This window comes from Leuciscus leuciscus, assembly GCF_965113295.1.
Source record: "Leuciscus leuciscus genome assembly, chromosome: 7".
NCBI lineage: Eukaryota > Metazoa > Chordata > Actinopteri > Cypriniformes > Leuciscidae > Leuciscus > Leuciscus leuciscus.
The window spans coordinates 27,592,449-27,836,241 of NC_138731.1; the positions used below are offsets into that span (position 1 = coordinate 27,592,449).

General features: G+C 37.5%; 3 protein-coding genes and 1 long non-coding RNA gene across 13 annotated transcripts; 2 read left to right on the plus strand and 2 right to left on the minus strand.

Annotated features, from left to right (window-relative positions):
- Positions 1-28,571: 28,571 nt before the first annotated feature.
- On the minus strand, positions 28,572-30,286 carry LOC309502897. Its single transcript, XR_014207427.1, has 5 exons — positions 30,171-30,286; positions 29,916-29,980; positions 29,765-29,823; positions 29,578-29,681; positions 28,572-29,385 (listed from the first exon to the last, which is right to left on the minus strand). It is a non-coding gene; the product is annotated as an uncharacterized lncRNA (long non-coding RNA).
- Positions 30,287-111,224: 80,938 nt separating this feature from the next.
- Positions 111,225-162,865, plus strand: zeb2a (zinc finger E-box binding homeobox 2a). Of its 5 annotated transcripts, none has more exons than XM_082176361.1 (10): positions 111,225-112,549; positions 113,866-113,996; positions 149,398-149,616; positions 152,679-152,747; positions 153,670-153,858; positions 154,487-154,701; positions 156,279-156,387; positions 156,726-158,551; positions 159,060-159,240; positions 160,754-162,865. In XM_082176361.1, exons 2-10 carry the CDS (start codon positions 113,873-113,875, stop codon positions 161,356-161,358), a joined length of 3,537 nt encoding a protein of 1,178 aa, XP_082032487.1. In that variant the 5' UTR covers positions 111,225-112,549; positions 113,866-113,872; the 3' UTR covers positions 161,359-162,865. The 5 variants fall into 5 exon arrangements, with proteins under 5 accessions (XP_082032487.1, XP_082032489.1, XP_082032486.1 ...); XM_082176363.1 differs by lacking the exon at positions 111,225-112,549 and adding an exon at positions 112,563-112,679 and having other exon boundaries at positions 159,060-159,162; XM_082176360.1 differs by lacking the exon at positions 111,225-112,549 and adding an exon at positions 112,564-112,679.
- A 2,168-nt stretch (positions 162,866-165,033) lies between these two features.
- On the plus strand, positions 165,034-202,898 carry gtdc1 (glycosyltransferase-like domain containing 1). Of its 5 annotated transcripts, none has more exons than XM_082176408.1 (11): positions 165,034-165,055; positions 171,175-171,402; positions 176,051-176,218; positions 177,292-177,465; positions 190,446-190,541; positions 190,650-190,847; positions 196,578-196,687; positions 197,551-197,695; positions 200,788-200,858; positions 201,186-201,277; positions 202,078-202,898. In XM_082176408.1, exons 2-11 carry the CDS (start codon positions 171,224-171,226, stop codon positions 202,177-202,179), a joined length of 1,335 nt encoding a protein of 444 aa, XP_082032534.1. In that variant the 5' UTR covers positions 165,034-165,055; positions 171,175-171,223; the 3' UTR covers positions 202,180-202,898. The 5 variants fall into 5 exon arrangements, with proteins under 5 accessions (XP_082032534.1, XP_082032532.1, XP_082032533.1 ...); XM_082176406.1 differs by lacking the exon at positions 165,034-165,055 and adding an exon at positions 165,062-170,035; XM_082176407.1 differs by lacking the exon at positions 165,034-165,055 and adding an exon at positions 165,062-165,391.
- A 5,374-nt stretch (positions 202,899-208,272) lies between these two features.
- On the minus strand, positions 208,273-243,559 carry arhgap15 (Rho GTPase activating protein 15). Of its 2 annotated transcripts, XM_082176402.1 has the most exons (14): positions 243,405-243,559; positions 239,521-239,663; positions 238,789-238,848; positions 238,384-238,445; positions 237,822-237,909; positions 236,867-236,956; positions 228,591-228,689; positions 228,162-228,300; positions 225,580-225,702; positions 223,675-223,773; positions 223,496-223,573; positions 223,027-223,161; positions 215,324-215,429; positions 208,273-209,495 (listed from the first exon to the last, which is right to left on the minus strand). In XM_082176402.1, the coding sequence occupies exons 2-14, from the start codon at positions 239,653-239,655 to the stop codon at positions 209,312-209,314; spliced, it is 1,398 nt and encodes a 465-aa protein (XP_082032528.1). In that variant the 5' UTR covers positions 239,656-239,663; positions 243,405-243,559; the 3' UTR covers positions 208,273-209,311. The 2 variants fall into 2 exon arrangements, with proteins under 2 accessions (XP_082032528.1, XP_082032529.1); XM_082176403.1 differs by lacking the exon at positions 238,789-238,848.
- Positions 243,560-243,793: the final 234 nt, after the last annotated feature.

Below are 243,793 nucleotides of genomic sequence, written 5' to 3' on the forward strand. Positions count from 1 at the left end.
TAACAATATAATAGCCAATTATTTACATTTGCAAAGATTTTACTCTGAACGTACACTTGATTTTCTCACACATATAAATGAGTCTTTCTACATAAAACTGTATATCTGGCTTTATAATTCAGGAAGATCATGGCAACCAAAAACCTGAAAATCTCCACATATACATAAACTCCTCCTAAATGGATCCATGAAAGCATGCAATATGTGGCACACAACAGCCGTTGCAATCAATCAAGATGCATGAAGTGACTAAGTGAAAATAGGCCTTAACTGGTCTTAGGAGTCGAATTAGATAATTTCATGATGGAAGGAAAGAGAAGTGCTGCTGTAACATGTTTGATTCATTTGAATTATTTGCATGGACCATCTGCAGTAATCTCACAGATCTGTAACTTATCCCAACATGTGACTCCACATTCTAGCTCTGCCACACTCCAGCTGGTGAACTTCTTTTGACTGGTTTAGATGAAAATATGGGCCACCGTGCTATAAGTCAGCTATGCTGTTTTATCTTAGCATGCGGAAGAAGATGTGTGTAATCAAATTTTAAATGGAATTTTGCATGTACATTTTCAAGTGTGAAAAGTCCGGCTCTTTGACACATGGCGTCTTTGAGGCGCTAGCTGACTTTTCCCCTCTTTTCTCAGAAATACTTGCGTTGTGAAGTTTGAGTGACAGGAAGGCGAGAGGTGATCACTCAGGCAGGAAGTAGGGAGTGAAATGACTCGCTGGTTGATTGACGCTTCAAACCACAAACGGCAGACTTTCAAGCATTCTCTAAAGATTAAATCATTTAAACAATTATTTATTCTTGTTTTTAAAGTTCTACATTTTTGCAAAGAAAGATTATGCAGTGTACATTAGAAAGGTCAGCCTCACTGCGGTATGTCGATGCTACGTTTGTACAAATCTTTATTTCAGCCTCAATCAGCGTATGATTATTTCCATAAGAGAATACATTTGTGGATGGGTATTGCTCAACATGAGCAGGTGGAGGTCTAGCCAGAGGCATGCTGCCACGCTGACCCCCAGTAGGGATTAACATTGCACCTGCTTTACAGGAAATGGAGGGGGAGGATTTAAAATGGGATTGGGGGGAGAAGAGGCGAGCACCTGTGGACGTGGGTGACTCCGGAAGCAAAGGGAAACCCTTAGGATTAGAATCCATCTGCTCCTGGTTAAACGCAGCTCTTGCTGGAACTGCTACTAACTTCGCCTTTGACTTCCAGCTTTGTTGAGAGGAGTTACGAGGAACTTTGTTGTGATACGTTCTCGCCACAGTTTTGATATTTACATGCTTATTTCAGATTACGAAATAAATAGAGAATTAATTATTGAAATGCGTTGTCCGTTTGAAATGTTGACTATTATAATAATAATAGTAATAATGATAAGTAGCGGCCAAAAGTGATGTCCGGATGGGATATTTGTTTTTAATGACCCTAAAGTTTGATTTAACTGTCAAAATATGAGGAAAATATTATTATTATATATTTTTTTAAAAGAAGATTGTCCATCATTTGAAGGTAACTTTCGGCCCTCTACCGGTTAAAACACAAAACTGTGTGCATTTTGCAGAAGAACATTATTTTGGTTGTGTGTTTTTTTTTTACGGGTGATTCCCTGGAGGTTACATTTTTTGCATGAACCATATCAATCTTTCTCGCTTGTTGTGACAACTAACTTATACCACTTTGTTACATAGGGTGAACTAAAAAAAATAAAAGGACAGCTGGATTCAAATGCAGTGAGTTTAATAACAGAATAAACATAATAACAAATCCAACACAGAGAACAGGGAACCAGGGAACCAGGGAACCAGGGAACCAGGGAACCAGGGAACCAGGGAACCAGGGAACCAGGGAACCAGGGAACCAGGGAACCAGGGAACCAGGGAACCAAATGAGTTCACCAAACATAACATCCATGTAGGAAAAGAGTCGACAAGGAACACAAGAAACACTGGGGTTTAAATACACAAGGGGTAATTGGCAAACAAGACACACCTGGGAACAATCAAAGAACTAATCAACAAGAAAAACTACAAAGGACTACAAAACATGGCGCAGAACAGGAAATAAAGTCCACACAAGACCAGGAAACACAACCTGGGATCGTGACACATTTCCACACCATATACATGTCAAAGAAGCCGGAGCAACTTTTCTCTATTTACGCATATGACGAGACACGCACGGGCGAGTGATGTATGTATGTACTGTATGTAATTTCCCACAAAAAACATCCCATTTGGTCAAAAATATAAACACTTATAATATGCTTACTATTACCATAGTGAAAAAAATAAATAATTTTATTAGAAAAAGCATTGATGTATTGTCTATTCAAATGTTGTTAATTTTGAACAAAAAAAAGGTAAACAGTATACCTTTAAATTTGCGAAAGGAACAAAATATAAAATTATTATTTTATCTGACACAATTATTTGGCAAACTACGATTAGAGATTTTATTGAACTCCATAGAAAAAGAGAAGGTAGAGGAGGACTACAAAACCTAACCCAGAAACTGAACACAGGAACATTTATACTTCAAAACAACACAAGACAAGGGAACACAGGCCAGGATCATGACAAACGCATCACAACAAAGTTATCTGTAACTCCTCTCAACAAAGTTATATAATAATTAATTGTATTAATTATAATAAAAAGGTATACATTTCTATAGCTGCTTAAAAAAGCTCAAGTTCACTTTACAATCAACATCCATTCACTTAACAAACAAATGATAAAACAATAATAATAATAATAATAATAATAATAGTGATAATAATAATAACAATGATATGCATTCAAATGAATTAAAATAATATAAAAAATGTAATAATAATTAGTTTGTGTTTGTTTCAGAATTTCTGTCCACAAGATCTATTCATATCAGCTAGATATAAAATTGGTTACTGTGATGCACCCTTGTCATCACAATATTTCCAAATTCAAACAACAAGGACATCTCTGGACTGAAATTTTGCTCATAAAATGATGGATCGAAGTCGTCAACAAGAGGATGTTGTTCTCTATCCATACTTGGAGCGTTGCCTTTTCCTAACTATCCCAAGTTGGACAGCTTAACGATGCTGTTACTCTTCAGTTGGATCTGAGTCTCGTGGCCCAGCACGGCATTGTGGGTGTTGTCCCATTCTGCAAAAATCATCCAATTCACCCTTTTATACATTCCACAAAAATCTCTAAACAGCACACAATTACAGATTTGGAAACTCCATTTTGTAGCTGGATGCCTTGCAAAGCTCTTACAGAACAAGTCTGGGTTCCGTCCAGTTTGGATATCTTGGGTATCAGATGTCTCCTGCACATGTATCTCTCTTGTATAATCAAAGTCTGAGGCTGATAAAGGTAAAGTGCAATACATTTTTGGCTGTGACCTGTCGGTCTTCGCAGATACGGTCTGGGTGTGCGCCATTTCCATCGCTCAGTGGGTTGTTTCTCTTTAGCCAAAGCAGTTGTAAAACCAAAGGAGTGTGCTATCAAATGAGCCTGACAGGGGCCTGATAAAAACAACTTTTGCCAGGGAGAAAAACAGAGCCTTGGCTAAGCTCACATAACTAATGTAGGCCTTGCATCTTACTCTCCAGGATTTTAGACTTCTCGCTGCTACCCTTGGCAGAAGCATCACTCGCATTCACACAGGCAAAGGACCTCCGAAAGAGCACCAGAAATGTCTGCCAAAATGCTCACAGCTCAGTTTAAGGAAAACAATCCAAAACTGCACTGAAACTCATTTCTTCCCACTGGGCTGTTAGTCAGGACCTGAAGTTATGTCAACTTTTGGGAGATTTTTGTGGAAGAATTCTTTTTTTTGCCACTAACGTCTATGGCCAACATTTGCTCTATCTTCATGTATTTTCATAGGACTTTAATTTGAAGCCTGCAGCCTCCTTCCAGTCCGGACCGTGACTCTTGTAAACAAAGAGAGCGGGGATAAAGTTAAATACTGAAATATTTGTTCACTATATTGCTGCACCTACTGTTAGCATAACAAACAAAAGTGTTTGTTGGTTATCTGAGAAAATATAATTGAATCGGTTCAAAATGTAAGGAAAATTGGTGTATAATTCAGAGGCAATATAAGGTTGACGGTGCTAAACGAGAACTGTTCTTTGGTAATGAGTAAAAGAAGATGTTGGTTTTTTTAGAACAATTGAACAGATTCACCCGCTCCGTCTGTGTGTTTGACGCACGGCATGGAATATGTAGCCTCTCTTTCTTTTTAACCATTTCACCAGTTGCAGCGTGGGCTTTCAAGATTCGCAAGTATTCCCTCCAGAATTCATTAATCATTTAATCCCGGTATCGGCGCCTCTCCTGTACGAACATCTTGCTTTAGGTACTTTTATTCCTTGTAATAAAACTTTAATGTGGTATCCTCTATATATTCAAGTTCAGGCATCAATATTTCCTTCTTTAAATACTTAATGCACAGCCTGCTTCATATCTTTCAACTTTTAAACACGAAGAGCGCAAAAGTCGGAGGCTCAGATGTCTAACTCACTGAAATACTTTCATGCTAAAGATCAGATATTGAGTATAATCATATGTATAATCACATATCTGCAGCAAAAATAGCCATTTCACCTGCAGGCTGAGGATTCACATTGGCGGGATCTGCTGGTTCTGGAGGTATTTGGCAGCATGTTTGCGGATGTGGCCCGTGGCATTTGACATGATGTTCTTATAGGTTTGCTCTGAAGATAGTCCATCATTCAAATGCACAAAGGGCCCTGCAGGGACTCACCCTTAGCAAGCTCTCAATCCATTTATGTATGTGAGAACGGTCTTAACTGTGGGCTTGTTGATTTTTTTTAAATTTTTTTATTGTGACGGTGTAGAAAATGTTTGAGCTGATTTCTGTTTTCCTTAAATCTCAATTTACATATAATGTGATTGGGCTAGAACCTGACAGATAGGTATAGAGAGGCAATGATTTTACCACAGATAAGTGACATGAAGCAGAGCACATAAAACACCTCTTGGCCATAGTAAAATCACTGTAAATGTGACAATCTGATCACTAATAAATAATTAGATTTATTAATAGTAAGAATTACCATAATCTTTCTGAAATATAACTGCAGTACAGTTCAAGTTCATGGTCTGTAAGATTTCTTATTGTTTTTGAAAGAAGTCTATTATGCTGAACAAGGCTAAATAAATACAGTAAAAAACTGTATATTGTGAAATATGATAAAAATGTAATTTATTCCTGTGATGGCAAAGCTGAATTTTCAGCATCATTACTCCAGTCTTCAGTGTCACATGATCTTTCGGATATGAATCAATCATATAAATCAATCGTTCTAATATAATGATTTGTGGAAACCATGATATATATATATTTAGGATTCTTAGAAAGTAGACATTTATTCAAAATAGAAATGTATTGTAGCATTTTAAATGTCTTTACTTTCACTTTTTATCAGTTTAATGGATCCTTGCTGGCTTTTTGTTTGTTTCTTTCGAATGGTATACGTATATAATGTCTTGACATCTAAAAATTCAGAAATTAACTTTAACTCTTTAAAGTAAGGCTCAATTCAGTAACATTAGTTAATGAACTAATTAACATGAAATTATAATGAAAAATACAACACAGAATTCATAAATCTTGGTTAATGTTTATTTCTACATATAAAATGTATAAATTTGTATTTAATATATTATGTAAAAACATGAATTAATGAACAAAACCAATATTAACAATTAAGGCAAGGCAAGGCAAGGCAAGGCAAGTTTATTTATATAGCACATTTCATACACAATGGCAATTCAAAGTGCTTTACATAGAAGAAATTAAAATAATAAAAAGAAACAAGAATAATTAAAACAGTTTAGAAAAATAAAATGAAATACAGTACAGTACAGTCGGACGAACAGCGGCACAGTGCTCATTCAGTAAATGCACAGCTAAACAGAAGTGTTTTGAGTCTGGATTTGAATGTGACCACTGTAGGAGCACAGCTGATCTCTTCTGGAAGCTGGTTCCAGCTGCGGCTGGCATAATAGCTAAAAGCAGATTCACCATGCTTAGAGTGAACCCTTGGTATTTCTAGCTGATATGATCCTAATGATCTGAGTGATCTGTTGGGTTTATATTCAGTGAGCATATCTGCAATGTATTGAGGTCCTAGGCCATTGAATGATTTATATACCAGTAATAATACTTTGAAATCAATCCTAAATCTAACTGGGAGCCAGTGTAAAGACCTGAGGACTGGTGTGATATGTTCATATTTCCTGGTTCTGCTCAGAATCCTGGCGGCAGCGTTCTGTATGAGCTGCAACTGTCTTATGGTCTTTTTGGGAAGGCCAGTGAGGAGTCCATTACAATAATCCACCCTGCTGGTGATGAAAGCATGCACAAGTTTCTCTAAGTCTTGTCTGGAAACAAAGCATCTAATTCTTGCAATATTTTTTAGATGATAGTATGCTGATTTAGTTATTGCTTTGACATGACTACTGAAACTAAGCTCTGACTCTAGTGTCACACCAAGATTCCTGACTTGATGTTTAGTTGTTTGACCCCTAGAGAGAAGGTATGCGTTCACCTTGAGAACCTCATCTTTGTTTCCAAACGCAATAACTTCAGTTTTGTCTTTGTTTAATTGAAGAAAGTTTTGACACATCCAACTGTTGACCTCATCAATGCATTGGCACAGGGAGTCAATGGGGCTGTAATCGTTAGGCGATAGCATTATTAGAATTAACATTATTATTATTTTTTATTTTTTTCATTTTTAGTTTAATACCTAATGCATTACCTAATGTTAAAAAATGAAACTCGTTTTAAGCATAAACGTCTTTAAATATTGGTTTAAGTTTCCATTTCAAAACCACATAGAACTTACTATGGAATTCCATTGACATGTGTGCTGTCTATTTTACAATGACTTTGTCTTATCCAATCAGATTTAGCAGTTTGAATTAAGTTACTCTAGCAGTAAACAGTAACTCTTCTGTGTCAGGATGTGTTTTGCTAGGTAATCATGCCTAATCATGAATCACAAATGAAATAATTAACAGAACTACAGAGAGCTCATGGGCAGAGTATTACCATTCATTAACAAATTACACCTTGCGTTCGCATCACGTATATTCATGCCTCGCTTGTAATTGCATAGGACACACCACCATTTGCCCCATGTTTGGCTGGGCGGGTAAAAGTTACAGAGCGTGTAATTTGCTGCTCAACAACAAATTACATAACCACTTATCCACTCCAGCGTCCCTCCAACACAGACAGGTAGAGCCTGCAGCTGACGGCCGCCTCCTGCGTCTCAGACTGCCGATGCTGGGAAGCTCTTTTCTTGCCTCATTGAAGAAAGACATTGTGGATGACATGTTTCACCTGGCACGCGTCAGAGTCTGGCAGACAGCCGTGGCCAGTACACCTGAGGCCAGCGCTCCTGGATCACTCGCTCTCTCTCTGTCTCTCGCTCTCTCTGGCTCACTGTATGTTTGATCTAATGTGACATCTTGAGGGAATACCCAGCATGCTGTTATGTCTGCTCTATTACCGGCTGAGTGCCTCAGGTTTACCTCTGTGACTGTGTGTGTGTGTCTGTGTTTTGTGCAATATTTGTATCTATATCCAAGTAGCAAAACTGACAGTGTTCACAGATACTCTGTTTATTTTGTACATATTAGGTATTGTATTTTTTATGCATTGTAATTATTTTTATTGAAAATAATATAAATATTTACTTTTATTTAGTCATTTAATTTATTTATTGATTATTTTGATTTCTATGTATATTTGATAAGGTACTTTGGATATTTTTCCAGTGCTTTGGAAATAAAACAAAATTATATTGACTTGACAAATTTGACAAAATGCTTCTTCTTTTTTTGTCTAATCAATAATTTATTGTATTGATTTATTGTATATTGATAAGTCATAAACACAGACAAATGCTTGGTCAGAGAAAGAAAAGAAGGCCACGTTCAGACCCCAAATCCCTTTTCTTTTCTTTTTTTGCTCACAGCGACTTTTTTTCTGTGAACAGCACAAACCACATGGAATCTTATCTTTTCGATTCTGATTTGGGCCACTTCCATATGTGGTCCTAAATCAGATACAGGTCTTTTGCAATTCGACCACTCTAGATCAACATTCGTCACAATTCTGCACTGGTGGGAGTCATTCCAAAGATTTTACATATCGGTAGTTATTTGGTCCCTCTGTGAATACGGAAGACGGCAGAGAAGTTAGTCACTGGAGCGACAGTGAGCTGTTATAAGTACTAAAGTGACAGCTCTATACAAGTAGAACTTGAGGAAAACTCTGTTATAAGATTACAGTGACAGCTCTATAAAAGTAGAACTTAAGGAAAACTCTGTTATAAGTATTACAATGACATCTCTATACAAGCAAAACTCGAGAAAAACTCTGCTCTCTTTCTTGGCCCACTTCTTGTAGTTCTTTACCCTCAGAGCCTCTCAAGAAAAATGTGGCTAATGGCTAATGACTCAGATCTTCAGCCTGGCAACAAATTAGAGAGTCTGCGATGAAGGCAGTTTAAAGTAAAGCAAGTGGTCAGAACATTTGATGAGACAAATGTTAGACAACATGTTACATTTGAAGTGTTCAATAAGAAAATTATGAAAATATATATATATATATATTTTTTGAATATCTGACAGCCAAATAGCTGTCCACTTACAAAATGCTGTAAATAATATACAAGCACAAAATAATCAAGCATAGTTTTTTGATAATGATTATTCTTTTTTTTTTTTGCTTAAACAATAATTTTATAAAAATATAATATATATATATAAATAAGAATACAGTATTGTTGAAAAGTTTGGGGATAATAATTTTTCATCTTAAAGAAATTAGTTTTATCTCACAACAATGCATTAAAATAATAAGTGAAAGTAAAGACATTTAAATATATATATATTTTTTATAAATGTGTGTTCCTTTGAACTTTATATTTATCAAAGAATCTTGAAATAAAAAAACTGTTCCAAACATAGATAATAAGAAATGTTTCGTGTGATTCAAATCAGCATATTAGAATATTTTGGTTAAAATATATTTAAATAAAAAAACTGTTATTTTAAATTGTAATAATAATAAAAGTAATAATATTTCACAATATTATTGTTTTTTATTGTATTTTGATCAAATAAATGCAGCCTTGGTGAGCATAAGAGACTTACCGACCTCAGATGTTGACTGGTAGTGTATATGAGCACATAAAGAATCATCAATAATAGCTACGTATTCACTGCATGAGCTGGACTTGGACTGAAGCTGTGCTGAAGTAGACTCACTCCTCTATAGCAATCCGAATACCATTCTTTAAATAGAGGCCATTTCTTTCTCAATCACAGTTTTTACTCCTTTTTGTTCTGCAGATGGTTTCATTAAATGTGTGCTCTTCAATAACCATGTGTATTTTACATTGCTATTATTATTTGGTACACAATACCTTCCCAATTTGTTTTATTTCAAAGAGAATGTAGTGGCACAGATTTAAAGGAGCATCATCTTCCTGCAGAGAGAAGTCAATATGTTTCAGCGCAGGTCTGCATAACCTCATTTGTAGCTTCTTGTCCTGTTACTTCATGAATAATTCAAGTACGCCGAAAGCAAGTGTGCTGTGCGTGTCTCCGTGTGTGTTGTGTGCGTGGAGGAAACGCTCTGTCTGAGGAGCCCTTGCCCCAACTTAGAGACCTCCAACTGTGCTGCCGAGCATCTCGGTATCGCTGCAGATGAAAGTCTAGAGGCCTGAGTGTGTGTGTGTGATCTGACATTGAAGATATGCTCTTGCCTTTAGCAAAGTTCTTCCCCTCTTCTCGAATGCATCCAAATCCTCACGAGAATGTCATATTCAAATAATGAATACAAACACAATTGCGCTTGGCAGATCGCATAAACAAAGTCAGAAAACAATCAATAATTGATCTCGCAATTATATCTTGACTTATGACAATAGGAATAATCAAGTTGGATGGAGAACGAGGGTGGCGGTTGGAGTCAAAGCCAAACGTGTTTAAAGGTGTTAGATGTTAGGTAGAGAGGTCAAATACTCCAACTTTTTTTTTGACCTCAACACTTTCCTTGGGCTTTTGACCTTTCAAGATGAACCAGAGAACTTGTTCAGCTCATTAGGGAGCTCAAATCTAACAAACAAAATCTGCCTGGTGAATCAATAGTAGCAAAAACGAGTGGCCCGGCACACACAAAAAACAGATTCTCGTTATTGTGCAAAACACAGACCTTGGGCGCCAAAGTATGTGGAGCAGGCCAAATAATTCCTAAACATAGACTGCAACAAACCATTTTGACAAACAAGAGCCAAGGGATAAAGTAACGTTTGGAGCTGCATTCCGCTGGACGTGTCAAGATTCTCCTTGTTATTTAATATTTAAGGAAGAGTGCAGCACCTTTCTGTAATATGGAGCAGATGGTGGCAAATCGAGTCCTGCTATAGCCATCTGTGAAGAGCAGGTGTCTGCCAATTGTGTTGGAAAATGGGATTCAGTCCAGGAACTACCTGACCAAAGACAAACACCCAGCAGGGAGCACTTTGTCAATTCACTGCATGTTTATCCTCAAATATTCTTTCTTTCCCCTCTACCGATATATCTCCAACCCCTAGCTTTGTCTTTTACTATCTTCATTTAACATCTCTCTCCTGTAAAGTCACTCCCCCCTTTGCCCACTATTCTAAAGGAGATGGGGTCGCCTCAGAGTCCAGAGAGGGCAGCACAAGTGTGGCATTGTGGGCCAAAGGAGAGACGACCATTGTTCCTGCCCGCTGCCTGCCACAGCTGTGCACGAATAAGAGCAGGGACAAACCACAGCATATATCAATGTGGAGGCTGTGAGGGATGGTCCACGGGTGTCCACACTCAAAGAAGCCTAGTGTCTTTCAACTAAAAAATGCCAAAGGGCGCACAAATCACTCAAGGTGACGCTTTTATTGCTTTCAATCCATAGGAGGTGACAAGAGAGCAAGTAAAAGGAAAATGACTCCTGAGGAATAGAAAATGCATGTGTAATATATGATCTATCTTTGTATTATTATACATATATATAGATAGATGTATGTGTGTGTGTGTGTGTGTGTGTGTGTGTGTGTGTGTGTGTGTGTGTGTGTGTGTGTGTGTGTGTGTGTGTGTGTGTGTGTGTGTGTGTGTGTACATGTAATATGTAATATGTACATTTTTAGCCTGGACGATGGAAGAAGGTTCTAGTATTTGTGCTGAATTTCACATGATTCAACATGAAACTAAGTAGAAACAGCTCACACTCAACAGGCCGCTGCATCTAGGCTAGTCAATGAACTGGAAGGATATTGGACATGGTATCTGCAGGATATTGGCAGCGGGCAGGGCTCCCCGTGATCGCGGCTGAAAACGAACGGCGCAGGGGCAAGTTAGGCGCAGCATGTTCACCCCAAGCATGCCCTTTAAGAGCTGTGAGTGCATTTATCGCTGCAGGAGCGCCCTAAGTCCACACTAAGCTTCTCTTCCATAACTTACAGAATTATGCCTCACTCCTCTCTCTTTCTCATGTTTTTCTTGTGCTCCTGTTATTAGCTACCGCTCTGGACAAATATTGTGGTTGTGGAGTCAGAACAGATATACGTCTTACAAAGTGAACAAGATAGGGACAGAAAGAGGTTAGGAACTGCTCTTGGACAGGAGAGGAATGCTGGGAGGTGCGTGCACATTAAGAGCAAAGAAATACTTATTTGCCTTCAAGTCATTTCAAAATTGTGTGGCCATTAATATATAAATATATACACTAACGTTCAGATGTCTCTTATTCTCTCCAAGGTTGCATTTATTTAATAGAAAATTCAGTAAAAACAGAAATATTGTGAAATATTTTTCAAATGTTCAGTTACACTTTATTTTAAGGTATCTGTGTTAAAGTGTAATTATATATTTTTAAGTACAGAGTAATAATAATTAACTAAATGTACTTACTATAGGGTAAGGGTTAGGATGAGGTTTTGGTTTAGGGTTAGTTGGATGTAATTATGCAGAATTTATAGTTATTACTATAGTAACTACATGTAACACGTGTAACAAGGACACTATAAAATAAAGTGTTACCCAATTTAAAATGTTCAAATATTTTAAACGTATTTTATTCCTGTGTTGGCAAAGCTGAATTTTCAGCAGCTAATGTGATACGATACTCCAGTCTTCAGTGTCACATGAGCCTTCAGAAATCATTCTAATATGCTGATTTGGTGCGCAAGAAACATTTCTATTATTATCAATGTTGAAAACAGTCCTGCTTAATATTTTTGTGGAAACTGTGATACTGTATATGATTTTTTTCAAGATTCTTTGCTGAATAGAGGCTCAGTATTTATTTGAAATAGTAAAGACTTATAGTTTTACAAAATATTTCTGAAACTTTTGATTAATTCACTGCATCCTTGCTGAATAAAAATAATAGTTCATTTAAAAATACATATTTTTTAAATAATAGTTTTATTCAGCAAGGATGCATTAAACTTAGAAATTAATACTCTTATTAATTTACTTTTGCACTTTATATATCTAAATTCTATATATTGTTTTATCTGTACAATGTTGTTATTTATTCATTTTAGATGTTACACATATCTGATTGCCGTATTTTGCATATTACCATTTCCATAACATGTTTTCTGGTCAGTGATGTTCAATAATTACTTACACTGCTTTGACATTTATAAGTGCCATTTGCACTTATCTAATAAAAAAAAAAAATATATTTTTATATATATATATATATATATATATATATATATATATATATATATGAACTTATGGTTGAATGTTAACAGTATTGTCATTGTGCAAAAATACAAAGTCAGTTACATAAAGTTGAATAAAATCTAATGTAATACAGCAAGATATATAATTTTTTCCATTTACATTTTTCTAATATCATTTGTAAATTGAAATCTCAGTCAGTTGCTAAAATAGCATCTAAATAAGAGCATTTCAAAACGGTGATGTTCAGAATAATGTTTCAGTGGCAGATGTTTTAGCAAGGGATTGAACAGATATTTATGAATGTTTATTGCACCTGACGATGACTGCATAAGAGACTAACTCTGAAGCCACACATGGGAGATCTGAGAAATACTTTTCTTCCTCTCAAATTTCCCTCTATTCTCCTGTTCAACTTCACAAGAGACATTATATGCATATGATACGAAAGTTGATCTTGCCATTAATGTCTCATGATGAATTACTTATATTTAAAATATCATCAAGCTTTTGTAAGAGTTTGAGGTCCTCTTCTGAGAAGCTCACCTTCGAGCCGCTATGTATCACTTCTGTGTTAAAAGCGGCCTTTGACACTCATCTGGCTGTGCGTACGATAGTGAGCATTGCATTATGGGAGTGGAATCTTGTCAACAGGAAGTTGGATTGTCCACAAGGCCTCGCTCTGTCGTTTAAACAGCCTCTTCGTTGTGATACGCTCCTTTATCCATGTGTGGAAAAAAACAGCTGGACATAAAACCTCTGTGTGCGAGTTTGTGCGTGAGCATGTTTTACTCTCCGAGCGCCATAGATAATGGTGCGATCCTCTTCTACCCCCCGAGGATGCACTTTGGCTAAGGAACGGGGACCGGGGACAGAGGGGAATCACAGAAAGCGTTATGAATGTGCGTTTGATTTCATACGCCACAGGGGTCCGCGGCACAGTGGGCCACTTGTTGTGCGGCCGCCCAGATGTGCACCCGCCCGCTCGGATGAGGTCCCCCCTCAAAGACGCCCTGTTAGCGCTGCTGTCTGTGGAGACAGTGAGGAGCCCTATCCTCACCTCGCCCTGAGACCGGCATACACACACACACACCTCTGAAATGAATCAGTCCTGTACCAGGCAGAGCAGTGTGTGAAGGGTAGATTCAATCATTCCAGTGTTTGCGTTTGATTGTGTTGAAGAGCTCGACTGCCAATGTGTGGTGTATAAAACGTGAAAAGAGACATGATATACGACCCTGTGTCTGTGGGGTTACATACTGGGAGCAAACAAGAACATATATGTTTAAGAACAATGAATAAGTCAAAGCATACATCTTCTCTGGGGCCACGTGGTGATGAGGATGCATTTTGTCTGCCAGCTAAATAAAAACCTCCAAGGATAGTGTTTCCCAGCCTTAGACCAGTGGGGATCTCAGATGCTTCACAAAAACACTTGTTTTAAGACGGTTATATCTTTTGCTTTAGTGTTGTCAATAGGAAATATCAATTTTAGATTTCCAAACATTCATTTTGCCTTTAGCAACTATTGCAAAAGACTAATTTGTTAAAGATATTTTGAGACACGTAAATTCATAGAAGAACTGTCAATGGATCTAAAATGTTTGGAACAACCTATACCTGCAAACCTCTTTAAAACTGTGCACAACTGTTCTTTGGAAAATGCTTTTTTAAAGACAAAGGGTCATACCAAAAATGTATTCAATTTAGCTAACAGACGTTCAATGCATTCTTTTTTGACAACATTCTAACTTCACAGCATTTTTTTCAGAAGTGGCTAAAACAGTAGCTACTATAGTTTACAGGAAGGTTGTTCCAACTGTCTTGGAGATGTTTCCACAGTTTTTCTATTAATTTAGTATGTCTCGTATTTTATGTCTCTTTATATAATCCCAGACTGACTTGATGATGCTGAGATCAGATCTCTGTGAGCACACCTATAAAAATGATCATCACTACAATATTTGCAAAAGGAATGTTTGGAAATCTAAATTGATATCTCCTATTGACTCACTAAAGCTAAATATATAAATAACTTATTTATATGATGTGACTTTTGCACAGTACTGTGTGTATATCACTGTAACAATACTGTTAAAATAATCTGTTAAATATACATTAAAATAATGCAATAAATATCAACTAAATAAAAAAAGAAAATGTAACACAAACACTGTAATGCACCTTGCTGATAATGAAAATGAAACCAAATTATTTAATCATAATATGTGAAATGTCATGACTGCTGGGAATGACCTTTTACTGTTTTTCACTGTAAATTAAACAGCAGTTTATTGTTGTTACTTGCAAAAAAACAGACAAACAAACAAACATACATTTGACAGTGTTTTTTTGTAAAAAGACATTTAATACTCGATCTATCTATAAAATATACATATGCATGCACACACACAAACACATGCACACAAACACACAATGATTACAGATCGCTTTGAGCACACTTGTATGAAGGTAAACGAGTGGCAAAACTCGAGAGCACGTACAGTAGATGTGAATTTGCACCTAATATATTGCGAAGAGTAGCAAAAGTCAAGGCGCGAAATTTGAAATTGCAGTGACAGATTTGAGAAGTTGCAAGTGCCTAATTGAGGTTGTACTGCGAATGTGAATGTAGGATTAAATGCAAATATATTACAAGTTTGTGTCTGTCATTGTATTTCTGTGAATGGCATTTACACATTTGTGACTACTTGTCTGCAGCTTCAAATTTCAACATTCAATTTCAGATTTTTATTTTACAGGTTTTCACATTGGAGCTGTGAGTGTTTCATGTACAAGTACGAATATTTATTGTACAAGTTCTCAAATTCACATCTACGTGCTCGAGTTTTGCTACTCTTTTACCTTCATACATGTGGTGATATTAAATGTTTCTGATTATGTCCATGTTAATAAGGTATTACAAGTATTCATTACTCTGATAACAGAACTCTCTAAATTGTAATATGGACTCATGCACTTTCTGTAAAGCTGCTTTGAAATGATGTGTATTGGGAAAAGCGCAATACAAATAAACGTGAATTGAATAAGGCACAGCAGCACAAATGCATGAATGGAGTTTGGAAAATTTGACATCTATCACTATTTTTAGGGATAAAAAAGTCAAGAAGAGTAAAACACTTCAGCTTTTGGTCTAGAAACTTTACAAGGAAAGATTGGAAAAGAAAAAAAATGTATGGAGCTCATCAAACACATGAATGCAGAATTAACATGATACACCTGACAAAGAAGCACGGATAGTTTAAATTATAGGATGCCAAAAGTCATTTATAGCAGCAGGAGTGTTTTTACATTCTCTTTTATATGGGTTATTGATGTGGAGCTCCTGTGAGAAAGAACACATTGTACCTCCAGGTGTGACAAGACGCTTTTGTGTTTTGCAATGATTTCTTTGTCACGCACCTTCCCAAAGGAAGGCTAAGTGGCCATTGTCAGACATTTAAAGGGGACGCACCCTGCTGCTCATCATTCATAACCTGATCGATACTCACAAAGGGAGGCTATCGATATGCCACACTTTCACCTAGCCCAATGCAAGCTCATAAATGCAGCAACACAGGCCTCAACACACACGCACACACACACGCATGCAGATAAATAGAACGTTTTGGATTTTGACATTTAAAACAAAGCAATGAATGTAAAATCAATAAAAAAGACTAGACTAGATATGATTTATAAAAACAGTACATACCCTTAAGAAGGTCTTTATGCTTCATTCAACTGTTAAATGAAAGCTCATCTACGGGATTGTTGTGTGTATTGAACATACCTGTGCTGATGTTTTTATTCAGTGCTGTTTTCAGAAATCACATAGATAGAACTCAATGATAAAAACGAAAATGTAAAATTTGTGGCGGAGAGGGTACATATATGATATATGACATATAGTCTGCTGTTGTGCTTACAAGGACCTGGGTTTGAACTCAGTCTGGTTCATGTCCCGATCCCACTCCCCCTTTCTCACCCTCCACTTTCCTGTCAGTTCTCAACTGCCCTGTGTAATAAAAAATACCCCCCTACTGTATATATATATATATATATGCTCATCATTCATAACCTGATTGATACTCACAATATATTTATAATAAAAATGTCAGATTAGATAAATATGTTAAATATAATGCCATAAACCACATTTAATTAGTCTTAGTTTTGGCAGCACTAGAACTAGCACTTTATTGAAGGAAATTATTACTTTTATGCAAAAAGGATGCATTAAATTAATCAAAAGTGACAGTAAGACATTTACAATGTTACAAAAGATTTATATTTCAAATAAATGCCGTTCTTTTGAAATTATAATTCAACAAAGAATCCTGAAAAAAAAAAGTATAATAGTTTCCACAAAACTATTAAGCAGCACAACTGTTTTCAACATTGATAATACAATTCTTGAGCAACAAATTACACCACAATATTAGGATGATTTCTGAAGGAACATGTGACACTGAAGATTGAAGAACAATTTAAAATGTATGTTAAAATAGTAAACAGTTACCGGTTTCACATAATTACTGTTTTACTGTATTTTTGATCAAATAAATGCAGCCTTGGTGAGCAAGAGACTTCTTTTAAAAACATTAAAAAACCAACCCCAAACTTTTAATTTATTATTTCAGGGTAAAGTTTGGACCCAGTGCTAATACACACACTGTTATCAACCAATTCAAGGTAAATAATGGCAGAATCGGATGTTTTATCAGTTTATGAATATGACTGCATGGCTCATGTGGAAATGTAGTGTGACTGCTCTTCCTGGGACGTGTGACCCAGATAAAGTGAATGCAGTATTGATGCACATCGAGGGGCCTTTTTATCCGTGCGATCAATTTGGTGCATTCACTCAGGGTCCGTCTCTACAGTCCTACAGGACACCTGCTGAAGCTTTAATATCTGACCAGTCGATATCTGTAGCCCTTCACACCACAGAGAGAGGGACAACACCACAGTCAACCTCTGCCAGCTCTCAAACAACGGCCCAGTAACACTGCACACTCTTGGAAAGATGTGGACATAGGGAATGTCATCTCTAGTGTTGTTTGTAAGAAAGTAGTTATATTATGCATGCCAAGCATAATATATTTATTATGCATACATGTTGAATTGCACGTGCACGCTACACTCATTTGCAGATAATGAGGTAAATAAACTGAACTGGGATGACCATTTGAGTGACCAAACTTCACCCTCCAAAATGTGATTATCAATTGTCTTGTTCTTTAGCATAGATTCATTGGTTAAAAATAATTTATCAAAACAGTTTGAGGACAAATACATTTTAATTCATTATGCCGAGAATTTTTTTATTTTTCCTTCCATTGATGCATCATCATATGATTGATTCACTGGCCTAAAAATGGAGTCTTCAAAATGCTTAATCACAAATGAGATATCATTACTATTTTGATACAATAATGTTTTCAAATATTTTACTGAACGGATAAAAAAACACATCTGAAATAGATTAATATAAATGCAGTAATCTTACATTATATTGTAATATTGTATGCACCCATCCACCCACCAACACCCCCCCCCCCCCCACCCCACCACACACACACACACACACAAAATAGATCAAAGTTACTTTTCATGGCATGCGATTTAAAAACAACCCAGCCATATTCTTTAAAAAGGCAGTGACAAATAACTTTGTCTAAAGGTACTATCAGCTTTCAAGACAGAAATAAAAAAAAGCTCCCACAAGCTGTACATTTTTCACAAACGTTCTCCCGTGGGACAGGTAAAAGTGAAACGGCAAACTAAACAAACACAGCGGTGCAGACTTACACATTCTCCTGTCTGAATGAGTCAGCTGACAGGACGTGGAGAAAGGTTGCAGGACTCAGATGAGTTGCATAATGCGGCCCTCTTTCACTTCTTTCATTGAAGCTCAGGCTTCACAATGTTATACTTACATATATATACAATAGCCAAATAACAACAAGAGGAATGCCTAATACTAATGATCATTCCTTTTATTTGCTGAATGGCAATTAAATATGTACCAAGCCCCCCTCCCCCATTTTTTCTGTCTGTTCTTACATGATAATATTGATGTGGCCACTAACTCATTGCTTACTATGAGCATATTGTAATGATGTATTGGTGACATCAAACAGAAGACACACTCTAAGAACTCTATTTATAACCATTAGCAGCGGCAGTGCCTAACCTAGGCGTGACCTTTGTCAATTAACTACTGTGCAGCGATTATAGCTGATTAGCCTGACAGTAAGCGTCTATGAGTCTCCGTAGTCATTAAACAGTGGCATTTCTCCCAGCAGCATGAGACCCGGCACTCCGGGCTAGCGGTGACGGATGATATGGTTCAGGGCTTCAGGGGGGTTTTGTGCGACCTTCGAAATAGTAAAGGGGCAGTGTGGACGGTGTCTCTGTGTAAGTTAACAGAGCGAGTGATTCATGCGCTTTCTGCAAAGAGGCATTCTACGAGCGACACAAATCTAAGGGCACTTGTAGATAACAACCTGAGCGTTGTCAGAGAGCACCATTGTTGGGGATTTTGACTGAAATTAGCCAGGACCTTCTGGTCATGTGAACTGACCGCAACTGCCAAAAAAAGGTCTGAGTGTTTAGCGCTTGAATGTGTTTAATATGCAACCGTTGCAACGCCACAGAGTAGACGAGAAGTTTTATCCTGCCATGACAAATTGCAATCGGGTTAATAAAAAAGATGATGCAATTATTCTCAAAAAAGCTGAGATTTGAGCCTTTACATTGGAAACAGGTAAATGAAATGTTGCAGAACATGATTTCTTGTGCCATTTCAGATGGATACAAGAAACAAAACGGAATCAAAAGATTCTGAAACGGGAGCAAAAATTCAATCGCATCTTTCAGCCCAACAAAGCGATAAGCGCAGAAGCAAAGTGCACAGCCAAACACTGTCATGAGTAGAGTGAATAGGATTGCTCTTCTATCGCCTCTCTTTTCCCAAAACCGAGCTGACAACCTCCGGCGACGCTTTCCATTCAAGCTTAGCGGGAACACGTTTTCATTTCAATATCACTGAGTGGGCTGGGACGGTCTTTGATGTCTACCTAGCCGGTACCTTGTGGGTAATCTAGCCCTTGGATTAAGCCATTTCTAAAACGTTTTTCCCCTCCTCTCTTCCACAGCCAAGATTGCCATCACTGCCTCCGTAATCTTTTGTAACAGAAGCTAATGCAGAAACACCTGCCACACAAGCCGGGCACATCCAGTCCTGTCGTCGTAAGCAGATTACATTCTGCAATGCCAGGTATTTGAGGAATATTCATGTCGCTAAGTGCTTATGTAATGAGTCATAAAGCGCTATAGGCTCCCCTCTCCCCCTACTCTCCCTTACTTGTTTTTGAGTTGATCTCATCCCCATAAATGAGTGAGCCTTTGGGGCATTGTTTGGGTTGAAATCCCTGGCCCATGCCAAGAAGTGAAATTGCTGCGCCTTGGGGGTCTTGGAGACAAACTAAAGAGCCAATCCTCTGACTTGCTGTTGTTTCACTGGTAGTCTTGTGATATGATGCTTATTAAGAGCATGATGTTTTGATAACAACTCCACATGTTATTAATCATACTAACAGGACACCGAAGACTAAGAAGTGGTTAACAATTCAAGAAAGAAAGTACACGTGTTTTTAATCAGTTTAGTATCTAGAACTAACATGTCTCTTACAGTAGAATAATCCTTATTATTATTAGTAATGTGACTAATAATATTTCTGTATATACAGTCCACTACAAGTTATAAAAAAAATAAAAAAATAAACATTAAACATTAACAGTTACATTTTTTTTGAAAGAAGTATCTTTGCTCACAAAAGCTGTATTAATTTGATCAAAAATAGTAATAGATTTAAAAAAAACAGTAATAATAACAGTAATAACAACAGTAATAACTGTTTTCTAAATTTCAGAATATTACGGAAATCATTGTAAAATGCTGATGTGGTGCTCAAGAACCATTTCTTATTATTATCAATTAATATTTTGGGATTTTTTTTTTTTTTTTAGGATCTTTGAAGAATATAAAGTTCAGAATAACAGCATTTATTTTAACTAGCCAACTTGTTGCCCATTTAATGCATCCTTGATGAATACAAATTATTTAAATAAATAAAAAATACTACTGCTCCCAAACTTTTGAACAGTGATAAAACATATATTACATGAAAATCAGTGGAAGTTCTGGTTATTCAAAAAAATTTTACACCATGTTATAACTCGAGCTCTGAGCTGTCGCCTAAATCTCACGACATATCTCTTCTGCAAATCTGACACAGGAGGAGACAGAAATGAAGCAAAAGCAAAATCTGGAACAAAAGCGAAGCCATCTTTTCAAACAACAGCCTGTGGCTCCTTTCACTTGGCATCTTCAAGACGCATCTGATCCTTTGCTTTGTTTAAAGCCAGAGCGTCTTTAAAAGTGGATTTATTTGTTTGAGGTTGTTTCTCTATTTATTTCTGTATTTACCAAGATCATCCAGTTCTGGGAGCGAAAGGGACGGTGGGTTTTGTCAAATCCTAGAAGGTTTCTTGGCACGGGCACAAACACAACTTGATGACTTACAGAAGACAAAGATGGTTAGTTACCGACTGTCTGCTCAGGGGTTATTGTGATGGATCCACTTCCCCGATAAAACCTACTTCAAAAGTTCACAGTGAATACAGGCCTGTAACTGAGGGAATGGGCGCAAATAAATACTTAGCTGCGACAGGAAACAATAACAGGATCTCCTTCATTTTGCCTTCAAGATTTATAAAAACAACAAGGTAGATAAGCTGGAGGATCAAGGGAATAAACAATTGTGCAATGGAGCTGAGAGCCATTAGATCAAATAGCTTTAATTACCTGATTACGGTGAGCTAGTGCTGACTCGCTTTCTCTGGAACGCTGGCTGCATGACTAAATTAGCGGAAGAGATAAGGTACAGCCCCAGATCTGCTCCACCTTACCTAATCTCAATCAGGTTTACCATCAACACTGCCTGTGACTCAGAAACTGTTGAATAAGAGTGGTGGAAATGCTGTTTTACAGCTATTTCTGGACTGATCAAATCAATTTAGATAAGGAGGGCTGTTACAGGACCTTTTAATGTTCAGGACAGCCTCTGAGAACAGAACGGGTTGTTTAATAGAGATAATTGCTCTTTTATACTTTCCCATGATAAAGACTGGCAGATCCCATCAGGTCAACAGTAACTGGCAGTGATAGATCAAGGCGTTTTTGAAAAGTATCATTGTTTAATTTGGACACATTCACATTAATCCACTTGAAGTAGCTTTCAGATGTCTCAGAATGTTCATGGTAGAAAAGGTAACAACAGCAGCAGCAGCATCAAATATTAACCATATAAACACAAAGGACTAACAGGGTTTCATTACTCAACGAAGCATGTATTATTTAGTAATGTCATCAATTCTTTTTTTGTTTTGTTTATTTTAGGACTATCAAACTAATGCCAAGTTTGATGAAGGTGTGTGTTATCATGTTTTGCATTCTTTGCAAACGACCTTTTGACCTCAAAATTAAGCAATCCAAAAGCCCAGAAACGTACACACATTAAATATTTTCTTTGTCTTACTTTTGCTCACAATTGTTTTCCAGTGGTTATTGGATGTTCTGTCATCCTGTGTTGTGATCTTTGTTGGATAAAGTCCTCGCGTCCCAACAAAAGCATCTTGGAAATACGTGAGGATTTGGGCGTCCTGTAACTATGTTTGTTTGACTGATGGGTGTTGTCCGAATGATCTAAACTCTTGTGGCTTATAGTCTGTTTTTCATTTTTGCTGAGTCTGATTTAGTCTGTGGAATGTGACATTTGTTCATCACATAACTTTTTTTTTAAACATGCATCACGTGTTTTCTAATCTTGACATACACAAAATCGCAACTAACTCTGACAGTGGAGCTTAGGAGACAAACCATAGTCTGTGCTGTGCTGTTCTCTGCCCTCACTCCACACTGTCAATATTCGATCCCCAAATACTGTACATTTCTTTTGAGGGCAGTATTTGCATCAATGATTTTGCCCCATGTCAGTTTCTCACAGCTGACAGCGGTGACTGCTGAGGAGTTTGACATCGGCCCTGTGGATTTACTCCTGACAGAGGTCAGACCCTGGTGTGACAGTCAGATTTACAGTCTGGTGACAGCTTCCCTGTGGACCAGATCACCAGGGATTGATTGTGAGTTCACTTCTGGATGACAGTCATTTCACTGGCTTAACTACTTCTGTGTGCATGTGGATTGTACTTAAGTTACAAGCCAAATATCTATCGAATTTTGGCAATTTGAAAATAGCTTTTTGCCTATGTAAATATTGTAAATATTTAGCCTATTTGGTAAAAAAAAAAAAAAGAGACTGCATTTCACTATCTGCAAAGTACATCAATTCCTGCAAAAACAAGAGAGAAGAGTCGACCAAACAGTGATGCGCCTGTATACTCACACACACACAAATACAACTCTTATACACACACGTATACAAAAACACATACAAAGTAGATACACTGTACTTATTTTCTACACTTGTTCATCACACAATTTATTCTACTTTGTTCATTTTTTTTTTTTTTCCTGCACATATAAATGCTTTGGCAATACAATTTATAATATGTCAAGCTAATAAAACCTCATTTGAATAGAGAGAGAGAGAGAGAGAGAGAGAGAGAGAGAGAGAGAGAGAGAGAGAGAGAGAGAGAGAGAGAGAGAGAGAGAGAGACAATTGTTCAGTCCCAGGAGACACAAAAGACATGAAAAGCCATCCATGCAGCTGCAGGACATGAGAAAACACACACACACACACACACACACACACACACACACACACACACACACAAAAGGTAATTTACCTGGATAGTTCTAGCCTTCAGTCTACATTAAATTACACATTGTCAACAAGCAAACTCCCAATCGTGTCCTCAGGTTCAAGTTAAAAGGCCTGTGTGTGTGGTGCAATGTAAGCAAAAGACTGAAGTTCTGCCTTGAGATAGGAAAGACCCAGGCAATTAGGCTGTTTCATGTCACTGGACTGTGTCTGTTTCCCCCTCTGGACACTTCTGAGCACCGCTTAAGACACCTAAACGCTGTGGAGTAGGGAGCAGAGCACGGATAATGTCATTTAGATTGAGGAACCGTGACTGGGAGTAGTTTTGGATCAGATAATGGTCTCCATAAAGGAACATTATTCCACATCAGCATGAGTCAAGCTCTAGTCTGATGTTAGCTGGCCTGATATCTCTTTAAAAACATAGGATAAAAATATATTCTGCTTAAGTCAAAAGATGTTAAAATGGTGAATTCAAAAATGAAGATGAAAAATGAACTGATTTCAGGTTAAATTGTAATTCCATTACATTCCACAAACAGTTTCGGCTTAAAACACACACACACACACACACACACACACACACACACACATACACATACACATACACACACACACACACACACACACACACGCACAGAGTATCTGGAGAATTTCCTGTGCATACCCACCCACCTTAAACTGTCTTGTGGGACAGAGGAACAGAAGATGAGCAGGGAGGAGGCTGTCTGCATGTCCTCAGAGTGACACAAATCCTAAAGAATTCTCAGGAAATGCTGCCAAGCTCAAGTTCTCTGTTTGTGTACCCATCTATTTTTCATCAATATATTTGACCTAAGGTAAAATAAAATCATATAACAACTAAGTAAACAGATGATGAAAAAAGGTTTGATTGTTCGGTCTGTTAGTTATCCATTAAATCTGATATTCAGCTATATTCTTGGGTTCTACACAAAGAAAAGATTCTTCAAAAATGGGCAGTATTGACCCTATTGAATTTATGGTAATTGGAAATACATTTGAAATGTTTTTGGAATGAAATGGCAAATTAATTTGTTAAAAAAAAAAAAAATCTAAAAAAATCCATAGGCCTACTTTTTGCATAATTAAAACAAATGACAGCTTGATTGGAAGTGATGCACAAAAAAATTAATAAAAATCAGTGCCATTTTATATTATTATTATTTTATTATATTATTATATTATAACTGTGGGATAGCCATACATTATTATTTTTTTAATCATTGACATAAAATAAATACAATGATTTGTTTATTTCATAAAAGTGCCTTAAGTTGAAGAAACACCCTACTATTATTATTTCTTATAAATATCATGAATAGTATAAAGGGGGTCAGATTTCTAAAGGTGTTGTGCTGAACTTGACTATTTTCATATTCAAGTAACAATGTATCATGGTCATATCATGGTATTGGTAACCTGGTCATTCTGTTCTTCAACAAAACCGATAAGCTCTTGAATGTTACATTCCCACTTTGACAAAACAAAGTCTGCTAACAATCACAATTTGGACCTGTAGCGATTTCATTAGAAAATCTAATCTCAGGTATTAGAACACAACCATTATTCATTCTGATATAACAGTATGTGAATGGTTCTTTGTTTTTATTCATTTGATGAAAAATGCCCAGTAACGGCTTAACTCCGCTGTCCCCTAGTTTTACACTTTACATTAACATTGTTGTACATGTTGTGCATTGCACATTAATATGACACATAAACACTGTAATGTAAAGTTTGACCTTTTTATGTTTCCAAATCTATGATGTATCACAACTGGCTATATAGATCTAGTTCCTGATGGGGTGAAGAGAGAGTTGTAGAGCCATTCAACACCACTTGCACTTAAAAAGAAATACAAGCCGACAGTTACATTCCCCTCGTAAACATTTATGAAAGTAGAGCGTTTGTCTTGAGAAGGCCAGGTCACAGACATTTTCACAGAAATATAATATCCGTTATCAGAGTTTCCTATTTGTCCCACATTATTTTGGTGGAAGGTTGTGGCACAGGTGATTTTTCTTTCCTGTGTGAGATAAAACAGGACTCGAGAAAAGAGAGTAAGTCTTAAGTGGGACTATGAATCCTTATCTGATGTTACAAGTACTTGAAATATGAGATCATATCCAGACCAGAAGTGGAACAAAATAGGGAATGCATATCTGCGATTATGGCATTGGTTTGCTTTGTGTCAAGGCTCCTTATATTTACTGATTTAGCTACACATGACGGTAACTTTAGCCACTTTATTGTATAGACTGTTGGTGACCATGTATGTAGTGAAATGTATGTGGGGGAAAAAAGGATATTAAAATCAGTGTCCATGACTTCAACCTTGAACAAATATCTCATAAATTGTGAATGTAGCAAAGTGGTTTCATTAAAAGGTGACCTGTAAAACAAATTTAAGGCAAACGTTGACCGCCTTTCACTCCACAGATAAGTGTTTACGTAACGTTCACGTTGTAAGATCAAATGAATGTCAAGAGTCCAAATGGCAAAGCTGGAAGAGTGAAAAAAGCCTATTAGGACAGGGAATATTTTTATCTATCATATTGTATGGAGGACAAACAATGGTAAACATGCAGACACATCTGTCGCCAGCTTATCTGTGTATTATGACGCACTTAACCAACACGCCTAATGCACACTTCACCGGTGCCTGTTAAAGCCTTCTGTAGCTGGACTTTACGATACTTAGCAAAGGTCCTCACCACAAGCATTTACTGTAAGCTTTATGGATTGACAGGTCATGGATTGGTGGGCACTAATGGTTGACAGCGTTTTAGTTGTGTGAATTAAAACATATGGGTTAAATGGCAATTTTACAGATTTTTTTATTTTAAATTTTTTTTACAATATTATATTGGGATACTCAAAGTAAGTTAGAGATACAGAGCGAATTCCAAACAGCGTTTTTGAACCCTTGAAGGACACTTCGGGAAGGGGATGCCATTTGGGGTTAGGTAAGGGGTTAGGTTTAGTTTCATAGGGTTAGTAAATAGTTTCATAGTTAAGAAATGAGTTTAATAAAGTAGATACGGTATGTTAGTTGACCACTTGTAGTGTCCAAACAAGAGACGGCAAGTTTTAAAGTTAAGAGCAGAGACGGAACACACAATATATAGAAACTTCATTATTTAGAAACTTCATTATAAAATGTATTTCAGTCATGACAACTTTCGGAGTAGATTATTTCAACCAGCATTTATTGGCATGGGGCATGGAATATACAGAACATAGCTTGATTTTAAAAGGCTAATTTAATTAATTAAATGCCAGCACTGCATGTTTCAAGCAAAGACACAGTGCTGTTGCGCGTTCTATGTGCTAGTGCTTTTAGAGCAGTTTGCAATCAAGCCAAGTAATTATTTTGATCTACAGCTGATGGATAATAAATATTTTATATGATTTATGTTATTTATATCATGGAGCTTTACCTGTAAACTTGCATTTTGGCCAGAAAAGTTTTGATGGCATATTCTTTTCATATTACCTCTGTATATAAGCAATAAGGTACGAGAGGCTGTGCTGTATCGTGAATTAAGTCGACAGCTTCGTGTTGCGTCGTGACTAACAACGCCCTTCAGCCGTGACTTATTCACAATACAGCACTAGCCTCGAGTACCTTATTGCTTTTACAAAATGGTTACTACACAATACAAATATTAAAGCCGAAAAATATGTATCTATGCATCTTTCATGAAGTAAAATCACTAAAAGCCTTCCTTCCGCTAAAAAAAAATAGTCCCTGACTGTAAACAGCAACAGAAGCTACATACATTAGATGGCGGCAAAAACTGTCTTTATGAGTGAGTCAGTCAGTAGTGAAGACTTTTACATTGAAAGGACTCAAACTTGTGAACACGGAAAAGCAAGACGCAACTGACAAATGACTAGGGCACGGGAAAACCCCTTAACTGTTAAAAGGACAAGATATCGCAGCGGACATTCAAATGGATTTTTTAATTATGAATATAGGACTGACCTGAAGGAAAATGCTATGCCTACTGTAAATGCAGGTACACTCACTTACTCGATCTCTCACAATACTCTCTAGCTTCAATGAACAATATCAATGAGATCAAACATATGTTTAAGTTGCTAAGAGTGGTTGCTAGGGGTGTTGTGTAGTGATACATAGAACCGTTGGGTGAAGCGATCATAGCCGTGTTTCATCGTGAATAAAACACAGCTATTGACCAATCAGAATCAAGGATTGGAACTAACCGTTTTATAAAATGCCAATAATAGCCTAATGCAGCATAGTGTTAAATAAATATGTAAAACTAAATGCTACAAATAAGAATATATCATCGCTGATGGGCCACAAATTTGTGTCTCTATATTTCGTCATTTTTACTTTATAAAATTAATGCTATTGGTCATCTTTTATGTCTGTATATGGGTTTTACAAATATTTAACGGATAAAAAGCATTTAACAGGTTATGACTTAACCTCGTAAATCCATTGGCTCCTCAAACTGTCAGTCAAACCTCATTACTCCACGCCGCCTCCATTTAGAATGAAGTGCCGCGCAAAGTTTGGAGATCTCTGCTTGTCTGCAATACAAGGGTATATAAAGAACTGATGTTTGAGTAAGGGTACACTGTTAGACTTTTCAAGGGTTTTTTACAGTAACTTACTGGCAACACTGTTGCCAGTAAGTTACTGTAATTAAGAGTTACAGTACCAAACCGTATTTCAGTTTTGTGTAATACAGTGCATTACTGTAAAAACGAAGCTAATCAGTACAGTGCATTACTGTAAAAACTAAGCTAATCAGTACACTACTGTAATTATTTTTATTTGTACTAAATATAAATTAGATTTGATAATTTTGATATATGATTAATTTTATTTTTATCCTACATAAGTACTACTTTCATACAAACCAATTAGACAAAGTTATCACAAAATACCATTTTTTTATTTAAAACATTTCATATATATCACAAAATAAACATGCCAATGCTGGAAATGATGTGTGAAATTTTTACACATTAATGGGTAAGTTTAGAGACAACATTTTTTTGTGTTAATTTTAACTCATTCATTGTGTTAATGATTTTAACAAAGTAAATATGTCAGAGAGGTTAGCACAAAGATGTGTAAACGTGTTAAATTAACACATTATGTGCTGTCCTTCACTGCAAACATTTTTGAAAACATACATAAAATCATAAACAAAACATTAGCATTTGACTAAATGAATGTAGAGTCATTGGTTGTTTAGCTTATACAAGTATTATAATGAAATATCAACCATTACATTCATAAAACTGCAGAATATAAATACATTAAGCATTCAAAAAGGAAATGTCCAAAACAGGACAAAACACAGTTCTTTTCACAATACAAGATACATAACCCCACCTTAAAAATAATTTCACTTATTTCCAAAAATGTGTTGGATTCATGTACACTGGTGGCCAAAAGAAGTATTTAAGTGGCGTAATGTTTTTGAAAGAAGTCTCTTTGATGCTCAAGAAACATTTATTATTATTATCAATGTCTGACTGTCTACTCCATCTTTTCTACAGCATAGGAGTAAAAGTCATCAAAATAATCTTTAAAAAGCCAACACAATGTTTTTGTCCACCTTTGTGAATAAATGAACTTCTCCAAAGATTGGTTCCTGTTCAGAACTTGATTGACAACATCAGAGTGTTCCCTGGTCTGCATGCGTGCCCACAAACACAAATGTACTCAGTCCTTCAGAGGAGATCCCGGTTCCAAAACTATATGAGAGAGAGAGAGAGAGAGAGAGAGAGAGAATATTAGTGTCACATTATTTTTAACCTCCTTTTTTGTTAATTTTTATTATTATTTTCACAAAAACTTAAGAATATATATTTGTAAACAGCTTTTGTCAATAAATAGCATACAAAAGAACTAAATTAAATTATGCCAGATTAAATTTTAATACTTACAAATCCTAAATTCTGTCCAAAAATGCTGAGATGCATAGAAAGAAGTTGAACGACTGAAATAGATGATTTTAGCCCATTTCAGCTTGTCTGCAGTGAAGGAGTACCTGTTTGAGACAAATACACAGTAAGATACATGCAAGAAATCACTGTGTGATGATCGTTCTCCTTCCTACAGTAGTTAACCCACCTGTGCGCTGATATTAGGACCTTCCTAGTCAGGTGGAACTGCAATGGTAGAGTCGCTGGCTAATAAAATATAAAAATAATGCAAAAATATAAACTTAAGTTGTTTAGAATGCTAGATTTGGTCTTAGTGAGAGTTTTACTGCAGTGCTTACCTGGATACATTTAATCTGGTGAGACTGAACAAAGACAATGGTCCATCTTCTGATTGGTTCATTTGCTGTGTAATAAAGTTAGACATAATGCAAAGGTCACTTATTTGATATAAAGTTAGCCAATTTTATAGAGATTTTATAAGATATTGTTAGCTACCTAGTCTGCACCAGTGGCTCAAAAGCAATTTTCACATAGTGTATGCTAATCATTTCAGCAAACTTATCTCAAAATATATCACAAATGGGCTGGCCTACCTCTGGAATCTTGCTAAGTCACTGGCGCGAATTGGCGCTTTGTTGCAGTTGCCTTTAAACACAAAAATGGAAGTAAATATTAAATTCCATTAAAAAAAAAAACTATAATATGGTATAGTTTGCAAACTAATGCTAAAACTATAAAGGTTCTCATCAGTAGGCCAACATTAAGATATAAACAGAATTTCACATTAGTTTATTCACATTTATTGTTAATGTAAACGCGTTGCTCGTTGGCATATTTTAACTCGACAATTCAATAATCTAACAAAGTGTGTAAAATGAAACGTTAGCTCAGTTTACCATGGTAAAGTTCGTTACCGCCATGTTGACGACGAGTAACGTTAGGCTAACGTTAACGTTATAACATACGTTAAACTGGGCACAATCCTGTCAACATACACAGAATGTTTTTTTTTTTGTTTTTTTTTACCTTGCTTGCTGATCTCTCTCTCGGTGAAGTGAATTCCGTCTCTTCCCCGGGCCAGACACGAACGTCGCGATCCAACAAAAGACAGACCCCATTACCTACACTGGATGTCTGTCTGACGCGACACGACAAATCCCAGACAGTGTAGTGATGCGCCGCGGCCGTTATATTTCAGACGTAGTCCGATACGAGTCCAAGCGCTCGCACTAGTTCTTACAAGGGATAAACAGGTTTGCATTTAAAGGTCCGGTCGCTTCAATGTGTCCAATATAGACAGCCTCTGGCTATTATAGCGTTGTAGACACGTGGTGTAAGGCAAAAATTAGGAAATAAAAAGCACGGTGGAATGGTGCCAGCCAGAGAGGCAGTTACGTCAAATACAGTAGTATACAGCAAATTTAAAAAATACAGTAAGTCTCTGTATGTGGTGTTAGACGTCACAGAAAATTCCCATGATGCAATTGGAATCACAGTTATTTACTGTAAAGAGAAATAGCAGTATAATACTGGGGGATTTAAAGTAAATAACTGTAGAAATTACAGAAAAGTCTAACAGTGTAGTGTTTTCTTTGCTCAAGCAACACTATGTCCATTAAGGCTAAAAAAAAATGTATATATATATATATATTTTTTTTTTTTTTTTAAGAACTGAGAATATTCTTAATATTAATAATTACTGTTTTAAATATCATAGGACTTCATCTTTTGTATCATGATTTATAAAAACTGTGCCGTGAAAAAAAAAATGAAAAAAGGTTGGGCTAATGCTGTAGCCCAGGGGCCTTTGGTTATCTTAAGGTGCCCCTGCCCGTAGCGTTGGGGAGGAGGAGGGATAACAGAAGCTTTCATAATCACACAACGTGCCGATAGCAGGCTACGGTACGATATGGTTACTTGAATTTGGAAGTTCTTCTGACTGGCTGGTGCCATGGCGTTGGAAGAACCAATCAGCGTTCAGTTAGAGTTTCATTCCTGAACTATGTATATTTATTTGCAAGAATTATATTAATATTGATCAATAATAAGAAATTTATCTTCTAGAAACAGGAAATGGACTGATGGACAACCCACCTCTTTGTTATTAGGGCTGCACGATATTAAAGAAAAATGTGGTATGCGATAACTCATTAAATAATGTGATATTCAATATGCGATATACGATAATGCTTTAAGTGTGTAAAACAAATTTGAATTATATTTAAATATATTTGAATACTGAAAATGATATAAACAACATACATGTTTCACATTATTTTTATGAGAAGAAAGCATTTCTAAAACTGCTGAAAGTGAACAATGTTTCACTGTAGCATTACATAAAAAGTAAGTGTTATTTTAACATCAGTGTAAACCAGGAGGTTTAGGCAGGCCTACAATAGGTTTATTTAACAACAGAAATTGAATAATCAAATGTAAAAATAAAACACTGCTTAGTCTTTACAGCATGAATTAAATATATACTGATTCTAATTAAAGCTACAAAAGTTATTCCGTCAAGAGCAGTGAGTGATTTTCTCTTTGTCTTTTGTTGTTTGATTAACATTAAGCACACAGATGGAAGCAGGTTTATTAGGATGTTGTCACGCTTTCTTTCTCAACTGTTTAGTCCACTTAAGACATAACTGACTGTATTTATGTGAATACTCACCAAGACAGGAATTTTGAATGTATTTGGCCATATAAGCTGCGGAAGAGAACTAAATTTGGGATCACCTGCGGCTTTCTGTGCGCATGGGTACTTCGCATATTGCATTTAATAACATTAAGCATGTCACACGTATGTAACAGTCATGTGTCCAGTCTACTCTCTGCTGTCTGCGTCGACCTAAACGAAGGGTTCACATTACTGACTGCTCACTCAAAGGTCAAAGGTCAAAGGGAGAAACAGATTAGGGAGCATGTAGTGATGTTGTCGAACAGCTTTTATGATTATGCCAATCGGAATTTGCAAGCGAACAAGCAAATTCCTGCAGGAGCTTTCCAAATTAAGAAAACAACCTGAAACGGAAAGATTAGTCTCTGTCTGATCTCCTCTCATTTGAACTGTTATTTCAACCATCTTCATTTTCCTGTGCCAATGGTGAAACAAATGTTCCTGTTAAACATTCCAGGATTCATCCATATTTAATTACTCGCACCTTCATTAACATACGCCTCTCTTTAATGAAGAAAGTGTTACATTTATTCACACCAAATGGCAATTCTGCCTTTGATGATCTCAACAATTAGAGAACATCAAAGCCTAGGTTGTGCAAACTTGGATTCTCATTTGCCTAATTAAACCAACCTGTAGACAGAAAAAAAGACGAACATTTGAAATGGAAAGTTAAATTATATTTATGCTGCTTGTGAAATAATTATGTACCTTGTACTCAATTAAGAATGTGTTAATTAACTTGTAGTTTAAACATAACTAAGAAATGTGTTTAGTTGCTCTGTATTGAAATAACGACGTTCGTTTTGGCATGTCTCATTCCTTTCCATCCTGAGGAATCTTTCATCATCTTTTAAGCCATTTTAATGGCAGCTGAAATAGTTAATGTTATGACACAGACAGATTGAGATTTATGCTTTACAAAATTACCTAATTTGCTTCTGCCAATTTCATACCAATCTCTCATCAGAGGTGTTCTCAAGATGTCCATTCACACACACTGATTCTTTATCTTGCTCTCACACATACACGTGCTCATGTGCATACAATAAATCACTTGATTAAGAAATACTTAGTGTACTCAACAGGCTTGTCAGCTTCACGAATTTGATTTCATATGTGGATCATTCTTTTCTGCCCACATTATATTTCACAAAAATTGTCATTTGTTTTCTTTGTAATGGAGTGATCTATAACTTAGTTTTAGGAAATAAATAGCATGCATAAAACTCACAAATGCCAAACTTTTGATCCTTGATTCTCATCAAATGATTATTATTGATTGACAAGTGCAAGGTTTCTGGCATTAATCCATCCTAATTTAATTAATAATTGAGTCACTCAAATATCTGCATTGCATCAGACAACATAAAAAAATAAAAAACAGATTGAATATCACCATCTTACCGTATTTGCTTACTATATAGGCTAATAACTAACACTTACTAGCATATTGTCAAAACACGTTACAAGCAACATTAATGTGATTAACATGTAAAGTAACACCATAATCCAGAGCACTAAACTATTCAGTGCAAAGTAAAATAAAGCTTTATTTTTCACTCATACAACATTACCGTTCAAAAGGTTAAAGGGATACTCCACCGAAAAATGTAAATTCTGTCATCATATACTCACCCTCATGTTGTTTCAAAACTGTATGAATTTCTTTCTTCTGCTGAACAGAAAGGAAGATATTTAGAAGAATGTCAGTAACCAGACAGTTTTAGATACCATTGACTTCCATAGTAGGAAAAAAATATACTATGGAAGTCAATGGTATTTAAAACTGTCTGGTTACTGACATTCTTCTAACTATCTTTCTTTCTGTTCAGCAGAAGAAAGAAATTCATACAGGTTTGAAACAACATGAGAGTGAGTATATGATGACAGAATTTTCGGTGGAGTACCCCTTTAAAAAAATAAGAAATGAATACTTTTATTTAGCATGGATGCATTGAATTAATCAAAAGTGACACTAAAGACCTTTATGATGTTACAAAACAAATATTTTTCAAATAAAAGTCACATTTTCTATTATTTTTAACTATTCATCAAAGAATCCTAAAAAAAAGGTATCAGAGTTTCACAAAAATATTAAGCAGCACAACCATGTTGCTTTAAACTGTGATGAGTTTATTGAACACTAAATTAGCATATTATAATGATTTCTAAAGGATCATGTGACACTGAAGACTGGAGTAATGATGCTGAAAATGCTATCACAGGAATAAAATAGCATTTTAAAATATTTTTAAATTGTAATAAGAACACAATGTTACTGTTTTTACTGAATTTCTGATCATAGAATCAAACATCTTTCAAAAACATTAAAAAAACCTTACCGAACCCAAACTTTTAAACAATTTTGTATTGTATATGTTAACATTAAACCAGACTTCCTTAGACACTTAAAAATAAGTGTTGTGCTACTTCAATTCATCATAATTTTGTCATCACACAATTTCCATTATCCTATTATAAATTGACATACAAGTTTGTTTATTTATTTATTTTTAGGGGGAGAAAGTGCCTCTTCTCCAAAAGAAACCTATGCCACTTGCAATACATCTTAGAGATTTCAAAACACTACACAGCATTTCATGCCTCTCCAGTAACTATATATACACACATATTCAAGAAGGAAAGTTCAGGAACTTGTTGTGTTTGGCCTTTGCACTCCATCCATCCCCTGTTCAAAATCAAACCGGGGTTCTCGTTGTGACCTGTTCTCTACTCTCCACTGTCGACTCTGTTAACATTAGCCAAACTAATGAGGCAGCGCTCCTTATCTGCCTCCCTCCTCTCTTGACATGAGCGTCCTGCACACAGTTCTCTTGCAGTCATCGCTCCTTTGTGCGTCAGCTCCCGCAAGTCGGGGAGTCGAACCCCTCCGGCCCTCGCTCTTCGTGGGAACAACATGCTCCCCCCCACCTCCCCAATGGACCTTAGGCCTTGTCATCTTTAAACCTTCAAACAACACCCGAGTCGCCCTCCCCCTTCCCACGGTTAAAATAAATTGTCCTTAGTGTAGAGCCGGCTGTCTGAAGCTCGCAAGTTAGCCCATCCTGTCTTCAGGATTTTGGAAGCCCTCCCCCAGAGAGTAACAAAGAGTTTGTGAGAAAGACGGGAGAAAAGAGAGCAAATGAGAAGAAGGTGTTGTGATTCCTGCCCACTCTTGAATGAGGACAGCGCCCACACACTTTTTCTCAAGCCCCCACGATCACCGATGGCTTCAGTGATAACATGGGGCTGGGTGTGTGTGTGTCGTAATGACGGTGAGGTGGCGTTTAATGCCTGGCCAAAGTATCCTCGTGGGCGACTGCTGTTCCCATGCCCCGCTGCATTCCTCCCTTAGATCCCAGACGCGTTCTTTTGCTACTATTTATTTTTCCTTCCCCCTACGTGGAGGCCAGGATGTACAACGAGTGCATTACCAGTGACCTGAGTGGGAGGGGAAACAGTGGAGCCCTCCTGAACACAAATGGACATACACACATACACACTTAAATGTTGCCATTAGTCCGGCCCCCAAGGGCTTATGCTCTCCTTTTAACACAGCAGTGACACCGTGTGTAGTGCGCTCTGGGTAGTCGTGGAGCAACTTAACCCATGGTGAGGTCTGTGTGATTATCTCACGATTACCCCCGTTTTCTCTAGTTATGATAAAAAAAATAAAACAATTAAAGGGTTGTTGATTTTGTCAATGATAATAATGAGGCGAAAAATGCACAACATGACGATCATAGTTCACCCAAAAGTGAAAATTCTGTCATCATTTACTCACCCTCAAGTTGCTCCAAACCTGTATGAATTTCTTTCTTCTGTTAAACACAAAAGAAGATATTTTGAAGAATGTCGGTAACCAAACAGTTGACTTTCACTTTTTTTCCACACTATGGAAGTCAATGGGGTCCATCAACTGTTTGGTTACCCATATTCTTCATATTACCAATATCTTCTTTTGTGTTCGGCATTTTAAAGAAATTCATACAGGTTTAGAACAACTTAAAGGGTGGGTAAACGATGACAGAATTTTTGGGTGAACTATCCCTTTAAGAGATTTAAACTCAAATATATTACTGACGAAAATATGATGATATTAACAATGCTATGTCAAGGTTTTTTTTTTTTTTTTTTAATCTAGAAAGAATACAATTGTTTCAAATGATCCAATCATTATGAATGAACACCGGTAAGTTGAAGTGCTTTTGGTTAATTAACTACCTGAAACCCATCATGAGATTAATCAGATAAATGCACAACAATGTTGTTCAACTGTTCAAGAAGTTTGGGGTCGGTAAGAAGTCTCTTATGAGCATCCATAAGATGACCAAGGCTCCATTTATTTGATCTAAAATACAGTAAAAAACTGTAATATTGTTAAATATTACAATTTAAAATAACTGTAACCTAACTGAAAAATCTTTTCAATTTTAATATACTTTAAAATGTAATTTGTCAAAGCTGAATTTTCAGCAACCATTACCCCAGTCTTGTGTCACATGATCCTTCAGAAATCATTCTAATACGCTGATTTGGTGCTCAAGAAACATATCTTATTATTATCAATGTTGAAAACAGTTGTGGTGATTAATATACAGTTGTGCTGCTTAATATTTTTTGTAGAAACTGATCATTTTTTCCCCAGGATTCTTTGATGAATATAACGTTCAAAAGAACAGCATTTATTAGAAATAGACCACTATTGTAACATTAATGTCTTTACTGTCACTTTTAATCAATGTAATACATCCTTGCTGAATAAAAGTATTAATTACTTTCAAATAAAATTCTTACTGACCCCAAATTTTTGAACATTAATGTAGTATTGCAACTTACATCTGCACAAAATGATGCAAATCCACCAGTGAATTTGAACTAAGTAACAAGTCAGTAAGAATGTGTAAGTTACATTGTAATCTTTCTGTAAATATGAAATAAATAAAAAAACAGACAATGAATATTTAAAGCATAACAAATTCACAATATTGTATTAGAATATGTCTGGCCCCTAAAAGGAAGTATAACTCACTTTTCATTTTTTCTTACTTGAGTCTTTAAGTCTCCACTAAGCTGCCTTGACGGCATCCCTGAATTGTTCATGCATGCAGCAATGAGGTCTGTAGCTTGTGGGCCAAACCCATGGTGGCACTGGGAGGGCAGTGCAGATACATGTCTGCACCAATATCACAATGCCCATGGGCTCAGCCACATCACAGTGAGGGAGATTATCTCCCATGATGAAGGTGAGAGAGAGAGCTTCAGGCCTTTGGCTTAAGGACAGTAAGATCCTAATTTCATTTTCTTTCAGTTTCAGTGCTGATAATGGAACATTTTGTATTAGTATAGGCTCTGTCTACATACATTATATATGTATACACATGAATAAGCAAAATAAATGGGGGAAAAAAGAACAACAAAAGTGGCATATTTATGTTATCGTTCAATATGCATTTATTGTCTTAAAAAACTTATTTTGTCTGTAAATACAATTTATATTTATTTATATAATTTCATATCTATGTATATGACTCCAAGTTTATGAATAAATAGGCTTCAACAATGATTTTCATCACCCTATAAATGTACATACTGTATATTCTTCCTTAATGTAGTAAATAATAGACATTGTGAGATATTAAGTCAAACTGTGAAATATAAAGTTTATTAAAGAATATTAAAGAAATATTCCATTTTTAAGACATACAGTCACAAAAGTCACAAAGTTGCGACTGCACAATATAAAGTCATATGGCGAGATACAAAGTAAAATTGTGAGATATTAGTCAGATTGTGATACATTAAGTCCAACAACAATTTAAGAAATAGTCAAGATTATGAGTCATAATTATGAGAAATAAACTTGCAACTGCGCAATAGTCATATTGCAAGATATAAAGTCAAATTTTAAAATCTAAAGTTGCAATTTTAAGAAATAAAGTAGCAACTGCAAAATATAGTCTTATTGTGAGATATATAGTCAAACTGGCAGATATAAAGTCACATTGCTTAATATAAAGTCAAATATAAGTATGGCAGTAAAAAGGGATAAAAAAGCATTACTAAAGATAAGTTCTGTTCAAAACACATTTCAGGAGACAAAACAATAACAAGAACACAGTGACAGCCCTGTTACAGGGCACAGATTCATCCAATCAGTAAGGAAAAGATACTCTAAAACACGAGGAACATCTAAAAAGGAAACAGGCCTAAATCCCCGTCTCATGAGTTCTTCCTGAGGCTCTTCTCCCTGGGAAAGCACGGGGCAAGCCAAACACCCCGAACTTTCTCAAAGCCCTCACAATCTGCAGATCTGACAGGCCCACTTCCTGTCGGGGGAACTTCCCACCTCTCCCTGCTGGAGAAGAACAGGATGCAAGGACCCCCTAGGTGATCCAAAACGTGGAGAGGACATTGCTCTGGGGGCCCTGTACAGAGCTATCATAACACACTATAGATTCACACGTTCCTACCCCTCCAACCCAGCCCGTACTTTCTCACAGAGTTTGCGATACGCTGGTTTGTGTACAGCGGCCTCTCAAACAGGAGGACCACCGCCTCCTTTTCACCCTTTTGAAATTATTGTTCTTGCCTTGTCTATTATTACAGCAAAAGACGCTGATGGACCAGGCCTCCATTAGGGTCTTCTTTCTCTCACACTTACTGTCTCCCTGTTTTTAAATGACCAATTATCTTGATTTACTAAAACCTGACACGCGGTGAACTGCATTCTCACATCAGCCCCAGGAAGAGCGACGCCACTCTCCCGGACGTATCCCCATTTAAAAATGCATAAATATTTGTTCTCTTAAGGACCGCATTGACAAATGCTTTAAAAACAAGTCATTTAGTGACTCTCAATAAATCTATATTTAGCTACCACTACAGCTGAAACTCAAGTCATTGACCCCCTGAGTCAGAAGGGAGGGGAAAAAAAGAGGTTTTAAAGAGAGTGAAAATGTATTTTGTGCTGCAGCACATCTGGGATTGGTTACCCTCATGGAGGTAGGTATTAAAATGGGAAACACGCTGGATTTTCCCTGAGCGTATGCCTTAGTGACTCTAAACAAAGCAGAACATTTACACTTCCGTTTTACACGCGGATTAGAGAAAAGCAACATGCCCCCGTGAGTCCACCTGGTCGGATTCCACTATCACAACAATGTTGAACCGACGAACCAACTATCGGCCTAATCCTTGTGAGAAACAACCAACGTGCTCTTCTGTAGACTGGGGGATGTCAACGAATTAGAAGTTCTCCAGTACATTACTGGACTCTATGCTGTTAGCGACTTGAAATTATCCCATGCTTCACTTGGAGACCATGTCATTTCACTTCACCCCAGATAAGTGCTCTAAGCACTGTGTTCTTTTTCCAGTTGCCTGACATCTCAAGCTGACTGCGCTAACATCAGTGATACACAAATGAGGAAGCGTTAAGGGCCGGCTAGTTCGTTACAGGAAGCTTTTCTGCAGGGTAAAATAAAAAACAGCCAATTTGGACAAGACAGTGAACACATCATGAGAATACATGCCACTCGTGACACCCATGTCATTACTAATCAAACAAATGTTGATAAATTGAATATAATTAGCATGTGTCAGATGCTTTTAGTGTAATCAGAAATGATGGGCCAGCCAGTTAAGCACACACATCCAAAAGTCCCAGAGTGCTTCTTTAAGTAGAAATATTGGTAATTTCTCTCTGGCAACGTGTCCTTCAACTTTTCCGCATGTTATCTTGGATGACGGATTACGGCGGATTTGTCAGTTTTAGAAGAGAAGTAATACAGGCTAATCACGCTGACCATCTTAACACATCTATTCACTATTTGCTATATTTTCCCAAACAGCATATTGGGAAGTAATAAAAAGTAATGTTGTCAGGAGCATAAAGGGAAAATTGATGAACCCAGACTACATTTTTTGTCATATTTGTTGAAGATTCAACAGTCATGCTACAACATGGCATATAATTTTTAATTTATACTGACACTCTGAGACATTTTAAATAGGGTTGTCAATGATTAAAAAAACTGCTTTAAATGTCTGTACTACAATTCAAAGGTTTGGGGTCAGTAAGAATATATGTTTATGTTATGTTATTTATTGATCAAAAATACAGGAAAAAACATAATATTATGAAATATTAATACAATTTAAAAAGAACTGCTTTAAATTTGAATACAATTTAAAATGTAATTTATTCCTGTGATGCCAAAGGTTAATTTTCAGCATCAATTACTCCAGTCTTCAGTGTCACATGATCCTTCAGAAATCATTCTAATATGCTGGATTTGCTGCTCAAGAAACATTTATTATTATTATCAATGTTGAAAATAGTTGTGCTGCTTAATATTTCTGTAGAAACTGTGATACATTTTGTCAGGATTTATTGATGAATAGAAAGTTCAAAAGAAGAGAAAAACATATTTTGTAACATTGTGAAGACTTTATGATTTTCATCAGTCAATTTAAATATATATGCACTGCTTTGTAGCATGAGCTCTGTTTTGAGTGTGCTGTGAAACGCATGTGTGAAGAATGCAGTTCCCAGTAAGTGCATGAGCAAACTGTGATTATTCTCATGCCTGATATGGCCTTTGTATCAACACCTCCAACGAGTGAGGGGCTCTCAGCAGCCATTAGTGACCACATACAAAGAGCTCTCAGCTGGAATCAAAACTGTATGCACTGCACAATGAACTCTACTTCCTCTAATTCATTTCCCACCTGTGGAGGTCCATGGTCCAGCATGTTCTCTTAAGGAGAACTCGGAACATTAAAATAACTCTCCAGAGAATCAATGATGAATAAACCAGAAACAACCTGATGGCCTTCTTGTACAGAGGACCTGAGAGAGAACAGCTGGCTTACGAAGTTAGAAAAAACCCTAAACCATGATGATTTTAATTTTTTTTTAAAGTAGCAGCCATTTAAAAACTGCAAACATACTTACAAAATAAAATAATCACGATTATTTTTGATCTTCAGAAATTTTGAATCCCAAGTTTTTTTAGTTTTTTTTTTATGTAGTGCATTCCGTTTTACTGCATTCAGGGGCAATTCAACGATAATTAAATTCCACCATGCAAAGATTGTAAATAACTTTTTTAATGTCATATTTTTCTTACTTTAATACCAGTTTAGGTAAGTGTTAAATAAATGTAATGATGTTCAACATACTTTCATGTGTGTGTGAGAGACCGTTGTTTAAGCGCGTCGATCATCAACAATACATTATACCAAACATAGTGGGCCATGTTTCTGCAAATAAAGACGAATTGGTCATGTTCTCAACGAAAAACAATGACAATAGCAACAACACATCAACATTGAAAACACTGAAAAAGCACCGATATACAGCATTTACATGACCTCTAATACACCTTATAACAGCAGACAGCCACACATTAAGCCAGCAGGCCGAGGATTTAGCCCAGGCTTACAAGACCTCTTCACTCCTGACTTTTTTTTTATCTCACCACATGGACATTTAACTTGGAAATACTACTCAGACAAGGTAGTGGATTTGGTGGAGCAGCTTTATTTTCATTAATCAGTCTTAAAAAAGCAATCTCCGGACAGATGTTTTTGCCTCCTCTTTTTTTATTTCTGACAGGCAGCTGTAAAGCCGTTTTAGGACGGGATTGAGAGCAGGACGCCACCTGTGTCGGCAGTTCCAGAGCACGGGGCTCTTGTCCCTGTGAACATCTGAACTAATCCGGTCAGATACAAGAAGTGTTTAGTATGCTGATACAGATGTACTGGGCATATTGCTGTCGATGAGCTGGGGCCAGACGTGTCCTGCTGAAATTGAACAGGCGGTCAAGACAACCATGGATAAAAATGCTTTTTTCTCCCTTAATCTCGTGTAGAGTTCAGTGTGACCTCCTCATCTGTGACCCGAGTGCAGTGTGACCCAATCGTCAGGGTTATCTAAGCAAGGAGGTCTTCGTATTGTAGATCTTCATGAAGGTGTGCCAATATATTTTTCAGATTAGGAATGAATCAACCCATAGTAAGAGGAATACAATTCACTCAAAAATATGGTTCCTAATAAATTAATAAAATAAACTGGCCCTGTGGGCTTACAGTAACTCTAAAACACTCTTCACGCTCTCTATATTTTATTTGTCTACTAACAATGGATTTACAGTACATGCATCACAGGATTTTTTTTTTTTTTTTTGAACTAACAGAAAATTCCACCACATCTCAAATGATGCTCTGTGTTAGATAACTTTCAATGCTGGAAATGCCACAGTTTTTTAAATTATTTTTTACAATATTATATATATAAATATAGAATATGTTTCTGTGCGAGTGTGTGTCCGTAATGTTTTTGTGTTTGAGTAGGAGAGAGAGGGAGAAACAGAGTATGTGCTTTCTGTACATAATAAAAAGGAAATAATGTGTTATTTTTATCCTATTGTTTACTATGTTTATTTGCTTGCTTTGCTGTTGTGGGCTACAAGGACCTTTGAAATAACTGAAATCATTTGGCAAAGTTATATGGAACTGTAATGCGGGAAAGACCTGCCTGGAACTAGTTTAGCCGTGAGTTTCCCTGAAAGTAATTGCACACCTTAGAACGTTCGTCAACCAATCAGATTCAAGCATTCAACAGCATAATAAAAGAAGGCATGATAAAAAAGTTTCCCAGTTTTAAAAAGTTTAAATGTAACAAAAAAAGAAGAAGAAGAAAAGAAAAATCTGCTAGTTTAAATAAATATCTACGCCTGGAACATAAAAGAGGCCATGTGTTTTCCAATGCCCTTTCTGTCTCAGAAGGCATCCTGTCATCACTCACTGCTTTGATATCATAGTCAGCACTCTGAAGGGATGATGATTCTAATCCTGAGGCAAGGATTTTGGTTTTGTCATTCAAAACTTCAGGACAACCACAACCAATCAGATTCCATTCGATTAAAAGTTCAGTTGAGAGGAAGTCCACCGCAAGACTCATACAGCTCAAGAGACAAGGTTAATGCTGCCAATTGCAAGCAGTCAGTGAGATCTATGAATTTAAAAGGGGAGGAAAGCATGCTGGACTATCTGTAAAGAGTGAAGGTGATGATACACGGGGCAACTTTTTGAGAAATTTTGCTATTAACGGGCAACCAGGTGAGACACAGTGCCCACGACCGATCTAAAGTATCCAGATGGAAATTTGTTGCCCATTCTCAATGGGAAAGTGCCCAAGCAACATCGCTCGGCAACATTGCTCAAAAAAGTTGCCGTGTATCGTCACCTAAAGGGCTGGGTAAAGCTAGGACAGAACACATGTTGGGCTAATTTTACCCAGCAAATTGGGTTATTTAACCCAGCATAATGGGTTGATTTTATTAATTCATTTTTATATATAATAAAAAATAACTTTCATTAATGAATTAGTGCTTATAGATTAACTTTAAACTTTTAAACTTTTGTAAAATACTCCACACAATCAAACTGCCGGCCTGCATCTCACTCATAGCCGAAATATGCAGTGACTGACTCCATAACCTGCCCACAAACAAATCTTAGGACACATTTAACAACATAATTTAGATTTAGTAGGCCAATATTTACTAATAAAATCATTTATTTTATGCAAGACACCAGCTGTTTCCATCACTCAAAAATACAGATGCGACACTTGTTTAGGTGACTCGCGTCTTGTTTTTTTTTAATTAAATTACATTTTTAATTACATTTTTAAACCCAACGGTTGGATTTGTCCATATTTGGACAAATCCCCCACCCCCTGCAAATCACAACAAGGTAAAATTCACTATGGACATGAGCTAAGTGGACCGAACTCCCAAAATCCCATTTATACTGAGGGCTAGTTTAATCTGGGCTTTGGAAGCATAATTCAACATTTAAACCTCAGTATTTATGCAGCTCTTAGATAATGGATGCCCACTTACAGTCCCCCACCTTTCTGTGCCTAGTTTAACCTATGATCCCAGTCTTGGCTTCCAGCAGTGAATTTAAAATGTATTTAGACTGAAGCAGATCAGAAGTTCCATTTCATAGACAAAATGCTCAGCTTCTGACAACCTCATCCATTCACCCCCATCCAGAATCATTTGTCTAGTGCAGTTGATGTGCATTCCCTGCTGTTAGAATTTTCCAGGTTCAATACAAGTTGAGCTCAACTGACAGCATTTGTGGCATAATGTTGATTACCACATGATTTTTTATTTAATTTTTTTGTCCCTTGTTATAAAAAGAAAAGAAAAAATGAGGTTACAGTTAGGCACTTTAAATGGAAATAAAGGGGGCAAAATGTATCAGTTAAAATCAGATAGGTGAAATTAATCATTTTATAAAAGCACTTACATAATTCTTGTGCAAAAAGAAAGAAAGAAAATAAATTAATTATTTCAGCTGTGAAGCTTTTCTTGTCATTTTATGGTCATTTTAGGGCTTAGCCATGGTGACAAAGTTGTTAAATTGGATTTAACTTAACACATTTTCCCACTAAAATCATGTTGTGGTTAATGGCTATTCTATTAAACATCCATCCATCCATACATCAAATTTCCAAACCACCTGTCATATCCAGGGTGTCATGATTATTGAAAAAGTGAATATTTTAGCATTAATGGATTGGTCTCATTCACATTTTTGCCTCACTGTAAACGTTGTTTTTAAGACATTGATGGACAAATGGAAAATTATTTTTCGATTTAATCAACATTATACCACAAATACGGTCTATTGAGCTTAACTTGTACTGAACCCGGAATATTACACAGCTACATTATAGTATAGTGCACTACTACACCACATATTGCAGAGTTTTCATTTGTGGTTTACATTTTGACACCATCTGAAATCAAAGGAGAGCATGATGAATCCAGAAACTCCTTGAACCACAAAGATGTATCTATGAACCTCAAAATGATCAGTTGACCAGCTTTCTGGAAAATGCTTCACAATTCCTGTTTAGGTGAAATGACTCTTTAATGAATCCACCAATGAACTGGAAGAGTTTTGAATTACTTCAGGCTGAAGTAAGTATACCCTCTACATTGGCAGCGTCTCACCACAAATTTGATATGATTATTGTTCCATTATTTAGTTTTTTGAAGCATTTTCAAGGCTCCTCTCTTCAAATGTAACTCAAAACAACCTGAATGAACGTGGTAAAAACTCTAGAAAATGAGCCGGACTGATTAATTGAGGTGAGAGGCACATGTCTGTTTAAAAACATCAGTGACATTTTACTGGGATTGAATAATTGCAGCCTGTCATATGCAAAAAACATTCAAAAGAAAACCACACTCTTTGGCAGCAGAGACATCTCCTTGGTGAATTTTAAATTATATGTTGTCGATGGAAGTATTTGAGCTATAATTTGGTGTCTCTCTTTCATAAAAGTTTAAACTCATTTAATTTAACAGTGCTGAGGGAGCTTTCCAGTTCATGGATCACTTTCCACTCTTTTCACTCAATGGTGATGATCGTTGTCTTTGTTACAGAAATGTCTGAGATGCGATGCTATTATTCTTCCAGAGCAACAAGGTCATTAACAGATGACTAAAATGCTTGATTTCTCTTAGGGCTGATGTTTTTATCGAGACATGTATATCGTCTTCCCTTTCATCAGTGTTTTAAATAGACATGATTTTCTTTGTTGTTAATATATGAAAGGTTCTTAATTCACAGAAATATATAATCATGTGCAGACTTCACTCTTTTAAAATACCATAATGTGTTGTTTTTTCACTTTAACATATCACTACAGAGCAATTCTCCATCTAAAGCTACCAAATGAAAGAAATATGCTTTCCCACATTTTCCCTATGCCTTTTTTCTGTATCACTTTGTTCCAACATCTGCCAAATAGATGTGCTATTCCAGATTTGTGGCATTTGGAGGCATTACATGGAATTATGGCTTGTTTTAACCTTTTTGCGCCTCAGAAATTGTGACAACAAAAATGTGTTCCCTCGGTACCAAGCCCGGAAGAAAGGCATCTGTTCAGGGATACACAATGGTCTCAACATGCCTGATCTCATATGCAATAGCAGTGCCACAGATCAGTGGAGCCTGTGAGGACAGACCCAGAGGTAGGGATTTACCAGGGTCCTCTCCGCTCTCAGATACAACTGGACGTGTTTTTCCAATGTACAGTACTGTACCTGCATTATGTTTGAAGGGTGATAGGCAGAAAGCAATGTATGGTCCTGAAAAACCGCTCACATGCTGAAGATATAATCAGATTACTGTAAGCGTCCTGCAGATAGTGAAGGGAAATAATTAAATATATAACTTAGCTTTTTAAAAGCATTTATCCATGGAATTACAAGCTCATCTGAGGACATGTGTGTCTGTGCATTGGTTTATGTTGTGACACCAAAATCAGTTCCACAGATGTTGTAACATTTAGCTCTAATCCACTTAATAGCCTAGTTTGAATAAATATTGTAGATCATATTTACAATATTTATTGTATAAATAATATCCATCCATCCATCCATCCATCCATCCATCCGATGTTTTAAAAATAACTTACTATGTTAGCAGTTAGCATACAGTCCAAGCAAAAGTGACACAAATATAAATCAATTGTGTGACTCTTCTTAAAACAGCATGACCCTGGATATGCATCTTAACCGCCTTGAAACCGCTTGCCTGATATTCACCACTCAAATGATCAGGTTGATAGAACACTTGAAAACTCACTTAAAAACAGCGGTCAAAGGATGCTAACCATCATGGTCAGCAATCGCATTTAAGATCCTCAGACTGCCTGCCAAGTGAAATAAGCATGGAGAGTAAAATTAACTGAGCATCCATGTGCCAGACCTCAGCCTCAATCCTGGAACGCAAGGACCTCTCACAGGGAATGCGATAGCGAGCCTCTGATGCCTCCTACCAGTCACACCCATACACGCAGGCCCTGTGACCTCATATTCCTGCTTCACTCACCCTGTTGCGAAAAGCTTCCTGGCGTCAGCAGACAAAAGGAGAAACCCTTTCCAAGAAAAAGATATTAAGGCCTTTATTTGCTCAAGGGCTGTGGAGAATGTGCTTGATACAGAATCCAGTAGTTAGTACTAATTTTGATAATTCCATGGCCTCCTGAGCCATGAGTATACAGTCAAGCAGTGTGTTGATACAGTAGGGAACGGGGCGGTGGATGGGGTCATGCCACACTATGGGTTGTTGAGAATGTGAAAGCACTGAGGTTTGAACTTTCTCCACGACAGCGCAGTCCTCAGACCAACCAATCTTTACCACACTTTTGGTTGGCTGCTCTGGACATCCATTTGTTTTCTCAACCCACTGTATATGTGACTGAGGTTTCAGTCCATGAACACAGTATGGCCACTAATTTGTACTCCTCCGGCTGTTTTTGCAACATGTCAAACGACCACTGCACTGCTTGTAAGTTGTCAAATTCAGGAATGTGTCATAGTCTTGTTCTAATACATTTTGTGAACCTCATCGCACATTAATTGATCAATGTCACGCTCAGTGTTTTTGAATTTTGTTTCCAAATGTCATTTCACTGTAAAATAATGTCACATAACATGATATGATTGGAGAGGACTACATACACTTGTCACTTTGAAAAATGGCATCATTCATAGACCTTGCCATTTGATTAGGCACACGGATATGTTTCACGAGAAAAATGATGGAAAGTAGTTAAGTTGACATTTCCACTAAATAGTTTATGCACAGCTGCGGTCTTGAAATCGGTACCTCTTGACATAAAACACAATCAATTGTCTAAAATTCAGTCCGCTGAGCAGTCGAGGTTTTGTAGTTAGTCCCTCATCTTCAGCCTCCACAGGTATTTGAGGGAGGCTTCCCAAAACAGGACTGAAAAATAAAACAGTCCGGACCAAATCAGCCTCTTCTCCTCATTTTGTTTCGTCAACAGTTTTAAGACTTCTCATCTGACATATAATTTTAGCTGTGGTCCCTTTGAAAACGGCACCGTGGCTTGGCTGACATTTGACAAACCTGTGTGGAGTTGACAGCACTGGTCTGTGGTCTACCTTATTTGAAGCGAGGCTGCCTACAGCACAAAAAAAGGTTTGAGTTACTGTTTTGAGAAACACCGCCACGTTAACTGCAGGGCTCAGGGAACGCGATCTGAACTAGAGATGGGGGTATGATCTCTACATCAACTGCCTTCAAATTAAACTTGCCATGGTCGCTTGTTAGCAAAAAAAAAAAAATGTTTAGATGGGTGTTGGGGAGTCAGTTACTGATCTCATTAGTATTCACAGGTATTCATATGTAAAGTGGTTCTAGCACATGTACATTTAATAACACACAGTATAAGTATAAATGTATAAATGCATTGATGGCATCTACAATGTAAAACCTTTCATGTATGAACAACTTTAGAGACACACATTTACAAATCATTTCAGCTTTGCAAAATATTAATTATATTCTATTTCTAATTAATTAGATTAATACGATATTTTACTGGGATTGCATTTAAGTTAGCATTTACCTATTTTAACATAATTGTTAAAAAGCTCATTTAAAAACATCAAAAATAGAAAAAAGTTAGTTTCAGTTGTATTTTTGATCATTAAATTCACCCAGTGGTATGTATGTATCTCAAAACATCTAATATACCCAAGTACATGTTTGTATGTGTTTGCATTGGTCAATATTATACAAATACTATATTTATTTGTATAATGCAAATTGTATTTTGCAAGACTCCTTCACAACAAAAAATTATTAAAGGCTGTATGTGTGTGCATTCATTTCAAACACTGATAATTAAAGAGGTAAAATAAAAATGCAACACACTCATTCTCTGTTAATTTGCAGACACCAACAAAAATGGAAAACAGACAGAAAATGGACCTTCCGACCCCCATACACACTGGAGCCAGTGAAGTGTGTCAAATCTAATTGGAATATATGAATGTTTCCTTTGTCTGTTGCCCCTATCCCACTTGGCAGCAAGGGGAAATCATAGATACTGCTTTTTAGATAACCGAATGAACCATAAACCTGTGCACATTTTTTTTTTGAATTTTTCTATCTATGTCTGTCTGTCTATCTGTCTGTCTGTCTATCTATCTATCTATCTATCTATCTATCTATCTATCTATCTATCTATCTATCTATCTATCTATCTATCTATCTATCTATCTATCTGTCTATCTATCTATCTATCTATCTATCTATCTATCTCATGCCTAGAGTGACTCATTTGTTTCTATAGAAATGTAAATAACAGATGTCATTAGAAGTGTCATTGTTATATTTTAGAAACAAAGGTTTTGCAGATTAAATTAGTCAACCACAACAAAGTCAGTCAAACATTCAAGTGGGCAAATCATAAAAATGAGCGACCACAAATTTTAATGACATCAAACCTTCCACAGAATCACTGTTGGCAAGAAAAGCAGTTCTCACCACATTTAGCAGCATTCATTAAACTGTCTAGTACAATACCTTCACTCTAAGTATCCCCTTTTACAAAACAAAACAATTTTGTGACAAAAGTGAATTCAATCTTTCTAATGAAAGCCAACATAATCCTGTCCTGTGTGCAGATAGGTTAGCCATTAGCCATCAATCACCCCAAGGTCTAGTGAGTGCCCCCTGGCACCCTGTCATCCCCTCACACACAGGCAAGAGGAACACCGTGGATTCCTGGACTTGGGAACGGCTGGAGTCTCAGAGAATAAACTATCAGAGGCTCTCAGCAGCTCCACCAACAATAATAAAAATGCCCTGACTTTAAGGTGACATTCCCAATTTACGAGTATTTGTGTCTATAAAGTGTATTCCTTGGCTCCTGACTCCTTCAGCCTGTCTCGTAGAAAGAACAATACATTTGGCCTGCCTGAGACACTAGGAAATCCTTGTCCTCCTTAATTCAAGCTCCTCTCACCATCCTGCTGTTTGGCTTACTTTGCAGATCTCTTTGAATATACAATACATTACTTGTAATAAATAATTACATTTTAAATATGAATGTTATTATACAATATATTGTTATTCAATGAAACTAAGTATTCAAACAAAGGAACAGTACATATAAAAAGCCCAGTCTACCATTGCACAATTTACTGTACAATAACAGCACAAATTGACCATAATATATATTTGATGTATGCTGTGCTGGGGGAAGACCCCAATTCCCAGCATGCACTGCAACATAATAAATCATGGAAATTGCTGCTTTACTGTTTCACAATTTGCTGCACTATTTGCAATAGTGTTGTCACACCTTTGAGTGAAGTATTATGCAAGAGAGAAAAGAGCAACAAAACCATGCAATATGGACCAGTTATCTGCACAGAGCCACAACCATAAACGCATAGCATAAATATAATGCATGGATGCACACTACTGTTCAAAGGTTTGGAGTTGGTAAGATTTTTTTTCTTATGCTCACCAATTTGATCATTTATTTGATCAAAAATGCAGTAAAAATGACAATTTAAAATGACTGTTTTCTATTTTAATATATTTTAAAATTTAATTTATTCCTGTGATGGCAAAGTTAAATTTTCAGCAGCAATTACTCCAGTCTTCAATGTCACACGATCCTTCAGAAATCAGTCTAATGTGTTTTGGTGTTCAAGGTTTTTTTTGTGTGTTTTAATTTTATTTTATCAATGTTGTGCTGCTTAATGTTGTTAAGGGAACCATGATAACATTTTTAAGGATTCGTTGATGAATAGAAAGTTAAAAAGAACAGTATTTATTTGAAATAGAAATCTTAGGTATTCTTACTGACCTTTTGAGTATATCAACTATGATTATTTTGTATAGGACAAAACTGCAATTTCATACTAATAGGAGATTCTACCTGGAAATGTCATTTTCCGAGATTATAAAAATCAATTTATTGCAGTCTATGCAAATATGCCTAATCTATCATTGCTCAATTGGGTAGGCAGGAAGAAAATGGACATGCTTGAAATGTGCAAAATAGGCTAAAACCAGCGGGACTCCAAAGCAACACTTTATATTTTATTTGCTAAAAATGTTTGATTCTTTGTCTCATGCCCTGCTAGAAACTTCCTGTTTTGCTGGCCTTTCTTCCTCTTTTCAAAAAACAAGACAAAAAAGTTACACTCTGTTCATTAAAGACATGATTAATGTAGAGAGCAAATAAACGGAAATTTGACGTCTACTGAAAAGGGGCCTCTTTGTAAAATGAAGCCATTGAGAACAATGAGCCATGCGGAGCCATTTTGGACCTGCCAAATAAAGTTTGACTTCTGTGGCGGCCACAGATGCTATGGCAACACGCTCTGACAGGGAGTTTATTTTCTCTAAGCTCTGGTGGAATATTAATAACTGAGGCACACATCCTGCCAAGTGGATCTGGATGGGGCATAATCCCAAACTGCGCGGGAAACACAAGTCGAATATCAAATCGGTGGAGCTCCTGGTATTCCATCACCTACTGTATATGCGAAGCGTTTGCATTCGACTGATGCTGTTTTGGCTCTGGAAAAATAAGATGTTATATCAGCGTTGCAATAGAGTAGTTTATTTTCAACTTTAATAGCACTGCTGTTTTGTTAACGTAACAAAAGACTTAATTCATCTCCACAGTTCATAAAGTATTGAGAAAGACAATATTGTTTTCTTCTCCTTTTGAGGAGGAATATGTCAATTTACTTTGCCTAGTAATTACATATTGCCTAATATATCTCAATTACACTACATTCGTATTGTAAAACACTGAGACACATCCAACGTATTGTTATTACTAAATCAACAGCACAGTTTTGATTCCTCCAATCCCTTGTTTGTGTAGAATCCCCCGATGCTTGGACTATGGCTGCTTTCTCAGGGTGGGAGTCAGGTACCGCAGCCAGAGCGCCATGGATCTGGTCTCTTAAGTGTAAGGGACTGCTATCTCACATGTGTTTGACACAGTGTCAGGCCACAAAACTCCCACCAAAGCACTCAGGCACTGGGGATGTTATGTTTTCCCCAGCCCCTAATCATTTTTGGCCCTGGACCCACTTCCTGTTCTGCAATGAAATGGCTCAGGAATGCCATTCCTCTGATACAAGCGAGGCAGAGAGAGGGCCAAGGAGGAAGTCTTCCTGCGCTCTACGTGTGTGAGATAGTGACACTGACCTGTTTGAACAGTGATGGCTTGACTCTCACGTTTCTAAATCCCTTATGTCAACATACTACACATTAATACACATTTTTAGACCACACTCCCTTACACTCTTCGACTTGTTGAGCTGGAATGCATCAGGCGACAGGGGAGTGTAGAGGACAAACTTTTCCCACATCCAAGTCGCGTCAGACTTTCAAACCTTGGCCCTAAAATAGCCCAGATCAGTTCAACCAAATTTGTAGGATTGGAGGTCAGCCGGAGACGAAGCTGGCGTCACATTTCATTAACACAAACAAACACGGTGTCACAAACTTTTGGAGTATTTATTCACCACTAACGGTCTCAGTTTTCGTTCTGGGCGAGGTTGTGCTCGCTTATAATTCATTACAATCTGTTCTAATGTTATATACGCCACAACAGTATAGTAGAGGCTCAAATCTAGAGCGCGATTCTGTATTTTATGGGTTTGATTTACATAACCCTCATCCAGACCACATCAAAGCCTCACGCAAAGAGTAAAGAGCACGTCAAAAGGCTCCCCGAAGCGACATGATGTCTTGAGAGGATTCAAAGCAAACACACACTGCCCACAGAAGTCCTCCGTATGGAGCCTCTCTCTCTCTTTTTCCGCTCCCCCCTCTTTTCCGTGCTCTTACAGGGGTGTTGAAGTGACTGCGGTGTATTTTTATACAGTTCCATCCCCTCTGAAAAGAAGGCGCCTCAATTGGCTTGAACAATGTTTAAATAATCAAGGAGCTGTGAGTCTTTGAACTAATTTCACAAGGAGAGAGATCCAGATGTGGCGTCCCTCGCTTTGGATCGCATTCTGGTTTCGAATGCACCGTGAGTGCGAAAGGCCTTTACCTCATCTAGTGGCACCATTTGGTTGAAGTCAGTTTAATTTTGTCAACATTAGAGTAGGAACGATGGAGTCAAAATAAACACTGCAAAAGTGGTAAAGATAAAACAGCAAGTCAGTCAATGAGCTGCCAAATGCATGTGACACTTTTAAAAACATGCATTCAGAGAAATCCTTCATATCTAGCATATCTGCAGGTACGGAGCCTCCTGAAATGCTTTCTGTGCTTTCAGCCAATACACTCAAATTACAATTTATTCCTCCCTTTGGTGCCATGTGTTTGTAATTGCCCCAAATGATCCTGCCTAGAAATGTGTGCTCAACATTTTCTTGACTTCTCTTGGGTGTCGAGAGAGATAAACGTGCGTATGAAAATTCTGAGTGAGAAGGGCCGCACAAGATTTCATCAAACGTTTCATTTGTATACATTCATCGGAGGGATATCTCTAATCAGATTTGAAAAGCTTGATTTAAGGATGATGAAAAAGAGAGGCTGCAGAGGGACTGCATTGCCTTTGGCAGGATGAAATTACTGAAATTTGGAAGGCAGTCCTTTTATTTGAGTGCCTGTAACAAAGATAATTTTACAAGGTTTCCGTTCATTAAGTGCTGCTCAGGTGCAGCGCAGACGGGAGTGTTTGCATACGTGCACACACACAGCACAGCGCAGCGCACACACATGCATGGCCGTGTACATCTGCACACCGACTACAAAAAAGCACACAAAAAACAAAAACAACCTATAGAAGTCAATAACAGTCTTGGAGCACAGCTGAATAGAATAGAATAGAATAGAATAGAATAGAATAGAATAGAATAGAATAGAATAGAATAGAATAGAATAGAATCGATCAGTAGTTCTCAACTAGCGGGTCCTGACCCAAAATGGTTGTTCCTATTCAGAATGTGCTGTAATAATGAATAATTACAATAATAATTTTGGTAACAATTTAGTTTAGGGTCCAATTCGCACTATTAATAGTTGCTTATTAGCATGCATATTAGGATATTGGCTGTTTATTAGTACTTATAAAGCACATATGAATGCCTTAATCTGCATGACCATATTCTACACCCCTTAATTCTACCCAATACCTAAACTTAACTACCTTACTAATAGGGCTGCACGATATTGAAGAAAAATGCTATATGCGATAACTCATTAAATAATGTGATATTCAATATGCGATACAATAATCCTTAAAGTGTGTAAAATAAACTTAAATTATCTTTAAAATATCTTTAATATTATACAACCTACATACATTCTTTTTGTCAAGAAAACATCCCTACAACTTCTGAAAGTGTAGAAAGTTTTATTGTAGCATAAGAAGTGTTATTTTAACATCAGTGTAAACCACAGGGTTTAGGGTTTCAGGTTTACATTACATTAGGTTTATTTAACAACATAAACGGAATAATCAAATGTAAAAATAATACACTGCTTAGTATTCACTGTATGAATTAAATATATACTGATTATTATTAAAGCTACAAAAGTTATTTAGCCAAGAGCAATGAGTGATTAACTATTAATAAGCAGTAATTAGGAGTTTATTGAGGTTATCGTAGTTAATAGTTAGTTAACAGTGAGAATTGGACCCTAATCTAAAGTGTGACCATAATTTAAAGTTTGCTTTGGTACGATGACATTTTTGGAACTGTGTAAGGTCACCACTAATGTAAATGTCTGGGTCCCAAAGTAAAATCAGTTGATAACGCCCAGAATAGAATAGGCTAGAAAAGAAAATACAAGAGTAGACTAGACTATCAAAGGTGTTGTACAGGAAACATGCCACTAATTTGTTCTAAAAACAACTAACATGTTTGAAATGCACATGTGCACACATGCATAGAGAGACACACACACATACACGACTCTCTTCTCTGAACTGTGACACAGAGAATGTTGAACCTTGAAGGAAAATAAACGGGCCACTTCTCAGCTGCTTGGGCTCTTTCCCAAACTTTCACATGAGAAACAGAGGCAGGAATGTTGAGGAGCAAATCTTTCTCTTACACAAGTACATCCTTCTCATGTGTCCCTGCCATAACATACCTTTAATCGAGTCTATTTTTAGACGTTTCCTGCTTCTCTGTAGGGCAAGACGGGGGGGACGTCTGATGTGTGTGTGTGTGTGTGACTTACAGTCAGTCACTCAGTTCCACAGGGAACAGGCTGTTGTTCTAGCCTGGGAAAAAATGCACCTATCTCGTAAAGATTTTTGGGAAGGAGTAAAAAAATGTTGGCGAGTCTCTCAGTAAAAATCCCCCATTTATTCAATAGCGAGAAAACAGATTTTAGTCACGCTGTTTCCCATGATGCATATTGAGATATAATAGTTCTATTTTACAGCACCTTTGCTCACATTACAAAACCTCAGAACACATCAGAGATAACTGCATTGTTTATCTATATTGGGGCCTTTTAGGGTAAGCTTTGCCAATTACCTTTTTGCCATTGTTTGTTGTGACAATATGAATAGAATAGAATAGAATAGAATGGAATAGAATGGAATAGAATGGAATAGAATGGAATAGAATGGAATAGAATAGAATAGAATAGAATAGAAATTCAAATTAAGTGTTTTTTTTTCCACCACTAACTAATCTATAGATGTCTATCTATCTGTCTGTAGATAGATCTACTGCACACATCACTTTCATGGTCCTGTTTAACCAGGTCCTGGTTGACCAGATCACAAGTCTAAACAACAGGGTCTAAAATGTTTTGAGCTTGTCCACTTTCGTATGGTAGGCGCTCATGTGGCTGAACGAGTCGAACAGCCACAAAAGACCACCTACTCTCCTTCTACTGATCTAACACATAAACATTATGGGAAGTGCGCTAGCCACTAGCCAGACAGGATTTAAACTTTGTCGGCCGAAGACCCAAGTTTGGTTTGAAGACAAAAAAACATACCAAGTACAATGTTCTCTCACCATTCTTGATTGCTAACATGCACTCACAATGTTCGCCGTGGTCTTGAAGCTGTCAAAGCAGAAATGAAAGCTTCTGCTCTCCGTGTTTTTTTCTGTCATCATCCGTGCGTTCAATTGCATGAGCTTATTTCATCCATTAGATCGAAAGATCTGAAAAAGCCCATACAATTACCCTCCCCTCAAGGAAATCAGGAAAGAAGTGGTTGAAAGTGGAATGTGTCTCTGGGAATGCGTCTCCCTCGTCTACTTGTGATCGTTTGGACCAAAATGCATCATAATACCAGGTGTAAACAGGGCCTAAATCTACCTTCTGACCAATGATCTTCAATACCATGAAGAAAAATGCAGAGGGTGCAGAACAACTGTGCTGCAATTCTGAATGTAGAGCAATATGCATACAGTTTTAGTGCATACTGTCCTACACGTTTGCTCCCAAAATTCAGAATGGCAAAATCTCTTGATGGAATCAGAGATGTGGTCAAGAGGATCTGCCCTTTAAAGGGGCCTTGTGTTGTGCGTGTGTGAGAGAGAGCTGGACAGCAGCATGAGGGTTTCCCACCTAACACACGTGGCCTCTTTAAGCGCTGGTGTGCTAACTAGCCTCCCAGATGTCAGGCTCTCTGACTGACATCATAGAATCTTGGATGAAGCCAGGGCCAGTGAAGAGAAAAACCAGCCGGGTCGCCTATCCAGAGAGGCTGGCACATGCTGGCATTCCCGAGGCCAGCATTCCCCATTTCTAGAGAGAAGGCTCAAACTTTTCTGCTAATGAGCAGTAACGTCCCATGAACATCATTTAAACAGAGTAGAAATAAAGAGTGAGAGAGAAACAGAGATGGCCAAAGACAAGAACAGGGCGAGAGAACAAGAGGATGTGTTATGGAGACAGACAGCTAGAAAGAAACCAAAAGAAAGAATAAACCAGGAGAGAGAGACAGAGAGAGAGAGGTGTGTCTTGAGAGACGTAAGAGTTGAACTATGCTGCTCTTGGCAGCGCCGGGCCGGAGCGATGGAGCCGGAGGCGTCACGGCGCCACCTCAAAGAACGTTCCGGCGCAGCCACTCACTCGGGCGTTCACTCCCAGCACATGGCATTCATTTAGAGGGGGGGCTGCCGGCGAGCACGGGCCGCTGTCTCCCCTCACAAAGCCCAGCGGTGCCTGGGCAATTAGGAGGCCGCAATTACCCGGGGTGGATCTCCTCCAGAACGTGGCCAGAAGTTACTGCGAGCCCCTGCCAAAGGGCTCTGAGGGAAGTGACAGGGAGGAGAACTGCGGGGTGCTCGGCGCACTTGATTTACGTGAGGAAAACTTTTCGGGTTTTTGTTTGTGGAAATGAGTTTCACTTGAGCCATTTGAGTCAAAGACACAAACACATTTGAGGCCCGGCCTTAGGGTGACAAGGATAATTAAAAATGTGCGTAAGCCACATCCTCTGAGTGTTGTAGCAAATACGCGGCATGACATCCTCCCCTTTGCAACACTTTAGAGGTCTCCGATGGGCGCATTTCCTCGCCGTAATTTTTAATGCCAAAGATTCCTCCCTACAGAGAAATTGGTTAACATGTTCCCAGTATGGCTGGAGTTTATTCAGATGATCTGATTCGGCATGAGTCATATATGCTATGAGGTCAGGAAGGAATGAACATGTCAAGTGCAGCTTCAGCAGGTTTGCGCTCTTTTAAACGCTAGTTACATGGAGTTAAGCTATTCAACACAGCCTAACATCACTGCATTAGAAAACAGTACAATCAGAAAAAGTGACAGTTCCTCATTATTTTTTTGCATACTTAATGCATACAGTAAATCCCACAATGTCAAGACAAATGATTATTTGCAGTGTATGCACTAGTCATATTACCAGTGTGGGGCTGTAACTAACTAAAAGTAATAACGCTACTAACATCCTATATCTATTTATTTCTCTATTAATCTATTTATCTACGCTACCATGACGTCTGGAAGATTTTTTTATGTTTTTGAAAGAAACCTAAAGGCTATATTTATTTGTTCAAAAATACAGTGAAAACAGTGACATTCTGAATTATTATTATAATTTTAAATAAGTACAAAAATTGTTCAAATGGTGAAGGTGAAGTGTTAAAAAAAAAACACACATGTGAGTTAGCAATCCTGCTGTTTTAATCCAGATTTTTGGATTAAAGGAGAAACACTTCTCAGGGGAGTGTTCAACAAATAGGCTAAATGGCAGGGTCCCCTCAAAAGAACCAGTAACTGGTCTTCACGTACAAACAACATTGCTTAAGCCAAATCTAAACAATGTAGTTACATGGTTAAAACACCATAGTATTTTGATAATCATATAGGAACACACTTTAATGTATTTCCTACATTCATTTCATTTCCTACATTTCAGACATCCTTTTGCTTGCTGCACAAATTCGTTTCAAACAAATTACCTCTGAATTTAATATTCAGCAAACCGACGAGTCTCTCTTGACTCTCTGAGGTCAAAGCAGCAAGTCAGCAAGAGCTCAGTTCTGCATAACTAATCTAACATTTATATAAAAATTCTGCTCAGTTTTTAGTAAAGGGTGAGAACAAGCAAAGTCCTGGTGCCTGGGCTGGATGGGCAACTTGAGGCCACACAATGTTTATCAATAATCATAAAATATCTAAATCAAAGAGACTCGAGACCAGACAATATTCTAATCTAACCTTGCTCTGCTCTTCTATGTACCCTCACTGTACCTATAAGTGAGAATATCATTCATTTTCATTATAATATGATAATATTTTATTTCTTTTGATCCACTGTGGTATTCCGTCATTTGGTGTTTTGGCACTGTAATGCCCACTTGAATTGTGACCGTTCCTGTAACTCTCTTCTAATGGTGCACATCTGTTATGTTTTACTCTACTTTTGTTAGTATAACAATCATTCTTTATTTACGATCAGATTCACTGAGCAACAGTTAGTAAATAAAAGCTACAGTATATTTCAAAGGAAGATGAAGTAGAAAAATGGATACGTTTCGGCCATGAATCACTGGTAGAGCACTGGAACTTCACTTCTGAAGAGTAATTGATGACAGTGGCTAGCAAAGATTTGTCCGCTCTATAAAAATTAATGAAATAAGAGATAAATACATTGCAAATCTATATGGAACAAATCCAATGGTCATAATTCTACATCAGCTGAAAGAAAATATTAAACAGCACACAGAGATGCATAGATACTGCACATAAAGGCGATTTAAAGTACCTGTCAACCTGACTGAGTCCAGACGAACAGTACTGGTTACGGAATGTGGGAATTTGGTTCTGAAAAGTTACAGTTTCATCTTTACATGGACAAGTACCTCAGCTTTACCACAGTAAACACTGGTTGTGTGCTAAACTCAGCTTGCTCGCTCTTGCATCTATGGCCGTTTTAATGAGATAACGACATTATAATCAGGATGTGAGAGAGTCTGAAATTGAGCTGCAGGGAACGAGAGGAGGCGAGCGAGGGACACAGATAAAGGAAGAGATGGAGGAGAGGGAGGAAATGTAACATGACGAAAGAGTCTTCACGCAGACTGCGAGACGCCACGCTGTCTGCCCAGACAAATAGCCTGTCCGCACGGTGTTTGCTTGTTATGCGCGTCGCACATGACCACTGACGTGACGGCATGCGATAGGGCTGGGATGATGTCAGTCATAAGGGAAACAGGTGGAGGCTGCAACGCCTCTTGTAACCTGAGGCGAGGAATGAGGAGTGGACAGCATGTGATGTCAAAGACAACTGAAGGAAAAATAGAAAACAGTCAATCTAACACTTTTAAAAGCCAATATTTAAAATAATAATAATAAATAATAATAATAATAAATGTATATATATATATATATATATATATATATATATATATATATATATATATATATATATATATATATATATATATATATATATTATCTTAATGCTGAGTTTTTAGTAGCCATTACTATCAGTCCTATCAGTCTTCAGTGTCACATGGTCTTTCAGATATTCAGTCTAATATGCTGATTTGGTGCTCAAGAAACATTTCTTATTATCCAGGTTGAAAACAACCTGCTTTATATTTTTGTGGAAACTCCTTTTTTCGGGTTTCTTTGATGAAAAGAAAGTTCAAAAGAAAAGTTTTTTTAACATTTAAAATTGAACAATTAAAATGTAACACTTATAGTTCACCTGAACAACACTAACCAGCTAAACTTCTTTTTTTTTTACCTTGTACAAGTTAAATGGATTGGACATTTAAAATGAAGCTGAAAATGTAGATTCAGCTTGTCGACGTGTCAGTCAGTATGCAGACATGCCCAAATGACGGCTTTCAGATCATACAGAAAAATGCACGGCATATTGAAACTGTGAACTTTCTTTTCTACTCTCAGTTGAAACTCAGATGCTAGCACAAACTAATATGAAACTCACTACAAGGAAATTGGTGGCCTGCTTAAACACAGTAGTCATTTACTGACACCTAATTTAGCCAAAGAAGTCTTAGCCATTATATTGCATTGTTTCAGGATGAAATGAGTTTATCAAAGTACAGCCATTTCATTTGTATTTTCAGTATTTATTTTTTTCCCTGAAAGGGCGCTAAATCACATTCTCAAACATGTATTATTGCTTTTGCATATAATGGAGTGTAAATGTAGTCTTGACATCAGATCCACTGAGACACGGCACATTAGCATTTGCATGGAGAGCTCCTGTCATTACATCAGAACTACTCAAACTTTCACAAAAGCTTTTTTTTTTGTTTGTCTCACTGGAGAGGCATTGAGTTTTATCAGTTGAAATCCAGAAGTTACGGACTCATAGTTATGAATACAAAGAAGACCCCAAAACTATTGGATGGATAGGTGAAATATGCCCTACTTCGTTTGAACAGTATACTGATGAGCTTACTTGCTCAAACTGACTTGCTTCCGTTTTATAATAGATTGATTTATTTTGTACTGTTTTCCTAATATGTGACAAATTAGTTGTGAAATTCAGTTGTGACATTCCCATATCCTTTGTTGAACCCTCTTATCGTGCTTTTACTTTTGGCCCTTCACATCTGACATCATTGCCAATAGGTTTGTCTAGGTGGACATGACTGTTTTCTCTGAACTAAAAAAGTCTGTTTTTGTTTCTTGTTACAAATGAGCCCGATAAAGAGATCGGTGAGATCAAAACAAACATCAGCTGCTGCGGTAGAGCTCCTTCATCAAACGTCTTGGGAGACCACCAACACTTCCCTCTTGGCTGGAATCCCCACTTATCCAATGTTTGTGTGTGTCCAGTGGACCGGTTGTTTTTCTACACAACAAACTTGAGAGCAAAAAAGGTAGTACATGTTTTCATTAATTAAGAGAGCCAGCAATCTTTCACCTGTTAAAAACATTTTTTTTTTTTTTTTGCCCCCCTTTTCAGGCACCTCAAGCGGACTAAAGCAACTTTGAGCAAATCTGTTTCTTTGAGGCCTCAGCGAGCTCAGCCAGCTGTACTGACAAGTCCTTTTGCCTATAAAAGTGACTGTTGACCTGGCCTGTGTCTTCTCTCAATGCATCCTCCTCCCCCTTTGGCCTTGGGAAAGCTTTGGATATTGCTTGCCATGCTGAAGCAAATAATCTGGAATTAAAAAATGGATTCCTTACTCCTTATCCCTAGCAACAAGCCTTGTGCCATCTGCTAGGCCGAAAGGGGCCACAGTCAGTGGGAATTTAGACTGTTGTGAGGCCTCTGTCACCTGTTCTTGTGTGTTCTTTTGTCTATGAGATAATGATCCCCTTCAAATGTGAAGCAGTGAATGACCATGACATTTTTTTTTTTATGCAGCCTGAATGATGTTTGTTTAAAGAATTTAGTCATATTTTAACAATGTAATTTATTTGATATAATCGTATGTACATATATTAAAGCAACCATTTGAATGTTAACTAAAAAAGTTTGGTCTCTGTAGAGAAATTCTAGAAAAAGTTGGTTACAGGTGCGGGGCACAGTGCAGCAAACTTATATACAGTATATTATACACACAATATATATAAAATATATATAAATTATATATATATATATATATATATATATATATATATATATATATACAGTAATAGCAATACAGGCAAAAAAAAATTACAGAAAAACATTATATTAACTTTTCTCACTACAGTGGGAGGTATGACAGTATTTACCATTTATAGAAATTACTATTATGCATTAAATGTTTTTTTTTTTTTACTTTTTTGTATAAACACTTTAAAATAAGGTTAAATCTGTTAACATTAGCTAATTCATTCATTCTTTTACCCATTTTAAAGCACTTATTAGTCTTTGTTAATTTCTACATATACAAAATGTTAAGTAGTTTTAACGTTTTAATTTTATTAGTCAATGTATTATGAACAAACAAGAATTAACTATAAACAAAACTAGTATAATAAATTAATATTAACCTAATTTAATAAATTCTGTAAAAATGGTTGTTCATGACACTTAATGTATTTAAAACTATTACATTAATTTGAATCTTATTTATTATTATGAATTTGAATACAGTGAAATGAATCTTATTGTAAAGGGTTTCTATTGGTCGATCAGTAACAGCTGTGAAACTCTTTTATAAGATTCTTGAGATCAAACAATTGTAGAAAGTGCTATCACAGTTTCATCTTACTAATAAAACAAAACACCAAAAAATGAGCCATTAGATTACAAGAAGGAAATATGAGTGAATGTTTACCCAGACATCTCTAGTACACTTTGAAGGATTAATCATTAAACTCTCACTGGTAGGATGTAAAGACAGTGGGAGATGAAGGGGTGAGACAGTGCCATTATCTCAGACAGCCTTAAGCCATCAGGGCGTCCCGCTCACCTGGGGGGTACCAACAGCTGCTGAGTTTCCCTTCTGCTCACTTTAGTACCACTAATCCAATCTAAAACTACATCTGAAACCTTACTCTGGAAAACCACAGATGCCAAGATCCAGAGACAAATATTGTTTATATGTTTTTGCACACTGTGATTTTGCACTACTCTGAATTTGTATTGCTGCATTATACAAGACACATTCTTAAAAAAAAAAAAAAAATTTACTCACCCTCGTGTCATTTCAAACCTTCAGACTATTTCTTGTACGGAACACGAAAGGAGAAGTTTAGCAGAATGTCCAAGTTGGTTCGGCCATTTAATTACCGTGAATGATTATCACTGCTGTTCACTGTGTGAGTGGGAAAAAGCAACTTTCTCGCTTTCTTCTAAACCTTTATATATATATATATATTTTGCTCTCAAATCCTGTATATATATATATATATATATATATATATATATATATATATATATATATATATATATATATATATACAGGATTTGATTTTTCAAACATTTTGGGATGAAATCTCCCTTTAAATGAGTATTCACTGCAATAAAATTAATCCTGTAATTTGAGAACAATCTCAGTGGCACATTAGAAAACGAAAAATGAAAAATGCTAATTCTAAAGTTCACGTTATCTTATACTATCCAATGATAAACAATCAACTGCTACTTGATTAATTCTATTCACATCTTTCCTAAGGCAGATGATTAGATTTCATAAATTCATAGATTTCTTAAAAAAAAGTTGCTCAGTTCCAGACACAGGTAGAATCTTTTGGCTTTAGGATAAAAATACGAAATTACACTGCAGCCTGTGATTACCCAAATCAAAGGATTTGTTTAGGCACAGATGAAATAGTGACAAGGGGCATATTGAACCCAGATGGGCCAGTGCCGCGAGTCAAGATGTGCTCATCACTGGAATCAGAGCACTACCTCCCACCAGGAGGAAACGGAGGAATGCAGTGAGATTATCTTTGTTCATCTCAGGGGTTCTCCAGGGGGAAAAAGGGAACATGATCAACAACATGGTGAAAAGATATGTGCTCAAATGAGAATGTGGAAAAAATCTGGATGAAGAGAGAGAGACAATATCATTTGGGAGGTCAGTGGTTAAATTAGTGCTGCCACAACAGTCAGAATCCTCCAGGGAACCACCGTCTGGGTGGCTGTAATTCAGGGAGAAGATCAAATTAAGGACATGCAGGACTTACTTAAGAACTCACTGCGGTAAAGTACATAAAAAATATAGTCAGGATCTCTGGTAATAACTGTTTGCATTTTGCTGGCATGAGACTGGAGTCCATGCTTATAAACAGGTAAGAAATGTTAGTTCTTGGATCATAGAGTGATAAATCATGCACAGCCTCAATAAAGTCGCTTCAGTTCTGTGCCAGAATTCAAGCGAGTTGATTAAATCTTTACTGCATGTACTTCTAAGAGTAGTAATCTGTTTGCTAAGCCCAGCGTGGCTTTTGTGTTCTTGGTTTCTATGAGTTGATGGGTTGATGGTAATTAGCGAAGGCTTGTAAATAGCTGGCAACTGTGCCACAGCCCTGTAAAATAAGATTAGAAACTTCTAAAACATATGAGAGAAGTCACTGCTTTTTTATTTTTATGACATATATTTGGAACAATGCATGTCTAGCAAATGACATTGCCTGGAAGGAGGAGGAAACTGGTCTAGTTTAGATATAATATGCTGTAGATTCAACCAATAAATAGAGTTGCATTGATTGCATCATCATAATTGCTAGTGTTCAAATTTTGTGTGACTACTTGATATTAAAGAGGATATTTCCTTGAAGTCCATGCCTGCACCTGTACATGGAAGTCCTTAGCAAGAATCAAAGTAAGTGAATGAATAAATCAATCAATAAATAGATAGATAGATAAGTGGATTGTACCTTTGTGGATATGCCATAGGCATCACATTGGAAAATGGTTATACATTATTAGACCTCCAAATATAACTTGAGCTACAGTCATCAAACTTTCAACTTTAAAGTTCTTTGCATGCAAACTGTTGAAAAAATAAATAAAAATGTGATGCAAAAAGAAATTCAAGGCTGAGAGAGATAAAGCATTTACGGTTTCCTCTATTTCACAGAAAAAAAAGTATCAGATTGATTATTTTTATTGCAATTAAGAGTTTAGTTGCTACTAAAAATCTTCACCCTTCAAAGTCACATTTCAGAACCATCTAAGACATGCTTTTCAAGGTTTAGTAAAATGATATCTTTATATATAGACTTCCAAGGCCAGACACAGAATAATAACTACACCCGGAGGCAAAAATATGAACAAACTATGAACAAAGAGTGTGTTTATTTGTACTTGCCATTTTGACAAAGGAATTTTTAAATGTACTTTCTCCTGAAAACATTACAAATCAAATCAAATTTAACGTTCAGAACAAGCATGAGAGCTACCCCATGTATGTTTTGTATTAGCATTTCATTTTTATTTTGTCAGTTGAAACCCCAAATGCAATCGTGCGCTAGTTATAATGCTACCTCTGTTCCTAGAACAGGGGGCAATGTGTAATTGTGCAAAGGAATGTATGACCAACTGCCATCCACAAAGACCTCCTTAATGGCGAACAGATCATCTCATATTTTTAGAATACCGTCCCAACAATGAGATTTCATCTACCCGCGAGTTGCCAAGCTTGAAATGTAAAGTCCTCTGTGTTCAATAAATGCAAAAGCTGGCATTCCACATGCAGTCTGTATGCATGCATTACCAGACTGGTAAAGATCACTACCTAAAGCATACAATGACATTGTTGTCAGTCAAACCTTTGTGATTTTCTTTTACAAAAAGCTTCTCATTTACTGCATAATGTTTGATTTTGCATTCAAGCCAAATAGTAAGTACATCACAAGGTCTGTTATGATGCCATGGAAATCTCCAGCTCTTTCCCAACCTCAGGTGCTGGGCTCATCAGTTTCTCTGCAACTTTGAAAAACAATTTAATCTTGAGTGCTGAACAGAAGTCAGCATTTGAATGTGTATAACTCACTCTAATTTACTTGCAAATCAAATTTTATGGCACAAGTGCCGCATAAAATTTAACTAGAGCTATTTTAGAATATTTATTAATATTAAGTTACGGAGTAGGCGCTTAACAAAGCCAACCTTGACATCACAGCTGGCTCCTACATTATGACAGCAATAAAGCAAACTTGCTACCCTGGCTGTCAGAAATCAACTGATACTCATTGTTTGTAAATGAACTGAGTACACTGGTATTTATATATACAGTCATGTCCAAAATAAAAACTGGCTTCATCAAGTTTGCCATTGATACAGGTATCAAATAAGCATGTGCGTCAGATGACCATAAGGGCCAAACCCCCTTTGACTTGTAATCAGTTTATCATTCCTTTTTGGCCAGCATCCCACCATGTCTGGGGCAGGGGGGAGGATAACAGCACCCCTGCAGGCCAGTGAACCAGCCTTCAAGACAGGACTTTCCACCCCAAGCAGTGCAGAGAGGATGAAGAAGCACATTGTATGATTCCCACAATGGCCACTCTGTCACCACAATCCCCACTAATTTCATTTGCCTGCGAGGTAGAGCAGAAATTCCCCAAGAATTCCTGTGATGAAGAGTTGCCCCCAGTCTTGTGGACAAAAATGTGTGTGTGGGTCCGCGCATACGTGCATGTCCCTTCCTGTGTACAGATCAAGAACTGCTTGTCGTGATGACCTTCTTCTGAAAGGGGCATTTAATGTCATACACGCTCCCAAAATGGAATCAGATCATCACTGGAATGAGAGGCCTGAACTGTAAAATGTGATGGTGAATATTTTTTGAGCCATTTTTGATAAACATTTTTGATGACAAAAGATTAAAGAAATAGTTCAGAACATTTTGGAGTGACACGTAAATTAAAGAATTATACACATTAAACAAATTTGCATAAAAGTTTAAAAAATAACACCCAAACTTGGAAGTCAGAGTACTAAAAAATGTGATGGTAATGGATTTATTTATTTATTAGTGCTGTCAATTAACACTTTATTTAGTGTGATTAATTATAAAAATCCAATAAAAAAAGACAATATAATGGTTTCGTAACTTTCAAAGTCTAATGTTTAGGTTTGGGTCATATATTTGTATATGACTTTATATGATTTCGTATGAATTTGCCAGAATACAAGAACGCATCCTGTGTGAAGACAAGCAAGGTTGTATATTCACTGAATGATCACAGTTGTTAGAGGTTATGTAAATTATTGTTAATGCTAAAGTCTACTGGATGATTCGTTTTTAATAAACTGTAAGATAAATTACGTTCATTCACTTTATTATTTCATTGAGTGACAGTCTGTGTTTCCTCACAATTTTCTAATACAGAAAAGCGTTCACAGCTAAGAGCACTTCATCTGTGTTCTTAATCTTTGGCATCAGACACGAGCAAGCAGGGTCTTTGAAGCTCTGCCATGACTTCAAAACCATAATCATATTCCCTACAGATCTAACTTAGTTTGAGATATTATTTATAACCATTATCCAGTGTATATTGGAGGTGAATAGCCAGATTTAATGTTCTTGGAATTTTTCTCAAAATCTTGCGAAGCCCTTGTGAAATGAGAGGCACTAGCTTCTTTCTTCATTCGATCTGGCTCATTAACCTATTGTGCAATTTACATTTAAACCATTTGACTTTTATAATTTCTGTTCCTGATTTTTTGAATGATTCTTACTGTGTTTGATGAGACACATCATTTAAAATGTATCTGCATTTTATTAAAACTTTGAAAGACTCGTAACTTTGAAAGACATGTAATTGGATAAAACTCATTTAAAAATACATACATGCAACATACATTTTAAACACAATCTTGGCTCCATCAATGAACTCTGCGAGTTCAGGTCCTTCACAACACAAAAGAGTCTAAACCTCATACCTCAGCTTGCATTTAAACGGATTTTCTTGTTTGTAAATTCTGTGACATATTCAGCATGCAAGACTAAAATCAAAGGCTTTCAAGTGTTTGATGCTACTTAAGTGCCCACAGGCTTCATCTGTAAATTGGTCTTGAGTCACGCTCAAATCGAAGATGAAATGAAGACTGGCTTTCACAAAACTGAACTTTGTTTTCAAGAAAGATTGCAGTATATGTGGATTTTAGGCCTCTATCTCACATGTGAAGGAGCTACAGCTTTCCTCAAGAGAGAATATTGTGCAAAAATGGGCAAGAAAACATCACCTACATTTCTAAACAGATTTTTTTTTTCATGTGTAACCATAGAAACAGTGAAATATTGACCACACATGTGTTTTAATTTATGGCTTCTGTTTTGGAGATTTTAAAAGTTGGAACACTGAAAGACAGTTATTTAAAAAGTAATATTTTAATATTTAAACAATTTTATGAACTAAGGTTCAAGCAACGCCTTCATAAAATGGAACCTTATCACTTATTCACACACCACACATATAGATGTTGCTAAGTTTACGGGTAAAAGGTTTCAGTTAGCTTGTTGGGTATTACTCTAGGAATTATTTTTTGAATATTTAAAACTTAAAAATATATATATATATTTCACAATATTACTGTTTAACTGTATTTTTGATCAAATAATCAAATGCAACCTGGGTGAGAGGCCTTGGGGGACTTCTATCAAAAACATAAATCTTAATGATTCCAAACTTTTGAGTGGTAGTGTACATATGTTTTTAGGATTATGCATATAATGACAAACAGTAACGAATCGCTCTTTCCTTCAGACTACGGCAAAAGCTACTCGTTTAATCAGCGTTACATCGAATTAGGGCAAAGTGACAAATGTTCCAAAAATAATTCCAAACACTCCCTTAAGAAATTCATCCTGGCGCCGACTCCACTCTGAACTAGTAGTATATTGACTGTAGCACATCAGCCTTTTCACATTAGTTCAGCTAAAGCTATTGACAAGAGTCAGCATTTGTCAGTGTTTTTAAAACTAGGTTACACAGAACCAATGCTGCCTTAATGAATCTTAATAATGGAGGTCATCAGATGTCATTTAATTTCTCTGGCCCTTCCACCTCATCATTAAACCCCTTTCTGCCATTCCTCAACCGCTAACAGTGAGAAATGTATTTTTCTTCTGGAAGATGCTGGTCATAATTGTACGGTCTAGCCATCTCCCAGGTTTCCATGAGCTGAAGGTGGAACTACTTACAGTTGTGGTCAGCCGTGTTACCTCACACCACATGGCTGAGAGGACGATCGGGAGGATGAAGCAGGCGAGGGGTGCGGTTACACCGTAACCCGTTTGCGCTGCTGCCAGGGGCCAAACCCACAGGCTGAGTGAGTGCAAATACATGGTGAATGACAGAGAAAACAAACTGAGAGAAAGAGGGTGACGCAGTATTTAGGCAGTCAGAGTGCAGAGGCTGCTTAATGAGATGTGGCGGTCAAGTGTAAACACAGCATTTACACTCTGCTTGAAAAAAGCGACTATACCGTCCCAGATGTTTAAACAAGCTTGTTTTGGAAGTGCGACAGAAGCATGATTTTATTTAGCAGACGTTCAGGAAACGTAAGCTTTAAAGATTTGCTTTAAAAGTGCTAAGTGTTGAGAGCAATGTTTTGAATTAAACACTTCATGGGAATTCACATACAGCGATTTGCACTGAGAAAGCAACTAGAAGTTACGTGATTTCCAGTGACATAGACATTCACGACCACTGGCGGTGGGACAAAACTCAGAAAAGTTTAGCTGTATTGAGTGTTATTTCAGAGGTTTTCAAACTGTTTGGTGGCAATGACCCCCAAATATGATCCCCTTGTGAGGTAACTCCATTCTAAAATATAGCTATATATTTCAATGTATAAATAATAATAATAATTCATTACATTTACATAGCACTTTTTCTGGGTACTCAAAGCACTTTACATATGAAGGGGGGAATCTCCTCTGTGCAGCATCCACCTGGATGATGCGGCACAGCCATAGTGCGCCAGAAAGCCCACCACAGAGACAGAGTCAGAGTGTTGAAGCCAATCACTATATATGGGTCATGATGATGGATAGAGGCCAATGGGCAAATTTTTGGCCAGGATGCCAGGGTTAAACCCCTACTCTTTTTCCGAAGGACATCCTGGGATTTTTAATGACCACAGAGAGTCAAGACCTCATTTTAACGTCTCATCCGAAGGATGGATAAAGACCCATTAATGTATAAAAGACTAGTATTAAAAACACTGTTATTACTATAAACATGTAAAATAGTATCTGGAAAATATTTCTTTTCAATTATATTTACTTTACCATGACCCCATTTGTACTGTTAAAAAAAAGAAGGAAAAAAAAGTGCAAACAGTCCTTAGAAAGCAGAATGAAACAGTAATATTAACTTCTTTTATATTCTATTTATTATTTATTTCTAATTCATGTTTACTTTTTTTTAACACAGTTTTTCTTGGAACTTTTCCATGGACCTCCTAACACCCATTGAGGCCCCCTGGGGGTCCCTAGATGACAATTTGAAAACACTTGAATCTATTAAATCAAAATGATGCGTGGAAAGCGGTGTCAGAAATTGCAAAAGTATTACTAGTTTGATTCTTACGTTTATAAGCATTCATCTTGACGATATTATGCTGCAATCTCTAAATACATACATGCATTTTTTGCCTTCAGAATGGTCATTTTTAGCAGCAATATATAAAAAATATTTTCAAATAATAATTCCATCTTGTTTTTTTTTTTACCATACCGTTTGTGATCAAATTCTCAAAAGCAATGCCTAGTTGTGCAGCCCACCAATAACTTTCGGTCATCTAGCTGTAGGAACACCCACTACAACCAACAATACAGCCTCTCTGCAACCTCTAGTACTGTGAATGGGAACGCCCCTCAAAGTGCCTCTTAGTATAACACACAGCACTCATCATAAAGCTTGTAGCATGTCCACAAAATCAAGTTGCTGTTGGCTGGAAAATGAATCCGAAATGAACGACAAAGCTATGCTAATTCAGTGAAGGCGTAATTACTGCTGACTGTACTGCTGTATGTTCCTAAATATTTTAAAAGCCATGGAACAAGTGTCTCAAACTCAATACTTCCCTTATTTCATCAATTTTCTGGCTAAGTCACAATGGTAAATGGAGGTAGGTCAAGTATGCACAGAATTTATGTCGCTCATCAGCTGCTGTGAGGTGCACTGGTATGACGCCAGCTTGTTTTGGTTAGTACCTGTGTAAATCTGGGACCTCCGCCAGCGCCTCATGTTCCAGCGTTTTCCTCCCAGGCCAGCAGCTCATAAAGCTGTCAGTGCACTTGTAGTCCTGGTCACCTTTGCCACAGTTTAAGTCAGCAAATTTCCTCCATCTTGCCTCACTCTCATCACTCTTGTACACACATGACCTCAGACATGACGTGCAACGTGCAGCTTATGACAGGCAGGTTGCTTTACTGCTGTAGAAGGAAAGAGGTGGTGTTAAAAATAGCAAATTACTTATAAATATGTCTATCCTCATAAATGAGTAATGAATGGGTCATTTAAATCATAAAAAACATGGCATCCAACAACTGTTGCCTGAATACCCCTAGCTTCTATGGATGTGAAACTAATTCTTCCCAAACAATGCAACAATATTTTCTTGTTTTGTTAGAATGACTCAACTGAATGCATCTGCCACAGTAATCAGAACAATTTCACTTTTAGATTTGTACCATCCACATGCTTGTTTCAGCCAGGAATAATCAGACTTTTCTTTTTTAGCTTGTACTGTTTTAAATGTTTCCTTCATTATGACTTCAATGCAGATAACTGCTTGTGCAGTCTGTGTTTTGAGTTATAATTGTTGTGAAATGATTTCCCAGGGGTCAACACTGTCACTAGGAGGAAAGGCGGTGTGAAGCAAATAACAAAACATGGGTTTTCCATAAACAATAGTCAGAGCTAAAAGAACAGAATCAGGTATCACATTCACTCTACAAAGAATAAAGGTTATTAAGCTAGTACACTGCCAAACTATACTTAGATCCAGTATATAAAGCCAAAAAATAGTCAATGACTTATATTTCTCACAACATACAACTTTCAGAAACACAAGCTTATAACCATTATCCAGTGTATATTGGAGGTGAATAGCCAGATTTAATGTTCTTGGAATTGTTCTCAAAATCTTGCAAAGCCCTTGTGAAATGAGAGGCACTAGCTTCTTTCTTCATTCGATCTGGCTCATTAACCTATTGTGCAATTTAAAGCTTGATGCAGCTTTACTTTTTATCACTTTTTTAAACCAACAAACACTGCAGGTGAGTTAATGTACAGTGAACATTCATGCATTTCAGTTCAAATAGACCTTACCCACTGCATACTGAGAAGGTCAACGTGACAAAGATTGCATTGGAATGTGCATACTACCCTACTATATTCATCACTACTGTATTCATAAAACAGTTGGCAAAAATTACCAGGATGACCTACTACTTCCTGCAAGATTCTGAAGTGCACATACGATGGGCGATTTTACTATCCCATGAGGAGTTGTGATTAGGTTCGACTTGAAGAGGCGCTGCACAGACCAATCGCTGTATGACGTTACAACGTGAACGCTTTTTACAAGTTGTAATCTCATAATTACGACATGGCGTGAACGCACCAATACAACACATTTATACTAATATAGAACATACTTTTTCAATGGTCGCTACGTATTAATTTAAAAGTAACACCTATTTCAGGAACAAATTAGGTAACTATTTACAGGTAGGTCAAATGGGTACCTATTTACAGCCAGAAACTAGTGTTTCAGTGAAGTTCCACCGACCAATGAATCTTAATATGGGTGGGGCTTTTTTGACTCTTTGCCAGCTTTATTTACACTGTTGTTGACTTTGCTGTCTTGTTTAGTCTTACTGTCCTCGGCTTAAAATAGCCATGCACATAGTGTTGAGACTTATATATGCAGTTGTAGGAATTTCAGTTAGGAAACAGTTGTAGATTTTTTTTTCTCATGAGTCTTTATGTAATGCTGTCCATAGTTACAGACAAGCGCTCTCCATTTACAAGCATTACCCATAGAAAACAAAACCTCAACTCATTTTTGAAATTCTACATTGTACAGTGTACAAATAACAAAGCACACAAAGGTCACGGTGATGGCAATTTAGATCCCATGGCACTTCAGCAACTATCTACTTCATTAGTATGGTAATTGTTTTGACCTCGAGATCGCCCATTAGAAAGATGATCAGGCCATTAGCAGATGTCAATAGTGCTTTATGTCTTATAATTGTCATTACTGGTTGGCCTGCAATGTGCAAATTCTGATTTTACTGGTGGGATCATTCAAACAGTACTGAGGCTACAAGTATTTTCTTAGAGTGCTTGCATTATATTCATCCCTAGATTATTATGGATTTCTCACAAAATACGTGATATAAATCTTTAACCTAAACATTTATTGTGATGCTTGGACCTCGTATTGAACTAGATATAAGCTAGAACATTCATAGAGATGTTAGTTATAACGTGCATCAAAATGCTTTTTACAACTCACAAAAAAAAGCTGTTTTCCCAGGAAATGCAGCGTATGAAGCGAGGGTTTTAGAGTCTCTGTGATGGAAGGAGAGACAGCCCTTGTCAGGGTTCCAGATTCTGATAGCACACAAGCATCTCTATTCACAGAACATTTCAGTGGAGTCATCTGTTTTACTGGAGATTGACTTTCTGTGTGTGTGTGTGTCAGAAGAAAAAAAGGACGTTTCAGTGTGATCCTAGCTGTAATGGGCTACCAAAACACATGTGTCTTTGTGTTAGCTGCCCAAATCACTTGATGAGACTGGAGGCTATTTTTTTGAGTGCACCAAAAATGTCAGATGCATTTTTACATGCTTCTGACAGTCTGAAACGCAAGAAAAAGTACCTTTCACATGGTTCTATCATCATTTAAAGTGAAATAAAGCACATATGACATTGTATAAAATTGTCACATTCATGTGTTAAGCTACTCAAAGGTTTAGTTTATCTTGAGATACTGAATGCATGCAAATGAGGCACTTTTGAATCCAGACTGTAAATTAGGTTTAAACTGACTTGTGACATTAAAGCTTTCTTCTGATTTCTGATATGTTTAGTCTAGTTCAGAATCAACTATAAGTTAAGATTTAACACTAACTTCTCTAACACCAACTTCTCATCACACCTGCCAATAAAACAAAATTAATTAATAAAATATATATAATGAATAAATAAATAAATAAAATTATAATATATATATATATATATATATATATATATATATATATATATATATATATATATTTTACAGAAGAACACTTTATTTTGCAATATTTCCTCAATTATAATTTTTTTTTTGCCCTAATGACAAAGGAATCATTTAGCAGTTTCCCCTTTTACAAAAAAAAAAAAAAAGTGCTGGTCATTGTGTCATTCCCAGAATTGTTTACTAGCCAGTCTCTTAGTGAAATGCCACCTCTCACAAAAACAACCAGATCCTTTGTGAATTTGTCTTATATATTCATATCATCAGATTGTTACATAAAGATTTTGAAGAGATAATAATAAAGCTTTAGCAATACTGCCTAAACCTAGCATATTTTTGGCATATATTGTCTCAAAGGTTTTCAACTTTTTGATGGCAATGACCTCCAAATATGATGATTCCTTTGCGAAGGACTGCCTTTCTAAAATAAAATGGCATTTTACAGATTTACCCTGGAAGAACACTTTAAGCAACTTACAGATTTATCATACAGTTTAACTCATGAGTAAATCACAAACTGATTATTTTATGTTGCTTATGTCCAATAAAACAACAATACAAGGGCAAGACTAATGTTATGGACATTGCAACTTAAAAAAAAAAATTATACCAAAATTAATTATTTAGGCTATTTTAAATATGTTTTTGATTAGGGGACAGGAGTAATCTCAGGTAGCTCAAAGACTCATCCTGTTCCTCACTGGAATCTTTGTGCCACTCCACCTGATATCATTTCTGACCACTAACCTCTTCAGCAAAGGTTACTGAGGCCGTGCCATGACCCCAACCTTTTCAAATCGGCTACGGGCACAATTGTTGAAGTGGCCCATCAAAAGCAAACTAACTAATCAACCCTGATACAGCCTCTTCATAACTCATTAGAGAGGTTGTTGGGAAATCCCTTAATGAGTTTTAAATCCTGTTGTGTGGCCACATAGCTGAAGAGCAAGATGAGGACTGAATAGCCTGTGCGGAGGACTGGAGTGATGGAAGGTGTGAGTGAAGTGGAGAGAGCACTGAGGTAAAGAATAGGATTAAACAGAGTGACAGCTGGAATCACATCACTAAAATTAACTAGACGAGAGGAGCTTGGCAAGGTAGCTCAAGCTAGTGAGACAGTGAGGAGTTGCTGTAGTTAACACTTCTGTCAGGTCACTGCTCATAGAGACACTCTGTGGTGAATGGCTGCAGGCTGTGTTTATGGTATAGGGGTTAGAAAGTGTTAAAATATGAACTGCTGACAGTAAGGTCTGTTACCAAGGTTATAAAAAAAAATTGGAGGGAGAGAAACAACATAAATGCCTCCAATGTTGCCAATAATGATGGTTAAACAGTAGGAAATTATCAAAATATAGCCCCCAAAATATATGGACACTTGTAGGTCACATATGCCATTGCATTAATAAAATATCAAACCAAATGGAAATGATTTTAAAGAAAGATCACTTAAGCAAACTTTCCAAACAAAACATTTAATAAAAGAGAGGTTCTAAATGAGTAGCCTAAACAACTGATATATTGTTAAATATATTTATGGTCTGTCTGAATACTCGATTCTGGTTGGCTAGAAGGCCAATTTAGAACAGGTTTCCAGTTCCAAAACAGTTTAATCACTGTTCTATAGTAATGCTGTTTGCATTGAAGCGCACACACACAGCACTGCGCATAAAAATGACACGACAAGGTAAAGTGCTTTGAGAAGTGTCTAGCGTAATGTTTGCAGTAGATAACACTTGGTTTCATATTTCGTTATCTAATGCAATACGATTCAAAATATCCAAACATTTTAAGGCCACATTATATCCATTCAAATGTAGGGAACATAATAATGAAATAAAATAAAATATTAAAAGATCTATTTTATTCATAATATTATTAAATTATATCATAACAAATGATTGTCTATTAGGACACTGTCCTGGCTAGGTGTTCAGTGAAATCATTAACCAGGACATTTCATCATTCAGCAAACCACACCTGGGGAAACAACCTGATGTTGCCATCACATCTGTGTGGTAAACACTGGTGCAACATCCTTTTGACCACAAAAAAACATGAAGTGTTAAAACAAAATTAATCAAGAGATTACATATAGCTAATTCAATTAAATACATATAATTAAATAAGCTGACCTTCCCAGAGTTTAATGAAGAGCAGCCTAGATTGCTTGAACATTTTCCCATGGCACATATAACAATAACTTATTTTTCTGATGCTGCAGCTATAGATTCCTAGTTTAAGTCATTACAGAGGAACGTAAGGTGATAGGATAGCCTTCCTCTTTGCAAAACACCTCATTTTTTAAGACTGTTGCTAAAAGAGAAGGGTGTAATTTTAGCTAACTTAAAAGTTAGATTAATTAAATACAGTTTAAAAGAACTAATATAAAATAGCCTATTAGTGAACACAGCTGAAAGTAATGATTAGTGTGTTCATTAAGTGAATATTCATCAGACTGATTCAAATCAGCAACTTAGTTCACTTCTTTTGAAGCTCTTATTAAATATTCTACTCATAAGAATCATTTATTAGTGAAACGGACTGTGATTGGTCGCGCTGCATGTTTGTGTAGTCCAGCACTTCGATCAATAGACGTGTTATCTTGCGGCACAATTTCTTTCTTTTTTTCTCTCATTACATTCAATTCAGACTACAGGCTCAAAACTCAATTAAAGTATAAGTTATTTAGCCGTGGCATTGTATATCAGCACCTCTCAGAAACTTCGAGGCTAACCGCCGCGGCGTCAGAAACATTGTGAGTGCAAGTGCCAGAATTATGTAAATTTTTCAGACAAGTTGACAACACTTATTAATATTAGACTGTACCTGACTAGGTAGGTGTATATTCGTCGAGGTACTTCGTCACTTGTGTTTTACGCTGGTTCATGTAATATTTTCTTTACATCGCATTCAAAAACAAACTCCAAGTGAAGTCGCGCGTGCTGTGGCGTGCACGAAAATGGAGGTGCACGCAGAAGTAGTTAAAGGGATAGTTCACCCAAAAATGAAAATTCTGTCAGTAATCAGAATCACTCACCCTCATGTTGTTCCATCCCGTAAGGCTTTCGTTAATCTTCGGAACACAAATTAAGATAGTTTTGATGAAATCTGAGATTTCTGTCCCTCCATTGACAGGCTAAGCAACTACCACTTTGTTTGATCCTAAAAAAAATGTATAAAGAGATCATACAACTAATCCATATGAATCGAACGGTTTAGTCAAAGTTTTCTGAAGTGACACGGTAGCTTTATATGATGAATAGGTTTAATTTAGGCTTTTATTCACTTTATTTATAATTATTACATGGCTTGGTTGAATTCTAATGTAAAATGCGCTCTGTTATTTCTTGATAACAGACCGCTGCTAACATAGATATCATATATAAACGCTAGATGTCTTATGGCGCCGTCACTTCCGGCATCACCGTTCGGCCATCTTGTCACAGTGAAGCTGTGAATTAAGGTGAGTGATCAACATGCACACAAATCCTCTTATCTCGCTGAAATCTTGACGGATTTACAAACCGTTTGGTTTCTTACAAACGTTATTAACGTGGCTATAATTCCAAATGCTTGAACATGTATGTTATAATTTTTCATATGTATGCAGTGTATGTATGCAGTGTCATAACTACATCTCTGACGTTTATAACAAACCAAACCGTTTGAAAATCGGTAGAAAATTGAGCAAGTTATGGTTATTTAAAAGTACATGCACCATTAAACGAGTGAGCGAGCACACTGTGGCAAGATGGCTGCCATGTGCGGACGTCGACCTCCATACATACCTTACATATTGATCAGCATGAAAGCAAGGTTGTAAGGTCAAAGGGTCATTCTTGGGATTCTGTGCCTTTTTGTGTCCCAGTGAAGATCATGATCTTACTGCCTTAAAATGATGTTTTTAAACCTGGGTGGTTTTAAAATCCAATTTAAACTTGTCTTAGTCATAAAAAACAACATTTAAACACTAAGCATATTGAAGTTGATAAAAAAAAAAATTGTAAAACATTTTGCAGCATTTTCATTGCCCATTTTCATGATAAATATAACACTTACTATACATGATTTCTTTCTTTTTTTTCATTTGTGTACATTGTTGGGTATATCAGTAATGATTCACTCTAATCAATTTTTTTTTTCAATTATTACATTTATTTTAACATTTATAATCAAGGGTTTTAGCTTGTCCCTTATTTTTTTATTTAGAAAAATTTCATAAAATCTGTAAAAAAACAAAACAAAAAAACATACTAATAATTCAGTGACAATGAAAATGTACCAGGGTAACCTATCAACAATGTAGTACTTTAAAAAGTAAACATTTCTGATCTTCCATTTCATTTATTTTTAATTTATTTATTTAAGGTTTCATTTTGCTTAAAGCTCCAGTCCAAAATTATCCAAAATAAATTTTTGAGCAAGTACATTACCAGCCAGTGTTCAAAACGATCTGCTTGCCTTAGCTCGATTCAAAACGGTAAGCTTGTAATAATGTTTTTAATTCCAGTGGTACTGGTAGCCTGGCTAACCTTCAGACCTCGTCTCATTGAGACGTGGTCATTTTCTCGTATTTGAGGCGTGGTTTACGAATGCCCAGAGCCGTTTATTGGACGCTACGAATGTCTATCAAATGCGCCTGTACGTACCTCATAGCCAATCGTTTCAATTATACCAGATGACGTATGTAGAGTGACAGAAATTCGACGAGGAAGAAGATGAAATAAACTTGCGTTCTAAACTACTTAGAACACTATCTAAGGCTGCATCGAAAGGTAACTTCGCGTCTGATGCCATGTTGGATCCATAGATATAAACAAATTGCTTCGGTGTGTCGCATAGACGTCGTCATCGTCTTGCTGCTCCCTCCCCGTTCTGTGATTGGTTCCCTTTTTGAGGGGAAAATCTAGTCCATGGTGTCCAGGCTGCCTAGCAGTGTGAATAAAATCGCGCTGCGCTCAAGGCAGCATGGGGAAACCCAGGCTATGGTACTGGTGGATTTCCGCGGGAAATTCGAGCATGTCTTTGCGTCATTACGTCACATCTGTACACGTAAAGAAGGAGTCTGGGCTAGTAGGCTATATTGCGTGTGAGGATGTTGGAGGTGGAGATGTATAGCCTTTTCTCACAGCACTTGATATAATTAAACTTATTAATTTGATGGCGGATCCAGAAAGGTTCAAACGACGATCACCAGTGACAAGATTCACCCGTTGTAAAATGCAAAAGACTTCGTTCGGACTTCGGAGAAAAAAAGAGACTGCAACCGGCCCATGCGAAAACAAGGATAAATATCGGAAGGGCATTAAATGTAGTCACGCAATGCTGATGTGTTGACACTACAATTTGAGAACAAAGTATAATTTGCGCGGTTATATGTGATATGATAAGCGCTCGTTAGATTTAATCAGCGCGATTTACTGCAATGCTTTTTCCCCCTTAGTTGGTCAGAACAGTGGATGTTACTTACTTGTTCAGATGACATTTTCCGGTGAAAACTCTTATGTTGGTCATACTTCCAAAAAGTATAATCTGTGATTCTGAATGACAGTATCCACACCGGCGCGGTGATGGAGAGACACACATTCTCCTCAAAACATTGTGTTCTTCCGCGCTGTGCTGTGTCGAGGCACAACTCGCGTAAAGTTGATAATTCCGCGAATGACTGCAATTGCAGATTTCAAACAGAGATGGCGACAAAGAGGAAAAGCTACGAACTGCAGCTAAAAGTTTAATTGACCCTTCGCAGGGAGTTTGATTGACAGGCGATCTGACCAATCATAATCCGCGATTTTTGTCTGACAAAGCAGTCAGGAGAGTTATTAGTCGATTAAAATTGGAGGATTTGAACTTGAAAAACGGAGTGTACTGACGTCTTTCCGCGGTTAAAACAACATTCCTTCTTTTGTTCTTTCATGTTTATTTGATGCTATAAATTAACTAGAAGTAAGAGATGATCGGTTCACGATCTGTCAGACACATTAAAGAGCCACAAAACGGTATTTATTGTTTAAATTTCTTTTAAAAATGACCAAATTCGAAAGGTGAGACTTTGTTTCAAATCAAAAGTAACCTGGTCTGTCCTGTCTGTCAGTCTGTTAAATTAATATAAACTTGAATATTGAATATAAACTTTATTATATAATATATCCAGGGAGGCGCTTGAATGGGCAGTTTTCGTAGAAACTCATTCAACCTCCTACAGTGTGAGAAAGATTGCAAAAAGACTAAAATCTGTTAAAATATTACAACTAGCATCTGGTTATGGTAGCTATTGAAGTGTTGCTCATGTTATCTAACTGCAATTAGAGTCGAAGTCGAATATCTATTATATTATCTAACGATAACCATAAACTATAATGTGCTTCATAAAATACCACTACTAGAGAGGTCAACTAATGCATTAAACTGTAAAAAAAAAAAGTTATTTTGTCAGTTTACCAGCGAGTGTGCTTGAGAAACACTGAAATGAGTGGGATTTAATGCTGGTTGTTTGGAACTATTGCTTGCTCCACTACATGCGTTACTTCCACATTCCTCAATTTGGGTCTTAGGGAGTGTCGCAACACTGTTTTTCAGTGGCTCTAGCTCAAACTTGCTGCGTAACACATGAGAATGAACCTCATTGTTTCTCGCACGTCAAGCAAGCATTCTTGAGCTTCCGTTTACCATTACTGATGTGTCGGTTGTTGAATTTTTATATGTGAATAATAGCCTAAATTAAATTTGTTTATCATTTAAAGCGATTGTTTCTCTCCAGAAATTTTGGACTAAACAGCTTGATTCATATGGATACATTTTACAATCTCTTTACGAACTCTTTGAAGACATAAGTGTAGACTGTCAGTGGAGGGACAGAAATCTCTCAGATTTCATTAAAAATATCTTCATTTGTGTTCCGAAGATGAATGAAAGTCTTACGGGTTTGGAACGATATGAGGGTGGGTAAATAATGACATAATTTCCAATGTTATGTGAACTAATCCTTTAAGATTTGCATGCGTCTTTTGCTTGCGTTTTGAAACAATCCTTAGAAATATTGGCCTTCAACTTTTATTTCTTCAGGAGTGGCAGGTGCGATACACAACCAGAAAGGAACAGTTCAAGGTTTGACAAACTTTCTTACATTCACTCTTTTATCATGACAAATCATGGACAGTTGTGCTCTGCATGATACTCAATGACCTTTTTAAATACATGTGTGAGTAGGTCTTTTTCTGTCATAAACTGTGCACAATAAAGCCCTTGTGTTCATGTCTAAAAGTAGATACAACAGGATGTTTGTCTGTTTGTTTGTTTTCTCATTTCAGTAGTTTATTATCCAATTTGAGTGCCTTGCCTTGGAAATTCCCTGTTGTAGCATCTCTTGAAGATGGAGATTCTATGTGATATCGAAATTTCCCATCATAGCTCTTTTTTTATTTTTTTTATTTTTTTAATAAATGAATGGGATTTTGATTGTATTAAATCATATATTTTTTTATATCATGTCTGGAAGGGTCTGATATTTATGGAAACCTGTTTTTTGCCTCAGATTAGGGGGAAAAAAATGGAAGTAATTGTGACTTCTCACAGTCATTCCTCAGATTTTTGAGCCAAGTGGATTTTGAATGCAACTTACAAAAGACAAAAGACGTCTACTAAAATAAAATACCACTACTTAGATGAGCCACAATTTACTGGAGTTCATTGAGAAATTCTGCCATCTTGTCATCACCAGCCCCTTTGGCGATGAGACCCTGAAGTAATTGTTTTGGATCGGCGTTAATTATCACCACCCTGTAGACCACCCAGACACCTTTGGACTAAACTGGAGGGACGCCATCATCCGGTGTCTAGAGAGTGTCTAACCCCGGTCCAGAACACAGCTGGACCCAGAGCCAGTTTCACCACCTTCGATTCGACCACGGAGAAATCATGTGAGCCCCCCGCAGACGGAGAGCTACTACCAGCTGCGATGCGTTAGCCAGAGCATGAGGACAAGTGGACATCGCTGACCCTTGCCCAGAGGAGCCCTACAGTGAGTCTGAGGGTAGGTACCCACACCAGAGGCTGAGGGTATACTGGTGGAAATAGAGACTGAGGACTGGCTGATGGACTTCAGTGCGGAGGTATCGACTCTCACCCTATCCCACCTCTTTTCGTGTTCTTCGTCGCTGTTTCTAGACAGCACTTTGAACTGTTTGGACTTTGATTTGTCAGTTTTCTTTGAATCATCATCACTGAAAGCACTGAGACTGTTTTGTTGAATTTGGTATTTCCATCTGCCATGTCACAGCAGAGCTCAGCCAGTCCTCCAGCACCGCCTCTGCTGGAGGTTTGCTGCCCTTCACCATCTCTTGGAATGCCCTGCTGTGACATCGAGTAACCACCAGCAGCGCTTGAGCGAGAGGATGCTGCTGCTCCGCCTCCAGCCTCTAATTACTTCGCTCCATCTCAGCCCGTTGACCTGTCGGCTGCGCCTTGGCTCCTCCCACCTTCACCTTCAGCTTCACCAGACACCATCGACCTAACGGCTCCACCGGGTTCCCTCGTCTCACCGGCTCCCCCTTGGTCAGTTGTCACTCCACTTCCGCCACGGACTTGCAGGCTGTCCGCTGCACTGTTCCTTCACCCCTACGGCTGCAGTGGGCTCCTCCTTCCCTTCGGCTTCGCCTCTGTCCTGCCTCAGCCCTTGGGTACTCTGGCTCTGCCTCAAATACTCGTCATCGCGGTATCGTCTGGGTCTCTAGTGCCAGTGGATCCTTCGGCTTAGTCTCCGTTGGTCGTCCCCCAGTTGTCATCAGCCACTGTTACATTTTGGCTCCTCTCTCCTTTGACTCTGTTATATTGTTGCCTGTATATTACAGCCTGTTACTCAGGCTGTTGGCACTGTGGCACTCATGGTCTGTGCTTCGTACATAACCAAGTTTTGCTTGCGGGTGGTTGTCCAAAGCTGATGGTTTAAATGAATTTGTAATTTTTAAGCTACTCGGAAGACTGAATTGGTGCAGGACTTGAAATATTCTGAAATAATGAGCTTTGGGCCATTGGGAATTGGGCCTGTAGTAGTGTTCATTTCGTTAACAAAATATATGACGAAAAATATTCATTGACAACCTTTTCTTCCATGACTAAGACAAGACATTAACGAGAGGACACCTACGCCATTAAACAATAACTGTGACTATATCAACATGCAATAACGTTGATGAAAAAATTAAATACTTTGTTTTTGTATTACAGACTGTTTTAATAAGCCTATGAGCTTTCGTGCATGAAAGTGTAATTTAGCCAGTCTGTGTTCCTTCATGAGCCACTTGTGCAGGTTTCTGTGACTAAAACTGCGACCAAACCTGTAATAATTCCAAACATGAATCTCGACTATATGAATAAATGCACCTACGCAGTTCTGTGTGACATTAAATAGTCCATTGTTTTTTATAAAAAACATGAATGTGATTTGGAATTAGGCTAGAAATTTCACCACTTTAATTTTTGAGAAATGTCTTGTTTTCATAATGTAGAGAATGGTTTAATTTATGACAAATAGCCTATAAAAAAATATACCCTATACCCTATCGTTACCCTATTATCAGTTTAACCATTATGCAGCATGACGAAGGCTTTTAGTCGACTAAAACTTGACTGAATGTAAACAGGGCAAGGTTGACTAAATATAATAAAAACTAAAAAGTACATTTGACTAAGACTATGACTAAATGTAAAAATAGCTGACAAAATTAACACCAGCCTGTAGACATTGTAGTAATTATTATAGTGAAAGTAAAGTGAAGTTTGAACAATGAAAATGCAGGGAAATAATCAGTTACCATTTTAATTGGTTCATTATTAAAATGCATATTGGATCAGAATGTACATTAGCCCACTTTCATACTAAACAAAAATTACAGCAGGCCTAGATGACTTATGAGGAAGTGCCAAACTGTCACTGGTGCCCCCTAAAACAAATTAGGAACATGACGCTTCTGCTAACAGATGTTTTTTGTTTTTTAAATATATATATTATGTATTTTGAGGCTTTCATAGATGTCAGATTAGGCTATTGATTGAGATAAATACTTGTGCTGATTTGGCCCTTATTTATATTGTTGGAAAAAGCAAATTTATTGTATATGCTTCTTTTCTAGTTTTGTGTTTGTGTGATATACATTGGCAAAGAACTTAAGAATGCACAAGAAACGATTTCTGGTAAACCAAGCCAGTTTGTCACTTCTGTCATAATAATGGCATACATTGAGACTGTTGGATTCACAACACACCCACTTTTTGTTTAGCATGCTATTTCCCACAACCTGCTCTTGATGCCAAAGATGCACAAATGCCAACAATGGTGCCAGCCATTCCAAAACACAATTCCACTTGTGCGCATGTTATTATTATAATTTTTTTAATTTCGAGTTGTTATTATTTCCGGTTGCGTTTAATCAAGCACTCCCTATATCAGACTATTTCCCTCCTACTATTGATGTTATTGATTGTTTCGCACTCTTCCATAACATAGATCTCAAACAGGGATGAAAGTTCCTGCAGGCAAGATTAAAAGGATCGCTTGATTTGACATGCTGGAGAAACACCTATGAAACAAAGAATTTATGATGGCTGCTTCCTCCTTGTTACTTTCATCTCACAAAAGAAAACATCAGTAATAGTTTCCCTTTCCGACCACTCGGTGACTATTCACCCGGGCTCCTGGACTGATGTGGACTTTCCAGACACAAAAGATACTCCTGGCATGCAGTCAAGGCGCCTCCCTCCATGTAGAGTTTTCATAGCCATAATTGTTACTTAAAATATGCTTTCTCTGAGTGAAGGGAAATGGCTCAACTATTACTGTCAGTGTTTTTCTGTTTGATGTGTTTCATTGCTGTAAATCAGGGGGTGGTTTCACATTCCATCCTTGTGTTTTTAGACAGGAAATGTAACAGACGAGAGAAGAGAGGCCGCTCTGAGCTGTTTTGTGTAAACACGTTATTTACCTTTTATAGAAACATGCTTTTGTCTTTAATTAAGAGCAAGTATTTTAATACTGTACTCTTGAGATGCTGATCCACATTGCAATATATTTACCTTATGCATTGTGTGGCTTCCATTCAAATGTTTGGGGCTTAGTTGGGATTTTGTCTTTTGTATAAGAAATAAATACTTTAAATAAGCAAGGATGCAACTGATTAAAAGTGACATTTATAATGTTTAGATGTAAGATTTATATTTAAAATTAGATGTTATATTTAACTTTCAATGAATCCTTAAAAATGTATAATGGTTTTCTACATTGATAATAATAAGAAATGTTTCTTGACCATAAAAATAGGAATATTCTAATGATTTCTGAAGGATCATGTGACATTGAAGACTGGAGTAATGACTGCTGAAAAATCAGCTTTGACATCACAGGAATCAATTACATAAAAATATATATATTTTACCTTCTCTTTCAAAAATGGGTTCATACCCATTAAAAAAAAAGATTCTTATTTCACCCTTCAAAGATATCCTCCATGTCTTTACAGTCCTTTCCTTCCCAAACCAATGTACTAAATCAAACATGTCATTCTTTGCTGTGGGCGTGTGTGCTGCGTATAACTCCATTAGCCACCAGCGGTGACAGTGTCTCTCGTAAGGGAAGAAGAATAACATGAAGAACTTTTTTCCGCTATCACGCATGGCCATGAAAACCACCGCTCCATGGCTCTGTCCCAATCTAAACACATTTTGTCATAACTGAAAGCCTCTACCTTTTCTGCAGATACATGGTGTAGCGTTTCCAAACTGCGGCTGAACGCTCTGTCAACATTGTCTGTTATAACAAGAGACTACGGTGGGAGGTTAGGGAGCTGTGTACTCAGGCAGGGCTCGGTTTCCCCCTCACTAAAGGCTCTGGCCGTGAGTGATGAGTACCCAGTCAGACATACCAGACGCTTCATCTTTGATTTGTTGTCCCAGCAACCTGGCACCTCCAAGCCAACACACCAGACTCCTTTTTTGATCCCCTCCGCCAACAAAAACCATAATCATTTGACAAGCTGCTGTTCCCAACATTCCCCAAACCCTGCCATTATACACCCTCTCTTCCATGCCAGCTATCGGAAATCTAGAGATTTCCATTTTTACTTCTTCTTTTGGAGAAATGAAATAAGTTCCCAAAGAATTCAGCCATAGAAATGTAAAGAAACCAAATTATTAGGAATAGGTGCAATTGCATGCACTAAAAAAGGTGATTACCATGCTGTTCAAATCAGATTACCATGTCCATTATTAATAATGAAACCTGTGTAATTTTATATATCAGAATGTAAATAATAATGAGAGTGAGTATGTATGTATGTATATATATATGTGTGTGTGTGTGTGTGTGTGTGTGTGTGTGTGTGTGTGTGTGTGTGTGTGTGTGTGTGTGTGTGTGTGTGTGTGTGTGTGTGTGTGTGTGTGTGTGTGTGTGTGTGTGTGTGTGTGTGTGTGTGTGTATTTATGTATGTGTATTTATGTATGCATGTATTTATTTGATTGATTTATTTCAAGCCATTGTGACATATTGGCAAAGTGCTGCTGGGTCACTTATATATTTTTAATTCTTAACCAGTTCCCTTTTTTCAGAACAAAGAAATTACAGAGAATGCTGACAGGAAAGTTTCAATGTCACAGAAGTCAAAAGGTAGGTTCAAAGGAGTACAATGCATTTACAAAATCTCTTCCCTTTTTAGCAATCTCTTATTTTTATATTTTATATTTCCCCAAAAATTTGTTTAATGTTTAAAGTATTTTTCTAGCAAAAACAGTCAACGTTTTTTTTGCATCACTCTACTTTCTTTAGCCTGGAGGCCTAATATTTTCTCATTTCAGAGGTAAGTGAGTTGCACTTTTTAGTAGCACATCAGCAGTGTGAACTCACACATTTATATCTGTCATAAACTTAGCATAGGCTACCCTTACAGTCAAACAGGCAATGAAGTGACAATGAAAAAGATCTTCACAGGATAAAATCCAAGAACAACAAGAGACTGAAAACACAACCCTGATATGACGCCCTAAGACCAACTTAGATTTCTAGACAAACAGTTTGAGTGATGATATCCAGTGTGCAGCTCTCTAAAAGAGTTGCACAGCCATTTTTTTAGCAGAAACTATTGTTCAACAAAAGTGTTTAGTCATAATGGGTGTGTATTCCGAAACGCAGTGTCAGAGCTTTCACATTTTATAACAATACCTCCCATTTGCATATTACTCACTCGCTTGTTTTTTGTGTCTATTGCCCATTGTGTTGGCGTCAAAACTGAGACTTGTGTTGTTAGAGAAGATCTTATGTATCATTAAAAACCTGTAACCTAGGGCATTCAATCATTCAGACATGTAGCATTATGCCAATATTCTACGCTTCTAAATCTCACACAAGCTATAGATGTCTATGGCGCCACGTCACGGAGTGAAATTTCATTACTGTAATGAAACGAGCTGGGTCAACAAAAGACGACTCCCGCTTCAATATGAGCATTAATATTTTTTTTGGTTTTTGAAATTGGCCAGGCAGTTCCAGACACAAACACATTTGTAGCTGGGCCCGATGACAGAAGTAGCTGTGGCTTCCAGCTGTGTGTTAACACAATAGCCTTAACACTTTGGCCGGATTCTGGATGGGTCCCTGGAGAACAGCTCTGCTTTTTAAAGGTAAGTAATATGTATCCAGAAAATCAGCCATAAAGGGGTCCCTTTTCCCTCCCACTAAAGCCTCCCTTGCCGTTGTGAGTTGCGGCACTAGTTTACTTTGGCTCGTTCTGTGGGGTTTACAGTTAAAATGGAACACCTGACCCAGGATGACTGGTAATGTGAATCTAGTTTTGGCCAGGAACACTGATAGCATGGGATATTTAACAGTTGTTTAGAGGTTGCAGAATAGCTGTGCTTGTAGCAGCTCATATTAAATGTACAATGTGTCCAGTGAAGAGGTGTAGTGTAACTATAAAAGTGTGAGGAAATTCTGGACTTGGTGTGATCTTTATTTTTGATTCATTTCTCATGCACATTTTGCAGTAAAGGCAAGATTATTACTATATATATATATATATATATATATATATATATATATATATATATATATATATATATATATATATGTGTATATATATATATATATATATATATATATATATATATATATATATATATATATATATATATATATATATATATATATATATAAATTACTGACACCAAACTATATATATAATATGTATTAGTTTGGTGTCAGTACGATTTAAAATATATATATATATTTCTATTCAGCGAGGACACATTAAATTAAAACATGAAAGACATTGCATTAAAATATAAAACTGTTATTTTAAGTTGAAATAATATTTTGCAATATTACTGTTTTCAGCAGCTATATTTTTATACATTTGAAAAATGTTTATATATGATATGATAAATATATAATAAATATTTGTTGTGAATTTGATTAATCATTGTGGTGATTTCTATATTTCTTCTGATACATTTTAAATGTGTGAGCTACAGGAGCAGTATGTCTGTGTCCCAGGTTTCACAAAGAGGAATGCTGTTTGTATCTGTTCTGGAGAACAACTGAGAGGAACACGGCAGAGGACAAGAGACATTTGAAGGGCTATCTTAAGTGGTGATAGGGAGGCGGAGCTTCCAGGAAGATGGACATAAACCAAAGCAGCGCTGACAGCATTAACCTGACCTGCCTCAGCATCCTAGTCTTAAGGTTTGTTCTAGCTGAAATAAAACATAACACTCATACAAGAAGAAATGCACTACTACAAAAATTTCCACTGAGCAAACGTCTTTGCTGTAATGTTGAACATTGCTGCAAAAACACTTCCTTTTTATCTTTTTCTTAAATTCTGAAGACTTCTTTTTTCTTCTGAGAGCTGAAATAAACCCAGAATACTTTGCTGCGAGTGCTCTCACTCCAAGCCAACATCATTTAAATGCTACATTTTTGTGGTTGCACTGGAAAACCACAATTTATAAAATTAGTTGAATTATGGAATGTTGAGTATTTGTCAACTTAAGTAAATCTCAGACTGCCAATGACCAAAGTTCAGACCTGAAGCAAGAACAAGTGTACTTACTCTATTAGCACAGTTAATAAAATGATATCAATATTTATAATATGATATTTTTTACTCAGCAATGATACAAAAGTGAGAGTAATGAAATGTATCATCAAAAAAAAAAAAAAAAAAATCTATTTCAAATAAATGCTGTTTTTTTTACCGTACATTAAATAATCCTAAACATGCATTACAGTTGCTAGAGAAATATTAAACAGCACAATTGTGTAATAACAGTTAAATCATTGTTATACATTGATAATAATAAGAAATGTTTATTGAACACCAAATCAGCATGATTTCTGAAGGATCATGTAACTCTGAAGACTGGAGTAATGGATGCTGAACATTCAGATTTGCCATCACAGGAATAAATTACATATTAAAATATATATTAAAACAGAAAACAGTTATTTTAAATTGTTATAATATTTCACAGTATTACTGTTTTTACTGTATTTTTTTTTTATCAAATAAATGCAGCCTTGGTGAGCACAAGAGACTTCTTTCAAAAACATTTAAAAAATCTTACAGATCCCACATTTTTGAATGGTAATGACATTTAGTTATGTTTTTTTATTTTTTATTTTACTGGACCAAAGAGCAGGATGTGGATGAGTGATGAGTTGTGTACATGCTCCTCTAGAAATACAGTATGTAGTGTATTCCAAAGTCCTTTGAAAATTTGGGAAGAATAATACTTAAAGCAACAAACTTCATTAACAAGCAACCATGGAAGAATTCAAAGTACCAAAAATGTTTACTGCAATCGCTGTTTTAAGCATGAAGGGAAATCGGATAATCACAGATGAAAGACAGGAAGACCATAAATAAATTGCCTATATGAATCCAACCAACATATTAACTTCACACAATCATTTGAGTTGCTCTTGAGTTGTTCATGGCAGTGTAGCATTTTTTAAAGAATATTTAGGAGCATTGCTGTAAACTGAACATTATTAGCTTATCACTTCTAACCTCTTCCCATGGTGCTCTGAGCCAGCGGCTGTGGCTCTGGTCAGTTTCAAGTGCATAACTACATTCTATCTTTCCTCTTCCCTCTCTCTCTCTCCCTCACTCCCTTCAGCAGTCCCTGATAACGTGACATCCTGTTTAACTCGGTCAAACTCCTCTCCGACAGACTAACCTGATGTTGTGATAGAAATAGTGTCTTATTCTTCTGTCTGCCCGACAGCACTGTGAAACGCTCATTCATTCCCGCTTTCGTCCTCCTACACACTCCCTCGCTTATCATCTCTGCTGCTAAATCTACCTGACAGGCCCCTCACAGGTACACCTAATCCTCTCTGTGGCCTCTCTCGCTCTCTCTCGCAGTCTTTCTCTCTCTCTCGCAGTCTCTGTCTTTCTGTGTCTGAAGTGCTTCACACAACAGCGGGTGGGATCAAACATCCATCCTCTCCTTGTTGGTGCAGTCGGTGTGCTTTACAAAAGAGCTGACATTTCATCAAGGCAGTATCTTTTTCTTTTTCTATCTTTTCTGTTGAGTTGTTTTTCTAATCGTTATGACAGGACTTTTTTTTACCACTCTTAGATATATTTACAGTTAATACATGAACATGACAACTGAATAAACAGATAAAGGGCCTGATGTACCGTATTTGCCGTGGTGAATGCAGTTAAAACATCCTCTGTTTTAAAGCCTGAACATGTCAATAGATTTTTTAAGAAGGAACAGAGGCACATATTAACATTAAACTTAACGTAGAAAATAAGTCACAGACACAAAGCATTAATCTGTTTTTTTTTTTTTTCTTAAACATGGTTAGTATCTTACAGTACATTTTGCTATTCATTACCCATAATGCGATTCTATTGAAGAAAATAAATCACATTAGGAAGACATCATTGCAGCATTGCACAAGTAAGAAGGAGTGGAGTAAGCTGTGTCACTTATTATTTTAGATATACTCTATAAACCAATAAGAAATGAGATCCTGAAATAATGATCTATCAGCCAAAATTAGAATAAGGCATCTATAACATAGAGCTATAGAAACATTACTATTAAAAATAGTGGTCTAGGGCCCAATTTGCCATACATTAGCTGTATCAAGTTAAGGGGTAAGTTTAATTATTGAAAAAATATTTAACCCTTTATGGTACAGAGCTGCCATGAAAATACAATATATTGCACTATGGGAATTTAAAAGGCAGGCCTTATATCCAATGATGTGCTGTTTTTAAGTCAAATGACATTTGAATGTTCCTCCAAAACTCTTTCCAACTGTCACCCTAACACTGAAGACACCTGTTGAAGTGACTGGTTTATTAACCTCATTTTAAACATCTCTTCTCAAGGGGGATTTTTTGCTGCTTTGATAAGTAAATTAGATATTTTTATTCACAAATCAACTTTGTCTAACATAGTTTTACTGTAAATTGAGAAAATATCAATGTTTCCATATGGCACTACTGTACCACTATGGAAAAATAGGCATGTTGCCATATGGCAACGCAGTACCACAATGGAATTACAGTAATGCATTTCCCCACTGGGATTTTTTATAGATCAACAATATGATTGCAGTTATTAATTTTTGAAGTGTTTATGTATTTATGTATAAATAACAAAATGATTTCTTCTTTTCAGAAAATGAATACAGCAATATTTTACAGAAAGGGCAATAGGAAGAGTGCAGAGTTAGCTCTTCCATGTGATGAGAGTGAGGATGAGTTAGCCAAATGATTGGGAATGATAGGGATTAAATGATAGGGATCTACTTATTTTTTATTTGAGTTCCAAGTATATCAATCTATCAATTTCTAAAAGAAATGTGCATTTAAATAGAAAAGAAAATCTTAATTTTATAGAATAAATTACCTTTTTGACCATTTTCCAATGTGGTAGGGCCTACAGCATTGCCATATAGCAACGTTTCCCTAAGTAGGCTACCCACAAAACAATATTTTTGGATTTGTATGATTGAAGTTATTTCAAGTAATAAAAACTTCTATACTTTCCATAGAGGGTTAAACTACTTACATTTAAAAAAAATATATATATATAAAAAAAAAAAAAAAAATACTCTTATTTTGAAAAATACACAATAGTGACCATAAAGAGAGTGTTCATTTATGAAGCTCTAAAAAATTTGATTGACTGCTGTTTTAGTGCATTTCCAACAAATATGGAGAGAATAAAGGGTCTCAATTAAATTTGTGTTGTTTCACATGCATGTTTAGTGCAAAATGTCACACGACCAGGGGTGCGTTTCCCAAAAGCATTGTTAGCCAACTTTGGTCGCAAGTTCCGGTGTTGTGCCGAATTTCGACCCCCTGCCAAATTATTACCCCCCTCGTTGAAGTCAGTACCTGATTGTACGGTGGCCGAGAGAGCTCAACGCGCTGCAACTGAAGAAAACACATGCAAATAGAAAAACACCTGCAAATTAAGAAAACATCTTCATCAGTTTCACAACACATGTGTGCTCCAAATACTCACAACACAACCAAATACAGAAACGCGCTGCAAAAGTTCACAACACAACCAAATACAGAAACGCGCTGCAAATAGGACAGAACACAACGGAAATGTTTCCGGGGAACCCAATAAGTGACGGACCCCACTGGGACGTGCTTACGGAGCTGTCTACTTTAATTTAATTTAATTTATTATTTTATTTTTGTTGCAAAACGTACAGAGATTACACGTTTATGACATACAACTTTGTATACAATATACAAAATGCATTTGTAATATGTTCAATGTCATAAGAATACTAATCAGAAAAGATCAAGCTGAAGACTAAAATAAATTAAAGAAAAAAAGATAGAGAAAAAGAACATGAGGGAAAGATATTAATATATACATCAGTTACATTGTACACATTCATGTTATGTTAAAATAAGTTTCATAAGAAATGTGAGAATGAAGGGTCCAAATCATAGACAGTAGGCTATATAAGGGGTCCAAATATGAGACGGCGCTGCGTTGTCATGGGAACATCCCAGGTGAAAATAATGAGGAAATTACATTGGCTTTCGTTGCTCCCTTCATCAAGTCCGTTCCAAACGGCTACATAATGGCACACAAGTGCCCCGCTCCCTCCAAAGTGCCCACGTCAAAGGCTCTGCCGTCTGCCCTTTTAAGGGAGTAACGTTAGGGCATAGGTAATGCTCACGAGCAATAAAAAACGTCCCAGCCGGGTCCGTCACTTATTGGGTTCCCCGGAAACATTTCCGTTGTGTTCTGTCCTATTTGCAGCGCGTTTCTGTATTTGGTTGTGTTGTGAACTTTTGCAGCGCGTTTCTGTATTTGGTTGTGTTGTGAACTTTTGCAGCGCGTTTCTGTATTTGGTTGTGTTGTGAGTATTTGGAGCACACATGTGTTGTGAAACTGATGAAGATGTTTTCTTAATTTGCAGGTGTTTTTCTATTTGCATGTGTTTTCTTCAGTTGCAGCACGTTGAGCTCTCTCGGCCACCGTATGATTGCCTAATCCTAACCCCACCCCTAATCCTAACCCCTCCCCCACAACTAAACCTAAACCTACCAATACTAGGGGGGTAATCATTTGGCGGGGGTCGAAATTCGTCACAACACCTGTATAGTTCAACGAGTCAGTGTTTCCCGAAAACATAGTTCTAACGAACATTCGCAAACACCATCGCAAAGTTGTGTGGTTTGAACGACAGCTTGACCTGTGGTTAAGAGCATAGTTTCTTGTTTGCCTAACATGTGGACTTAATAAATCCTTGTCTTGAGCAAAATAAGCAAGCTGACATTCAGTGCAATCTGTATCTTTTATTTAGAATAAATTTGTCATTTACGACTTTTAGTTTGTCAAGAGATTTAAAGCACCGTGCGCATGTGCGAGTGCTATACCACGTAAGAACGAGCCTATGATTGAATCTGGGAATAGAGCAAAATAACTGAGATCATTTTGAAAAAAGTCCTCAGATGCCATGTCCGTAAATTATAGCAAAACATCTAGCATTAATTCGATCTCAAACAGATACATTGAAATAAGTTATTACTCCACCACCTGCGTGACATCATTAACCAACGTGGTTGAAATAACAATTTGCACAATATGGTTTCGGGAAACAGTCGTGACTTGCTAGTTGATTTCTTCAATGATGCAACGTAGCCTACTATGGTAGTTAAGCAGCGAGTTACGTCGTTGTACGGGAAACGCACCCCAGAGCAGTTTAATTCTTGTTTGCACCATCAGTAGGCTAGATGATGGCTGCATCACAGCTCCAACACAAAAGGTTAGTAAAGCATGTAAGACATTACAACGATTTTTGGTACACATTATCTTTAAGGTCACGGTGTCTAGTATATGAATTCACAATTATTGCGTTTTGTTGAGTGTGGTCATAGAATGAGTAAAGACGTTGATGGCAACAATAGTGACTGGTGGGAAAACACGTGTTTTTTTGTTGTTGTTGTTTTGTTTGTTTTTTCACTCAGTAAGTGTTAAAAGTTTTTATGTTTATTAGTAGCCTAACTCTAAAATTACATGCAAGAGTTAAAAATGTGTTATATAACTGGGCTGATATAGGCTATATCAGAATTTTCAGTATACACGTTATCCCACCGGTCACACTTTTCCATAAAAAAATTCTAAAATAAGTTTTGATTATTTCAAGGGGCAACTAATGGTACTTCATTTGGATATTTTCACATCTAGGAAAAAATTGGTATTAAACGGGTTAAAGGTTAAATATTCAGAAAACTTTATTGTGAAACATTTTCAATGTTTTGCATTTTATTATTAATTATATTTGTATATATATCAGTGCTGTGTAGTAACTGATTATATGTAATCTGGATTACGTAATCAGATTACAGAAATTAAATACTTGTAATTAGATCATTTCACAACTTAAAATACTCATGTAAAATGATCCACTGGAGGCAAATTGAGAGATGAGAACCCAAGTGCAGTTTATTATAAACAAAACCAAACATGAAACAAAAACATGTCATGAAAACTCAAAAACAAGACATGATCATGGACAGGACTCACAACAGTGGTTACAGGAGACAATACTTGACAAAGACACATGGCAAACATGAGGGCTTAAATACACAGACTAATGACAAGACAAGGGACACCTGTGAACAATGATCAGACAATTAACCAATGACAAGACACATGGCAGGATCACATGACAAACAAGGAATCACATGACAGACATGGAAACATGACATGAACAAACCCAAAACGTGACAACTCATAATCAAAATACAGTTACTGTTTTATTGATTACATGATTACATAATATTTACAAAATGGCAGTAAATTATTCAGATGTTCATTGATTCTCCCTAATTCTTCTTTTATAACTTTTAAATTGTTTTATTTTGTGGAATTGCACACACAGAAACCCGTTCGCTAGGCGACTATAATTTTTAGAAAATTGAGAGGCTGCACAGCATAAACAAATATTTTATCTTTTTTAAGTTAGTGTTTTATTTGGATTGTTTTTATTTTCTTCTAATCTAACTTTTTTATTTAATTAATTATTACCTTTTTATACATTCATGAACCCCTCCCAAACCCTAGTTAGGGAAACCATAGCGTAATGGTTTAATGCACTTCATGTTGTTGATGATGAATAAATTAATAATAATTCAATACGGTACAAGATTATTCTATTCAAAATCAATGTTATAATCAAGTTACGTCAAAAGTAATCTTAAAGTAATCAAAAAGGAGTCAGATTATATTACCTAAAATGTGTAATGTAATAGATTGTTACATTTTTTATCATGTAATTTGTATTCAGTAATGGGCAACAGTTTGTAAGTAATCTACCCAGCACTGATTGTTATTGTATTTATTATATTTTATATAGTACATCCTGCCCCAGACCCCAAAGCATCTGATACATATTACCCCAAATGAACCATTTTAGGAAAAATACAAGCATGGTTTAATAATTTATGTAGTCCTTAGCCAAATATGGTTTTATACGTTTACTTTTACCAACATGTAATATATACAGTGGGGAGAACAAGTATTTGATACACTGCCGATTTTGCAGGTTTTCCCACTTACAAAGCATGTAGAAGTCTGTAATTCTTATCATAGGTACACTTCAACTGTGAGTGACATAATCTAAAACAAAAATCCAGAAAATCACTTTGTATGATTTTTAAGTAATTAATTTGCATTTTATTGCATGACATAAGTATTTGATACATCAGAAAAGCAGAACTTAATACTTGGTATAGAAACCTTTGTTTGCAATTACAGAGATCATACGTTTCCTGTAGTTCTTGACCAGGTTTGCACACACTGCAGCAGGGATTTTGGCCCACTCCTCCATACAGACCTTCTCCAGATCCTTCAGGTTTCGGGGCTGTCGCTGGGCAATACATGCTGTCATGCTGGAAGACCCTGCCACGACCCATCTTCAATGCTCTTACTGAGGGAAGGAGGTTGTTGGCCAAGATCTCGAGATACATGGCCCCATCCATCCTCCCCTCAATACGGTGCAGTCGTCCTGTCCCCTTTGCAAAAAAGCATCCCCAAAGAATGATGTTTCCACCTCCATGCTTCACGGTTGGGATGATGTTCTTAGGGCTGTACTCATCCTTCTTCCTCCAAACACGGCGAGTGGAGTTTAGACCAAAAAGCTCTATTTCTGTCTCATCAGACCAAATTACCTTCTCCCATTCCTCCTCTGGATCATCCAGATGGTCATTGGCAAACTTCAGACGGGCCTGGACATGCGCTGGCTTGAGCAGGGGGACCTTGCGTGCGCTGCAGGATTTTAATCCATGACGGGATAGTGTGTTACTAATGGTTTTCTTTGAGACTGTGGTCCCAGCTCTCTTCAGGTCATTGACCAGGTCCTGCCGTGTAGTTCTGGGCTGATCCCTCACCTTCCTCGTGATCATTAATGCCCCACGAGGTGAGATCTTGCATGGTGCCCCAGACCGAGGGAGATTGACCGTCATCTTGAACTTCTTCTATTTTCTAATAATTGCGCCAACAGTTGTTGCCTTCTCACCAAGCTGCTTGCCTATTGTCCTGTAGCCCATCCCAGCCTTGTGCAGGTCTACAATTTTATCCCTGATGTCCTTACACAGCTCTCTGGTCTTGGCCATTGTGGAGAGGTTGGAGTCTGTTTGATTGAGTGTGTGGACAGGTTTTATACAGGTAACGAGTTCAAACAGGTGCAGTTAATACAGGTAATGAGTGGAGAACAGGAGGGCTTCTTAAAGAAAAACTAACAGGTCTGTGAGAGTGGGAATTCTTACTGGTTGGTAGGTGATCAAATACTTATGTCACGCAATAAAATGCAAATTAATTATTTAAAAATCATACAATGTGATTTTCTGGATTTTTGTTTTAGATTCCATCTCTCACAGTTGAAGTGTACCTATGATAAAAATTACAGACCTCTACATGCTTTGTAAGTAGGAAAACCTGCAAAATCGGCAGTGTATCAAATACTTGTTCTCCCCACTGTATTTAGACCTGGATAAGTTTGCTTTGACAAACTTAGAAAATTTGCTTTAACATGCAAAAATGTGGGGAAAAGAGCAGCTGCATATGGTGGGTCCTTTCTAAATGTGTAGTAATGTGGCAAATATCTTGCACAGCTTGCTAGATTAAATGGGGTGACACAGCTTACCCAACAAGACAACTTAACCATTTCTTGCTTTTTATCAGAATACTTTTTTTTTGTGTGTGCTTCAGCCTTTGTAGATCAGTAGAGAAGACTTTGTGTAAGAAACATCAGTTTAGCCTAGTGAACTCTCTGTTCCAGAACCCTTTGTTGAACTATCATAGCTGAACGCACTTCCATTGTGAACAGGCCACCGATAATGAGCCTCATACCTCGCCTTATTCAGCACACGCACAACACAAGTGAGGTGTTGACAGTGAATGTACATTAAAAAAAATAGTTCAAACACTTTTTTTCACACAAACACACAGAGAGAGGGTATGATGGGGAGAAGGTAACCATGTACAACTCACACTTGCAGTGTAGCGGGGGAGGTGATGACGGCCGTGACAGCCGTGTGTACAGTAATCAGAGGCTGGTCACTTCCTGCAGACTTCCCTCTTCAGCCCACCAGGCTTCACCTCGCTGCTTCCCCCAGAAGATTAGTTCTGCTGTTTCCTGAGCACCGATTAAGGGTCCAACACAGGGCTGAAGCTCACTGAGGTTGTACACTTCTTATAGGGTCATATATGGGCACATGTGGCACAGAAAGAAGGAAAGGAAGGAGTATGTGACATGAAATCAGAGGGGAAGCCACCTTTGAATTGCTTGTTTACTTTCGGATGCATTTCATTTGTGGCCTTTGTGTTTGGACCTCATATAAACTTTTGGTTTTGCTGAGGCTGTTGCAAACCTAAGTACTCAGGCCGAGAGATAGGGTTACTTTCCATTGCTTTTGCCTTTCGCCACATGTGTTATTTTAACTAACTTTCTTAGCAGGATTTTTTATCAAACTGTTGCTCTTCCATGACAGTAGTTGAACTGATAAGGAAAACTGACTGTAAAAGAGTATGTATATATTTGCCAGAGGTGAGCAAATGTTTTACTACGAAGGGCCAAAAATCAAACTTGATTGAGGGCTGAGGCATATCCAACTATTATATTCTAAATATTATACTTTTTTATAAAAAAAAAAATTATTCACTGATATTCTCTACATTTCAAGGCAAAAATAAAACAAAAACTCTTAAAACAAAAACAACAACAAAATAATAAACTGTCAAATTAAGATATTCCCATAAAACAACCCTGGACCCCATTGAATTTCATTGTACTGACAAATAAAATAAAATAAAACACTGAGACATTCTTCATAATATCTTCTTTTGTTGTTAGTAAATGTTCATTTTCTGGTGTACTAGCCCTTTAAGCAACAACAACTAAATCCTGAGATAATCAAGCTGTGTGCTTATATATTGATCCCAGGTGCTCACGGTCTCAGTGGTCCTTGGAAATATGTGAACTTTATAAATGTATGTTCGGAAGGAAAAATGGCTTTCCACGCTCTTTTAGTACATCTGGAGAGTGCAGATTTCCTGTATCATTCTTTTCTCGAGCTCAGGGACACTGTGCATCAATGCTGTCCACACACACACACACACACACACACACACACACACACACGCTTCAAACCTACAGTTCCTATCCTTTGTCAGACTTGTCAAGACACTTGAGTATCCGGCCTTCTTTATCGGCAAACCTGAGGGCAGCTATGACAGGCCTGAGGAAACACCAGAGACCAGCTCAAGAGTAAATTTAGCCCTGACCTGACAGCCTGTCTCTTTGTCTGCCTGACAGGAGCTCGACACATCACTCTGGGCACCATTGATTACAATTCTGAGCTCATTGTGGCTTCTGTGTCACTTGAAGTGATATTACTTGAATATTTCCTCTCTCAACCGTCTTTACCTCTGTCCTTTAACTGACAACAACATGAGCTACACTTCATTAGCTCAGGTTTAGCAGTCACGCCAGAGGCAAATTTGCTGTCTTTTTTTGTAATTATTTGCTAGTTCATCTTAAAAGAGAAACTGCTTTCAAATATGAATGTGAAATGAATGGTGATTTCTCAGCCTATTCATAATGGCTTCCCCTGAGGTTGGCAACAAGTTACTGTAACTTTTATTTATATAAACTTTTCAAAGATGGTTCAGAGTGCAAATTGAGAATCGTGTACGTCTTTTTTCACTTTTGCAATGAACACTAGAGTTATGTTATGTGGTGTCACACTGCAAAATATGAAAGTAAAAGTAATGTACAGTAGGCTATTTTACTTGTACAGAATGTTCTTGTGTTTCAGTATAAATGTGGGAAAAAATGTAAAAGTTGATATTATGAATTCAATTAATTTCATTTCAGTTAAAATCAGTAACTATTTTAATTACTAGCTCAGTGGTCAGCAACATCATGAAGGGGTAACCATTGGTAAGCGAGTGATAAGCACAAGAAAAGAGATTAAGAAAATGTATTATTTTTTTTATTTTATATTTTGTTTCAAACATTTCAATTATCCCCTCACATCTACCTTATTATTTTAGGATTGGCACAAGAAAAATTAAAAAGTAAACTAGTCGTCATAAAAGGTTGCATACCCCACTCAAGCTCATGGACATTTCCAAGCAATTAAAAGTTATAGATTTTTTTACACAATTAAAGAGTCTGTTTAGCCATATCAGCAACTATTGCACATTTTCCAGTAAGAGGTTTCATTACCTTTTCCACATTATCATGACCTTTGAAGCACACTTCAGCACTTTAGTTCATTTACCTCTGTTCAAGAACAGTCACACATTTCATCTGTATACTTCCTGCTGTTTTGCACAATTGTGTTTTTCTCTTTGCATGGCTTATTATACTTTCAACCATTAGTTAGTTTCTTTATCATATCAACTTACAATAAAATGCTTTATGTTTTTTTGTTATGTTTACAATAGTATAGTATACTGTACAAACTGAACTTTGCAGACTGTTGGTGTGCTCTTGACAAAGACATCTGCTGCTTTTGTGGCTCCCCGTCACATTACTGTTCTTGTTTGTCAGAAGGAAGAGACTAAAAAACTCCCATCTCTCTTTCAGTACAACGATGAGCAGAACAAGTTTTGACTCATTGAGGTGAACACTCCAATCTCACTAATAGATGGCACTATTATTATTATTAATTTATGTATGTATGTTTGCATGTATGTGTGTTTATTTCCATGACATTAATAACATTGATAACAGATTATCAAATTAAAATTTTGTTTGTAGAACATGAAATAACTATGTACCAGAAATACTAAATTAATTGGTACTTTAAGGACTTTTCCCTCCACAGAAGCACGTCGCAACTAAGAAGCAACTAAGAAATACACTTGCGCTTCCGGGGGCGGTTCAGCGCAAAGAGGAGGCGTGTTCCGGCGCAAACGTTACTTCATGCTATTTTGGCCTCTGTCCATCATGGCCTCCTGATCATCCCCATATACTGATTGGCTTCATCACTGTCTCCTCTCCACCAGTAAGCTGGTGTGTGGTGGGCGTTCTGGCGCAATATGGCTGCCGTCGCATCATCCAAGTGGATGCTGCACATTGGTGGTGGTTGAGGAGATTCCCCCATCTTTGTAAAGCGCTTTGAGGTCTCAGAAAAAGCGCTATATAAATGTAACGAATTATTATTATTATTATTATTTTGCAGGTTTAGACAATTGCGCCACTAACCAGGAAAAAATAGTTTTTAAGTCAGTGGCGCGTTGCGCATGTTATTCAGATGCTATTTTAAGGGCGCATGCTTGGCCATAATCAATGTAGCGTGTGCACAACGCGCACTTTGATTCTCTCATCTACACAGAAGCAGCAGTTTTCATTTTTGCAAATCATACATTATTACGATAGATAGATAGATAGATAGATAGATAGATAGATAGATAGATAGATAGATAGATAGATAGATAGATAGATATATAGACAGACAATTTATTATAAAAGCATCTAACTTACACATTTACCCAAATTATCGTACGCCTGTTTAACCGAAGTTAATTTGGGTGGGTTTCTCCATCCCCAATGTCCCTGACGAGAACGTCGGTCTCCTCGGCTATGAACCGCTCCTGGCGCGCGCCTGGCAAATCCGCCGTTATAATAGGAATCCGCTTTAGAACAAGAATTCACGTTACGCCCAAACCACACCTATGAATAATACTTCAGACCAACCCCTTTTAGATTTGCGCCGGGCGCAAGAGGCATTTATCCCGCCGGGAAAATAGCAACAGCGCCGGAGATCCGCCCACAAAGTTACTTGCGCTTTGCGCTTGACACTTGCGTTTCAGATCGTTAAAATAGGGCCCTTTATGTATAATCATTATAAAGGTATTCATGGTGTATGATATAATACATTATATCTTTTCACAAATAATTGTAACCTTGGTTAAAACTTATTATAATATTTACAGATTCCTTGTTACATCTAAAATTGTTTGTTTGTCATATGTTTTAATGTATTAAACTTGCTAAAGGTGTTCGTGGATTTATTCCAGTCTTAAAGGAGTGATTGATTGGTTTGCACTGTGTGCAAAAAAATACTTCGACCTAATGTCTGATGTCGTCGGGTTACACAAAGCAAATCATCTACACAATTTTTTTTTTTTCTTATTTAATGACCGAGAATTCAGTTGTAATAATAATTTTGGCATATGGCTTATTAGCGTTAGGCCATAGCCTGAAAGGTCTGAATTACACACTGTTACAACAGTCATTGTTTTTTGGGGTTTTTTTTTCACAATGACATTTGAGTTCATGATTTTAATGTTGTTGTTTTTTTGTGGCAGACTAAAGACTAATGACAGACTGTTGATATTTCAATAAAAATATGTTTGGTTCAGGTTTGAATTTATTATAGGCTATGCAGTCTAATAGGCCTATAGGGCTACCCTCGTAGTGGATCAGAGATCAGAGGTGGATATCGGATTCACGCTCATGTGCCGTGTTGATGATAAACTGAATGTGATTTAAATTCTGTTGCTTTTAGCCTATATGAAAATAAATATAATCAACAAGACACCCAAAGTACTGTTATTTATTTCCATTCGAAAGACGTGTTTATCAATATTTTTTTCTTTAATTACAGACTTTAATATTTACTTTTATATATATATATATAGGCTATATTTTTATTTATTTATTAATAGGCCTATACAATAATTAAATAACCCATATAGAGATCGCACTTGTCAGAGACTTTGGGAATATTCACACATAATTTATACACATAAAAACATGATATCAGAGTTTTAAAATCAAACATTTTAAAACAGAACGATACATAAAGGTTGTTTAAAGTAATCAGCATTAAGCTGTGTCATCAGCAAGTCGTTTCCCATCGTGCTTTTGATCACAGCAGTCGGTGGAGAGCAACTGCGCCCGACTGCAGAATACGACACGGCCACAATGACATACGTCAACATGACATCAGAGCAAGGCGAACCACACTCGGACACATTTCTAACCGGTATGCATCTCAATCACCGGTGATCGGTTCTGTACAGATTTTACTCATACCAAACAAACCTACAGACCTTATGCGCCAGAGAAACGAGGGCGCCGCCATCTTTAGAATATTGTCTTTGAACTTCCGTTTTTGCAGTGGCATTGTGGATTTAATTAATGTAAAGTTAACGAAAGTTATCATGAGGATTGTAATGTTTAAAGCCGATGTCTCAACAAATGTCAGTAGACCGGGAAGATTTTAAAACGAGCCGTTCATTCATAAATATGCAAGATCGCTGTGAAAATACAGACCGGAAGTCAAAAGACAACGAGCGCAGCGCTTTTGCCTGTTTTGCGTGTTTATTAATGAACGGCTCGTTTTAAAATCTTCCCGGTCGACTGACATTTGTTAAGTCATCTGCTTTAAACATTATAGTCCTCACTCCTCATGATAACTTTCGTTTACTTTACATTAAGTAAATCCACTTAGCAATGCCATAGAAATATACAGAGTGACCGCAATAACGGAAGTTAAAAGACAATATTCTAAAGATGGCGGTGCCCTCGTTTCTCTGGCGCATAAGGTCTATAGAGTATATACCTTTCATACAACTTCCCTATGTGACCGGAAATAGGCAATCGTCGTGGTTATCTTCTTCCTCACCAGTCAGTTTATTGCAGCAATTATCGGTAAATACTGACGCATAATGAACATTGCTTATTACCTTGACACTAAAATTACTTGCATATAATAGCATTTTTTTTTCTGAGGAGTAGCAGAAACACTGCATTAATACGTTTTGGTGTTTAATTTTGTAGGGAAATTGGCTGCTCCCATAATGTAGTGTGTATATATATATTCAATGGCATTGTGCAGGTTTATGTGAATGTATCATAACATTAGGATGTTTATAATTATGACCATAGACGCTTGTGAAAAATATGTACAGTAAATACTGTAAATGTATTATACCTTATGGGATCAGTCCCCTTCCGTCCAAAATTAAACACACAAAAAATGTATTCAATTCAAATATATATATAGACTAATTAATGTCATTTTATTAATAGATTGATGTGCCAAGAGTGACAGAGTCTTCACGTAGACTGAGTTAAGCAAGAGTCTTGTGACAAAAATTATAATAGGACATTATAGCAATAAAAAAATCATAGTACTTGGATACTTAAGTACATTTGAAGGCAAATACTTTTGTACTTTTACTCAAGTGAATGTTTAAAGGCAGCACTTCTACTTTTACTTGAGTAATATTTTACCTTGAGTATCTTTACTTTAACTCAAGTACATGGTATGTGTACTTCGTCCACCACTGGCAACAGGTAAAATAATGGCGCAAGCAACGAGCAAGTTATTGTAGCGTATTGGGCTGTTCTTGTTATTACCAAAAGTAGCCATATCTGTCGTTTCATTCATTCCCTGTTGATGGTGAAGTTCGACGGAAAGGGATTCAGGCTCTCTGGCGGGATGAAGGACCAAACTTTACGGCAAGGCAGCAGAGGTGGACAGTAACAAAGTACATTTACTTAAGTACACTTTTTGAGTATCTGTACTTTACTTGAGTATTATTTTTTGTGGAAACTTTTTACTTTAACTTCACTACATTTGAAAGACAAATATTGTACTTTTTACTCCACTACAATTCTGTCAAGGTCCTTGAGTAGAAAGTAGTAATTGAGTAATTGAGTAGAAAGTCAGTCAGGGGATGATTTTAGTTGGAAATGAAAGTCGGATTGACGTCAGAAACTGAGTGATGTTGGTTTCTGACGTCAACCCGATTTTCGTTTTCAACCACAATACAACGTCTGTCCAACGTTGAAGATTAATGTCAATCCGGCGTTGGATTCTGACATCAACCTTCATTTTCAACGTTGGGTTTGGTCTTCTAAATGCAAATGTTGTCATTGTTTTGGTGCACACTAGCTTATAGATAACAGTAAGGTTAACAAATTCATGCTAAAAGCCAAACAACTTTAAATAGGGCACTATTTGAGGGAACAGCCATTTGGGTGTCCTAAACCATTGTGGACGTTATTGAGTGCACTTATTCAATCTCACATTCAATCCCACTACTGGAACTGTGTTCTAGAAATATATGTGATATTGATATGAGGGTAGGCAGGCATAGATTCAGAGGCATAAGGTACTGTAAGTATTACACACAACAATGCAACAATAATAAAACAATGCATTGACATTTACTTTTGATACTTAAGTACTTTTAAAAACAAGTACTTTTGTGCTTTTACTTAAGTAAAAATCGGTCTTTACAACTTTTACTTGTAACGGAGTAATATTTGACCAGTAGTGTCTGTACTTTCACTCAAGTAAGGAAGTTGTGTACTTTGTCCACCTCTGCAAGGCAGTGAGAAGCGCAGGTTGCCACCATACGAACAGGGAACTTGTGCACTCAGTGGTCAAACCTCTAGTTTGTGAGGCACCTCATTTTTCCTCTGAGATGGGTAGCATCTAGCCCTCACAAAAACCTGCCCGTATACTAGCCTACATTTGATACTGACACGCAAACACACGCACATAAACAGATATTGCCAGAGAAAAATGTTAACTGATGATGATAGCATTCGGCTAACATTATTGTTGCTACACACAAGACTTGGACTTGGACAACCATAGACAGAACAAATTGATACCATAATGCTTCATTAAAAGCAGACTAGGCCTATAATGCTTTAGTAAGGTAGTCTATATCCTCTATACTATACATAGGCCTACATTATGTTGAAGTGGACACGCTAATGATTTGTCATTCTAGTTAACAGTTCAGTAACAGTTAGCCTGATCGCTCTCTGCTTACCTTGATACTTATGAACAAATTCCTCGTGGAAAAATATGTACCCTTGATTTTATTTTATTTTATTTTTTTATTTTTTTTGGTGACGGAAGTTTTCCTCCACGAGTCTTGTAACGTCGGCAAATGTAATATTTGGCAAATCCGTTTGCGAAGTTGTGTAGACTCTCTGATCCATTTTCTCTTGCCTGGGTATGTTTTCCTGATGTGTTGACGCTTGACAGGAACTCCGCTTCCGCAGTTTTGCTACGGTTTCAGGGTTGAACGACATGTTTCCTGGAAACGGTGTGCAAATACGAATACGCAAATAATTTATAAGTGATATAATTGTTAAGGAAGGCTATAAGTGAAAAACGCCTTTTATTCTGGTGTGCATAATTATTAAGCAGGTTTTCTTTTAAAAAGATCCTGACACCTTGTACTTCTGGAGATTACAGGTAGGTTGTCATTCTGGAAAATGGTAGCACTTGAGACTATATGGTTACTGATGTTTTCACAACTAATTTATGTGTCTTTCTTTTTGGCCTGTTTTTGTATGAACCTGCTGAACCAATGAGCGTTTTGCCGTCCATTGGTCACACCTTAATTGAGCAATTTCTAGTATTAAATTAGTATTGCTTCCTTCTCATGAGCATTTTTTTTGTGTGTGTGTGTGTGTGAGTTAAATCTCTTTTTTGGCCCATTTCAACTGTAAAAGAATGTAAGAATATAAGGCGTTTTTCACTTACAGCCTTCCCTAACAATTATATATCACTTACAAATGATTAAATACAAAATGAATAGTAGTTATTAACATTTATGTGGTTTGGAATTGGTAAAATGTGCTCGGAAAAAAAATATGATCAGAATATCAACTTGCATAATTGTTATACACACACACACACACACACACACACACACACACACACACACACACACACACACACACACACAAACACATATATAAAGCCTCTAAGTCCGTCTAAAGTTTTTGTTTAATTATTAAAAAATTTATCAGGCTCCTGTGTATAGGTTTCTACCCAAGTACCGGCATTTCTGACTGGGCTGAGGCTGGGATTTAGTGAGTTTGAAGTGAAAGTATTTGATTAATGTATACTATGTGCGGAGAGCATTCACTTAATATTATTATCTCATTTTTGACTGAGGTGGCTTTTAGAGGCTTTTGCATCAGAGGTCTTCATATATAGGCTATATATAGTGTTAGTATTATTCTGTCTTCATAGTTAAATTGATTAAATTACTGCCATGGTTTATGTCGGCATTGTCAGCCTTTGAGTCCCCAAGAATGATCACAACACTTCAGCACTGATGCATCTCGGAAGACTTTGTGGTATTTTGTGTCTAGACCACCCAACTTGTGGTCTGTATCTGACTCGTTGTCACTTGCACCTTGTGCGTTATCCATATTTGAGGTGTCATATTTTCCATTGATAACAGCATTTTATTTTAATACAGGAAACAACACATTTACCCACATAATACCATGTTGTTTTTTTAGTTACAACATTTATTTATTATTAAATGTCTTTTATCGAGAACATTTGCTTATTGTTAGAACTTAAAAGATCATCAATTTGTTTTACAGACTGAAATCATTGTTTTAAGAATTTTTAATTGGTTTAATTAGATCATTTCTACATTCTCAAAAAAGTGTTCTCTTGTTCCACTGACATCATCTGCCAAGAAAAATTGAGCGTAGGTGTGTTGTGGCAGGGATTTACTGATACAGCTTATGTTAGGCATCCTTTCAGGGAGCTCATGATTGTGCATGTGAGTGTGTGCGTGTGTGTGTGTGTGTGTGTGTATATACAAGTAAACGTGCATCTGAATGTCACCACCTGGCACGAATCACGCGGGCCCCATGATTTGATAGACCCACAACAGGTGTGTGGAGGCACAGCAAACACCCTTGACTCCTGACAGGTGTTGAAGTTTGGGTTTCAGCCCAGACTGCGCTGCATTTGCTTGTGACACTCACATTAGTCACCGACTCGCTTGCCGGACCTCTGGCTCTAATAGCCAGCTAGGTATTCTAATCCCTCCATGGGCCATAAATGTTAATAGCTTACTAGGTACGGTAATCTCCAGTGGTGACATTTGGTCTACCTTAATCTGAAGATGCATTAGAGGAGGAGGGGCAGAGAGAAAAGGATGGAGGGATGATAGGATAGATGGATGGCTGGGGATGGGTGGAATTACAACGATCGTAGTAGGGCATACGTGAGTAAAATGTATCATTTGGCTTAACCTGCTACATCATACTCCTGTGCCTGCTGGGGGGTCTAAATCCGTTTGGCTGTGGGGGGTCCAAATATCAGGCTCTATGGGTATGATGCTGTACATTACATCAGTTATCTATTACTTATATGAAACATGAAGGTTGTTGTGGGAATATAAGTTTATAATATCATGTTTTAAATAGCTGATGCCACTATTGGAAGCCCATTTCTGCCTCTGTAATTGTGTATTTTTATATCACAATTGCAACATTATTCTCATAATTGTGACTTTTTTTTGTGATCCAATTATTTATTCATTTTATATCTTGCATTGTGACTTTTTATTTCAAAATTGTGACCTTGTTTTTCTAAATTAGCTTTCTAAATTTACATTTTGAATTTGTATGTCGGAATTTGACTTCATATGTTTGCATCTTTATTTACTGTATGTTATTCCGATTGTATTTCTCACAGTGTGACTTATTTTAAACCATCTCACAATTACCTTTTTTTATTAGTTACTTTAAAACATATAGCAAACATTTTGATTGTATACAATTCAAGTGCTAGTATATAGAAATACTACAATTGTGTAGTCATAAAGTCTGATTTATTCATGGAAACACATGACATTTACAGGAAGGCCTCTAAACAGGAACCTGGGCAGGAAAAGAGCTGTTACACCATATTAAAGCAGTAATCAGAACGAAAGTGAATCATACAGGGGCTAAGGTGTGCCTCCCATCTGTGCTGTCCTGATGTCTTTCAGAGAGGGTCAGGAGGTCACAGTCATGCTGCACACAGTGTAAGATTCGGAATGAAGAGTCGTTATGACTCGTTATGTTTAGGTCGACAAATCACAGAATACAAAATTCCATGTAGACCTTAAAGCACTCCCTTTTCATTTGAAAAGAAGGACATGCAGCACTGAAGTTGTGTAGCACAAGACTTGATTTTAGAATATTTTATAAGCATCTGACAAACAGTGAAGATTGTTACACAATTAATAGCCCCTTAACACAAAGTCTTTTTCAAGATACGAGTGTAATCACATCACAGAACCTCGTCCAAAAGCACTAATCCTCCTTTATTTTGTAAGCTGATAGAGCAACCATATGCCCCTGCATATCACTCACTCAATTTTAGGTGAAACCAAGCCCTGACCTCCCCTCCCTAAAATAGTGTTATATTTCCAAGGTCTATTATTAATCTGTACTTTTCCCCCCTCAGGATTAGGCCACAGCTCTCCCCCACTCTTCTCTTTTCCACTTAGACCGGTATTATTGCCATAGATGCACTCAGATTAGTCATGTGTTTATGTTGACAGAGGTTGTAGCTGGATTAGGTCATGCTTGTGGGACGCAGGGGAGGGATGTTTGTGTCCGTCTGCGTGCACATCAATGGCCCCCGTCTCGTTTGACCTGCACCTAAAGCCTCGCCATGCTAAACTGACAATAGGTTGGGCAAGACCCTCGCCCCATGCAGACATCCATTGTCCTGAGACGTAGAGCGGCCCAGACATAGAGGGGGGTGGAACGTGTGCAACTTGATGGAGCGAGAGTGGTGACAATGAAAATATGGGACAGAGCAGCATCATAGGTGTCACGGAAGTAGTGTTAGTTTGTACACACAAACAAGACCACAATATGCATCATTTGGGGAAAAACAGGTTGTTTTTCCAGTGTTTCACCCTGGTGGGCAGTTCATACAGAGATTGTGTCTCTTGCGATGTTGCAAGATACTTAGGCAACAGTATGCGTGTGTGTGTGTGTGTGTGTGTGTGTGTGTGTGTGTGTGTGTGTGTGTGTGTGTTGGTTTGATGGGGAGGTGACTAGGAGCTCACATGGTCACAGTATGGTAAACCTTTCCTCAGGTTTTTGTTGACTCATTCTCTCAGTTCTCTTTTATATTTCCAAGAATTTGCTGATTTTAAACTCACAATGCCTAGACTAAACTTTATCATTCACGTCTACGAGGGGATAATGGTGCTGTAGATGATGTGGCAGAACTTCCCTCTTTCCATCTTGCGCCCACAGGTGTTTTATCAGCTATCTAGTTCTGGGTTTTTGTGGTATAATAAGGCCTAACTAGTTTTTCAGTACTAGAAAAGACAGAAAAAAAACTGAAACTTTTTTTTTTACTGAAAGATAAATCTTAGTGCTATCTGATATCCTGTCAAACTCTTCTGAGTGAAGACTAGATTTTATTCTCTGCTCTCATGTTTTTTGAAAGCAATAAACTCCCACAGACTGATGATGCAACAGGAAGTGTTGGACAATTTTGCTCTCTGTAAATGCTCTGATAGTTTGATTTGTTCTCAACACTCACTGGTTCGTCAACGGTTAATGTTTTTCTGTTTTCAACCATTTCACACTTGACCAATAGTTGACAGATCTTTTTCTTGTTTTATTATTAATTTATTTTTAACTACCTTCTTTTTTTGTGATTCCAAAACAAACGTTTTAAGTAGTAGTTATAATTAAATCTTAACAATTTAACAAAACTAAATTCAGGGCAAACCAGAGCAGAGGAATCTTGTTATAAATGAGACAAAGGGATCATTTGGGAACAGAAGTATGTGGGTGAAACGTAAGAATATGAGGTCACATTGGTTTCTATCATTGCGAATGGCAGTTGAAGAATCAGGAATTGAATATATGCCGTTTTATCCTCGGAATGTATTAGTGAGAAATCTCGCGAGGGGAGCTGATTCTAGTCAAAGTGAATGAGTAATACAGCAGAACTTCTGCTGCCAATTGACACAACAGCACACACAGAACGGTTAACTGAGCACCGTCCTTGTTGCACTCGATTCTTTCGTTTACTTCTCCAGAAAATAGGTCATAGTGTCTCAGAATACAAAGAAATAATCGACACAAATAAATTTCTAGGTTAGGGTTTTATTCTCTCGACTATGATCCAATTTCACGCCACACTCCGCAGAGGCACCAACACACATTCATAAAAATAATGGATGAAGATGGAAAAAGAGTAAAAGCAGCGTCTAGCGTTCCCATGTTTTATGAAAAAAGTAGTATTTCACATTACAATAACAGCAATGACAATAATTAATAATTATATAGTAATACCCTTAATATACATGTATTATTATTATTATATGCATCATGCGCAACGAGGGATTTCCGTGTGAGAACTCAATGCTCAAGCAATGTCTAAATAAAATGCATCGATTAATATAAACGCCTCCAGTGAAATCCAATTGGTCTTTAATGAGTACATCAAACAGCACTGGCATTTTATTGGTCAATTAATAATCCCTACAAAAAAGAAAAAAAAAGAGAAAAAAAATGCATGAATTTAGGGAGGGTAAATTTCTTCACACTGTACCAATCACAGTGCCTTTAATATATCACGGAGTGCTGTATTAAAATGAAAGATTGAGGGGTAAAAAAAGGCTGAGGAAAGGAGGAAAAACGTTTGAAAAAATATATAGCGAGATTTGTTATGATAGCTTAGATTTTGGTGGAAATAAATTATTCTTGATCGCCTGCTGCAACGAATTCATCAGGTCTGGCTTGAAATATGCAACAGAGTCACTAAACTATCACTTTTAATTGTATTGTTCACCCTGGAGCCCATAAGCAGCCCGTAAATTACACAGTGAATCACATATAAAACATACGCGTGAAAATAGCAAATGCAACATTCATCACTGCGCAAGACAAGAAGTAGCCTAACAATGAAATGCCTGAAAGAGAGCGCGCGCGCGCGCACACAACCACACACAGGTGAGCTACCTGTCAGATCAGTGCAGCACCGGCAGCCTCTCATGCATCTTTTCAGCTCCTCTTCCTTAAGATCATGCGGTCGATGCTCGAGTTCTAACCATTCTTGTTCTGTTCCGCTTACAGGATATAATGTCCACAGCCTCACCTTTCCAAAGTCACACCTGTGTGTTGCAGAGCGATAGACGCGAGCACCTGATCTGATTCATCAGACGACTTCAGTGTTTCTCCATCTATCCCGCCCTGTAAAGATAGGTGGCGTGTGTGTCAGAGTCTCGGAGCGCAAAAGTAAAAGAGAGAGCGCAGAAATGTCATCTGAAGAGGCGGAACACGTCAGTGCGTCCTCAGGTTTGTTCCGTGTTGTGGCTCACAGAGATCAGTCCAAACCTGTCCATCAGGAATAACGGTCCCTCATTATAGTCCTCCTCAGCGCTCCAAACATCTCTGTGGCGTTTTCCTCCCCTCTAACCGGCTCTTTGGGGGATTTTTCATATAGAATCGGGTAGGTGAGCCTGTTTCGTGTGTACTTGAGTCCTTGTGGATGCTTTTTATACAGCCTGTTTTACTTTTTTTAACCCCCTCCCGAATATGAGATTTCAATCAACTTGGCTTCAGTCGGCTCAGGTGAGAAGGTGAGAAAGGTGCGCGCGCCTCACGGATGCTGACACACCGGCAGCTTCACGCAGGGATGATGGTGATGATGTCGCTCGTTAAATTTATCAGTGCATGTTTACGCGGCTCTCATAAACGGATGCTTTCCCTTTAGAAAACAACACAACACTTTTTCTCTTCATCCGCATCTCATTTCAATCTTATTTTCGATTTTAGGCACATGACTTATAGTTTTAGTTTAAATACTTAAACATTAAATTCCATAAATAAGCTAAAAATATATATAATTTCAATTTTGTCATATGTATCCACGAATTGTCCAAGACGACTGTGATGAGAATGATATAGGCTAAACTGTGATGAGAGGGTAATGTGCCGTGTTTATTTGTTTGTTTATCAAGCTTTGATTCCGTGTGTTATTTTAAGCATTCGCCATCACAATGCTGCACATTTTATTTTACATTTTACATTGTGATAAACTGACATGTAATGTAAGATTTATTCTAAGCAATAATTAGAAAAGTTTACTCAAATGCAACACGTAATGTTTTTGACCCTTTCCATATTTTCCACAAAAAAAAAAAAAGAGAGAAAAAAAGGGAACTATATACAAACCTTTTTAATCAGCACGGTATGCTACTTTATAACATAACGGGAATATCCTGTCATTTCCGAGGAAAAGTAATTATGCTTAATTAAATTCGGTCAATCAGTATAAGTCAGGCAGTGGAGAAATTATGAAGCCAATATTTACATCCATCAGACTCACAAAGAAAGTAGCCCACCAGAACCGATGCTTATAACAACTTAAAGCAAAAAGAGTGAAAAGTAAAAAAAAAAAAAAAAAACGACACAAAGCCATGTCCGCTAAACACAAGTTGCCGGAAACTTTAATCGCTTTTCATTCTATGATATGCTCTATACGCACAGCACATGCTTTATGGTGACTTGAAGGTGTCGGTGTGTCCGTCCCCCTTCATTCGCGCACTCACGCGCTGCTGTCCGATCACACACACACACACACTTCAAAAGATCAGACGACGCGCAGGACGCTCACGGTCCCTCTAAACAAACCCTCCTGGATAACTTCATTCGGACATCTCAGTCACTCTACCCCCAAAATATCATTTGCTCTCCTGTGAGCGACACACATCCTCCTTCCTGCCCTGAGAGTCCAATTGTTGCCGTGTGTGTGTTGGTTGCTAGATCTTGGATGAAGGAGCGGAGCCCATGCGGACTGCTGCCATCTGACCCACTCTTATCAATGAAGCAGGAGATCATGGCGGAGGGTCCCCGGTGTAAGAGGAGAAAACAGGCCAACCCGAGGAGAAAGAACGGTAAGAAAGTATCTTATGTCGAAAAACGTGTCTCGGGCTTGTTCTCGCGTCTTTAAAACACAGTTGGATTTGGGTGAAATTGTGCGTTGTCAACTGAAGCGCTGTACAGAAGAGTGCGGAAAACTCAACAACAGTGTAAACTATTTTGCAGTGTGCTTAAGGTAGATATAAGCCTACTGATTTAAGTTGTTTTCCTTGCCGTGGAAATGTTTAAGTTGTAATAGAGTAGGAGTTAGAGGGAGAGTTCAGATGTGAGCGTCTATTATCTCACAGCACAAAACCGTTATGTGTGTGTGAGTGCGTGCGCGCACGCGTGTCTTCTGCTGGACACAATACGGCTCTAAAATACTTTAAAATACGTATGAAAGTTGTTTTGGGTGTTATATTTGTTTTGTCAAACGTTTACACTTATACTTGTTATGGACTTCTGTCTTCTGTGGAGTTGTAAAGGAGTAAAGTAGTGCTGTACGGTTACAGGTTATGTGTTGGGACACTTTTCGCCACTTTCTTAACTTATAAATAGTCACAACCGTTATGACTTATTAAACACATGATTTTGGATTTGTGTTGAAGGGGTCATTGACGTGAATTGAAGTAACGATTGTTTTTGTTGGGATCCTAAGGAAATGAAACAAAAAGAAAAGTCCTGGTGTAGGCTATTGGCCTGAGGAGAATTTTAGACACAAAGAAAAACAAACACATCTAAAACACCTTCAGACTATTACCCACGCTGTTCCGTCCTTCTTTTATAGATAAATATATATTTTTTGTAAAAAGAAAAGATTGAATTTAATTGAATCAGAGTGTAATATTTTTAAAACACTTCTTATTATGCTGATCAAGCTGTATTTTATGTAAATACATGTAAATATTGCTTTAGTTATTTTGGGAGTAGAATTTATACACATTCTCGGACCCTGTTAGCTATGTTTGACCTCGATACTTTATTAAATGCGATCTATTGATTTTATTCAAATCAATGTAGCCTGTCGCGGAGTGTATGACACTGAATAAAGTCGATGGGTTGAAAGTATTTTCAAATGGGGGCAAAAATGACTGAAGTTCTCGTGATTCGGATTCAAATTATTATAATTATTTTCAGCTATTTGAAAACATTTATCAGGGAAAACATTAGTTACTCATTTATTTAACTTTCAGGAAAATTGACTTTTTCCCTTCTTTTTAATGACAGAAAATGTATTTGAGGAAAATAAGTAGAGGAGTAGATAAATAATACATATCCGGCGATGACTATAAAACGGGTCTTGTATGAGACGTGAGTTGAATAAAATGTTTTGAATCGTCTTCACTTGCCGTTATTATATATGTAAATAATAGAAAGAATAGCCTACACACTCATTAATAATATTGACTAGTTGGATACTTTTCTGTTGAACAGCTACACACTTAAGCCTACATATAATTGCATAGGCTACAATTATATTATTATTTTAAATGATCAGTTAAAAATTTATTATTGAATGTAAAAATTCAATTGTTTACTTTATCGCCTCATTAACTCAAAGACACATTTTATCCAATTTAAATATGAAACTGAATATTAAAATGACAGATTTGTTAAAAAATGAATCCAAATTTATTTTTATAGTTTGTAGTTCAGGTCCTCTTCTCTTTGCAGTGCGGCCCCACCCCACTGTTTTGAGGGCCCAATGGGAGGTCACATTAGGCCCTATGTGAAACTCGATCCGCTCTCTGGCTGCAGTTGTGTTGTGGTTGTCATTTACCCTCCCACACCCCCAACCTCCCCCTTTTTTTCACAGCACGTCACATCCAGCTGTGAGGGCCAGCTTGACAAAACTGTCAGAGGCGCAAGACTATAAAGTTGCAGCTTTCTATAGATTGTCATGGTTCTGTTGTTGTGTGTTGCTTTCTCTTTAATGACACATCATTGTAAGTTTGATGTGATGCTCAGCTGCGTCGGTTTTTAATTTCTCTCATGTTTTTTTTTCTTTCTCTTATTAGGCATAATTTGTCTATGATGTGTACTACAGCTGTCACTTTCAAATTTATTTGTGATTCATTCTCGTTTTTTGGCCCGTTTAGAAACCGATGCTAGAGCTACTAATACAGATGATCAGAAGCCTTTGTGAGAAGTCACTGTATTGAGTCACTGCAGCTAACAGATTAAATCACTTGTTTCTATGAAGGGAACATTGTGTGATATTTGTTCGGGTGGCATAAAGAGGCTAGCAGGTTCACCGAGACAAAGCGCTAAGACAATGGCTTGTCATTGGGGCATCTCATTGGCATGCTCTTATAATCGGCAGTACCAGGGTGTCTAGTGTACTGTCTTTGGCACGTATTGCGCACAACCGGGCCATTGTGAATGCAGCTGCAGCAGATACCTTTCACCCTCCTTTAACCACTTCCTACTAAATACAGCTTTAAATAAATAAATAAATACTGCAGTTATTTATTTGCAAATATACAAATAGTAGTCTAACTCTCTAAAACACATGCACACACCAATCTCAAGTAGCTCTCCAGTAGTACCATCATCTGTGCTGACCTGAATGCCTTTCATATCTGCTATGCCATGTTTCAGCCACCCCCTTCCCTTCTTTCTCTCTTTCTCTCCTTCTCTCTCTCTATTTTTTCCCTCCCTCACTCCCTCCTCCACCACACACCCCCTCAGTAAACACCCCCGAGGGCAGAACAAAGAAAAGGAGCTCCTCTCCTCCTTCTTAATCACAATTCAGCCCTTTCACTGCCGCCAGGCCACTCTCTCGCTTTCAGCATCCCAAAGCCAGAGATGAAAAGAGCGCAAGAGAGAAAGGAGAAAGGGAGAGTGAGAGCGAGTAAGGAGAGAAAAGGTGGAAACTATGATCTCGAGCTAGAGGTATAGAGGTAGAGTGACATAACTTTGGTGCCTCTTTGCGATTGTTAAACTCCCTTGGTTACGCTGCCCACGCCAGTCAACTGCCCCAGCGAGGGACGGGGTCCTTACTAATGGCTAGATAATGTTACTGGATGCCAGTCTGGAACTATTAACGGCCGAATAGCAGACGAAAGAAAGCGAGAATAGGGAGGGACTTAGAGAGACAAAAAAGAAAAAAAAAGAAAGACACTGATAAGGTTAGAAAGAATTGAGTGAGAGAAAACAAGTTAGCGTGTGTATACGGGAGGGGAGCTGGGGGCAGGGGGAATGGAGGGGCAAGCAACAGATTGTTTTATGGACCCAAACGAAATATCACAAGTGCTTGAGACTAAGTGGAATTCATTTTTAAAGTGCTGCTACAGACGTTAGGTGTTAGTTGTTTATGTTGTCACTTTGTAGCAAAATCACACACTCAGTTTTAGCTGACTTATTTGACTAGTTTCTTTTGAAAATACCCCCCATAAAGTTGCCATACATCTGCCATATTCAAGATAAGCCAACGACCCAGATATAGAGATAAGAGAAACAAGACGTTGGTTATAGAGATTCATGGATTTGTATGGGTGGCGGGACAGATGCCACTCTCAGGACCGACACTTTCTAGCAGTCCATCGCTTGCACGAAGTGAGACAAAACATCCAGTCAGGGGCCAAACGCCTGTGCCTTTTCACTGACAGACAAGACATCCATTATTGTGTTAGCCTTTCATTCGCTTTTCCCCCTGTACCTCAATAGGTCAGGGATCACAAATGCAAATCCACAGGCATACCGAGAGAGAGAGGGAACGTAAGAATACTCAAATGCACCATGTGATATGAATTCTTAATTTTATCTGTTTCGCTCCCTCCCCCCTCGACTTTTTTTTTGTTTGTAAGAAAAGGAGATTATCTGTACACCTTCATTCAAGTCCCCTCCCCTTTCAGCTGGGCCAAGCTGTGCAGGATTTAGGCCGATTTACTTCAGCAAACACCTATGGACACTGGGGAGGGGACGGACCCTGCTTGGAAAGAGGGGGTCCTTTGTTTGCTGGGGTGCAGAAGGCCTAATGCTTCACCGGGCGGCCGTATTATCGCATTAAGCTGTATGCTGGTGGCCCAGGGAGGCTGGTTAAAGCTAAAGCAGTCTGCTATCTGCCAAAGACAAGGGAACATACATTAGTGTAGAGACGTGCCCCCATTGTGTGCCTCAAACTTCTTCTCTGGACGGGAGAGATTAGAAGGGTCTAGGTAGAGGAGTTGTCTCGGGAGCATCTGCACAAAGTGCATTGTGGTCTGAGTACATGCCGATTCAAAGAATCCCGCTGAAGCTTGTGATATTTTGGAATATTTGCTAGGAGATGCTTAGATTCCTATATACTTTGTGGCAGGAAACTGTCTAACCGTGGCATAACTATGGTGTTTTTATTCCAAGTTAAGCTACATTAAACCCATCCCCCAGTTTTTTTCTTTCTCCAAGCTAGTGCAGAGAGCTTTATCTGACTCTGTTCTCCTAACATCTGTCACCGCTAAGAGGGACAGGAGAACACCACCGGAGGCTTCGTTAGTCCTGTGTCACTTGTGACTAACCGGAATGGGCAATTCACAGTAGTGAGTCTGTTCCCTCCTCTTTTCTCTTGCTCTCCCACTCTCTACTAGATGATACAGCTTCAAATACCACAGCTCGTGTTTTATGCAGTCCATCGCTACGTTGGGTGTGGGTAGTTGGCCTAAGAATGCCAAAAACACCCACGTCGGCCATGGTGATTAAGATAGCGTGTGATGTTTCCATAGTCAGAGGCTGTACTTTACAAGTTATCTGTTGTTGTTCAAGGTGCTCGGCCGTGTACGTGTATGTTTGTAGTTCAAGGTGACTGACAGAGTTTATTGTGCGTCTTCCCCCTAACTAACCATGTGCACATTTTCTTCATGAGTGAGCGCAGAGTAGCGCTGTGACATTTTGTGGCGCCGAATTGCCGTTAGCCTAAACAGCGAGGATTTACCAAGGTCAATAATGAGGTATGTCACTGCAGGCAGCAGAAACAACAGTCCCGGTGATAATGAATGGAACTAAGGTTGAGCGTGACTGGGATGTCTGTGTGTTTGTGTTGTTGTGATTATAACGTGCATACAAAATTGATAAGCTTTTGATAAAAGTTGTTTTTCTTGCATTTAACCCCTCTATTTTTCACAATTTCTCGGCAATTTGGAATCACTGTTAATTGTTCCCTCAAGTCCCACTTATGTTTTCCTACACATATGGATGTTCTCTCACAAACCCCACACATACACCGTACGCACTCACATGGACATGTCCCGTTTGATTAGTGGAACACCTCCGGCAAGGTCACAGACACATGGAACAATCAATAACGGATCGGTGGATTAAGGTGTCATGACATCTGTGGGCCCAGACCTCCCATGTATGGGTGAATGCCTCTTAAAGCCCACTCTGTTGACAATGCTCCCGCCCTAATGCCAGATCTATATTACAGGCCGAAAGAGTCCGTGTCCATGGGCTGCGGCCTTGTTGCCAGTAATCTGCGTTTGAAGGTTCCCCTCACTGAGCTGCTAGGAAAACACAGGCTGCGTCTATCAGCGCGTATCTTCCCTTTGCTGTGATGAGGGTGGAGATGTTGGCCTGTGATACAGTGGTTAAGTAATTGGAATAGATTGCTCTCAGAGATTAGCTTGAGTGTAATGGCCTCTTTCATTCTGACCCACAGTCACAGGCACTGCTCTGAGATCAGACTAAACATGCACGTCTATGTTAGAAGGGCCAATAGCTGTAATTACATCAGCCTTGTTATCTAAACTCATACTTATTCAGTCATCAATTTGCAACATAAAAGTGAAAGTAAAAAGGACTGGCAATGGGCTCTGACATCTTCCTATGACACAGATGTGGATTCTGCAGTGTGAAAGTGTGGTGCTATTCCCAGCACTTGCCTGGGACAGAGGGGCTGTGGGCACTGTCATAAGCAAATGTCAACCTGCTACCTCAGGAAATGAACACTACTGAGGAATTACTCCTGACAGCATTCCTTCTATGCCTCCACTTTGACAGACAGACTGCGTTTGTAGCACCTCACTCCCCGTCACTCCTCGAATCTGCTATGTCTTATCATTATCTGAGGTGAGGTTTGAAAGCAGTCACCGAGCTCTGCCTTTTCCGTTTTACTGCTTTTCCTACTGTCCACCAGCAGGGCTCTCATCTGAGATTACAGGGCATAACTTTTTTTGAGGTTTGCAGGTCTAGCAATTAAAGTAATGAGGAGACTCTCCGCTCACAGAAGCCAAGGAGTGTAGTGCTGACTTGCTGCCTTTCAAGTCGATAACTCCTGGCCCACAACCTCGGGCAAGGCATGCCTGCTCCTTATCAGGGAGGATGTCCTGTGCTTTACATTCCTGGGCTAAATGATCCTCTTCCTTAGTGTAAGCGCTAGCACTCAGGAGGATTGGATCTGATGGCCCCGTCAAAGCAGCCTCTGGTTACTACAAATGAGACTCTTGCATGGACTAGCTCTTTCACTCTCTTCAACTGGTGCATTTATTCACAATAGGGAACCCGAGCTGCTCAAAGGTGTTTAAAGTAAAGTTTATTTAATAGTGCGTGTGGGAATTTTTTTTTTTTTTTTTTTTTTTTTTATAATTAAAAAAAACAAGCAGGGTTTGGTCTGTTTCTACTTAACCTTGGTTGTGAAGTGCTAAAGTTCAATTGATAGACTGAATGATGCTGGACTTCCTTATATTGATGTACAAGGTGCCCTGAGGGTCTACTGTAACTGAATGATGTCAGGCCTTAATTGTGTTCCAATTGCTAGGCAGTAGCAGGATTGAATTGCCATGTGTGCCACAGATCCAGATGGTACAACTGAACCCACCTTTTCAGGCTGGCAAAATCACTGGTCTTAATGCCATCATCTTTTCAAGTTTTACAATGGGCCAGGCCTCGTTATTACCAGCGGCGGCCTCTTTGGCGAGACTGCCATAAAGAAAGTGTTCCTCAGCAATTAAAGCTAATGAAATATTCATGTGTGGCACCTTCCTCAGCCATCCTCGCAAATGAGCAAGCCATGCCACCCCCCCTCAAAGCAACTCCCAGCTTTATTATGGTGGTAGCCTGGCATGTCTGCAATTAGTGCGCTGTCTAGCAGCGCTGGCTGGGTATGGCGGGTAGCGATTGGAGGAGAGGGGAGGGGAGTGTTAGAGATGTTGTAGAGGTCACATGATGCTTTGGGAAGGTACACAGGAAATGGAAAAGGGGAAGGACCAATCAAGCCATTTGTAATGCGAGGGTGGCACCGCCTGCTGATTCACTTCACACTCCAGCTTTTGTGCAAACATGCAGGGAGGCAAGGATAGTGATACTTGTGTTGAGGTTTGAGGCGTCAGACAGAGAGTTATTACATGTTATGTGTTAGGACTACTTATTGATAGTGCGGAGCTTATTTTCTCCATTTTACAATGTCCTCCACTTGTATACGATGTATCTAGTATTGGAAATTCCTTTCCCATGTTGTATTAAAAAACAGGACACAGCTAAAAAAAAAGCTCACAGCTGTCAATTCACTAGTTGATCTCTCTCTCTCTATCTCTCTCTCTCTCTCTCTCTCTCTCTCTCTCTCTCTCTCACACACACACACACACACACACACACACAAACACACACACACAGACACAGACACACACACACACACACACACACACACACACACACACACACACACACACACACACACACACACACACACACACACACACACACACACACACACACACACACAATGTTTCAATGTTTCTTTCTCTTCTTTCTTCTTTCTTTCTTTCTCTAATATCTCACACATTGAGACAGATGGACACGGATAGCCATGACAATGTTGTTTTGTTAAACTGAAGACAAAAGTGGGAGGAAACACGGAATAATTGCTTATTCGATCAATCAAACTTTTACCTGTGAACTTTCCAGTTATAAACTACACCATTTGTTATGGCAGCCAATACTTCAGCATTGATTTAAATTATTTTATCGCACCACAATGAATCCTACATTTGCATTAACTAAAAAGAGTTTACCCATCTCCACATCAACCTGGAGAGGCCTTTGTCACTTTATGAGGTTTTCACTTTGCCAGTGACCCCTTTGCATCTCAATGAGGTGCTGTACCCTCTCCTCCCATATTCCCACGCAACGAGGCCCTATCCATGGTGCACCTTTCCTTGGAGCTCTGTGAGAAGTCCCGTGCATCCTCCAAACAGGCCGGCCCTGCCGTGTTTACTGTGGGATTAGGGGGGTGAAGGGGGCGGCTGCGGGAGGGTCTGGGGGCAGCTGAGGAAGAGGTAGCCATGGGAAGGGCCCCCCAAAGGCATGGAATGCCGGTGAGGTCAGCAGGGGTTGGTGCGGGGGGAACCAAAGAAGCTCTCCGGGGATGGAGCAGGTGCTTTTGTGTAGTCCGTCAGGCATCAAAGACGTGACGAGGCTGAAAAGGTTAGTGCTGGCGCTGCAAAGCGAGCACTCCCCCCTCCCCCCAAACATACTTTTTTTGGCTCTGTACTTGTGAGAGTGGGTGCAGGAGTGAAAGTGAAGGCTGGCTCCCATGCTCTGGTGTTCAGAGGTCAATTTTTGTACCTGAATGGACTCCAAAGGAAGAGAGGTCCATGGCAAATGCTCAAAGTAAAGTTTTCCGCTCCGTAACGGCCTGTTTGCAGGCCTGTCATCACAAATGCGATTCAATCGGATGCTTAGGGGTCCTGAAAGTCCCATCAATCTTTTAGATGACAGTAAATTCATCATACCTATGGAGTGTTTAATTAAACAAAGTCGAGTGATCATGTTAAGCTACATTATATTTCACCAGCTTTGAAATGTCACTTTAGATTTGTTTAGGTTAACAAAACAAATTAACATTATTATTTATAATTATTATTTAAAATTTCCAACAATTACATTTATGTTTTTCTTTGGAAATTTACAGAAAGGAAAGTCTTTCAAATAAAAGTCTTTCAAACTTTCAAGTCTTCTTTTTTCAGTTTTTGGGCCTGTCACTGCTCTGACATGGCATTGGGTCAAAAAGCCCAGTCAGGCATAATGCTGAGGAGTCTTTACAGCCTAGCGACAAATTGTCTTGCCTCTCTCTGCACTTGACGTCCTAGCCTCACCCAATCGCTGCACCTCATGTCTTTTTTTCTCTCCGTTAGGATGGGCAAAGCAGGAGGAGGAGGTGAGGTGAGGAAGCAGGGGGGCGGTGGGTTTCAGTTGTTGCAGGTTGCGTCATGGGACCCGCGGTGTCCCCTTTTGTGCAGCACGTCAAATGTGGTTAACATGCGGCCATTTATCTGCAAAGCCCCCTGGGTGTACAATGGCCTGGCTGTGTGTGTGTGTATGCAGAGGGGGAGGAAATGGTAGAGCGGTGGGCTTAGCATCGGAGCGTTCCCATTCTCTTTCCCTGTCGCTGTCACCTCCCCTCCTCCCCTCATTTCTCCTCTTGGCTGCACACAACCCCTCAGTCATTGTTTCGTTCTTTTTTATTTCTCTCCCCTGGGGTGCTGTGTGGAGCGACTAGGTCAGGCGGCATCTGACAAGGTGCTTCAGAATGTTGTGAGCTCCCGTGAGACGGATGGTTCCCCACAAATGTGGTGTAAAGCATCAGGGTGATAAAAAGAAGGTGCTCTTTAATTCCCAACAGCACCTAGCATATTGCAGAGTGCTTTCTGCAGAGTCAGAACCAAAAGACATTCTGTGACGCTTAGTCATTCTTGTATCTGTAATGTGAAAGGTTCCTCAGACCATGAGGTCCTTTAAGGTCCTTCAAAACAAAATCATAGCCAGCAAGACAGTTATGGCTCTTTCGAACGCCTAGTTTGTTTTGCCTAAGCTAAGCCTCCTTTTCAGTAGTTCTGTGCCAATAGAAGTGGCATGCATGCATTTCACAGGTAACAAGATTACTCAGACCGGTGATTGACTCATTTGCCAAGAGAGCTGTTGAAATAACCACACAGGAGCTCAATGTGAGATTTGTTAATTTTATTTCGTCAGACATGATACAGTCAAACAGAAACTTATGGCGTCAGTTCTGAAAAACAGCCTTTGCTGTTTGTGTATGTCTCCCCTAGAGAGAGCAGATGCAATAGGGTCAAGGGCCAGTGTAATGATACAAGTGATGTGAGGAGGGGGGTATAAATGTATTTTTTCCATGTGAGGCTTCTCTCTTTGCATTGGTATGTGGCCATTGGCATATACCCATCACAGTCTAATGAGAGAGATGACTAAAACAGTACATTGAGAGACAATTTGTCACAATCTCAAAAATTATTCACTTGACAGAACAGCATATTAGAATAGAAAGGAAATAGGTGGAACTGAATTGCTTTTTGCTGAGATATTTGTTATTGAAAATCCAGCTCATTTTAGGTTGGACGAGTCACTGCTTCAGACATTGTACTTGTACATGTTGTTTTCCTTAGAATGGGTGGTTACTGTCCCTGGAGGCAAAGAGCTCTGAGAAGCCACAGAGAGCACTACCATTTTCATTTTCCATGTTCTCCCTAAAAATACACCACAGTACATCCCTGCATTTTTGCGGTGGGTGCTGTGAACCGAGTTCTGTTGGATGGATTTTTGAGTTTCAATCCCATGTCATGTAAGGGTAGCTGATGTCTTTGGGACCAGCCAATAATTTCCCATTTCATCTGAATCAAGGAAGAGTAGTTTACATTAGTAGTGCCAACAAAAACCATTGGCCGAAAACGTTCCAGGAACCTCCCAACTGACCGTGAATGTTATCTATAAATTTGTCTGCACAAGCTATTTACCCTTGTTCACTTGTTGTTGCTTTTTACCTTAGTTTTCTTTTCTTTCAGCTAAGCATACTGTCAACAGTGCGCTTGCGTCAAATAAACAGTTCCCAGGCCAGTCCTACACTTATTTCCCATGACTGCAGGGTGAATGTCTTTTAACTGGCTTTCTTATTGTGATTCTGAGTTGACTAACATATAATAGTATAAGGTGAGATTGAAGCATATGTTTTTGTAGCTGCTCGTTTACAAATATTTGATGGAAAGATGCTTGTTTGGTCAAAAGTTGCAGTTTTATGTTTGAAATAGTTACTCAGAATGTTTCTCAACATAGGAAGTGGCATAAAACAGTCATACCACATGCGACAACTATGGTAGAATGTTTGAGAGAAGCAGTATGCTCCAGCTGTCTGTTGCTACTCTACTGACGGCAATCAGCAGCGAGCTGTTGACACATGGCCATCTGTAAACATTTAAAAGGATGAGTTTGCTTACAGTCTCTCCCTTTTAATTAAAGAACCGGGATGGCGCCCACCCTTTTCCACAGGTTATGTGATAACTGCACCTCTCTGTGAAGAATGAGAAGGTCTGCTGACGTCTTCTCCAAAACACTTTAGCAAGGGTGGAGATTCAACCGTGTCCTAAATTAGGCACTCTGACATGAGCCGTTACAGTGCGTGGGGAACTTCCTGTTGCATTGATTTGAACCAGGGCTCATCTGAAATTAACTGAAGTGAACTGGATGAGATATCAGTGGCCTTTAAGATGACACACTTTACATTTGCTTGGCTTCCTAAGACCACGTCAAAGTAGGCATATTTTCTGCAAAAGGTTGTCATAAGTGTGTGTGTATGTGTGTGTGTATGTTACTATACATGATGAGTCGTTTGTTTATGGCAGTTGCTGCTGAAATGGAGGGGACCAGTTATCTCTGTCTGGCAACCAAGTATGCAGGGAGAAGCAAACAAATAAATAAACAAAGTGGGGTGAGACAGGAGACAGGACGGGAAGGGTGGAAGGAGTGGGAATCCTTCTGGGGCACCATGTCAACCAGTTCACCTGAAACTAATGCCCTAGCAGACACTCTTCCTTATGCAGGGCCCTAATGAGTATGAGGTTGGCGTGGGAAAGAAGACGGGGAGGCACAAATAGGTGACCCACTAGGCCAGGGTGGGGGTCATACCTCTTGTCTAAGGGGGTCTTTTGTTTGCATGTCTGAGACATGGGAATTAGTGAGACCATAGTGTTGTGTGTAATGCCTGGTTTGTTATGAACAGCTTGAGGGAAGGCATATTAACCACGGATTAACAGTTTAGTAATTATATACTCCATATGATGGATGTTATCAATAAAGAATATTTTCCAGTTTCATTTTTATCTTTTTACACTGTTAAAGCATTAGACTTTGAAGTCTTGACCAATTAAGTTACAATTTTTGTATTTTCTTCTCAATTTTTTTTTTTTTTTCTCTTTCTATAAAGTAGATGCAGGAAACTTCTCAAAATAAAACAAAACTATAAATCCAATGATTATGCTAAAGGCAGAAGTCTGTAGCGTTTTGTAAAGGTAGTCTGTATTAGTTCATATTGACCACACTAATCACATGGTGTAATCCCTGTCAACTGGAAATCTAGGTTAAATGCAAATTGATTCAAGCAATACCAGACAGTAATTAACATGTTAGATGTGCATACATTCACTAGACCAGAAGGTCATTCATTAAGATCTGGTTATGTCTACAGTTACTATTCAAACCAATTGAAGGAAAAGTAATTATTTTTCGAACACTCCCTAAAGCAAGAGCCAAAACTGTCAGGAAATGTTTTCACATCATGTGAAAGAGGGAGAAAATATATCTGTGAACCTAAGATCAAAAGAAGTGATATGTTGTATAGCCTTGAATATGATTATCCCATAGAATAAAATATCAGGCATTTTATAATGGCAAAAATAAGAGTTTAAAATATAATATAATTAATATAATATATGGTGAATATGCATAAACACATAATAATTCATTTTATGTGTTTGGTCATTATTTTAATTCTGTATGCACTAATTCTCTCTTTCTCTTCTCTGTCTCACCCGGTGCTGCATCTGTTAATCAACATAGGTAAGAACATCTTCATATAAACACACATTTCACACAAGCTAAAAGACGATGTTCTGCGTTGTCTGCTGGTTAAAGACGCCCTGAAGAAAGCTTTAGACTTCCTCTTTATTATACTTCCTCTGCTGCTCAGTAACAAAGTCACAATTGCAATATGGTTTGCTAAGTATTTGACTCATTCCTGATAAGCAGTCTCACTGTGCTTATATATTGCACGTCCAGCTGTTCATACGTGATGACTATCTGTGCTTGTGTGGAGCTGTGTTGTTATTATTAGATCTTAACTAGCAACACGTTTACTTCTGGGTTGGCAATGCAACAACTGGACTTCAGGAAACGATTCGTTTCTTGATTCGAATATAAATTTTAATCACTGCTCATGGTTTGAGTCCAATAGAAGATTTCTCAAACATATATAAATAAATAACACTCTAAACAAACAAACTTTGAGTGTTTACCAGACACACTGTGAGCATTTCTTGTCTTAGTCCTTTAGCTTTTGGTTACGAGTGTAGAAAAACAGCTTTTCTCTCTGTCTGAAGAGATCTGTGGAAATATTTGTCCTGTTGTATATAAGGGACGTGACACTATGAAACCTAAAGTTGCTTTTCACAGCAGCTAACAGAATGATTAATATTAAACCGTTCTAATAAAAGCTGCATGGTTTCACAGGGCCCCTTTAAGCGAGGCAACAATATCTCTTTCCACCTGGGGAAATGAATAAATCCCGTTTTCCAACTGTGCAAAATCTGTTCTTTAATGTGTAGCACAGCCTAGCCTGCATCATGTGGGTGGGCCTATGTTCTTCCCACTAAAATTCTAGGATACTTCTCTCTTTTTTTCCCTTTTTGCCTGGCTGAGAAATGCATTCACATAACAAGATGGGAGAAAGCTTCGGAACCAATGAAAAGGTGTCCCCAAGGAAACTGGGAATGATTTGCAAAATATAACCCAGAACTCAGAGCGGTTATGTAAAAAATAATTAAAACAATTAAAACAAATACTAAGTAATGTAGTATTTGTTTGTGCTTTTTTCCAGCTCTTTTTCAATATAAATGTAATCTTTCCTTGGGTAATATAAATCAAATAATATAATATAATATAATATAATATAATATAATATAATATAATATAAAACATAATATTATTTTTATTATTTTATATGATTAATTTATTTTATTTCGCCCAATGACACAGCAAAATCAGTAACAGAAAATAGGCTTGAAAAATACATCACCAAATAAGAGAAACTTTTTTATTATATTATATTATATTATATTATATTATATTATATTATATTATATTATATTATATTATATTATATTATTACACAATATTTAGGTTCTCTGCAGACAACAACAATAATTTCTTATTAAATATAATTTCTTATTATCTTTTTTAAGTCAGACTGCTGTTGTAATGGTCAGATTTTTTAAGTTTGACTAACAGAGCTAGATAATGCTATTGTTGCTTTACTCCGTCCAGCATGTATACACCTTAATCAGACTACAATTGTTCTTGGTGTTATGCACATCCCCTGAAGGAAGACAGAGGTGACACACAACATGCATTTAACTCAAAAGTCAAATGCAACACAAGCGAGGTGGAGATATACAATTTTCTATTTCATTCATACTTTAACAGACAGATGACAACTGTAGACCGACTGTGCAAAAATCTGCTGTAGCTCGTTTATAACTGCACATGTAAGCGTGTATTACTGTCATTTTGAAGCTGTTTAAATTAACCTATTACATGGTTCGGATCTTTGAGGGCATGACTGTTCCACACCTATACCACAGAAGCTGACAGTGAAGGCTATTTTGAAAAGTGACGCTACTGAACTGATACAACTGAACTTACAGTGTGAAGAAGTGGTGTGCGAGTACTTCCTACATACTGTACATGTGCTGAGTGTTTAACAGACTTCATGTAGGATTGTGGCTGAAGAAAAACACCCGTGTTTAGGGGGAGTAAAATGTGGAAATGCACAGAGAGCGAGCGTGTGTGTATGCGTGAGGATGGGTGTGTGAAGTACAGAGAGCTTTTTAAGATAATAGCTGTAACTCATTCTGCTTTTCAGCGACACTTCTATTTAAGATACGATAATGTCCTCACACCGATCCCTATTTCTGCTGCACTATCAAGACTCTTAAAAACGACTAGTGCTCTTAAAACTATTCTAAGCAAAACAGCTTGAGCATTTTGAGAAGTCCCATTTTAAGTGGCAAATTGTTTTCCCACAATAGAACCAGGCAATTGCTAATTGGAGCCTATAGTCAATTTGACCTAGGACTGATTGGGGAAGAAAGACAGGAGGAGAGAAAGAAAGAGAGAAGGGTCCTCCACGCACTTGCTTTAGAGTGCACCTTGAGTGGGTATGCTAGTGTCTCAATGCTTTGGGATTTAAAGAGCAGAGAGATGGTGGCGCAGGTCCCAGTCTGTGGCTTTGGATAGTTGCGCTCGGGTTTCCATTTTCAAAATGTTTATCCCGCTGCCGACTTCACCGGTAAGGCAGCCGGTAAGCTACATGACTTAAAGGTGTCTGTGGGGGGAGACGTGAGGTATAATCTGCCGGTAATGGAAGGATTTATTTGGAAGTGCACTTCGATCTTCAAGCTCCACCCCCTATTTCCTGATTTACTCTGTACTGCGACACTCCCTCAGTAATAAGTATCTCTGGGAGTGATCTGCCAGGCTAAAGGCAGTAAGATGCCAGCATGACTCAGGAATGAGACGTGGCGGGTCGACATTTTTAGTCCTACCTTCTGTAGGTGTCGTCCCCCCACTCCTTATTATTCGACATCTGGAGTTGATCAAGCGGTCACTTCCTAGTGCTTTTAACCACCCTCACAGCTTAAAGGGGGTCGGCAGCTGTTAAAACACCTGAGCACGCTTGCCGGAGACCCCTTCCTCTACTACCTCCCCGCAGAGGTGCACACATTACATGCTGGTGTGGAGAAAAAGGGCCACATGCTAACTCAGGTGGCCTAGCAACCTGACACCACCAGGGTTCATGAGTCTAGACTAAAGTTCTGGCCTAATTTTCAGGGCATTTGAGGGTCTGCTGAGATTACAGCCCTACAGGCCTTTCCTACAGCAGGGAACCGCCATCTATGGGTAGATTGTATCAGCAATTTAGGTCTTGTCGGCGGGTGATCTTTAAGGTTGCGAGACAAGCTGGGGTTCAGACAGCTGTAGCCTTTTTGATCTTGCAGTCTCCCACCGTAGCGGTCCAAAGATAGCTGTCAGTCACATACACCTAAAAATAGTTAGCCTGGAAAACAATATGCATCAAAGACACCTTGCGCTGTAGTGCATGTTCACAATTATGTGACCAGCTAAATGACAGAACGAACTTTGGATTCAAAGGGTGTTTTTAGTGTGAGAACAAAACAATGGCTTGATGCTGAGGTGATTCAAAAAGTAGTTCATGACCTAGCCTTTCTTTTTGCTGCAACTCAATGTAACAGAATCAGTGTTAGCCTCTAGCATCCCTTGGGAGAGGGCATTATGGCTGCTGTATTGTTGGCTAACCTCCTGCCAACTGTGCGGGGAACAAAAGGCCGAGCATTTATTACCAGACCCTGCTGTGTTAAAGGAAGCCCAGACCAGCCCTCCTTTCCTGGGGATGGCCTTCTTTTGGCTGTGCTTTCATCAAGCAAATGTAGCTTTTGCTAATAACCAGGTAGATAGCGCGTTCTCAAGAACTATGTGTCATTTTGTGCTTGGCGCGAATTGGATGACTGCTTGAATTGGCACATCACTTTGTAATTTGAGCACTTATGTATACTATTTGTGCTATCTTATATTTCTGTTTTTCAGAGAATTATTTTGTGATAGCTTGATTTTAGCTTTAATATAATTTCTGCGAATTAGCATTTAACAGTGTGTTGATGGTTTTGAGGCGAGTTCTTATTGGGCATCATATAGTTTAATTCATGACAATGAGAAATTTTAATATATAAAAAATTGATTCCATAATAAACTGATTCCAATAGCATCTTGGGGTTTTCTCCCCCAAATTAGTCTTTTAGGTTTTCACATTAAAATCAGCTTCCGTATTTTAGCGCAGTCATGTGATAAAACAGGAAGTGGCAAAGAAAACAACTGTGGTAGGCTAATTATTGATCAAAAGGGCTGATTCAATGACTTCTGCTTAATACAATCAGAGTTGCTTCCTCACATATCCACTTAAATTTTACATTTAGCACAGTGTATTTGTTGGTTAAGTGTGTACTTGATGTACTGAATCTCTTCGTTGTGTTCCACATGTTCCAAAGAAAGACCTGTTTATACAAAGCTGGACACAAAATGGCAGCTCAGCGCCAAGAGGTGAGCTTGCTTAGTTATCCCTGTCCATCCCTGGCTGCTAGAGCACATTTTTGGCACTTGCCCTTGAAATCATCTCCACCTGGATGTTGTAGGCTGGAGTCCAAACACAATAAGGAAATAAAATATGAGTGTGAAAAGCTAGCAAGAATGGCTCTTCCCCCGCTGGGACCCACTGCACTCCACAATGCACTTCGATGACAGGAAAAGTTTATGGCGATTTGTTGAATCAAAAGGAGGCGGATGGGGAAAAATGCTATGAGCATGAGCTGTCACATTCCGCACCCATGATGGAGGCATACGTATTTTTTCACTAGCTTAGTCCAGCTGCTACATGCTAGCCTGAGAACTAATCGTCAGTGTTGGCCACAGGCCCACATGGAGGAAATTTGGGTTGTTGTTAAATGGGAGTGAAAGTTATTTCCACTGAGATTGATCATTATTGTACAGTATGACTGAGGGAAACAGTTGTGTGGGCCATCTCAAAAGAGTTTTTTTTACCAACTCTTCAGTTTTTTCATTAGCATTATGACCCACTGTAAATTTTTATATAAATTTTACTGTGCAGCCAACTCTTCTCCTTTAATCTATGTTCTTGTTATCATAGGATAGATTAGCTAGTTAGTCTTGCTCTGATAGCTTTTTAAGGCTGTATTATACTTTAGGGATTGCACATTGGCAGTAGTACGGTTGGAGCTAATGCTAATGTTGTTCAATTGCCAGGACAGATTCTATAATATTTGACCAAAACTTTTAAGGAGTGTTAAAACCATTTGCCATTCTGAAATACAGTGTATATTTTTTAAACACACAAGATAAAAGGTATGTATTTTACAGTTATCATGTTGCTTGCAAAATATGACTTGCCAAGGAAGCAACAGACTTTTATAGTCCTATTTTGTTTTTGAGGAGGGAGTAATGAAGACCAAATGACTACTCAGAAGTCATTTATTAGAATTTTTTTTAACCTTCATCCTACCGATTCACTTGGGTGGAAAGTTTTGCCCTGGGGAGTCCATGGTTGTCAGTTCCTCTTACCTCAGACAACCATCGCCATCGACAGTGTCAAATAGGAACAGTGGGACAAATTACCCGCACTGTGCCCAGGGGGCAGGTGGCTTTTAGGGGTCGTTTTCTCAGGTCACATGTTGTAGACGTACATCTGTCACTGTGAAGGTAGCACTGGGGGACACACGGCTTGCCGTTCCCTGATGTGTAAATTGATTCAAATTGACAGACGGTGGTACCTTTTGCTTCGTTACTCCCTGTGCCCTCTTTAACCGGAGGACAGGATCACAAAGCAGGGTTTGTTAGGGTAATCTAGGCCTTTGTCCACTTATCAACATGACGAATCATCTGTGTGGAGCTAGACGAGGTATAATGCAGTTCCATTGAGGACCCGTTTATTTGCCATTAATTCAACACTTGAATTAATTCCCCCATAGGACTTTTCACATTATCTTATTGGTACACAGTAGTCAGACATGTATTGGTTGGATTCAGGTTGCTGAGGACGACAGGAAAATATTTGCAAAGAGAAAAAACAAGTGTTAATTAAGTGTGAAAATAGTCATCCTTTAAAAAAAAAGTATTGTATTTAGTTCTGTTTCCTGTAAATGATATCTGTATGTGGTAAGCTCAAGGACAGGTGTGAGGAGACCAGTATCAAAATTTACATTTCACTGGTCTAAACAAACTTGTTTATCTTAATTTGTCGTTCACTTTCATGTGTAGTTTATCTTCAGCACACATAAGACATCTTTAATGAAGCTGTTTTTGCGAGACATTTACTTTTAGTGTTAGTGACTGACTGTGAAAAAAGTATGTCTGTTTGTCTGTCTGTCTATCTATCTATCTTATTTAATTATTTATGTAGTATTGATTTTTTATGATTTTTTACTTTTTACTTTTTATTTATTTTTTATTTTTTTATAAAAAATATAATAAGTATTTTTTCATGAAATAATTAATTATTAATAAATTATTTATTTATTATGTTTTATTTGATTAATGATGTGGTTTCTCCTCAAAATCCACTGAGAATTTCATCTTGTTTAGGAAACAACATATCTATATTACTGTATAAAATCATATAGTAAACATGTGACATGTTTTGGTGATGCAGTGGAATCTTTAGTTGTGGCTTGTACAGTGGCGATGTACTGTAAATGTCCTTTACTCAACTGACCCATTTAGAAAGCAAGTGTGTAGCTCAGTGTGCAGTGGTAGTCAAACAACATGGCTAGAGGTCAGATTTACATGGTATAGGCCTGTGTGTTATGGGTGGACATTCATCTGGGTCGTTGAGCTGCAGTGGCCATTCGACCGAGGTCTGCTGAGTTATATAGTTTCACTACTGCAAAATTGTTTCACAGGAAATTAACAAATAGGTGGAAGGACACACTGAGAGTGGCTAAAAATGGCATTTTGTCTGTTTAAGAAGGACAAAAAGAAGTTTGACATAATTTTTTGTGCATGCACACATACATGCTTGAACGTGTGCGAGATGGAAGCCTACAAATGGTCTTGTGTGTGATGTACTGGAATGGGACCATTTCATACAGTGACTTTCACGAATATTCATGAGGCTCTGGTGATATCTGTAGTGTTATTCATCATAGAATAATTGCATAAATCCTGTTCGGCGAGAGAACCCCAGATGCCCCACACATTTAATCTCAGATATTATACTGCTCCCTTGATCTACTTGAACAACACTCGTACTAGAATATCCACGGCAAACAAGAACGGAGGTTTTGCAACGATTTGTTTTTCTTATTTACATCACGGCACTATCGCGCACACACACAAAGCTCCATGTCAAACTCCCCTCCGGTTACACTAGTCAAAAATTGGAAAAAGTAGAAAGAACATACCAAACAATATTATCATAGAAATGTCTATCCATTTAAATTTCCTAACTTTTTAAACATGCTGAGATGTGAAGTCTGTGCTCAGAAATGTAGAACCAAAAATGAACTCCACTAGCAGGGCATGCTTCTGTGCCAGCACGCATAAATTACATCACATTCAAACCAGTTAATATTTCACAAGGGAATGAAAAAAAAAAAACAGAATGAATTCTATGCCCCGGACCAACGCAAGCCAGTTGCAGAGATTACAATACATAGTAAGGTCTGAAATGTGTTAGATGTGAAACAAAGGGTTCCCTGCAGTCAGTCTCTCAGAGGTGAAAGGTCAACCCGGCACATCTGACATACTGCACATTAAGATGTGTGGGCCAGGGAGCCTTGAGGTACTATTTGCCACCTGGCAAAGATCAAGTCGTAGTGCTTTGTTTGTGTGCGCGAACGTGAATGTGTGTTTTGAGGGCACCTATTTTTATTTTTTTTTGCCAAAATCGTAAATCAGGAACTCTAATATAGCAACAGAGTGAAATAATACTGCACACTGTTTGCCTGTAAAGTCATTATTAAATGATGTATGGAGAAAGTGAAGATGGTGTATTTTTGTTTTGATCTGAAACATTAGGAATTAAACATGTTGCTTTCTTTTGTCAAAAAGGGTTTGAACATTTCCAGAGAGCACTCCCACCTAGGTCAATAAATAATTCAAGCTTTTTGGAAGTAGGCCTTGCGTCCCCTTGAGAGGCTAGCGGGCTGCTGAAGCCGGAATGGCTTCATCATTTCTAGCATTTACACGGGCATACTGTATGACATTAGACTGGAGCTCATCTTCTCTGAGGCAACTTTTTAGATTTGAAGAACGCCTAGATTTTCGAAACAGCACAAGGTGATTCCCCAAAGCCGGTTTTCTTGCAAATGAATGTAATATAAAATGTGTAAAAGTAGAATTAGTTACAGTTAGGAAAAAAAGGGAGAATACCTTTCTCAAACAAACACATGCTCACATTCACAAACAGAGCAGTTCATATCTTCATGTGTTAGGGCCTTATCAGAGACAAACAGCTACAGAGAAACCCCCCCCCCCCCCCACCCCCACTCTTTTGACAAACGACACACTGTTGCAGCAACATTACCGGTATGATGAGGTGAAGTGTTTTCTTCTTCTTCTTTTCTTCTTCTATGTGACTGTGTTTTGTTCACCTAACCAACCTTACCACCAACCTTACCACAATAGATTTGTACTGATATTAAAGGATAGTTCACCCAAAATTTACATTCTATTGTTTAATATCATGCTATTTCAGACCTGTATGTCTTTCTTTCTTTTCTAGAACATGAGAGGAAATATTTAGCAAAATGTCCAAGCGTTTTTTTTTTTTTTTTTTTTTTTTCATACAATACAAGTGAATAAGGACTGTTGTCAAGCTCTAGAAATGTTAAAAAAAACGGCCTTGTCGTTATATTGAGAATCTTTTGAGCAAGCCGCCTACCATTTTACGGTTGTGAAAGAAATGTTTGTAATTTACTGAAAATGTTCCCCTCTTCCCCCTTTATTTAAAGATGATGTTCAGCATGACTAATTTCACCATTGATTGATTTATTTATTTGACCACAACCTAGATTAAATTTGTGTGCTTTGCCTTTGCCTAAGAGGAAGATTTTTTAGTGAATATCAGTTTATATTGTGGATTGTGGTCTGTTCCTCACACAAATGTAATGTATGGTTTTAAAGACTTGGTGCATGATTTGTATGAACTACATTCATGATGCTTTTATGATGCTTTTTGTCATGTTTAGAGCTTCTCAGATCCAGTACCCATTCACTTCCTTTGTATGGAAAAAATCAGCCTGGACATAATTTCTCAAAAAACAACAAAAAAAAAACATATAAATGTTGACAGAATTTTCATAGTCTTACTATAATATTAATGTTAGAATATATATGTTAACACTAACCGGTCAAAAGTTTGGGGTCAGTAAGATTTATTTTTATTTTTATTATTATTATTTTTTAAATAAGTCTCTTATTCTCTTATCTCTTAAGCTCACCAAAGCTGCATTTATTTGATAAAAATTCAGTAAACAGTAATATTGTTACATATTTATAAAATGTTATTACATTTTAAAATAACCTTTTCTATTTTAATATATTTTAAATTATATAAATTTTGGGGAATTTCTGAATTTGGAGCCGTTACTCCAGTCTTCAGTGTCACATGATCCTTCAGAAATCCTTCTAATATGCTTATTTTGCTGCTCAAGAAACATTTTTATTATTATCACTGTTGAAAACAGTTGTGCTTTTTAATATTTTTGTTGAAGTCGTGATACATTTTTTTTCAGGATTATAAGTGACAGCACAGTTCATATTATAGTTTGTTTTAATTCATATTGTGTACATTTAGAAAAATGGTTTTGGTACAGAAAAACATAACATAACGTAAGTCCCAGGGACATGACATTCTGATATAACAACTTTGTCTATCGACTATAGATTCTCTTCTTCATTTGAAAGGAAGTTGAGCTCAATCAAGTGACACAGCCTCTCGGTCAGATGTTCACTTCTTTCTCTGTGCGATCCATGGTAACACAAAATATTTGGTAAACAGGCAGAGGACCCAAGGAAAATATGTGTGTAGCTGTGTGTGTGAAGGCACGGTAGCGCACATCAGCGGCCTGTATATCACATGCTTTGTGATACTCTATCTGAGTTCAAATGAAGCTTACAGTGACTCACAATCTCACCAGGTTGTTTATGCCAAGAAACCTAAATAACGCTGCTAAGATTGTTTCAGGGCTGAGTTCACTGTATCAACGAGAGGTAATTATGGAGGACTGACACATTACCTAAATGTATATAAACAAACAAGAGAAATTAATTTCTTTATTTATTTATTTTTATCTTTTTGAATGACAGTTAATTCTCCAACGACACATACCTAACCTATAGCTGGAAATAATTCCTATAGACTTCACGACTACAAAAATTGTAGTCCGTGTGTAAAAGAGGTGCAGCTGCCATTTCGGTTAACGTCTGCTCAGCACCCATCTCAAGGTGCTAAAGGCTGATTAAGTTCCTTCTATACGCGCCTCTGGCTCAATTGCTGGGCCCCAGTGATCACACCTCTGAAAGTGGAACTTGCCACCCTTACCAGGTCACACCTTATCCTCCTCATGACTGATAAGAGCAGCACAAGGGCAGAAAAGAGCTTGTGTTAGTGAACACGTGACAAACAAAGCAGCAATAGTTTCTTTTTTTTTTGCCACTAAGTCACTGTGACAATCCGTGTACCAAAGAAAGTTGTGGTTTAACGTGCAAATGTTCTATTTATCAGCTCATACTTGAGAAATGTTCAGGGGGAAAAAAAGGAAGTGATTAAATTATTTATCTTTCATTTATAATGCTTTGAAATATTATTTAAATGGAGCTCAAACAGTTAACTGCCTTATAAGAGCTCAGAAAATGAGAAGCCGTATATGGGAGAATGTGACCTACGGTCCTTCACCCTTGTTTAAATAACAGGTTTTGAGACCGTGGAGGTTTTTCTTGGCACCTGTTGAAGTCAAAACTCCCCAAAACAGACAGTTTCACAGGCTTTTGTATTTTAAGAAAACATGTATTTTTGGCCACTGTCTAGCTCTGGTTTCCATGGAACTTTGGGAGAAGGTCAGAAATCAGCTTTCTTTTGAGGTGACCATGCAAAGATCGTGTTATTTATTGATGTATTTATTTAGCCATTTTTAACTGAAAGGTTTGAGCTGTATTGCATTTTTAGAGGCACGGTTGTATTACCCAATAGCTAAAATCAACAATAACAGAGCCAGCGTTGAAAGTTTATGAACATAATAGGGATAATTATACAGTAGAGTTGTGGCGAATGAAAAAGAACAATAAACATTGGGGTGTGAAATAAGAAACTCAGTCTTATAGGGCACTTATATGGTCCCTTTTAGTCTGTAGGTTTCAACACAAACTACCTGATGCCTTTTTTTAACAAACAAAGACTTTTATGGTGATATCCATATAACTTAATATGAGTGACCATCTGGTAACATGAGAAACTAACTTTTCTAGACTATTGCAGTAAATATAATTGCAATAATTTGATTAATATTTTACAGCACGCTCATTTGCTTTGGTGGTTCCTCCTGATGGCCATTATCATGAGGGAGTTAGTCACAAATCAAGCTGCATTGAGCTGCAAATGTTCTTGAAGTGACTGTCCAGGGTACAGTAACTCTAATGCCAATAATTCAGCCTGTTTGTAAATGGCCTCGGCTAACGCTTTGCCACTCCCTGCGTTAAATCATAGATGATTCCCTAACAAAGCGGCAAACCCTGGCTGCTCAGGAGTTAACATGGGTCTTTCCTGTTCTGTGAAAGCCCTGCGGTCCTCAGCATTACGAATGATGTGGCTTCTGAGAGCCTTAACACAGTCGACGGAATGAATACGACTTCCGTTTTAGACGATAATATGATCCGCGTGTGCTCCCTGGAGGTGTCATCAAGGAGAAAGACGAATCCTCATCGCTGAACAGAGGAAGTGAAGGGAACAATGGCCCCCTCAATATTTACTGGTTCTCCACTCTAAGCCTGTCTTATAATCGCCTGAGCCAAGGAGATGTTTATGGCTTCCCCCTGGACTATTTGTGTGTGTGTGTGTGTGTGTGTGTGTGTGTGTGTGTGTGTGTGTGTGTGTGTGTGTGTGTGTGTGTGTGTGTGTGTGAGAGAGAGAGAGCTTACCCAAAGGAGTGGTTACAGAGGGAGGCTGTAGCTTTAAGCTCTGCAGTACCTTTTGATTCCTGTAATCGGCATTCTAATTATCCACTTGAGCTAATTAGCACCTTGCGTTACCCCAGGTGTGTTACTGTAAACATCATCAAAGTAGCTCACTTTCACACTCTTTGATGTGCTCCTAATCCAGAACCTCCTCCCAGAAAACCAGACATATTCATCCTTTGCATGTTTCCCAGTTTGCAAAATAATGTTGATGTTTTATAAATAATTTAAAACAGATTGAAATCTGTTATTTTTAATTATGAATTTATTTATATACAAATCTCCATATAAGTATATACAAAGTTTTAGATATAAATCTATATACAAATAGATTTAGAATGTTTAGATTTTTTTATTAATTAAATTATTTTAATAGTTTATTAAATTAGTTAATTTATATATAAATATATTTAGATTTTTATATTAATTAGATATTTTAAATGTATGCATGTAAATATCCAAAAAAAAAAATATTTTAATATGTTCTAATTTAATTTCACATGCCTATATCAATATATCAGCCAGTATTTCTTTTTATGTATATCAATTAAATGTTATGTATATTTTTATGCTCAAGCCAATATGAGTCACTGATCAGTACTATTGTCAGCATTGTGTATATTGTTGTTCATTCATTCTGTTCTTGCCTCTATAACAATTCAGAATGACAATACAGAAGGGCCAAATATGGGTCCCTGGTGCATCCCATGGGTCATCTGACCTTTGTCAGAGAATGACCACATAAAGGGCCGAATCGTTCCCTTGTGTGCTACCTGCTGGGGAAACTATTCAGGTGACCAAACTCCTCACACAAGTGTGTATGTGCTAGGATGTGTGTGCGGGAGGGGGTGCTGAACAGATGTGTTTTACTCCCTCATTAACATCAGAAAGAGCTACTCTGATTGAAGGTCCTGGACCAAGGGGGCTCTATTTCTCATTGGATGTGGACTGTCCCCATTCACTCACACACTCTCACACACACTGACCTCTTTAAAAGGCTCCCACCTACACTGCCAGCTGGCAACTGGTTAGGTTTTGCTGTGGTCTCCACAGTCCACACCACAGATCCATGCACATGAGCTCTCCGAACACCTCAGGTCGCACACACCCATAAACATGTTGGCAGTCAAACACAGACATGCACTTTCCACAAATGATCTTCCCAGTGTAACGTTTCTGCAGGGTCAAACGATCCATTTGAATCCATTTCGAAAGTATCTTAAAACGTGAAATAAGCACTGCGACCTTACGTATCAGCCACAACCCAAATTCAAAAACCTTTATAAATTAAATACTTTTGAAATCCCTGCTAACTGTTAACTAGTTGAGAATACGGCTCCCACAATCGTCAACAAAGTACTTAAGCGGCGAGACGCATGGTGATTCAGGTTTTGCCAGGCTCTTTTTCAAGTCAAAGGAATAAGGCTTACTGTAATCTGCACTGGCAGTGCCGTATGTTATTTTCCTGTCCTAATTAATCTTACAGGAGGTGTAATTCAACTTCAGATTAGGCCCGCACCTCACACAGATTAATTAATGTCTCTAATCAGCAACAGCAAAATTAATTTTGCCCTGATTACGCGCTTTTGAATTTGCATGTGCTTAAAGCAGGCTCTTTATTTCATTATGATATTGAGAGCAGATTCTTGTACACACACACACACACACACACACACACACACACACACACACACACACACACACACACACACACACACACACACACACACACACACACACACACACACACACACACACAAAACAAGTTAGGCTGCTGTAAATGGACATGCACACATACACACAACTGGATGTGGGCATAAACTGTGTTATTCACTCGTGTTTTGGCACACACAGCACACAAGGCGCATGTACACACTCGCTCGCGGCAGTAGCCAGGAGCTGTTTGCAGTAGAGTGATATTGATGGGGCTGTGGGAGTGATGGAGAGAGAGAGGCTGAAGAACAACGCAGCAGATGCGCTGACAGTTGTTCACAGGCAACCTTGTGCATGTTTAATACCACCCCAGCTGATCCTGGCTGCCGAACACAGGAGAGCACAGCTTCCATCCAGCATGCATGTGTGTTTGACAAAGCCATCTTTGCCCCTGCAGCAGCAGATACGAGCGGCCCATGTATGTGGAGAGATATAGGCAGGAAAATTGCATTCAGCTGAGCTTGAGGTGTGTGAAATGGTACGGAAATGCATGGCCTAAGAGGAAGACACCAATCTCAGCTGGATTTTTGAGATTTTTGTCAATAGTGCAGAGTATGAAGCACAGCTCACACAGAAGTCAGTTTCAAACCAAGCAGTGTTCTGTCTATCAACACAACCAACTTTAACCCGAGGGGAAATCTTTCACCTTCACACAAAATTCCCGATCGCGTTGATTCCTATTGAAATGACTGGATTTCACTCGTGAAAATTTTCTGAACAATGTAAATGCGACTGCACCTCTAGGCTTGAATTATTCTCTCTGAATCAAACATACAACTCTCCATCCATAATTGAAGCACCAACCAACTCAGAGAATGTGAGGGATTTTTAGGGAATTGTTATAAACGAACGGTTTCCCATGCAGGCAGCACTTGTGAAAGTACAATTAGCGGTCATATGCTGTGAACACTTGCCAAGACACACTGAAGAACGTCCAAAAAGGAGAAGTTTTTGAGAAGAAGGCTTGAAATCAAACCATGCATCGCTAAATTCTCTGAGGGTTTCTTATGATAAGGTAGAGATTGAGTTTGTCTTTGTGGTGCCAGTGAAAGAGTGCTTGTTTTCTTTTTTCCTCTCAAATGAAGCACACCATAAAATGGTGGAGGGCAGAAGAAGGAAGTGTGGGAAGGTTGTGGGCAGGATGGATGGATGGATAGATAGATAGAGCCACTCCTTACATGAATATTTCATTAGCAACCTGTCTGCTGGTCTGGAGCCTTCATTTAAAGCCCCCCTTTGAGGTCTTATTTTTTTGCTCCATCTGGACCTGTTAGCTTTCAGAAACCCAACAAGCACCTCTGGCAATGCCACTGAGGAGTCTTAGCAGAACACAAGCTGTTTCCTTTTAGTTTCGCCTTTTGTCTGATAGTAAACAGGTATTATGGAAAGATCATTGTGTTCCGTGAAATCAGCCTTAAATAAAAATAATGAAAAGCCTGCAATCAATTTTTCCTGAAGTGGAGAAGTTGGAAGCTGTTTCAGGCAGTGCAATAGGAGTTATATTGATGGCATATGAGGAGATATATTTGTATTCACACCATACATATGTGCTTTAAAGTAGGGCTGAACGATTAATTGCATTTGCGATAATATCGCGATATGATGAAATGCGATTTTTTAAACCGCAAAGCTGCGATTATAGTCTGGTCACGTGACACGCGAGAGTAAACCAGTCTGATTTACAGATGAAGCATCAACTTGGCACGCGACATATACTATTTTTTACAGTCTATGGACACATATAGACCTTGCTACAGGAAATAACAGTTTATGTTTAATTTATGTTATATTGTGTTATAGATTCTCTCCAACGATTCTGTATTGTATATGTCTGAGCTTAGTTTTAAACACAGACGTGTACGACGCGCGTGCTTTATAAACAACCGTATTCTGCTTGCTTCTAATTCCTCTGTCTCTCACACACACACACACACGACACCACTCGAACCTTACGAGAAATAATCTTTAATAAAGTTCGGAAAAGTTGAAGCGAGTTACAAGGACATTCAGGCTTCATTGCGCAAGATATGAGATACGCGCGGTCTGCGTGATGTTACTTCAGTAAGTTAGTGCGCGGTCTCGCCCGCCGGTATTTTACTAACAAATGTTCTACGAAGGCATCATATGTCTTGGAATGCAGTTGGCTTATATATTAAAAATATGAAAATCACCGACAGAAGCTGCTTTCAATTTCAAATACTCACGTGCGTTTTGCGAAGAGCATTTGAGCATGCGGCTGTGAGCGAGTCTACGTGGTTAAATGTAGGTTTACATCTCAAAATGCTTTTATGACGCGAATTTACCGGTAATGTGACACAGTCAGTTATTAAACAAACAGGACAAACCACATCTTATAATTTCAAAAGAGATGAACACGTTCAGACAGCCTACTCTTAAATACTGAAAGCACTCTTTGTTTATTGCTTGTAATATTTTTTTCCCTCTTTGTTATTTGTTTTGAAGCTATATTTGTTAAAATTATTAACATGTAATTGCATTAATTTAGTTTTTTAATGTGTAATTATTATAAGTAGGCCTAATTATAATTATGTAATTCAATATTTTAAGTTTTATTAATAAGATCAATTAAAGAAAAAAAATGTATCGGCTCATGAGGTGCCTAAAGATTCCCTTCCCTATTTTACAATGATTTATTGCTTGTTTTTGTTGAAAAATAGAAAAGATAAAGAGCTTAAAAAATAATCGCATATTAAATCGCAATCGCAATATTGGTAAAAAAAATCGCAATTAGATTATTTTCCAAAATCGTCCAGCCCTACTTTAAAGTGATAGTTCACCCAAAAATGAAAATTCTGTCATCATTTATGCTCCCTCGTGCCAGTTCAAAACTGTCTTTATTTCTTCTGTGGAACGTAAAAGATATAGTAATGTGTCAGTTTTTTTCTTTTCCATTGGTAACTAAAACTGTTGTTTGGTTACCAACATTCTTCAAAATATCTTCTTTTTTGTTCCACAGAAGAGTCATACAGGTTTGGAATGTCATGAGGGTGAGTAAATAATAAAAGAATTTTCAGTTTTGAGTAAACTACCTTTTTTTACATCTTAAAAAGACAAGTATGGTGGTTGTTGTTTGAGTTCTTTGCATTCTTACTTGAGAAACAGAATTAATTGTACCTCTCTAAAAAGTACAAAAACATTTCTTATGTAACAAAAAATTATGTAAAGTGTCTCGTTGGTTTCTCTCCGAGAGGGAACCTGGTGTTGTTTTGCTCGTGAAACTGTTTGAACAGCTAGTGACCGACGGGCCAATCGCATGCTGAGAGCCACCGAGCATCTGCCGGGAGATTTGCATATTAATTGACCCATATTAACTTCCAAAAAAAATTGATAGACTCCGAACTCGGCCAACAAATTCATCTGCCCGTGCTTCTAAACCCTCACCTGCCGATTTTATGGTAGGGTATCACGGTACAAAGACGTTGTGCTCAAAGGAAAGAAAACCTAAAATTGCAGGTTTTGTTAGCGTGTGTAATTTGCGTCGTCTCTTTTCAGCTCTCTCGCCCTGAGGCGGTTTGAGCTTTTTGTGGTTGTTCTTTTCTCCCAGAGTGCAACCTGACTGATAGTTCGTCTGAGATAGAGGTTGACTTCTTTATCTTCCTCTGTGCAGCATATTGTGTTCTCCTCTCCTCCTGTCTTTTCTCCTCCTCAGGGTAGCCCAGTGAGCTATTGTGTGTCTCCAGCCCTACGATCTTACACACACACATACACACACAGGCACTCTGAGGCTGGTAGAGGCCCAGAACAGTTGTCGAGAGAGAGAGGGGTAACATGTGCATGGGGTGGGCACAGATGGTGGGTCTGCGTGGGGGAGGAAGGGGGAAAGGTGGGCCGTCTGGCGGCATGAGCAAGCCTCAGAGAGCTCTCTCTCTCTCTTTCTCTCGCTTCCTCTCTTCCCCTTCTCTCCTTCTTGCCTGTTGCGTTGGGTCCTATAGTAGACAAATGGGAGTTTAATTCAATTAGGGCCAGGCTACTGTTGCCGCTTCACGGCAGGGTCTGTGGAGCACCGCCACCCATTTACTGATGGGTGCACACTAGATAAGTGCGCGCGCACAAGCCGTCTTTCTCGCTCTCCTTTTTTTCACTCTCACAAATATTGGCAAGTACTGAAATACTTAAATACAAGGAAAACAAAGACCACCACACACACACACACACACACACACACACACACACACACACACACACACACACACACACACACACACACCCTCTCCAGGTTTGCAGTAATGGTTCACGCATAGCTGAGTTTTCACTGAGGATCACCGCAGCACAAAAGCGGCCCCTCTCTTCCTGGGCCCTTTGTTCCCCCAGCACCAGTGTGACCTCTTCGGCTGCCCGGCCTTAAAACAAACATGGAGAGCCTTCTCCCCCCATCACATGCACCATAAACAACAGCACTTTCACCAGCAGTTATCTGCATGCTAACCTTACAAGAAAAAATAGACTCAATCCAGACGCTATCTGTCAGGTTCAAGGCCTTCGCAGCCTTGCGTGGGAGTCACGGATTCACTGTGGAAAAGTGTGTAGTTTTGTACAGAACTGCTCCATGGCTATTTATATGCTTACTCTTGTTGAGATTGACAAGTTTCAGCATATATAAGCCTATGAGCATACTTTTTCTTTCCCTTCTCAGAGATTGTATTTCTTTTTATTTAATTTTATTTAATTTTAAATACTCTTAAATCCTGTGCATTATTTTATTTTTCTTAATGCCAATGTACTCTTAAATCCTGCATAGATTCTATTTATTTTTTTAATCCTATAATGTACCTTTTAAATACTGCACAGATATTTTATATTTATATTTTTTGTTTTATTTATTATATTTTATTTTATTGTTAAAGGAATGTGTTTCCAAAAGGCAGTATAGGACACAAGCACTTGTCGACCAATTTCATGTTTTTCATAGACTGCTTAAAGCTATTTAATTTTTTAGACCTAAAATTGGATACATTATACAATTTATTATTATATCCAACAAGTGAAATCAAATCATTCCCTTTCCGAATGTGGCAGTTCCCTTGTATTTAAAAAAAACAGTCTCTGATATTACAGTTATTTCCCATTCATTTTAGATCAGACAGCTGCCTCCGCGTGTTCTTTACCTCTGTGCTGTTTTTTGAAGCACGAAACAGGTAAAAGTTTGCCCTCCCTCGCCCTTTTTGCGCATGAATGGAAGATGGCTGATTTGATTTACATGGATCATTTCCAGGCTATAGCCACTAGGCAGCGACCTCCTTTCAAGTGTTTGAAGTCTTACCTAGTCGCCCCCTCCCCCACTGCACACTCAGGTGATGCGCACCGCACAGGAGAGAGAGAGAGAGAGAGAGAGAGAGAGAGAGAGAGAGAGAGAGAGAGAACAGAGTGGTTATTTTCCACCGTCTGTTCCGCCGGGTTTCATTACCGTGGCAGAGAGGCACCTGGGAAAGACCTGCGGCAGGCTGTCTGATTCTCAATATGGATGTGGAATACGCGCTCACCTTTCTGTTTCGGCCGCTAGGAACAGACGGAAAGGAGATTAAAGGAAGGGGAAAAGATGGATAGCAGGCGGATTACCTGGGAACAGGGAATGTTGAAAAGGTGTGTGAGCCAGCGGAGGTGTCGTTCAGTTCAGATGGATGTGATTGTTGAGCGTTCGCTGTAACCGAAGCCTTTCCTGTCTGATATAATCGAGCGATTGAATCATCCTTCGCCACGTACCAGTGAAATGGCTCCAATGGACATTGTGGCTTTGAGTTTGCAGGTGTGCCTGCAGTTTCCCCCGAGCGCTGGGAACACACTCCGCATATGAGATGAGAGGATTGTAAAAGATTGTGACAGAGCACACACATACCTGTCTAAACAGCTAAACTGCTCAGAAGAACATGTGTGTGTGTGATTGCACAACTCCAGGCTATGGAATGTGTGAACCTCTCCCAGTTAGCGGGAACTCTTAGTTTGTCCAAACTGGACAGGCACAAGGTATTGTTTCTGTGTTTATGTTAAATGTTTGTTTGCTAATTCCACCATCAGCATTTTAAAGATTCTGCCTATGTAGTTTGTTACTGAGTTCTTGTTAAGGATGACTTTTAGAGCCATCTTGAAATGCATTATGCCTTATTCTCAAAGGACAGCCAGCAGAATGATAGGTGGGGTTGTTCGAGAATATGAAATGGCACAGAGAGAGAGAGAAGGGAGGGAGGGGAGAAAGGAGAAGTAAGGGCGAGAGAGAAGAGAGGTGGCCTCTTTGTCTCTAGGGTGAGCACAATGGACCGTTCACTGCAGGAATTATACAGCAGGACAGCTGCCGGAATGACACACTAAAATGGCAGCCAATAGAATTACAATGGGGGCTGGACTACACAGGAGAAAGCGCATTTAATTGGTAGATCCGAAATAAAGTTCCAAAATATCATACTTCTATTCTTACTTTAGTTTTACTACTAGTATATACAAAATAATATTAAAACATATGATAATATTAATAATAATATTGAAAATTGAAAATTTAACTTAAATCAAAGTTACAACCTGCAGGAGTTCATTCCACTTTTTAATCAATTTGAATTTTATTACAGATGACGAGGTTCACATATTATTACCTGAAAATGCGAACATTTATAGAAATTACATATATTATTGTGACTAGTTAGATGGATGAAAACAAACATCTTATTACAATGGTGAAAACATTTATACAGTGATGTCTTTTTTTCTTTTTTTACTCCCACACACACAAGTGCACAGCTGCATACAATATCTCAGTCACATATGTCAGACCCATGTGACCTTAGAGGCAAATTGTTTGATGGATTGCTTTGAGTGCCCATCACTTGCTTTTCTATTGTGACACACACACACACACACACACACACACACACACACACACACACACACACACACACACACACACACACACACACACACACACACACACACACACACACACACACACACACACACACACACACACACACACACACACACACACACACACATACACAAACAGGCAAAGTATCTGCTTGTCAGAGTTCAAAACATGCCTGTTCCTTTTTCCAAAATGGTCAGCGTTTTCTATTTATATTTGTGTCATGAGAGAATCTATGCAATTATAGTCAAATTAGAACATACTTTCAGAACAAACTATACTGACTTTCTGTAAAAAAAATCTCAAGCATCCACTCAAGTATTCAAGCTATGTCATTGTAGCTATGGAATGTAGATGGCTAGCATATGCTGTTGAAAAACACAAGCAAGAACAGGAAAATGTGATGTAAAGAGTTTAGTGTTTTGTGTGGGCTTAAAGTCAAACCGCTAAGCAGTTCACTATTATTAATATTCAGCTCTGACCTCTGTATTCATCCTCTTGATTCTTTTCCCAGTCCTCCCACTTCTTTCTTTTCCTTCAGAACACTCCCACCATTCAAACTCTGAATGATTGGCTGCAGCTTTTTAGCTCCGGTACCAACATTCAGTGCTGTCTTTCATACGTTACCTGGGCAAGAAAGTGAAGTGCACTTATTACTGGGCTTAAGATGAAGAAATATATGGGTTTGAGTGAAAGGTGGGAGGAGGGAACAGAGGATGGGAAAAAAAGTCAAGATAAAGTTGCTTTACGTCCAAGGTATACTCGGACCACACAAAGAGCCTCTCATGTCTTACTTTCAACCACTCCCTTTATGTCTCTCTTTTGCTTTCTCTTGCTCGCCTTCTCCTTTTCATTCAAGGAGGGGGGGTCTTCACCCTCGGCCTGAAGTCGCTCTTAAATAATCCCGCTGGTCACACCTCTTAGTTAGAAAGCTTTTTGTCCCACGCCCCTCACCCCCGCCATACCACCTCACCCCACTCTTTGGTATTCAGCCCGGGTCAGTGCATTTCGACCATCCCTTGTACCCGAGATGGTTCCCCTTTTAATTTGCACCTGTTGCGCAGTTGTCCGGGGGAGCAAATGCAGCCCCACGGATCAGACAAAGATCATATTATGATCAGATACGTGCAGCTAATCTTCACGTCCTCTGGCGAGAACCGGCAAAGGGAAGCGGTCAGCCTTTTTTGCATGGGAACCTGTGAAAAAAAGACATCATTGGCATTTTTTTAAAGTGAATGGGCTCCTAGGGAGAGATTAGGGGTAGTTAAGGTACGGAGGAGGGAATGGAGCGTTCCACAGCCCAGTTGAGTCCATTTGACGCCAACGAACTGGGAAATAGAGCACTGATGGAAGGGAAAGTTTGTTGTTTTTTAAAACTCTGTGTTCAGAAGAGGGAGAAAATTGTCCTGAAATCAGCAATTAGGGTTTTAATCTAACCATTAGAGAAACTTCCCACTAGTTCTCACTGCTTTGGCAGCGTGCCTCTGAGATAAGGTGCTCGGAGAGCCTGGGGAGATGTATGCTGTATTAGGCAAGGAAAGAACTTCAAATGAACCTGAACGTTAAACTGTTGTTCCCATGATGTAAGCTTCATAGTTTATTAGACCCTCACCACCTCTCACCCCCAGAGTTGTGTGGGATTTTGGTTTGCTTTATCATGCTCTCTTGTGAGGCTTCCATTATCTTGACATCACGACTTTAGAAATGTTCTAATATAATAATAAATAATATACATTATTACTCAAGTATTTATTTACAATCAATTTACTTAATTATTTTATATTATTTATATTATCCATGAGTCAGAAAAGGTTGACAACCCTGCTTTTTACTTTTTATCAAGCTATGTAAATTTTACACAAATGCCCATTAATCAAGCTGCTGGATTCAAGCCTGCTTTGTCCTGCTCTGTCTTTATTACCATGTGCTTATTGCATATGTGAGAAGTGGGTTAACAGGCCTTAAGATTGTAATCATATAGCCATACCACTAAGTCTTCACAAACTTCTTTTGAGATGTCGGTAAACTCACATAATAACACATGAACTCTTTTCTGTCCTCAGTGCTGAGTTATGAAAACGTGGTGGATGCGGGTTCAGGGTCCGATGAGGAGGACAGACTGCTGGGTTCTGAGGGCGAAGGCAGTCCGGCAGGTGTGCCGAGCCTGGAGGCTTCACCCCGGGTAGCCCATGCCCTGCTGTCCTGCCGGGGGGATGAAGAAAACGAAAGCCAGGATGGGGCAGGGGCCCATGTCTGGCGCCACGAAGACCTGAATGGTTCAGGTAAGAGTGAGAGCTGAGAATATTAGAGCGAATTGTGGTATTAACATATGAAGCATAGCTAAGGTTCATTTGTTTTATCTATCAAACTTGAAGTTTTCATATTACCAGGACAGAGAGGCTTTATTTACTAGGCCAACACCTAGCAGCTGTCTGGCATTTTTGATGTAATGGCAACTTTTAGACTATTAGCTCACTTTTCTACTTTGGTTTCTTACTGTTGTCACAAAGTAGGTTACACCTAATCTTTAGTGCATCATCACTCCACACCCCTTTCTTTTGGCTTCGTTTTGACTCACCCACCCAAAACCGAAAGCGATCAAGATCACGGACAAGACCCAAGCTAGTGAGGCTTTAAAGATAAATTCTCTTAATTAGGATCGCAGAGCTATCATTTAGCAGGAGCCTGCCCTGCTGAAGACTCATTAAAGGCCTTAAATGAAATTTTTAGCATTATGATGGCCATTTACATACATAATAGGCCCACAATTCCCTGGGCCTGGCTGACAGTTACAGAGTGAAGGGAGAACTCATGCGAGTCGCCCGGTTTGAAAAAATTAAAAAAGAAAGAAAAAACCCAGACCCCCAGCAATCAGTCTCAGCTAATGACTAAACCATATGCATCACTTAACTTCAGAGAGTGTCACAGTCACAGAACTAAGCAGGGTCTTCAGGGATGTGTCATTCGCTTGAACAGTGTTTTGTTTAGTTGATGTTCACACTATATGCTAGATAAATGAACGTCATCTGAGTTTATTTGAATGCCACGCCTCTGGTAGCATAGCATTATTTTATCTAGTGATTAAATATGAAGAGATGAGTCCACTAGCTGGAAGAAAAATACTGTGGTAGATGCAGCATCTTAAAAGAGGTTGCATGAATCATCTTCCTCTTTGCTGTGGTTGCTTGAGAAGATGCACCTCAAATCTTTATATGCTTTATATGCTTTTCTAAGACAGTAGGGTTCAACAGACCACTTGTGAAAATGCTTCTAATCAGCATTTTTCTGATTTATAAAAGTTTTTTTTAATCTTTTTTTCCGATTAAAAATTATATGATCAGAATTGCATTTGAGTATAAAATTTAACAGAAAATCATTAGTTTCATTTGAATTAAATTGCTTATTTGTTTAGTCAACTAAATCTAAAATAATATACTCCACCATTCAAAAATGGTTTTGAAAGAAGCCTCTTTTAAAATGTAATTTATTCCTGTGATTGCAAAGCTGAATTTTCAGCAGCCATTACTCCAGTCTTCAGTGTCACATGATCACTCAGAAATCATTATAACATGCTGATTCGGTGCTCAAGAAACATTTCTTATTTGTCTCAATGTTGAAACAATTGCACTGCTTAATATTTTTATGGAAACCGTGATCATTTTATTCAGGATTCTTTGATAAATAGAAAGTTCAAAAGAACAGCATTTATTTGAAATACAAATCTGTTCAACATTTATATTGTAAATGTTTTAGTCACTTTTTAACAATTGATTTTGTCCTTTCTGAATAAAAGTATTATTATTTATTTTTTTAATCATACTGACCCCACACTTTTGAGTGGTAGCATATATTATTTATATATTAAATATATCAGAACTTTTCATTGTGTTAAGCCCTAAAACTTTGTTTATTTTGAAGTTTAAACAAAATTCAATGTAGTACTTTTGGACCAGACTGTATATATTACTATACACAAGAAGAACATGAATATGTAAAGTTCTTGTATTATACACTGTATAGCAGTATCAGCACTTGGTAGTATCAGCACTTATCATTACTGTAGCTCCAGTGTTTGCAAGCATATTTACAAGCATAATAAGTCCATATCAAATTGACAATTGAAACAAAATATCATTTAATTATGCACCAAAAGAGATCTGGAACTTCTCTTGTGTTGCAGTGGTTAAAATCACACCATTGCCTCAGGGGGCCTGCAGCTACCACAAGCAGAACTGAGACTCTAATGTAGTTGCCATTTTGTCACTCGAGGAAACTTATTTACTCGAAATTAATCTCTGATACCTCTTTGGCTTCTGTTAAACTGGGTGCGCCACACATGTTGTTCGATCCTTCATATGACCTTAAAATATCCACATGCTAATACTGCTAATCGCTAACCCTCCCAAAGAAGTTTTAAGCCAATGTTCCTCAAAGGAAAACACAATTCTGAGAATATTTTCGCTGGCTCCAGGCCTTGCACTTTTATCTGCATGGCACAGGAGGAGACAATTTCACCAGGAAGGGGTTTCGTGAAGGCAAGCCCCCTATTAGCAAATGTCTTGTTTCATTAAAACTTTGTTCAATGAAACACATCCAAGTAAAGCTTTTGATGCTCAAAACATCCCTTCAAGAGGCAATGCTCTGAGAAGTTTCTCTCACAATGATTTCAAACACAGCTTTGAAAGACATCTCTTAAATGTGGTGAAAAGTGAGAGAATTCGCCGACTTTCAGAAGCTCTCTTGGTTGTCATACTTAGATAATGAGGAAGGAAGTGGAAGGCAGTTTTGAAATTAAACAGTACTTATGCCGTGGAGGCGCGCGGGTGTGTGTGTGTGTGTGTGTGTCAGGAGTCTTGAGTACCCTTGTTTTCCCCCTGTGATGTGGTGTAAGAGGTGCTGTATATCCTCCTTTTGTGGGGGAAGCTTATGATACTTGTGACTGCCGGTACGAGGTCACATGAGGGGGAGGAGGAGGAACAAACACAATAGCTGCAGTATATCTGAGCAAACTTCTCACAGACCACCCTCCTCTCCTCCCTAAATACCTTGACATGATTCTTATGCCCCGCTTAAGAGAAGTGTATCATTCTCTGAGCTTCTGTCAACATATTTGAGATATATCCCTTCCTGATGTCCTCTCATCATCTGGATGATTTATTTTTCATTTGCTGTGTCATATTTATCTAATCTAATTACACTTAAACACACATTAAGTATGTTCATTAAAATGAACTGATAAGGGCAGAAGATTTGGTTATGCGAAATGTTTTTTTTGTTTTTGTTTGTGATTATCATGATAATTTAAAACAAAGTGTTTTCTCTCTTCTACATGGCATTATTACAGAGGAGAGAAAAGCTGAGTACAACTCCATGAGCCCTGACGTCTCTCTTCATGGAATTGGAAATGGTACAGGTGAGATCACTTCACAATATTTTGAAATATACTTGAACATATTCATCATGAAATGCTTCTTATGTGAGTGTGTAACATCTCTTAAGACCACTCATAAACTTGTGCGTGGCACACACTTGAGCATCTGAGATAATGCTTCCTCATGTGTCCATGGGAGATGGAAAGTAAACATTTTTTAGTTGAGCGCGAGTGCATGGCAAATCACATTTTGCAGCCAAATTGAGTTTAAGACTAAAATCGAATTTGTTCAGTCCATGTACTTTCAAATTGATTACAAAGAAACAATAACATTTTCATTTGCTTACCCAAAGAGTCCAGTCATCTGAAGAAAAAGTATAATTTGCAATAACTTCTGTCATTTTATTAGTTATCTACCCACATTACCTCATGTTTTTTTTTTTTATAAATCTACTTTTCTATAAGGCACTCTTGTCTATTCATCCTGTCAGTATCTTTTAGTTGTTCTCCATAAAGCATCCAAAAACCTATTGTTTACAAAAATCACGTTTAAAATCTTGTTCTGTGCAATTACACGTAACACATGATCCATAATTAGATTATTGAGTCCGATTTTATGTATACGATGAGCAATACAAAGTGAGATCAGTTACCCCGGCACGCCTAATTGCCATATAACTCAATTACCCATAATGCTGGAAATGTTTAAAGCATTTTCAAACATGCAAGAGGATGCTTAAAGAGTGCTTGATGATCAAGCTGGCTCCTATTAGTCTTTGAAGTGGCCATTATGTTGTAACTTAAATAAATACTTCCACCTTGAAAGGCCTTCTAATGGTTTGGTCTCCACTACATCACACTTAGCGGGACCAGTGTCCTAATATTCAGCTTGGTCCTTTCCAATGACACAGAGCATCAACCACTGGATTCATTTGTGCTCTTTCTCCCCACTTCCTGTATGCAGTTAAGGGTATTGATGCCTCTTCAGAGCTGGAAAGCTTCTTTGCAAAGAGGAAACTGGATGACGGTGAGGGACATGCAGCGAGCATTGCAGAATACCTGCAGGATACTGTTATCATTTATCCAGAAGACCCAGAGGAGGGTACACGACTGGGAACACCAGAGGCCAACGGACAAGATGAAAATGAAAACGGTAGGCATTAAAGTATACATGTAAAAACGCAATACATAAAAAGATGATCTAACATTTACGACTCACCAAGTGCAAGTAGAAATTGTTTTTGGCCACATTGTCAAAGAGACAAAAAAATTTTGTTTTAATAAAAAATTAAGTAAAAATCTGTTTCATGGCCAGTTAGAAATATTTGTATTTAAAATATTGTACAATACCTATCTATATTATGATTATTATTATTATTAAATTAAATGTAACTTAATTTGATTTTATCTGCAAATTAGTGTGGGTGGACAAAAAAATTACATTTTAAAATAATTCTCCAAATCTATTTGAATTATATATAAAAAAAAAAATATCTATAGATTTGTCATATCTTAAATGTAAAAAAAAACAAGTGAAAAAAAAAGAATTATATTAAAAAAATATATATAGATTTGTCATATCTTAAATGTAAAAAAACAAGTGAATAAAAAATAAACAAATAAATGAAGTAATTCTTGGCTGTTTCAAATTTCTGAATACAAACCTATCGTTCTCCCATGGCCTCATATGGCAACTGTTTGTCCTACATATGCTGATTTTTCTCTTTTTTTTTTTTCAATCCCCCTCCTTCACTCTGTTTGCTCCTTTCAATTTTGCCCAGATCTGGCACTGAGGACGCCAGATGCCTTTGCCCAACTGTTGACCTGCCCCTACTGTGACCGGGGCTACAAGCGGCTGACCTCTCTGAAGGAGCACATCAAGTACCGACATGAGAAAAACGATGAGAGCTTCCCCTGTCCCCTGTGCAGTGACACCTTCGCCTACCGCACCCAGCTAGAGCGCCATATGGCCACACATAAGCCTGCCAGAGATCAGGTGAGACAAGGCCCACCTCAGCCAGTACCCACACTCGTTACTTCCTAATCATGTTTTTTTAAGGATTATTATAGAAATTCATTGTGAAAGATGCTGCATCTCGCATTCTGAGCATTTAATTAAGTACACGTCAGAGCAGAACATGTTTTAGCCTGTTGATAGCTCCAGCATTGAAAAAGCTCCTCCGGAAGCTCCTTAATACTTGAATCCTTCACACTGGAGCCACAGCTGTGCACTGTCATACTCCCCTGAGTGTCCGCCCACAGCCGGCCATGTGTGGGCTGTTCTAGCACATTGAGTCCTATAGGCCTTCTGACTTCTCGCATCAGCTGTTGGAGTGGAGTCAACTCAAAAGATGCAGGGAAAGCTGATGTTAATTTTGCCTTTTAGGCCGGTCTCAACGTGAGCATGCTGTGAAAAAATGCAGTGAAAGGGGAAGAGGAAACTCTATATTGCATTATTACTGAAGGAAAATGTAAGTTTTTGATGTGGTAAAAGGGTTCTCGGTTGTTTGATAGGATTATAACAGGATATCCCGCATTTAGGCTTTCAACTTTGAACCTTAAGCAGTCTTGGGCACGTTGAAAAAGAATTTGGAATACTTGCCTTGCACTCTCATCTTACTGACTGATTCACACTCACACACACACACACACACACACACACACACACACACACACACACACACACACACACACACACACACACACACACACACACACACACACACACACACACACACACACACACATACTGAATGTACAGTACACCTCTCCAGACTGAATTAAACATGACCAGATGGCTTTTGTTTCCTGGTGATCTAGAGTATCGTAATCCTTAAATGACTTTAAGTGTTTGTTTATTTGCTCTAAAGGGTTCTTTTCCTGAAGGCTTTGAACATTAATTCTTAGGTTCACCTTGCTAGGCTTAGTATTACATTTCAATGTGCATTCTGTATATATATTTGCATACACTCCTACAGTAAATAGAAATGCCAATACACATCTTAAACTGGCCTATGTACACGAGTATGACTGAACTTTTGAAGAAATAACTTCTGCATAGTACTGTACATAGTGACTATTAAACAAACGTGGACTCCCACATATTTTTCACAGACCTTTTGTGTCTGTGTGTGGGGTGCAGGGTGAACGCTGTTGTTTTTGTTGTGCATCTGGGGCCCACATTTGAATTTCAAATGGAGGAAGAGCACCTACGTTTAACTTTGAATGGTGAATACAGATACAGCCTACACTGTTTAACTAAACCTAGACAGTAAATGTTTAAAGCATGTAGATAGTAGTTTACCGGATAAGGTACTGAGAAGATACAAAGTCACCACCAATTCATCTTGTGAACTTAATTATGCAGAAAAAAAAGATCTTGAAAAACTGTTGCTTCAGCAGCCTTGGTCACACATACCCAAAAACAATTCTGACATATTTTCTGTCTATGATTCTCAATATAAATAAATGTATTATTATTATTAACAGATTTAACCTTCAGAAGGAATTATAAACTATATCATGACTGTTTTCTTCCTGTATCAATTTCTATAATATTTCTCTCCCTCACAGCCTCAACTGCTAAACGAAGGGGCTGGTAACCGCAAATTCAAATGCACAGAGTGTGGAAAAGCCTTCAAATACAAGCATCATTTGAAGGAGCACCTCCGCATTCACAGTGGTAAGTGTTTCATTGAATAAAATGTTGAAAGCCTCTTTTCATAAGTGCTGTAAAAAGAATGCCAATAATGTATATAATCTTATTCATATGTCTTCAATTTGCCTAATGGTGATTCAGTGTGGTTTGGATAGTCTAGATAGATGATGAATATTTAAAACCATAATTATATAATTATGCAATAATTATTTGTTATTGTAGGATCCCATCATCCTATCAATCATTAAGTTGAATGATGGAATGGGGGAAAAGTTAAATGTCTAAAATATGTAAAGGAACATCACTTAATTTTAGTTTTTATGCAATAATAAAAAATAAGACATGTTTTGATTTTTTTGAAGGTGAGAAGCCATATGAGTGCTCCAACTGCAAGAAGCGCTTCTCCCACTCTGGCTCTTACAGCTCCCACATAAGTAGCAAGAAATGCATTGGCCTTATCTCTATTAATGGACGGGTACGCCATGGAGTCAACAGCAAGCCTGGCTCATCACCAAACTCTGCTGCATCCTCCCCTGGCAGTCCTGCCTTAGCTCAGCTCCGTCACAAACTGGAGAATGGCAGGTCCATGAGCCTTCAAGACCCATCTGCCCACCCAGACATCAAGTCTGAGCCCGTGGACTTCAATGAATACCGTCTTATGATCGCATCTCAACAAGAATATGGTGGGTCAGGCGCCTTTCTCAATGGTGGTGGCCGTAGTCCTCCAGGGATGCACAGTTCATCTCAGAACCCCCTGCAACATCTAGGCATTGGGTCGGATTCTCATCTATTGGGCTATCCAGCGTTCATCAACAACATGAGTGAGGTTCAGAAGGTTCTTCAGATTGTGGACAACACAGTTTGCCGACAGAAATTGGATGGCAACCCTGAAGAGATCTCTAAGCTTAGAGCATACATGAAGGAATTAGGCTCCCAGATGGAGGAGCAGAATCGAGTACTGGCCTCCCAGCAAGACTTCCTTGGCGTTGGACACAACAGTCCCACCAAGACTATCATTGACTACACACTGGAAAAGGTCAATGAAGCCAAAGCATGTCTCCAGAGTTTAACAGAAGACTCTAAGAGGCGAGCGGTGGATATTAAAAAAGAAAGACCCAGCCACACCATGGATCTTCTATCTGAAGACAAAGCACAGGAGAGGGATGCGCAGTACGCACCATTCTCTTGTCAGTATTGCAAGGAGACGTTTTCTGGCCCTATTCCATTACATCAACACGAGCGCTATCTCTGCAAGATGAACGAGGAGATCAAGGCTGTCCTCAAACCTAATGATACTGTACCAACCGGCCGCAGGGGGCTTATCGGCTCAGAGCAGCATGATGGTGTGATCTCCTCATCTTTTATGAAGGATTCGTTTGTGCAATGGAAAGCTCAATCTCACCATAGCTTCTCAAGGAAAAGATCTCCTCCCCTTGAGCGAAGTGGAGAGCTCAACCATGGCTTGAGCAGGGAGTCCACATTTGCCCGGTCACCTATTTCTCTGGGTCAATATGGCGACTCAACGGCGGAGATCCAAGCTATCACCAATGGGGATTCAGGGCACAAGTTGTCCAAACCACATCAGTTTACAGGCATCAGGCAGACCAATGAAAAGCCACTTGACTCTGTGGACCACTTAAGAGGTGAGACACCCTCACCTTTGAATCTCTCATCATCATCATCCAAACACTCACATAGCAGTTCGTACACTCCTAACAGCCTCGTCTCTGAGGATGCACATGGGGAACCACTGGACTTGTCTTTGCCTAAACAAGTTTACAAGGCAGAACAGAGACCCAAACACAATGGCTTTTCTGTTGACCACACTAGCAACTCCTCTGCACGTGAATCAGGAACAGAGCCTTTAAATTTGGCCCACATCAAGAAGGAGTTCAATGGGCCCAATAGTTTGGTCAATGAAAATCAGCTGGAGAAAAGCTCAAGCCCCATCTTTAGTATAAACCCCTTCGGTGGTGGGCACATGTACACCTCGCTACCACATCACGGAGCATTCCCTCCACCTACTTTTATGTCTACGGCTCAAGCCAGCATCCCGGGACTCAGGCCTTACCCAGGGTTGGATCCCATGAGTTTCTTACCACCTATGGCTTACACTTACGCAGCAGGGGCAGCCACTTTTGCTGAGATGCAGCAACGGCGGAAATACCAGCGGAAACCAGGCTTCCAGGTAAATCGAATGTTATGGTACTAATTCCGTGTATTCCATTTTATTTTTGTTTAAACCTTTCAAAAAGTGCGATAAAGAACATTAAAATTCAATGTTTTATCATGCATTTCATCTTAACCAAAGTTTGATTTATTTAAAAGTCTAAAATAGATTAATAAAGAAACTAATAAAAATGTCTATACATTAAATTATAGATGTTATTAAAGGTTATTGCTTCCTAAAAATATGTTGTCTACAGCATTTCCATACTCTCTTACCTACATTAATTCATACTACATTCTGTACTAAACTGAGAGAACCCTTGTAAAGTCTTCTTAATATCAAGCCATATGTCCCTCTTTTGAGACCTCTTCAGGCGATAAAGGTCTTATAAAGGTTACAGAGATAAGCTCTGTCCAGACGTGGGATCAAACATGGGGCAGGGGGTGTCTTCTAGGTGGCAGGTTAGGATTAGGATTTGTGGCAGGTTAGGATTGTGTGAAGTGTCTAAAATCTGTTTCTTTTGTAGGGGGAGCTACTGGACAGCACAGGGGACTATCTGTCAGGGCTAGAGGACCTGACAGACAGCGAGTCGCTGCTCGCCCGGAAGAAGATTAAGAAGACTGAAAGTGGTATGTACGCGTGTGACTTGTGCGACAAAACATTCCAGAAGACCAGTTCCCTCCTAAGACACAAATATGAGCACACAGGTATATCACATTTAGACAACTCTTTTTTTTTTTAATCCTCGTCCACCCCCCTCCAAGTAATTCCCTTTGATCACATTGTGTTTTTTTTTTCCGTTTCTTTCATTCCTTTCCTTCTTTATTTTTTTCATACCTATTTTTTTCTGTCCATTGCCATACTTTTGTTGTACATTTCAAACCCATGACAAAGGTGTAACAGTTTTCTTCCTTTTGACAGGCTCAAAGGGGATTTTTATTTTATTTTATTTAGCATGTGACAGACAATATTTATAATCCAGCTAAAATTTACAAAAATAATTACCACTTTAAATGACAGATGCACACACACAATATCTCGTATATGCGTTTTGTTCATTGAACCACAAAAAATCTTTTGTTGCTTTTAAATTGAGCATTTGGAACACCAGTCGATATAGAGACACATTGTCAATACAGTTTGCTGGCATACCAACATGGCACAGTGTGCCAGGTGTGTGAAAGCCTGATGTGTGCGTGGCATTTCTACACCACAATGTGACCTACCCTCCTGGGGAACTCCTCTCTTTCACACGTTTGCATCATCCTCACTTACATTCTTCGGTCGGAATTCATAGAGAGGAATCTGCCGTCTCGTCTATTTTTGAACTTGATGAGGGGAGGTGGGGAAGGGGACCATCTCAAGTATGGCTGCTATGGAAGGTGTTGCAGGCATGCCAGGGCTATTCATGGCCAAGAATATAGTACATCTGTTCATGTGCTTGGAACTGATGGCAAATGTGTGGGTTTTTATGGCAAGTATGTTACTGGTGGAATTATTGAATGCCAAATGGCAAGTGCCTCCTACTTCACTGATTAGAGTAGAATTAATTTCCTAGTTTCTGTAAGTAGACAATGTGATCCAAGCTGGTGAAAGAGGAAGGTGTGCGGGAGGTGAAGTGTTTGGTGTTTGTATTACACAAGGCATCACGAGACAGATGTATGTCTTATCTAAGCATTTTCATATCCCAAGTCATGATGTCATAAACTCTGTCAGGGATGCTGACTGCCTCACTTTCACCTTGTGCGGCATGGAGTGATAATCACCTGATCTTCTTGGCTGCGTTCAGAACAGTCACAGACAACCTCAGAATAGCGCCTCAGGACTGTGGCTTCCCCCTCACCTCCCTGCACTGTTTTTGGTAACATCTAAAATAAACCGGTGGGGTTTGTCGCTGTTTGAAATGAAGGGGTTTTTAGTCAGGACTTTTTCTTTCTTTCAGTTTTTAACCCAAACTAATCCCCAATTTTAATTTTTTTTTGTTGTAGAATTCATCATGAGGTACAAGTTAGGAAGGAGGGATTTGTGTGGTTTCTTCAAGGATATGTGTCTTAGTAAACTGTAATGTTTTACCTTACATTTGACTGTAATGCAAACAATATATTTGATACAAGTTTGTGCATCCTCCAAAGAGAGGATTTTCAAATAGCTTTTTATAGCTTTAAGATTTTATGGATGCTGTGCTTACCTGTTGGCTCCTCTCTTTTTGTGTGTCTGCAGGAAAGCGGCCTCACCAGTGCCAGATTTGCAAAAAGGCCTTCAAACACAAGCACCACCTCATTGAGCACTCACGTCTACACTCGGGTGAGAAACCCTACCAGTGTGACAAATGTGGCAAGCGCTTTTCCCACTCCGGCTCTTACTCGCAGCACATGAACCACCGTTATTCCTACTGCAAACGGGAGGCGGAGGAGCGCGAGGCCGCCAAACAAGATAGCCACGATAATGGCGGACCCCTGGAGCCCACGGAGCTCCTGATGCGTCGGGCTTACCTTCAAGGCCTCGGGCCCCTGGGCTTTTCGGATCCAGAGGACCAGATGGAGGACATCACACGAGAAAACACCATCTTGAGAGACGGCACTGAGGGTCGGGCCAGGGAGGCGGAGGAGGCGTATCCGGAAGTGACTGACAGGCAAGAGACAGGGTTGGTGGAGGAAGAGGAAATGGAGGTAGAGGGGCGGAGATTTGAAACTCAGAGCCCTGAAGGGACAGCAAAAGATGAGAAAGAGAGCAAAGTAATGGGAGGGACAGAGGACGAGAGCTCGGAAGAGGGGAAATTAGCGAGCAAAAGAAATCCTGACTGCGAGAATGAGGATGCTGATTAACTACTGCATTTCGGAATAAGCTTCTTGTTTTCTTTCTCCCTCAAGCTTGCATCGTGCCCTTCTTCCGCCCCTTTTGGAGGGACTTTGAGCCAGATTCACATTTGTACCACACTGCCACGTCTTGGTTATCTGAACGTGCGCCTGAGGCTTGCACTCATTGAAATAAAGAGTGGAACTTCAAAATCAGGCATCAGAAACTAGGATGGAACATGAAGGAATCCATATTATGCAAAAATACAAGTGATAACGATTGTCAGAATAAAATTTAAAGAAAGGTTTTTAAAATGTACAGAGGTTTCAGCCAGAAAGCTGTGTGGTGCTGATTTCCATATAACTCCTGTGTTTCATTGTGGTCGTAGCACAAGCCTGGAAATTGCACTCTGAAAAAAAAAAGTATTAGAAAAAAGTAAAAGTAAAAATAAAAAACAAAAATAAAATGAACAAAAAAACACTTAGGTAAAAAGCATTGCCTATATGTACTTATACTGCGCTTGAAGACGCAGTAGTGTGTAAGTGTTATATTTCGTCTATCACTTACTGTGATACCCTTGGTTTTACCTTTCTTTTCCTGACCAGCCATTCAAGTTTTGGCGTCTCACCATGGCTTTTATGAAGCGACTTTAAATAAATAATATCTATATGATTCTTAAAAGTACAAAGTCTTAAAGTTGGCCAGGGGTGGATGGAAAGAGTCTGGATAACTGTAATGACGAAGGCTCATTGTATGAGGTGACGTCAGAACCCCTGTGTTGTTGTTTTTTTTTTCGTTCGAGAAAAGCCTTATATGCAAACCCTTTCACCTGTGTTTTCTGCAAGTGCCATCCTTGTACAGTATAAAGCGAAGTCAACTAGTGTTCTCTTTGCACCTGCTTTAGTATTAAATGAAATATTTCACCTTGTCATTTGAAATACCTACGTCAGTATTAGTATTAGACTGCAGTTGTTTAGTTTACATATTGTTTGTGCAATTTTCTGTATTTTTTTTAAGATCATCTGTCAGTATTATCTTGTTTTGTTTTGTTCAATACAAAGTTCATTTTTATTTTAAACTACCATTTTATTTATGTGACTCATTTTATATTTCCTAATTATATTTATTTCATACTGTAGTGTACAGTATTATAGTTCCTTGATATAGATATATTTTAGTAAATAAGGATCCTTACAAGTGGAGCAAATTTTACGTAAAGAGAGCATTTATTGTATCTGGAGTGATTGCTGTGAATTGCTCTTCATACTACACTTACCGAGAATCTACAATTTGGGAACTTTTGATACAATATTGTGAAAACACTGTATTTTTGACTGAAAGGAAAAAAAATTCCACTTTATTCATCTTATTTGTTTTTCCTTTTTCCCTTTTTTAGCTAAAGAAATAATGGGGGAGGGGGGATGTGGTTGTTGGGATTCTTTGAAATGTCTGTTGAAGTATAATTTAATTTTTAATTTGTAATTTTTCTTGAAAATGACCTTGCTCGAATAAATGTAGCCCAATTTAATTTTGAAAGCCTGTGTAACATCTCACTTAACAACTCACTTAAATTTCCTCACAAGTTGACAGATATCGACACATTTAATTTATTACTTTAAATACAAAATAACCATTCCCATATAGCCAAGAAAAAAATGTTTAAATAGTTAGCAATTTAGTATCTTTGATATAATGTGTGTGTGTGCGTGTGTGCGTGTGCGTGCGTGTGTGCATGCGTGCGTGAATGCCTTATTGTGCAAGTAATAAGGAGTGTCATCCATATTATAAATCACCTCCATAAATTGGAGAAAAATAGCTATCAAACATCAGACTTTAATATTCCCCAGTATCATTTTCTGTGCTATCATTTAATTAATTACTGGAACCTTTACCTTTTGATGTGGATTACACATAGCAATATAATCCACCTTATCAAAGTCCCTCACAGTATGATAGCCTTCTATTAGTCTCTTTGAAGTTGAATGATGTTGGGTTGCGCTAAATTAACATCAGCTGCAGGCTGCCAAACTGGCTGTGAAGTCTCAATGTTGAACTCTATGGAGTTCCATTAACCATGACCTTGCTAATTTTCTCAACTCACATACTCATCTCAAGTTTAATTTTCAAGGAACTATTCAAGACACTTTTCTCCCTGCAGGGATGTACAGTCCATTTCATTTTAGAAGCTAAGGTTACTGTATAAATGGCCCTTGAACCGCATAGTACTTATACATAAGCTGCATTTTTTTTGCAAAACACATTTTCTCTGCTGTCCAAATTTTGATGGGGTAGCTTATAAATAAATAAATGCATCATGCATGAGTGGGAAAACCACTTAAATGTGTATATGTTCTGACACTGAATGATAATATTTGGGATACTTTATATGAAATAATATGCTAAATAACATGCTAATTAAAATAGAAGTGTATTACAAGTGTAATTGATCTGGTCTGAGACTGTACCTGTAGTTGTTCTATTCATGTGGTCTTACATTCAGGTGATTATCTAAAGGGACTGTTGTACGTGCTGTTGACCACACTTTGTACACAACCCACTTATTAAACACACATACAAATAAATAAAAGGCCCAGGACATTTATGTCAGTTATTAAAATATCAGTCACTCATTAAAGCTGACTACTGACAATAACTATTGAGACAGGCTATATATGCAATTACAGAACAAAAATATATAGAAATTATTAATTCAAACCTGGCAAAACCAGATTTGTTTTAAATAAAAAATGGTTATATGTTGGGGTAAATAAAAGTTTAAAAATCTAAATCTAAAACAATCAAAAATGAAATACAATTAAAGTATACACACCTCCACAATTAAATATGAACAATAAACATGTCCCTTTTGGTTACCAACATTTACCATTATAATTGTAGTTTTCACCAAAAATTACATATTTACTAGGCTACTGTAAAACTGTGGTAACTGTAAAACATCAATGAATCAATCAATAAAAGGCTAAACTTTTTACGTTATTTGAATGATGGACAGATAAGTATGTGTGAGAGCAGTTTTGCAATTAACAATGCACATTGAGTGCAAAATATAGGCTAAGTATACTGACAACATATTAAGAAGAGGGGGTTCAGATAAAATGTGGGACAAATAAGCTTCATAACTGACTGTCCTTTAAACATCAGAAGATATAAATATTTATTAAATGCAGTTCTGCCATTCCCGCAAATGTTTTCAGTTGTATGAGTTTCCACATATAACTGCTCTCATAAAAAAATCCACCAACAAATGAGGTTTTATATGAATTCTAGCAAGACCAAGCTGGTCATTTATGGTCATTATGGCCCAAGCTGATCTAGATGATGGATCAGCTGGACTACCAGCTGGTGGGACAGAGATCAACATTGTAGACCTTGATCAAGCTGGTTAGGGTTAGTTAGTAGACCGAGTCCTTGGAAAACAAACCAGCATGTTCCAAAACCTGGTTTAAACTGATATGACATGGGATTTCCAGCCTAAAAACAAATGCATTTTGACAAAATACTAACGTTGTCGCTCTAAAACAAAATGTGTTATATTATAAATTATATTATTTATTATATATGGCACGTCCCACATGTGCATAGTTCATACTAGCACATTATGACGCCTGCAAACCATAGCGACTTCATGGTACAGCGTTGGAAGAACGTAATCACGCACAGTGACGTCATGACGTAAACACGCGCGGTGTTTCCTATCAGGAAGAGGTAAGACTGAATTAAACACGCGAATGTTTTGCTTTGCCGATTTCAGCCTCCGTTACTGGTTTAAAACCAACGAGTGCTTCTCATTAGCTTGCTTGACTAAAGACAGAAACGAGTATACGGTTGTGTAGTTATAGCGATATGTTTCTAAAGTGTCTGTCTTCTAAACAAATGTTAAAGTTAATTTGTTCTCATTGCTGTGATGTGAATTAATGCAATAATAATTAAAAAAACGCTGTCGTTTGTATAAATACAACGTTCCTTACAACTTCCTCATACTGTGGCTCAAAATATTTGAAGACTATGTTTGATGTCTGCATTAGATAACAACATATCAAAGTAAGTTTTTTTTTAAGCACCGTTTCCAAGCATTTCATACAAAGAATATTGCTTGGTTTGAAATGATTAAACTATAGATACAGAATTCAAAATAACGAAAGAAATAGAAACTCTTTGCTTGTCACACCACACGTTAGTGAAACATGTTCATAGTTAATTTGATGAACTAACGTTACGCACACCTATGTTAACATAACAAGGACATCATACACTAAAATGATTAAAAGTTGGTTAAAAGACATTGCAGACATTATTTAGAAACGTGAAGGTAGTTTTTGAAGAAAGGCGTTGCCAGCATTTAATGCCATATTATATAGATGCCATTTGGGTTGACATTTTATTGTTTCAGGTTTCAGGTTGACTGAAATTAATATGTGGCTTTAGCTTCCAAATCCTTAATGTAGATTTGCTGAATAAAATCAAGATGTTTTAAAATGGGTCAGTTTTCAGGTTGAAATAAGAGACAAAGATTTTATGAAATATCACTTAAGAATATCATATTGTATTATTAATCAGTGGTCACAGAGATGCAATAATAATAGTGGACAAATGCAATACATGCAGATAAATGAGGGTTAAAAAAATCTGATATATTCAGATATTCCTGTAGTGATTTTATTTATTTAGATTATCAATATGGTACTGAATATGATCATCCTTTACTCTAAATGCTGCAATATGAATGCAGAGTAGTTTCTTTAGATCATCATTTGCATGGTTTCAGCTGGACCAGCTGTTTTGCTTGAAATGAGTCAGTGAGAGGAAATGAAGAATGTAGCCTCGAAATGTCTCAAAGTTGGTCTTGATGTTTTTGTCACCCATCTAGCTTAATGTGCATTGTTTAATCCCTATTGTCATCATATTGAAAAGAGAAAAGGGATGTAAAATGACTTTTTAACATTGCAGAATATTACAAATAACCCAGAATTTACCTGCCCTGCTCCATAATTTTGGAAGACAACAGAAGGCAGACATTTTTGCCTTTATAATACTCATTATTATTATTATTATTATTATTATTTAAATCTATTTACGTATTTGTGTTGGTCTGTTTTACTTAATTTGCGTGTTATGACCCATAAATGAAGGAGAACCTGTGTGCTGCATTACACCTTAAACAGGAAACTTCTTTTTTTTTTCTTTTTTTTTTTTTACCCACAAATGGAAATACATAGACATGGAAAGCTAATTAGAATTGAGGGACTTTTGGTAAAATCTGTTGCTACATTTAATCCATTCCAGTAAATTGTATCGATGAGGAATTAGATTTTACTGGCCTAAATTTTAATTCTAAGTAATGACAAAAAGAGAAATTCAGCATTGGGATATTTTTCAACTGCAGTTCATGTAGCTAATACCCTTTTGAAATAACGTCATCCACACATCCAGTTACAGTTTTGCCTGTTTGAGGTTACTTTGCCACAAAATGTTCTTCATTTTCTTGACTTTTATATTATTTCTTTTTTATTTAATTTTGGTTACGTCTTGATAGTTTAAACAAGGCTCTTTGAACTTTATTTGATCAACTTCATGCCTTCCATGTCTGTGATAGAGGCCATTTTCTGTTATCTTATCACATCTTTAACAGTAATAGACACAATTTTCTTCTACTAGACATTTGAAATGAGCCCTCTGAAGGAAATTTTCTTTCAGACGACCTGTACAGGAATCAAATGTGTTTAGCTTTTGTATTATTAAAAGCCTAGTCTAATTCAGAATGCTGTAGTCTGTCCGCTAATTGTCACCCATAAATGATAAAGAATCAGGTTAAACTCTTCAATTCATGGCACATGATTACCGTGCCTGCCGTTTCGCCGCTTCATCTCTGTCAGCCGGGTGTGCAGTGATTAGCATGTAAGTGCTAGCATGTAATTACAGAGCAGCTTCTTTTCCTTTAATGATTACCGTTAACACAAAGCCTCTGACGAGGTGAATGAGGACACGGCTCACTCTATTAAAAGACAGAACAGACACTTGGATGGTCTAAAAATTTAATTCGTGGAAAATGTGAACTTCCTCTCGCTTTTCTAACGTGAGATCAAAGGCATTTATGAATAGTACTTTGTGCCCTCGGTGCGTGTGGTGAACCTTCTGAAAGTGCCAATGTCATTCTGAGCACTTTGAATTAAAAGGTTTCAGGAACAAATGACTATCATTTTACAAGGCTTAATAGTGTTTTAGTTGATTGGGATGCCACTCAGTTCAGCAGAGACTGTCTGGACTGGAGGTTGAAGAGGTTGTGTTGGCAACATTCATTAGACCAGTTTGTTAAACAATATCATTGCAGAAAAGCTTTTTTGACAGTTATTTCACGCTGCTTGAGCTGATGAAAATGTATTTCTTTTATCCATTGACATTGGAAATGGTAGTTAGATAGTTGGATAGTAAAAAAAAAAAAAGTTAATTAGCTCTTTCTTTTATTCGATGTGTTTTTTAACAAACGTTAGGACATGTAATGTAAAAGTTTTCACATCTTAGGCGATGTAGAGTCATAGCCAAAGTATTTACAAGGTTAAAATATTGCTCAAATATGAAGTCATCTGAATGCAAGCTATGGAGACGGCCCATTGTCTGAATTTATGCGCACAGTGAACTTTGAAAGAGCTTCACTGTTTGCCCACTCATTCGTGACCCAGACAATATGTGATGGCACTAAGATTTTTTTCCTCTGTGTGTAGGTTTTACTTTTTTTAAATTAAGCGACCAACTTGTGAAAACAAGGCACTTTGATATGTGTCTACTGCAGCTCTTATTGTGCACTTCATTACATAACACTACCAATCTGTGGTGACTTGACTTTTTTGACTTTCAAAATGAGCACCTCAGTGGTGCATGGGTCATTAACAAATAAGAGTGTTTGCAATAAAGCAAATAAAGAATTATTATTAATGTTATGTTTTAGGAAAATGATTTTTCATGTACTTTTTCAAGCATGTTGACATGTTGGTAAACTCATGACCTAAGTTGTTAACACCACATGGCTTTGATTTTCCAACAAAAGTGTTTCGATTATTAATAATATGCAGTAAAGCAGTTTTGTTAAAATAGTTTTTAATAATAATAATAATACTTCATCAATAATCAGCATTATCATAAGAACATAAATATTTATTATGATCATTAATAAATATATAAATAATTAAAATATTATGCAAAGTACTACCCAATAATTTTTTTGTTGAATAATTTAATTCTTGAGGCTTTTTTCCTTATGATGTCAGGACAGTTTAATCACCCATTTTTGACGTTATGCATACAATCAGATGTTTTGGAAAAGATGAGCATTATATCATTGACCCATATGCGTACATAATTTTAATAGCCCAGTTTATTTTATTTGGTGTTTTACTTTGGATACAATCCTGATGCAGCACGGTCAAGGCTCGTCCTCATGTTGTTCCTCGTATCGCTCAAGTCTAATTTCAAGTGATCAGCCGTGGCTTTGGTCTGCTGTGTGGGAGTACATAATCGGATGTTTCATTCTGGCTGAATTAGCCCTCCAGAAAGACCACATCACTTTAAGGCCTCCTCCTGCCCTGTCAGAGTCCATCGTGGGTGATGACGCAAACACACACACACATTCACACACGCATACACACTCAAGACATCCACGGATGGCTAGAGGCTGTTAAAATGAGGTGTTGAGAGTTGGCTCACACGCTCCAATGCGCCATGTTTCTGGGTGCTTGTCACTGGGCAGTGCCATGCTATCCGCCCCCCTGTACTGGCACTTATTGGTGCCATTGGTAGAGTCACTTTTACTGATGGGTTTAATCGTCAGGATTGGTACTGGCGCTTAATATGACGTCTTCGTGCACTGCCCCTGCGGATGTATCAGCTGCATCCCAGTTTTTTTTTTTCTGTACTCTGAGGCAGAATCTCTCTAACGCTGCCTCTTCCCCAGTATTTTGAGAGCCAAAGGAAATCCTGTATTTCATCTGGAATAATGCAGTGTAGATAATGGCCTGTCTCCTCGGGAGGAGGGGTGGGTATGTTTTTCTACAAGAAAGAATGAAGGAATTTCTATGGTTAATTCTGTAGGTGGACATATGGGTGAACGTGCCACTTTCGATGTTAGTGTAGATTAATTTCATCAAGCTTCTTATAAATGTATTTAAATGAGTAATATGCAGTATAAATAGTTCAATTTTATATGCCAATTTATTCTGTTCTTGTTTTCATATGGTCATGACTTGGCAAAAGGTTATTAGCTAGTTATTTATAATAGTCTTAGGCATGTACATGCAATATGTTATGCCGCCTTCAAAGGTATTTTGACTAAATCAGTAGAAATTTAATCCCCTCTCTGGTGTTGTTATGGCGTCCCATTGATTTGCTGGAGTTTACGTTTACACAGGCGAGCCTTTTGAATGCAGCAATGACTCAGCATCCATCGACAGTCATGATGGTGCTGCTTTTGGTTGTGAGACCAGGCACTGTGGGGTTTCCCTTTCACATGAACTGTGTGGGGGGCTGAATGCGACAACATTAACCCCTCACTTTCCTCTCCATCTTGAGGTTGAATGCTTTTCACGCCTTACCTGTGTAAAATGGAGGCTCTGAGGTAAAAGGGTAGAGGTAAATCACTGTGTGAGAAAATCCCACTCTGTGTATCCGAGCGATTGGAAAACCCCAGCATTTCAGGTTAGATGTTTAAACCTACTTAAGTTGTTACATTTCCAGTTCCCTGTTGCAAAGTTTTGATTGGTTTTCACAGTTCTGCTTGCTATGAAGTGCTTAGCTCAGCAGTGTTTATCACATGGGTGTTTACTGTTTAGACTGGTAAAGAAAGTATGGTCGAAGCACCACAAGATACCACTTAAATTTGTACAAACAAGTTAATGTCATTTTTGAAGTTAAACTTGAGTGTTGTCTGAGAGCGACAGCTTGCCTGTTTAAACTGTTCATTGCTCAGGAAGTTATTTTGAAACAGTAGCTTCTCAAGCTACAATTAGCAAAACAAGCTAACTACATAAAGATATTTAAAAATGAGTTAGCTATTACAAGTTGCTAACTACATTAGCTGTGTCTTTTGTTTCCACAAATAAGCTGTATTTATCTGCCACATTAACAATAAGGGGGATCTGAATGAATGACTCACTCACATAAAAAGAAAAAAAAAATACCCCTTTATCGGAAACTAGTGACAGCAGCATTTCACTAAATACTATGCCATTGAAAAGAAAACCTAAAATGGTGTGTAGGAAGGAATGTGGATCACAGAATCTTATTTATTTAATTTTTTTATATGTCCAATTGAACCAATTTATTCAAATGAATCCAACTTTTTGTTGCTACTTGAGGAAGAGCTTTTGGTTATGGCCTTAGTGCATTCAGCAGTAGATCTATCTATTCATCTATCTATTGTCGTCTTACTGAAGAAGTGAGTTAAATTAGTAATGTCACTTTAAGTAAATTTCTTGCTTTAAGTTGTCAAAACAACATAATCAAATTGCGATGTACATTTCCAAATTTTCAGCTGAAGTATTTTTTATTTTTTTTGCTGCACAACTCATTATACACTCCAGTTATGACTTAACCGTGACACATATATGATGAAATTCTAGGTGACTCGGAAAGTACTGTACGTGGGCAAATTTTGCCAGCGCAATTATTATTAACACCCTCTCCAATACGTGGTTTTTAATCATAGGTTATTAAAATATCATTTTCGCTATGATTGTTGTTTATGGCCTTCTTTTTTATGTGAGTCATTGAAATGTGATGTTTTTAGTATTCTTTGCTGATTGATTTTTTTTTCCCTGTTCTTTTGAACTCTACAGTAATAGCTTGCATTCACAGTAAACATCAGGTTTGGTTGGGCCTGTATCCATGAGTGCGCTCTTGCTGGAGGCGTTCTATGGCGGTTCCCACAAACAGCTGGTCGATCTTCTCAAGCAAAGTGTTGAAGACTGTGTAAGCTTCACTCTACCTGCGAAGAAATGGCACTGGAGGGCCAGAACTTCTGCTCTGTACTTCATGCAAGCAGTTCCAGCAAGTTCCACGTACAGGTCAGCAGAGGTCATCAGTCTGGTTGTGTTCCAGTAATTTTATAGTCTTTTTTTAAAGAGATAAATATGTAAATATACTGGCACAAAAATATTTGGACAGTTTTAGACATTCTATATTATTAATTATTTCAATGCATTAGATATAGAATGTCAAGGCAAGTGTCATCTGCAAATAAATCTTCATTTGCTTATTTTGTTCTCATGAACATTTATTATTTACCAAATCAAAGAACACCATTTCAGACATTTGCATGACCTTAAATGTTGTCAGGTTAAGTATAATGGTTGTACAATGCACTTACTGACGTACTCAGTTCTGCTGTACTCATACTTCAAACATTTGTCATCCCCCAAGTCCCATACTTTAAAGCCACATAGCTGTGGTTTCCTATTTACTGCAAAGCATGGCTGAGGATATTGTAGCTATACAGCTAAACTTGCATGAGCAAATCTTTTAGATGCACACATATACCAAATACTTTTTTTTTTTTTTTTAAATCCTGTCTGAATCGAACACATTTCTGCATTTCCTTCACAATCTCTCCATAAAATATGGATCAGATTTCATACTGTTTTATTTATTTAGTGTTTTGCATTATGTGTATACAATGCTTATATATTTTAACCTAAGATATTTACTAACTAATGCTAATTTTCTCTGCACTGCTAGTGTAAATTCATCATGTTTTTTTGAGCTTTTCTGAAAAATTCTGAAATCACAGACATCTAGCTATTGTCATCTTTTTTAAATGTCTACTAACACATCACAGTAGCTTTGTGTAATAACACCATTGTAATGTGGTTTGACATTTTTACACGTAATACTAGGATGTTCTTAAAAGTCAAAAACAAATTTGATCAAAGTTAAAGGTGTTGCTGGTACATGTGGGTACACAGTTTGATCAGTCACTATACGATCAGATTGTAGCTGATACAAGATAAACACCAACGCTGAGCTAAATGTGAGGAGTGTAATTATAGCTGCCTGTTTTATTTTCAACAGAAGAACCTGAGTAACACTTTAAAATAAGGTTCAGTTTGTTAAAGTCGGCATGAGAAGTGGCAAAAGTCTTTCTTCCCTATTGTGACATATATCCGAGTGAAATAGCTTTTCGAACAAGAAAAAATTTAGGACGGGACTTGATTTGTCCATGGGGAATTAATTGGGTCTTAGATGGTTGTGGTTTGCTAATGCTGTGATGTCATGTGAGTGACAGGTTGTCCCGCCCTCATGATGCCAGTAAACACGTCATCAGAGAAGAGAAGAGATATCGTTGCATGAAGGAGGGAAAGTTATTTTGATTAAAGATTACAAGGGCACATGAATAAAAAAAATAAAAATGTGCACAGATAAATCATTTTTATTTTATTTCGATTTTTATAAAATCGAAAGAATTGTTGATTTTGGTTTCATGGTGACTTTAATATTATATACATCAGATATCATGACCTGACATTACATTTTTTTTATTATTATTTATTTAATTGGCATTTGTTCATCTAAATGTATTATTTGGTGTTTTTAAATTCTAATGTTCATTTATACAAATGTGTAGAAATGAACATAAATCTAGAATAATGAATACTCTAAAAGTATTGTTCATTGTTAGATTATGATACCTAATTCATTAACTAATGCTAACTAATCAAAACTCATTGTAAAGTGTTACCGGAATCAGGCTATTTTCAATTTACGATGATATTTTCAAATGTGGGCCTGGACCTAAAGTGCACTACATAGGGAGATTATACACTTATATTACTTAATGGAACTCTGTGAAGTGTTGGTTCAAATAGAGTTTCTAAAACTGCATAAACAAGGACACAAACACATTTAGAGAATAGGATCCGATGGGGACTTTCTTGCTTCCTTTTAAGGGACAGAGAAACCGCAGGTGGGTGGGGGAAGCCCTGAGCATTCCTTCAGCTGCAATCTCGCTGCACTCGAAGTTAAGCAAAAGGAAAAACATATGTTTCATTCCTAAAGTCAGGTATCAAATATGCACAGTCATTACCCTTCACGTGTCAACTGGATGCACTTTCAAAACTTGTATCAACTCTCAGGCCATTTGCAACTTGCCCTCATGGCGACTATTGTGAAAATATTTAAATGTGGTCCATTTCATAGTGAATAGTGATTTTCAAAATGGTTCATCTCTTCTCATGCTTGCAAAACAAAATAACGAAGAGGTACTAAAGATACAGTAACACTATACAACAAGGTCCCATTAGTTAATATTAGTTAATGCATTAACTAACATTAACTAGGAATGAGCAATACATTTGTTACAGTATTTTGGTACAGTAATCTGTGTCAACATTAGTTAAGAAAAATACAATTGTTTATTGTTGGTTCATGTCAGCTCAGGTCCATTAAACAATATTAACAGGTACAACTTTTGATTTGAATAATGTATTAGAAAATGTTGAAATTACTATTTTTCATTGTTAGTTCATTTTAACCAGTTAACTAACTTCAGCATATGAAACCTTATCGTAAAAATGTTACCAAAACTACAGTGCGCCAAGAGCAACCGGCACCTTTAATAATGTTACAAACCTGACTCAGCACAGAGCAGCTTGCCCACCCACTGTGTCTCTTATCTTACAGGTTCTCACAAAGCCAAAATGTCTGGTTTAGTTACGGTTAATAGTTTGTGCTGGAAAAAGTCAGTGGGCGACAGTTACAGTAACGTCACAGTTTAATGAAAGCCAACAATGGCTCCTGTGTAGGATTGTTTACACACCTTGGATGAAGTTTATATCTATTGAGTACATTAATTTGAGATTTAAAGTTCTTTCCACTGAAACAGATGAGTCAGATTTAGCTTTTGGCTTTTGGTGGGCCCATCGCTCATTAAGGTTTATAGGACCAATACCGTTTACCGTCTGCCTACTTGCCTCAACCACATCAACTGGACTGACCTAAAAAGTTGTATTAAACTCGAGTGTCTGTCCTCACCTCCAGTTCAAAGGGAACCAGAGAAAGCCTTCCTGTTTCATTATTATTGGACGCACTCCACTTGACAATTTCGAGAGGAAAGCAAGACTAAAAATAGTAACTTCCATCATCTGGTTTGATTTCAGAGTTGTGTGCAAGCAAGGATTTGGGAGGTGCCGTTCGGCGCTCGGAGTTGAGGAATGGAGACGTAATCCTGCCGCACAGTTACGAGGGCACAGGGTGGTAGAAGGTCCCCCTTTCACGCTGATCTTAAAGCAGTGTGATTGGTTTTTCGTATAGTTAAGATTAGGAATTGGTTAGGGGGAGCTGGTCGTAGATTAGCATAAAAGGGACTCTTCTGACAGCGACAGAGTCACGGTCGCGAGGCCGCGGGCTCCCCACATCAAAGAGACTGGCGAGCGGGCTGGAGGGTTAGACTGACAGGCGGTGGGGGCTTAGAAGAGGGGGCTGGGTTCATTTAGGGAGACCAGAACTGAACTTCAAAGCCCTTGTCCCATGGCTCTTAGCACATACAAGGGTAAAATTTTCAATGGTCTCCTACTTGTGTATATAACATCTTAAAGCAGTGTTCATTAACCTCAATACTGTTTCTTTCAGCAGAGTGTGCAGAGATTTCTGTGTCCTCTTGTGTTTCAAATGATGCTTTTTTTTTTGCAGATCTAGGATTTCATTTTTTACTCTTTAGTCAATTGAGACCTCTGTCACAGGCTTTTTATACATTTTTGCATTTCAAAAAGTCAACTTTTTCAATGTTAGTTATATTAACACTACTGCTAAAAAGTTTCAGAAATATATATATATATATATTTTTTTTTTTACTTTTATTCAGCAAGGACACTTTAAATTGATCAAACATGACAGTAAAGACATTTATAATGTTACAAAAGGTTTTTGAACTTTCTAGTCATCAAAGAAACTTGGGGAAAAAATGTGTGACGGATTCCACAAAAATATTAAGCAACACAACTGTTTTCAACATTGATAATAAGAAATGTTTGTGTCAAATCTGTGACACTTAAGATTGGAGAAATGGCTGCTAAAAATCAGCATCACATTAACATGAATAAATTGCATTTTAAAATATATTGAATTGTAAACAGTTATTTTAAATTGTAATAATATTTCACAATATTACAGATATATTATTTTGTTTTTATCATATTATTCTTTTATATTATTCAGTTTTTGATCAAATAAATGCAGCCTTGGTCAGAATAACACATAAAAAAGTATCAAAAACATTAATCTTACACACCCATACTCAAATATGGGTTAAAGTACTAACAACAGGAGCTCACACTCTGAAAAGTGAACAGTTTTAAGAACACATTCATAAGAACAGTTTTGACTGGAATTTTTTTCTCCCAGTGTGCCATAATCACATATGATCAATGCATAGGCTACTGACTGTTTAGAATTAAAAAAATATATATCTTTTTGTTTTATTACAATTCTCAACATGATTATTTAATAATTTTTCCAATTGCAATGCTTTGAAAAATGGGATATTAGCGGACTTTTTCCCCCACATTACAACAGGCCTTTGTGGTCAGAACAATTTTTGTTAGAATGAGGATCAGTGCTTAGACCTATGATGGAGCATTGATATTCAAGTGTGCCATGGCAGACAGCAAATTAATGGTTCCTTCTTTTATCTGTTTTTTTTTTTCTTTCTCTGTCTCGCAGGGTTTTGTTCACAAGCTCCATCCTCAATCTTGCTGAGCTTGTAGCCCTGCGGCCTGATCTCGCTCATCTTAAGAAGGTTCTCTACTTCCATGAGAACCAGCTGGTCTATCCAGTCCGAAAGAGACAAGAAAGAGACTTCCAATATGGTTACAACCAGATCCTCTCATGGTAATAGCAGAGTCTACTGAACTTTACAAAAGTACCTGTGGAAGAAAAACATACCTTATTATGGTTACCATACATATCTAATGTGCTGGATATTATACATGCTGGATTTAGAATAAATAACCATGGCACACAGTATGTAATTTCAATTTCATCATTATTTTCCACTGTAGAAAAAAAAGAATATGCAAATTTGTGCAGAACTAAAATACATTAGTTTAAGGAGAATGAAAGTGCTGTGAGTTGCTCTAAATAGTTTTTACGGTTCATAGCTTTGATGACTAAATATAATTTAGAGTAGTATGGCAGTGTATATGCCTTTTTTTTATTCATAGCTAATAACATTAGACATTTCACTTATATATCAATGGTTGAACTAGAAATCTGGTCACCATTACGTATGTTAGTATGTCAGTAGTCTGTTAATAACAAGTACCATTTCTGTACCAGATTGGATTTTTATTCACAAGAGAGACAGTGTGTCTGAGACAGAATAGTTTATCATGCGCGTTACTTGGCATGATGTGGTTGGTTAATTATGGGATCGTATAATGGCGCTCTAATTCTTAAGAACTCAATGTTTTAAAGCCTAATGTCATAATCAATCTTGATGCTTGAAAGAAAGGGTTTTAAGAGCTCTAATTGGAATACATTGTGATTGTTGTCTGTCAGAGTATCATGTCAATAATTCAAAGGCCCTTTGCTTGCTCAACTTTATTAACGTGGCAGAACAGTGACACAAAAAAGAGCTCGGCTCCTCTAATTCACTCTCTAATTGAGTGCAATGCAGTGATTGATTCTGGCAATTGGGGTGTGCCATTTAAAAACATGGTTTGTTTGTGTCTGTGGATTCTAATCAACATGTATTAGATATTTTAAGTGACTAGTTACTATAGATGTCTGCTAAGCACGGCTTTCCATATAAGAGTGAAGTTCGCTTTTCAAAACGTATGTTGTTTTCAATAACACTCATTTTCGAGAATTAATTAAGGACCAGAGAAATATTGTGACATTTTGTGGCTTGCTTTGTCAGTGTTTATCTTCCTCCATCATCTGAAATGAAAATGTTTTCCCAGCCTGGTTGCGGATGTGGTGGCGTTCAACTCTTCGTTCAACATGGAGTCCTTCCTCTCCTCCATCTCCACCTTCATGAAGACCATGCCCGACCATCGGCCTAAAGATCTGGACCGGCTCATCCGGCCCAAGTGCCGTGTCCTCCACTTCCCGATTCGCTTTCCTGATGTCACAAGGTCTGTTCTTTATATCCCTCACCACAGCCTTCTAGGGATCACTCCTCCACTGATTAAAAAATGTGCTAGCAAGTTCACTCTTAATCCGCCCCCAAAAGCTGATCGCGTATGCAAGCGTGGTTAATGGCGAGTGGGCAAAGTTGTGTAAGAAAGTGATTAGAATAGACAGCTTTAATATCCTGTGTGGATCACTTGACACGCTCCGGCTACAGATACGTGCTTGTGCTTGGGCGCACATGCATGGACATACACAACATGCCCACTGGGACAGAAAGTGATTTCTTTGTGTTATAGTCTGTTTGACTGTAGATGGTGTAGAAATTTGTGTTTGATTTTTGTGTGGCTGAGCGACCGCAGTATAATAATTAGTGAGGATTTTCACTCGGGGCATTTCATCTGCATTGAATGGCAGGTTATTAAAATTCACCATTTTTCCAAAAACATTTTCAGAAACCTTTCGGCTCATGTGGACGCAAGCAACTGTAGTGAACTGACTATTCATGCTGTGTCCATTAATTATATATTGCTTTTTAGTTGGTTATCATGACTTAAAATGCATTTGTTTTTTGGTATTTAAAATAATCTTGAATTTTGAGATTGCTTGATTAGAGGAAATAGCTAGGAAAAAGCAAATATTTAAAATGCGTGATGTCCTTGTGGTTTCACTCGCTGGTCCCTGAATTGATTTATACTTTTATTTAGGGTCTCTGAGCACACTGCTCTTTTTTCCCCCTACAGCTTTAAAATCTCACTGTTCTGCGTACTTCGTTTTGACTTGCGCAGTCTAGATTGGCTTCAGAATTTGCTTCCCGAACTGTCGCCTTCGATCAGCAAGCATGGGTGTTTGTTTTTTTCATCGCCCCGTTCCAAAACAATGTCAAGAATAAGTCGGCTACAAGCAACTCCTGCTTCTTGTTAGATTCCTAATGAACAGCAAGCAGGACCCGAAACGAGTGGAACAATATTGTAAATTCATTTTGATTCAAGGCATTCTTGGGCTGGCTTATGTGTGCTGGTTTAAAGATTAAAGAGGCTATAAGCATGTAGTGCATACCATTTCACATTCTCCCTTAGCTGTATAGCAGTCTTTGTCATTCTGATGTGCATGTCGCTATTAAATTAGAAATGTGTGAAAAGTTGCGGATTGGTTGCATAATTTTGTCAGTAGGTTTCATAATAAAAACATAACACTTTATATAATTCTAAAGAATTATACTTTTTTCAATTAAATAAAAATATATGAAAATGTATAAATATAAATATAAAAATATAAATATAAAAAAATATTTAGAAAAATTATATATATCTCAGTTATAAAATAAATATATTACTAGAATATATTACTATATAAAATATAATTAGATATTTAAATTATAAATAAAATATTATATACTGTATGTACACTCACAAACACCCAATATTATAAAAGCGTAATCTATTAATTTAAATCTGAATCTCATGTGTTCTATATGTGTTAGCTCAGCATAAAAGTGTCATGTCATATATTTTTATTATTTCTTTCTGTTTTATATGTTTGAAGTCCATTACTTTTCTGCCTTCTCTTCTTTCAATCTGTATATCTAAAATGTTTATCTTCAGGTCTGAGCGAGGCATGTTTTCCATTATCTCTCTGATGCAAGTTTTTTTTTTTTTTTTTTTTTTTTGCATTAGTCAGTTCTTTGTTGACAAAATCAAGATTTTTAATGCAAACTTATAAGAAATATCCAGCCGCTTTGTGTTTTCAAGTTTGTTTTTCGTGATTTAGAAGAGCCAGACCACTGAGGTCACGTTTCAGTGTTTGTCATCACTAAAACAGCTGTGTATGCTTTGCTGTATTTTTTTTTAAATGCACCTATATTGATAACATAGCTCTCCCTTTTTGTTACGGAAAGTACTTTTGTGTTTTAGACATGCAAACTGAATGAAAAAATACTGTATTGATGGAAACAGTTTGAGTGAATTTAGCGAAGAGCATAGTCACTTTTGTACATGATATTTCTTGTCTTTCCTTTATCTTATTTACTAACGATTCACAATCCAATTTGACCAGATGCTAAATATATATTGACTATAAAAATGTGTATAATTTTTTTTCAGCACAAACACTCCTCCTTTCTGTGTTAATTATGCTTATCATAGATTGCACCTTATTCACAAAATTAAATAAATAATAATATGCTATTACCTCAATTTTATTTGAAATAAATAAAATATCAGAAATTGTGTTTAGCACAATGCTTGGTGAGCACTTTTTTGTTCTTATCTGATTTGCATTATTCTTTCGATGAATCAGGCAATATATAATAGAGCCGGGGTGTTCAAATTACCCACAGTTCGGTTTGTATCACGGTTTTAGGATCAGTTTCAGTACGGTTTGGTATGTGCTATGTTCAGGAAAAGAAGGACTACTGCCAAACAAAAAAATTGAAATAAGAACAATTAGAGCAAAGATACAAATAAATGAAACAGTGCTCTTTAAGTTTTTCAGATAGGTCTAATAGTACTTTTCAGGTAGAGACATTTAATAAAGTAATCAAATGTAAAATAACACCACATATAATCTTCACTGTATAGTTTCGAAAGTTATTCAGTCAAGAGCCGTTAACATCATTAACCTTAAAAAACCTAGCCATTAACACCAAAAACACAGACAGCAGCAGCATATTAGGCTGCTGTCACTTTAAGACATAATGCATGGATCCTAAATACCAATTCACATGCGTTGTCTTTCTCAACTATTTACGTTCACTCAAGACGGTAGGAAACCTTGTATGACCAAAGCTGCTACTTTTCAGGAATTGGAAAAAAACACTGTATTTTTTAAATAATCAAACACTGAGTTGTCAAAGTTGATATTGCGTCATTATATATGATCATATACTTAAATGTCATTATATTATTAACATTTTACCAAAAGTTTTTGACCAGCGAATGTTGTGTTTTTCCGTTATTAGAATGGCCGCTTCTGAGGCAGTGCATCACAAGTTTTCAAGAGCTTACAGGTTATGAAGTTTATTGTAGCTGTAGCTCTGTGGGCGCTCCGTTTTTTAATGTAATTTGGTCAAAATGCTATAAAAAGATGAAGTGCAACACACAGACTATTTAAAACAGTATTGGCTATGACTCGACGACAAATGTTAGACTAAAGGCAGACTACAAGAGTGGCCGATTTTGGTCCCAATTCTCACCATCCGACAATCCTAAGGTAAAGTCCTGAATGTCTTGATGGTTCTACAGATTTTTTTTATCAGATTTTCCTGTGGTGTGAGGTGTGTTCAAAATGATTGAATCTGCTCAGAAGAACGTCAGGGCAGCATCGATCTCAAATTGTAAATTTCCAACATGTTGTATATTTACAATCAGAAATCCTGTTGAGTGGGGTGAACCCAGAGGACAAACACACATGCACTCTGTAGATAGTCACGTGGAACGAAATCATACCCAATCAGAAAGCGAGCTGACGGAAGCATAAGACGACTTCATTCAAACCTTTTTCTTTTTTTCGCTAATTTACTGTAAAAAGCAGTCCTAACACTATTATCACCATTTCTTCTTGCTGGTCGTCTGCCATGTTTGTTTGCTCATGTTTGACTGTGAGAGATTTTGCGTGTGCACAGTCGGGAATTTGGTTGTTTGTGAATGGAATCTGTTATACCTGGTATTAAGATGCATTTTGGTCGATCGGATCACAAGTAGACGAGGGAGACACATTCCTGCTTACATCTGGTGTTTAAATCTGTCTCTTTTATCCACTTTCAACCACTTCTGTCCTGATTTCTTTGAGGGGAGGGTCTATGTAAATGTGTGGGCTTTTTCAGATCTTTCGATCTAATGAACAAAATAAGCTCGAAATAACCAATTTACATATGAACAAGACTAGAGAAAACAGAAAAACATATGGAGACCAGCAGCTTTCGTTTCTGCTCTGACAGCCGCAAGACCACGCTGAACGCGATGAGTGCGTGTTAGAAATCAGGAATGGTGAGAGAACATTGTGCTTGGTACGTTTTTCGTCTCCAGCAAAAGTTTAAATGCCATCTGGCTAGTGGCTAGCGAACTTCCCATAATGTTTACACATTAAGTCAGTAGGCGGAGAGTAGGCCATCTTTTGTGGCTGTTCAAATGCATTCGACCAGATGAGTGTTTACACTACGATAGCAATCCGGTCCAATGCATTTTGGACTACCTCAAAAAGTTTTAGTCCTTGTTTACACCTGTTTTTAACGTCGTCCACTTGTGATCCGATCGACCAAAACACACTCCACACACTATAGGAACAAAACTGTTAAATCTATGTTTTTTTCATCGTCATGTTTGTGGTCTCTCACATCTGAAAATCTAATTTGATTTGAAAAATCTTTTAGTGTGGGCCAGCCTTTATATGAGAATGCAGCACTGGCCCGATCGGGACAGAGACTATTCCGTCAACTGTCCTGAACATCTTTAGCCCTGCCCTGCACTTTCATTGTTGTTTTGTGCCTGTCCGAATTGGCACAGAGTGCCTGTTTTGAGCACAGAAGGTAATGTGTGCTGTTTCTGTCTCACCTGCGCATCAACACCTGGGTGATGACGCCGTAAATGACTGGTCATATTAGAGCATACAGGACTCACATTGAACAAAGTTTACATAGAGTGACTGTTTTTTTGTATTGTGTTTTTTTTTTAACCATCGCTATTGTAACAGCGTATTGGGATACCAGAATTTTCCCAGACAAGAGATTTATATGATAGAGGGCAGCGGTTCTATCAACGACTTGTCTCCTTCACTTGCCATACTGAACTGCAACACACCAACATGTGAGGAACTGTGATGTCAGCAATAGATCGACATACTAAGAGTTCATTGCATGCGTTTCACATGAACGTAGCTGTCCAGAGTGTATCCATCGACAGAAATATACATTAGCGGAACTGTCTGTCTGTTTTACGCGTTATTATAGATGCCTCATCAGATTTGAGATTAACCACTGTGCAAGTTAGAATTAACGGTTAGCATTTGTTTATTTAATTTTTTTACTGAGAAATGTTATACCTCTTATAGCATGTACAATGAAAGAGCACTATCGGTGCTGTTTGTATGTCTAATGTGTGTTGTTTGTTATATGTTTTGTTTCTATGAGGGGATGGATGTGCCCCTACGCTTGGTTGGATGACAAATTTGCCCTGTGTGTAAAATGTGGGTTAAGATGACATTAGTAATGTTGGTCCACACTAGTGTGTGTGCATTTTTGCAAAAGTATGTGTGTCCGTATCATGGCTAAGAGACGCTGTAAGTAAGCTGACACTGATGACGCAGGGCTCTCGCCTACAGTGTTTCTCAGCTCATTTTCAGATGGTAATTCGCCCCTTCCAAAGCAAACTCACAGAGTGTAAGGAAACGATTATATGCATGGCCGGCCATCCGTCAACATGCCCTGGGTTCTTTTCTCAGCAACCAACTTTGTCCAAGCCTTTTAAGAATTTAAAAATATTCCCAGAGACAAACAAGAGAAGAAACAGAGTATTTGATATGAAATATCTCGCAGGTGGGCTCCTGTTGGTCCCTTGTTTATGTGATGCATATTTCTTATTTCTTTCATTCTTTTGTTCTTTTTCTGTCAAAAGAAACAAAAAAGAAGTAACATTTTAATAATTATTAAAATATTTTCTCTACTGTCTCTACCATATTCTCAACAGATGCTGTTAAAAACAAAAGAAAGACTGAAAGATGTCAAGAATACTGATGTAAAATGTACGGTATAGTCGCGAGAGGACAGCCCACAAAGTTTAGTATAAGGAAACTCCCTTTAAAGTAAATAAAGTACAGGGTTAGCCCGCAGTCACCATCCCCATTTAGTGGAGAAAGATGGAGAAAAATAAACAAGGTAAAAGTAACCTCAGAATGAAAACATCTTTTGTAATATCTCATAGAATGTAGTATAATCCAAAGAAATCTCTTCTTTAAAGGCTTCTATTCCCTCGCCGTGTCCTTTGGATCAACTTCATCAGACCTCACTTATTAATTGGCTTTTTGCGTTTAGCCGTAATTCAATCGCGATTGACCCTAGTGAGTAGGAGCCCAGCTGAGCGGGGCCATACCACATCATCAATCACTGAAATCCACAACGCTGGTGGCCGCTATTAAAGGCCAGTCTTTGTATTAAAACACAACAGCCCAACTGGACATGTTTGCATAAAGTCACATGACAATCAGGTGTCCTTTCAAGAGTTTCAGCCCTAAGGAACACATCACCGCCACATCACAAAGACACTCCTGGAAGGACTCGAATGTAATGCTGCTCTGATTTCCATTGTTCTCCGCTCTGGCAGAAGAGTGAATTTGGTTTCCATAGCACTTAACTGGCATCAGATGTTTGCAGAAAGTCCCACGCACCCGATCGGAATGCTAAGATTGATGGCCAGCACTGTATTGATCCCAATGCTGTGATCTAAAACAATGACAGTTCCTCCTAAGATGGGGACCACAGTGCTATCAAGCTCATTGAGGGGAAAATCCATCACAGGAATCTCTCGCTAGACTCTCATTGTCAGGAGGACCAGGTTTTCATTAGCCCATTTAACTCAGCACAGATAACTGAAGCTACTTTTCAAAGTTGGTGGGGAAAAGAGGGTATTTGGCTGCTTTTTAAAAAGCAGTTCAAAGGCATGGATGTGACTCTCTGTAAGGCGGCCTGCCGCCAATGACTGACTGGCGGAGCGATTCTGTTACTGAAGCAGATGGCAGGATATCCTGCTGTAGAGATTGTCTCAGAACGGTTCAAAGGGAACAGCGCAGTGGAAATTATGCGCCTTGGTCCCATATCGAAGTAATAAAGTCGCATCAAAGACGCCGATTACCTTGTTACATAAACCAGTGCCACGGCTTCATAGTTGTGTGGGTTACATTATTTAATTGAAGCGAGTGGGTGTTTTTTTGTAGAAATGTGTGTATAACATTGAGTTGTGGACTGGGCGGCTTAGGAAACCATTCCAATGTATTGGAAAATTTGCTGTTGGTCCAGCGCAAGCATGTTTTGTAAATACGCATATCTAATAAAAGCTGCTTTTGTGATAAAGCTGCGATGGATCTGCTGATGTTTAACTTCTGCTAATCCTGCTTTTCATACTTGCTCAGGTCCCCGTGGAGGCCTTGATTATCACTGTACTCCCTTGGAGTCGGTAGCCACCAGCGGTCAGAAACTCATCACTTGGCACCCGAGCTCCAAATCCTCATGCGCCTTGCTACTCATCCTGTAGCACTCTCTTTTTTGATTGCTCTTAAGCCTTAATGTGGGCAGGATGGGGTGATGAGGAGATGGGCTTTCTTAATCAAATCGCTGAGCGTTTAATCTTGTCGGTGAAACATCTGGCGGGCACCTTTTTTCATTTGTTTCTTTGACATCGGATTCCACCACCTCGTGCTTTGAGGACATTTTCAAAAGGGATCTCTATCCTTGTGGCACGAAGACTCTTCAGTATGTGCCCTGTGAAAATAATCCAATGGTAAAGCCCAAAGGTATGGCATGCGTCTGATCTCCAGATCACGTGTGCCAGGAACGAACCACAATTGAGTCCATATGGTGCTTTCAAGTGCTAGGAGCGAACCGTGATAAATAGGAATGAATCAAGGATAAAGCCCCTGGCTTCAGAGATTTGTCCCAAGCAGCTGGCTTGTGGCCATAGGTTTTGCCATGATGTAATCAGGACATGCAGGTATTTATAAAACACAAGTAAAAATGTGTCATCTTTGATTATTTGCTCTTTGCTCTTAGCTTGCTCTTTGCTCCTATGAATTTTCTAGTCTCAGACCTCAGACCATTTTAGAAACCCAATCAAAGTGTTATTAATAATATTTATATTTGAATAATAATTAATTATTATGTAAAGTTTGCTGTGAACCAAAAAGTTCTCAGATGTTGAATACACCGGATCACGAGCTGCTCAGGTGCTGCGCTTCCCTTTAAAACACAGCGCATCAGACTATAAAGCTATTTGATTAGTTTGCAGCACTAAACTATATGATAATAGGGCATCCCCATTTTTTTCTTTTAATTTTACATTTGATGTAATTAATTATTAGCTCTTCATCAACTTGCCAACCCTCTTGCAGTTCCCTCAAAACCCCCTCAGTTGTTTCCGAACCCCTGTTTGAGAAACCTTGGCTTTCTTGTTTGAAGTGACCGCCGTATGTATATCTTGCTAACAGCCTTTTGTTGTGAAAAGACTGAAGTTAGATTCAGTTGGTCACTTTCTTTTCCACAGTGCCCAGCAAGAGCTCAAAAATGTCTTCTGGAGTTCAACTGTTGTCTTGGAAAACAAATACTTGAGTTCTCTTTTCGATACAGATGTGACGTTTTCATCCTGCTTACACCTGCTCAGCTTGTTAACAAAAAGAAGAGAGCATGTAAGTAAAGTACAGACAGTGAAACATGACATCATTGCTCATGTTACGTACGTAACTGAAACAGAACTGGGCATATTTGCTTACTGTTCTGTCTCAATGGTAACACCACCTTTACACAAATTGTTATAACTTTCTTATCATTTTAAACTAATTTCAATCTGCAATCTTCCATTAAGCAAACAAATATCTCTGTTTAGAATAAAACAATCCTTCCATTGCCACTGTTAACATCTAACAACTGATGAACAGCTATGTGCTTGTAAGGGACTGAGATGTCGAGGTTTTGTTTGAAGTGATCATGCTGTTATGCGTCTGTTTCACATGACAGATGTCATAGAAGGGGCAGATTTTGACACAACTGCACAAGCCATGTCAGATTTGGTAAGCCATATGCACATTACATAATACAGAAAGTCTGTCATTGCTAACGCATTCCATAACCCGATGCGATCATATCCGTCATTTGCGTTAAATGGAAATGGGGCAAGTCTGTAGTTTCGCTGGAAACCTCTAGTAGCCCTCTGTTTGGTTACCTCCTGTTGACCTACTTTAGCTGTACTGCATGTCAGTCTTTGTCATTAAAATTTGGAGTCCTCATCCCAACGCTCTCAGAGGTATGATATTTTTATTCTCAGTGTCACGTAGAGTAGACTAAAGTCCAGGATGTGTGCCGCAGTTGGGACAGGAACTTTGGCGTTTGACTATGAGGTCAGTTGGTAATAATGAATGTAGATGTTAATGTGCAGTAATGACCTTCTCTGTCCACATCTCAGAGGCTCTCTTCAGGTCTCCTGTGCCCATCATACCAGACCTCTGTCAAGCCACCCTACAGGGCACCCACATTGATGAGACTAATGCTGGCCACGGTGCTTTCAAAATGACACACTTGGCCGCATTAAACCTTTGCGTGATCGTTCGCTTTCGCTCAGTGGGCAGAGAGTGTTATAGGGATGTTTCAGGTTCAATACAAGTTAAGCTAAATTGACAGTGTTTGTGGCATGATGTCTGTTACCACCAAAAATTATTTTGACTTTTTTTTTTTAAGAAAAAATAAAACATCATGGTTACAGTATCATTAATTGGGCTGATAGCATATAGTTTATAGCCATAAAACTTGAATATTTTACACTGCCATTCAAAAGTTTGGGGCCTGTAAGGTTTACTATAAGGTAGATGCATTTATTTGTTAAGAAATGCTGTAAAAACAATGCTGAAATATTTTTACAATTTAAAATAACTGTTTTCTGTTTAAATATATTTAATTTATTCCTGTGATTGTCACGGTGGGCTGCAAGAAGGCAGACAAAGAAGAAGATAATTTCCAATACAATGTTTTAATAATAATCCAGAAGACAGGTAAACAGGCTGAGCAACACACACTTCCACATAACGGTGATCGGACAGAGAATGGATGTGAGGGGCAAACTTATAAAGCAAACACAAATGAGGATGATTAATCAAACACAGCTGAACCAAGTGAACTCATAATGATGGTGACCATGGTAACAAAGGAGTGGCGGGAAAACTGAACGAAGGAAAACGTGACTAATGAAAACATACTGTGACAGTGATGGCATGCTGAATTTTCAGCATCATTACTCCAGTCTGTGCTGATTTGATGCTGAAGAACATTTCTTATTATCACCAATGTTGATAATAGTTAATATTTTTGTGGAAATCTTTTGTAACAATTATAAATGTTTTCTGTCGGTTTTGGTCATTTTTAATGCATCCTTGCTGAATAAAAACATTAATTTCTTCTTTTTCAAAAATGAATGTTTACATTTTGTGTACATTTATAGGAAATATTTCAATTTCAATGCCAGTAAAGTCAGTTGTCAAAGTAACCGAAGCTTTGGTCCTTTTTTTGCTATCATTTCATGCATCTCAATCTGACTTGTGTTTTTAAAAGGAAAGTGCTCTCAAAGGATGAAATATTTGATATAATCTATAATTTTTCCATTAAATTGGAGCTTCTTGATCAGCAAATAACAAATAAAAGTGAACATTTAGACAACTCTACAAGTCAATTCAAGTCACCTTCATTTATATAGCGCTTTTTACAATACAGATTGTTTCAAAGCAGCTTTACAGTGATAATATGAAATGAATGGAACAGAGAGTCATTGTCTCTACAATTCAGTTCATACATTAATATGCTTTAACAAAAATATTTGGATTTTTATACCCTTTGGGCCATGTGTACTTCGATTATACTCCTCATTATCATCATAACTTTTGCTTTCTTTTTTTTTTTTTACTTTGCGAGTTAAATATATTTTTGGTATTAATCAACACTATGCTACAATTGAGCTTAACTTGTAATGAACCTAGTTACTTTTGCTGTCCTGAGCTACCCAGAAGAACTGCCCGAACTGCCGGAGAAAGTTTGCGCGTAGCTCTCTCTGCTTCTAAGCCGTTATAACGGCCAACCTCAAGATCAATGGAATTTTTCATTAGCCTGGGAAAAAGAGACCGCTTGTGATTATTGCCAATAAAGGAAATTAGATGAAATGATTTTTGACTTTGATTTTCTTTCCTCCCTCTTTTCCCCAACCGTCCTTTCACATTTAATCAAATGCAAGGTAAAAGTCATCTCTGAAATTGCGCCTGATTTATAAATAAGCTAATTGGTGGCATTCTCCCTCTCCTGTCAGTGGACACGGCTGTGTTTTTATTGCCTAGTCAAAACCTCCTCGTGTAATTTTCAAAATGGCCCTCGAAATGAAATTTTCCTCCCAGCTTGCAGAGCAGCTCCATCCCTCATACCTTGCCACAACCACCTTCTTGTCATCTCTTTAGTGCAGCTTTATGTAGCCTGGCTCTCCTGTCCACATCTGTTAGTTAATTCATCCATTGTGAAACTCTTCCCTGGCACTTTTATCAATGGCTAATCTAATGGAGGTGAACTGTTGAGTGACTGCTCTCATTGATACTCTGTCTTTCTCAGGGACGTTGGGAGAATAATAATGACACCGTTTCATATTTGGATGGCCATTGATCGCTGCTGAATGCATATTTACTGAGATGGAAAGGGGATTAGAGCATTGCATCTGAAACGACAACTTCAAAAGAGCGAATGCTCTGTGGACATTTATTCTGTGGCTTTAACAGCTTTCTTTGAAGGTTCTTCCATTCAGACCACAATTTACCTATCTGTATTTGACTAACGCTTCCAGAACTTGATTTCATCTAGATGAAAGTGCGGTCAAAATGCACAAACATATACACGATTGTGTCCTGTACCCGGAAACGCTTTCAACACAGTTGAGAAGATAAAGAACCAATGAGAAAAGGGAAATAAAGTGCTGCTTTCTCTTCTCGTATAATTATTTATGACCGGGACACAACTAACTTGGAAAAAGTGGGCGGGAGAAATACACCCAACATTGTGGTGAGTCGAGGCAGCAATCTGTACGTAACTCAGAGAGAAACTCTCTTTATACTCCACTGCCTTTACAGCCCCTTTTGTTTTGAAGCTGATGAGTTCTCCAGCACTTGGAAGAATCCACATATATTATAAACATATTGTGGGAAGTCGTGCTAAATAGGTTAGTAGTTTGTCATGTTGTATTGCTTCCCTCCACCACAGAGACTTTGGCTCACTAAAATACATATATAAGTGCCACTTAGGACATCCTCTTTATTCAAGCCAGTTTAATGAACTGTACTATTGCATTATTTGTATTATTTGTTTTCCTTTTATATTTTATTTCATTTTTCCTTCCCAAATATGTCTTGTTGCAGAGTGACAATGTTAAATGATTTGTTTTAAAAAGAAAGAAGGTCTATTGTATCTGTAATGGAAGCTTTCATCAGCAGCCAAGTGTTTGCTGTCAGTGACCTGCTCATTAATCTTTGGAAAATTATGTTGCATCATGAATATCTTGAATGGCTTTTGTAAATGTTTTGGACTTACTCAATCTGGACTAAAGGTATAGTGTCATATATCTGTCATTTCATAAAGCGGTACAAGGTTGTTTCTTTTTGGATTTTAACATTGCCTTCGGTTTTGCTCCACTGCAAAAAACAATAGAGCGTCAGTAAGCATGGGGGAATCTCGCTCTCAAGCAGCTAATTGGCTCGCGTCCATCACACAACCTACAATTAGGACTCGCGGTGCCATGGAGGCAGCGCATGGGCTGTGCAGTCACAGAGAACGGAGAAAGTGTTTTCTGCGTTTTATGGATTGCTTTTGGCAGAGAATTACGTGAAAATGTGACTTGTTTTAACTTCTTTGACTTGTAATAATCATCGTGGTTGCAGAATACATCAGTCCGGCTGTGTGCTCGACATATTTTAAGGCCGGGGAGAGAGAAATGCCACATGAGGGCCCTTTTTTTCTTTTTTAAAATGTGGTTTTAGTTACCTTCTTTGTTTATTTTGCTCAAACATGTAATGTTCTGACTGGTGTAGCATATGAATTATTTGCTCCTTATGTTGTTTTTCATTATAGAAATCAGTGAACGTTTGAGAAAAACATGTTTGAATCAGGAATGTGTTTACAGTCGTAGTGTGTTTTTTCTTCTTTTTTTAAATAGTTTTTCCATAGTTTCTCTTATGTTGTTTTATAGGACTTTTCCTCTTTCGTCCTCAGATTCCTCCCTGCTCACAAACGTCTCAGGCATTCAGTGCGGTGTGATGATATCCACGCTCATGCTGCTCAAAGCCACGTTCAAACCTCAGGTCCAAGGTAACACTCTGTAGCACTGAAGGCTGTTTGTGCAATAAAATGGCTAAGACTGGTTATTTGTTGAGTAAATGATGGGGGCCTAACTAATGACCTTATAATAAACTCCAGCAGTTGTCCAGACCTCACGATAGACTCTGAGCTACCTGAGAAGATTCTCAATGTGGCGGGGCCACAGCAGTCCTTGAAGCCCACGAGTGTCACACCCCACCAGGAGACGTTGGAGAATCAGCCAGTGTCCCGTACGTATGATGATGATGATGAGAGAGGGAAACTTCGGCCACTCCACATAGTCTGGCCACATCGCTGGTAAGACGTTCATGAAGACATTAGAAAGATTTATTCATCAAGAGCTTATTTAACATGCATTTATTTATAGAAATGTGGATTTAACAAAATACATGAAATATATCACTTTTTAACATCAACTGACTGATTTATTTTTTATTTTATTATAATGACAATGCATTGTAAAAATGTTTCTTCAACTTTGGGCAATTTTTATCTCGTGAACTTGCATGCAAGATATATATATATATATATATAATTTATAAACAAACACTCTTACATCATTTGTGTTTGATAATGTTATGTGGTTAAATGACAATTTAAACAACTTAATGGATGAATAATTTATGTTTGATAATGTTATGTGGTTGAAAAACTATTTAAACAACTTAATGGATGAATATTAGTCTTTCTAAGGCTAATTTCATGTCTAGCATTTGTTGTATACTTAAATACACAAAATTAGTATATATTTTAGACTTTTGTGAATTTGATAAAATGCATTTTCACACTATAAATATAGGAATAGTTTATAATTATTTATCTCTTTGTTTGTAATCATAGTTTAACTTTTGTCTGAGGCAAGGGTACAACAATAAAATGTTAGGCATAAGGCATTTGATAAGTAGATAAAATAAATAACTGCAGCATGACATTCGTTAAAAAAAAAAAATCCTGTTGTCATAAAAATCAACCCATGGTACATGAAAGTGCTGACACCCTTATTTCATACAATTGTGGAAACTGCAGAGTTGAAAAATTCTAGAAGGTTATTGATCATTTTCCTGTTGAAATAATAGTTTTTAGCTTTCACTGTTCCCACTAATCAAAGAGCTCACATAGAAATATAATGTGAGGACCTTGTTTCTCAGCAGACTTCAAACGCATGCGACATAAAAGTGCCTCGAACATTAACCTGCATACAGCTACCATTCTGTGAGTTATTTGCTTTGGATTGTCCAGGGAATTGTTTGACAGTACGGCAGAGGCATGGAAAATGGATAACATGCTTGTTTTGGTACAACATGCATAGATAGACCACTGGTTCTAAGCAGTTCGACCCCCTCGATGGTTGTGTAATATATTTCAGCATCATCTCATTGTTTCCCAAGATCAGTCTTGGCGTTAGAATATCATCAGTGCCATCGGTGTTTGATTCCTTTCAAAAAATTTTTTTAGAAAGTTTGTATGAACAGATTCTCAATTGCAGAAACGACAACAGAAGGGAACGTCTGTGCCATTGAGTTGTGTTCACAGGGACTGATGGGGGAGGGATGAGAAAATATTTTATTGCCCACAGGATTGCTTTGTGGTTTTTGTTGAAGTTTAAATATCTTCCACTCCCCATATTTTAGACCTCTTCTTGGCATGAGTGGAAGTCAAACAGCATTGTATCTCTACCTCATTTGCCATGGGCTGAGAAAAAAAAAAGAAAAAAAAAAAGAAACTGTTGCTCAAGCCACATATTTCTCCCATGACTCTTTGCTCATCTCTTGGCAGTGATGATATGTTTCCTTACCAAAAAACACCCATAAATCAGATTAACAACCGAAAAGACCACCGGTGTCGAAGTTTGATGCTGGCACAGGGATTTTGCAATGTTTGTTTGTGTTATGTATCTGTCATTCACCTACTCTTGTATCAGTAACAAAAGCGTCCATTGTGTAATCTCTTCAAAACTGAGCAAAACACAGATGGATTAGCGCTGTTAACATCCATGCCTCGTAAACGTTGGCTTTGGTCCGAGTTAAATTGGGATTTACACAGGGCGAGAGCTGCTGGAAAATAAGAAGGGGCTTGGATTATCTTTGACAGTGTGTCCCATTTCATCCTTTTTTCCAGCCTCTCTTTTTGTCATCATCACTGGTTGCAGATTGTTAATCTCCATGTGGCCTGGATAGGTCTTCATCCGTTGGATTACAGGACTGTCTTATTGCAGGCGCTGACTGGGGCGTATGGTCAGAGAGGGCAGCTGTTTGCAGGTGCATGTGATGAGGGCTTAAATTTGCTTCTGAAAAGCCCATTTACCTAAGAGGGTAACCTTGTTTTTCACGGTGACCAACAGGCACATGTTCTTACAAAAAAAAAACTGCAGTGAAGAAGACATTTACTAAAGTACACCATCAGACACATGGGCTTTGCATGGGCTTTCCCCCTGCTGGACCTTTGTATTTCAGGCGATCATTCTCTGCTGGCAATTACGCAATGTTTTTTTCTTTTTCTGCTGTGGCCTGTCTTGAAATCCAGACATATTTGTGCATCTCTTGTTCTTCGCAGACTGTGCAGCGGGCACTAATGACCAAGTAAAAAAGACATGGGCACTGACTCGTCACCACACTGTGCTGGCATGGATCGTGACTGGTTCCACAATTCTTCCTGCGCCCTGCTCATCGGCAGAGCCGTTCTGTCGAGACCCCCATTAGAGAGGGATGGCACTTGGAAGAAGTTTTGAAAATGGCACAAAGGATTTAAAGCCGACTTGCGAGCGAAGGCAGAATTCCAGAAAATATTTGACTTTTGATGTTTGCACACAATTAAAACTAATGATTCAGGGTCACGTAATAGTAGAGAAGTGAAAAAGAAATCATTTACTGAGAGTAAACATATTATCAAAGACGTCAGCACATACATTTTCACAACCATTCGTGTATAGTTACCCCCTTATTAGGACCCCACTGTGAACCCCTCCCTGCGGAGGAACAGTGAGAACTATCGACACGGTCATGGTTTGTTTTGTCTTGTTTCACCGGAGTCTTTGCTTCCGCTATTTTCAGCTGACCCTAATCAATCCCCAGATAACTGAATCCTGGGCTTTCAAGAGCCCCATTAATTAGCCCTTTCGCTTCCTTCTGATTTGAATCCTTTAACGTCATGCATTTGCAGTAAATAGAGTTTGAATTTTAAAACATGCACCTCATGGGTGCGACTTAAAGGGGAATATTTAATCATAGCTGTCTAAATGAGAGGATCATATTCTTTTAAGTGGTACCGGATGACTGCTAATGAGGATTCGCCGGGTCCCTGCAGAACCCTTTTTTTTTGTATTTGTTTTATTTGGTTTCTGTATCATTGCACTCTAAGGTCAAAGGGCAAGAAAACCCCCTATTTTAGTATTGGGAAGTAACACACACACACACACACACACACACACACACACACACACACACACACACACACACACACACACACACACACACACACACACACACACACACACACACACATATATATGTGGGCATTTACACTACTGTTTAAAAGTTAGTGGGATAGAATATACAGTTTGTACAGTATAAAAACCATTGTCTATGGAAAGCCCCTATAAAACATGAAAACCCAATGTGTGTGTGTGTAATTGTATTATATTTATTTAATAAATTATTTAATGGAATTTTATAATGATATCAAAATATACAATATGTATAATAAATATTTTATAATAATAAATACAAGTATTTATTATGAATACCGCTTAGAAAGTAAGAGCAATCGTGATTGATTTTTGCAGTGTCCATTTGTCCATACTTGCAGTCTAATCTCCACCTCAAACTTTATTTGGGTCATCCATGTTTGGCACCTATCATAAACATCTGCATTTAAAATGTCCCTTAAGTGTAGCTTGTAGAAAGTTTCTTATAATTAATCGCTAATATGCTTGTGATGTACGTTTATTAATCTGCCCAGACCAGACGTCAGAGGCGAGCAGCAGCCGCAAGTGCATTTTAGTGAACTTGTGTTTGTGCGGGTCTCCACTCTTCCAGTTATAGTGCGAGAGGCACGTTGAGCCCCAGCAATCCCTGCATAACAAAACTGACATATTAATTAACCCTCCGCTATGCTGTCAGTAGGAAATAAGGCATCATGGCCCTCATGAAGGCTGTTTTAGTTACTAGACTGACAGGCCGGGTAATAGGCATCCCTGCAGTCGCCATGTCACCTCCCCGCAGGTCAACCAGTCTTAGTCCGGAGGAGGTAGCAATCACATCCACAATGTAGCGAATCAAAGAGGCTGCAAAATTAATGAGGGAATCAACGTCAAGCCAAGAGGGAAAAGGCAACATAAAAGAACCGGAAATGAGAGGAAATAAGCCCTCACTAATACCTCATCTAAGGAGATTCCACCCAAGTGGGAGGTGTCTTTTGTCAAATCGCTTCTGCCCCGGTAATTGTTTTTGACCTTCAACGTCGTCATTTTTGTGAAGAGAGCTCTTTCTCAGATAGTACACCGAACGACAGTGCTGACGAGCTCAGAGATTTGTCAAAGCCTCTTTTGTGCAACGTGTATGAGCTCTGTAAGGCCGTTGTTCGGTAACGTACCTCTGCTTTATCAAGAGGATGAGCCGCATGGATCACCATTTTACTGTCAGGGTTTTGAAAGGACTTCAGGCGCGCAGTTTAGGCCAGAGAGAAGGATTTCAAACCAGCACACCGAGGGTCGTTGTATTCGGAGGGAAGCTTCTTCATCAGATGTGCTTTCTGTTGGTTAGCCACATTAGTTTTTTTGATTGCAGAATAAAACCGCAGCGGAGCGGTCCGAAATGCACTTCGGAAGTAATTACGTGAGAAAGAAGACTTGCAAGTTTGCGGCCATTTGATAACAGAATTGTTTAAAGCAATTGATTTTTATTTTATAAATTTTTTTGGAAAGAGTAATCATCCGGCTCAGTTATCAAAGATATACAGTAAATTGTTTTATTTTATTTTATTTTATTTTTATTCGTTTTTTTGGTGTGTTTTTGTGTGTTTTTTTTATACATGTGCATAAGATTGGGCAAAAAACTCATTGATCTTCTCACAGTACAAAATAAAATTGAAATAGAATTTAATAAAACATATTCTTTGAAGTACTCCTCATTTAATCTTCTCATAACCTGTAAAGTGTGACTTGGATTTAAAGGCACACTTTAGACTTCAGAGTGAACTATTTTTGAGGTAATGAAGCGTTGCCAGTGATCGCTGTGAAGCTGCTCACCAGATCTCTTGGCTGAGCTCAGAACTTTAATGGAAGCACACCAGCAATCAGCGTCCTGGCTGGATCACAGTGACAGAACATGTGGCCTCAGCTTCAGATGTGTAATTAAGGTATACGAGCTGTGATTCCAAGAGGAACTTTGAGAACTTATACCACGCACCCTAAAATGTAAATAATTGTATTAGCATTTCCATTTGTTTACACATTTCTGCAAAATCAAAATTAAAAATGTCAAACACTGACATTTTTCAGGGTTTTTTTATCACAGATTTTACCTTTTCTCCGTATGTTTTTTATTATTTCAACAATAACATCAGAGCATATGTAAACAGAAAAGTTGAAGGTCTTTAAAAAATAATGAAAAGCAGAAATGGTCACAAATTTTGCATGGATATTTTGTAGTAGATGCTAATAATAATTGTTAAAGATTATTATTATTATTAGTTAAAAATACTAATAATACTAACAACTGTTAATAAACAACTTTTTGTGTGTATGCAATTCAGCAAGGGTCCATTAAATTGATCAAAAGTCTTGTACTTGTGCGGTTGGTGATGTTCCTCGTTTAATGCATAATATAATATAAATATGATGAAATAAAATATGCTATATGTTTAAATGTTAATGTTAATATGACGGGCACTGATTTTAATTTTCTACACTTTATTTTTTAATTCCTTTTTGGTAATATTTTTTGTTACTTTCCTGCTATTAATTAATTTGTATTTATGTTATTGTTTCCAAACTGTGAAATAATCAGTGGTTTGTCTTTCTGGCTAAAGGGAACATGACAAAGACCCACAGCTGTTCTTCCAGACCTTACTGAAACTCAAAGAACGACAGCTGAGCTTTGAAGTTTCTGTCCTGGGAGAGACCTTCACTGACGTTCCAGGTACATTATGTGCTGTATGGATTATATAATTAAGCATTTATGGTGTGATAACAGTTATTTTAGACAAAATTTTCCAGTTAGTAGCATATAATTTTTTCTTCACCAAAATGTTCTTTCTTTCTTTCTTTCTTTCTTTCTTTCTTTCTTTCTTTCTTTCTTTCTTTCTTTCTTTCTTTCTTTCTTTCCTTTCTTTCTTTCTTTCTTTCTTTCTTTCTTTCTTTCTTTCTTTCTTTCTTTCTTTCTTTCATGGAATGATTTAGTTGTTTGACGCCTCTGATGTCATGCACAAATGTAATTACATGTTTATCTTTGAAACAAATTTGTTAAGTGCATCGCTTTAGGTTCAAAGATTGTCTGTTTATCACACACAGGCAATGTTTTCATTGGCAAAATACACTCCTCATTAGTCGACAATTATGTTTTAATATCTTTCGGACAGTCTTAAGTATTTATGGTGTCGTGTTCATTTCATTTATGTGCCCGCACACTCTAGCGCTGCCAAAGCGAGACTTACAGGAAACACAATCTCTTATATTGAGATGCAAAGTTTTATAGTGGCATAAACAGCCACGGGACCAAAAGAAATAAACAGATCGTAAAGGTTGCTCATGTTATGAAATTATGTTTACGATTGCTCGGAAGGCAATCACATTGAAACGGTTTTAATCTATTTTGATTTTGCTAATAGGATCACATTATTGATTATTTGTGCCCTTCTCCATTTTATGTCCAAATTTATGATGGCCTTGCTTATTTTATCTCCTTGCAAAATATGACCAAAACTTTAAACATCCCTCTCTCCGTTAATTACTACACGTCGATATTGAGGCCTCTGTCCCTTTCTCCGTTCCTTCCCACTATAGACATCTTTTCAGAAGCCAAAGAACAGTTGGTTGACCACATCCAGCACTGGGGTTTCATGCCCAGTAAGGAAGATTACCTCAAAGCGCTGTGCCAAGCAGATGTCGTCGTTTCCACAGCCAAGCACGAGTTTTTCGGAGTAGCAATGTGAGTTTCATCTGCTGTCTGTCACAGAAATATGTTCTCTCCAAACAGAAAGTCACCACAGTGGTTTATTTATGTTGATTAGCACAAGTGTTGTTTGCTGCTTTTGTGAAATTTAGGAAAAGGTATCAGTTTTAGTCAATGTAGTCATTCATATTAGTGAATTGCCACAGAATTCATAGCATACCCCATTTGTTTAGCTGCCAAAGTTATGTGAAACTATACAGAATCAACGCTTATGCAGAAACACAGCTCCAGCATGCTGCATTTTAGCACAAAATGTGAAGATTACCTTGAGCGTGTAATTCTCCAAACCCCAAACAGGCCCAGAAAAGTTCATGGCTTAATTGAAAGGTTGCTTTCAATCCCAAAGGCCTGTCCTCTCCTTCTGGGGTTGTTTCACAGTCAGGAGGGTACTGCGTGTGCTTCGGAGCGACCTTTGAAAGCACCAGCCTTGATGTGTTCAGTATCGCCTGGATCAATATCTTCAGTCACCTGTGCTTGACTTTTGAAGAGTTTGTTAGATAATGCCCAGAGCCAAGGTAGCACTCATCCAAAGTGTGCTAGCAGGGGCTCGTTCCACACAGGGGACTCGGTCATCCTTGTTCTCTACGCTAAATGTATACATCTTATTAGACGACAGCATTGATGCATTTTCTGGGCAGTGATATCGATTGGATGGAAACATCCTTTGCTTTGCGAGGTAACGGTTTAGACTCGCGTTCCCTCTGGGACTCTTACTACATACGGCTGAGGTTGTTCTCGATTTCATTAGATCAAAGTCCAGCAGAGAGGAGGAATAAGGAGACTCCTCAGCTGTGTGCGTTTTAAGTTTATGTCCTCAGGCGATGTGTGTGTTCAAACACTGATCAAACACCTGCTGTCGGCTTTTCTTAATAATGTTTAACTTCCCAAAAACATCCCTTTTGAATTGAGCTGAATATGGGTAATTGATGCTCGGGTGTTTCTTTAACTATGAGCACACCACAGGAGAATTGTCTCTTTTTTTATTTTTAAGAATTTGGACAAATCCCACCACAGTGTCATTTGTACTACCATTCTTTTGATAAAAATGACACTAATTTGTATTGTTAAGGTGAATGTCTAAAGCTAATAGCTAGTATGTTATGTATCTTAAGCACATTCACATAAATAATATTTGGACAATTCATAATTGCATCATTTAGCAAAATAATGTCTTGATTTGAAATGATGCACAATAAAATAATAGTAATACCTATCACTTCTCATACTTCATCTCAAGCGTACTCTTTACTGAGATACATTTGTATCCTCAACAATTAAACTAAATTTAGAAGAAAAAAAAACTTTCTTTGGGAAAAAGTTTTGGGTTTGGTTGAAATTATGCCCCAAAAGTGTAATTTTCACAAAATAAATACTGAAATGCATCATGTTTTTAATCACCCTTTGTATCAAAATCTTACATTTAATAATTTATATTTTTTGGTAGATTTTAATATTTTAAGATACATAATCTGGGGAAAGTGTAAAGCAATGAAATATGTACATTAGACATTTGAAAAGTATAACGTGACCATAAAATAAAATCTGTTCGTTTCAATAAAAATCAACCCCTGGGACATAAAAGGGCCTGAAGTTGAAACAACATCCACTTACTAAATCAATTTTGCTACAAAGGACTAATGACATGAGAAAAAGGCCGCAAGACCCCAGAACTTGAATCACCTGCTCAAATGCTTTCGCCGATCAAGCCTTGCGTCTCATTGGTCAGCTCCACGCCACGCGAGGGGACTTTTCTCCACCGTGTTCTGTCCTCGTTATTGTGGAAATTAGCCTAATCTGATTAATTGTCAGCAGACGCCCATCCGTGCCCTCCAGAAAAACAGTAAGGCAGCCAAGCAGAATGATCGCCTAATTATATTTGAGATGAAAAGCCTGATAAGCATTTGCACGCTCACACATTAACTGCATTGACATGGAACTGACCTTAATCAGTTTCATACGACGGGCTGTCATAGACTCCAGCCGAGAAACTTTGATTTACTGTGTTCACTGTGAATTTGATCAGGGAAGGGGATGTTGACGTTGCAGAGTAGGTAATACTACACTAAACCTTCACTGTCTGGTGTTTGCTCAAGGACGGTGACTGTTGTGCTGTTGTTTTTCTTTTCCTTTGTAGAGAAATTACAGCTAGGCGATGTGCTCGTTTTTTTAGTTTTTTCTCCAACTGGCTTATAATGCGTTGGGATAAAGTGATGTAAATAAAAATGCATGTTTCATTGCTTTGGTGCGAATATATGAACCAAAACCAAACCCACCCAAAGTGCTTGATCCATTATTCCTGAAACTGCAAAAAATTATTATGTCACAAATCTGAAGGTTTGCTGTTTGCGGTGTATGAGTGACCATTAAATATGTAATGATACAAACCACTTTGAAACACAACTTTGTGACTCTGAGACGTTTCACAAAGGAGGAGATTTGTCCCATTGCTCAATCAGAATCTTGAATTTTCTGCCGTGAATGGCAGAGGGCTAATCGGATATTAAAATATGCATGGTTTTAGCATGGGAAATGAGATGAGGATCTGATGGTGAAGGGATAGATGGATAGACTCATTAAATATTAATATTCATTCTACAAAATATTTAAACAGCCGGTCATTTCCACTGCCAGCAATAGGGGTTCAAATGAGTTGAATCAGTTGGGAGCAAAGTTTGCCCTAGATTGAACTATTTGATGAACTAAAAGCATGAGATAGTGTGTAAAACTATGCCATAGTTATGAGGTAGCATTAGTTCATTAGGTATTTGAAGTAAAAAAATGAATTGAAAATGCTTTGATCTGCTGTGTGTAACGGTTGAAACTGATCAAGGTGTAGTCCAGGGTGCCGCTCCATCTGTCAGTCGGTCAGTTGGAAAAATAATGATCCCTCTAGTTATGATGGCTTTGTTTAGTATTGGCAGCTGTTTTGGTTTGTCATCAGCCTCATTGTGCTGAACTTTTATGGGCACTGTTTCAGAAATTTCTAATTGGGGAAATGGAGTCATTTGAATAGATCTGGTCAATACAGCACTGATTGAACCTTATATGACATAAATCTTCTCTTTCAGGTTAGAAGCGGTCCATTGTGGTTGTTATCCCCTGTGTCCGAAGGCTTTGGTCTATCCTGAAATATTCCCTGGTAAAATTCTTCTCTCATTTTTATGATTTGCCAGTGATGAGAAAACTAGCTCAATTTCAAATGCAAAAGAAGATTTATTGTCACAGGCAAAGCGGCTATGTTCAACTTCTGTGTATAATGACTTATTCATCTTAAAGCACAATCGAAAGAATTTGCCATAAACCATTCTGGCATTTTTATATAAATAAATAAATATAACCACAGTTCAATAATGTACAGCATCACACACAGCATGGTGTCAGCTGAATTTTTAATGCTTAAAGTGCCTGCGATCTCATCTGCTCTTTGAGGTTTCTTACTTATCAAATATGTATTTTCCTCTTGTAGCAACATATCTGTATTCAACACCTGAACAGCTGTGCAAAAGACTACAAGACTTCTGCAAGCGTCCACAATTAGTCAGACAACATGTTATTCAGGTAAATAATCAGGTTCATTTCACTGGAAATCAAATCAACCACAAAGACTTCTACAGAGAATTCTAAAAAATGTTGTGCTTTTTAGTCTTAAAACACTGTGATTCAAGGCTAATACATGATCAGTTATCAATGCAAGTCGTGCGTCTTGCAGGAATCATATTTATAACCTGCCTTTTTTGTTTGTTTGCTCTAAATCCCGTTAAGGTATACAACAAATCAGTCATGTCAAGTCATTAATTTGTGGATCGCAAGTCTGTTATCAAGTACTGTGGACAGCAGGAGAAAAAAAAAGCAATGCTGCATGCAAAAAAATACATGCAATATAATAAAAACATTTAATCATGCACAGTTAGGAAAAGAGAGTTAGTCTTATTTTCACAGGGAAAGAAAATGCTTCCTGTTTCTTTTGTTTTTGAGGTCAAAGGTCATGCATCCACTTTATTTTGAGGTGGATTTGCCACTTGTATAATTTTTAATGCAAGATAAAAGAAAATACAAAACAGGCTACATTAAATGTGACATCATTTACACCTTGTTTGTCATCCACAATTTGAGTTATTGAATTATTGACTTGATAAACACATTTAATAAAAATAAATATACAATAAAAAATGTCTCACTTGATGTCGAATTTAAAATGATGGAATTTATTAAAATCTACATCCTGAAACGAAACCACTTGAGAACCGCTACTCACTAATCATTAAACAATCAGATTCCAAATCTGTCATAAGACTTTCACAGTTCTCTGCTTTTTCCATCTCATTCACTCGTATTCTCTTTGTCTCTCTGTTTCCTAGGTGAACCTCAGCGCTTTCTCCTGGGACACTCTGGGGGACGGTTTCAGATCCCTCCTGAGAGCAGACAGTGACATGATGTCAACAGAGGAGCACATGTCATGATTCGTGACCCCCAAGAAATACATTATGATTTAAAATCCAGCCTCATTGTTAAAGAGAGTTTATGACCCAGAAAACCTCTCTGCTATTATTTAAGAAAAACATGTATATGTGATTTTAATGTCCTCGTATGCTGGAAAAAAAAGCAACTTCATATTTGTGGTTAATGAAAAAAAAAAGAACAAAGTAAAAATAAACAATCAAAAAACCTGAAACCGCTTTCGTGTCGCGCAAAGGCGGGCCCACCTCATATTTCAGTTCATATCCATTTTTATCCTTTGTGCCGGAGGACTCCAGCCTGGAATTCTGGAGTCTTTGGTTCCCACTCCGACAGAGCGGCAGCCAAGTTGCGGCTTGAAACGTTGTGGGCTCTTGCTCCACCTGAGGTTGCCAGGTTGTGACAAAGTCCCCCGAGGCTCAGTAAAGGTTGATGCAAGGCTTCCCCAGGACTGTGGTTGAATCTAAATATGGTTCTTTTATTTTCCTTGCGTCGGAGATCTGGCTGTGCGTTGCAGCCGGGAACCCGCTGCATAATTAAGGGGGCATGGTAACTAGCTATTTATATGTGTTTGCAAAATGTAAAATCTGGGCAAACTAACAATGGCCTGTCAGATTTTCCATAAAGATATAAGTGTCTGCTTTCACATCACAGCAATGCCACAATCACACGGCCCACTTCAGGCCTGCCAACATATGTGTTATTAAAAGAGGCCTGACTTTTATTGCAGGAGTTATTGAAGGATTCCTCCTTTATTATCAGACATTCTCTTAATAAAGCTGCAGACTTTCAGGCGTTATTATATCAGATGCATCGATTTTTCAGGTGCGCCGGACGGAGGATTCGAATTAAAGGCTCAAATATAATCACGCTGCCGTCTTCTCGCAAGCAATCGAGATTAGTCTCATTACTCCTCATTAAGTAGGGGTGCTTCCTTCATAGCTCATAGAAAAATAGTCCTAATATCCTACCTCCATATGTAATGTATTTCATATTTTAAGGAGTCAGTGAGACACTTTTGTGTGCCGTATTACATTATCTACATTATCATATATGATTTGCCTTTTTGTTCATCTGAAAGTGAATATTTGAGACTTGTGTTATTTATAAGGAGAAGATGAATGTGATTGACTTGTTTGCACCTTATCCTGCATTGTCATATGAGTTTGCCATCTACCCCGGGCCGACCTGAGGTCAGGCCCTAATGACGCCATAAAGCCTATAACATGCCGTTTCGGCACAAAATGTCACCCCACATATAAAAAGTTAATAGCAACCTCTATAAAACTCAGTGCACATTAAACCATTTCATTGGCCTGTTGCTGTTTTCTCACTGATGGTGTTCTAGGGAAGCAAATTTAATGCCGGCCGAATTCGATGGCAAAACAAATGGAATTAAGACTTGTGCGGTCTTCTTTACCCCCCCTTCCCAGCAGCACAGAGCTTGGAAAGCTGCCATTCATATTATATGGCTACATTGGTAGATATATTAATATCTGACAGGGGAATCACTAAAGTGAATTGATCTGATACAGCGTCAGGTATAAATACTCGTCTGTTTAAGGTCAGCTTAGTTAAGATATTCAGACCTTTGAACGTTATCAGATAATGGCATCTCAATTCGATTCTTGGAAGTGAAGGTAAGAACACTTGTAGCGTTCTCTCTGTCATTTCTGAGATCATCGCTGTAACAGGAACAGACTTCAGAGCAGAAACTCACTGCAAATGAAATGCACAGAATCATCACAGCCTCTTCTGAAACCAGCAAAAGGATTTAGGAAATGGAAAATGGAAATGGCACTTTAATGAGAACCCTCAAGTTCTGACTCGAGCAAAATTTAGTGGTCACAGTGCAGTTTGAGCATGGCTGTCACCAAATTAGGAAGGATTTATTTCTTCATATGTATTAAATATGTATTTATTTTTGTATTATTTTCGTTTAATTACGGGAATATTAATTCAACCTTCTAGGTCAACAGGTCAGCTCTCTAATTCTTTGCTTAACCCCACTGACTAGCACCTATAATATCTATTACCTTATTTTTGTTAGTTCTTATTCGTCAAATGCCATTGTTAGTATCTAATAATAATAATATAAATAAATAACAACAATAATATACTTTCATTTTAAAGTAATTTATTTTCTTACACAAGGGAAGGTCCTTAAATAGGTTTGTAGATGATTTGTTAAGGATGGAAGAGTCTTTTTATTTTCTTTGCTTGCTGTTCGATGCGAGTTTATTTATTTTAGTCTTTTTTTCACACCAGCTCATGTTGTGGCACGCTGTCCAATTATACCATTACCAAGGGGAAAGTGTGTACTACTGTTTGTGGTTATACAGTACACTTGTGTGATTATATCACTTGTGTTTCTCCTCGAATGATGAGAAGGCGGTCCTGGCTGAAGTGACAGGTAGAATACTCATCTTTTCACTCCGAGTTTGTGTAACATTGCCCTGATCTATGATCTTAAAGGAAGACCGGAGGAATGGATGAGAGAGAGAGAGAGAGAAAGAGATGTAGTTGTCCTCGTATGACTCATTCATATGCTATCAATATGCTGCCATGTTCTCTTGGAGCCCAGGCTCTTTTTAATGGGGCCTGGTGGTTAGAACATGGCAGCAATCTCACAGGGACACTGTATTGTTATGCTTTCATTTACTTTTGGGCCCTTTCTTGCGTTTCTTTTTCAGTTTTTTTGCGGACTTACAAAGACGCTCGTTTCCATGAAGCTCTGCCAAGAAGGATGGGAAAACAAAATGTGGGGGTGGGGTGTGTGGGAGTTTGTCGGGGTTCGGAAAAGCGCAGTGGTCTCCAGTTATTACATGAAATCATTAGAAGTGGAACGTCTTGGCTTATGTAGAGAAAACATGAAGGCCACAGTTTCATACGGCTTTGCGCGCCCCTTGCCCACCGACCGCATGGCGTCAATAGAGCCCTTCACACTGGTCACAGTGGTAGCAGACCTGATAATTTGATCAACTTGTTATTTGTTACCAAATAATGAGTGTATATAAATGCCATCACAGAATCCTCAAAAGTATTAAGCTGCACAACTGTTTTGAACATTGATAACAATAAGAAATGTTTCTTTAGCAGCATATCATCATATTGGAATGATTTCTGAAGGATCATGTGACACTGAAGAGTGAAGTAATGCTGTAAATTCAACTTTGCCTTCACGTGAATAAATTACATTTATAATATATTACAAAAGAAGACAAATTATTTTAAATTTCAATATTTTGCAATATTACTTTTTTATTGTATTTTTGATCAAGTAAATGCAGCATTGGTAAGCATAAGATACTTTTAAAAAAACATAAATATACTCAAACACACACACTTGGCAAGGTCAAAATCTTTGCAGCAAGCAATCTGTGTGAAATACTGAAATAAATACTTTGGCTTTTTTCTTTTTTTTTTTAGATTCAGTCACTTCACACCACGTTCCAAACACTCAAAATGCACCACACCTTTTCACAAGCCAATTTGATGGGAGACGTTAATTTTGCACATATTAATGAGCAAAGCACCACCTGCAGTACGACGGCTCTCAAAGTGTGAGATGTGTTGCACAATGCCCATGCAGTGTCATGTGACCATGGGATCTAGCACAAAATAAATCTGGGCGTTCGCTTCGTGTACATGGCAAATATCTGCCAATAGTCTCCCCTGGGTTACTTACCACCTCAGTCCATCCACCCACACATTTAGATTTCTTGTTATTTGAAGCATTTAATGCAAGAATGAACTGAACATGTTTAGTGCTTACTTTTGACCAAGACCATATATATCACAGTGTTGAGTGTTATTAATTACTAAGCAATCTAATTACTGTACTTTTTCAAGGGAAATGTAATTAAATTAAAGTAAGGGATTACTCTTAATTTTTCTGTAGCCTAATTTAATTACAGTAATTGCATTAAAAACTGTATAGACTATACGACAATTCTATATAAAACAATAGTGGATTTACCATCAAATTTCAATGTTACTGTACAATGTTTATAATGTAACCTCTCTTTATGCACTTTGGTCAGTTGAAGAATAATTTATGCAATTATTGTTTATTAGAAAGAATCAAATGTGCATTTTCGTGTCTGCCTTTTTTTATATTTAGGAAGTAATTAGTAATAAGTAATACCAATACTTTTTAGAGAGAGAAAGTACTTGGTACAGTAATATAATTACATTATTGAAGATGTAATTAGTATAGCTAGTAATTAATTACTTTTTTAGAGTAACTTACCCAACAACATGTGTATATATATACACAGTAAAAAATATATGATCAATAAGTTATGATAACATTTGTTTTTACATTGCTTTAACTCAATTTTTTAATTTTTTTATTGCTTAACTTATTTTGATCAAATATATATATATTTGAATCTTGTATAACTTAAGTCAGTTTAATGTTATTTAAAGGGTTAGTTCACCCAAAAATGAAAATTCTGTCAGTAATTACTCACCCTCATGTTGTTCCAACCCCGTAAGACCTTCGTTCATCTTCGGAACACAAATTAAGATATTTTTGATGAAATCTGAGAGCTGATCACTTCTCCATAGGCTGCTAGGTGACCGAAACTTGCTGGCCCAGAAAAGTTATTAAAGAGATCGTTAATATAGTCCAAGTGACTACAGTGGCTCAATCTTAAGTATATCAAGCGACGAGAATACTTTTTGTGCGCAAAAACAAACAAAAACAATGACTTTATTCCACAATTCATTTCCTTCTCTCTGGGCCTCTAGTTGGTTCACGTAGTGTTTTTGCGCTGCGCGTCTGTGTTATACGTCATCACGCATCACACACATGACCAGCGTCGGCCAATAGTGAGCCTACGTGGTGATGTATAACACAGACGCGCTGCGCTAAAACACTACGTGAACCAACTAGAGGCCCAGAGAGAAGGAAAATGAATTGTGGAATAAAGTCGTTATTTTTGTTTGTTTTTGCGCACAAAAAGTATTCTCGTCGCTTGATATACTTAAGATTGAGCCACTGTAGTCACTTGGACTATATTAACGATCTCTTTAATAACTTTTCTGGGCCAGCAAGTTTCGGTCACCTAGCAGCCTATGGAGAAGTGATCCAGCACTCAGATTTCATCAAAAATATCTTAATTTGTGTTCCGAAGATGAACAAAGGTCTTACGCGGTTGGAACAACATGAGGGCGAGTAATTACTGACAGAATTTTCATTTTTGGTGGAACTAACCCTTTAAGTTGAAATGACTTGCTGCCTGACATTTTTAAGTACAATCACACCTAAATTACATCCTATATTATTGGAACTCAAGTGTCAAATAGAAGACTCTTGAGTTCACAGGGTGTGTTTAACTTAAAGCTCTGACTGCATTAGAATCATAATCATGGCTCTTAGTGCCATCTTTTTTTCTTTTTCCTTCTCGTCCAGCGTTGAAGCAATTGAGCATGCCTGGCATGTGAAACTTTTTTTTAGGTGTCGAGACATAATGACAATGTGTTCAATACAAGATCCAAGCTTTCTGTAAACTTTTTGTGAAAAAAAAAAAAAAACCAAACTGTGTTTCTTTTCAAAGGTTCTGAGATGAAGGTCTTGGTGGCCTGCCGAACTCGTTAAGGTCTCAGAGTGAAGCGCAGCTGTGCCAGAGAGGTCACTAAAAGCTGCAGCTCATTTCACTGCGTTATTTTCAGTCGAGATTTAGAAAGACGCACAGCCCGCAAATCTGGTTTATGTCGCCCTCCTGTTCCTCCAGTACCCCTTCATCATTACTGCTCGAGATGCCAAACTATGAGGGATCTGATGCAGGGAAAATGCTACAAGGATGGATGGCTCTTCCCGTAATTACAGACTCTCTCTTATCTTTGGGATGGAATTAAAAACACATTCCATGCAGACAGTCTCAGTACTGGCCTGCGGGAAGCAAATAAAAAGAGACTGCTGTTCGAGAATTGGAGAGGACTTTGGCAGTTTGATTAGAAACCGATGTGATCACGCTGTACGTTATCTGACAATGCAAAGAGCCCATAGAGTGACAGAAGGAGGCTGCAGAAGTAAAGGCAGAAAACTCAGACTTTGTAATACAGCATGAAATATTCTTGAAAGGCATATATATTTTTTACTGTTTTAATGAAAAATAATTTGACTTAAAATAAAAACAACCAAATACATGTACATATCTACCATTAATAAAACACAACGTCGCAATATAATAAAGCAAATACCTGTTGCAACAGCAAGTTTGCGCTGCTAGAAAATAACCACAAGATCTGGGGCCTCATTTATGAAATATTGCGTAGAAACCATCCTACGTTTGATCGTACGATCAATCCTCCAACGTGCGTACCTGTGAGTCAGAAAACGAACGTACGTACAAATAAAACATGCGTACGCCTCTCTTCCAGATGTGAAATGTTTAAATCGCAAATGATCTTGAAATTGTACAGCTGAATGTTTTCAGATGTCCATCTCGTAAACACAACTTAATTAATGTCATTAACATATAAAAGAGCGCCAGTCAACGTGCAAATGCTTTACTTGAGAATGTCGAGCGGCAAGAATTGCTTAGATTTCCAAATACCTGCAGTCCTCCGACTCTCTGCCACAAGGAAAGTGCAAGTCTGCTTAGAACCTGACATGATGCTAAGCATTGTTTCACATCAAAGTCTGTTCTTATAAATATGAGCGTTGCTGTGGAATTTAGCGTACGCACACTCGGAGTTCAAATCTGTGCGTACGCACGATTTATAAATGAGGCCCCTGGTTTAGGTTTGTGCCAAATAAAAGTTTAACAAAAAACTGGCAAAAATTGCCTACATCCAAAATTAAAATGATGTAATGCGAAATATCAGTATACAAAACCCATTTACAAAAACTGCTTTATTCCCCTACCATTATCATTACAAATATACAGCTTTTAAACTTTGTCAATGATGGTTTCAGGTATGATACAATGTGAAATTTGCATTATACAAAAATAAAAATATAAAGTTATATATTAAAATTATATATAAAATTATAAATGTGACTGTTAAAAAATCTTTTTCAAATGGCAAAAGGAGCAAGAAATTATTTTACATGGGCGTAACATCCAGCCAGCCAACATGTTTTTGTTTTTTGGCAGTCTCTTTCCAGAATACTCTGGGATCACTTTACATGCCCCCTGGTCCAAAGATCTCCACACATTCAATGAGAATGGACTCCACTATTTGGTTCTGGTACACCATATTGACTTCCATGTTTCCTGATTCAAACTCGGGCCACATGAGAGTCGGTCCAAACACAATGCTGATGCCCTGGGTTGACATTAAGTTTTTCTTTGACTTCGTCAAGAGTCTGTAAAACAGAAAAACACAGGATCATTGATGTAATACAATATCAGTGAATTTAGTTTCTCGTGAAGATCCTTAATGGAAGAACTGACAATGGCGTACAAGTACAACCATTTCCCCCAAGCTTAAAGTGTGCACGTTTCCTGTCATAAAAACCTACTTAGAACATTGGTGACGGACCATCGGCAGGGTGTTTTTGAGGACTTGTGCCTGGTCTTTGGAGGCATCTAAGCGCACTTTTAGCAGAATGTCTCTGAGCTGAGGTTTGGCTGTGGTGGAGAGACAATCAATACTGGGGTATTGGAGGACTCTTAGAAGGAGCCAGATTGGAGCCCTCTGGCTCTGTTATGGGTTGAGGCCTGGAAAGGGTGGGAGGGATTGTGGTGGAGGGCTGCCTTCCAAGTTGTCAACGGGATCCTGACTAAGAGGTGGGAAGCAGGCTTAACATTTTGAAGTAAACTTTGCATGGTTTTACAGCGGCCCAGTCCTGAAAGGTACTGATTAGGAGTGTGTTGGGTTTACTGCACTCACATATATTGTACCGTAGTGTAACCGACGTCCTGTGCCATCTACATTTATGGTCACATCTATCAAAATAATGGTCTACAATTATGCAATGCAATTCAACAATCTATAATCCCCGTGTTGTTGTCAAAATACTCACGCACAGGCTTCCTCAACTAGGCACGTTCAGCTGTAAAGAGGTAATGATGGTGCTACATGTGACGTCCCTCCGCGTGTGTTATTAGGACTTTGGGAAGCCATTTCAGCTGAGAAACACAACTTAAGAGGCAGGCCAAGCGCTCTCAATAATTCCCCATTAATGTGTATAATTAACCTCGGCCATTTCGTTTCCCCTGTACATCACAGCTAGACGCTTGTCCTGCCATGAGCATTTTAACCTAATTAGCGCACTATGATGTAAGGATCTCGGCTGCCATTGCTAATGGTCTGCTAATGATCTTAAGGAGAGAGACTTCATTTCCCGAAGTGATTTTTCAAAACATTAAATATGAAGCTTTTTGTTGAACCTTTTAGTGTTTTTTTGGTAATTATGCCACTGTGACACCACTATATACATGACCCCCACACCCCCCACCTTCACATTCATCCCCGCTATCAGTAATGCCAGATCGATTAAAATCATGATAGAAGCTTAATTACAGTCATTATCATTTTCAATTACAGTAGTATCACATTTTGGGAAGTGCAATACTAAGACGCTTTCTAGCAGGCAAAAAAAAAACTGTTCTTTAGCCTGTAAACACACTGTCATCAAAGAGAGCCATGTAAAGGAAATGACTTGTCTTGAGTGGCATATTTAAATATGATATATCTAAATTATATAAAATGCAACAAAAAAAAAAGCGTACATATTTTTTCATTTGAATTTCAAAACATTTTGAACAAAAAATATAACATACATATAAAAAATAATTGTAAACGTGTATATATATAGTTTTTCATTTTTTTGTTCTAAAATAATATGATAACATTGTATATATGTCTATAAATGTATATAAATTATTATTATTATTAAAATAGGTTTGTATTAACATAATGTCTCTCACCAAAATGACCTAAGCAGCATGCATGAAAGCAAAAACATGCATGAATATAAATAAATATATAAAATGCATTTAAAAATATATATATTTTTCTGTTTCTCTGTCTGTCTGTGTGTGTGTGTGTGTGTACTGTGTACCTGGTATTCCCTGTGTTATGGGGAACAAATGTCTCCACACGGATAGTAATACCCGTAATATTTGACCATGTGTGGACATTTTTTGGTCCCTATGAAGAAAACAGCTTATAATTTTATTTTTATTTTTTTTTTATGTAAAAATACTGAAAGTTTTCTGTGAGTGTTGTATTTAGGGATAGGTTTAGGGGAAAGAATATACAGTATAAAAATCATTATGTCTATGGAATGTCCCCATAAAACATGGAAACCAGTATGTGTGTGTGTGTGTGTGTTTATAATATATACCCCATTATCATTTTTAAAACAAAATATTGTGTTAAAATAATGTCTATCACCTACTTATCCCCAGATATGTAAGAGAATGCATCTTTTTACACCTCATCTAAATGAACACTTTCAGTAAAGAAATTTGTTGATTTGGAAAAGGGAAGGATGCAGTCTGGTCCTCAGTATCTGGGTATTTATGGCAAAATGCGCTCATTAAACCATCAGCTGACTTGGAGCCCAGTGAAGTTGCTTTGCTCTGGTGTCTGGGTAAGGGCCAGGCTGTGGGCAGCTTGACCGGAGGTGACTGCGTTACGCTTGGTTGAATCTGACAAATCATTGATATCCCGTACATAAGCCGACGTGTACGGCTCAAGATGCCAATGGTTATTAATTAGCATCTCGTTTGCAAGCGGGGCATGACAGGAAATGGAGGATAGCGCACAATGCCGTCATTCCCCGCCTAGGAGGCCAGTGCTAATTGGGTCAGCCTAACTGGCTCCTGAAGAATCATGGGACGAATAATAAATTGAGGTGGGGTGGGGGTTACAGAATCGCTCCAAGCTTTAAACTGTGTCATTTTCGTGTTATAAGACGACGGCATTGACTGAACTAATAAAAGAAAGGCTCGCTATTATCAGGGGGGCTTGAGCGTGACTTTGATTTTCCACTTACAATATTCAGATTTTCTTTTTATTGTTTACTGTTTTTTTATTATTATTATTTCCTGTCTGCCCCATAAAAGGTTATAAATTGCTGTGCATGTACTGTTGTTGTGGATATCAAAATTTGCACAGCAGCACTTCTATTCAATCTAATTTAAGAAACACCAAACATAGATGAGAAGAGTTTTTTTTTTTTTCTTGGCTTTCCTGATCAGAGGTTTCTCCAGGTTTCTTTCCCAGCACAAAGGCAAACGGAACCTTGAATTACTAACAAAAAACAAAACCTGTGGCCTTTTAAATCACTTGTGGTAAACGGGAAATATGAGCGGTGGTGACAAAACCTCCCACAAAAAATGGCATAAATAGCACTACTGAGCAAGTGTACTGTTGAGAAAATCTGGTTGCCTTGACCACATCATCACAATGCGAGCACACAACTGGTTATTGAATCCAGGCTCCACGGACCAAAAGAAAAAAAAAGAACATTGGTTCCATGCGGGCATAGAGAGCGCCCACAACAAAGAGCTTTTGACTTTCACCACTTTTTAGATGAGCCAAGTCAGCGCAAAATATAACCTACAAAGGCATGACAGTAGGAGTTCAGAGAGACGCTTCAGTTAACTATACCTGTTTTAGAGGACAGGAAGTGTATAGGCGAAGAGTGACATTTGGGCAGACATCGAGTAACAGCTGCCAAAGTTGCTTGACAAAACAAGCTAATTATGTATGCATTATTATCAATACTATTTTATGCATTGTACCATAGGCTGCACGGCACCTATAACCTCATTGTTCTTTCTTCATCTTACTCTAGACTTCAAAATGACTACATTTGTCTTAGAAAACAGATACAACACACACTTTAACCTAATTCACTGTGACCGCACATTCCTTGCCTTTATTCATGGGAAAGTCATCCTGATATTTAGAGAGGGAAAGCAGTAGACAGAAACAAGTATGACTTAAGTGAGAATATAAAATAAACAGAACCACATCACTTGGTCAGGGTGTGGTACCCACAAAGCAAAGCACTGTGCTTTGGATTCGAAGCACTTTATTGCTCTAATAGTGAGAGAAAGGAGCAGCGAGAACGTCGCTGTGGAGAAGGAACAGACTTGGTGGCACTACAGGGATTTTCAGTGTCACCACAAGTTCCACTGTAACAGCTTTTTAGTAAGCAGAATAAAAGCTGAATGAATTTTCTAATGCCGCCATTCAGTGAATTTATGGTAATGCTTTACCCTCGTGCCTGTGTGTAGATTTGACTACAGATTTGGAAACGCTGCAAAACCAACAGTGGGGGTACAGTACTTTGTTGGGGTTAGAGGGGCAGCTTGTGTAGATTTACATTCACAGTGAAATATATGTGTACATATTATCATCTGTAAAGACAGAAGAAACTACAAAAAAAAAAAAAAGTTCAATACAAATCTGCAGTAATTAAATCTATAATAATAAAACTATTACTACTACTACTACTACAACTAATAATAATAATAATAATAATAATATCAATATTAAATGGTAAACAATATGCAGAATTATAATACAATATAATATAATATAATATAATATAATATAATATAATATAATATATTATAATATAATATAATATAATATAATATAATATAATATAATATAATATAATATAATATAATATAATATAATATAATATAATATAATATAATATAATGACAACCTTGATAGAGTTGTGGGGGTAAATAACACAAAAAAGCTCAAAACACATTTACAATAATGATATAATAATAATAATAATAATAATAATAATACAAATTATAATAATAATAATAATAATAATAATCCATATTAAAATGTTAAGCATTGAGAATAATATAAAACATTTTTTTTTATATATATACAATTCATTAGCTGTGGCAAATGCATTTGTAAAACTCATGACCAATACTGTAGAAGAGGAGGCAGCAGTTTTGTGTTGTAGCATGTTAACCAGAAATAATTTTTTTTTTTTAAATCATCAAGCTATCTCATGGAATGCAGACCTAGTTTTGTTCAGCACATTTTCAGACTCTCCGAATATCATGTTCCTGTCTAGAAATCGACTGTCGTTCATTGAGTGTCTCTCTCTCAGTCACACATTAGTGTTTTCTGATTGGGAGACCTGGCATGGGCAACCCAACAGACTTTAGCACTAGTGCCAAAGGGCATGTTCCATTGGGGGAAGGGAGGAGGGGGGCGCTCATCAATCTGAGATGAGTCCTGTGGCCCTCCTGTGCAGGGTGGTAAATGTGCAGAAGGGTAAAGTGGGATAGAACACCCCTCCTGGGAGATGGAGACTAGCCATATGGCCTTCTGGCTGTGCCAGTAGCGCTATCATGGACAAGGACTTGAGCGTTGACACACACACACACACACACACACACACACACACACACACATTATGGTTCATATTAAGTCCTCTGTTCATGTTGCATCCTGTTTACTGAGGCCTTTAGTAGAAGGTTTTCAGATTGGGCATTATTGTTGGGCTCACTGAAAAAAACTACTGAATGAAGAGAATGTCTTTGTAATTTATGGGGAAAATGGGAAGTTCCCTTTATAGTCTAGCCTGGTTTTGGTCAGTTAGTGGAGCAGAGCAGACTCAACCTGTGATTGGTAACTTGGTAGATAGTCATGGAAGGGATTATTCACCCAAAAATGAAAATAAAATCATTATTTCCTTAATATAGAAAAATCTGTCACTATTTCCTTCATGAAGAAAGCCTAGCTAGGGTCATTAGATAGCTAGATAGTCATGTAAATGTCAGTCCTTTGCAATTTCACAATGTAGACTTGCAAAAAGGAAAAAGGAACTACCTAATGAGAGCTCATACGTTGAGACGTGCAAAGAAACATGCTTTCAAACGAAGTCTTTTTCATTGAGCTTGACTATTATTAGTGAAAGGAGTGCAAGGTTTCACACCACAGAAGTTTGTGAAAAGTTTGCACAAACTTTCTGAAGCTATCAACAGATATCAATCAAGCTCAGATGAGAGGAAAATACAAAGATCTCACAATTGAACACAAATGGTCAATTTATTGTGTACAATTTCTTACTTGTGACTTTCAACAAGAAAACTATCAACGTAGATGGTATCCAGTCCACCCACCTAAAATGATTCAGAGGCCCCTAAAAAGTCCTGTGGGATCTACTATTTGGTGTTATGGATGGAGACATACCTCCTCAGGTGGTGGAAGAGCAGTTTCATGGTGTTGTGGTTGGGTTTGGGGAGTTGATGGATCAGTTTCTTCATGGCTTGAACCTTCTGTGTGGGCTCCTTAATTTCTGTTGGCAAGGAAGAGATGATGAAATGTTTTGATTTGAGTATTGCTCCTTCATTTGAACCTCTAGGTTCAACGAGAAGTTAATGTCTTTTCCATCACTTTTTCATTAACATAGCTCATCTAACATCAAAATTTTCCCTAATACTGGACCATTATCCCTCTCTCTATTAATTATATAGACATGCTCGAGAAGGCCACATGCAGAATGTGTCCCATTCCAAAATGCTGACTTACCAGACAGCCAATATGTACAGTAATCGAATAGATTACTCCATTTATCTGATTATTTCTTCTTACTTTTGGTATGTTTAATTGTTCATTATGTCCGTTTTAATTTTCTTTCTAACTTATGTACAACATAATCCCTTTTTAAGCTGCCAAAAAGGAGCAATCAGCATTTAGTAAAACTGTGTTATGCAGTTATAACCTTATGTAATTATGAAGCTATGCAAATATATTTCGTATAATTGCACGGTTATCTGACACTATTACACTCCTCAGCAAAACTATTTTGATTCTATGCAATCAGTATCTCATGGATGGATGAAATTAAAGATGTTCTAGAAAAAATTGTCCTGTCCATCTGTAAAATCAAAGCATATACACCCCTATAATGCTGTCATTTTGCAGGCAGGTTTTCAAGTTTCCTACATGAAAGCACATGCGAATGGTGCTAATGGTCCGCAATAGTCCACGTCCATTAAAAGCTGTTATGCTGTAACACAAGCTGTAACCGGTGACCTCCTGACCCCGCTGCTCTTTACATGTCAGATGGCTGATGACCTCATGGCAAACTCCTGAGAGACACCAACCTGTGCGCTGACTGTTCTACATCAGAGTCAGTACCTGACCTTTGACACTTTGAAGTTCTCTAAATCCATTATGATGGATATAGTAATGTAGCTGATTGTATTATTTCAAACACTGTTGATGTGAAGAAGATTGTATGGTAAAATAAGTAAAAGGGTAATTTATTGTTGACAAGAATCTGGAGGATTAGAGGGTATTTTAATAATTTAATCGATGCTTTTGATCAATATCATTATGGAACCTGAGCAGATGTTGAAATGGAGCTTTTACGGGGCCACCTGTGTGCACTCCAAACTCCCTCAGGTCAAATTTCACCGGAACGGATTTGTTTAAAAGAGCATTAACGGACCTCCAAGATTCTAAGTCACAAGTTCCTTACATATATACACTACCATTAAAAAATTTGAGGTCGGTAAGATTTTTAATGTTTTGGAAAGAAGTCTCTTATGATTACAAAGGCTGCATGTATTTGATAAAAACACAGTAAAAAAAAGAATACCATTTAAATAACGGTTTTCTATTTTAATATATTTATTCCTGTGATGGCAATTAAGTCATTACGCCAGTCTTAAGTGTCACATGATCCTCCAGAAATCAATCTAATATGCTGATTTGTGGCTCAAGAAACATTACTTACTATTATCAACACTGCAAAACAGTTGTGCTGCCTAATATTTTTGTGAAAACTGATTTATTTTCATTATTCTTTGATGAATAGAAAGTAAAAAAAAAAAAAAAAGCATTTATTTGAAATGGAAATATTTTGTAACAATCTAAAAGTCCTTACTGTCACATTTGATCAAATTAATGTGTCCTTATTATTTGTTAAAAAAAATAATAATTCTGACCACAAACTTTTGAATCCTTTGCATAGACGGTACATCAAGTACACCAAACAATTGTATTCTGTGACACATTTTGATTAATTAATATTTTCATACTTCAGACATTCATATAGAATGCTTACAAATTCTCTTTCAAATGATGTTTTCACAAAAATTGCCTCACACCATCAATTTAAACATGCATACAGGCATCTACAATATACTATTGACATTCACATTATACTTTTCATATGGGAGAGGAAGTTTTAATGCTGACCAAAGACGTTTTATAGCATGCAATTTATTATAGATACCCATTAAGGTTAAAAATGCACCATCAAATGATACTGTACCTAGTGTAACTCTATTGATTAAATATCATAATAATAGAAAATTGCAATGCTGTAAATCAATTATGTATGTTTACACATTTTGAAAAGAGCAAAATCTTCCTCCCTCTAAGAAAACATCACTGGTTATTCCTACTGAGGATGGCTAACAGCTACACCATGCTATTCATGGGATGTGCTATGGAAGGGAGCTGGCAGTAGTTATGCCCCCAGTCTACTGTACTGCCCAGGATGCCCCCTGGGCACTAATGGAGCAGATGTCTCCGTGTATACACCGCGCTGGCACAGGCTCGGCGAGCAGATGCCCCTGTCAGATGCCAGGTCTGTCAATTGAGCACAGACAGAGACCATGTTCTAGGACAGAGAGTGAATCTCTGACCCGCTCCTCTAGGTACCACTAGCAGAGGGACACTGTTTTGTACTTTTTTTATGGAGTAAGTTACAACGTTAGGCCTCAAAATCATGCAAATGATGATTATTATCTAAATAATAATGTTTTAACACAGTATTTTTAATGTCAAGGCCACATAATTAGTGAAACAATTTGTGTTATGAACTAGAAATCCTCACTACAGTTTATCATCAACATTCAGTCATTACTTTATTTAAGCAATATCTTTTTTTTATGACTTTCTCTTCAAGCATTAGCTCAGTGGAGGCCGTTAGCTTTCTTTTGGCTTTGACACTGCATGGCAGTCGGCCTGTAAAATATTTAATCTAGTCATTATTGCTGGCATTATTGCTGTCATTAATTACTTTGCCTTTGGTGGCTAGCATATTGGAGATGGTCCCTTGTCCTGTATTTTGGACAGATGGTGGGACAGTGTCATTAATATAAAACACGTTCAAAATGCCTACACCCTAAATCAGCATGAATTCACCATGGTAAGCATTACACTTACAGTGTTCTGATCAAAGGGGATTACTCTTAAAAGGAAGGCAATGTTTTGATGAAGGCATGCAGTGGGCATTCTTAGATCAAATCCATTATGCATGCATTTTCATTTTATTTTTATAAACCTAATGTGAAAGTACAGGCACACAAACGTATGTTTAAAAACTCTAATATAATAATATCATATCATATCATATATAATAAATATAATTACAATTTAGTATGTATTTTAATAATATAAAATTATATGAAAAAACACAAAAGGTGCATGGACTAAAAAATAGTTTATATATATAAATATATATATATAAATATATAAATATATATATATATATATATATATATATATATATATATATATATATATAATATATATATATATATATATATATATATATATATATATATATATATATATATATATATATATATATATATATATATATATATAATAAAATAGTGCACTTTTAGTATTTTTTTGTGCATACAATTTTGCATTATTGCCGTACAGAAAAAAAAAAAAAAAAAAAATGCTGATGAAACTGCCATTTAGAGATAAATCTGGTGTACTATTTTCAAAATTAAAATTTTTTAATTATAGGTATCATTGGTAATTGCTGGCAAATGTGTTTTTCTGTTGAAAAATGACAAAACAGGATGTCTCTTTTTGATATTATACTTCAGATGAAAGAAAATGTATGTACCCATGGCTGCACAAATGTGTCATTGCAGTGTAAACTCTATAAATCAAACTGAGAGCATCATTGTTTTGTGAAAAGAGCTGATGTACAGTAAAGAATAGATGTACTTTTGGTTACAAAAATCTGTGAATATAATCCAATTACAAACAATGAGACCATCTTTACTGCAGTACAGCTTTGCTTCCCAGGATAAGCCCATCTGCGAGCTTTGTCTGCGGGCTTCTTTAAGCCCCGTCAAGGCAAATATTAGCACACTGCAAATAGTCCTGCAGGTTATGATTAAGATTTTAAATGTATCCCAATTGAATACTTTGCTTTATGAATAACAAAGTCTTAGAGGATCGGCGCTGTAATTTATTAAACATGAAAAACTTCTTGATGAAATATAGAGACTGGGAAGAGATTTATGCGTTTGAAAATATTTCTGCATGCTAGCTTTGCATGGCAATGAGGCCACTTTGCACAAATGAGGAAAGCTGCATAGAATGTAAAGACTTGTGATTCACAGGCTGAAGTTTGAACTGTCAGCTGAAAGAGCATAACATCAGAATAGGCAAACAATTATGTTATGACAGATGTACTGTCTGACGCAGCTCTGATTGGTATTATTTCAGCACATTTCACACTACCATTGTGACAAGTTTCATATAAAATAATGTTAAAAGTCAAACTGGAAAATGTTACAATCTAGTTTTCTTAAAATATGCAATTGGTCATCTTCAAATGTGATATAACGATACAGTCCCTCTGAACGAACTTTCCAGATTACTACACAAACGTTGCATTGTGTGTGTGGGCCCGGAGAACAAAGCCACCATTTGTCAACAAGTATGTCTTCACTTTGTATAACAAGGCGAGCTTGTCTATTGGACAGGTGGCAGGACAATGTCGCTAAGATACCAGGCAATATGAATAATAGATTTAGTCCATCGTGAGCCAAGAGCTGGTGGCTGCCACATCCACAACAGGCACTGATTGAAAGAATGGAAAATTAGGCCAACTGTTCACCTGAGGACCCTGGGAAGCCCAAATGTTGATTTGCGGGAGTGAGCACATATTGTGCATAAACATACATTGCAAGTGAGAAGATGAAATGTGCTCAGAGCTTCTCACAAATCGTGAGAGAAGGGGCCGTTTAAATGTTGGGTGTTAAGCCTGAAGATTACATATGAATAATTTGCCCAAACGTCCAATAAGCCTAAATGAGTTTGAGTTCCACAAAGACTTCCAGAAGCAGTCTGTGATTGGGCAGCTGTCCTAATTGAATGGATCCTTCTCCAAAGTACCATTCCAGAGACCTTTAGTTAATACCACCCAAATAAAGGGCAGCCATGGTTAGAGAAGCTGTCCTCTTCTGACAGTGATGGACCAATGCAGAAGACCTGAGCCACACAAATATCAGTAGGATTCACTGAAATTGCTTGTCAGTGATCTGGTGAGATCAATGAAACAGGCTGTTGGACAGTTTCAGTAAATGAAATGTAAGACGAGCTGCAAGCTTCATTAAACCATTCCAATATTACAGACAGGGGAGGAGCTTAGTAACCTACATACTAGAAATCAAGACTTTGTGCCAGCAAGTTACATTTCCCAAGTGTACAGTGTAAACAGTCCTGTTCTACAGCAGTAGACTTGTCTCACATAAAAGGCAGCTATTAATTTATATAAATATATATATATATATATATATATATATATAAATATATATAAATGCAAAAACATTATATATATATATATATATATATTTTTTTTTAACTGTAACTTGTTTTTTATTTTCTGCAAAAAGATATTGGAAGCCTCATCAAATAATGAGTCAAGAAAGAGATCACAATATGTCAATGTTACTTCTGGTTCACTTGTCATACAGTATAAGGAATGGAAGGTTACGTTTTGTCAAGTTATTGTAATATATAAATTAACTTATTCTATTCAAGTCAAAAAAGTTATTTAAATTAGGTTAACCTATTCACAGTATACAGCACGACTAGTATAGTAAATGGTCTTACCGCATACTCTGTTTTGGTGAGACATGTTGCAGGTTGAACTAATTATACCTCCTGCTATTAGGGGCCTTTTACAGTAATAATTAGTTGTCTAAACACTATCTGTAAGTGATCAGGCTCATCTACTGATTAATTGGATACAAACAGTTTGCGGTGCTCTGGCCTACATGCCACGCGAGTAAATATTTATTAGCAAATTACAACATCACCCCAGGCCTGTTCCCATTCTGTCTCACGCATATCTCCTTCCAGTGGGGATATTATAAGATGCAGTGCTAATAATGATAGCCCTGTGCTTATTACAGTGAGCGCACTGGCCTTTTGGTCCTTAGATCAGGTTCTGAGAATATAAAATATTCATTGATTTAAACAAACTTGTGAAAATCAAACTACAATGCTAAAATAAAACAAGTATGCCGTTTATAGGTTGATTTCTCTAAACAGCGTAGACATAGTGACTCTGTAGCAGTAACAAAACAATGAGGGGGAATTCTGGAAACCTGTGTGAAAACAATCATGATTTCTGGGATTCTGATTGGTCACACTGACAATGCAAAAAAATTAAATAATTACATTAAATTTGGAGGTGAGATCTAAATGGGTGACCTTCCAAATATTATGCTTTATAGTCGCTGTGTATACTAAACCATTTTCTAAAATCTTAAGAAAATGATTTCCGAAAAAATATTGTGAAGATAGATTGTTTTTGAAAGAAGTCACATATGCTCACCAAGGCTGCATTTATTTAATAAAAAAAATTGTAAGAGCAGTAATATTATTATTTTTTTTATTTTTTTTTTTAATGTAATTTATTCTAGTGATGGCAAAGCTAAATTTACAGCATAATTACTCCAGTCCTCAGAGTCACATGATCCTTCAGAAATCATTCTGAAATGCTGATTTGCTGCTCAAGAAACATTCCTGATTATTATCAGTGTTGAAAATATGTGATACTTTTTCTCAGGATTCTTTGATGGATAGAAAGTAAACAATTTATTTGAAATAGAGATCTTATAAACATCTGTCACTTTTGATCAAATTAATGTCTCTTTGCTGAATAAAAGTATTAATTTTTTTAATACTGCCCCCAAACTTTTAAATGGTAGCGCAAGTCTTTATACATGAAAATATATAGCTGTTTTTATAAATATATATTAGAAAGGGGGTTGAGTGTGCTCTAAACTGATCTTCCGTCATTCCTGTTCACAGTGTTTAGGACCATAAAGCTGCAATTGTTCCTACAATGTTCTGCACTCCCTATTTGCTCTATACTTACTCTCTATTTACATGCCCATATACGGCTTAGTACATAGTTTATCGCCACTCTGTAGTTCACACGGCCACTAATCTGAAAGTGTTTGTTTTAAAACTAACAGGGCGTCAGAAATCGAACAAGTCGTAAAACAAAAGTGCAGGACAAATGTTGTTTCAAGCACAAAGGTACATACATATATTTCAGAAGGTACGTGCCTTCCAGAAGGTAGATTGCCCAAGAGAAACACACTGGCGTCAGCTGGACGCTCGAGATGAGGCCCAGAGTTTGCTCTGTGCTGCTGGAGGGAGGTTACACGTGACACTAAGGCCGATCTGGTGACAGTTTCTGTCTGGACCACAGGCCCTGACTTTGCCCTCTGGCCTGAGAAATTCCCCCATTCCCCAAACAGGGAGTTTGAATGATCTCAGCACCTCCCTGTCAAAGAGCGACCCCTTTTGGCTGACAGATCTGCAAGAATGCGTCTAAGAGGGTCAATCCCAAATAACACAACTCAACCCAAGAGTGGCGAGCGCTTTATCCATCCGTGGCTTAAATTACAGTTAGGAGGACCTAAGCTGTAAACCATGAATAATAAATAACTTGATGTTACCGTAGAATACTTGAGCACATTTTGAGTATTCTGAAGTCTAACATCTCTGGGAAAGGTAATTAATCATTCCTTGTAATACATTTTAAGGTTCTTATACCAAAATATTTTTAGCAATTACACTGATTTGCTCGTATCGATTTCACTACTTACTAATGGCTTCCACAAACAAGTCAAAAAAGCGAAAGGGAAACAGGGGCTCTGGCAGTTCACGGAAAAACATCTTTAGCGCTCCGGTGATGACATGGATGTCCTCCCATTGGCTGTCGCCCAAGTCAAGCTCCTCCTCTGGGGAAACAGAGAGACAGAGTCAGAGAAGCCAACAGAGAGAATTAAAACAACAGTCGTTTGATGAGGAAATTAAAAAATGCTAATCATTATGTCAATGTTAATACGCCCCCTGAGAGTCGACCACATTGTCCTGCCTGCATTTCACTGCATATCAAACCACACTGAAAATCCTTATCAAACAATTTGTGGTGCCTATTACAAACTAACTAATTCATACCTTTCAGCTAAGCCTTTAGAACTAAAACAATAATATGTCATTTAGATGAACACTGATGCAACTGTTGGCCTTAAACCAAGCACTGATAATAGATAATTACAGAATTAAACTCACCTTGGTCAACTAGGAAGCGTAGTTTCTGGATAACGGCCAAATTGCCACTCACCCTGTATATCCCATCAGCCTCCAGGCCTGTGAGGACGGGGTAAAGACATCTGTCTGTTAGTCAGCCAGGCATGTGATAAAAACAACATCCATTTGTTTTTTTTTAAAGATAATTTTTTGAGCCATACCTCGTTTTTCTACTTCATCCACACACAACTTGACAAATCTGGGCACAGTGGTCCCTTCTCTCTCGCACAGGGTCAACATGTGACATCCAAACACTCGGTCTATGGAAAAACGCGTCAGTGAGAATATTTACAAATGTATAATGCTAAAGTAGGATTTGCTAACACTTTGTATTACAGTGCCCATGTCAGGTGTTCATTTATTAATATAAAACTATCATTACTGTTATCAATAAGTCAAGTCAAGTCACCTTTATTTATATAGTGATTTTTACAATACAGATTGTTTCAAAGCAGCTTTACAGAGATAACGGGAACATAATGCAACAAAGATTGTTTCGGCTGTACAGCAGATCTAGAAGAAAACAGTGTTTTAGTCCAGGTTAAGTAAGTTCAGTGATGGTTCATTTCTGTTGTATTAAAATTTCGTAGTTAATTTATCTATACAGCCGCTCTGGAAAAAACAGTGATGTCATCGTCAATCTCAGTTCAGTTCTCATACAATGGTGTCAATGCAGGCAGATCAATAATACTGTTAAATATTGAGTGTCCCCAACTAAGCAAGAGGGGACATGGCTGGACATAAACTTTTTTTATTTAGTTTATGTTAATCATATAGAAAACAAATGTCAAATATATTGACTTCTTTGTATTGTCTTTTCAATTATTTACTCGTCTGCCACCACAATGTCTTAAACTATCTTCATTTGGGGGCTTTTTCAACAAATATCTAAAAAGTATCTGTACTTAATTAATCAGCATATCCTTTAATTAATTAGATGTTTAAAAAAATAAATTATTGACAGCTGCAGATAATAGCAATGAGTAATTACAAGCTGCTTCGAAACTAATTACAGATTACGAGGTGCAATATACGAGCAAATATAATGTAAAGTGTGACCCAGGAATTTCACAGATGAAACGCGAAGTGAAATGTTTTGGGGCAGTCATATTTCAAAGATCAGAACGCTCCATAATGAGCAAAACTACAGTTGTAAGCGTAGAGGTGTAAATGTCCTCATCATTTGGCTTTTTGAGTTCATATAGGACCGGGCGAGCTGTCCCAGAGGCTTCTGGAACATCAAAGATGTCCTGCTCTCATTTCGGCACCCGCGAGGAATGGGGGGGAAGTGGCGATGTGCTAAATGCATAAATGACTGCAAGCAAGCCACCTTTGCATACAAATGCGCATTCAGAACTTTCCTAGAGAAATATCTGGCAGGAGGGGCATTTCTACATAAATTACTATTAAAAAGCGTCGGTACAATATGGAACGTTCCTAATTTCAGATGGTTGTTTAGCGGGCGAGCTCGCCTTGGAGCTCTGCCAGTGATAGCTGTGTTAGGAGCCACCTGCGCTACTCTGTTAATCCCACAGTAGTTTTATTCATTCCCTTAATATTGTCCTCTTTGATCTGCCATTTACCCCCACAGATACTACATTAAAGGGTCTATTTGACACCAGAAGAAATTAAAGATATCATTACCTTTATCCGAGAGTTCCAAGTATGCTTAAAATATCCTTTAATGTTATGTTTGGTGTATGCCATGAATAAAATAAATTAGTTACAGTCTTTAAGAATTCGCATCAGGGATTGCTTGTTGAACTGGAATAATGTGTAAATGAAAAAGACTGTCTTGCTACCTTTTTTTTTTAACTGGGTCACAGTTGTGTTTAATATGGAAACCATATGGGAGCCAAAATAAACGAATGTCCTAAGATTGCACATTCGTATGACATCACGTAATATGTAACCTGCAATTGTGTAGCATGTAATTATGACTATTAACTGGGCTACAACTGGGCAGAGTTGTTAAGTGAATAAGTAAAAGATGTTGGATTTTTGAAACTGATAGTTGGCAATGAGCATCACATTAATGTAAGGAGTGCACATGTCAAATCTTTCACCTTTAATAAGGCCTTTTTCCTGTAGCGTTTTCATGGAGGGCCGTCTGGAGATGAACTTCTTCAGTCTGTTCTTAACTCCATTCTTGTCTGCGCTGTCTGAGGCGCTGTAATTCAGCTTGAACACTGTGCGGGGGATCAGAGGAGACACAGGAACAATGCTGTCACTGAACACTCGCCACATTCTTTTGAGGCTGTCTTTGTGCAAGTCCTCCTCATGCAAATAAGACTGTCTCCTTTCTCCACATTGTTCAAAAGCACACCAGAAAAGCTCCTTCTGTTGAAATATTCTCCAGTGTACGTGCATATCTCATTTCACAGCATTTATTTATCGATTCCGGCCAAAGTTAGTGTCAATATTACACCATCTTGACAAGTCCAGTGATTAGTATGTGACAAGTGAGCGTTCGGAGCTACTGCCCAGTATTCGGTACAGTAGTAAATGAATTCTCTTTGATACTCATTCAGGGCAGAAAATGCTGCAATTACCAATGACAGAAACACTTGGAGTGTCAAATAGCTTGTAATTTATAATAATGATTGACAGAGAGCAGACTGAATCCATCTTACTCAACATCCCAGTGGAGTTCCAAACAGTCGTATATATTGTCTGAAATTCAGCTTCTGTTGGTCTCTGTCTCGTATGGTAAATGATGAGATGAGATGTGGTAACGTGTCTGCATTTTATTATAGATGTCATGTTACTTCAGAAGCGGATGTTTTTGTTACAGTAACCTAACTGCATGTGGTCAAGGTGCTGTTGTGCTTCCTGTTCAGAATGTGACCACAGTCGCACAGAGGTAGAAGTGATGAAAAAATTAATCAAAAGAATGAATCGTGCAAAATCATGTCCAGGTCACATTTCACCCCCAAACCAAAAGGAAAATAGGAAATTATATTTTGCTTAAAAATAATGAAGCCTTTTATTAAGTACCATTATGATTTTTATATGGTAGCATGACAAAGAATTGATTAATGACAATTAAAGGGGTCATATGATGGTTCTAAAAATAACATTATTTTTGTGTATTTGGTTCAATGCAGTGTTTCCGCGGTTTTAGGTTAAAAAAAGTAATACATTTACACATACTGTACATTATTGTTTCTCCTCTATGCCCCGCCTTTCTGAAACGCGTCGATTTTTACAAAGCTCATCGAAAAGTGCGGTGTGCTCTGATTGGCCAGCGATCCAGTGCGATTGTGACTGGCTCAAAAACCTTAAACGTGTGACAGAAATGTCACGTCCCTTACCATATTTGAAACATTAGGTCCCAAAGCAATAATAACAGGTGATAATGTCTATACTACCTTATCAATTAAAGCCTGAATCTGAACCGGAAAATGCAGATGACTAAGCTGATCGATCAAATTTGCCAGCGCGACTGGACCAGGTCGTATCAGATTGGTAAGGTTTTATTTTCATTGGGGACATAATTACTGATTATTATGACTTATACTTATATTATAATGTCTTTTTACGCGTCAAGCCGCGCAACTGGGGTGAAAACACTGTGTAAACATAAAACCATGTCTGCATTTGTGATCGTAGAAACGACAAGCAAGCACTACTATTCTGCTCAAAACTCGCGTTTAAATAGTCAAATTATTAAAATATGAAAACACTTACAGGTTGTGTCTCTAAATTAGAAGCACCAGACTGTACTTGCAAAGCTGGAATTGCCCCACTTTTTAGAATCAGCCTTTGTGCACAGCCGGCCTTGTACTCTCCCAGGTTCAGGATACAATCCTCCGAAAAATGCCGAAATTGCCAGCGGCAACAATAGTACAGCGAGAATAAAAGTTACGCCTTCTTTCTTTGCGTATACATTTGGGCGGTGTTATGAAACTCTGCCCCCATACACTGACGTAGATTTGTAGATGTCAGTGTAGATGAAGCGTTTTAGGAAGGCGTGGCTGAGCCTTAACTTTTAGAGCGAATATATTTTTAGGTTTGACACTTTGCGCTTTGTAACTCTGCAGATCTTATACTTGCACTAACAGCTACATAACACACTAAAGAAAAAGGAAAACAAGAAATCGCATCATATGACCACTTTAAGCACATTTTATTCATTTTGCTTTAGAGTTGTTTTTACTGAAAATGTGTATTCTCATTAGATTCTTGTTTTTGTGATATAATTTTTAACTGTAGCTAAATACTAATTAACAGAAGTGAAAAACATAAATAATCTTATATATATATATATATATATATATATATATATATATATATATATATATTACAGTATTGAGAACTGCTTAATTGTCATGGAAATAAATGTTAAAAAATAATGTTACAATGCAAAAAAATCCTGATCCTAAAATCGGGTCCGTTTTATTTTTTTATACAAAAAAATAAAATTTCTTTGGATTTTGGGGTGAAATATGACCTAAATTTCTTTTGGAGAAATAAAGTCTGTGAACAGACTGTCATCTGTACTGCTAACTCATTAAAGTGGATATTAAACAGTGGTGAAGCAAGGCTGCAACCTCGACACACTCACTGGTTCTGAACTCTATGTGCTGATTGCCAGTTATCACCTCTCTCACTCTCTCACACACTCACACACACACGTGTTACTCACTGATGGAGCGTCTGTGTTCAGACTTGGTCTCTTTTGGTTTAGGTTTGGTGGCTTCACAGGTTGGTCTGGGCAAGCATTCTGTACTGTTGGATCTGTTTAGGGCCATTCTACCACAGCTCTTGCCTCCAGGTCCACTCGACTAAACCACAACATCATATAAAAGATTCATGCAGAAATAATATCAACAAAATATTGCTCATTTATCCTAATGTTAGGATAAATGAGCAGACTGTCCACTGCTTTCTTGAGGGCATCATGCCATTTACAGATGGTTGGAAAGTGATCTGCCTTAGTGTATTTAACCTTTTTTTTTTTTTTTTTAAATATAGTCCTTCATATAAAGTATAGGTAAAGATCCACTTCCCAGATCAGTCCATGTTAAAGTACAAATGTGCAAAAAGCTATTTTGTCTTTTAAGAAATGACATACCAGACTGTCCACTGCTTTCTTGAGGGCATCATGCCATTTACAGATGGTTGGAAAGTGATCTGCCTGCAGCAAAAACTCCTGACCATTTAGGGTGGTTATCTGTTGGTAAAAGAGGGTTGAAATTAAAGTTAAAAGAGTGGCATTCAAACAAATACAGCTGGCAAACTTTGTGTGAACGCTCCCTGCCATAACAGACCTGTGTATAAATGGATCAATCAAACACATCACAATCCTAAAATTGAACAGAACAATTATTTTTGTAATTGTGTCTACCTTCTCCACAATATTGCCGATTTTGCATATTTGGTTTTAAGCTAAAATCTAAAATAGTATGATATTTTATTGCTTGCATTTTCTTATCTTTCTTCTGTAATATTCTTCTGAAATATTGGTTTTACATCAGAAGAAAAAAAGTATTTAAAAAATAAACAAATTAATACTTTTATTCAGAAAGGACACATTAAATTGCACAGACATGACAGTAAAGACATTTATAATGATACAAAAGATTTGTATTTCAAATAAATGCTGTTCTTTTGAACTTTCTATTCTAAAACAAAACAAAACGTTTAAATAATAAGAAATGTTTCTTGAGCAACAAATTTGCATATTTGACTGATTTCTGAAGGATCATGTGACACTGAAGACTGCAGTAATGATGCTGAAAAATCAGCTTTGCCATCACAGGAATAAATTACATTTTAAAATATATTAACATAGAAAACAGTTATTTTACATAGTAATAATATTTCAGAATATTACTGTTTTAAAGAGTTTTAACCTTGGTGAGCATAAGAGACTTATGAGAGAAATGCGGATTTGGTGAGCACAAGACACTTACCAATCTTTTGAACTGTAATGTTACCGTTATATTCATACATATTTTATTTATTTATTTAAATACCGTTGCAAATCAATAATAAACACTATGGGAAGAAGTTAGATGAGAAATGAAAAATTTCAGATGACAAATTATTAGTGTGATACCTGACTAAACATTAGACGTATTTCTCGAGACTGGCGTAACGTCACATGGCACAGTCGCATAGAATAAGTGGCATTCCCAGAAGAATGCAAGCAAACACCAACGCTAAGGTCAGAATTGTCAAATACCGTTGAACAGAAGAGATACTTGTTATTTTAAAGAGAGCTGACACTGCATATTTCTAAAAACCCAAAATCATTTTAGAGTGGTCAGTCTCTAAAAATACCAGGCCGGATCACAGAACACACCACAACCCCCGTCCCCCCCTATACAGTCACTACACATAGACGTCCAAAGTTTTCCCTGTTTAAAACAGACTTTTCTGACTTTGAGAGAGGGTGGCAGGGGGAATCACGCAGTCTCTTTGGGGATGGAGTGAATACAGAGGGAATGGTTAGGGGCACAATTCTTGTCAGAGTGTGTTTGCGATCCCTCTATTCTTCAGAGTGGAACATCCGAGAGAGCATGTTTGTTCTGAAGCCCCTTCTTTCCTTCGCAGGGTGCCTGCGGACATGACAGTAATAGTTTGGAGTGGGGTGGACTTGTTGGAATCCTCATTGGCGGTTTGAACGGGTGAAACAGACCCACTTTAATGAAGGATATTTGTGCTGCAGGTCATAAGAAACTTTCAGATGGGAGTTTCACATCTCTTTCTGGTTTTGCTAATACAACGCATGAAGCTCGTGCAGTATCAGTGATCCCCTTTTATGCAGATTCGACAGATATTTTATACATGTGACACAACATTCTTTTCGGACATTCAAAATTAAATGAGCCGTTGACGTATTGCCGTTCCACTTTGATTCAGAAGACAGCACAGAGATAATGTTTCACAACCCAGCACGCAATGTATCAAATAATTCAAATAGTATTTCAAAGCCAAACCAGCTTTAATAAATTCAACACCAAAGCTCGATTAAGTTAAACTGAAACACATTTTTTACGTCTTTCAAAATAGCTCATCCTGTAAATCAAGCTGTTTCAAAACCAAACGTCACATTGGTCTTTGATTTCATGAAGATTATCTGAGAGGGTTAGCTGATGAGTCATGAGTTCTGTCCCGTTTCTAAAAAACGATAATCATCTTTCCAACTATCCATTGCTATATTCACCAATACCTCCCTGGAATCAAGCTCTCATAATTTATGCCATGTTTCATCTCTGCATGTGGTGCTGCCCATGGAAAAGAAGGGCCCATAGATATAATGCCAATATTTTTAGTATGCGCACATATTTCTATGGACATTTAATGCTGTTATGGGCAGCTTACACAACAAATCTTGTACAATTCATACTGCAATATTTATGATTTTATTGCTGCACTGGGCTTAACGCTGTATATATTTTTCTAAAATCATACTCTTTCTTCTCCTCACCGTTAACTCTCATTTATTTTGTATTTAAATACTGTAGCTACATATATTTTCCTCTTACTTTTTACAAAAAATGCACAGACATTTCACTGTCTTTGCATCACTGTGTATGTGACATTAAACTTTCAACTTAAACTTGTTATTGTGTGCATTAAATATAAGTGAAAGTGGCATTACAATTCTGTATTTAACATTGGCGAATTCATTTGAAATCCTCAGTGTTTTGTTACTGCCAGTGAAAATAGCCCTGGATAGCTTGTTAGACAATTTCTTATCAATGTTGTTAGTGTTGTTAAAAATAACAACAACCACAAAAAATAATAACAATGTATATCTTTTAAAATGTTGTGAAAGAATATTATTGGTCAGGAAAAGTGGTAGAGTAGCTGATTGGAAAACTGGGACTAGTGGAAAGTTTTGTGTTGTGTGAGTGGAAATAAGAAAGAGTACAACATATAAAAGCCCTATGCTTTTAATCACACTGTTTAATGAGGAGGAATTTGAATATCTGGGCTCTCACTTTGACTCTTCATTAATGTTTAATTATGCAGAGCAGTACAAAGACCAGAATGCCATTTGTGACTTAACATTTGTGTTTTGCTGTTAAATTAAACATTAATTTGAAAGCTACATAAAGACACAACTCAACTTTGAAGCGCATTAGATAGTAGGGTTAATTATCTCCAATTTTCCACAACTCCTGAGATGGGTCTGGCTTAGAGAGCTACTGGCTTCCCAGAGAAAACAAAAGCAAAATCAGAGGGAATGGAGGAAGATGCACTGCATTCCCCTGATGCTTTCTCACGCACAATGTTTAATTCAATGGTTTAGGCCGCATTAAAAATATTAATAACAACGACAGAAACAAAATCTTCGTAAAGTGTGGCAATACTGTTTCTGTAACCGACATTCACCAGATTGCAGTTTTAAATGAGCGAGCTATTCTCGTAAAGGATTGAACCATCAGTCGATTTGATTAAAATTGTGAGTTGTAATTTGCTAATACAAAAGCTTCCACAACTGAACAGCTGAATTGAAATTCAAAGTGAGAAATAACATAATAATGATCCATAAAAGCGACCAGGAAGATGTCACAAGGTCTTTTGTGTCAAAAGTACTGTTATACAATGTGTTTTCTCTAGCAGTGGTTTTGTAGGTTGGTTTGAATTAGGGTTCAAAACCCTCTTAAATTGAAAAAAAAAAAAGAAAAAAGAAAAGTGAATTCTTTGTTTTTTTCTGGACAATAACTATTTGTACTGAGGCGTTGTAAATCGTATGTTCTTGCTAAGAGAGAGTCATTTTGCTGCTCTAATCTCCTTTGTAATCTGCTGTCTGAATCTCAAATCCTTCCGTTCATCCCATGATTATTACAGAATATAAAGTATATTGTTTGAACACTGAAATTAACGCTCAATACAACGTAAGCAGCTTTGAGGGCAAGCAAGAACCTTTACTTCAACTCTCTTGCAAAGTGGTCTTAAGAAAAAGATTGCGTGGTCGCAAGCTTAGAGGTGCAGTAATATATTTCATATCTACGTGCTTGAATCTACACAATGTCTATTTTCTAATAGACTCTTCTACTGTATATCACAAGAGTGGATTTTTATTCAAACGGATTTCAACTTAAAGGTGACAATAAGTGTGTATTGGCAACTTTTTAGCATAAATAATTTTTACTACTTTTCAAATGTCTTTTTACCCTTTTACCATTGTCTCATAGAATATTATACATTTATTACATTTTAAAATCCAAGATAATCTAAACTATTTCTAATAGCTTCAATTAAACTTTCTGTACTGAAATTACCACAAAATGTTTTGTGTCATTTCCGATTTAACTGTAATTTTGTGCAAAAAGGGTGACAATATTATTAAATTATATGTATTTGGGATATATAAAATCCTAGTAATGAAATTACCCTTAGTAAAGAGTCAGCCATTTTTTTTTTTTAGTTTAAAATGTCTTTGGAAGTCTAATACACTAAACATCATTTGAGATATGGTGGAAATGACACTGTCATGGAATAAATAATAATAATAATAATAAGAAAAACTAGTAGGAGAGTGAAAAGTGTTTTAAATTAAGACATAAAAAAAATTTTTGAAAGTGAAATGTCAACATTTAAAGTACTTTTTAAAAACAGACCTTGCATTCTCCTAACATTGCTCACAAATGGCTAAATACGCTACGCCTTTAGCCTGCAATTTGATGTCATTTGGATCAAATGTATTTTGATAGTAAGTCCGGCACTGCCGTGACAGTCAGGTTAAGCCTGTTTACATGTACCGCAGTGAGTGACAATCTAAACAACATTCTGTAACTACACAAACCATCACTTCATTAGCTCAATTCTGTAAAGTGTCCTTTCAAAAGCACGATACTTAGCGGTCCTTCTAGTCAAGCCATTTGAAGAGTCAGATCTCTCCTACTCACTGTAAGCCTGTCAGTCTGTCAAAATCTGCAGTAAACATGCCCGAAAGGTGCCGAGTGCATGAGACACGAGATCTGACAGTGCCTGCCTGGCCAAAGATCTTCACTTCCACGGACAGTTGAGGAGATGGTGTATGGACATCAACCACATGCTATTTATCACAGTGCCTATAAACATTGCAGTAACCTCCACTGGCCTTGTTCCAAACAGTACAAATTGGTTCATAATTGCTGCTTATTCTCTGCCCACTTTTTGAGGATTTATTTATTTATTCATTTATGTTCGCCCTGTCTGACTGACCTCAGCAAAGGATTCCCCCTTTATTCATGTTCAAAGTGTGTGTGTCAGGTGAAAGGAGAGTGCAATGTTTGAGATTTAGCTCTGCTGTCTCTCCAGCTTGACGCCACATGCCAGCATATGATATTTCAATCAGCCTCAGATGTTTCCTCTTGATTCTCAAACACTCATGTCAGGCAACTATTGTCAATAATATGAGGCAGTTGTAAGGTCTTAGTGCAGTCGCTTTTGTGTAACAGGATTGCTGGATTTGATAGTCTTTTTCACGCAGGTGACGCAAACACGGATGCGATGAGAATTGGATTTCCATTGTCTGACGTTTTTTTGTTTCCTGCTGCACTGAAAACTGATAGGCTGTGCGAGAAAGGACTTTGGTGTTCAGGATGAATGTTTTGGAAGATAATACTTTTCCGTGGGTTGTTTAGTACAATGAAAATATTTTGAACTTGTCTTTTTTTCTCACAGGTAAGACGTAAAGGGTTAATTTACCAAACATTTTTTTATTCTGTCGTCATATAATTCTTCTTTTTTTTCTTTCTTTTTTTTAACAATAATAATGCTGGTTCCAAACCTGTATGACTTTCTTTCTGCTGCGTAAAACAAAAGAAGATATTTTGAACAATGTTTTAAATGTCCATTCAGTAAAGTTTGGGGTTTGGTTTGAAATCTGTTAATCTGACTATACAAATGGTCAAATTAGAAACTTTTAATTCTGTATTGAATTTGATGTGATTTGCATAAATGTGTATAAATCCACACAGGCTAAAATCAGTTGTTTTCTCTAAAAGAAATGTGGTGTTCTCAGAAGCACTAGAGTTTCATCTGTGCGTATGAGTTTTGTGGGAGCTTTGAAAGTGATAAATGCATATGTCTCCCTTGGTTCATAACCCTTTTAAATGAACCAGAAAGGCTGTGTGTGTCAAACTGCTGAACAACACCGTGATGAGAATTTCTAGTGAAGTAGATTCTTAGTTTATTTTACTCACTTGTTGACATAAATCACAGTAATATGAAAGATTTCTTGACACTACCAGTCAAAAGTTTGGTGATTTTTTAATATTTTTTTATATATATAAATAAATTTTATTCAGCATGGAGTGGAAGTAAAGATATCTGTAATGCTACAAACAATTTTTTTTTGCTTCAAACAGATGCTGAACTTTCTAATCATCAGAGAATCCTTAAAAAAAAGTATCACAATTCCCACAAAAATATTAAACAGCACAACTGTTCTCAACATTAATAATAATAACAAGAAATGTTTCTGGTGCACCAAAACAGCACATTAGAATGATTTCTGAAGGATCATGTGACACTGAAGACTGGAGTAATGATGCTGAAAATTCAGCTTTGCCATCACAGGAATAAATTACATTTTAAAATATATTAACATAGAAAACAGCTATTTTGAATTGTAATCATATTTGACAATATTACTGTTTTTATATGTATGTTTGATCAAATAAATAAAGCCTTGGTGAACGTAAGATCTTTCTTTTAAAAAAAAACATCTTACCGACTCCAAACTTTTGCACAATCCCTTGGTGCACAATTTCCAAATGTATGGCCATTTGAAATATGTTAATTTGCAAACATGCTAAATAAAGCACCTCCAGCGCTGTGATTGAGGTTCAAGGCTGCTAAGTTTCAACTGATAAATGCTGTAATCCTGGTATTAGTAGAGATATAAGGATCTGCACCAGTGTTTAAGGTTAATATCAGCAGTGACAGAAGCACAAAAAGGAATGAAAGTCAACTCCAGATGCTTAAGACACTGATCAAAACCTCCAATGAAAGAACGTGAACTTCCTTAATCACAACTATCCCTCAATCTGACACAAGTGTTTTGTCTTGTCCTAAGCCTCACAGATCTTCGAGACCTCGGCTGAATGCCTCACAGATTGCAAATCTAACTCTCCACGCTTCTGAATTAACGAGACTGCACACTAATTTCTAATCCCGGTTGAGGTTGATTGACAGCGGTGGCAGACTACGAAATGGCTTGTACCATCATTACAAGCACTTTTTTCTGTGTGAGAGTTTGGGATTATTTAAGATTACTGCTTAATGCCTTTTTAATCTCTCCTGCAGAAAATAAAAAAAAGATTTCTGGGCAAAATACTGGACAGCAAGTACAGTGGCGGTGATAAGATATTATAAGTGCGCAATGAGATCAGAAATCGGCTTTTTATCCTCGTTTTGCCTCATTATGAGAGCTAACTCTGCTATCAATCTATTGATAAGCATTTGGCGCACCCTAAAACACCAGCCGAAAGATTATCTCGCTTTTGATAAGTCCTAATAAAAAGTCTTCGTGACAACAATGACTGGACAGAAATGTCAGGAAATGCTTTTGGATGTTAAAGAACTTTGCATCCTGAAAGATCCATCCAATCACTGGTATGCAGATAAAAGACTGTATATTTTTTCTTGAGGGGTTTTAAGAGGTATGACACCAGCTTCGACAGACAATATCAAGCCTGGTGAAAGTGGACGCTAAGCTCACTGAGCAATTAGGTTTCTTTGTACTGTAGATGTTTCAATCCTTTGAGACTTCATAAATGTATTGAGCAGTTTGGTTAAGCTGTGATCTTACAAAGTTTGAGCTGAAAAAGGAAGGATAGATTATTAAAGATGAAGCAGGAAGCAGGAAGCCCAAGATGTTATTAGAAGTGAGACCTTGTGACACAAGATCAAGACCGATGACACTTCTGACAAATCTTCACTATTAAGATTTACTAGATAATATGCATCTGTATTATATAGCTATTGAGATTACAGTGCATTTATTAGTTTTTGAATAGTTTTGCCAGTAACACTTTACAATAAGGTCTCATATGTTAACATTAGTTAATGTATGTAAGATAACCTTGAGCAATACATTTGTTACTGTATTTGTTCATTTTGTAAACGTTAGTTAATAAAAAATATTACTATAAAAAAAACATTGTTTGTTCGTGTTACTTCACAGTGCATTAACTAATGTTAACAAACACAATATTTTTGTTATTAATAATGTATTAGTAAATGTTGAAATTAACAAGTGCATTATCAGTTCATGTTAACTAATAAGTTAACTAATGTTAACTAATGAAACCTTATTGTAAAGTGTTACCGTTTTTCCTGTTCTAAAAGATGATAAAATGGATAAAAGAATGAACTTTGGCTGAATGTGTTCGACTGTCCTACCTGAACCACGTTCTTTCGACTGGATTTCTCTGTTGTCCACTCAATAATAGCCCCACACAGATCCACACCATCTGCTTTACCACCTGGTTTCTGTGGAGAAAGTACAATTACATTAACATCTTTGCCAAGATACTAATAGAAACACCACGTTTCTCATGTCTTACGTGACTTTGTGAAATAATAAACAATTTAAAAACACAATGTTTTGATACAGGACAGATCGCCTATTAAATCAAACATTTTATAATAATAAATGACATTTGTCAGGAGATTTTCACATTTATATTCAATTGCTTTGTATAAAAAAAATAAAAAATAATAAAAAAAAAGCTCCATGTCAGGCTTTTAAGCTATGTAAAGAGGCATTTCATACAGTCCTACGGTTTTAATGAGGTGGCAAAAATACTTAACTTCATCCTGTGTATCGCCCTAAGAAATGGCAGAGAGCTCGGGGGCTTTATGGCCACTTGACCATGAGTGATGTTGAAACTAATATGAGTTGACCCCATCGATGGCCTGGACATACCATTTACAAGCATGTGAAGGTAGTAAACCTCTATTCTTCTCTACCTCATTTTCTCTATCACTGCAACATGCGGCTCAAATCAGCAGAATAATAATATGGCTGTAAAGTCCTGTGCATGATGTCCCGTGCATGATAAGTATTTCTTTTTTCAGCAGTGTTTTAAATAGTCGGCATCAAAGCAAAGTTAAGAATTGAGACAAATATGGAAATCATTATGTTTCCCCACCCAGTTGCTAACAGTTATGCTGCTTAACTCCCAACTGTAGCTACTCATTACATCCTTTTGTTTTATTTTTCTGATTTGACATATTATTCAAGTATTTATTTTATTATAAAGGTAACGTTTATCAGTTGACAAACATTTGCTCATTGATTTTCCCCCTAAATACAGGTGCAGTGGGTGTATGCAAATATGTGCCGTGGTCTTACCAAATTTGCAACAGCTTCTTGTTTGCTCTCTTTATAGAATAATAGTTGATTGGAGCAAAGAACAACCCAGGTTGAAGTCCAGTTTTTTCTGTGAAAATAATTGAGGTTATTACCCACGGTAAAACTTTAGTTAATAGTGAATATGTGTCACCAAACTAGTTGTTTATTAGCTTGCATATTACTAGCATATTGGCTGTTTTTATTATTTATAAAGCACATATTAATGCCTTATTCTGCATGACCATATTCTACATCCCTTAATCGTACCCAATTCCTAAACTTAACCACTACAGAAACTACCTTACTAGCTAGTAATGAGCAGTAAAATAGGAGTTTATTGAGGTAAAACTCGTAGTTAAGAGTGAATATGTGTTCCCCAAAATAAAGTGTGACCAAACTAGATACGATAGATAGATAGATAGATAGATAGATAGATAGATAGATAGATAGATAGATAGATAGATAGATAGATAGATAGATAGATAGATAGATAGATAGATAGATAGATAGATAGATAGATAGATAGATAGATAGATAGATAGATAGATAGAGACATACAGACCGTAATTTCTTTCCTCCTTCTGCGATTTTGGCTTTGTTCAAATATTCTCCTTTTAAAACAGTCTGTAACAGAACAGAAACACAAAAAAATATTTAGTCTTCCAGACTAAAAAAACCCCACAGTAGCTTAAAAACACTCTGGTTGGCTGCTGCATTTTAATTTATTTTATTGGTTAATTTGCTAAAAAAAAAAAAGAAAAAAAAAAAAGGTTTTGGAACCATGCTTCCCATTTCTTGTGTAATGAAACTCTCACTAAACTCTGTTTATAAAGCTCAGATTTCCATTCTTCAAAATAATCATTATATTATTAACTTTTGTGAGCGTAAATCATTTACTGCAGGCTCTTCTGGCTCCCATATAAAAATTATACGATGGTGATAGTGGAGGAGGTACGATTGATCATACCTGCGGCCCAACAGAACCATCAATGTTATGCTGAGACTGGTTCCTCCGGTGACGGTTGATCTAAACAAAGAGCATGTGTTGCCTGAATGAAATTATGGACCATGATATGACCAGAAATGTTTTGTAATTTACTTTAAAATTTATAATAATTTACTTATTTTTCTTTATTATTATTATTATATTTTTTTTGAGTAATACACATGGGTCTTTCTTAAATGTTCTATAAAACTACAGATTATTTCCTACCAGGTCATTTGATTTCTCCTACAGCAAAAGGTTTGGCTTTTACAGTCACTGCACTAAATGTTATTTTACATGCATGTTACATATTTCTACGTAACATCTAATATTGAATTTAATTCCATCGATATTTAATTTTCCATCATAATTCTGATTAAAATGACAATTTAGTGAAAGTTTTTTATTTTTCTCATAAAAATGTACATACTACCACACAAAATTATTATTATAGTAACAAGAAAGCAGATTATTAAGCTGCTGTTTTTAAGTTTTGTGTCAGCTTTAGTTTGATGAAAATGGCACAATTTTCCCAGCAGTACTAGCAGCCGGCCCTGTGCAGCAGTGCTGGCCTGCCCTCTGCTGTTCTGTGTCTGTGTTTCTAAAAACAGCCAACGCAACAGGAAGCTGCAAATAACATGGTGCATGTAGTTTCACACACTCATGCAACATACTGTAGATAGACAGTTAATGTGTGATTGCGCTCATGCTCACAGGTTTCTGTAGTGTGTCAGGCTCTGGTAAGACCATAGACTTTGTCTGGCTGAGTCTCTCTCCAGAACTGTTCTGAGAGCTCTTTATCCTCATCTGAACAGCTCCAGGAAGCACCAGTGCTGGCTGCTTTTGCATCGCTGACACTGAAGAAAAAATAGCAATAACACAAAATCTGTCATTTATCATTTTTGATTGGCTGAAAATATGAACAATACATCAATCAGTCAGACACAAAAATAATCAAAGGATAGTTTTGGCCAACAGAAACTTCAAATTATAAATTGCATGAAAATGCACTTAAAAAAAAGTGCAATTTTATGAAAAATATCCTTGCTCTGACAACACAGTTCAACCTTTCTGTTAACAATTTAAAAAACCATTCTGTTAAAAAAACAGGTCCGAGGCTATTAGCCCAGCACGGTCCGTTTAAAGCCCTGGCTCGCACTGGTCCGACAGTGGAAACACGGATAATGAAAGCAGTCCATTAAAGGCTTGTTAGAATGGAGTTTAAATTGACTTGGAACTACCTGTGAATTAAACAGTTTTATTGCACACCTTCCAGCCAATCAGAATTGAGTATTCAGACAGACCATGGTATAACAGTAGAGAGCGGCTTTTTTCAGCGGCACTGGTTTCAGAAGAATTTTTCATTCATTTTCCCATAGGGATTTTAAAATAGTCTTCATTAAAGGGTTATATGAACCAAGCCATTTTTGAAAATCGGACAAAAAGACAAAAGGTAGAAGATTGTGTACTTAATGGTTTTAGTGAGGGAGAGAAAGCATTGCGAACAACATCAAATTAAAAAGGATGGAGAAATATAAAACTACTCATTTACAAATGTTGATTATAAAAACAATGTATTTTAAGTTTATTGCAATATATATATATATATATATATATATATATATATATATATATATATATATATATATATATATATATATATATATATATATATATAAATAACATTATTTTGAAAGAAAATCGACTCGATTACATAATTCGATTACAGTGAATGGAGCTAAAGAGCTATTTTGGATCGTGTTGCTTTTTTTGACTCTCTGATTGGTGTAATTTTCTATACAGCATCATGCATAATGTAGTTTTTCACCAGGAATTCCACTATTAAACATGATTATTTAAAAAAATAAGATGAAATAATGCGGGCTGATGGCTTCAGCAGAATCAAATACCATGGTATAACAATAATGGCAGAGTGAACAATATAGTTAGAATCCCTTTCAGAATGAATTTTCCAGCTGATGAACAATAAAAACATCGACAGCCAATCAGAATTTGAAAGAGCTTAAGCGTTTAATGGTACTTTTTTTCCTTTGAGTTTTTCGCGTACAGACAACAACGTTGATATGCGAAAACGATTAAGATGCTGCATCATGCATGCAAGAAAAATAGTTGGCAATGCCACATTGTAAAGAAAAAGTATGCACCTATAGACTGAGCACGTAATATGTATGAGCATGACGTCACCGTTTTCACAAATTTTCAAAATTACAAAGCGTTTTTGTAGTTTACATGGAGACAATAATAAAGTTTGCATTTTTGTTGTGTGATGCATATTGTACCAACAATATCTATGGGTTGTACCGGGATTGTTGAGCCTGCTATTTAGTGGACAGGGAATGTTTTGAAACGAAAATGCTGTTTTCAAATGTATCCGGATTAATGTGGACGTAGCCTTAGAATAAACCAAACAATATCATCCACTGCTGTGGACATTTATTGTTATAGTTATCTTTGTTGTTATCGTTCTTGGTGTGAGCGGGCCTTTAGAAGAAAAGGTTCTATATAGAACCTTAAAGGTTCTGTCAGGCGCTTCATACGGCGGTTCCAATCATGGGATCATTTTATAGATTTAGTTTTAATGATTTCATTTGGTTTGAATTCATTTTGAATTTTAATTAAGTTTTATAAGTTAAACAGCTCGTAAACACACTTAAAGTAGAAAAATGTAAATAAATAAAAAATGTAAGACCCGGTTTCACATACAGGGCTTAGATTAAGCCAGGATTAGGCCTTTGTTCAAATTAGGATATTTAAGTAGCTTTTATAAACGTGCCTTAAAAAAACATTACAGTTGTGCATCTCAAGACAAAACAATGGCACTGACATATTTTAAGAAATGTCAATGCAAGTTGCTTTTAGTTAAATCAGCTCAAACCTGCATTTTAGTCTGAGACTAAGCCTTGTCTGTGAAACCAGGGGTAAATATCTTAACCATTTAAGAAAAAAATAAAACTTTTTGTCATAAAACCATTGTGTTATATACAGTATAGAACCCCACTGAACATTTGTTTGCAAGAGTGTAGGCCTGGTGACAACTTCCCTTCTTACCTACATTAGTTGGCTTTGTAGTAGCACATGCCTCAGTAATATAATGTTTCAAATTTATTTAGCTTACAATGAAAATGGCAGACATCAAACTAGAATTCCATTGCATCAATATATTTAAAAATGTTACAGGTCTTTTCAAGTTATGGGCTGAATTCACTTCCTGAAGTTTGAGCTTTTATAAAATGTTTATAAAACGCAAAATGTTGAAGTGCATATAGACACTACATTTGGATGTGTTCTTCTGCATATTTCACTATTGTGTCATTATTTATTTTGTTGTCTGTTACCATCTTTTTATATATGTTTCTTGTGAATGTTTCGACAGAGTAATTGCACCATCGGACAGAGAGTGGAGGAAATGATCTGTCAAGCCTTTTTTTCCACAGAATCTACGCTTCTCAACTACTACATTTTAAGCTACAGTAGATGCACATATATTTATATAGACTCTAAAACAATACAAACGTTTTTATATTTGAATAATTTGTCTTTGAATGGTTAACGTCAAAAATAAACAACCAGCTCTTGCAAAATTCTATAGTGCACTTCACACTAACAGCCATTTCTGTCAATTCTTAACAGTTTTTAGACAGGCGATAATTCTGTAAGCCACCATTAAAATTTTTGTGAAATCACTTGGACTATAATTTGTAAACAAGCCATGGTCGTACAGATATCAAGATCAGTGGCAGATTTATGCAAAAATCCCATTTTGTCTTCAAGACTGTTTCTATGTGTATATTTATTTAAAATGTTTCTGTAGCTGGTAAACCATGAAATCTGCTGCCGCTATGATAACACACTGTAGCATGACAGGAAATAAATAAATCTTCAAAAAAAAAAAAAAAGCACAGCGGAAACAGTGCCACTTTCAGTCGTGCGTGACAATCTGCCTTTCTTACAAGAGTGGGCAACAGTCTGCAATATCCTCTGTTTAAGGGGATTGAATTGCCAATAAAAGTTACAACTGGAAGAAAATAATCTTAGTATTTTTTTATCAGTTCTGACATTTTGGCATAAGTTTTGAGAACTTTGCATGCAAATACTTAGTTCACATTTAATCAAGGCATCACAACATTTCAGTTAAAAAAACACAACTTCTTTAACTTCTGACCTGACAAATTGTCATATATTAAGGCAAATAATACTATTATATTATCCACTTTTAAATTTATAATCAAAATAATTAGCTCTAGATAGGCATGTAAAATAACACATATCTGTCCCTCTGCGTACCTACTTTTCTTTAAGCATCATTTACTTGATATGCAGGATAGAGATATAAAATCAGGATAGAGATATAAAATCAGATATAAAATCAGGATAAAGATATAAAATCAGGATCAAAATCTAACTTAGAAACAGGTTTGCATCTAGCTTAGAATGTAAGCAACCATCAGTGAATCTTCAGTAACCAGCTGTCAACCAGAAAACATTTCTTTAGTCGCATCATCTCTGTTCATTTTCTTAAATATTCTGTCATTCCCCAGTGCTGCTGTCCTAAAAATGTATAAAGTGGACACTCGTACCTGGTTCTCTGTCGGATTCCGAAAAATACAGCTCAAAACCTGTTTCAGCAGAGACAGAGAGAAAGTGTCGTTTGGAGGAAGTGTACAAGTCACATGGGACAGTCAAACTCTACGTATCTCAAGATTTGCAAGCATTAGTGCATACATGGGGCTTCTGCAATCACACACTCTTCACTTCCTGAGGCCTGTGACAACAGTTTCAGACAAGATGGCCGCTGTTAGAGCTCACAAGGACAGATGAACGCAGATCAGCACCATTTCAGCCTGAAAAGTCTCCATAGAGATAGATATGATGATCAGACTGGCTCTTATTTTGGAGAAGATTGGAGAAATTAGGCCTGGTTTTTTGGGGTCAAATCACTTAGATTTTCTGGTCTTAATGTTGAAGG

Excerpts from the sequence above, each read along its gene's own strand:
- zeb2a (XM_082176360.1), top strand. The coding sequence starts at position 112,636 with ATGAGATTTCAATCAACTTGGCTTCAGTCGGCTCAGGTGAGAAG. Across the intron at positions 154,702-156,278 it reads ATAAGCCTGCCAGAGATCAG|CCTCAACTGCTAAACGAAGG; the intron begins GTGAGACAAGGC and ends TCTCCCTCACAG. Across the intron at positions 159,241-160,753 it reads ACACAAATATGAGCACACAG|GAAAGCGGCCTCACCAGTGC; the intron begins GTATATCACATT and ends GTGTGTCTGCAG.
- arhgap15 (XM_082176402.1), bottom strand. The coding sequence starts at position 239,655 with ATGCAAAAGCAGCCAGCACTGGTGCTTCCTGGAGCTGTTCAGATGAGG. Across the intron at positions 228,301-228,590 it reads AGAAAGCAGTGGACAGTCTG|TCGAGTGGACCTGGAGGCAA; the intron begins GTATGTCATTTC and ends GTTGTGGTTTAG. Across the intron at positions 223,774-225,579 it reads GGAAAAAGGCCTTATTAAAG|ACCGAGTGTTTGGATGTCAC; the intron begins GTGAAAGATTTG and ends GTTTTTCCATAG.
- gtdc1 (XM_082176408.1), top strand. The coding sequence starts at position 171,224 with ATGAGTGCGCTCTTGCTGGAGGCGTTCTATGGCGGTTCCCACAAACAG. Across the intron at positions 176,219-177,291 it reads TACAACCAGATCCTCTCATG|CCTGGTTGCGGATGTGGTGG; the intron begins GTAATAGCAGAG and ends ATGTTTTCCCAG. Across the intron at positions 197,696-200,787 it reads GAGTTTTTCGGAGTAGCAAT|GTTAGAAGCGGTCCATTGTG; the intron begins GTGAGTTTCATC and ends CTTCTCTTTCAG.